Source organism: Herpailurus yagouaroundi, unplaced genomic scaffold (genome assembly GCF_014898765.1).
Source record: "Herpailurus yagouaroundi ecotype Mexico unplaced genomic scaffold, PumYag 159, whole genome shotgun sequence".
Taxonomy (NCBI): Eukaryota; Metazoa; Chordata; class Mammalia; order Carnivora; family Felidae; genus Herpailurus; species Herpailurus yagouaroundi.
In genome coordinates this window covers 72,212,872-72,464,740 of record NW_024412400.1, presented here as the reverse complement: position 1 = coordinate 72,464,740, position 251,869 = coordinate 72,212,872, and the positions used below count along the sequence as shown (strand labels likewise).

At 37.9% G+C, this 251,869-nt stretch overlaps 2 protein-coding genes across 13 annotated transcripts in view; one reads left to right on the top strand and one right to left on the bottom strand.

The window, feature by feature from the left end:
- The first annotated feature begins 9,592 nt into the window (after nucleotides 1-9,592).
- Nucleotides 9,593-238,071, top strand: PEX5L (peroxisomal biogenesis factor 5 like). Of its 12 annotated transcripts, XM_040480834.1 has the most exons (16): nucleotides 68,577-69,451; nucleotides 70,957-71,028; nucleotides 134,795-134,860; nucleotides 137,170-137,274; nucleotides 145,802-145,913; nucleotides 153,849-154,043; nucleotides 157,786-157,909; nucleotides 158,815-158,911; nucleotides 169,564-169,659; nucleotides 216,808-216,924; nucleotides 219,196-219,339; nucleotides 222,193-222,263; nucleotides 223,795-223,992; nucleotides 224,650-224,815; nucleotides 225,205-225,362; nucleotides 231,500-238,071. In XM_040480834.1, the coding sequence occupies exons 1-16, from the start codon at nucleotides 69,359-69,361 to the stop codon at nucleotides 231,702-231,704; spliced, it is 2,019 nt and encodes a 672-aa protein (XP_040336768.1). In that variant the 5' UTR covers nucleotides 68,577-69,358; the 3' UTR covers nucleotides 231,705-238,071. The 12 variants fall into 12 exon arrangements, with proteins under 12 accessions (XP_040336775.1, XP_040336771.1, XP_040336774.1 ...); XM_040480837.1 differs by lacking the exons at nucleotides 68,577-69,451; nucleotides 134,795-134,860 and adding an exon at nucleotides 9,594-10,040; XM_040480843.1 differs by lacking the exons at nucleotides 68,577-69,451; nucleotides 134,795-134,860 and adding an exon at nucleotides 68,364-68,570.
- A 10,644-nt stretch (nucleotides 238,072-248,715) lies between these two features.
- Nucleotides 248,716-251,869, bottom strand: part of USP13 (ubiquitin specific peptidase 13) — a 115,109-nt gene continuing 111,955 nt past the window's right edge. The window contains exons 20-21 of the mRNA XM_040480830.1: nucleotides 250,575-250,659; nucleotides 248,716-248,905 (exon numbers count right to left, since the gene is read on the bottom strand). Of these exons, the coding sequence (XP_040336764.1) occupies nucleotides 248,812-248,905; nucleotides 250,575-250,659 (179 nt within the window). The 3' untranslated portion in view covers nucleotides 248,716-248,811. The remainder of the gene's footprint in view (nucleotides 248,906-250,574; nucleotides 250,660-251,869) is intronic.

Genomic DNA, 251,869 nt, shown 5'->3' with positions numbered 1-251,869 from the left:
GGAGGTTTTCCAGACTTTTTTCTGTGGTTGATTTCAAGCTTCATAGCATTGTGGTCTGAAAGTATGCATGGTATGATTTCAATTCTTGTAAACTTATGAAGGGCTGTTTTGTGACCCAGTATATGATCTATCTTGGAGAATGTTCCATGTGCACTCGAGAAGAAAGTATATTCTGTTGCTTTGGGATGCAGAGTTCTAAATATATCTGTCAAGTCCATCTGATCCAATGTCTCATTCAGGGCCCTTGTTTCTTTATTGACCGTGTGTCTAGATGATCTATCCATTTCTGTAAGTGGGGTGTTAAAGTCCCCTGCAATTACCACATTCTTATCAATAAGGTTGCTTATGTTTATGAGTAATTGTTTTATATATTTGGGCGCTCCGGTATTCGGCGCATAGACATTTATAATTGTTAGCTCTTCCTGATGGATAGACCCTGTCACTATTATATAATGTCCTTCTTCATCTCTTGTTACAGCCTTTAATTTAAAGTCTAGTTTGTCTGATATAAGTATGGCTACTCCAGCTTTCTTTTGGCTTCCAGTAGCATGATAAATAGTTCTCCATCCCCTCACTCTCAATCTGAAGGTGTCCTCAGGTCTAAAATGAGTCTCTTGTAGACAGCAAATAGATGGGTCTTGTTTTTTTTATCCATTCTGATACCCTATGTCTTTTGGTTGGTGCATTTAGTCCATTTACATTCAGTGTTATTATAGAAAGATATGGGTTTAGAGTCATTGTGATGTCTGTATGTTTTATGCTTGTAGTGATGTCTCTGGTACTTTGTCTCACAGGGTCCCCCTGAGGATCTCTTGTAGGGCTGGTTTAGTGGTGACACATTCCTTCAGTTTTTGTTTGTTTGGGAAGACCTTTATCTCTCCTTCTATTCTAAATGACAGACTTGCTGGATAAAGGATTCTCGGCTGCATATTTTTTCTGTCTAGCACCCTGAAAATCTCGTGCCAATTCTTTCTGGCCTGCCAAGTTTCAAAAGAGAGATCAGTCACGAGTCTTATAGGTCTCCCTTTATATGTGAGGGCACGTTTACCCCTTGCTGCTTTCAGAATTTTCTCTTTATCCTTGTATTTTGCCAGTTTCACTGTGATATGTCGTGCAGAAGATCGATTCACGTTACCTCTGAAGGGAGTTCTCTGTGCCTCTTGGATTTCAATGCCTTTTTCCTTCCCCAGTTCAGGGAAGTTCTCAGCTATTATTTCTTCAAGTACCCCTTCAGCACCTTTCCCTCTCTCTTCCTCCTCTGGGATACCAATTATGCGTAGATTATTTCTTTTTAGTGTATCACTTAGTTCTCTAATTTTCCCCTCATACTCCTGGATTTTCTTATCTCTCTTTTTCTCAGCTTCCTCTTTTTCCATAACTTTATCTTCTAGTTGACCTATTCTCTCCTCTGCCTCTTCAATCCGAGCCATGGTGGTTTCCATTTTGTTATGCATTTCGTTTAAAGCGTTTTTCAGCTCCTCGTGACTGTTCCTTAGTCCCTTGATCTCTGTAGCAAGAGATTCTCTGCTGTCAGCTATACTGTTTTCAAACCCAGCGATTAATTTTATGACTATTATTCTAAATTCACTTTCTGTTATATTATTTAAATCCTTTTTGATCAGCTCATTAGCTGTTGTTATTTCCTGGAGATTCTTCTGAGGGGAATTCTTCCGCTTGGTCATTTTGGATAGTCCCTGGCGTGGTGAGGACCTGCAGGGCACTTCCCCTGTGCTGTGGTGTATAACTGGAGTTGGTGGGCGGAGCCGCAGTCAGACCGATGTCTGCCCCCAGCCCACCGCTGGGGCCACAGTCAGACTGGGGCGTGCCTTCTCTTCCCCTCTCCTAGGGGCGGGATTCACTGTGGGGTGGGGTGGCCTGTCTGGGCTACTTGCACACTGCCAGGCTTGTGATGCTGGGGATCTGGCGTCTTAGCTGGGGTGGGTAGGCAAGGTGCACGGGGGCAGGAGGGGCAGGCTTAGCTTGCTTCTCCTTAGGTGATCCACTTCAGGAGGGGCCCTGTGGCAGCAGGAGGGAGTCAGATCCGCTGCCGGAGGTTTGGCTCCGCAGAAGCGCAGAGTTGGGTGTTTGCGCGGAGCAAGCAAGTTCCCTGGCAGGAACTGGTTCTCTTTGGGATTTGGGCTGGGGGATGGGCGAGCGCCTTTGTTCCCCACCAAACTGAGCTCTGTCGTCCGGGGGTTCAGCAGCTCTCCTTCCCTTTGTCCTCCAGCCTTCCCGCTTTCTGAGCAGAGCTGTTAACTTATGACCTCCCAGCCGCTAAGTCGCGCTTGCTGTGGGAACACAGTCCATCAGGCCCCTCCACTTTTTGCAAGCCAGACTCGGGGGCTCTGCTTGACCGGCGAGCCGCCCCTCCGCCCCGGCTCCCTCCCGCCAGTCCGTGGAGCGCGCACCGCCTCGCCGCCCTTCCTACCCTCTTCCGTGGGCCTCTCGTCTGCGCTTGGCTCCGGCGACTCCGTTCTGCTAATCCTCTGGTGGTTTTCTGGGTTATTTAGGCAGGTGTAGGTGGAATCTAAGTGATCAGCAGGACGCGCGGTGAGCCCAGCGTCCTCCTACGCCGTCATCTTCCCTCTCTCTCACCTCTGTAATTGTTTTAATGTTGTTTATCTTCTTCTAACATGAACTCTTTAAAAAATTGAATTCCCTCTCTTCATGAGCTGCAGAATCAAAATAATTTCCATTAAAATAAGGTAAACTTTTGGTCCTATCACATTCCTAAAATGCCTTTGAAGATAGTTAGATTTTCCTAAGTCTAACTATTCATTCATTGCATTTCCTCCCATAGGATACTAATTCATTTTTTTTAATTCAGATATCAGCATTTTGTGGCATAAACTGAACTCTATCACCATTAGTATACTTTGAGTTGATCATACTCTTAAATTCCTTTATGCAGTGTTGAATAGAATTACTTGTTCCACATCAGTAAAAGCACATCAAGAAAAAGACACTTGACTTCATTGGTCCTCACAATCTTTATTTGAGAAAGGAGGAAGTCAGACCACAGAAACTATAAGCTTTTTTCCAGCCTTAGCATTGTGTGATTCTACATAAAATCAGCAGTTTCATTAATATTTTATTTAAAAAAAATATATCTGAAATGTGCCTTCAGAGTAAATCATTTTAAAATTATTTTCAAAGATTTTATACTGTTCTAAATACTTCTAAAATAATTTATGTTATTTAATTATTATTGAGAACTTTTTACACTTAACATGTTATAAGTTATTTTAACAAAACACAAAATAAAACAGGGTCCTTGTCTCTATCTGCCTACACCTGATGAGTAAAGAAGCACTGAAATAATTAAACAGGGGAAAAACTTTATGAATTAAGAAAATTTTGTACTATAAAGGAGTTCCCAGCAAGGGGATGTATTCAACTGGAGGATTAATGAAGGCTTTATGAAGGTAATGGAATTTGAGACCAAACTTGAAAAATGAATGAACTTTCATTCCAAAGGAGTAGGAAGAGAGAATACATTCTAAGACAAGAAAAGAGCATGAGTATAGCTTGAACTGTTTGGAGATTAATATAATAGTATAGTTATTTAAAAAGTTAGGGAATATACAGAACTGAAAAAAGACAGGGGCCAGTTTATAGAAGACCACTGTATTAATAGTCATTCTTTTGGTTACACATACAGAAAATTCAACTCTACCAGAAAAGAAAATGTATTAACTGAAATAACTAAAATTCAGAGGAAGACTAGCTTTACCTATGGTTTATTTAATGGATCAAATTTTGCTCCCAGGAGACTGACTAGACTATTTCCCCCCCACGTTAATTTTCTTTCCAATTTTAGAGTGCTAGATGCTGGCAGATTCAAGCTTACATCATTAGTGCACCCAGTCCAGAAGAATCAGTGTGCTCTGAAATAGTCCCAGAACTGAGTCTATTTGCCCTGGTTGACTGACTTGGATCAGATGCCCAGCCCCAGCTGTGACCAGTGGGTATTAAAGGCACTGTTTGCTCAGCCAGGGTCATTTGTTCCACCCCCAACGCCTCATAGTAAAATGTTTTCCACCACACAAATGGGCAAGAGTGGGGAAGAGAGAGTTCCTCAAAGCAGAGACAGTTCTTCCTCCCACTAGAAGAAGATATGGCTTTGGGTGGCAAACTATATTCCATGACTATGAATAGAAAGCTAAAGTTTTAGATATTAGTAGGCAATAGAAAACCAATAAGGTTTTTGAACTGAGCAGTAAATATGATCAATGCTGGTCTTTATGAAATTGGTCTTGCTGCAATGAATATGACTGGCGTGGGAGATGGGTGGAGGTGATAAAAGTAGCCTTGAGACTGGTAACAAGTTTAAAGAGTCTGTGGTAGGATGGCGGCAGTAAGAGTAGGAAGGAAGAGTCAAAAGCAAGAGACATTTGTGGAGTTTTTTTGCAAATATTTTTTTCACCAGGACTAGGAAATTCTCAAAAGTACATTTAATATTAAATGCAATATTGGATTGCTGAAAGAATATTGTCATAAAGAAAAAACAAATGTAAATTATTTTAGTGTAATTTCCTAAATTGGTTTAATAGGAAGCCCAACTCTGAAGCCTCCAGCTTGTTTATTCATTTGGAAGAACATTGCTGCCATCTCCTAGTCACCAGAGTCCATGTACTTTTCTTCAATCATAATTCCCCCTGGCAGCCTGGGGTCTGCTGTGTGGGCTTCCAAAATTCTTTCCAGGTCTAATGCCCTGAACACCAGTTAATCCCATTCAATATGTCAAAGACACAGAAAGGGCAAGTGGGCAAACTTTAACAAAATGTTCCTCCTTCTGATTGAACAATAAAAACCAATTAGTCATTTTAATTTGGGTCTACAGTTTTTTGACTTTTGTTCTCTCCTACACCATCTTTGAGCAGCAGGGTTTGAATTGTACAGATAATAAAAGAATGGTTGAATCACCACCAAAAGACTGTTATTAATGATTTTTTTTAAGTCCACAAGCATACTGACATCATCATTATTACTCAGCTTTTTAAAAGATTTAATAATACTGAATTTTCAATAGGCATTTAAAATGCATGAGGATTCTCTTATTAATAAAATTTAACTTGATCAATACAAAATGTATTCTGCTACCACTCAACTCTTTAATTTAATTATAATGATTAAAACTAAAAGCAGTATTAGCACATTTCTTGCTGTAAGAAAGCTGAGTGTGCTATGATTTTATATCAAGTCCTCTGGCCACTGAAAATACAGTGAGATTATCTTATAAATAGAAGAGAATATGCATTGTGCTTTTCTCTTGCTACGGATGTTGCTCATGACTGTCATTGCAAAAGGCAAGAGCTAGCTTTGCCATACACTTACATCAATAAATAAACCACCTAGGCCACAGTTGCTGCTCAAATTTGATAGTACATACAAAGCACTTGGGGTTCTCGTTAAAACGCAGATTCTGATTCAGCAGGTCATGGATGGGGCCCAAGAGAGTCTGCAGTCCCAGGAGACTGATGCTACTGGTCAGTAGACCACACTTTGAGTAGGAAGGGTCTTTGAATTTAAAATGAGACTTATTTTCTGGAACTGGGACCTCGTATTAAATCATGCCCATTTTAGGCTGCAAAACAACAATGTGAAAGGAATGAGATGTAAATTATCTTTGTTTTCTTCAGATGCATTGCATGCCTTAATAATATGAATTACTTTGAGTTTGAGTTTAGCTGGGCAATCATAGCCCAGCCACTTCTAAGTCCGACTGTTGCTAATGGTGGTATTAAGGCCAGTGAATTCTATACCTGTGTACAGGTCTGGTTAGAAAAGATTCATTAGTAACCATTCTTTGCACAGTGTGTACAGAGACTTTATTTTGCTTCCTATGATGGTATTGTTTGAGCTTGACACATATTACCAATTCATCTTCAAAGTTGTTTTTCCATGATTCTAATTTTTAATATGAAAACTAGAAAATCCTGTGAAAGGTCAAATAAAGCATTTAGATGTTTGGCAGAGTTTTCCATTTTTATTCAAATACTTCTGGTAATCCAAGTGGCAGACACATAGGTGTTGCCACTTGTCTTTGTTCCAAAAGAACCACACCTTTTCCAAACTGCTGTATCTCTGGTTTGTTTGCCTTATGTCAGTTTACCTTATGATTCCCTGGAGTGAACAAGATTACACAAAGAGATACTTTCTCACCATTACTGAAATCAGAGGATAGAGAAAGTTATGCACATTTTCTCCTTTCAAGATCTTTTAAAAACCACCTATTTGCAATTCGTAGCAAAAAAGATTTGCACAAATATAATTATATTATGATTCAGCTTTTTGTTAGGTGTATCATAAAATCCTTAGCGTTCACTGAATACAGTTCATACCTGCTTTATCTTATGGATTTTCTACTGGTATATCTATTTGCACATGAAAGTTTCTTTTTTGCACCAAAACACCATATTACTTAGCCAAAATCCTAAATTTGGATGGCAGTTTTTGGTCTAACCAAATAAGATGTATAAATTGCTAGCTGGTTCTGTGAATCAAAAGTATCTTGAAATACTGACACTTGGATTAATAGTCAAGATTTTGCTCACAAAGCTTTTATTTATAAGCTGTGAAGGAACTTTCTGTGCTGTGAAGAGGATTAAAGTTCAAAACTGAAGGGGAAATATTTGACTAGAAGAGGTTAGATGTAAACTTTTAGAGAGGGGAAATGGGAAGTTGTGGAATCTCTGTAGAGGTTTGTTTGTTTATTTATTGATTGATTGATTGATTGATTGATTCATTTAAAGAAAAGTCTAGGTAAGTTTATCTTTCTGGGATGATATGGTCTTATTCATCAATGTATTTCTGCTTTAGCACAGCACTTGCACATACTAAGTTCTTAATAAATATGAATGAAAACAGGGATGCCTTCACAGATTCACTTACATTCCTGAGATTTGTGAATGTAGGGAAAACTAAATGAGTTACTTAGGTTTTTCATAAATTATATACATTTGGGGTGCCTGGGTGGCTCAATTGGTTAGGCATCTGACTCTTGATTTTGGCTCAGGTCACAATCTCACATTCATGGGATCGAGACCCGCATTGGGCTATGGGTGGAGCCTGCTTAAGATTCTCTCTCTCTCTCTCTCTCTCTCTCTCTCTCTCTCTCTCTCTCTCCCTCTTCCCTACTCTCTCTCTAAAATAAAATTTAAGTAAAAAAAAAATTTTTAATGATATATTGAGTTTTATCTCCAACTCTAGGTAGTTGCCATGCTGTGATGGCTCCTTGAATCTGTCATTAGATAATAGGAAGCATAGAATGGATTGGAATAGTTTGTCTCCACTATTACTTCATAGAATTCTAGAACCTTCAAATCAAACAGAAGAATTTCCCCAAGATCTTTATACCAATATGCTAGCATTTTACAATAAATATTTCCCTTCTTTTAAATTTGTAGAGCTTGACATCTCAGAAAATGGTCACTCATCTTCTCTGGAATGGAAAAAAGTCTGTTTACATAATCATATATGGTGGCTTACAGCAGCCCTGTGTAGTAGGCTGGGAAGATATTTGCCTTACTTCAAAAATGAGGAAGTAGGGGTACCTCGGTGGTCCAGTTGATTGAGCATCTGACTTCGGCTCAGGTCATGTTCACAGAGTTTGTGAGTTCTAACCCCACGTGGGGCTCTGTGCTGACAGCTCAGAGCCTGGAGCCTGCTTCATATTCTGTGTCTCCCTCTCTCTCTGTCCCTCCCCTGCTCATGGTCTCTCTCTCTCTCTCTCTCTCAAAAATAAATAAACATTCAAAAATTTTTTAAATGAGGAAGTAGAGAATTAGTATACTTGCTTAAAAGAGCAGTGAGGTAGGGAGATGGAATTAGCATTTCTGCCTGCAGACTCCTATCCAGTTCTCTGTCCTATAAAGAACAATAAGACAGGTGGTACTTTACCTTTTACAGTTCCTATGAACATGTCTCAATTTTCAGGATAAAACCATGAGTTTGTCATGCAGGGTTTGGATATAAAAAAGCTGAAGTCTAAAGAGGGTAAAGGGTATTTCCCAAAGTTAACTATTGGTGGAATCTAATAGGAATCCACATCTCCTGCCTTTAGAAGTCTTAATCATTTTGTGGTTGGCTGGTTGGTTGGTCAGTCAGTCCATTGTTTTTGGATAACAGACGTATTGGATTAGATTAATCATTTCTTTGATTTATGCCACTCTCCTCACTAGTCCATGCATAGCTGTGTTTTATTTATATAGCAATTTTTGTCGGATAATACACATCCGTGAGTCACCACCCAACCTAATAGCTAAGACATTGACAATTAACCTTCATATAAAATGCCTCCCCATTTCTTTCCCCTGCTTCTCTTTCCCTAGGATCACCAATATTCTGAATACTATATTCCATATAGTACATGATATATATTTATGTTCTTAGGGAGTTGATATATTTTTTAACTTTATGAAAGGTATATCATACTATATGCACTATTTGGGGGATTATATTATGTTGTATATAACTTGGGGGGCCGGTTGCTGTGTAATTGGAGATCTTATTACCTAACAAAACTAGGTAGTCACAGTATACATATACATATACATATACATATATGCACATGTATATATTGTATATATATTTATAATGTAGAAGCTACATAAAACTATCCAGTGTCTTTAACTTGAGATATATCTAAATGCACTCTACCTGTATATTACATACTAAAGATCCATTCATTCAACAAATATTTTTAAAGTACCAACCATGCGGCAGGAGGTATATTGTGCTGATACATCCGTGCAAAAGCAGAAACACTCCTCTCTGATCGCATGGAAATAACATTGCATAGAGAGAGACAGACAATAAATAAAATATGTAAAATACATGGGATATTAGATGATGTTAAGTGCTAGGGAAAAAAACAAATCATGGAAGGCCTCTAGGGACTGGGGTTTGGAATTTTAAATAGGGTGCTCAAAAATGAATTGAGGGTGGGGTGAGTAGGGCGAGTCTTTATTCACTCAATGATAGGGAGGTAACTTGTGATAGCTAAATCAGAACAGAAGTAAACTCAGGGACACCTGGGTGGCTCAGTTGGTTAAGCCTCCGACATGGGCTCAGGTCATGATCTGAGGACCGTGAGTTGGACTCCCGCATGGAGCTCTGTGCTGACAGCTGGGAGCCTGGAACCTGCCTCGGATTCTGTCTCCCTCTCTCTATACTCCTCCCCTGTTCGCTCTTTCGCTCTTTCTCGCTCTCTCTCTCTCTCTCAAAAATGAATAAACATTAAAAATTTAAAAAAAATTAAAAGAACAGAAGTAAACTCTTCGGAAACCCCCACGCTCAGCCCATTATGTCTGTGCGATGACAGGCTCAGTCGGTATGGATGGCTCTGGAGACACAATGCATTTTCCTCCCACTTTTCTTACATCTGACCATCTACTGTGCCGGAATCTCCGTGCATGCGGCCGCCGCACCTGAACGCCTTGCGCGACCACCACTCACGGGCACTTTGCCGGCCGCGTGCATGCACCGCCTTCGGGCCTCTCACGGGCCCACCGGGAACGCGCGCGCGTGCCCGGCCCCGCGGCCTCTCGGCAGAGACGCGGCCGGGAGGGCGGCGCGCGCCCCGCTCGGCAGCTGCTGCGGCGGCTGGTGTGGGCGCTCACGTCAGGGTTGGGAGGAGAAGGGGGTTCGTGACGAAGATAGAGAGACATGAGGCAGCCCGGCAGGAAGCGAGAGAGTTCGGTGGCGGAGTGAGTTTTAGAAACGCCCGGCGAAGCAGGACCTGAGCCTGCGGGTGAGCTTGGCCGCCTGGGCTCCTCATCTCCTTCGCGCGCTCTCCTGTGTCCGCTTTCAGCACCCCGAGCGGAGAACAGTTCCCGGCAGCCTACAGAGCGGCCAGGGGGCCACAGTGGCCGGGCTACCTGGAGCCTTCCACCCGGCTCAGGGGCACCGTCTGAGAACACACTGTGCACGCCGTCTTCTCCCCTCTGTTGGTGTGCAAGTAAACACGAGGGAAAGCATCCGGCGGCCTCAGGGAGCCCTGAAGAAGCCGAAGCAGAATGTACCAGGGACACATGCAGGTAAGACATTTCCACCGAACTGGAAAGAAATCTTGGGGGGCTAATTTAAGAGCAAGGTGGCTCACTAAGTTATTGTGGTCAGGCGCTGCCTTCACACAGTTCAACAAGTGAAGTGGTGCAACATGACCATGACATTTCTGTCCAGTAAACTAGACAGGTTTCTGAGGGTGGGAGAAAGGGAGGAACGACCTCGGAACTTCGACTGGGGAAGTTTGTTTTCTGTGCATTCCCTGAGCCTGTTTCTTTAAACAAGATCAAGGAATCCAAACAGAGGAAACCTGGAGATGACTGTGTTTCCGTTGTAATCCTCTATTGATGCAACTCGGCATGTATGTCAACTGAAGGGCAAACAATAATAGAAAGACAAAGCTTTTCCTTTACCATCTGCAAAGGTTTCTTGACAGAACACTTTGCCACTTTTGTATAATTTTTTAAATGGTTTGTGCTGTATTTTCCCCCTTCAGAGAGTGGGACATTGTCACCTATCTCTACAGTCACAGGATGACTTGGGAGGATGAATTTCAAACATATGTCCAAGAGACTCTAATGTTTTTCAGGGAAGATGCTGCCTCTGGTTGTTAATGCTCATCTGAGCTGAGCCTCTGCTTCTCTCTGATGCACTCTACTCTCTTGGGAAAAATTATTTTAACCTTGACTTCAGTTCTCATTCACATGGTTGGTTCTTCCTTACAAAGGCAGCTGTACACTTTGGGGAAAAAAAATACTAACTCAGCTTCCTAAAGTATGAACTGAGCTCTTTTTGCTGTTCTAAATGCTTTAGTCATCAGGTTTGATGTTTGGAGTTCCTTTCCATTCCAAAGATGGTCAAATATAGTCATCATATGTGGTATCTTCACACTAGGGTAACATGTGTGAATATTGACGATGTTGCTTCTGTGTCTTTGGAGCAATTGAAAATAGGTAGATATGTTATTGCATTCATAATTTAGTATTACCAAATATTTAATTTCTAAGTCTGTTGGGAAATTCTCTTAGACTGTAATTTATTTTTATATAAAACGGTATAATCAGTGTCATAAGTTTTGTAAGATTTCTGAATCAGCACTATCAGAATTCCAAAACCATTTCCCATATTACTGACATCATCCTGTTTGAAAATTATTAATGGAATTCTATCACAGTTGGTGGACAATAATTAGTCACTGAAGTATATTTCTAAGTATATATAATAGATATGGTCTACATGTTTCTTATTAAAGCTACGTTAATTGGAAAGTTTAACAACAAAGGAGCATTCAAACATCCAGAAATGTTGAATTCAGACTGCTGAAAAAATTAACAAAGGATCATTACTATAGTTTTATGTTTCATATGTCCCTAAGAATGATACTTACAATTTTCTATATTATCTATTTATTATCCCTAAGCAGTTTCTTCACTGGAGTAAAATAGGAAGGTTTTACTGAATAGTGTCAATCTTCAGAAAATTGCTCATTCACACAAAATTCACAATTGGTTACTTGGGGAATTTACAAAAACTTTTCACATTATTTTTTTGTTGTTTAAAATATGTTTTTGTGAATGAAGAATTGAAGCAACAGTCTGGTAAATCCAGGCACCCAAAAACAATTCTAACCCAGTTTTCTGAATATTTCAAGGGAGGATGTTAGTGAAATTTGAATCACCTAGAACAATGTCTGAGGGTTTCATTTTACTTTGGAAGAATAAACAATATGTAAGATTCTGCACATGCTCCCAACTTCACGTTTTTTTTTTTTTTTTGCTTGTGCACTACTGTAACAGCAAATATGATGGCTTGCAGTAAAACTCACAAATCTTTGCTGCCAAGCTTAACTTGAAAACATTACTAAATAAAGACTGTAATCAATTTGCTTGCCAAAATTTCAGAGCACAATACTTTTTTTCCCTATTTACTATTGACCATTAATGTTAAATATAAAGCTTCTATGGCTTTAATAGTGTAGTAGCTATTAAATGATATATATGATCATCTGAGTGGGATTTCCTCTTCCCCAGAAATAATGCCTATTACAACCTGATTTATAATATTTGCTTACATTTGAAAAGGCCAGTCTCATTCCCAGAGAATAGTATTGAGCCTGTAGACAAAATCTCCATTGTGCTGATATATTCAGGGTAAATAAAGAAGCCTTCCTTATCAGAGATAGCACCATCTTTCTGTGTGTCCCTGATGGTAATCACAAAGGAGCAGACATATCGCCCAAACACTCCAAATTTTTAATTTTTAATTTTTTAATTTGTGATTAAAAATCTGAATATTTATTTGGTAAGTTGGACTAGGAATGAGTAGATTTACTAACACTTCTGCCAACTTTGGAGTTCATTTGAAACACTGGTGTTACTTGGCTGATATCTTAAAATGAGAGTGAAAAAAAAACATTTGCAATCATTTGCTGTGCCTTCTAATTCTTCTCTTTTCTGTAGAGATTCTAAAATAAAATGTTTGTAAATAGGCAGTCTTGAGTGGGGAAGGTATTCACAAGAAGCCTTAAAAAATAGTTTAATTTAAAAACTCCTGGAGTGCCTTTGTTTTTACAACTAAATGATTTTGTAAATAAAATCTATTAAGTCTTTCACATATAGCTAATTTTCCAGTTTACCATAGAACCTGAATTCATTTTAGAAGCCACAGACTTTCAAAAGCATACTCTGCTAGCACCTTTGAAGATAAAAGTTGACATCCATTGTAGATAGATAAAGCAGAGCATGGCAGCATATATTTCTTGGTTTCATAGTAAATGCCACAGGTATATTTCTTAGGAGCAGGGCTCTAGAGTTGCACTGTTTTCCAACTGCCTCACTAGTTATTTCCAAGGGGAATTTATCACCCAAGCAACTTAAGCAAAGCTCGTTTCCTTAGTGACTATTTTAGATTTACTTTTTTTTTTTCCATTTGACCAAGAGGGCCAATGGTGATTAAATATATTTTAGAATCAGTTCAGACAAAACTCTTTATTCCTATTAGATACCCTTCAGTCTTAATCCTTTCAATACCTCTGTATGCTCTGTACTGCAATGCTTATTTGTACATGTGCATGTGAGTTAACAGTGCCAATTAGAGCAAAATAATTACATGTCTCTGAATATTTCCTTAGCCAAACTTTTTTTTCTGGGAAGGTATAAATATAGACCAATGTAATTTCAATTTTGAACTGAGGGTTTGTTTGTTTTTTTTTAATGAAGCATCCTCAGTAATGCTTTTGTTATAAAAGAAAATTATTTCAGAAGGCAGTCAAACAAAAAATCTAATTGTAATTGTAACTGATCTTCATTATGAGCCTTCTAAACCAGACTTTTTTTTTTTTTTTATTTACTTAAGCTGGCTAAGGAAACATTCCACATCCTCTGGCTTCACAAGACATTAACTAAAGAAAATTTAAGTGACAATAATTGTAAGATTGTTAACAGCTCTAAAGTAGCCGTTTTATTTATTTTCCCCAAAGGAGTTTTGTGTTTGTATTTATTTTTGACATTACTTAGCTTTAAAAAAAAATCTTCATGAAGGGGAACAGGTTGGGTAACATGAACTATGCTAATAAAGTAGATCTGGCCACAGGAGATTCATTTAGTTTCACTAGAAACAACAAATATAAGAAGCCAATCCAAGATAAGGTTATAAAATGTTATTTCAACATCTGTAATAGTAGTTTGTCATAATTGAGACCCTCAAGCAAAACTGTAAACTAAGTAATATTTGTCATGGGTATTTCCACTTCTCTAGAAGATCCATTTTCTCTTCCTTGATGCCACCATTTTCTATCCTATGTCATTCCCTTTATCAACCTTTTGCTAACAAAGATATAATTAATACTAATACACCACATATACACATACACACACCCTGCAGTGGTATTTGCATTTTCAGAGGAGAATCTTTGAAGATTAGCTTGCTGGAGGGGATGTTTTAAAGAAAATGAGGCAATGCTGACCTGAGACTGGGGTTGGTTGTTTTGGTCAGATGTAGCTGCTGCCTTTCCCTTTCCCCCATCTCAAATGGCACCTGCCCAACCTCCTCAAGGTCTTCCTATGAATGATAATCAGCATTAATACTCATTTATTGAATGAATGTATAGTCTGAAATAGTATTAACTAGAATTCTGGTGAAGGAAATACATGTGCAGTGGGGCTCATGCTCAAATTATGACACAAGCTCCAGCAAGATGTTGAAGTGCTTTCTGATATATTTATAGCAAATCATGCTTGATATGGGAGTAATAGTGAGCTTCTAACACTTAAAATTATAATACTTATGGTATAATATTGATTAACCTGAAAACATCATTCCCCAGTCATACTGGCCAACAGTTTATATAATACACTTACTAAAAGACACACAATATGTTCTTCTGAGATTTTGTTTATGGTTTATAAACATTCTTCCTAAAAACACATGTTTTAAGGAAAAAACCTCCAGCACATGAATGTTTTGATTATAACACATTTTTAAAGTAAAGACTAAGAAAAAGTTAGAAGAGAACTTGTTAATTTTAAAATCTTGAATCTCTAGTATTACTACAGCCAACCTAGGAAACATTAAGGTGTGATGTATCACATGTAGTCAAAACATCTGGCAGTCTCCTTTTTCACACTTTTCATTGAGATCACATGTTGCCAACACAGGCATAAGCTAGAGCTCTTTAAAGGTTTTATATTCTAGAATTAACTTCTTGATGCACCCATGGAATAACTAGTGTGCATTTCCTGCATTACAAGTGAAGATAAGCCCCACTTTAATGTTTCCTTATTAAGAGACTTAAGTCCAATCTGAGTGTTTTGTGGCATCTAAACATGCTATAATTTCAAATACACTGATAGAGGAAATGGGGTTGCCAAGTTTCTGAAAATGTATCACCTTTTTATAATTAAGAATTTATTTACTACAGCATGTAACCCACGTATCAGGTACCAAGACCAGAGTGCTATGAATTAAGGGTTACATTTCTGTTAATGACCCCTTCCTTCATCTCCACCTCACCCATTTCCACCCGTCTTCCCTGTGCCATCTCCTTTACTAAGGAAACCAAATTGAAAACTTCTTTCCCCATTCTATTCAGAAAGATTTTTGTGTTTTATATATTAGCATATTATACAGGAAGATAGTTAATACCCTATTGGTTAAATATCCAGATCATTGCTGAGTGTTGAGACCTCAGAGTATAATATAACACACTGCCAGTGTTGTCTTAGTATGTCATTTTTGACTGATCTTTATAAGTGCCAGTATACTACTTCTATTGAAACTCCATTAGATAAATGACCATTATTATTCTCCGTGTGAAACTTTACTAAAATGATCATTCTTATGTATAATTTTTAGGCAATCACTGTTAGAGATTGCACAGATGAAAAAAAAAGTGAGCTCATTTAGAGAGGAAGAGGCTAGTTATCCACCATTTCATTCAAGAGTAACACATAGAAGCTTGCCAGCAGCTCTGAAATGGGGGGAACCTGAGCCAAGTGGGAGAATTTGCATTGAAGGTGCTTACAGAACTCCCCCAAACCCCTGCTCATGCATAGATTCCTCTGAAAAACAATAAAAACAACAACAGGAAAACCCTGCAAGTGGGACTTGGTGTAGTGAAAAAAAATTTTTTTCCAAATAGAATGCCATATGGTGATCTATAAAGTCATGAAGATTCCAAGAGATGATTGGTGTTGTAATGCCAGAAATCTACCTAGGTAACCACAAAATTCCCACTCTCACACACCCTCTTAAAATTTGTGTATTTTTTAAAGCAACTGGTATGGTAGAGGAATTCAAACCATTTTATATGATTAATTATTGAAGGAACTGGAGATGTTTAGTTTGGAAAGTAAAGACTCAAAGAGACCGCGATGACTCTATATAAATGCTTGAAGAATCATTATGCAGGAAGAGGCTAGAATTGTTCTGTATGGTCTTGAGGGTTAAAACTGGTATTGTATCAGGGTGAAATGAAAATTCCTGTGATAATAAAAGGACCCTGGATACATTACCCAGTTGCTACTGAGTGAGATGCCTGTTTGGAGATGGACAAAGCCTAGAATGAAGGGAAGAGAGCTGAAGGTAGGCATGGGTCCCTGTGCACACACAAGCTTCTGTTCCTAGGCCATTATGCCTTGTAGGAAAAAATCCAATAAAAAGCACCATAAGATGGTATATGTGTTTGTGTGTGCATGTCTGTGTGTCATGCCAAAAATAGTTATAGTCGAAGTAATGATCTAAAATAATCAAAATTCATGATATGCTGGGGGATTAATTCATGGCTACCTAGAAGTAGACAGAGCCATGCCAGTAGGCAAAATGATCAAAAGTAGTAAAAGGTCAGAAAATATGGAAGCTCTTTAAGGAAAAAAGAGACAGGAAAACATTTAAACATCATGAGAAGACGAAGCTGCTGGAGTTGTGAAACATCTTTTTACCTCCTTTCACATGGGTGTTAACTGTAACATGCATGCTTATACTGAATCCTTTGGTCACATGGGAATGTAACATCTGATTGGGCAGGTGATTATGTGCACATGAAACACTTGGGATTTTGTTGGAAATGCAGAATCTCAGTTCCCACCCCAGACCTACTGAATCAGAAATGAAATTCCTCAAGATACCCAGTGATTGATATATATATGTATGTGTATATATGTGTGTATATATGTATATATATGTATGTATATATACATACATACACATATATATGTATGTGTGTGTGTGTATATATATATATATATATATATTTTTTTTATGTTTGAGAAGCACTTATCTGAAAACATTTACATGGAGAACAAGGCCTGATTTGTTTCACTGAGACCCTAGCAAAAAGCTTGATTCTTGGGTAGCTTTCTGAGATCACAGATACATGATGGTGTCCCTGACAGAGGGGCTGATAAAAGCAACTATCACAATTATGTTTGAATAGAGTTTCCTCCTTATATCAGTATCATAACCTCCACCCAGTTGGTTGTAGTTTTTCTGTCTGGAGAAAACACAAAAAACCGATTATATTCCACCTGAATAAAACAAACCTTCAAGTAGCTAGAGAATTATCATGTCCTCATCCCATTAAATCTTTTCTTCTCCAAGATAAACAACCCAGTTCACTCAATAATTTTTCATGATGACATTTTTGATGTTTTAATGGCTCCACGAAAGTATGGCCCTCTGAGCAAGATACACTACTCAAGATGTGACCTGACCAATGCCAAGCCTGTGAGACTGTTTAACTCTTGGGAAAGACATCTATTCAGACAGCTTTACGATCTCTAGACTAAATTGTTCTCCAAATTGTTTTGATGTTTCTATTCTCTGAATAACTTGGGAGTTATCTCACAGTTGCTAATCTTTATACCAGAATAATCTTGGACCCAAATGTCCTCATTAGAATATTCTAGGTTACAGTCCCGCATCGAAAGAACTGGTACAGAACTGCACACCTAAACCCAGGCTTCTTCTCTCCACCAGCACAAAAGTAACATCTAAGGAGCGAGGTCATCATGAACATTTTCTAAGACCACTGACGCCAGACACCTTGACACCAGGACCACTGGCTCCAAGGCATAAACGACTCATGAAGGACACCTGAGCACTTGCCCTTGTTTTGACCAGTTCCTGGATGCCTGACAGAACATGTACACCAGACCAACATCCTCAGTAAAAACTCCAGACCCCAAGCAAAGACGAGACTCATTCTCCTTTTCCTTTCTGAGTCTCCTAGATGCTTGGTCTGTATCTGCCCTCTCTAGATCTTCAATAAATGCTACTTTCACTTCCTCCCAAAAAAAAAAAAAAAGAATATTCTAGGTTAACAGTTCCTTATGTCTCCAACAATTGCACTCATGTTCAGTTTTGGGGTCATAAAATCCTGAGTTTGAAAGACTCTTGAAAGTGTTGTGTTCAACCATCTCATTTCACAGATGATGAAATTAAGGTTCAGAAAAGTAAAAAAAATTGCTCACAAAGTCCCACACAAGTTAGCAGAGCTAGCACTTGAGGGAAAGCTGCCTTCCCCCAGTGTGCTATTTCCATTAAACTATTTTTCTTTATTTCGATATTTATTACAAGCAAAAAAAATCTAAGTGAAAAATAAACAGTATAATAAACTGCTCAATATCCCCAAATATCTTGGTGTTTAGCATTTAGTCACAAAAATTGATATTTTTCTGCTTTTCAGTTTTAGTCTATTTGATATTTTATATATTCAGTTTGGTAGTCATTTGGTTGCCAGTGGAAGAAAGTCTGATCTGTGCATGTGTTTTAAAAGTGGAATGAGGCACGGTGAAAAGTTGTATCATTTGTTAAAGGTGTTTCTCCTTGGACTGACTTGATTGACCATTTGAGTAAACTGGTTGGAGTCTTGGTGGTTTGATAGGTTCTTGGAACTAGCTGCCTAAATATACAAGTTAATCAGCCTTGGGGTTCTTAGCTATAAGCATTGGAAACCAACTCTGGCTCATTTAAGCAGAAAAGGGATTTATGAAAAGTATATATTGACAATTAATAAACATAGGAGGAATGATGAAAATCAAAAAATCACCATTTTGCAATCCTCATAGTAAAAATTGATTCAAGCAAGAATGATAAATGGATGCTGAATCTGAGCTGAAGAAGGGGGCAGTTTGAGGAGAAACAGGACATTTATATAACATCAAAATATCAACCATCTAAATTACAAGAGAAAAATATAATAACTTTTCAGTGAAGAAATTGGACAACATCCTAACTAAGTAATCAAAATCAACATCACCAATATGGTAATCATCTGCATATTATCTCTGGATGTGATGCCCTGAGAAGGACACAATATCACTCATATAATATTACTGCTAAGAATTAGCAACTTGAATCTAATCATGAGAAAATCTCAGACAAACCCCAAATGAGGGATATTCTATAAAATAAACAGATTATTTTTTCAAATGTGTCAATATCTTGAAAAACAAGGAAAAACTGATATATTTACACATTAAAAGAAGACTTAAGAGATATGACAAGTAAATGCAATATATGATCCTGTGTTGGATCGTGGACTGGGAAAGAAAATTGTTATAGAGCACACTGTTGGCATAATTGAAATATGAATATAGACTGGAGATTAGATTAATATTAGTGTTACATTTCCTGAATTTGATAACTAAACTGTGGCTGAGTAAGAGAATACCCTTGTTTTTAGGAAATACATGCTGCAATATAAGGAGGTAAAGGGGCGTAGTGTATGTAACCTACTCTAAAGTGATTTAGAATAATGTAAATAATACTATGTATAATATAATTACATAAAGAGAGTGAGAGAGAGAGAAACAGAGAAAGAGAAAGAAAAATATAGGAAATCTTAAGAATTGGTAAATCTGGGGAAAGGGTGTTATGGAAGTCCATTGTTCTATACATGCAGTTTTTTTGCAGCTAGATATTTTTTCAAAATAAAAAGTTTCTAAAAGTGTTTTTTTTAAGTACATTGGGGCACTCACAGACTTCTAGAACTAGGCTTGGGATGGAGAGACCAGGCATCAGGCAGGGCACAGCCTCAGTCAAACCTCAAACCAGGCTAGTGCAGACCCCACTGCTGTCCTCACAGAAAAGAAACCTCAGTTTGCACCCTTATACCCTAGACTTGGGCACTGGTTCAGCTGCTCCTCACTGCTGCTGCTTCCATGGAAACCCCTGTTGGATCTTCAGCTGCTCCCCCACCCATTTCCAGGATGAATTCTCTACTGTGACTGCTTCTGTGTGCCCCGAAAATCCCAATTCAAAGTGGGGACAGATGTGGCTGGTTGGTGGAGCTGAATCACACATCCGTACCCTTTTGCAAGGTAGTTTGGAAAAGTGCATATCTGCTTACCACCAAGACTCCAAAGGTAGGCGATTTTCCAAATACAGAGTTTATTTGGGAAAGTTAAAAAAAAAAAAAGTCAATGCCCACTATTACATGTTATAGATATTGCTTGAAAGTAAAATAGATGCCTCTCTATATTGACTTGACTAAAGTCAAGTCTGCCTTCAGGGAGAATAGTTAAAAGAAAATAATTTTCTTTAAGCTTTTGTTTGGTGCTGCCTGCTATTACATGCAGGCCTATAGAATACAGTAAAACTAGAATATATTGGTTTATTAAATCATGCAGCAAAGAAAAACAGAATGATCCCTCCATCATCCATCAATGTCCATCTACTGCTCACTCCTATTCTTCTTGAAAAATTGGAAAGAGCTCTGTGAAGAATTTAGTAATTAATCAGGGAATTAAAATACATATCATGTACTTTACTGATAAGAACATTTTTTTATCCATATGCAGGAATTTAATATGGAAAACTGGACACGTTAGTGTTTCATATTCATTCAAAGGATGATTATAATAAAAATGCCCTGTGTATTTGAGTCTTTAATTACTGATATGCAATCTATTATATAAGTCTTTAGTAAGATATATGTAAGACAAAAAAAAAGTGTTCTTAAGCTTGAGGCAAGATTAAATGAAAATAGAAGCTTAGAAATATAAAGGTCTTTAGAGTTCATATAGCACAACTTTGTCACTTCATATATGAGGAAAGTGAGGGCTAGGTCTTGATGGAATTAGTTGCCTCTCTTCAAAATGGAAAAAAAAGTATGCTGAAAGCCTTTTGATGGCATGTATCATACATCACTTAATAATCCTCATACCTGAAGAGGCACAACATACTTGTGCTCCAGGATCAGACAGCCCCAAGTCCAAACCCTGGCTTCCCTAACATATTGTCTGTGTGATCTTGCTCTAATAATGTACCTTCTCTAAACCAATAAATGTACCCATACATTGTGATGACTTACTCAGGATTAGCTCTTTTGTTTTTATGGAACTGGCAAAGTGTTTTCTATACATTGTGTGTGAAGGAAGTGGTTCTGCCATAGCAGTGCCTGTCATAATTGGTTGTCTGCAGTAGTGGCAGACGCTTGATTTTCTTGTTCTCTCGCTGTGCTGCATGTCTTTTTCATTTCCCCATCCCAAACGCTTACCTTCTGTACACTGAATATTTACTCATCCTTCAATATTGCACTTAAATGTTATCTCTTCAGTGAGTGCTCTTCTGTGCCCCCACCAGTGTTCTCCCATATTCTCCCACACAATGCAGAATTAGCGATCTCCTCCTCAATGTTTCCTTAACATCTTAAATTCATCACTAATACAAATAATTACCATATAGCTTTAATTACTTGTTTCTGTCAATCTCTCCAACTAGTAAGCCTATCTGTGGCAGCGACTATATCCAATATATCTTTGTATTCCTGGAGACTATTAGAATTAGGTACATACTATTAATGTAGTATTTACTGAATGAATGAATGAATGAATGAATGAAATACTGAGAAGAGTCCCTTACTGTCCTGAATAAGGACTCCAAAGTGCGATTGGGATAGTCTTCCTGATTCTAAGACACACACACAGCCCCAGAATCTGGTCTATTCCCATGATTTTCAGGAGTGAATGCATATGAAGTGAAGTTTCCACACACTTGAAAGGGAATCAATTACAGGGAAACCTTATAAACCTTATAATTAGATTGCCACTGTAATTAACCAACACTCTGCTGTCAAAGCAGTCTACACAATTTAATGGGTTCAAACCCTTTAAAGCCTAAGGACAGTCTGGAGCTGCAGACTTAGAAACATAATAGATTCTCCTAATGGTTTCTAACTATATCTATAAGTGACCAAGGTCATTTGGAATTAGAATCCATGCCTCTAAGGTTCTAGACACCTCTTCACCAGCTCAGATAGTTGTCAGCAGAGATTTTGATCATAGTGCTAACACACACACCCGTGAGACCGCTGAGATGACAGAACATCAGTTAGAACTGCCCTAGGAGGCCGTCATTTGCTTACACCCAGTTGTAAGAGGTTGCTTATACCTCCAGACCTCACCTCCCCATTTACACACACACACACACACACACACACACACACACACACACACATTATTCCAAGGATCCAAGGAAGGAGCTGCACTCACAATGGTCATCCAAGGGACATGTCAATTTTGTAAGACTGTCTGAATATGGAGATCTTCTTATGTTTCCCACAGTTATTTTCACATGGGAGCCTGAGATATGTAGGAGCAATTCTTCCCATCAGGTACAGGGTAAAAAGATTGAAATATTACATGTCAAAGCTTTCTCTAATAAGAGAGAAGAAATAACTATGCCAGTGATATGTGTCCCACTTCTGATCAGATTATAAAAAGGGATCTTCCCTGGGGAGCCAAATACATGGACTCTCTTTTTTCCTGGAGGACACAGCCTCACACCCAGTCACATGATTTAGAAAGTGGAGTTAGGGGGTTGGATTTCAGACCTGACTTGTGCCCTCTCATCCAGACATCCTTGTACAACCAATATGTACAATCATATGTATGACTCTGAAGACGGTCTCCTCTACGAACATTCTAATCTGTGGTGTGTGTGTGTGCGTGTGTGTGTGTTTGTGTGAAGGGGCATGATGAAAGGTGAAGAAGTGAGCTCTATTTTATCAAAGATATTCAAACACAGATTGGATGTGGGTTTACTAGTCTTTATGGAAGATGGTTGGCTTAGAGGATTACTGGCTTTCCTTCTAGGATTCTATTTTTTTCAGGCCCTTAATTAGTGATACAATACATCTCTGAATGTTGGTCAGGGCAGATTTCCCCAGTTCACTAATAACCGTATCTTGGAAAATAAATTAAAAGGCTTTGCTAACATCAAGATACTTGTTATTTCTTATGAAGTCAAAGATCAACCTTCCCTAATACTTCAAGGGATGTACTGCTTGGGAGGATCCTGCCATACCTCTTCCCCTACCCTTATTCTGCAAATGACAAGAGATATTTTTCTACAAAGCTATCCTCAATATAGCAGAACTCTCAGCTATGATAGAATACTGATTATCTCTGCTACAATAGTCACATTTTGTGAAAGCCTTATAAAAGTTAATCTTTAGAATGCTTTAGTGAGGTTGGCATAGGATAGATATTTTATCTTTGTTATGCTGATAGAATGCAACTGACAAGGTTTGAGTGCCTCACCCAAACCCCTACATCAAATCAGTTGGGAGACCAAAATTTGGGTCTATCTGGTTTCTTTACTCTATTTCTTGAGCCTACATAGCAAATTCAGGTCACATCTCTACATCAGTACCTCACCTATTCCAAACTGACTCAACTAACAGTGAGGGTACAAAAAAAGATTTTGCAAGTTTTCTGGAATATTGCATGGTCTTGGAGGGTAGAAATCTCTGAGGCATTCTTTCTGTCATTTATACAGGACAGGTACTAAATCCATACAGCTTTATCAGTTCTCTGAATTCAGCATCTGCATATATTTATTTAGTACCTTGAGAGTACCTTTGTGTGTGATGGGGTACACTCTCCTAGTGGAGTACAGGGCAGCTGTGAAACATCCATATTTTTGTACAGAAAGCCTCCCTAGAATCAAAATACCCAGCAAGCCAGGAAAATAGCAAAGCTGTGGGATTCACCAGAGCTCAGAAGCCCAGTGTAGATCCTTCTGTGTTGCATGTATAGAAGCAGAATCTTGGGTTGTGTGTATAAATTAAGCCAAGATGTCCCCCCTCCAAAATCTGTCACTTACCTAAATATTTAAATTTTATGTTTTACTTTTTATTTTATAAAAAATTCAAGGGGCTCCTGGGTGGCTCAGTTAGTTGGGCATCAGGTTCTTGATTTTGGCTCAGGTCATGATCTCATGGTTCATGGGATCGAGCTCTGCATGGGGCTCCGTGCTGTCACACGGAGCCTCCTTGGGATTCTTTTTCCCTCTCTCTCTGTCCCTCCACTGCTTGCATGTGCATGCGTGCACTTTCTCTTTCTCTCTCAAAAAAAAAAATAATAACAATAATAAAAAAATAAAATAAAATACGTGACTTCAGTATTGAAAAATTAGTCACTGTTTACTTGGGGGAGGTCTCTTATTTTCTTCCTCTCTTAGACATCCATTTTTTCAGGGAACGAGCAAATTCCAGCTTTGTTTAAAGAGAACTTCTAAATGGCAAGATCAAGATTACTGTGAAGGAAATATACATAGCTCTTACTAATCTCAATTGATGTTAAAATATCTGTTTAAAATGGAGACACTGCAAAGCATAAGAGACTCTTAAAAACTGAGAACAAACTGAGGGTTGATGGGGAGTGGGAGGGAGGGGAGAGTGGGTGATGGGTATTGAGGAGGGCACCTTTTGAAATGAGCACTGAGTGTTGTATGGAAACCAATTTGACAATAAATTTCATATATTGAAAATAAATAAATAAAAATAAAAAATAAAATAAAATAAAAAAATAAATAAATAAATAAAAATAAAATGGAGGCACTGGTCCCTGATTTCTTGAAATTGATTTTGAACTTTCCATTACTTTAGGAGCAGAAGGTCAAAATTAACATTATAAAAATCAGAATGTGATAGTATTGATCAACTAATTCAATGTAAAATTAAAAGTACCAAAATAAAAGTCATAATTTCTTTCATAGTTGATTTTATTCAAATTAATCTTTCAGGGATCAACTCCCAGCATGTTCATGTAATTTTTCCCTGGTTTCAGAATCAATGATAAAAGAATGTAAATGTTCTGTGTTATGTAAAGGAAGCATTAACTAATGTTCTGTCTGAAGAGTTAAAGTACAGTCTTTTGCACCTAGTTTGTCAAAAGTTATTTTAGCTGTAGCTTGTACTGTACGTAATTCTGCCATTTTACTTACTTTTTAAACTAATTCTTCCATTTTTAAGAAATGGATAGTCAGCCTGTTTGCAGGTAAGGAAATGTTAAAGTAGCTAAGCTGAAAACATAGTTAATCTGGCATCTGTGCTCATCTTAAATATATATCTACAAACAAGTTATTTTTTTCCAACTAAATACCAGTATCACTAACTGACCTCTACCTGGTCCAACCCAAAATCAATATGTCTCAAACTGGATGTGTTATCACCACCAACAACCTCCCATAAAGTCTGCCTCTTCTCTTGTTTTCCAAGATTGTTTAATAGAACCACCATCTACTCAGTTACCTAAATTAGAAACCAGGAGCCATTCTCTCCTCTTCCTCCTTCATCCTTACTCCTCTTTCTTTCTTACTCCCAGAATCAAATCTAAATGTTCTAGCCCTTGCCTCCTAATTCACTCCTACCCTGCGCTGTCTCTCCATCCTAACAGCCATCATCTTAGATTACTTTATCACCCTTACCTAAAGAGTCACTCTGTGCCCCCCCACCCCCGCCCCTGCCTCCAGCCCCACAGCTAGTCCTTTTGCTCAGGGTCACATGTATTCTACCACTATCTTTGCTGCAGCATTGATTTGATCATATCACTCCTCTATTTAAAGTCCTTTCAAGGTGCACCATCATCTGTAACAATGTTTTTCCAAATGCAATCTTTGATTGAATTGTTATCTACAATATTTGTTTAAAATCCAGATTCTTGGACCCCACTGCAGCCCTATCGAATCAGGCTCCATGAGAGTAAGGCCTGGGAATTTTCACTTTAACACTGTGCAGGTGAATTTAGTGCACACTGAAATGTGAAAACACTGGCCTCCAGAATAAGATATGACTTGAAGGGCCCACTTTCTGGCATTCTCATTTACAGCTTCCCCATGAGCACTCTGGACCCTAGTCTTGCTAAATTTTGGTGTTTCCCCAACTGCACCTGTGCTTCCATGTCTCTGGCCTTCTGTAATGATGTTTTCTCTGACCAAAACACTCACCATCTCACCAGCTTGGTTAATCCCTCTTCATCCTTCAGAACTCAGGTCAAGGGTTATTTCCTACAGTGAGTCTTTCCTGAGTTGCCAGGACTGAGGTAGATACCCTCCTCTATGCTTTCTTACACCATGTGCTTGTGCAGACCTGTGTCTTACCTCCCCTCACCCTATTCTCTGCTGAGTTCCCTTGGCTGTGTCTTGTTCATTTTTCAATCCTGGTGCCTAGCACAGAGCCTCCTTATGGTGAGTGAGCAATGCATGTTGGATTAAGTCATGAATCACTGAACTAATTCATCTTTTAATTAGCCTAAATTCATCTATTCAGTTTGATTTAAACTTCTGAAGTTTCTCGTAGACCAGTATAGACTGAACATCTTATCTGGGAACTTTGCAGATAGAATTAAATTAAATTATGAAAATGAACTATAGGCATACCTCATTTTATTGCACCTCACTTTATTGTACTTCACAGGCATTGTTCTTTTTACAAATTGAAGGTTTGTAGCAATCCTGCATCGAGCAAGTCTAGTGGTGCCATTTTTCCAATAGCATTTGCTCACTTCATGTCTCTGTGTCACATTTTGATAATTCTCACAATATTTCAAACTTTTTCATTATTAGTATATTTGTTATGGTGATTTGTGATCAGTGATCTTTGGTCTTACTATTGTAATTGTTTTGGTGCACCACAAACCATGCTCATATAAGACAGTGAACTTAATCAATAAATGTTGTGTGTGGTCTGACTACTCCACCAACTGACCATTCCCCTGTCTCTCTCCTCCTCCTTTGTCCTCTGTATTCCCTAACATGCACAACAGTATTTAAATTAGGCCAGTCAGTCACCCTAGGATGATCTCTAAGTGTTCAAGTGAAAGGAAGATCACACATCTCTCACTTTAAATGAAAAGCTAGAAATGGGTAAACTTACTGAGAAGGGTATGTCAAAAGCTGAGATAGGCCAAAAGCTATACCTCTTGCACCAAACAGTTAGCCAAGTTGTGAATGCAAAGAAAAAGTTTTTGAAGGGAAATTAAAACTGCTAGTCCAAGTGAACACATGAATGATAAGAAAGCAAAACAGCCTTATTGATGATATAAATCAAGTTAGAGCAATATGAATAGAAGATCAAACTGGCTACAATGTTCCCTTAAGCCAACACCTAATTCAGAGTAAGGCCCTAACTCTCCTCAATTCTATGAAGGCTGAGATAGGCAAGGAAGAAGCAGAAGAAAAGTTCAAAGTTAGCAGAGGTTGGTTCATGAGGTTTAAGGAAAGAAGCCGTGTCCATAATATGAAAATACAAGGTAAAGTAGCAAGTACTGATGTAGAAGTCACAGCAAGCTATCCATAAGATCTAGCTAGAACAGTTAATAAAAGTGACTACATACACTAAATAATAGATTTTCATCATAGACAAAATAGCCTTCTATTGGAAGAAGATGCCATCTAGGACTTTCATAGCTAGAGAGAAGTCATTGCCTGGCCTCAAACTTCAAACATAGGCTTGACTCTCTCATTAGGGGCCAGTGCAGCTGGTGACTTTAAGTTGAAGCAATGCTCATTGACCGTTCCAAAAATCTTATGGCCCTTAAGAATTATGCTAAATCTACTCTGCCTCTCTCCTATAAATGAAACAACAAAGCCTGGATGACAGCACATCTGTTTACAACATGGCTTACTGAATATTTTAAGCCCACTATTGAGACCTTATGCTCAGAAAAAAAATTCCTTTCAAACTATTACTGCTCATTGACAATGCGCTTGGACACCCAAGAACTCTGATGGAGATGAACCACAAGATTAATGTTTTCTTCATGCCTGCTACCACAACATCCGTTGTGCAATCAAGGAGTAATTTTGACTTTCAAGTCTTATTATTTAAGAAATACATTTTGTAAGCCTATAGCTGCCATAGATAGTGATTCCTCTAATGGATCTGGGCAAAGTAAATTGAAAACCTCTGGAAAAGAATTCATCGTTCTAGATGTCATTAAGAACATTAGTGATTCATGGAAAGATCTCAAAATATCAACATTAACGGAGTTTAGAAGATGATGACTTTGAGGAGTTCATGAAGGAAGTAACTGCAGATGTGGTAGAAACAGCAAGAGAAATAGAATTAAAAGTGAAACCTGAAGATGTGACTGAATTGCTACAATCTCATGATGAAACTTTAACAGATGAGTAGTTGAGTAGTTGCTTCCTATGGATGTGCAGAGAAAGTGGTTTCTTGAGATGGAATCTACTCCTGGTGAAGATGTGGTGAAGATGGTTTAGAATACTACATATACTTAGTTGTAAACAGTGGTAGGATTTGAGAGGATTGACTTCAATTTTGAAAGAAGTTCCACTGTTGGTAAAATGCTGTCAAACAGCATTGCATGCTACAGAGGAATTGTTCATAAAAAAGGGGTCAGTCGATGTAGCAGATTTCATTATTGTATGATTTTAAGAAATTGCCACAGCCCCTCCAACCTTCAGCAATGACCACCCTGATCAGTCAGCAGCCAGCAACATCAAGACAAACCCTCCACCAGCAAAAAGATTATGACTTGCTGAAAGCTCAGATGATGGTTAACATTTTTTAGCAATAAAGTATTTTTAATTAAAGTATGTACATTGTTTTATTAAACATAATGCTATTTATTACACACTTAATAGACTACAGTATAGTGTAAACATATTTTTTATATGTACTGTGAAACCATAAAATTCATTTGACTCACTTCATTGCTAGATTCTGCAACCGAACATGCAAGATCTTTAAGTAATGGCTGTATTTCCTTTAAAAAACATTAATCCTGGGACGCCTGGGTGGCTCAGTCAGTTGGGCATCTGACTTCGGCTCAGGTCATGATCTCGCAGTTCGTGAGTTCGAGCCCCGCATCGGGCTCCATGCTGACAGCTCAGAGCCTGGAGCCTGCTTTGGATTCTGTGTCTCCCTTTCTCTCTGTTCCTCCCCTGCTCTCTCTCACTTTTAAAAAATAAATAAACATTAAAAAAATTTTTTTTAATCATTAATCCTGAGTAATGCATTCAAATGTCTGTCTGATTAATGAAGAAGGGTGGGGCAGGTGTGAGAAACCAAATAAAAGGAGCCAGTGGGCAAAAAAATTGGATCCCAGGACTCTTTTGGCCTAACTACTATAGGATTTGGGGAACACCTTTGAATCTCTGAGAGTCCCAGTTTTCTCATTCACAAAATAACTAAACAGAATTTTAACTTTTCCCCAGTACTATTATTTTATTATTCTAAACCAAAATTTAGTAAATTAGCATTTTGAAATATTTTAATGGAATAAAAAAGTAAGTTCAATAAATTATATATAGAGTTTATCATATACATATGTATATATATGACATTTGATTTTAGGGAAAAAAACTATTGATCCAACTTACCAAAACATTAAACCAATACTATATTTACTTTTTTTTCCTGCTTAGTTATAATATTTTGTTGTGTGGGTTTATATTTGCATGATTTACTTATTATATGAAATGATAATCATCTGTTATTCATCCCCATGAATTATATTGCTATGAGTGAAATGAATATCATAGCATTATTTGGCTGCATAGATGACTTTCACATTTTCCTTATGGTTTTCATAGACAGGGGAAAAATTTTTGAAGGAGGTATTAATTTAAGTTATAGCATTCCCTATCTGTGTGACCTTGGACAAATTTCTTAACCTCTCTGAACATCTCAAAATAGAAAATTGAAGCATGCAATAAGTCATACAAAAGCTTAATTGATTTCTGACTCTTGATAATAAGAACACAGATTTGTTGCCAAATTCTAATACTAGATTCTCTGTTTAAGAAATACCCTTATATTATTGAGGGTGAAAATGGGTTGTTCACAGTATTTAATTAACATGGAGTGTCTCATTAAGGCAGTGACTAGCACTTTTTAAAAACTCTACAATAAGATTATCATAATGAAAATTAAACCTTCAAACTAATTAATGGAATAAGTTGGTTGCAGTAAAAAAGTATTTTATGCCCTTTCATCCCTCTGATTTCTTCTATGAACCCCAAAGAAATGTGGGTATGGTTGTGCTGTTCACCTGATACAGCGCATCTATAATGGGAATGGGAAACTAGACCCTAAAGCTATGTTTCCACTTTGTATCACTAAAATTGCCTTTTTGAAAATTCAAAATAAGCTGACCTCGTAAGTCAAAAGTAGAGACCAGAAGCTAAAACTCTAACCAGAGCCAAGAGCTCCCTTTTATAGGAAGCTAGCAAATTTAATATCTCAGGGCAGTGAAAGTTTCTGACTAATATTGATTTTATTAAAGAACCAAAAAAACTTGATCAAATAGGAGGCATACTTAACAATCACACTTGTACTCTAAAAACACAGAGACTTTAGGGATGCCTGGGTGGCGCAGTTGGTTAAGCGTCTGACTTCAGCCAGGTCACGATCTCGCGGTCCGGGAGTTCGAGTCCCGCGTCAGGCTCTGGGCTGATGGCTTGGAGCCTGGAGCCTGTTTCCGATTCTGTGTCTCCCTCTCTCTCTGCCCCTCCCCTGTTCATGCTCTGTCTCTCTCTGTCCCAAAAATAAATAAACGTTGAAAAAAAAAATTAAAAAAAAAAAAAAAAAACAGAGACTTTAGAGTTCAAATTCTTCACTTTACTCCCAGCTATGATTCCATATGGCCTAACATAGCCTATTTGAATCATTCCATGGCCCTGTCCAGAGCTTGTTTGATGCTATCCCACTTAGTAATGAAAAATTTATTTGTCATTTTTTCCCTCTCACTTCTCACCCCCCATGCACACAATTAAAATAGACACCAATGCATAGACCTAAAAGAAATGCTTTCTAAATATTGACTATTTACACATGACTGTAAAATGTAATTGGTTGCACTGATCTCTGTGGCTCCAAAATGCCTCTACTAGAGTAGTCCAGAAACCCCAGCCCTACTGTTCTGGATCATAATGAAACTCCCTGGCAACTTGAACAAACTGAATTTTTGCAAGTCTCCACGAGCCATCCCAGAGGCAGGGGGAGCCCTTTGAGAAGCATAGCAACTGGATGTCACCAAACAGGACAGGCAGGCGTGGATGACAGGCTTGTTGGGAACTGTCTAAATGTTGTACTTCAAGCCTTCTGTGAACTGGAGTGCTGCTTTTCAGAGAGGCAGCTAATCTCCTGTTACAGTGAACAAGGTCTCCAGGCCAACAGAATCTCTTTTCCTCCTACCTAAAAACAGACCAAACAAAAGGCTAGTTTGGAAATAACTGCACAGTCACAAATGTTTTCATTGTTTTTAACCAGAACTTTTTACTAAAAAAGAAAAAAAAATCATGTTCTGATTTATATCATAGTTTATATTCACAATACTGTGGTCAAGTCAGAAGGACAGGTCATATCACTAACAGAGGCACAGATTATTAGTTACTTGCCATTTCTGGTAATTGTCGGTTACAATGGTTAGTGGTAAAGCCAGGACTAGCCTCCCAATGCTTGTATGAGCTACACACTGCCCATATTGGTTCTAGCCCACTCAGTAATAAGGTTAGCAGACCTACCAAAGGATAGAAAAAAATTGAAAGTATAAAACTAGTTATAATTACAATTAATGTATTTTTTATTTATGAGAGGAATACAATATACAGGTGCAAAATCAGAACACTACCTTTAGAGGTAAAGGACATTCTCATGTAATATATATGTTCCATACAGCACCTGACACACTATACAACCATAACAAATATAAATCACTGAAATCCAATTTATTTTCTGGCTACACTCCCAGGAAAGCTTATCTGATTTCCAAGCTGTGGGTGCTAAAATAAAATCTGAGAAACACAGAGCAGAATAAGAAATAGATCTCTTCTGCATATCTGCTTTCCACCCAACCTGAGTCCTCATTATTTGTCTTACTTTTTCTTTATTTTGAATCCTGATTCCCTTCTCTATACCTAAATCTTTTATGCAACGTGCATATCCAAGTTTTGTTGATGGAAGTAAATGCCCACTTATTCATTTATTATCAAATATTTTTGAGCATCTTCTCTTTTTATAGAAACAAATCTTTATAATCCCTCTCATGAGGAAATGTAAACTCTATCTGAAAAGATGCAAGAAAACTTGCATATACAAAGATCTGATTTAAATAAAATAAGAAAACAAAGAACATTCACAAGACAATATAATTAAATGTGGAGTATATGGAAAATGAGTATTTAAAATATGACTCAGTTGTGCAGGACGTATAGAAGTAGCACACTCAGTCTGAGAGGAAATTAATAAACTATATATGCAGTGTATTGAATTAAATATCAAAAAATAGTCCCAAGACAAATAGATTAGTTTTTTTTAATTCCTCTATTGAAAATGGCAGCTTCTCACATCGTTCATACTGACCACAGCTTTAAAATATATTTTAAGAATGTATAAAGGGAGAGAAACATGTGAAGGCATTCTGGGGCTTGAATCAGTAATCCATATGTAATTTTTTTAACATAATTTCATAGCCTAGATGTTATGTGAAGGAAAATGTCCCTTTCCAAAACCAGAGAGAAAATCATGAAAGATACTACTGTCTGGAGATAGGTAAACATTTAAGTTAGGTAAACGGCCATTTCAAGCTATTCATAAGTCAAAAATATAGTGGTCTAGTGGTTTTCCTGATATTTTTCATAACAAAAACTTAGACTCAAACCTGTAAACAGATCTTTTATCCTTTTATCATGACACAGCAATTTAGCCACTAGAGAGAATCTTTTATAGAAGTTAACCCAGTATGAAATTTCAGTATGAAAATATAGTTGCTTATACAGATATAACATCTTAATGAACATTATTCACTCTTTGCTAAAAATTTTAATAATAATATTTTAAGTTAAATATTTGACTTAATGAATTAGTAATGCTCTATTCTTCAAGATTCCCATTGATTTAAGTGTATTGATTAGCAAAGCAAACAACCCAGACAATAAATGCAAAATTATGTACATTATAAAAGCATTCAGATATTGATGTGAATAAACCAACCAAAATAATAAATAGCAACATTTAAGAATAATACTTTAAAACTACATATAGTATTTATACCCTAAAAGTGATAAAAATCTATCAGCAATCTTCTGAATCTTTGGAAGCTCAGCATCATTCACCTTGGAGGTGAAGGTCAAGTCCAAAAACACATCACTTCCAGAGCTAAACCTAGATCCAGTTGCTCTGGTAGTATACATCTACTTTCAAGAGAGAAACCAGCAAGAATTTTCTGTGTTGTTCATCCTTGGACAGATAACCCAAGTAGATATATTCAAGGACAAATTAAACAACGGTATTAAAGGTCCTTTGGGGATAGAAGTTCCATGTGAGCACCTTTTAAGTCTCATCTATTTTAAATTAAAAATTCCTTAAAGACAGCAGTAGGATCTTATTCACATATAGAGAGAAATAAATATAGATATAAAAATATTTCATAGCACTGAGCTGACATTTAGTTAATAGGGTGTTAACTTAAACATTAGAGATAGCAGCAAGGATTTATATAAAACTTTGAATCCTATTATCTAACGATCCATCAAAGTCATTCTTCTCCATGGTATGACCTGCCACATTTTCTGTGAGGATAAGATTGAGATGCCAGAATAAAATGAAGGATAGAATTAAACTCAAAAAGATGGAATATTTCATGTTATGTTGGTGATGGTAGTAGTAATAGCATTTACTTCTTGCTTTTTATGGAAAGAAATGTTTTTTCCTCAAAGTAGTCATGCCCATTTGTTGTTGCCTAAATTACGATTAGCCATTATTTTTCTGCCTTTATAAATTTAATCCCAGATACCCCCATTATATTTTTCTATAATTTTACATGTTGATTATTCATTCCACTTTTACTCTTTTATTTATTCATTATACATTGATTGAGTGCCTAGTATGTGTCAAGACAAAAGTCCAGACAATTAATTTCAAAACTCTGCCATCATTGCCTCCCATTTTTTCTAACTTGGGTCCTTTCTACAATTTGGCTTTCTCTCCTGTATAGTGAGGAGATTAGCATACTGTATGGTCTGAGAGAACCTCCAACTCTGAAATTCTGGGTCAGTAAAATAAGGCATCAGGGATGTTGCTTTGATTTAGTTTTTAATAATACAGAATTATGATCACTTAAGAAAATCTTGCTATGTGAGACAATTATGGATGCTTGTACCATGAATGATGCTTGTTCTTCCTATTCTTCCATTATACTGAGAACTGATAGTATATAACATTACATCAGAATTAAATTTTTTTGTTGTTTCGCTGTTGTTGTTTTCTTTATTATTTTTTTAATTTTTATTTAAATCCAAGTAATTAACATAGAGTATAATAATGGTTTCAGGAGTAGAATTTAGTGATTCATCACTTACATATAACACCCAATGCTTGTCCCAACAAGTGCCCTCCTTAATGCCCATCACCCATTTAGATCATCACCACACCCAACACCCCTCCAACAACCTTCAGTTGTTTTTCTCTATTTAAGAGTCCTTTATGGTTTGCCTCCCTCTCTGTTTTTATATTATTTTTGCTTCCCTTCCCCTATGTTCATCTGTTTTATTTCTTAAGTTCCACATATGAGTGAAATCATATGATACTTATCTTTCTCTGACTGAACTTCACTTAGCATAATACATTCTAGGGGCTCCTGGGTGGCTCAGTCAGTTAAGCGTCTGACTTGGTTTTGGCACAGGTCATGTTCTCATCGTTTTGTGGGTTTAAGCTGTGGTTGGGCTGTGCACGAACAGTGGAGCCTGCTTGGGATTCTCTGTCACCCTCTCTCTCTGCTCCTCCCTCACTCACACTGTCTCTGACTCTCTCAAAATAAATAAATAAACTGAAAAAAATACATTCTAGTTCCATTCATGTTGTTGCAAATGGCAAATATATATATATTTACTTATATATATTATATATTTTTTCATATATATTATATATTTATATATTTATTTTATATATATTAATAAATATATATTATATTTATATAGTATATATTATGTTATATTTTATATATAATATTTATATATTATTAATATTATATATTTATATATATAAATGCAAATATATATATATATATATATACATACCACATCTTCTTTATCCATTCATCAGTCGATGGACATTTGGGCTCTTTCCATAATTTGGCTATTGTGGATAGTGCTGCTATAAACATTGGGGTGCATGTGCCCCTTCAGTTCAGCATTTTGTATCCTTTGGATAAATACCCAGTAGTGCAGTTGCTGGGTTGTAGGGTAGTTCTATTTTTAATTTTTTGAGGAACCTCCATCCTGTTTTCCAGAGTGGCTGCACCAGTTTGCATTCCCACCAGCAGTGCAAAAGGGTTCCCCTTTTCCACATCCTCATCAACATTTGTTGTTTCTGAGTTGTTCATTTTAACCATTCTGAGAGGTGTGAGGTAGTATCTCAATGTGGTTTTGATTTGTATTTCCCTGATGTTGAGCATCTTTTCATGTGTCTGTTACCCATCTGTATGTCTTCTTTGAAAAAGTGTCTGTTCATGTCTTTTGCCCATTTCTTCACTGGATTATTTGTTTTTTGGGTTTTGAGTTCTTTGTAGATTTTGGATTTCGAAACCTTTATTTTGGAGGAAACAAGTTGTCTGTAAGTTATAGTTAAATTCCAGTAGCTCATTCTCAAATTTGACAAAGGTAGGATTTGAGTCCAGAAAATCTGGTTCCAGAGTCTATTCAATTTGTGCACACTATTATTAAACAACCATGTTTTAAGCATTTTCCAGAGTGTTAGCAGTAAAAGATGCAAAGATGAATGAGGTATGGTCCTTTCCTCAAGGGGTTTACAAAATCAACTCATCTGTCAGCAAAGCATTTCTCTAAGGCCCTGGTAAGGAGGAAGACAGAGCCCTATCTGCCCAGAATCCCTTTCCTTTCTCACAGCACTTTTACAAGTGGGTTATTGTTATTTGTGTTCACCTCTTGGATCACTTGCTTGAAAGGAATATACCTTATTTGTGATCATTCTCTATGTTGGCACTGAATAAAGTAGTTTTAAAATGATGGAAGTAATACACTGATATTTAGATGTAGTATGCATCTTATGGTAGGTACAGTGTAAGGATGAAATAAGAGCCTTTGGTGAAATAGCTATAATTACAAGATCAAAATCACCATAATAATCCCAGTTCAGACTTCAGGATGATTGAGTTTTTTCTCTACCAGAAGAAAAAAAAATTTAATGGACAGAGATTAAGCTTATTTTTCATTAAGTACATATAAGACAGACCACACTTTTTATTATGCATTTTTAAGACTATTCTTATGTGACTTAAGAGTTTAGCTCCTGTTAAGCGAGACTACTTTCTGTTATCTTGTGTGTGTGTTTTTAATAAGTTCCCAGATTTAAGTTTCTGATATGCTTTCTGGAAGATACAACCTCTTACCTTGTTTTTAAAGTTTTAATTAAAGTATGAGCTCTGTATGCCTGTTATTTGGGAATTTTGTGTCTCTTTTCTTGGCCTTTTCTTGGCACTTAAGTCATGTATTTTGCACATTGTCCCTTAATTGAAGCACAGAATTCAGAAGAATGGTTCCCTTCTCAACTAATAGTTTCCTAAGAGAGACCTGCTGACATGTCACAGAAAACGTTAAACATATTTCATGAATTTTCAGTCTGCTCTCAGACTCTTCAAGGACATAAGCTTGGGTGCATCATCACATTTCCCATTTGATGATGCTAAGATTTCTCAATGTCATTAGTCCACACTTAACAGTTATGGCAGTTCACAATGGAATATGATAAATAGATGTGCTAAACAAGTTCAACAGAAGTTAAAAAGCAATTACAAAATTGAAATTTGTTTTTTTATCATAAAAGCCTTACATGCTCATTGTAGAAAATGTGGATAATAAAGAAATAATACAAAATAATCCTCAATACAATAGTTATTAATTTCTTAGTCATTTTCCTGGACTATTCTTTCCATAAGTGGAGGTGAATATCCCCAGGAAACCATGAAATACCAATTATATTTTCTACCTGATGTATGAATAATAATCATAATAGCCAAATTTTATAGAATATACCAGGCATTCTACTAAACATGTCATATACATTATTGAACTTATTTCTCTCTGGAAATGAAATTCTTTGTAGCTCCAAACCCCCAGGTAGAGTCAAAACTAGTTGTTTCAGTCACAAGTGATCTAAAATTATGGTAAATAAGTATTAAAATGATAAAGATTGGGGCACCTTGGTGTCTCTGTCAGTTAAGCATCCAACTCTTGATATTGGTTTAGATCATGATCTCACAGTTTGTGGGATTGAGCCCCACGTGGGGCTCTGTGCTGACAGCGTGGAGCCTGTTTGGGTTTCTCTCCCTGTCTCTGCCCTTCCCCCACCTGCTTGTGCACATGTGCACTCTCTCACTCTCAAAATAAATAAATAAATGTTTAAAAAATTAAATAAAATGATAAATATGAAGACATGCATCTAAGGAATTTCTTTCTGATAAAAATAAGAATTTTAAACATAGTAAAACTTAACCTTATCTATTATTGTTATCCAAAAAAAAATGTTCATTTTGATTTACCAAGACCTAATTGGAAGAAAAATTAAAGTATTGAGAATTTTGAACACATACCTGCATGCACACACTTAGGGACTTATATGTGTTACATTAAGTTAACCTTTAACATTGGTATTTTAGCATTAAATTAGCATTTTAAATTACTAAATGTATTATAGATAGTACATTGTTGTGCATTTTCTTAATTAGAAACCAATCATTTATAGTTTTGTATTTGTATAAAAGCATTCATGCATGTTTAATTATATAAAAATAAACACTAACTTATTCAAAAGAACAAAACTGATAATTTTTCCCAAGATGAAAACAATCTAGCAAAAAGTACTGCTATGAAAACTACAGAAAGCCCAAATGAGAAGCATTTGCAATTTCTTACTGAGGATTGCTGAATAATTAAAAAATTTGTAATCGTAACATAATTGTGAATAGAATTCTATTCTTTTTAGCTCATGGAATGAATACTTGATTTTTTAGTGTGATTAAGAGAGATGTATTTTAAAATTAACTCTGTATCTCAAAGAATAGTCTGATCATATAGTCAGGAAATATATACTAAAATAAAAACACTCAAAAGGATTATCATAGGGGCGCCTGGGTGGGTCAGTCGGTTAAGCATCCAACTTCGGCTCAAGTCATGATCTCACAGTCCATGAGTTTGGGCCCCACATTGGGTTCTGTGCTGACAGCTCAGAGCCTGGAGCCTGCTTCAGATTCTGTGTCTCCCTCTCATTCTGCCCCTACCCCGCTCACACACTCTCTCTCTCTCTCTCTCAAAAATAAACATTAAAAAAGACTTTTTTAGAGATTTTCATAGGTAATTTAATTTATTCTTCATATGTATATTACATATTCCATATACTGGAATTTATCATTCTCTTGCATAATATATATTTCATAAAATAAAGACTATTAACCTTTGTATTTTCTCCTTATTGTTGAAATCTTTTGTCTATTACATTATGTCCTTGTCTTAATAAATAAAGTATGTTAAACATAAAATTAAAAACAATTTAACCCTCTTTTTGTAGTGCCTGAACCAGGGTCAACATTGTATACACCTATTCTCCTTGCTGAGTGCTATAAGCATATAATCTTTCTAAGGAAGATACCAGGCTTAAATCATACTGACTTCCAGATAAAACTACCAGTTTGGGTTTGTTGCTTTCTTTTTATTTATTTACTTATATGGTTTAAACGAAATCTCTATTATCAGTTGGTTGTGAAAGAGATTATGGGAAAAGGGGTCATTTGCCGCTTTCTCATAAAAAGATTTTACAGAAATACTCTACTTAATTGAATATTGTTTTATGCCAGTGTTCAAGTAACCCTAAATTGATCGTGGTTGATAGATGCTAGCATTAAAATTTGGATAAAGCAAATTATCTGTCTATTATCATAACATTTACAAATAAATAAGGAATCCTCTTCTTCCATGCTCATCTCAGAGTAGTTTTTAAAAGTCTAATTACAGATTGTATCACTACTCTGTGAGGAGCTATTTACCAAACCTGGGGCAAATGGGATTATCATAAAGGTGATGGATATAAAGCCATTAAGGATTAAATTATTTTAGGCTCCATGATTCCTTTCCACTAGGCAAATTGCCATGAGATGATAAGAGGAGAAAATAAAATTAAGAGGGCAGGTTTGTTTTATTTCTGTAAGTGTTCCAACTGCCAAGTTAGATACTGAATTTTATGGTTTCTTCTTAGGTAGTGCTAAGAAGCTATACTCCTCACCATTCTTACCTTGCAAAGTTCAGCTCCTAGTTGCTTTCTGTCTTCAAAAAGACTATTTTTGAAGTCTTCTAGAGTTTAAAACATAGCCCTTTTTTAAAAGTTTATTTATTTATTTTGAGAGAGAGAGAGTGCAAGCAGGGGAGGGGCAGAGAGAGAATCCCAAGCAGGCTCCGCACCGTCATCACAGAGCCTAACACGGGGCTTGAGATTGCTGTGAGATCATGACCCTAGCGGAAACCAAGAATCAGGCATTTAACTGACTGAGCCACCCAGGTGCCCCTAAAAATAGCCCTGTAGATGTGTTCTGGTGTCATTTCTCTGTAAAGGATAAAAAGAAAAGGAGAAGGAAGAAAAGGATGAAAGAGGGAGGGAGGGGTCACTCACTAATTGAAACTTATCATTCAATAAAGAGTAAAAAAGACTGTATTAGCAAACTATATCTCATTTGCATTCAAAATCTAACATTCTATTTCCTTTAAATTCCACTTAAACAAATTATCACAAAGACCTACTAAACAATGCTCTTTATAATTTTCTATGATGGTAAAATATGGGAAGGAGAAGGTCACATCATCAAAATGCTTGGCAACTTCTGAATTATTAAGTATCTTGTGACCATAGTCGCATGCATTCCCCTAGGTCATCTTTTCAGGGGAGGATGCTACTGTTTTCTTACAATATTGCTTACACTGCCCTTTTCAGTAATTAGTGTAATTTGACTCATTTTAAGATAATGAAGCCACCTGCTCTGAATAGCTAAATCACCATTAATGCTGAAAAGCTTTTCTTTCATCAACAAAAAGGTATGAAGCAACTCCTAATCCAACTTTGCTTTTGAAGTTTCATTTCCCAGAGAATTTTTAGAAGCATCATGATGTGGATGTCAATAATACACTGTAATAGACAACAAATGTTTTCTTTAGGTGGAGATTGCCAAGGAAATTTTTCAAGGTGTATTAGTTTCATTAGTTCACAGAGTATTGATGGGAAGGAAGGACAGATGTAGTGGATGGATGCGGTCTTTTACTACGGCAGGCCCTGTGAGAGGGGTGTCACTTTGAACCTCATTTAACTGGCACGTTTTGCCCAAGACCACATAGCTAATCAGTGAAGAACCTTGTATTGAACACAGGTTTCCTATTGGCCAGCACCTTTTCTACAACCCTTTACCAACTCTCTTTTATTATTTATGGCATTTCACAGGGAGTGGTTCTTAAATTTTTTAAATACTTCAATGAATCACACAAAATTAATGGCAATTAATGCCACAAAATGTACACAAGAAAAGTCAGGTGGCAATAGCATAGAGCACAGATGAAAAGAGAGGATATTATTAAAGTTTTTAAGAGAAATGACAGTTTTATACAGTAAAAGCATATAATTGATACTAGGTGTGAGAGAAGTTAACTGAGAAACGTGTTTTACCCATATATTAAATTTCAGTTGCCTTAAATGTAAGTGAACTAGAAGAAGCATTAGTTGTTGAGTCATTTGATAAGCTACACCTGTAATTCAGTTTTGCCTCTTTAGACTAATTGTTATCTTTTCTCAGTGAATAAATCATATAGAAAGTCAACTAGAGTTTCTCAACATCGGTACTATTCACATTTTAGGCTGGATAATTCTGTGTTGTCAGGAGCTGCCTTGTGTATTCTAGATGTTTAGTAGCATCCCTCTTGTCCACCCACTAGATGCCAGTAGCACCCTCCCTGTTCTGACAATCAAAACTATCTCTAGACATCACCAAATGTACCTGGGGTGGGGGGAAAAAATCACCCCCTGGAGAGAACCATTGGAGTAAACAAGCATTTATTTATTGAGCACTTACTATATAAGGCCAGGCATACAGAAATGACCTAATCAAAGACACTGTTATCACAGAAATTACAAGACAAAAAGACTATATAATGCAGTGACAAGTGCTAAAAAGAAAAATAAGGCATAAAGAATGATGTAGATGACATTTAGATCAGCCCTCTCTGAGGAGGTGTCTTGAGCAAAGACTTGAAGTGAGATGTGAGTATCTGGGGGAACAGTGTTTCAGATGGTTGGAATAGCATGGCAGATGTAAGGGCCCTAAGACAGGACCTAATTTTAGTTTCTAAGAACAGTAAAAAGCCAGTTGTTGCTAAAGTATAGTGAGTAAGTTGAAACGAGGTAAATGATAAAGTCAGAGAAGCAGGCAAGGATCAGATCATGCAGACTTCTAGATCAGCACTTCCCAGTAAAATCTGCTGCTCGATGGGAATGTTCCTTATACTGTACTGCCCCAAACAGTAGCCACTGACCACATGTGGCTAGTGAGCACTTGAAATATGGCTATGTTAACTAAGGAACTGAATTTTTAATTTTATTTCATGTTAATTGATTGAAATGTACATAAACACATGTGGTGAACTACTGTATTGAGCAGTCTAAGTCTAGTCCATAAGGACTTGGGATTTTATTCTAAATATGATAGAAAACTATCAGAAGATTTTGAGCAGAGGAAAGACATGATCTCCTTAACTTTAAAAAGACGGTAAAAATAATAAAATCCAATATATTTTTCTCCATTTTAGGAGATCAGATCTAAATCTAGTGAGAATTTCAAATAAATAACTTGCATTGGGTTCCTCTGATCTTCTACTTCCCTGGTCCTTTTAAATGGCTTTCCTTTTGTTTTTGTTTGTTTGTTTGTTTGTTTGTTTGTTTTTGCTTGCTTAATTTTGTGAAACTGTTTCAAATCCTTTTTGGAGTAAAGATAAATATAATCTAAATTAATAAATGGTAAATAAGTGGTAAAAGGTGGCCATAAATCCATTAATTAATGATTGCTAAAATTAAGCTATTGTGCTTTATGAGGACATGTAACAGGATAGAACCAAAAATTGAAAGATACTAAAATAGTTAATGAATGTGATCATGAAACAACCCTCTATAGTTACACATTGTAGTTACCTATAATTTTTAAGTAAATGAATCCATAAAAAAAAAAATGCTGTCTACAGACTGTTTCAATTCTTGTGACCAAAATATGGAGAAGAGAGCCTAGTACATAAAGGTTAAATTTTGGTGAATGGAAAAAATAAATTATCTAAAAACTGGAAATTTTCTTAACCAGTTGGAAATAACAATGATGAGTAAAATTATCATTTACTCATCAACATTATGTTTATCATACACAATGAAATGAAGTTAAATTTCTGCAATTATTTGATTAATCTGAAGTATGCAAACAAATTAGTCAAACATACTATTCTAAAAATCAGCTTTTGAGCTGAGTGAAAAAGTCAGAAAATGGTACCAAAAGAGTCTGGCCATTAGTAAATATGATTTGAGGGTTCATTTTCACTTTTTGTGTTCTTCCCAGTGGCCCTCATTCCTCTTCCCCTAACTTTGTTATTTAAGAAAAAAAAAATAGGCACGTTTGTCTCTCACAGGCTTAGGACACCCTTTTGACTTTGTATGTTTGCTTACTACTGCATGGGTTGGGTTAATGTACCCTTGTTAACAAAAATAATTAATAAATAAGGAAGAAAGTGGTGAAGAGAATGTAAGACCTTGATATGAATGGAAATTAGGTTGCTGAAGTAATTAATTAAAAATGTCATAGACTGCCATTAAGGGGAGGATTAGCAATTAAAGCAGAGAGGTTTTGTTAATTACTCAAGGTTGAAGCACAGAACAACCTGAGAGCGATGAATCCATTAATGAGTATCACTTCAAGGGAAAACTGGGTAAATGTTTGTGTCACTTGATTAAAGGTGTATTGAATAAGTTTGAATTAATAACAAGAGCAGGAAACTTCTCAAAGATAAACATGAAAAGATGGATGCCCTTATGCCTAGATATTGCATGTCTAATAGTCACATATCACATTTATAAAAATTTCAATTTGAACAGATAAGAAAGGAAAGTATGCCTGTGCTAGCAGTAAATGAAGACTCATCAATTCATTTACACTTAGTTATTTTCAATTTTATTTTTCTGTTCTGAGAAGTAGTAATTTAATGCATGGTAATTTGTTAGAATTTCACCATTCTTGATGTCTATTTTTAATACATGATTTCTCTTCCAATCATAAAGATTATACCCTCCTGCTATATATTGTGGGGGGAAAAATATTAGTGTCTTATGCTTAAACATTAACACAATAAGAAAAATATGTTCATGAGCTAAATTTTATTTTAAAAGTCTTTAAAAGCTTTTGGAAGATTTCATAAAGTTACTTTAATATATTCTCGATGCTGTTTTTATAAAATGTTAAGCCAATTTTCACTAGTCAGATTCATATGAAATTCCTAAGTTTTAAGTAATTCTAGTCTGTATTTTGCATTTCTTTTATCCAAATTCTTATAGAGTGATTCAGATCAAGGTCAACTATATACTCTGCTTTGTCAAAGTCAGAGATGTTCAAATTTGAGTCCATCTGGAGTGCTTTTGAAAGCACAGCTCCCTGGGCCCCATCCCGGGGATCTGACTTCAGCATATCTTGAGTACAACCTAGAAATGCCATTTTTAACAAAAGTCTAGGTAGTTCTGATGCAACAAGATTTTGAACCTCTGCAAAAAATCAACAAGTTAGATAACTCACTAGTAAGTTTCCATTTCATTTTCTTTGGTATGTGTTTGGGTCCCTGTATATATTTGATATCATGTTCATTCATATTAATATACCCAGTTATTTTGGATAGTATTTCAATATTTTATGAACCATATATAGTTCTCTTTAGCTTGACAAAAAAATTTTATGTTCAGTTGGAGTCTCCTATATATCTTCTCTCCAAATCTTACCAAAAGATAACCATGAAGTAAATATTCTTAATAACTAAAAAATGAATTTGGCTTCCCTGTTATGAATATAAAACTATGAAAATGTGATCTGAAATGCTTTCACTAAATTTGGACATCTCTACAGCTAGCAAACAGACATCTCTAGAAACATTAAGTTTGAAGACCATAGAAATCTACTGGTAAAGTGTTCAGGATTTAATTTCCCAACCATTTTTTTATTCAGTTTAAAGGCAAAAAATAAATTATAGGATAGCCTTTCTAAACTCTTACTATTCAAATAATATTACTTTCAAATTGGAAAGGCTATTTCAAATAGCACTCTCTTCATAACTGAAATTGTCAGATGAAGGGAAAAATCTAAGATTCCCTATATAGACAGTCAAGGGAGATATTGATGGGAATAAAAGCAGTGATCAGTAGAGCGTTACCACACATGCCTCATTGGTAAATTCAAATCATGACTGTGCCTTCTTCACTTATTTGCACAACAGATTTCTGCTAGATTTTAAGAAATTTAATTACTCTTATAATATCACTTTAGTAATCAAAGGGAGCCAAAGTAGTCTTTTAAGGAGCAATTGGCAAGATGCAACTATTATTTATTTGCTTTTGTTCTTCTTAGCAACTTTTTTTTTTTTTTAATTTTTTTTTTTCAACATTTATTTATTTTTGGGACAGAGAGAGACAGAGCATGAACGGGGGAGGGGCAGAGAGAGAGGGAGACACAGAATCGGAAACAGGCTCCAGGCTCTGAGCCATCAGCCCAGAGCCTGACGCGGGGCTCGAACTCACGGACCGCGAGATCGTGACCTGGCTGAAGTCGGACGCTTAACCGACTGCGCCACCCAGGCGCCCCTTCTAAGCAACTTTTAAGTTAAATTCACAACATTTCATGTAAAATATATAAAACTATCTTCCAAATAGAAAAACAATTGTACCACAATTAAACTTGAATCAAAGATCTGAGTCCTCTGGAGCCTTTAAATATGAAAAGGTTCTATTTTTATTGAAGTTTATATTTTCATTAAACCTTTAAAAGAATGAATACATATAAATATAATTTTTGAGTGTACATAAGTTTAGATACATTAAAGGATTAAAATATCAATAATATAAATTTGATCAAATAATTATATCTTGGCTTGCTGCAGTTTGGCATTAAAATGTATATGGGTGCCTGGATGGCTCAGTTCGTTAAGCATCCAACTCTTGATTTTGGCTCAGGTCATGATCTCACAGTCATGAGTTCAAGCCCTGCATCAGGCTCTGTGCTGACATCTCAGGGCCTGGAGCTGCTTTGGATTCTGTGTCTCCCTCTCTCTACTCTTTCCCTGCTTGCACTCTCACTCTCTCTCAAAAATAAACCTTTGTTTTTAATGTATGGCAGTTTGGGGTTTTTTTGTATTTGTTTTTGTTTTAAGTACATAATCTGAGGCCACAGAAATAAGACAGTCCTTTAAGCATAGAGCATAGTACAGATTGTTCTAATAATGGATTAAGACACAGATGTTTTTTGTGTTTCGCATGAAAGAATAGAGTGAGCTAAGCTCCCTTTGGAGACAGTTTTCTGAATCAACTTGTTTACAGAGCTGCTAAGACTTCTGGCTTTATTTAGAAAATTCTCAATAGGGTATTTGAAGCCAAGCCCCAAATTCTCACCTGAATTGTGTCAGTTTACATCTCTGTGAATAACCCAGAATGGATCAGATTTATATCACTCTTTCCTCTGTTTGAAAAGGAAACTCTTTGGTCTCATCTATCATAGTTTCCTAGCCTGTGAAATGAGTGAGAATCTATCTAAAAATAACATTTAGGATCCCCTCCAGATTTCACATGCTATGAAGATATAAGATCACTTAGATCTCTTATGGGACATTCTGTATTGTTATTGCAATTGTTTCCTGATTTAGCAAGATTATTGACTATACTTGTGAAATTATTCTGAAAGGAAGAGTTTTATTACATTGCCATTATCTCAGTCTTCTCTTATAAAACACTTTGTTAGGTGGTCTCTCCACAATTCTAGGAGAGCTGACTTTCAGCGGTTGAAACTGAAGTATATAAATTTTTTGATGAAAAAGTTAAGAATATGCACCAAAGAAGATAAACATTTGATAGACAAATACAGGTTTGGAGAAATATCTGCAACAGTTAACAAAGGGTTAATAGCCATACTGTGCAAAAAGCTCTCAGAAATTGCCAATAAAGAGACCGACAGCCTGGTTAAAAACTGGGGAAAAGATACAAGGGGACTTTTCTAGGGGAGAAACTCCCAATGGGCAGGCAACAAACGAAAAGATGTTCAAGTGAATTGACAGGGAAATGTAATGAAAAACATTTACATCCATCTGTCCAAGAAAAAATTTTAAAGCAATTTATACCTATTTTAAAAAATTAAAAGTATGTATACTCCTTTATTCAGCAATCCCACTCCTAGGATCTGTCCCACAGAACAAAAACAACCAGACTTAAGAAAAAAATGCACAACGATGCTAATTACAACATTGTTCAGAACTGAAGAAGAAAGGAAACCAAGTGAAATGCCCATTTAAAATAAAGATTGAAGGAGTGCCTTGGTGGTTCAGTGGTTTAAGTGCCAACTTCACCTCAGGTCATGATCTTGTGGTTTGTGAGTTTGAGCCCTGTGTCAGGCTCTTTGCTGATAGCTCAGACCCTAGAGCCTCCTTCATATTCTGTCTCTCTCTCTCTCTCTCTCTCTCTCTCTCTGCCCCTCCCCTGCTCATGCTCTGTCTCTCTTTCTCAAAAATAAAATAAACATTAAAAAAAAACACCTTTTTTTAAGTTTGAAAAAGTCATGGGCATCCATGCCTGGGATAACATGCAAGCACTGAAAAAAAATGAAAGTTGATTTAGGTGATTGTTTATGAGATGTTTATGTAAGAGGAAAATAAGACACAAAGAAGAAAGTATAATATCATACTATTTGTAAAACAATGACAATCCCAACTAATGTATATATGTATATGATTAAATGTATTTACTTACAAATATGTGTGTTTGACTATGACTGTGGCTATGATTGTTAGTTATGCATGAAGTGGGTAGAATGATATAAATATATTGGGAAGCAGAAGATGTAGGCAAGCAAGATAATAAAACAAAACAAAGAGTAGACTATAAAGCATATGATATGAACCCATTAAAGTGTCAAGTTACATATGTATATAATATATGCTTAAAATATTTCATTTAAAATGATTAAAACTTAATGTTTTCAAATCAAATTTGCACATCATTGCTTGAAAGAATAATGAAAAAGAAATGTAACTAACATTATTTATCAACTGCAATTCAAAGGATGTACATGTGGGTTTAACTACAAGGACATGGTCTGAAGTCTTATTTTATGAACAATGACAACAAAACTTAATAAAAATTTAAAACGTCCACCACTAGTGTTAAACTATGTAACACTACACAGCCATTGAAAATGACATTGTGAAAATACACATATTTACAGGAAGGAAGCTCAGGATATATTAAATTAAAACAGTTATAGAAATATATATATATATATATATATATTACAGTCCCCTTTTTATCATTTATGTATCTATCAAAAACTCAATAGAAAAATGGGCAAAATCAGAAATAACTGATAAGCTGGATTTCATTAAATTAAGAATTTCTGCTCTGCCAAAGATAAAGTCAAGAGTCTTAGAAGAAGAAATAGACTGGGAGAAAATATTGGCAAAAGACACAGCTTATAAAGGACTGTTATCCAAAGATACAAAGAACTCTAAAACTGAATGACAAGAAAACAAACAATTTGACTGAAAAATAGGCTAAAGAACAGGAATTAAGCAAATAGATTTACATTTCAGCTTTAAAACTGACTAGCCAAGAGAACTCATGGAAATGGACCCAGTACCTTTACCTCTCAGTTTTCTCATTAATAAAGGAGGTATAATGAAAGTCCCAGGAGGTTGTTAAAATTAAATGAAATAATGTAAGTAGAGTGCTGAACAGAGTTCCTGGGACAAGGTAGGCACTTAATAAATTATTGGTACTAACAATCAACAGTTTAGATATTATCATAATGATAGAACATGATGAGAAATAGGAACTAATGGAATAAAAAAGAGTTTAATGTTATTTTGAAATATAAGGGGTATATTTAAGTAAGATATGGCCAGGATCTTTTCTCTATTGAAAATGATTGATAACAGTACCAACATGAGATTTCTAAATGCTACGACCAAACATTTTTTATTAGCATAGACACATAGACTGCTGGAGCTAGAAGACATTAGAAATAATCTCATCAAGGGGGGCCTGGGTGGCTCAGTCAGTTAACAACTGACTTGGGCTCAGGTCATGATCTCACGGTTCACGGGTTCAAGCCCGCATCGTGCTCCGCGCTGACAGCTTACAGCCTGGAGCCTGCTTCAGATTCTGTCTCCCTCTCTCTCTCTCTGTCCCTCCCCTGCTCGTTCTCTGACTGTCCCTAAAAAGTAAATAAACGTTAAAAAAATTTTTTTAAAAAGAAAGAAAATCTCATCGGATCCAATCCTTTTACATATAAGAAAATCAGGGTTCAAATGCTTCAAGTAACTAGCACAAGGTCAAATGGTATTGACTGATGGTGGCAACACTATGGGTGATGGGGATTAAGGAGGGCACTGGTTGTGGTGAACACCAAGTGTTATATGTAAAGGTTGAATCACTAAATTATTACCTGAAACTAATATACTGTATGTTAAATAACTGGAATTTAAATAAAAACTTTAAAAAGACAGCAAAGATATATCTTAATGTATACTTGACATATTTATATCAAGTGTTAGTGACTATATTAATCAATTTTTGTTTCTCATTAACTTTGCCTTATGCATTTAGATTATAAATATTCAATCAAGATATCCTGGTTTTTATCAACAAAGCACTATCCAATGAAACTACATCTAATGTTTAGCTTAATTAAGCCATACTTAACACTATAATAACTGTCCTCCATGTGAATGTTGGGAAATACGTGGTAAGGGGTTGATTAGAAAGTGACAAAACCAAATGTGATTTTATAATATCCAAAAACATACTCTTAATTTCAAGGCACCTCTATACTGATACATGAGTCACATTTTTATCATCTGAGTTGAAATGTACCTGTGAAAAACAGCTAAGTTTGATTCCTTTATGGCATTCTTTTAGGTGACCACTTTTTAAAACAAATATCATGGAATGATTCAAGTTTACTAGAAAAGTCACTATTCCCCATGAATCTTTTCCATGATCTAAAATTTTTGAAAATTTTATATATATAGAAGGTCTGTTCAAAGTAGCAAATGATTAGTAGAAAAAGTCCCATTTAAGGTGTTATCATGCTCTCCTAGGAGATTGTGGTTATTGTTTATGTAATTCTATTAAGTATCTACACTTTAAACATTTGCTAAAGAATGCATTTAGGATACCAGGCTGAATATATTGGTTTTTATGCTAAGATGACTACATAAAAATTGTGTTTATATGAAGGTCTTTGAGTAATTATTCATAGCAAGATGCCATCTTGTTGGGATGTGGAACAGTGGGAATTAAAGTTCAGAACATTTAAAATTTTTGTGATATGGGGGACACCTCATTTATTGACAGTATGATGGCTTGAGGAAAAATGGTAGTTGTGGTACCACTCGGCTTCCATTTAATATTTAAATTGAAAGCCATAGATAATCATAGCCACATCAAACTAGGGCAGCCAGAGCTCAGTTGCTCTGGTGTGTAATAAGTGGTTCATCCACATAGTTAAAGACAAAGAAATCTGAAAATATCGCTTAGCCCTCTGTGGACAAAGCTGGTCTAGGATACATTGGTCTGTCCAAATATTCTATAGTTATATATAATTAAGGTAAACTCCCTCACTCTATCACAAGTTAAAAACAAAACAACAAAAAAACTATTGGCCCTGAATGCAAAACCACTAAGTTTTAAAGTTAGCAAAGGCAAGTTTTTGAAAGTTGGCCATAGTTCTTCAAATAGGAAACTTATAAGAATCACTTTAGTTCTAAGAAATCTTGGCTCATACCTGGTCTCATACCTGAATCCTGAATCCATAACCTTGCCTGTTCACTTGTCCCATTGGTTTTTTCTGATGGTAACTACCTCTCTGTGTGCTCTCTGGAACTTTTTCCTGCCACACAATCAGGCTTTGGCATTCTACCTAAGTTTCCAAACCCCAATATTCTGATCTGCCGACCTGATTTAGTTTACCCCATCCAGGCCTACAATGATCATTATACCTGACCACACCTTATGGTGCAAAAGATGAAGGAAATCTTTAACTGTATAGCCACACATTTAGAAATTTGTGTCAAAAAGGATTTCAGTGTATCAGTTTTTACTTTACTGGACTGCTATAATACATGGAACAGCTGATTCTATAGACCCAGGCTAATGGGCCATTAGCTCCCTTTTTCCCAGTGCTTCACCTTTCTGCTGCAGACATTAATAAATCTACCCTATATCATTTGGCCAATTACTTAATACAGTAGACTCTTAGATTTCATGGGGTCTACAGACTGATCTAGATTGCCCTAAATTTAATAATTTCTTACACTAGTCAGAAATGCAATTATTCTGATTGTGAAGCACTGCTTAGTTAGGGATACTGGATTTACGTATGTAATTTTCAACCTTTAGCTTCACATTGGAATTACCTGAGGAGTTCATTTAAGTAATTATCCTTTTAAAGCAGTACTGATGCCCAAACCCAGTCTAGACCAATTGTATCAGAATCTCTGGGATTGGGACTTAGTTAGGCATTTGTGTAGATTCAAACCCTGGCTTTTCCTTGGGAGAGCTACTTCTCTTTTTCTCAGTTTCCTCATCTGTACTATGAGGTAATAAAGTTCTCAGATGGTTATAGTGAGAACTAGATGAATAAATGTATGTAAAACAGAATAGCCTGGCTTATCATAAATATTAGTTATTATTTCCTAGGGTTATAATGAGAACAAAATGACTAAAAGTGTTCAATAAGTATTAAACTTATGGATAAAAGAATTTTGTAAACACTAATGTGCTATTCAAATGTAAAATATTTGTAATATTTTGTATTGCATGTGGTGTATGGGTCTGAATATTACAGGAATTTAAAGTGTACTTTAAACTTTACATTGCTATAATGCCAAGCACAATACATGTTCTTAATTCAAATCTTAAAGTTAATTTGGTTGCATTTTAAAAGATTATAACCACCAGAAATAATTCTGTAGTGACTACTGAAAATCTCTTGACAATACAGTGGAATGAGAAATTTTTGGAAATAGTTTTATCTAGATAGTGAGATAGGGTACTGGCCTAATTCATTTCTGTCTCCTGAGTGTTGTACAGTGACTGGGACATATTAGGAACATGGTAAATAAAGGAAGAAATTGAGAGATGTGGGCAGAAAGGGTGCATGTACCTCTCTTCATTGAATGTATGAGCCCAGAGGAAAATATTATGGAATATATTCTTAAGGACATACATTATCTACTTTTTATTAATTTTTATTTTAAACAACTTAACTTTTCTGTGTGATTCAATTGTTTCATCTTTAATATTAATATTAGCATAAGAATTAGTATAACTATTCAACATGATTTAAAAATTTTGAATGCATTTTGTAAAAGTTTAACTTTTAGTTCAATGGTGGAGAAGAGAACAGAGAACTGGAAGGGCGGGTTGGTTCAGATTAATTCAGTTGGTTTCATCAATACAACAGTACTATTTAAGCTGGGGCTAGGAGGAAGGCCAATCTTTATCAATCAAATAGTCAACTTTTAGTTTTATTTAGTGCCTGCTCTGTATCAGAAACTATAGTCAGTGCTGGTTGGACAAACAAGGCAAGTATAAGCTACGGTCCCTGGCTGCATGTAGTGGATAGAGTCAGGCAACTTATTTCTGTTCTATGGCCTAAAACGTATTCCTACCACTGAGTTGCTGGTTTTGTTGGGAGGCCTGTGCAAAAAACATGTCAGTGAATTTAGTCAGTTCCAAGACCAATGCCAGGAAAAGTATTCCAAGTCAATCCTCCATTCTTCATGACATAATATGTCTGCCTTTTAAAGTTTTATCTTGATAATGGTATTTTACTGATTTTTCAGTAAAGAATCTTCCAACATAGTACAAAGAATATACATCCAAGTTTATTCATATATAAACCCCGACTTGCCAGGCCATGGCAATTTCATTCCTCTTGCTGATATCTTCATTCAGGCTTGTTACCTGTGATTTGGCTCCTAAATACATTTGTGTCTCCACTTTTCACTCCCTTCAGTGAATTCTACACCTTAGTGGCCTGATTAGTTTTTCTGAGCAGCTGTTTACACATACACATAAAAACAATTGAACACCAACATATTCCTTCTTGAGAAATATGTTTTCACATCCAATTTCAACTACTTCTATTTGTTGCATTAGAATGGAGACTTAAGCTTGTTGTAGCCCTTCTAGTTGGTTACGAAATATTGATTTCAAAAGAAATGAAGGAACTGTATGGAGCAGCTTGTAGAAAGCACTAAATCCCCCTCAGTATTTTGAATTAATGTTATATTTTATTAGGCTTAGCCTCTTTCTTTAATTAACAATTGTCCTCTTTCTTAATCACTTTTACTAATTAAGTGACTTGCCAATAGTTTAAAAAGAAATAATAGAATTAACAACATTAAAGATCATCTGGTACAAACCCCAACTTTGAAAGTCAAAAACAGCTCAAAAGAGTTGAGATAACTGGCCCTCTAGGAAAAAACTGATAAAAACAAGGCTAGTACCCAGATGTTGACACGACCAAAGTCCTTCACTACCTACTTTCCAAATCCATCATCTGTAGTCATTCTTTCTCTGTATCCTTAATATTTTGCACCATCCCTGAAACATACTATAAAAATCCAGTTTGTGTTAAAAGTAGATTGAACAAAGAGATGAACTTGAAAAGGATTAGCAACCAAGGCTCGCTGCTGGGGTCCTGCTCCAGTTACTTGACAACAGCATCTGAGTTCGGTTTAGTCAAGCTTTTTGTAAGGGGAACGTTAGGCCAGAACCCTTCATGTTGCTTGGTTTTAGGTTCACAGGAAAGTGAACCGTCAAGGGAATGTTTTGATGTATCCATGAACTGCAGCTAAGCCATTCAGGGTCTTCTTAAAATAAAGCTCCGCTGGGTTTTCTCAGTACAGGCTTCTAAAAGTTGACACAGCAAGAATTGCTTCTCACCAGGTTCTATTTTTAAATCCCAGTCAAAAAAAATTTTTTTAACTTTAAGATTGAGTTTGAGACATCTTTGGTGAGTCTTACCATCTTGCTAGAAAGATTGTGTAGTGCTTATACACTGTCAACTCAACCTGTTACAAGAGGGATGGAAGAAAAGGAGGGAGGGGAGAGGATGAGGGGCAAGAGAAAGAGGGGAGACGTAGAGGAGGGAGAGGAAGGAAGAGAGGAGAAAGGAAGGAAGAGAAGGAGGGAAAGATATCAGCTAATAATAGCTAATATTTATTGAGTGTATTAAAAGTGTCAAGTACTGTTCTCAGCACTTTATATGTATTAATTAATTTTTTCCCTCAACAACTCAAGGAGATAGGTTCTGTTATTATTCTCAAATGAGAAAATTTAGGCATAGAAAAGTTACATAATTTGCCCAAAGTTATATGGTAGAGCTGGCTTTACCAAGAAATCTGACCTCAGAGGCTGACCTTTTACCTCTTTACTATATGCTCTGAGTTGGAAGTTTATAAAAAAAAAAAAGCACAAAGCGTTGTTGGCTTTCCTTATTTTTTTCTTTTCTACTTAACCAAACATGCATTTTTGCATTAAGTCATCCAAACTGTCAATCAAATGGAAATATACTGGAGGCAGGGAGATGTGCTGAAAAGAATCCAAACTTTTGGATTGGTCAGAAAATCTTATGTTCTGTGTTTGATACTTATAGGTTGTATGACTTTGGACATGACCCTGAAAAATAATCCTAAGCCTTTAGGACATTCCATATCCTTATTCAAAAACTAAGAAAAAATATAAACAAACTCATGGTATTAGTGAGAATTAAATGAGATAACATAAGTAAAGTCTTCATTCGGATGGATAGCAAACCATCCTCCACAAGGTGAATTTATTATAACAAACTGAAACTCTAAATGAGTCATTATCATCTTATTATTGTTACATGAAGTTGTATTTATATAGGAAATAAATCTTCCTAGCAACATGAGATTGTTCCTATGAGTGCTAGCTGTTATGATCATTATTCTTATTTGGTATCAATATGTGCATGTACTGTGTTGGGATCAATATACAGGTAGAATAATACATTAATATTTCTCTGCTAATGGAGGCACCTGAGTGGGTCAATTGGTTGAGCATCCAACTCTTGATTTCGGCTCAGGTCATGATCTCACAGTTCGTGGGATTGAGCTCCATGTCAGGCTCTGTGCTAACAGTTCAGAGCCTGCTTGGGATTCTCTCTCTCCCTCTCTCTCTGCCTCTCTCTTTCTCTCTCTCTAAAAATAAATAAGTTAAAAAAATATTTTTTTAAAAATATTTCTCTGCTAATGAACTACTCTTTCCAGAAACTCTTAGCTCCCTTAACTTTCAGAATCTGTCTCATCTTGTATCCCCAGACAAATCTTACCAGCATTGCCCCTGAACATCAGGTAGTTGAAGGGCTCTGCAGGAGCCACCAGGAAGTCTGACTCATGCTGTCATACTGTGGGACTTCTTTTTAGCCCTTTAGTGCTGAGTCCTCCTGCATCTGTAAGTAGCTCTCAGAAGCCTAGGTCAGAAGCAGGTTTCCTTGTTTGCAAGCAAAGTGGGACTGAGGTGGAGGCAGAAAGGCCCCAGAGAGACACTAATCAAGACCTACTGCATCTTTCTGAAGGAAGTAAGTAGAGAGGGGATCCAGGTGTAAAACCAATAGGACCAAAACTAGGAAAACAGAGAAAATTGGGTTTAAAGCTAAGATTGGAAAATCTTGGCTGGATTCTCAAGGCTCATCATGTAACTCCAGCAGCCTGAGATGGTGGTAGAAAGAAGCCACCATCAATGGATGATGTCCAGCAGCCATTCAGTGCTGGTTTGTACTGGGCATGGTAAGAAGAAAACAGATATATTTCCCTATCTGCTCACCTCTAAATTTGAACGCCGAGTTGAGGTGTAGTCAACAGCATATATAGAATGACGTCTGGAAACTGTTCTGTTGTTCAGGCCTGCGGTTGTTCTGGAGCTTTTTTGTATGTCATTCATCTATTTCTGTCTTATTGACTGAGCCCTTTCATATTTGACCTAAGAGTTGGGTGAAACCCAAGCTACTCTGGCCTTATGCAGGGTAACACTGTTATGCTAAGTAGGAAAAATAATAATAACAGGACCTAATATATACAAAGCACTATTCCATGTGCCTTGGCTGGGAGAAATCAAGACCTTTTACCAAATTCAAAATACTCAGCCCTTGTTTCTATTGTACAAGAGCTGAAGTGCATCGTCTATGCTGATGATAACCATGAGATATTTTTTCCATCCAAAGATGCAAAAACAGCACAGGACCAGAAGGTCAACAGACCTGAATTTGATTCTGTGTTCTAGCATTTTCTAGATGAATGAAGCACTTTTTGTCTCTCATTATCCATTTCCTCAGCTTTAAAAAGGAGAATAATACCTACCTTCATGGAATGGCCAAAGAAAAGTAAAGGATATAAGCCATGTATGACTATTTGTAAATGTTAAAGCTATAGCCATTAACTGTAATTCAAATATATACTAAGTAACACACAATTAAATTTATCATAAGACTGGGTAATTTTTGACATGGTCTATTACGTTTTACACCAGAATCCAAAAGAGATAAGTTGGCTTTATCATTAAGAGAGAAAGAAAATAAAAACTAATTTTCCAAGGCCAAAGTGTTTTACCACCTCAAAACGAGTTTCTAGTCTTTCTAATTATAAGTGGTTTTCAAACTTTTGTCTCAGAGTCCCTCTGTATTCTTAAAAATATTAAAGACCCCAAAAAGCTTTTGTTTGTGTAGATTATGTCCTATTGGCATTTATTGTATTAGAGAAGAAAACTTTAAAAAAATTTAACCATGGATTTATTAATCTTTTTAAAATAGCAATAAAACATATTACATGCTAATACCACTAACATTTTTTTGTAAAAACTCTGTTTTCAAAACAAGTAGAAATTTTAGTAGGAAGTGTGGTATTATTTTTCATTTTTGCAAATCTCTCTAATAGAAGAGCTTATAGAAAGTTGAATTCTTATACCCGTTGCTACATCTAATGTGTTGCAATTTTTTCTTTTTGGTTGAAGTATAAGAAAAAAAATCTGTCTTCACAGAGATATATAGTTGGGAAAGGAAGTAGTCTTTTCATAGTCTTAAATACTTAAGGATATTCTTTGATTCTGCACCAAAACTTAACAGGTGATATTTCTTAAAGTTTAGTAGCACTGCAGAATCTAAAATGATATCAATGAACTTTTTGTATCTTTTACCTATTAATATCCATTGGTTTTCTTTACACTCTGCATGTATCCTTAACTCATGCATAGTTTTGATAACCTACCATGCATTGGTCATTTGGAAAATATTGGCTCACTGAGTTATCCATATATTCAACTATTGCCATACTTCATTATATAATATCAAAAAAATTCTTCATTAGTACCTCTGATCTCATCAGAAATGTCTTTAACTAATGAGAAATTATTAGGCTGGCAGTGGTAGATATGTCTTTCAAAATTCTAGCTTTCATTGTTGTTTTCCTTGAATTGAAAATCTCCTTCATTTATTTTCAAGAAAGAAAGTGCCAGATTTCTAAGTTTATGTAAACATAGTTTGTCCATCATTTTTAAGTAACAATAATTTACATTTATTTTTAAATGGCCAGTCCTGTTCCCAGCTAGTAGTTTAGTGCCACCACCTTGATTTATGCTAAGGTGCTAATGGTTTTACCCCTGTTGCTTTTGCACTATCAATACAAATTTCAACATAGCAAAAAGGTAAATAATGTTTCAGTACTATTATGAAAATAGCTTTAACTTCACAGACCACCTGAAAGAATCTTGGGCACCACCAGGATTCTATGGACATACTTATGTGTTATTTTCTTTTATGTGTTAAATGCATTCTTCATTCTGATGGTTTCCAGGATTTCTTAAACTTTCTTAACAAAAACTGTTAATGTAAGATGGATTTGGTTGTGTAATGTAGATATGGATGTGTGTTAACTTGAAAAGATATTCACAATATATTGTTAAGTAAAAGGAGTAGTTTAGTATTTGTACTACAATCACATTTTGTCATATATATATATATATATGTATTTATGAACATATATTTATACATACATTCATATCTGTATATGTCTGTAAACTTTTTTTTTTTTTTGGAATGGCATCCACTAAGGAAATTAAGAGGGGCTAGAAGTTATGCAAATAATTAATCTTTTTTATTTTTTGTCACAAAGCAAATGTATTTCATTAAATATTTACTGAGTACCAGGGCGCCTGAGAGGCTCAGTCAGTTAAGCGTCTGACTTCAGCTGAGCTCATGATCTCACCGCTTGAGAGTTCAAGCCCCGCGTCAAGCTCTGTGCTGACAGCTCAGAGCCTGGAGTCTGCTTCAAATTCTGTCTCCATCTCTCTGCCCATCTGCTGTTGGCACTCTGTCTCTTTCTGTCTCCCTCTCAAATATAAAAAAAACTAAAAAAGTAAAAAATGTATTTACTGAGCACCACCAATGAGATAGGCACACTTCTGTACTTTAAACATAACTTTTTTAGTGTTTCTTATGAGAAGAAGATGTTGTTTTATAAGTTTAAAAAGCTTTTTCCATTTGGGGCACTGTACTATCCATGGCAATTTAGCTGTTCCTTAGTAAAGCATTGCTTCTTCTCTCTTTAAAACCCCCACACTCACCTACCCAGGACAGTTTTACAAGAGTGCGGAAGTTTTTAAAAGACTCTTCATTAAATTCAGTATCTACTTCCAAAGATGTTTTAAAGTAATTAAGCATCAGTCATTCTTCTGTGTCTCAGTAATATATTATCAATATATTATTCACATTGGGACATTAATCTGATATTGCAAGGAGAGTCTTCAAAGGAACCCTTACAGTTCTCTCAATCAAGTTCATGCTCTTCATCATTGATGAACATCAACATCTCTGCTCTGTGTTGTTCAAGAAATAATTCTCATCGTGTCTTCAAAATTTTGTGATGACTTCCATCATAGAAGCATCTAAGATTTGAGGTTTTTATTCCTGAAGGGAGAAAAAAAGGAAAAATGAGAAGATTAAAATTGAAAGAAGACTTTCAGTAGTCATCTGTACTCCCTGGGATGCTGTAGTCTTCTAGAAAGAAGTTCATTCTGTACCTTTTAGGTTTGCTTACACAGCTGAATATCCTTCAATATTTTTTATGTAACATGTTAACTATTTTTGAATATTGAAACAAAACAATGTCTCATTAAGTAGCAAGAGTCTCCAAACTTTGAGCAAGAAGATAAATATTGCAGTTGAGTCTGCCTTACTCTACCTTACCTTACTCCAACTTTCCCCCATTAGAGTTTTATCCTCTGACAAGTTAAAAACAAGTGAAATGCAATGGAAGCAACTGTTTTTGTTTTTTTAACCAAGTTCTAAATATGCCATCTCCAGGGACACCTGGGTGGTTCAGTCAGTTGAGCATCCGACTTCGTCTCAGGTCATGATCTCATGGCTTGTGAGTTCGAGCCCCGTGTTAGGCTCTGCTGTAAGCTCAGAGCCTGGAGCCTGCTTCAGATTCTGTGTGTGTATCTCTCCCTGCCCTTTCCTCCTCCCCTCAAAAATAAATAGAAACATTTTAAAAAATTAAATATGCAATCTCCACTCTTTTAAAAGCACATTACTGTTTGATGATATCCCGAATACACCTGAGTAAATATACATCTTTGCAACATTTTATTAATCCCTGGGTGGGAGAGTTCTTAGGTTTGCATAAAGATGTCAAAAATCACAATAAATCCTTTTAGATGTGCTGCAGCACTGAACAATTTCACATTGTATTTTCTTAAACAGTCTCTCTTTGTTTTTGTCCAATAACAAGAAACAACAAGAAAAGTTTAGATATTGCTTTAGGACTTTACAGAGTACAAAAATATGTATCCTTTGCTTAGTGCAAAATGTTTTCCTATCTTAGTCAAATTATATTACATCTCTCTCTAGCTATCCATCTATCTCTGTATCTCTCAAAAGTCTTTTTTTAATTGGATTTTTCTAAAATAATTTTGCACATGACCAAGTTAAATGAGTGCCTAGAGTGTGTCACTTGTTGGCCCGTTCAGTGTTCATTTAATTCCTGACTACAGAAAATGTGGATACTTCTGTTACTTATAATGGCCAGTATTGAAGAAGTAATCTCATGATACAGAGTGTGATGCATGTCTTACTAAAACTGATGTGTGGTCAGCTAGCTCAACTTATGTTTAAATGGGACCCATGACTGTCACACACCAACCTCTTCAGTAGCCCCCATTTGCTCTCCTTGCCTCCAGTCTTCTTTCCTCCAGTCCATTTCCCACCATTTCCCTGTCCATTTCCCTGTCCATTTCAGTAGGGTGGGCTTCCTAAAGCACAGATACGATAATGTCACTCTCCTGCTTAAAACCCTGAAACTGCCGCACATTGCCTTAACATAAAGGCGTGATTTTTAAGACTCCGCCTTCCTGCCAGCTTCATCTGGCATCCCTCCCCCAAACCTCCAATCTGCGCTAGCTAGCCACACCATCCTCCTGTCAGACGTTAGAAGGCCCTTCCATCTCTTACCTTTAGTCTTAACTCTTCTGCACTTGCTTCTTCATCACTCTTATTCACGCTTGCTCCCCAGACCCACACACACAGACCAGCCCTTCTGTTCCACTGGGATGGCCTCTCCTCATCATTTGGATTGCAGTGTTGTGCAAAGTATAAAACACATGAATAAAATGAACATACTTCGTGCTCATGCTTTGGAAAATCCCTTATCACCAAGCAAGAGAGGTTTTATAACTGTTATTTTTTGAAGACCAGTTTCTTTCTTATTAGCTGATAAAGTCATATAAAATTTCCTGTACGAATCACCAAAGTGCCAAGATACCCTGTCTATTCAAATGCATTTGTGCTTGTTTTTTCCAGTAATGGAAAAATGTAATATCAAATTTGGTAAAATGTCAGAAGTAATCCACTACCTTTTACCTTTTTTTGTGATAGCAACACATAACTGTATTGAATGAAGCTAGCTAGCTTCCCTAGTGCCAAAAGGATGACCATGCATCAACATGAAGCCACCGTTGTTCAGACTAATACAATTCTGCCTAACAACCTCAACAGGTACTTGAATGCCCAACATTGCCACATAATCTGCTTTTTATCTTCTTAAATTAATCTTGCCTTCATGACTCAAATACATAATCTCTAGGCATTAAACTCCTTTTTACTTGAACCATGGATTCACAGAATATTTGAGCTCAGGTGTTTGGTCACAATACTTTATATAAATTAACTTTGCCTGTAATTATAAGCTGATGTGTTTTCCCCCTAATTAGTAGTAACACTTTTTATATCAACCAAGGTTTTAGTTGATGTTTTTCATAAAGTAATGTATGCAATTGGCTATGTCCTCTAGACTCTGCTGTTTTAATTTTTCTTTGATTACCACATGTCCAGTGGATAAACAAGCTGTCTGTGGCCCCAGATCTTTCTTGTCCCTGTGACTTTGAAGAGCTTCTTCAGCAAGTAATTACCTGAAAGCTTTTACCTATGAAGAAAATGGATAGGACCCCCAGACCTGCCCACCCTTTAGGGATTGCCATGTCTTTTCTTTTTTTTTTTTTAATTTTTTTTTTCAACGTTTATTTATTTTTGGGACAGAGAGAGACAGAGCATGAACGGGGGAGGAGCAGAGAGAGAGGGAGACACAGAATCGGAAACAGGCTCCAGGCTCTGAGCCATCCGCCCAGAGCCTGACGCGGGGCTCGAACTCACGGACCGCGAGATCGTGACCTGGCTGAAGTCGGACGCTTAACCGACTGCGCCACCCAGGCGCCCCGGGATTGCCATGTCTTATTTGTAACATTGTCATCAGTGAATTTATAAACCACTGGAGAAAAGGGATGAATTAAAGAAGCCGTAGGGAGATTGATGGAGAAATGATGAGAATTGTGGTGTGGATTTAGGATTCCTAAGGTTATTAAGGCCAAGTGGGAGAGCCCGAGATGAGAGTAATGGCTATGCCTCCGGGAAATGTCACTTTCAGGAACAGGAGGGATTTATTCAAAGCTGTCATGTCTGTCATGTCTGTGTGTAGATCCACATGGAGAAAAAAAATCCTCAAAATTCATTTGAGCCATAACAGAAAAGCTACTTATAAATCCATCAGTCACATAGATGTAGCTTTAATGGTAACTTAAATGGTAACTTTAAATGGTAACTTTTTGTATGGATTTTATGGCCAAAGCACAAACTTTGGTCTGGCTCTTCTTGGAAACAAAATTTCATGAAACAAATTTTTCTTGAACGTGTGTCAATGTGTCATAACAATGTGCTTGTTTAGAGAATGTTTGACAATAGAGGAATAATATATTTAGGGGGCAGAATGCTTATGGAAGCAACTCAGTTTTCTTCTTTATTTTTATTAAAATAAAAAGACTGGGGGCGCCTGGGTGGCGCAGTCGGTTAAGCGTCCGACTTCAGCCAGGTCACGATCTCGCGGTCCGTTGAGTTCGAGCCCCGCGTCGGGCTCTGGGCTGATGGCTCAGGGCCTGGAGCCTGTTTCCGATTCTGTGTGTCCCTCTCTCTCTGCCCCTCCCCCGTTCATGCTCTGTCTCTCTCTGTCCCAAAAATAAATAAACGTTGAAAAAATTTTTAATAAAAAAAAAATATTCTTTAAAATAAAAAGACTGCTCTTTTCCTTTACGAGGCATAAAATCATCATGCTCAGATCAATTGTTACAAAGAAAGTCAGTAGCAGGTGTATGCCAGGTGTGCTGACTACCAGCAAGAGAGAAAAGGACCACTGGAGAGGCTAATGATAAGCACAGCTGTGTTTGAGATTGGGTAACATGGTTCCATCCCATCCACTAGGGCCAATGCGTATAAAAATAGGAAATTGTGTCAACAGGGATCAGAAGAACATCAAGTAATAGTTTAGTTTTAGATGGATTATTTCTTTTTTTATTCTTCAAGCGGCAAAGATATAGAATACATAGTTTGCCCTTTTATTCATTTGTTGTTGTTGTTGTTTGTTGTTGTTGTTGTTGTTTTTGTAGGGGGCAGAGAGGTAAATGTTTTAAAGTGATAGTAGTATTCATTTGCCATCTGGGGATCCAAAATAATGACAGTTCTCTCAGGTTCCTTACCTATCTTACACCACACCACTCCAGTCCTGCTGTTTGAGTGATGACAGGTGAAATTGTCAAATGCGACTACTTGTTAGTTTCACCTTGCTTTAGAAAGAGCACCAAGACTGCATAATGCCAAGAAATCTAGTAGATTAAAACATATCGTTTTTCAGTCATTGTCTTCAGCAGACAGAAAACAATTTTTTTAATGTATTAGTCATTGCATGCTACATACCACTGCACTTACAGTTTTAAAAGCTAAGTCTACAGAAGATGAGAAAATTTATGTTTGTAGAGACAAGAATCTTCAGATGAAAGAATTGGACTCAGAACTTTCCTGTGAAGAAGGACATCATATTTTGTTTTCTCTTTGAATGTAGTTTTGTTTGATTTGGGGACTGAGGGAGGGCTAAGAAGAGTTTACTTATTGTCCTCAAAGTAATGTGGAACATTGCTGAATCTGACATAACTGAAATTTCAAGTTTAATTTTTGTTGTCTGCCTACTTAATCTCAATAAGCCACCGGAGCACTACTGTTTCTCAGAGCATATGTAACCTTTCTGAGTAGGCATTAGCCTTCCTAGCCCTGTTGAAGCTTGCTACTTTGGTTGCCTGTTCCAGAGGTGAATGCTTGTTGTTTAGCCCAAAGTGAACTTGTTTACCAGAAACACTGATGATAAAAGGATATGAAATTGAGGACGTGATGATTAGTATCAACTGGAACTGCCTATCACAGCATGAAGTTGTCCCTTCGTAAAGTTGAGTTGTTTGATCACTTGCTTTTTACAGAACTATAAAAAAAAAAACAAAAACAAAAACAAAAAACAACAGCCTTTTGATCAGAAATCCTCTTTCCTAATTCTGGCGATAGGACCTACAACTAGCACTTAATGCTAGAAATGTAGTTCACTGATTTGCTTTTCATATGAAAGCAACAATTTGCTGTAGAGGAACAAATCCTGAACTTTTAGTGTTCTTAGTTTAGAAGCTTACTGAACAAATGGTTTTGCTTTTCTGAGTTTTAAAAGTAAATTAAATAAGATAAGCCGTGGTGGGAAGAAGGTGTAGAAATGTGATACTATGTACTGTACTTTCAAAGTGTGTCACAGCAGGTAGATGAATAGATATGCAAAAAAGCAAGTATAATAAAATGTTAGTGGTAGAATGTAGGTAGGAAGTATATAGGTGCTTGCTTTAAAATTCTTTTAAATTTGCTGTATGTTGGAAACTTTTCACAATAAAATATTGCAAAGGTGTATAAGAAGGTAGATACCTAATACAGAATTTGTGTACTTAAGACAATGCCATTGCATAATGATATAAGATTGAGTAGCCTTAATGACTGTTTATGTTGAATTTTCATCTTTGGAAAACTTGGAGAATACAAAATACTTTTAAGAAGCTTTATAAGCTCTTTAGGTTATTTTCTAAAGACCACAAGCCATGCTAAAGATAAGAAAGCCAGTAAGGAGGGACTTTGAGGCTACAGTGAAAATTGTATTGTGCGTCACTGCCATTTTATTATCCAACTATTAAATAATCAGAATGCCTATTTTCCCAGTTAGATTTGAATTAAGATTTTAAAATATTACTAAATATCTGGACATATGCCTATGACTTAAAACATGGTTTAAACTGCATCAACATATTTGTTGTCCTTATATTTCTTTTTTCAGCCAGAAATATACCTTTAGAATTGAGTTTGATTGCCATAGGTGATGTGTGCCCAAATCTGGCCCAAAACTCAAAAACTGTTCCCTGTGGCTATTTTGTTTTACCATATATATGTTTCACCATACCATAACATTGTTTTACCATATATGTTTACCATACCATACTGAGGGTGGGGTAGTGGGACACAACTGTAAATGTCTTTCAAAAACAAACAAAAAAATAGTTTTTGAAAAATGCCAGACTTAACAAGCCCTCTGCAAATGATTCTCTTGATGATATTTTTCTTTCAGAAAGTTGATTTCCTCCATACTTATAAGAAAAATAAAAGATCTAAAAATCATCCTTTTAGTTAGTAATGTGGTTACGTTCTATTTCAAAAGTCTGTCCAGGTTTATGTCCTAATCACAGGAACACCTCTCTTATTCCAGGCCTTTGGGAAGAAACACTTCCTTCTCCCTTATTTCCTGTTTTCTCTTTTTATTGTTTCTTTGTCTCCTATAGCAGTGGTGTTTGTGGCTGTGCTGACACTGTGCATCTTTAAAAAAGAAGGGACATGGGACCCAAATGATATCAAAGAATTGAGAAGCTTAATATTATAAAGGAGAGTCAAGAGGAAAGAGGCATATTAAATGCAATAAACAAAACATCCACTTCACCATACTACCACACTTGCCACAAGGGACGTAAGCAATAACTGTAGCATGAATCCCTACATTTTTTTTTACAAAATAAGCTTTTATTCCTCCAGAAACATAATAAAGGAAGGGTAAAGCCCTGACCCAGTTGTTTTTCTGCAAAGTAGACTTTAAATGAGTCTTTTCTATGGCAATTTTATGGATCTCTCAAGCAATCACACTTTGTTTACTTTCTTTTTTATCATGAAAGAAATCCATTCTTCTTTCAAAAAGTACTCCCAAGTATAAAGAGAACATATAGATCATGAATAATTCCATTTCCCAGAGAAAAGGACTTTTAATATTTGGTATGTATCCTTACAGATTTCTCTTCTATAAATATATGTCAAATAACTGTAAATTTTCAAAGAGAAACATGCATTTTTTCTCCAAAAAGCGTTTGTTCTTCCTTTCTTGCCTCGTGAATTCTAGCCCCTCATTCTCTGGCATCTACAGTTGTACTTTCTTCACTAATTCCTTCTTGAACTATAAATGAACTTAGTACCTTTACACAAAGGAGGGGGAAGCTACAATTTTCCCAGTATTCTTTCCCTCTATTTTTGTCTTTCCACTCCATCTTCCCTCCCACCCTTTTTTAATTTTTTTTTTAATGTTTATTTATTTTTGAGAGAGAGACAGAGATAGAGCACGAGTCGGGGAGAGGCAGAGAGAGGGAGACAGAATCCAAAGCAGGCTGCAGGCTCTGAACTGTCAGCACAGAGCCGGACTCGGGGCCAGAACCTACGAACTGTGAGATCATGATTACCCGACTGAGCCACCCAAGTGCCCTCCTCCCACCTTTTTTAAAAACTGTGGTAGAATGCTTAACATGAGATCTACCATCTTAATAAATTTTTCCCTTTCTCTTTTCATTCAAGCTTTTCTAAAGGCAAATAAGTTCCTTTCTCAGTATCTGTACTCCCTTACCACCAATGTAGCCACTAATTTACTCTGATCTTGGTTCCAGGAATTCTTCTCTTCCTAAGGTCCTTGATGGCTGCTAGAATGTCCAATACAATGAGAGTGTGCAGTGTACATCCTTACCTAACCGTTCATCAGCATTTGACAGTAGAGCTCTTTCTTTGACTGTATCCTCCTGGTTCTCCTCCTACACATAGGACCGCTCCTATTCAGCCTCTGCCCATTCTTTAAACATAACAATTCCCAGGGACTCTGGCCTTAGTCCTTATCTCTTCTGCTTTCTTTTTTAATGAGCTCATCCAGTCCTGCAATTTTAGTTATCCCCAGCAATCCATATGTCCTGCCCTTATGTCTCTTCTCAGATATCGACCTGTGTATCTGAGTGACCCACTGCATCTTTCCACTTGGAGGAACTTTCCAAAGACATCACAAACTCAGCATATATCTTTTCAGCACATCATTTCTTTTCCCAATCCTCCTCCCTCTCATGGAGACCCTATTCAGTTGGTGGCAACACCATTTAACAACTGTAATAGTGTAAATAACAGCAGAGACATTTGACACATTTGTCAAATTTGACCATTGGAATAAGTAATATTTACATTTATTTTGACATCTGTAGTCAATCACAAATTGCACTGGGGGCTAATTCATACTATGAGCTCTAAAAACAGACTGCTAGAGAATTTGATAATTAGAAGTCCATTGGTGACTGTGAATACAATTACTGTAAATTGCAACCTGATTGTAATTGGTTTAAAAGTGAAGAGAAAGGAAGGAGCTGTTACTAGTGAGCACAGACCAGCTTTCAAGTTTGACAGTGGGAAGATAAGAGAGATTAAATGAATGTGTTTAGGGGAAAGGGATGTGAGGAAGTCATCTTTTAGAACAAGGAAAGCAACAATTTTGCTAGCTGTGGGAAGAAGGTGGTGGAGAAGAAAGGATAGAAGATAGGGATAATAGGAAGATAAGAATTGAATACTGACAACCATAAAAAAAAGAGAGTAGGGGGATCTTTGTTGCTTTTGTCTATATTATATATTCTTCATGCAACATTTGTTTTACTAAATTCAGGTCTACTATTTGTCATTAAATAAATAACAGTAAAAAATATTTTTAAAATATTTACATGTAACTTTTTAAAGTTTTTGTTTAAATTCCAGTTAGTTAACATACAGTGTAATGTTAGTTTCAAGTGTACAGTTTAGTGATTCAGCACTTCCATACATCACCTGGTGCTCATCACAAGTGCACTCCTTCATCCCCTCACCCATTTAACCCATCCTCCCACCCACCTCCCCTCTAGTAACCATCAGTTTGTTCTCTATTGTTAAGAGTGTTTTTTGGTTTGCCTGTCTCTCTTTTTTTCCCCTATGCTCATTTGTTTTGCTTTTTAAATTCCACATATAAGTGAAATCATATGGTATTTGTCTTTCTCTGATTTATTTCATTTAGCATAATACTCTCTAGCTCCATTCACATCATTGCAATTGGCAAGATTTCATTCTTTTTGATGGCTGAGTAATTTTCCATTATATATAATGGAAATGTGTGTGTGTGTGTGTGTGTGTGTGTGTGTGTGTGTATACATATATATATATATATATGTATATATATATGTATATATATACACACACACACATATATATACCACATCTTTATCCAGTCATCAGTCAATGGACATTTGGGCTCTTTCCGTAATTTGGCTATTGTTGATAATGCTGCTATAAGCATTGGCGTGCATGTATCCCTTGAAATAAGTATTTTTGTATCCTTTGAGTAGATACCTAGTAGTTCAATAATGCAGTTGTTGGATTGTAGGGTAGTTCTATTTTTAACTTTTTGAGGAATCTCCATACTGTTTTCCCAAGCGGCTGCACCAGTTTGCATTTTTCTATGTAATCTTTAACCTTTACATTTATTTACATTATTATTCTGTAGTCAGGCAAAAATTGCAATTGAGGCTAATTTGCACAATTAACTAATTAATGTGTTTCTTTTCCTTTTGAAAATTTCCTTCCTGTATTCCATCACTAATAAGTATGAAGAATCCTTTTAATTCGACAGATGTCTTTCGGTTAAAACTCTTACTTTTTTTTAATAAACTCCTATTCTAAAATGAACAATGAAAGTTTCATTTTTCAAGTCTCTATCCCACCAGATTTTGTTGTTTTGTTTTGGTTTTTTGTTATTTTGCTTTTTTGTTACTACTTGAACAATGTTCTTATATAATGCATCCTATATCTGTGGGCATGTATTGTTTTTCTATACAGTTTCCAAGTTTTATAGTTTATCTAATTCAAGTGAGTAAACCTACATTTCTGTTCTACTTTTGTGGATGAGAGACTGAAAGGTGGGAAGCAGGAGGTAGATAAGGTTAAAGAGAGATGGTGGAATGTCTGCAGAAAGGAAAGTTTACCAGTTAGACTCAAATTCTTAAGAAAACTATAGCTCTGATTCAATGGTATTAACAAAGTTATCAGCACTAACAAAAAACTAGGCAGTTCTTGCAGTTACTCAGGAAGGATTCAGAATGGTGTGGGGAAGATGGGAGGGCTACATTGGACACTTAGCCAATGTCAAAGGAGTTATAAGGAGTGAGGCATCCTCGGCAAATGACTATTTTCTTTCTCTCTTTCCTCACTTCTCCGGCCTCAAAGTCCGCACCATTTTAGCTCCACAGCACTGACACTCCCTTCTCAGCTGCTCATAGATGAGCAGTGCACAGAATCTACCATCAGCAGGCAGCATGCTAAGGTTGTGGTGGAGAGGGCCTGACCTTATTGCCTCAGTTGAAATCCTCAGCTCCAGTGTCTGCCAGAAGAGGTGGGAGGGGCACAGGAAGTGACTACCCTCTGGCTTCTCCTCCCACAGAAGCCCTGCCTCCTCACGCAGGACAGTAGAGAGGTTAGCTTTCTTTCTCCTTCTAGTTCAGTCCTTTGGCTAATGTGAAAGACCACGCAGAAGCTTTGGAGTTGCTTTTTGTGCTTGAAAAAAGTGCATAGATAGAAGACAGGGATTCCTGGCTGGGAGGAGGGAGGAGAGCTGAAGATCTCTGCCTGGGCTGGCTGAGCTAAGCAGTCAAAGTGGGAAGCTGAGTGCTTGAAAGAGGATTATGCTCGCACTAGAAATAAGCAGTAAGTGAGCGAATAACCATTATGGTTTAGAAAAGGATTAATCCCCCTGGGGTTATGGGGTGAAGTAGAAAATATTGCTTAACTCTAGAGTAAAACTGTAAGGCTTCTGACTCTGTATACAGTTGTGTGCTGTTTGGAGAGTAGGGGCTTAAATGCAAAATCAGAGCTCTAAATGCCTCCTCCCACTCTTGGAAAATGCCAGCTTCTACTTAGAATAGTTGTGGATATAATCTCCTTCCCTGACCTAGCCTCTTTCCAGGAAAATATATTCCTAAATCAGTAAGGAAGTTGGGATTAAATTGGAAAGGTGGAATTTGGTAGTGGTGGAATTGCAATCTTGAATTATGTTTGGTGAATGCTGACATTGTTATATCAGTGAGCAGTGATTTGTTAATCACAAGGAAGTCTGAGATTGGGGGGCATTAAAAAGGGAAAATTGAGAGCTTTTATGACAAGGAGGCTGAATAGTCTATATACGTACGATGAAATATAAAAATGTATATAAGTAATAATAGATGGGGTGTTTTAAGGAGCATTAAAAGTAGAACAGCAGTCAGGAAACCTACAAGTGCTCGGATAAAATTTAGTTAGAAAAGAAGAGATTTTAGTTTCAATGACTTTTTGTGCTAGCCAAAAATTTCACAATGTTTACAAAGTCAAGACAATGATTCAGGGATACTTTGATTATTGTCATACATTATAAATACTGTTGCTGGGGAAGATCTGTGGTTCTTTGGTCAGCAAGTTCTGGCAATGACACCACTGCCGCTGGTGCAAAGAATTCTGGGATGCCTGACAGTGAAATGGATGGAAGGACCCACATTCCAACTCTACTTAATGTCCTTTTGTCCAGAAATCGGGTCATGCAAATGAGCTACTTGGTACGTATATAGATCAATATTCGGAAAGGCATTTCTAAATGTTTTGTATTAGGTCTCTGGACAATATCTTATGGCAACCAGTAGACTAAAAGGATACAAAAACAAAAGTGATAGGAAGGAAGTCAGCTTGACTGAAACCAAACCTGTTCTTTTTGTTTTCCATCAATCCTGAAATGGAACCTCAAATGAGCAGAAGAATAATAGAGAGAAATACTGTGGCCATCTGTTCTGTTCTAAGTGGCTAAATTCATTAATATATGAATGAGAATTTAGATTTTATTTATGCATCCTAATACTTGAAGATTCAGAAATCTCTTTATTACAGAAAAACCCACGAAAATAAGAAGTATGTTTATTGGGGAGGAAGGGGAAAAAATAGACAAGAATTATATCCCACGGTATAAAGAAGATTTACGTCATGTTCACTGAAGGATATAGTTCTTCACTCAATGAGATGGGGATCCTAATACGGCACAATAGATGCAAACAAATATTTTTAGTTCCCTTAATTCTGGTTGATGCAGTTAATACAGAAATACAGATGAAGTTAATACAGAAGACAAAGAAAAGATTCTTTAAAAAATATTAACCTTGAACTACAGCTAACTATGTAGTGAATTTTATTTTCCTTTTCTTACTGGTCCTCTACAGAGGTACTATGATTTCTGAAATTATGAAGAAGCAATCTTCCTTTTCTAGTATTCCTATCAACAAGTGCACTGGGAGAAAGAAGAAAAAAAAAAGACTCAGATGTATTATCTTTCTCCTATAGCACAACAGTAAAATGGTTAAAATGATCTGTGACATTTTCTAACTTTACAACTTTTGCTTTGGGGAAGATAGTTGGGGGTTGGACCTGGGTGGGGGAAGGGAAGACAAAATGCCAATAAAGTGCATTTTTAAAAAATGGTCTATATTCTTCCAACTTTTCAAACTACATAATTTTGAAAACTATCTTACATATCTTTTAAAAATTATTTCTGAGTTATTTTTTCCAGTGTTAGTTTTCATCAGATTTGTAAGCAAATGTAGAAAATCTGTAGGTTCGTTATCTGAGTTGTATAGTGCTTATCTTATTCTTACAAATATAAAAGGGATTAAAATAAAACATTTAATCCTTGAAGTCTTAAGCATAGTGCAATTACTAAATGCAGTTTCAGTCTTTAATAAAAATGTGCTGGGACTCTTAAAGGAATTGTTGATCTATCTCAAATTACTAAAGAATCTGTTTTGAAACTACAAAATTGAAAAAACAACAATATTCAGAAAAAGATTAAAAGTGTAGTTTGGATGGGAGAGGCTAGGCAGAAATACTTGATGAGTAATTATAAGCCTGAAGTTTGACAATGAAAACATTTGCTGTTGTCCACGAGAGATTGATATAAAAAATGATGCATTTTGACAAGTGAACAAGGCTAAGTAAAGTATTTAAAAAGTATTAAGTGGAAATTAACATTATTAATGGAAAGAAACTAAATGATCATTTAAAATTATTCTTTCACAAGAAAAGTAAAGAAAAAGGATATGGAAAACTAAGCAGTGATGAAGACCTCGAAATAATTGTTGATCAAAAGCAGGTAAGTGAATGCTTACATACATTTTCTACTGTTGCACTGTAGATCTTTGACAACTGAGGCCCTTTGAGTGTTCGGTCCTGCCCTGGTGGCTGTATTAGCCTGTCCAGCTGAGGCCCGCTTAACAAGATAGATTTTGAGAGCAGCTAAGCCTCCCACTATGATCCCTCTGATCCACTGACTTCTACATGATGTCAACATGCATGTTCTATATATAAAGACAATGAAAAATAGAACAAGATAAGAGGACTTTTAGAAAATTACATGACCCAGGGAAAAATGAATCAATACAGCAATGATAATTTGGTTGGAGAAAAAAAATTAAACAAGAATCAGAAAGTGCGTTATTTTGAAAGTGAGAAAGCTAACATTAGTGCGAAACAATGAATATGCTTTAAGGGAAGGGGGGTAAAAGACCAAAAATACTGGGAAGTTGAAAACATATACATTGCCCAGTTTACTTTATCAGAATATCTGCAATAAATATAGAGATCTTTTTTTTAATAAAAAGAAAAAGCTACTTAATATTCTTTAATACTGCCTGTGATTTGAAAAACATCTAGCTTGGATTTTATATGGGCCCATAAGGTGGAATGAAAGCTGCTTAATAGACCATAAACAATGACATACCAGGTAATGGAAGGTTTCCAACTAACCACTGAATTGGCATTGGCCCTTAATATCTCTGTTAATTATTGAGGAGACAAGATAACTGCACATCTATTTAATGTGTAAGTGGCCCTAATTCTGAGGGTGATGTAAGCTCAGGTGGAGACTGAGAAATAATTCAAAGGAGTCTGCGTAGATGAAAAGGTTAGAAAGAAAGCAGTCAGCAAGTTACAGGAAGGCAAGTTGCATTTGGACAGTTTCCTAATTGTGCAGTTTGTTTTGCATCATGACAACTGCATTAAAGGAGCCATTGTGTATATTTCTGAAAAAAAAGAAAAATGACCACCAGAAGAGAGCAATCAGGAGCCGTTGAGCTAGAGACCTACTTCTTAGGTCTGGAATAATTGAAGTAGTTGAAATGGTCTTCTGGGAGAAAACTCACCAAAAAAAAAGCATCTCCCAGAAGTGCAGAATATGTTGATCTTACAGGGTTCACTCAGACTACCTTCAAATTAATGTTTCTTGCCTTATCTTTACTCTCCTGCTTTTGAGTAAATTGGGGGACAAGGAGCACAGGTCGGTGAGGACTTTGGCCATGTATTTCTACTTAGTGCCAAATTGTCAGGTTAGTTAATAGGATAAGTGTGGCTGGAGCTCGAGTGCTCTGCTGGGCTATTGGCTATCATTTTAATTATGCCAGATTAATTACTCGGAGCACACAATCTCCATCTCCCACAAATCCTATTCCTAGACTGACATTCTCATTGAAGGACTGGCAGATGAACTAATGAAATACAATTGAGTATATTATGAGAACACACATACCTATCCATTTCTCAATTAAAATGAAAAGTAAGTTATTTTTTTATTTCTTCCTTGATCATGTATAAGTCAAATGTTTATAATGTTTTTATAATGTTAATGTTAAATGTTTTTTGTACTTTGTTAGTATCATCCTACCCTCAAAGTCTGCTTTTCTTTCTTTCTTCCTTTCTTCCTTCCTTCCTTCCTTCCTTCCTTCCTTCCTTCCTTCCTTTTTTTTTCTTTGCCTTAAACTTTTTTTTGTTTGTTTTAACTAAATTTTGGGATTCGGAAAACCATAAATGTATACGTTGAGATCTCTGGAGTGGAAAGCCCAAGAGAGTCATTGTTCTTTTTTTCTCATGGTACCTTTCACAACATGTATGAAGTTGTCCCTAAACGCATTTTATTAACTGTTAAGGGAACCAACTTTGCTTCTGTTTCAGAAAATAATGCTATTTTATACCTGGATCAAATAAGGGAGGATTTGATTTGCTCAGTCATTGTTTGCCTCTGTAGTTATCATGTTTCTTCCAGTGGCATTGCACCAGTTGGAACCAGTTGGCAGTGACCCAGCTCTGCTGAGTCATTCATGTCAAAACACGTTTTAAAAGGCGAGTAATTATGAATATGAGTTGGCTTTCATGTTTGCTGTTGGCAGTAAGACTAGTCCTTCCTTTTTGGGAAGGTTTACTTGGTGGTGATGTTGTGAGCAAATCCTAGGTTGAAATAATGACAATGTTGATAACTCAAAGCAAAACATTTAGGAAAACACTCTAATTAGTCTTTATAATACCACCAAAAATTCTTTCTGTGCTTAAGAGATCAACATTAAAATTGTGTATGTGTGTAAAACACATTTGTTTAATATTGCTTCATCTCATAGATACTATATTGGGGAGGAATCTTTATGCTCAATTTATTCTTCCTATAACATTTTACAAACATGGTAGATATTTTTGTTAGTCAATCTTCATATAACTGCCAAAAGAAAATCTAGAGAAGATAAATAAAATAGTTGGAGTGCTGTGCTGGGCAGAAGTCTACTAATCTCATTAAATCTGTCATTCAGAAGCTGTCGCTCTACAAATGCTGTGCAAGCTATATGCCATTTTATCAGTCGTGTGATTTGCAAGACTTGTACTTCCACAAAAATTTCACAATTTTGCTTATATAAGCAAATTAATAACAGAAATAGCACAGAGTGTGTGGATTTTGTTCTCCCTGACTGCCTCCATTCAAGGGGGTAAAAGGTGATTTCTCTTATTTTTACATGAGAAAAAGTGATTTTGGAAATGTGTAAGGTTTTATTCTTAAAAGGCAATATTGTTCTTTTCTCTTTGTGAGATTTTATTAGAAAAATTTATTTGAAATACATATGAAAATGTTCTAGAGAATTCTTAGACTAGTGCTAATGTCCTAAAGTAACAGGTGCCATATGTAATCACACATATATACACACATATATAGTCATTTAAATATAAATGTATGAGACTGGCATTGGAGTCCATATTTTCCACTAGAAATCCCTAGAGTTTTCAAACTTCAAGCATAGGAAAGCAATCGAAGGAAGCATATTCAATTAAAATCTTAATGGTTCTAAACCCCAGACATTTGACATAAATATATGTGTATTGCATTATTTATATAATCAATAATATAATTATTAAATTATTACATGTAATTATTAATAAATATATAATTAATAAATTATATATTTGGCTTTCTAGAATAAATATTAAAAGATAAATTTTAAATGTATATTTTGGATCATTTTTATTATTCTTAAAATATTCTTTCTTGATTGATCTTGTAGATCTTGTTTAGGAATAGGTTTCATGTACATATTAATTTCCTTTTGAGATTTTAGGGATGGGAATGAGGGAGTAGATGGTCAAGTACCTTGAGTAAGGGATCAAAAACATTATCTACTTTGAATAAATAATAAATTCATTCTATTTTAAATTGCTATTTTTAATTAGAATAGAGCCACCTTCGTTCAAGGTTTATGACATGCTGGACCAAGATGACTTTTCTTCTAAAATGTTTTCAATTTCCAAGTTAACTTAAAGGACCTAACAAAAGGTAACACAAAAGTATAGAATTTATGATTATATGAAGGATACACTCACAGGCTCAAATATTTAAAGAATGGTTTTAACAGTATGTCATGGATCCAGTTGGTTATAGGACTCAGAGTTGCAGCTGCATAGCCTTCAGTGCAGTAAGGTGGGGAAATGTCAAATATCAGCCAGTTACAAGAGGAACAATTGTACAGAGGTCAGAGCAGTGGTTCTCAAATCTTAGCAGCCTCAGAATCCCCTGGAAGGCTTGTTGGAGGTTTTGGCGTGGGGGAGGGGGGGTGGAGGAGGTGCGGGCATCCCCAGAGTTTCTGATTCTGTAGGTAAGAGGTAGGGCCAAGAATTTGCATTTCTATATCCTTAGCTCCCACTGCTGGTCCCAGACTACACTTTGAGAACTGCTGGACCAAAGGAAACAATTATTGTAGTTCTAAAGGGAAAAAATAGTTATATAAGGACTTGTAATAAATTCTACACTCTTCAACTGAGCATTACCTGGATACCTAAAGACTAGAATTCATAGACATCCAACATAATGATGCTGAAAACAAGAAAACCACAGCCATTTATACTCAAAGGTGCTTTTAAGACCCAGGTTTGTAGTATGACTAAATTCCACTCAATAGCCTTGTGAGCTTGAATCAGTTTGAGGTATTTATTTATTTGTCAAATATTATTCTGCTCTTACCATCTCTTAGAGTTTCTCTGAGAAGATAAAATCTATTAAAATGCTTTATAAACTGTAAATCGTTATGCCATTTTAATTAACTAGTCATTACCACTATATCAGTCTGCTTCACCTGCCACATGAATTATCATAGACTAGATGGCTTAAACAATAGACATTTATTTCTCACAGTTCTGGAGGCTGGGAAGTCCAAGATCAAGGTGCTGGTATGGCCAGTTTCTGGTAAAAGCCCTCTTCCTGGCTTATAGATAGCTGCATTCTCACTGTGCTTTCTGTGTTTTCATATGGCAAGGAGAAAGAGCTCTGGAGTCTCTTCCTCTTATTAGGGCCCTACCCTTATGGACTCATTTAACCTTCACTTCTTGTAGGCCCTATCTCCAAATATAGTCACATTGGGCTTCAACATATGAATTTGTGGGGAGGGATACAAGCACTCAGTCCCTAGTACCCCACAACCCCAATTTAGCAGAATATTGAGATCTAGAAAGGTGAATCAAGTTGCCCTGAGTCCTGATTAGGTACATAGAGAACACTGGAAGCCAGCCCTCCCTCCTGACAGTCCAATACTCTTTCTGTCACTCCATGTAGCTCTCTACAGTTACCCATTACTGTCATCCCATAGGTGGGTCTTAAGAAACTATTTTGTTCCAGTGTTTTAATTATATAAATATACTAGGAAGTATCATAATTGGCCAGTGTTTATTTATTGCACCCTCACAGGGATAATCTTTTCCATAAACACTGCTTAACTGTTTACTTCCCTCTTGGCCCCTATGGATTTGTTAGGAGAGAAATGCTTTTCAGAGTAAGTGTATACAGAAGTAGAGCTAAAGGTTGTTGACATTCTGTTACTCTTCCCTTCCCTACAAAACTTCCTCAGAGAGGAGGCATGAGAGCACCATGGAGAGAGACAAAACATACTTTTCTTGGCCCAAAACCTTTCTGAGAGTGTCCTTTTAAATTTATAGGAGAAGCCTGAGCAGAAAGCAATGGAAACTAGAATTTCTGTGATTTTTCTCTAAAGAAAAAGAAGAAACAAAGTATAGCCACCCCCTTGTATTTTCAGTAACATGGAAGCATTTGGATAGGATTGCAATTCTATCCTAGTGGTCATTGTGGGAATGAATCCTAAAGAAGAGAATACAAGCCATCATGAAATAAAAATGAGAGAATGAGAAAAACCAATGAACGAGAAAGGGTACCCAACTTCCCTCTGGTGTTAACAGATAGTGTGGTCGTATCACCATCTAAGCAGCTGACACGAGTCTTGGATTCATAAATGCTAAAGGGATGGGGATGATATGTGTCACTGCCTTGTACTCAGCACCATCTGGCCAGTGCTTTCTTTGCCATTACAATATGGCAGCTTAACTTAAATATAATTCAGATCCTATTACTTCTGAGGAGATTTTTAAAGTGTGAGACCATGTTTCTTGGTATCATGTGTAAAACTGGCCTGGAATACCTTCTTGGGGATCAGTATTGGTCACCAAGAACAGAAACCCCTCTAGAGTTGCAGAAAAGAGACCATCTGGTCAGCCTGGAGATTCTGAAGCAGGACGCTCTGAGACACTGAAAGGACAAAGCACATTCTGCAGTTGTGGTTGCCCTCATTACTCTCAGAGCAGACAGATTCATTAGTGCTTTCCTTAGGAAAGACTGATAGATGAGAAATGGTTCAATGAAAATACGGCATACGTATTTGTGATGAGAGAGACTGAAGCTATTCAAATTTGCTGTCTATCTGAAATCAACATTGTAGTAAACAAAGATTCACTACTGTAGTCCAATCAGTGCCATCTTGTCTGCAAAGCTATTTATCATCATAAATATTGTACAAGAAAGGGGAAAAGTTTTCCACTAGGTTAAGTAGAAAAATTACTGGAATAAAGGCATGATCACCCTGCGTTTTATTCCTGAATATTTCCTATTTTTGTCAAGAAACAGAAAAATCGTTCTGAGTTACTGGTAATTTGGCAAGGGTGGAGTGGGGGGAAGCATAGTAATGCAAAACATTTTATTTTATGTTTTCCTTACAAACTCACAATGGGGAGTTTATTTTTGTTTGTTTAACTTCATGCATTTCAATTCAGTGTACCAATTCCCCTAAGCATCACCTCTGACTCTAAGAAAAACAAAAAGGGTAGACCTAATATCTTAATTTCAGAGTCTTCTGACATGTTACTGAGATCTGAAGGTAGAAGCCCAGAAGATGTAGATGGCCACTCTTTATACAGTGGCACAGAGACAAGCAAGAGAAACCTGAAGTAGGAGACCATCATTCTAGCTCTTAGTCTCGACATTGCTACTAACTAAGCAGAAGACACTAGAGTGAGCAATTTAAGTTCTCTGGGTTTCTATTTCTTTATCTCTAACGTGGAATAACACCATCTGGCTCAGATGTCTGTTGTGAGATTCAAATGGGGATATCCCTCTGGAGAACCTTGCATTCAGTTCATCCTCTTTTGGTCAGAACCAAGCCTAGAATCCAGGGCCACTGCAGCCTTTCTTTCATGTTCTTTCCACCAGCAGCTCATGCTTCCCTGAACATCAGGTTGGTTGTTGCATTGCAACATTTTTGCTTTGCTTATTCCCACTGCTTCACAAGTGTTCTGCATGCTTTCTGTAAGGTGCCATCAGGTACTCTAGTGCTGGCTCCTCTGTCCCCACAAGCTTTGGACATTGTGAATATATGACAAAGTTGTTACACAGTGGTAGGAACAGGGCTTTCACAGTCAGGAATCTGAATTAAATCTGAATGAAAACAGGGTATGGTCACATAATAGTTTTATTATGGGAAAATTAACCAGCCTCTATGAGCTTCAGCCTGCTGTCTATAAAATGAGGAAAATACTATCTATTTCATAAAATAGTTGGGAGGATTAATAAGTTGCTGTATGTAAATGCCTAGCAAAATGCATGGCATAATGAGTACTTTATAAATGGAAGGTACAGGAATCAGGGGGGTGGTGATGGTAAAACTCTTAGATTTTTATTGGCTGTACAGTTCCCTTGGATTTCTTCAGGACTGAGTTATAATAATTCTAAATAACCAAGTCTATTCTGGGGTCTTAGATACATCCTTCTTGGATCCACTAGGTACAGAAATGAGGAGAATAGATTGTGTATAAGGAAAATAGGGAGTGAGGGAGAAAGCCTCACAAGCTGGCCCCTCTAGAGGCGGCAGCACCTACCAGATCCAGCTAATTGCCATCTTGTTGGAAATTGGCTCAGAGTCACCACATATACTAATTTTTCAAGAGAAGCAATTTGCTGCTTTTTAAATGTTTAAAGTCAATTTAAAGTTGTTACAACAATGTGTAGTCAAGCAAAGCAGTCTGAGTCTATATACAACCCTGGGGTTCCAATTTGTGACCTGTTCTACTCATGAGATTCTAAAATCAAAGGAGAGTAGGATGCTGACATGGGCCTGGGTGGGCCTCTGCTCTCCCCTTCTTATTTCTCTCCTGCTTTATACCCTCCACCTTGAAAACTAACTTAACCTAGTTGTTGATTTGATGAAAATAATGAACATTAAAGTATAATTGTCAGATGGTTTTAAGTCTTCCAAGAAGTTCAAAAACCCAAAAGGGAACTGAACCATTTAACCTAAAATGTAAAAGAATACTCATCTGATAAAATGAGAAGGTCAGATATTATAAGCAGAAGGCATTGCCGATATTTCCTCCTATTCAGGTCTTTGGCCACCTCTTGGCAGCCTAGCATCTCAGTGCGTACACAAGTTACCAACATTGTTGGATAGCAAGCATCAGCTTTCCTCTACCAGTCCATCTTCCCCAATTTTCCAGACAGTAATGAAAATAACAGGGCTTGGTTAAAAACTATAACCACCACGAGAGATCATGAATTGCCACCTCAAGTTCAACAAATATGTATGCATCACAGATCTTTATTTTAAAGTATTAATATACAGTCTATGTTCATTACATACAACATGAGAAAAACCTGGACTTTCCAGTTGGAAAAATATAGATGTTAAGTAATTTTCAAATAGCCCATTTTTTTTCTTTTTAATCGAATGGAGAGAAAGGTGCTGGCAGCATGTTTAGTCAGTGAGAAAATAAAGCAAAATTGAAATGACATGAGCTGACATGCTGGGTGTAAAAATGATGTGATATATGAAAATAACAGCTAGAGATGGTAATACTTAAAAGCAGACTCAGCCAATTGGAATGCAACTTGAAGAGAAACCATTCAACCTTTCACTGTGGAAGATTTGTTGTGCTTTTACTGGCTGTTTCCGGTTTTGTTTTGGTTTTTGGGTGGTTGTTTTTGTTGCTGTTTTAAGTAGATTCATCTGACCAACATGAGAACCGTAGACATCAGAGCTGTTAGGAACTTTAGATAATCTAATCCTGAAGCTTTCAAACTGTGCTCTGCGGGGCCCATTCTGGATTGTGAATTGGTGGGGAGGGCTGTCTGTGATGTGGCACCATCCCTTAGAGAGCGAGTCAGCCACTGGGTGTGCAGACAGGCTTTGTTCAATGAAAGGGTGCTGCTGCTAAGAAATTTAATTATATTATTCTAGTTCCATCAAAATAAGTTAAATGAGTTTAAGAGTAGGGAGATAGCTTGACTGTGTCACCAGGTTATTTTATATCAGGTCTGCAGCCTCTAGTCTTGGGTTCATTCATCTATCCTTGTAACTGCCTTTCTAAATTAAGCTGCTTATCCTTTCTTCTATATTCCCTCATGCTGGTCAGCTAAATATACCAACCAAGTCAGAAAAATCACTTGAAAGAAGTGTGCATTTCAAGTGCACAGCTTAATCTATGAAATTTGTTCTGGTAGATTTTTATGAAAGAATGTTTACATGAGATGCTTCCTACTTCATAAAGGGGATCTCACAACTTTGTGACAACTTCCCAGTATATATCAGGATTCAGGTATTAAGGATTTTAAAAGTGGAATTTGTATCTCCTCAGACCCCCCTAACAAGATTAGCAAAATGCTTCCTCCATGCTGAAGCAGGCAGTTTCTACAGTTCATCTCAGGTCTTCTCCACCTGGATCAGTTTATCATCTCCTTCTCCGTTGGCTGTGCGCATTGTGGGCCGTGTCCGCACACGGGGGACTGGGACATGGAGTGTCCCAGTCCATCCATTTTGAGATGCGCTGCCAGTGTTTCACCCTGCAGGTGAACTCACTGATTACTGGTCAGATCGGTGGCTGTTGCCATAAGGGTTTTGAAAGCCAGGTGTGGGTGGAAATATTTATACTCATATTTACATTACACATTCAAAATCTGATAAATAAAGATAAAGGAGCAGACACACCATACAAATAATTTTTTTTTTCTTATTTTGATATTTAAACAGCAGAGAGAGTTAAGAGTGTAACTGTCTCTTCTTCCCCTTCTGACTTTGGACCCAGATGTCTGTGATCTGCCATGGCCCCGACCTTGTCATTTCTGTGGTTGTGCATTTATTTCTCTCCCGTCCAGGCTTCACCATAGAGAGGCCTTTCCTTTCTGCTCAGCCCCATTCTCTGATCCCTGCCTCTGGAATGTGTCTCTTATTCTGACACTGCATATATAAGCTTTGACAGAAACGCAGTTCTTGCAAAACTGCTTTTTTTTTTAATGCTCCACTGCTTCCTTCCCTTTCTCCAAAACAACTCTACAATTCTGTCATTTCCATTTTAAGTCATTAATTTTTCACATGGTCTACCCCCAATCATAGTGAGTACCACTTCCTTCCTATCTTGTGATCTGGGGAAAACACATGCATACACAAATGATCATTCAACACAATTGTTATTTATTCCTCACCATAGTATTTTTTTTTGGCCAAATGATCTCATTCTTGAAATATATGAATAAGTGACTTATTACAGAAATGGTGAGAGAATGTACCATCTCGGCTTTGTGCGGGATGTTCTGAATAGAAAAAAACATTCATTCATCACTTTTTTCCAACAAAATTATCTCATTTGTATAATTTGTGAATAATTAATGAATTCTTGTGGTAGAAAAACACTAAACAGTTTATGGAAGTAGTTTTCTTCCAGACAAAGTTTGTCCAATGATCATTTCCCTAGAGTCTCAGCTTCTATTTTTAAACTTTAAATATGCCAAAACTGACGCATTAATTTTTGTGAACTATGGGAGTAGTTTCTGAAAAACAATTACTGAGTGATGGTGCATTCGTTGATGGATTTTTTAAATCAACTTGTTTAGTACAGAATAAAACAAATTGAAGCTCATGAACAGGCTTACTCTTCAATTTTTATGCTAAAGATGGAAAACCTTGGAAACTGCTTTTGCAGAAAGGGAAACAATTTGTTTTTCACTAAACGAACGAGCAGTCTTATCCTTCCATCCAAACTCCAAGGAACTTGATTTAAAATCATCTCCCTGTGGGTCTATGAACCACAGTAGCCCAACAAGACATGCCCCGTGAACTCCAACACTGCTCGGCTTAGTGTAGCCCACAGGTGGTAGGCACCCAAGACTGCAGACAACCAAGGCTTGTCAACGTCTCCCAAATAAAATGGAAACCCTTCAGTTGAACTTGCATGCTGTGCGTGGCCCAGCCCCTGACCACCCTGTTATCCTCATTCAGTGCCGCCTCCACTCTACACCCCATTCATATTGAACAACTTGAAGAACCCCAGGTGTGTAACGCTCTTCCTCCCTCTTGGCCTTCACCCTCTATATGTATATGTGCATACAGTCTGTATCACAGATCTTCTGATATGCCCCTGGGAGTGAAGGGTATAGGTTGGAGGGATGGAGGCCTCCTCATGGTTCTGACTGAAGCTTTCCCCTTTGCATATCCAAATGCTAAGAGAGGAGAGAGAAAGAACAGTCTCTCTTGGCTCTGTACACAAGCAGACTTCTTAAATCCTAAAAATGTGGGGAGAAATGAGGAAAAAATGAAAAACAAAAGTAAAGTCTACTCCTGAAGAGAAGGGGATCAAAGGGGAAACAAGAACCTGAGAGTCTTTTCTTTATAGAAATTTGATATCTAAATAATTTTGCTATGTATTTTCAGTGGCTTTGTTGTAGGGGAAAATGTTTAATTATGTTTAGTACATTTATGCCTTTTGTGGTTCTAAAAAAAATTAGAGCTTGATTCTGCCCTCTTCCCGAGGTTCATCCCCCCATGTGATATGCAGGGGAGCAATGGAGAGAGAGCACAGCAGGACCAGCTCAGGGGATGTTGGCAACATTTAACTTTCCAGTATTCAAGGGAGACAACTAAACAGGGAATCATATATTTAAAAATCGGTTCTAAGATAAACTATGTGAACAAAATTAAATTGTCTTTTATTTTTCTCCATTACGAAGTCACCTAATAAAATAACTTCTGGAGGAAGATACATGTTTTAAAAATATGTGTATTTCAGTGGAAATGATCTAACCTTTTAGATAGATCACTCATTTATTTTACAGAAACTTCTTGGCAGTGCATTTCTTGCTAGGTGTTTGCCAGTTGCTGGGACACAGAGATGACATAAACATACTCATGGCCCTTGAGAAGTCAACAGTATGTTGCGGACCTTCTTAGATACAAACACTTAGCATTTACTATGTGCTACACCCTTTTGTAAAAGCTTTATATAGATTAACTCATTTAACCCTCCCAACAACTCCATGATGTAGGTCCTACTATCCCCATTTCATCATGCACACTAACGCACAGGGAGTTTACACAGGTCTGCTACACTGCACAGCTACAAGGAAATGTGCTGTGTGCAGCAGTATATGCAGCCGTGGGTCCCAGGAGTTCACAATTAGGAGGTTATCTTTCCATCATCCTTCCCTGACTTATTAGGGAGATAGTAGATAGATATATTAGTAATGGTACTATCTGGACTGTGCTAGGAAAAATAATGTAACATGGTAGAATCTGAGAAAGCCTTTCTGTTTATAAAGGAAAGATGCATTTGATAAAGAAAAGCATAAATGAATTAAGATGGGTAAACTGGAAAAGAAATTTTCTCCCTTCAAAAAAAAAGTATTCTTGTGTGTGTGTGTGCGTGTGTGTGTGTGTGTGTGAGAGAGAGAGAGAGAGAGAGAGAGAGGCAGAGAGACAGAGAATGTGTGAATACATAGACATAAACCCACATACCCCAAAGCAAACCTATGAAAAAGGTCAGTTGCCCAGTCCTAGAAGAAATGCCCACCTCTGAGGCCATGGGGACACTGCACTGCACTGAATGGTGGGACCAGGTGACCAGACTGTCTTGCAAGGGAACCAGTAAAATGCACATATTGCATTGCAGTTGCTACATGTGCTTCATGTCCTCCCATTTGAGGTGCTTCTCATGATAAATCCAATCCTTACTTTGTGTCTAGAATTACCTCTGTGCTCCCCACATTTGAAAAATTCCATGCCTGGAAGAAAACCAGAAAGTTCGTCACTTCAGCCTTTGTTAAATAACTTTCTGTTATGGGAGTAGATTGCTGTGCTCTGAAAATGTCACTCTGACAGCTGCCCTACAGTGGCTGACCTTTCTTCTCGGGCTGAAGTCCCTGCTGAAATGTTCGGTAGAGCTAGTTTATCCCAACTTGCTGGCAGATCTCCAGTTTCTCTGCATGCCCATTTGGAAAAGTGGTCTGAGGGTTGATATTTTGCCACTTATGACTTTCACCCAAAACACCTCTGCCCCTCTGAGCTTCTTATGATCCCTGTATCCTCCCAAAAGCAGCGCTCTGGTCTTCCTCCACAAACCTTACCTGTTAGTGCTGGAGGGTCACCCTTGGGGTCCCTTCTCCCTGCTTACTCTGCTTATTATGAGTATATGAAACCCTCCTCAGAAACTGTGGATGAGGGGTGCCTGGGTGGCTCAGTCCATTAAGCATCAGACTCTTGATTTCAGCACAGGTCATGATCCCACAGTCATGCGATTGAGCCCCGTATTGGGCTCCACACTGAGCACGGAGCCTGCTTGGGATTCTTTCTCTCTCCCTCTCCCCTGCTTGCACACTGTCTCTCTCAAAAAAAAAAAAAACAACAAAAACTTTGGATGAGACAGAAAGTCTCACCCTTGCTCCCAGGGACTCTTCATTTTGCATACTCTCTCATTTTTGCATGGTCACAAGCATAATTTTCATTTTTTGCAGAGTTGCAGTCAGTATGCATTCAGTTTCATTTCTGTTTCTTTACGTAACATCATGCCACACTCACTTTTCCACATTGATATTTAGTTTTTATAAATGTCACTTTAATGGTTGCCTTATATTGATTCAAGGTGATCCTTAGGCATTTTTTTCCATGACTTTCCCTGACTTGAGTAGTGACCATCCAAAGCTTTCTCTTCTTCTTTCAGGATGCAGGTTATCAAATAAAAAGAAAAGGAAGGGATTGCCAGAAAATCGTGTACATTACTATGATTAGACATATACGGATTGACCATGAATTATGCATGATGTTTATGGGAATTTGCACAGTGTCATCTTTTAATATCCCTGCTGCACCTTTAAATATCACTGGAGATGCCACCATGCATGTTGCTCTGCTCTCATAAAACCTTAGCTTTAAATCACAACCTACATGGCAGTTATATGGGATTCTGCTTCCTGAGGCTGACCACAGCCAAATTACAAACATTGATTTGCATAAATTTGGCTTGCATGAATTTTTAAGTTTGCTGAGAAGGGAAATTGACTAAATATTGTTAGAGCCACAAATAACTTGGGATATAATTTACTTTTGTACCATATGGATTGAGGACACAGATGTATGGATCCACTAGGATATTCCTATGCCAAAAAAATATATAGACTTAAAGACGCATAAGTGAAGCAACTTATATGATGGGAATGCCACTAATTGCGTTATAAAATTAAGCCCTATGACTTCTTCATATTGAAAGGCAATGATAAAAATAAATAATTATGAATGCATTTTAGAGTATCTGGTCTTTTCAGTGAGCATTCTAAATTAAAATTTTTTGCTCAGGTCCTAAAATGCAAAACTAACTCTACAGTTGCAAGGGGTGCAGGAAGTTTTTAGGTCTATTAGCAGAACTAAAATACAACTAGGATGCTAAGATTCAAGTTCCTTGCTCTGCCGATGACTTTCTATTTAACCTTGAACAAATCTCTAAGCCTTGACTTTCCTATCAGCAAAGTGATAATATTTTCCTTACTTCTATCTCACAAGAATGCTGGAAGAATTCCTTAAAGAAAACTTAAAAAATAATCATCTGAACTACCCAAGAGGATTACTTCCTGTGAATAAATCCAAAACCGTATCATCTGTAAGGATGCCACTCACTAATGCTCTGGGGTTGTAAATTGACCTCTTGTGTTAAGGAGCAATTTAAAAATGAAATTCCCTGTAGAAAAATGAACACATCCATTATTATTACTTTTAGATCAGTAATGCTTGAGGAGAGAGGCAATGTGGCTTAATTTTATGAATTTGCAGGTGATAGATTTACATTGCATTTCCTTTTGAGTGATTCATAATTTTCTCTCTAATCATAATGAGAAAAAGAGTGGATAAGTTTTCATATTTATGTCTTTCGACTGTCTTGCAAAGATTTATGTTATAGATGGTTCTGAGGAAATAACATCAGTACTGATTTTGTTCTTTTTAAATGAACAAAACTTTTTCCTGGAAAAGTAAAGCTTATGCTGAGGCTTCTAAACTTTACTTAGTGGTTGAGAACTATTACATTCCAAGTAAAAACAACATAAGCTATCTGTTCCTTGGGACTAGAAAAAGGCCTCCTAGATTAATTTTAACCCCTGAGCCTTCTTTTTAAAAAAAATGAAAAGCATGTAGAATTCATAATGAGTCTTTAGCAGAAAAGTCACATAATATCTCTCAAAACACAGAGAAACCAAATTAACCTCAGCAAGGTAGGAGCCAGTGAAAGAACTTCTTCTCAAAAAGTAAGTTGACATTTCAAACTGCCCTATATAGTTTGAAGGGAATTGGTCCCTTTATCAATAAACTGTCTTCAGAACAGTTATTTCAGGGCACGCTGGTGCAAAAGGTTAGTAACCAGGAATGAGTTCTTATTTTTACTCATTTAGAAATCTGCTTCTGACATCACAAATAAGGCCTACAATCAGCTTCCACAGAACATCCAGCCTATCAGAATGGGGAAAAAAAAATTTTTAAGTGCATAATCTTAAAGTTCATGGTGGAGCCAGAGTTAGGGACAGAGTAAAGGAGGGTGCAGAGAAATTTAGATAAATCAGTTTGTGCGGAGGTCATTTTAAACACTTGTGTAAGCATTGTAGATGAGATTGTTGGAATTGGTTGGAGCAAACTTTAAACCCCAACAGTCCAGTTTAGTTACATTATGGCAGAAGTGGGGGGGGGGCAGTGAGAATAAAAGGAATTCACATTGTCAAGCACATGTGCTAGACAACAACCTAACAGGTATTATTGTTATTATGCCAATTTTTCAAAATGGGGGGGGGGAACAAACCCAAAGCTCAGAAGGATCGAGAAACCTTTTTGAAAAGAGTGCTATAACTCATAAAGCACCAGAAATGGAATTGAAATAAATTCTTCCTCCAAAGCCCATGTTCTTCCAGCCAGCTGCCTTTCCACAAGTCATCAAGAAAATTAAACTGCACCACATTTTGTTTAATTTAAATACAGCCCTTAGTTACTGTATATATTGCCTAGTACCCTTGGGAGTTTAAATAAAAGAGCCTTCTTTGAAAAAAAAGTCACAGATAGCAAAGAGAAAGGTGGAGCTGAGTCAGGGTCAAAGCAAAGCCCCTTCTGATCACCTGCTGGGGAATTGCCAGTCCCTACCTAGAGATTCTTTGGAAGAAGTTCAGTGCTGAATAATGGAAGTGAGCAGGCAGAGGGTTCTAGAATGCCGTGTCCTGTTTCCTACTTTGCACATAACCAAGTCTATATTTCACTCATAATTGGCCCAAAGACAAATTGTACTGGAAAAATGGCTCATTTCACCAGGCGTTTCTTCTATTCTGAGCACCAAAGCTTCTGTATTCATGACCAATTTTCTTTTTTCACTGAAAGTTAATTCCTAAGCTTAGTTCTTGTAGATCTTAAGTTAGTAAAGCTATCCAAGGATGGTACAAAAGAACAAAAAAGAAATCTCTTTGGAACTTAAGAAGCAACAGGTTCCCCAGCTGGCAGGTGAGATCACGCTTACATCCCTCTTGGGATATATAGAACTAATAATGTTGAGAAACATAAGAGTTAAAATTTTTGTAACTTTTTTACAAGACTAAAGTAGACAAAGGGGTCACCTACACAGAATATTTCACTTTAGGGGGTATCTTGAGTCTCTCTGGCCCACTTTTAGCTTCATCATTCATTAGTTGCCAAACATTTGCTTTCTCACTACATTCATGTTGGTTGACCAGGTCTCCCCTTCCAGCTCTTCTACTTCTCTTATGATTTACTGCATTTTGGCTTTTGAATCTATTCCTCAGAGAGGCTGTCTTCCTTCACTTTTGGTGGAATGGATTTCCTAACATCATTCCACCATTTCCATCCTGAGTCATGGTGAGACCCTCCCATAGCTCAGTCTCTCCATCACTGAGGATGAGTCATTTAGAGACATTCCTTATAGCACCGTGGAAGCCATTTATAAATGATACAGCCTTCTTCATCTCAAAACAAAGCAAAATGAAATTTTTAACAGTTAAATAGGTCAAGACTTTTTGTTAAACAATGCAAACCTCCTTGATTATGCCAGCATACAAATATGCCATATTGGATGGCATCAGTAGCAGAATCTTTAAATAAAAGAACTGTGAACAGTTTAAGCCACTTTATTTCATTGCTTTTAATTTCACCACCACCCTCATCATCACATATTATTGAAAACCCACCTTGGACCATGTGGCATAAACATTGTCCCTGTTCTTGTGAATTATATGTTCTATGTATATTTAGGCAAATAATGCCTAAACAAAGTGGATTTTAAAAGGCAGCAGTTTGTCTCTCTCTCTCACTTAAAAGAAGTCTGTAATTACACTATTTAGGGTTGGTACAAGACCACTCCAAAGTCATCAGAGATGAGGGCTTCTCCCAGCTCTCTTTTCCACTGTACCTTGAAAGAGGCCCTGTTCCTCATATTCCAAAATGGCTGCTGAATCCCCATCAATCATCTCTGAGTTCCAGAAAACAGAAGTGAGGGAAAGGCAAGGGAGCATCTACCCCTCCTTTTGCTACTCTCTTCCTTTTCTTTTATCCACTTCTCCTTTTAAGGAGAGTTCCCAGAATTTCCATAGAGTCCTTTTGCTTATATTTCATTGCCTAGAACTTAGTCATATGATCACAACTGATGACAGGAGAGCCTAGTTCCTGGGAAATATAGAGTTATTTGCTCCACATGGTAATATGTCCACCTAAAAAGCATGCTACTAAGAAAGATACTAGGGTAGAAAGTTAGCAATCTCAGCCATAATTGTCATTCCAAAACTATCAAAAATTTCACCTCTCAAGTCAATGACAAGGGAAAATAAGCATATATCACACTTTTTTTTTCTGATATTTTTTAGCAATGTGTCTTACAAAATCACAAAGCTGAGTATTGTTCAATTAAGCATGGCAGGAGGGCAGGAAGAACTGTTTTTTGAAGGAATATGCAAAGTATCTGTAGTAAGAGCCTTCAGCATTTAGCAGCACAAAAGGGAATAGACTCATGCATATTCTAAAATAAGAAAAGGCCAGCAACACTTGGATCTTCCGGGAGGAATATCCATCCAAGGGTGCCATCTGATACCCTTTGCCTTTGGGCATCATACATATGCCTCCAGCACACATTTTGCTCTAAGCCACTTCTCATGTTTCTCAATTACAGAATCTTGCCAGTTCCATCTCAGCCTTTCCTCACCCCTCACTCACTCCATCAGGAGTCCTTCAGTCTCGCCTGCACTCGTAGTTCCTTTGACCCGTTGGGGACATATACAGTGTCAATGAGGGGCATGTTATGGTGATTTTACTTCTGTTTCGTACACAGTGTAGTGTACATTTTCACCAAGATTGTAAATGCCTCAACAGCTAAGTCCAGTCTTTACTCCTACATTAGGCCTCATAATGCTTCCTGCAATGTGGCGTAGGTAACGGGCCCTCGGTAGATGCTATTAGAGCAAGTAAAATATGTGAGAAGATAGGAAAGAGGGACTTTCTTTCAAGGCTGCCCCCATTTTCCAGCAGGTTTGACTGCGAGGCTTGCGGAGACCCCAGCAGCACAGGGCAGTGCGAAGGGAGGAAAAGCGGCCCTGAGCGTCAGGAAGCTGGCGGTGCAACGCAAGTGTCACTAACAGAGAAGGTTCCCGTGGCACTGGGATTTCAGGCAGCACTTTGTGCTTTAGCCGCAGTCTCACAACACCATGGGGTCAGTTCATGTACGACAGACCTTCAGCAAAGGCCGATGGTTCAGGGAAGGAAGCTGTCAATTGGTAGGGGAGGTGATCAGGGTCTCAGGCAAGATGATGGCAGGGTCCCAGAGCAGCTGAAAGTGAAACCCAGTTGGACAGATTGGGCCAACATTGCCAGGTCTTATGAGGAAGAAAGTGCATGTTATTCATCTTTATGTTCCCAGCTGTCCACACTCTCCTGCTCAGCAGTAGGTTTCTAGTAAATGCTTGTTTCTCCTGTAGTTCCCTTGTCCGTGACCACAAGACTACTCCAGACTCTACCTGCTGGTGGAATAAAGCTACCCATTCCTTCCACCTTTGAGCACCCAATTGGTCTTACCTTGCATGAGGAGGATAACATATGGTAGCTGGGTGGGAAGGCCATCTGCCCCACTCAGTTTCTTTGTGTTTGGAAACAAAACATATTACTCCCTATTGTAGACGGCAGTCCAGCATTAACACAGGCAGTTTTGTGTGCAATTCTACCAGATGTGTTATATAAAAAGAGAGACTTCATGGGTTCTAAATGCAAAAGATAGCAATTGGTTGGCCTTTCATTTTTTAAAATGGGGAAATAATTTCTGGTACATCCATATTAGAGAATACTACATACTTGACTTAAAATCATGCTGACAGAGTTGATACTGACGAGGCGAAAAATACAGCACATTAAGCAAAACACAAAGGCAAAACAACAATTTGGAGAGATCCAAGTGTTAAAACATAATTAGCAAAAAGGACTCTAAGGAAATGTTCTAAAATATTAACCGTGATTATCTCTGGATGCTGGAATAAGTGATTTTTAAACTACTTGTCTGTTCTTTTCGGTTCTGCATTTTGCAATTCATTCATTCTTCCAAGAACAATTTTTGAATATAAAATACCTCGAAACTGACTAAAAGTAAAAAATAATGGGAAAGACCTGTATAATTAATCAGAGCAGAAATAACGCTGTTACAAACACCAGCCACAGAGAGAGGCACGTGTTTCATGTAAATAGGAGAGACACAATGGAATTAGAACTGGGATCTGCTTACTGTTGGTGTGGCCTTTAATTAAATATTATTAAAGTCTTTTCCCATGAATGTAGATATAATGATTGCCGTGCTTAAAATCAACATCAGCAAAAATGGTTTGAAAAACTTCTTAGTTGCCATTTTATATAATTGTGTTAAAAGCGCATTTAACAATGAGCATTAATAGCTTTAGCTGCTTCAGATTAATAAGCAAGTTGAGTTCTGTGCTTCCACAGAGAGAACATCTGAGGTAGGCATTCCTTTTGTTTATCTAGTACTTTGTTTTTTCAGTGGCTGGTGGGGATGGGGGATTGAGGAGAAGGGAAGAATCACAGCCGGCACCTACCCAGCTTTCAAAGTGACAGTGTCATCTATAATTTTCCAGGAGTAAACTGGTCACTCCAGCAGGGAGGAAATTTCCCTGAGACCTAATTCTCTCCTTGGCCCCACACACCTAACTGTATTTCTCCCGTGCTGCGTTCCTGTTTGTCTCCTCACTCATCTTCTCTGGTGAGGTAACAACTCTGTCAGTACCCGTTTCCAATCTCTAATTTCCCCCCTTGTAATTTCTCACCTTGCTGACCACAGTCAAACAGGAGACAGAGAAGCTGAGCTGTTTTTGGCAGATGCTTTAGATAAAGACCAAACACAAGCGAAAATCCTGCAGGAAGGAAGACAATTTGCTAAATAAGGATTGCATCAGGATTCTTTTGTGAGGTTTGATCATTTAATAGCTTTAGGAGGTGTCTGTGCCTCAAATGCAAAGACCATAATATGAAAATGTGGACTGAACCTCCAGGTCACTTGCTTTGAAATACAAATCCATAAAACTTATAGTTGTGGCAAGTCAAACACATTTTTATTTATTCCTGGATGTTAATTAAGAAAAAACATCTAATTAGTAATAGCGTTCTTCCGATTCCTCTTTTTACCATTCACTTTTCCCCCCTTTCAAAATCTTTTTTTTTTTTTTTACTGTTTATTTATTTTTGAGAGAGAGAGAGAGAGAACCAACAGGAGAAGGGCAGAGAGACAGGGAGACACAGAATCCTAAGCAGACTCCAGGGTCCGAGCTGTCAGCACAGAGTCCAATGCGGGGCTTGAGCCCATGAACCACAGGATCATGACCTAAGCCAAAGTCGGACGCTTAACCGACTGAGCCACCCAAGGCACCCCCTCAAAGTAACTTTTGATTATAACATTTAAAATATGTTTATTGTAAAAAAAATTTGAAACTACAGACAAAGGAAATAATCCTATTTCCTCCCTACCAGTACTATCTTTATATTGTTTTTGCTTTGCTTTGAGGAATCAAGCTACTGTAACAGAATGAGCATTTCAAACAAACCCGGGTTTTAATCAGAACTCTGCCACTTTCTAGATGTGATTATGGACAATTTCTTAACCTCCCTAAAACTCTTATCTTTGGCTAAAAATGATAGTTATACCTGCCTCATGCAGTTGGCATGAGAATTAGGAGTAATGTATCCTTGGCACATAGTAAATGGTTAATTACTGGCAACCATAATTGTTATTATTACCTTCTATGTTTAAGAGCTTAAATTTAAACTTTTTTATGGCATTTTTAATGCTTAGTAATTGCAATACTGCTTCTAATAGATGACTATACCTATCTGTGGAACCAAGAAAGACCACTGTCAGTTTCTTAGGTGAGTGCACTTGCCCGGTGCTGCAGAAAAGGATTTGCCACATCTGCCCTGCTCATTAGTTTGTGAGAACCTCCGTTCAATAGAAAATTACCCAAGGAGAGGGGGTCCATGTCTCACCTACTGTGAAACACCACACAGCCAGTAACTGCTCAACCCATACCCACTGCTACTGATGTTGTCCCACGGAGCTAACAATACATGTCAGATACTGCTTATTGATCCTTCTCTTTCTGTCCGTGCAAAAATCCCTGTATATCCCAGCTCTATTTGATAACATGTAGAGGTGGGTCCTTGTTGTTCAGGAAAGCCTGAACCCACAAAAGCTACCTTCACTAATTGAAGGCCTTTCTGGTGCTGGTATTGGTAGGAGAGCTGCTAACTCCTGGGTTCTCCACCGCAGCCACACACTGCAATACTATGAGGACTTTGACAAAACACCGATCTTGGGTCCCACCCCCAGGAATTCTGATGTAATTGGTCTGCAGCTGGGGGCTCAGCTCTAGCTTAGCTCATCCCGAGCGCCCACTCTTTCAGTAGCCACTGAAACCATTACCCTGCTCAGAGCTGAGTCCACGTGTGCTTTGCAAATTTGTTTCATCTTACTTGCTTCTTGTTCCTATCACCACTTCTATTTCTATCTTAGTTAATCACCTAACTTCTTCATCTCTGCTATTTCTCTCTCCTCAGTCTCCACATTGAACCATAAACAAGGAATTTCAGTGGGAAAATAAGGGTTGTGTGTAAGGAAGTTGGGAGAGGGAAGGTCTGTGGCAAACTAGCGAATGAGTGCCCCAATGAGAATGTTCAGATGCAAAATTTTCTACATTGTAGATTAACCAGACCCACGTCTTTTTTTTTAATGTTTATTTATTTGAGAGAGAGAGAGAGAGAGAGAGAAAGACAGCAGGGGAGGGGCAGAGATAGGGGGAACAGAGGATCTAAAGCAGGCTCTGTGCTATCAGCACAAAGCCTGATGTGGTGTATGAACTCACAAACCATGAGAACATGACCTGAGCTAAAGTTGGATGCTTAAACGACTGAGCCACCCAGGCACCCCTAATAAGGACATCTAAGTGTCCACTGAATTTTGGCTACTTGTAGGCCACAAACTTTTAAACTTTTTTTTTCTTTTCCAACTTTGGAAACTACCATAGTCCTACAATTCCACTGTGCAACCATATAGAAGAGGCAGAAAATATACCAGGCAGGCCTTGAGTGGAATATAGCTGAGATGAATGAGTGTGCGTAGAGGGACGAGGGTTCTGATCTGGACTGTGTAATAGCCTTCCCATCAGAGCTGCCCAGTAGAGGAAGTGGCTGCTGTGAAGCAGCAAGCTTTGCACCAGGAGAACAGGGCACTGAGCTAAATAAATCCCACAGCACTCCTAAGGAAAGGTTTCTTCCCATGGATGGATGGGAGGTATACTTCTGTTAAACATTTACTGAGCCTCTGGTACGTGCCTGTCAAGATGCAGAACCTTCGTGGAATCTGAAGTCCTTAGCTAACCCAGAATTGTGCTAAGAAGTTTATATACCTTCTTTCTTTCACCTTTATCATAACCTTGAGAAGCAGGTGCCATTAATCCCCATTGAAAGATTGAGGAAGTTGTTGAAGGACACAAGATAGTGGCAGAGAGAGGACTTTAACTGGGATTAGAAGTCTGTGCTCTTAATGACTATGCCAAATATCGTCTCCCTCAATGGGGACACCAGCTTGGAATCCTGAGTCAGCTCAAGCTTTAGCCCATTGCACACTGTCTAAGTCATATCAAGAAGCAGCAACCTAAGAACCCCCACCCACCAGCTCCTTTCTGGTTACTGGGGATGTGATACAGGGACTGCAGTTAACTTGATTCCATCCAGTCAGATCACAAGGGAACCAGGAGAAAATTATCTTAAATTATTTTACTCTGCTGTATCTAAAGCAGACAGTAAGACAGATTTTCTGAGTGCACGCACAGCACAGCTTTTCTCAGTTTAAATGTGACTTTGAGGTTAACATTGCAACAAAATATCAAGAAATAAATGTATTGAGAGGCAATCAATCTAGCTTTGTGAAGTGGACATAGAAAACTTAGGAGACCTGAGTTTAAGTCTTGATTTGGCCACTTACTGGTTTGTACTCTTGCACTTCACTTTATTTCACTGAGTTTCAGTTTCTGCATGTAGAGAAATGAGGCTTGCAGATTGTTGTGGGGAAACACATCGCTCCATTAAGTGTTTGTGTTCCTTCCTTGAACAATGATAGAAAAACTGCTAAAAGTGACTTAAAATGGGAATAAATTGAAATCGTACAAGGTTTACAAAAACTGGTTCACAAACTCAATACAGTAGTAACAGGTGATATGGCCATTTTAAACAGCATAGTTTTGTAAAACATATTTATTGTTTTAAAGGATGAAGAGAGGGAGAAGGGAAAGGGAAACTGACATTTGTTAAGCTCCTCATACATGTCAGGCCATGCTAGACCTTTCCAGACAGTTCATTTCATCCTCACAACAGCACTGTGAGATGGGCAGTTTTATCTGATTTTCACAAATGATGAACCCTAAGCCTGAGAGGTTAAGAAAATTGCCTGAGTGCCCAAGACTGGATTTGAACTGAAGTTGCCAGACTGTCTGAGATCTTCTACCAGGAACCAGGGCATCTTTTGATTCTTGTTGAACAAAAGTTTCTTCTCAGAAGGCTGGGTTGAGTATAAACCTTTCATCTCTGAAGCCAGCAATCTACTCTCATCTGAGTTAATGGTTGTTCTTCTAACAGAAACTCCTGTGGACCCATATTTCTAAAATTTCTGATATGTTCTCTCAACTCTCTAACATTTGGAATAACTTCTGATGAAAGATATTGATATCATCCATTTTTTTTTTGTATGGAAAAGTAGTCTGTGCATCCATAAATAGTCCACATTGTAATTTCAGTGGCTATAAGTTGACAAACTTTTTTCTACCATTGTAGTTTCTTTGGGGGTGGGGGATATATTCTTCTGGAAATTTTTTGAGACAGTCCCATGGAAATGGAGCATTTTTTGCTCTAATCTTTGAATTACCCAGTTTTACCAGGAAACTTTATTTGGTCCTGTTTCCTTCTGCTCTGCCCAGGGAATTTGAATAGTTGACGTAGATAGGAAAAGGGAGATGGAGTAGAATTAGTAGAATCAAGCATTGTGTTGAGAATTGTGACTGAGCCCTTCAAGAGACCTTTGTCTGACTTAAGCATCTAAGAATTCAAGCCCTGTTTTTCTTATAGATAATGACAGCAGTGGGCCACAGATGTCACATGCTTTGCATGCACCACCTCGTCTGTCTTTTTGTGATTCTTCATGTGGTAAAAGAAACCTTGCTCACAGAATTCAGATTGCATTCAGCTTCCCTGAGGATTAGTTTCCAGTGAGCAGAAACTGAGTTTCCATATCTAAATCCTATAGCAGAGAATTTGACTAATTGAACATGAGTTTCTGTTCTCCTCACAATAATTTACTGCAGGCTAATTGTTACACTTTTAAAGGCTTTGAATAATTAATTAAAAGCCAATTTTCATCTTCGTTCATCCAGCTTATTAGATGATTTCCTTTTAGGAAGTGAGGAAGTAGACGTAATTCATTTTGCATCAAATGAGCAATGCACTCATTTATGCAAGGAATAAGTATCAGCTTAGCTATCTCTGCACTAAAAGATGGGATGATTTGTTTCCCCCCCTGTCAAGGTGACCACTGGGCACACAGTGAGTGCTTGTGCTTGTGCAGTACAAATGCTGATGGTGGAGATAACTTAGTATAAAGATAGTGCTTTAAGTCCAGGGCAAACTTCATGTACCATAAATAGAAAATTAAGCATGATTCTAAAAGAAAATATAGTTTATAAAAAAAATCAACCCTTGTATAGTAATTCATTTGTGCAAGTGCTTTGGTATATGTCATTTGATTGTTACACAACAACCTTGGATGTCAGTATTACTATTATCCCCATTTGATGAGAAAATCAAAGTTCAGATTACACTAGCACATTGCTGAAGGACACAGAGCTTTTTTAATTTTTTTTTTAGTATTACTTTAATTTTATTTTTTTCATATTTACATCCAAATTAGCATATAGTGCAACAATGATTTCAGGAGTAGATTCCTTAGTGCCCCTTACCCATTTAGCCCATCCCCCCTCCCACAACCCCTCCAGTAACCCTGTTTGTTCTCCATATCTAAGAGTCTCTTATGTTTTGTCCCCTCCGTTTTTATATTATTTTTGTTTCCTTTCCCTTAAATTCATCTGTTTTGTCTCTTAAAGTCCTCATATGAGTGAAGTCATATGATATTTGTCTTTCTCTGACTGACTAATTTCACTTAGCATAATACCCTCCAGTTCTGTCCACGTAGTTGCAAATGGCAAGATTTCATTCTTTTTGATTGCCAAGTAATACTCCATTGTATATATATATACCATATCTTCTTTATCCATTCATCCATCAGTGGACATTTGGGCTCTTTCCATACTTTGGCTATTGTTGATAGTGCTGCTATAAACATGGGGGTGCTTGTGTCCCTTTGAAACAGCACACCTGTATCCCTTGGATAAATGCCTGGTAGTGCAGTTGCTGGGTCGTATCGTCGTCTATTTTTAGTTTTTTGAGGAACCTCCATACTGTTTTCCAGAGTGGCTGCACCAGCTTGCTTTCCCAAACACACAGCTTTTAAGTGGTAGAGTCAGGACTGGAACCTAGGCCTCCTGAGGCAATAATGTTATGCCCCTTCCACTGTATCTGCTTTAATTAACATTAAAGGAGAAAAAGAGAGGTCAACTTGAAAGCCGTGCCCTTTGGTTGTTTTAGCTCCTGTCACAAAAAGCAGCCTGCCTCGAGGGGCTAAACCAGGGTGTGGTATCTGGGAGGCTGAGTTGAGAGATGAGCCTTGTCACTGCACATCATCTTCCACGTATGCACCCCAGAGAAGGCAAGAGCTTGGGAGAAACTACCCATCTCATGGGCCTGGGCAGGGAGGGAGAACCTGGATGTAGCTGGGGACCAGAAGATTCAAAAAGAAGGAGATTGCACTGCTCTCAAAGGAGCCTTGGGCACGCAGAGAGGGAGTGGTCAGAAGCTTCATCCAGATGATCACTTGATCCCAGAGTGCTTCCATTGTTCTGGCTTCTGTAGACACAGCCCTGTCCCAAACAGCCTGGTGATGTGCACCACATTGAGGAGTGGCCCTCCTCAGACTCCACGTGTAAAGTGCTCTTAAACGGTCAAAACATCACAAGTACTGGCCACAGAAAACAGTGCTCAAAGGAAAAATGTGTCCTTTGCTTGCTTGGAGTGATACAGAAAAGGCGGTCACAATTATTTTCAGTCTGGCAGCCACTTCCTGGGAGGATTCCATGGAGTAATAGATGTATTTATGGCAACAGTTTGTTGTAAAAAGGCAGAGTGAACCTTAGATGTACATCCTCTTCTACCTATCAACCTTCTTTTTGAAATGACTGGTTAATGATCTTGTTACTTTCATAGGAAGAGATGTCCTATTCCTACAGCTAGTGTAAACTATATCAAAAAGGTTTGGGTTTTATTTCTTTCCTTTAAATTTTTGTAGCTACCCTGACTCCCCACTGTCACCTACTAGATTAATTAGTGTTATGGCAAGAGCTTGAGCTTTAGCACTCAAGACCAGGGTTCAAATCCAGGCTTTGCTACTCATTAACTGTGATTTTTGAGTCAATAACTTCTCTGATTATCAATTATTTCATCTGTAAAATGGGAGATATGCTACAAATCTGGCCGAGTTGTTGAGAGGTACATGAAGACTGCATGTTAAATGCTTACCGTGACATTATACTCAGTGAAACAAGCCAGGCATAAAAGGACTAATGGTGAGGGTTGCCTGGGTGGCTCAATCAGTTGAGTGTCTGACTTTGGCTCAGTTCATGATCTCACGGTTTGTGGGTTTGAGCTCCGCATCGGGCTGTGTGCTGACAGCTCAGATCCTGGACCCTGCTTCCGATTCTGTGAGTGTCTCTTTCTCTCTCTCTCTGCCCCTTCTCTGCTCTCTCTCTCTCTCCCTCTTTCTCTCTCAAAAATAAAATAAAAACATTAAAAGAAAAATTTTAAAGGACAAATAGTGTATGGTTCCATATGTATGAAACACCTAGAGTGGTCAAATTCACAGAAAGAGAGAGAAGAACGGGGGTTGGCAAGGACTTAGGGAGTGGACAATCGGAAGTTAGTGTTTTGTGGGTACAGAGCTTCAGTTTGGGAAGATGAAAAGTTACGGAGATGGATAATGCTGATGGTTTCACAGCAATGCAAATGTACTTAATGCCACTGAACTATACACTTAAAAATGGTTAAACTGGTGCATTTCGTGTTATGTGTATTTTACCATAATAAAATAAGTAATTTTTTTCAATGTTTACAATAGTACTTGGCAAATAATGAGTAATAAATGGTACTGCTAATCCTGTGTCCCACGCTTTGCGTATGTCTTATATGCCATGTTTTACATTGTATTTTATCCACTGTTTCTGTCACTATTGTTATACTTCAATTTCCCTGAATGTAAAGAACTGCTGAGTATATCTTATTCATCTTTCCTGACTCCACACTGTCAGACACATGGTAAGCACTCAATAAATGATTTGGAGGAAGAGAGAAAGTTGCTAAATGCCCCTTCCCTCCTATCTTTTACATCTTAAAGCCACCAAACTTAGTCATAGTTCACTCATTTATCTTGGGTGTTAGAAGATCTGTATTTGGACTAAAGTAATGAGCTCACAGTACTATCAAATGTATTAGGTTCTTTAATCTTTAATAAGTGAGGGGGAAATTTCTCTAAATTGGGTCTCTGTGGATTGAATCCATGCTGTTCTTAAGGAGTTATATTTTGCTCTAAAAATACAGGCAGAACAAAAATGGAGCTTAAGGTTGCTATTCCTTTAGAGGGAAATGAATACTAGGCAGAGTTTATCTTACCTGAATATAACTGAAGCCCCACATGGTGCAATCTATATGCTGTGTCATTTCAAAGAAACAATGGCCAGTTGTCATAGCTTTGGAGAATACTCTAGATCATTAACGAAGTTTCCTGAAAATGGCGAGTGAGGAGTCGCACAGCACCTCACACAGAAAGTCTCCCAAAAGCCTTCTGTGCATCTCTTCCCCTCTCATTAAACTTTCCCACTAGCAGGAGCTGCTAACATCAGTCCCCCTCTTCTGTCCCTCTCTCTCTCCTTCCCTCCCTCCCTGCCCATCCCGTCCTCCATACTTTGTTCTCACCCATCTCTGCTCATCCATGCCCAAAGTCCAGGCTCCTGGGACCTGACCGTGCCCTCTGTGACAGTCCCTGGGAAGCGTGGTCAGGTCCCCTGCTCTGACTAGAACCCAACAAGAATCGGCATGTATCCCATCTCCCTCCCTGGAATTCGGTGAATAAGTTTAAAATCCTGCACCTGATGAAATGCTGAAGAGCCCCAGTGCCAAGCATTTCTGGGCTGCACTGCTAGAGAACGAATTGGGCTATGATCATACCACTCTCATTTTCTTTTTTTATCCACACTCATTTTATAGGATGATAAGTTGATAATAAATTATATAAATGCATCCTTTCTCTGGGTAAGTGCCTGGCAGCTTTTTCAGCTGTGCACCATCAGACCCTGCTCTTCCCAGGCTGCTCTCCAAGGAAACTCACAGACCTTGCCTGTGCCCCAGACCTGCCCGGTCACTTGACAGAGATCAAGGGCAGCAACTCCTGGCTCGGCTGTAACCCCTTCATGGCTCATGAGCATGTTAGTTGGGCTGCTGGACTCTAGGTGATGAAAGTTTAGGTGACAGTAAACTGTCAACTCATTGGACTTCTCTGCATGCATAGAAATGAAGGGCCTAACTGGGTTGTATGTTCTAAGATCTATTCCAGGCCTAAAAGTCTATGTGTCTAGTTAACACACGAAGGCACATGTATCAGAACCTAATGCCCAGCCTTCCCTTTCTTCAGACTTCCTTTGAAGCTGTAATTTCCCCAAACCTAAACATCCAGCCTCATAAAAAGGAGTCCACATAGGAAACTTAATTTCACAACAAGGAAACTGAAGTGTAGTTCTTAGGTGCAGTGAGTTTCCTGGAGGAATTCAAGTGGCATGACATCATGGGGCAGAATTCCAATAGCACAAAGCAGCATTTTCCTTAGTCCATGAGCCATTCATTCATTCACTAGACCAGGCCATCCGTTTAGGGCTTGTGTCTTGTGATCTCCATGAATAAAACACTTCTGACAATTGCTGCATCAGAACTTAACCGCTGATCCAGTAGGTGACTGTACATTGAACTACAGAGGAGATTTAAGACTGGGGTCTAATGGCTTAAGACAGGCCAGCATTGGTCTCACAACCTGCAGGAAACAGCATTTGTAGGTCCCCAGGGAACTTACAAGATGCCACAATGCCCTGCAAATCAGTTTCTAAAGTGGAACAATGTCTTCTTTAAATTTGAAACACTCTAAGAAAGGAATTTGAGCTTTTAGCCTATCCTTGAATATCCTCCTTGAGGCATGTCTAACTTGATAGCTCCTTTCCCCACTTAAAGTATTTACCTTTTCATTGTGTTTCTCTGTGGTATCTTCCCCCTAAAATCTTACTTTGTGGAGATTTGTTAATGAACCTTATAATGTCAATCTCAGTGGATACAGTTTTATTAAACACACTGTTTCCCTTACCCACCAAAGTGTTAAAGGATGGTTTAGAAGTTTGAATTCATCATGCTGATCTAATTATACTAGACAGCTCTCATTGAATCTTCTGAGTAACCAGATTTGAAGGCCTTTTGTGCAGATGCACAGTTCTGAAGCAGACTGAATATCTTCTAACTTCTCCTCCAACCAAGTTAGGAATGAGCAGGAGTCTTCTCTAGCATCTATACTCCACTGAACTTAATGGGAAATATGGTGGGCTGCTAGCCCACGTTTTAATAAGTGAAAGGAGGAATTTCTTCCCTGAATGTCATAAGCTATTTCATCTCTATGGAACTTTACTTGAGAGGGTTCATCCCCATTTTTTGTATTCACCTCTGAAGACTTTGTCCCAAAGATTTTTGCCTCTTCAGAGCCAGTCTTCCTGATGTGAAGGGTTCTGATACCATAATCATGCGGTGGTGATGGTGGTGGTGGTGAAAGTAATGTTGGAGCTGGCAGAGGGAAGAGGGCCAGTTGTGGCAACAGTGGTGGTGGATGTGGTGGGAGCAGAAGTGGGGATTCAGGTGCAAGTGATCAGGTGGTAGACAGAGGCAGCAGAAGAGTGACGGTGATGGAGGTAGAGGAGGAGGTGAGGTGGGGGTGTTGGCGGAGGCTGTGGTAGAGGTGGTAGAGGTGGGGGGTGCTGCTGCTATTGCTCTGTTTAGATGTGGTCAAGAGGAACCAAGCAATGCTAGAACTGCTAGACATCACCCCGATTTTCAGATGAAGAAACTGAAACGCAGCAAGGAGACAGCATTATCATTTCACACAAGAGAGGCTTTATCTTCCTGCCCTCTTCCTGTTTCAAATGTGCAAAACCTGGTGGTTGTTGGATGGCCTTGAGAAATGATGCTAACACCCCTGAACTAAGATTCCAGAATGACCAAATACTTAGAACCAGGTATTCAGAAACACTAAGGACACCCTGCTTCTGCCAAGCCAAGAGCTGGCCTGATTCCACCTCATCTTGTTACAAATGTCTTCTAGCCACTGTAAGGGCAACCCAAAAACCACATTCTGTGCAGCTGGGACTTGCAGCTAAAACTGGGGAACACATTGGGCTATCCCGGAGAAAATAAATTGAGGCAATTGTTATAAGATGGTTATGTAAAAGGAAGCCAGAGTTGACAGATTTTAAGTGTGCTTGAAGGCAAAACTGAGTGCTTAACGAATGGTATTTGATTTTTTTAAAACAAACTTTCTCTTTTAGAATAGCTTGAGGTTTACAGAAAACCACTAGGATAGTAGAGTTCCCATGTACCCTGCATTCACTTTCCTCTATTGTTAGCATCTTACATTACTCTGGTACATTTGTCACAACTAATGAAACATTGGTTCTTTGGTACATTGCTATTAACTAGATTCGATGCTTTATTTGGATTTTATTAGTATTTTCCTAAAAGTAAAACCATATGGGCTTTTTACAATTGCAACAGGGTAAACAACATCACACTAGTAGCTTAAAGCTCCTGAGGATAGGATCTACTTTTATGCATGTATTTATATTTTTTAGCACCTAGTATATATAGTAGGGGCATAATAAGCATGTGTTGGCTGATCAAATGACTATAATATCCCATTAATTCCATTTTAGTATACAATAATGCACTCAGTCCAGTGATCATTTTGTACACCTGGAATTTAAGTGAGTAACCAGGGAAACTCAAGCTGTCATATAGGCTGTCCAGTGTACTCCACTTAAACTTTATTTTTAGAAAGCCCAGCCCAGGGCATATCTCAGTGCTGAAGGCAGTGCTTATAGCCATGGCATATGGGTTAAGCCTTCCAAGGCAATCTTAGAGACAGCACAAGAGAGAAGGTTTGGTAGGTCAAGGATCCTATAAATCACCATTCATCCTGATCTTTCTTCTTGGTGACTAGACTCCAGAGAGGTACATGACACTCTGTCCCTTCTCCTATCAGGAGCACCTACACATAACTATGTCCAGCCCTCTTGGCAAAGGCCTTATTTTTTGGTAGTCAAACTTCCTTTGCAGATTGAAAGTTTTTCTTAAAGTCAACAGAGCAAAATTAAGCTACCTAGAAGGGACTAAAAGGGGGAAATCATTACATTCAAAGCTTAAATTAGAAACTAAGTAACTCCTTTTGATTCAATAATAATGGCTAACATTTCCTAAATGTCAAGTACTGTACTAAGAAGTTTACTAACTCACTTTATCCTTAAGAACACAAGAAGTAGGCTCTCTCTTACACAGACGAAAACTTCTTCATCTCCTTCTTACTCCACATGTTCAAATGAGTAGATGGGTCCCATCTAACATGTGTTAGCATCTTTCATACTGAATTATGGTAATGTACTTTGTCAGTGTGTGAGCCTGATTCCCAAAACCCTGAAAATAGTAGCAGAAGAAAAATATCAGCATTCAGAAACTATTTTGCCTGACTGTACCACCCTCAGTTCCCAATTCCCATCCCTCTCATTCTCTCTCTTCTCCCTCCCTCCCTCCCTCTCTCTCTTTCTCTCTCTCTCTCTCTCTCTCTCTCTCTCTCTCACATATACATGCACAGATGAACACATGGTAGAAGATAGGCCACAACTATGGCTTTCAACATAATCTGTACCGCCTGCTTTAAGTTTTAATAAGGGATGAATCAGTAGGTTAACTTTTTTAAAAAAGGTGATGCATTTCCTCTTATTAAAGTAATATGTAGTCATGGTAGGAATGAATAACAAAAAATATGAACAGGTTTAAAGAAAACAAAAATGACTGTAAGCACATCCCAAAGGTAGCCATTACAATTATTTTGTTGCAATTTCTCCAAATCTTTTTTCTGTGTATATATGGTTTTCCTTAATTGAAATCAAATTGCAAATAAACCTTGATTGTGCTTTTTCTCACACGTTATATATTACCATTTTCCTGTGTTATAAATTCTTCAAAAGTACCATTTTTTAGGGAATAATAGTATATTTAATAATGTAATTTAGGGCTAATGTAAGTCTCACTTTAATAGCCTACCCCCAGCTCCCCTGCCTCCACATACACAATGATTTAAGAAAATAATTCTCATATAATAACAAAATCACACAGGACTTTTAAGAAGCTCGGTTTCTTTTCTGGATTTGATTCACAGCCAGATTACTTCTGACAAAATCTGGTATTCAGAATGCTATAAAATTGACATCTGACCATTTGTAATGTGGGGAACACACAAACATAATGACTCTTTACAAGATTTCACTAGTAATAAAATAATGTTTTAAAAAGAATATTAATTCAGTCAAATGTCTACTACATAAGACAGTATTTTAGAGATGGTAGTTTCCAAGCAATTAGAGTATCAGTATTGATCCTTTGTGTACTCAGCAAAAAGGCACACAGTCACAGTAATAAATGGTTTGCAGAATATAAATTGATGGTACATCCATAATACTATTATCTAATTAAATAATTTTTTACTTGTTCCATGTTGTGTTGATGAGAACAGAGACAATATAGACTTTGAAATCATATGTAACTGAATTCAAATTCCAGATATACTATTCAGTAATTTCATTTTTCTAGATAAGTTGTCTACCTCTGACATTGAGAGATCTCATTCACCGAATAAGCATCATAGGGCCCATCTCATTGTGTCATTGGTGCTGATCATTAATTGAGACACTTTGTTTGAAGGTCCTTAACAGTGCATGATAGACAACAGAGGCTTCATAAATGCTAATTCTCACTGCCCTTCCTTCTCCCTAAATAGCCTGGTTTACCCAGCAGACATTTAGCTTAATTCCTGGTTTGGTACACACAACTTTTTAAATTATATATAATATAATATAATATAATATAATATAATATAATATAATATAATAATATAATATAATATAATATATAACATAATATATATATATATATATCTTGCCATATCCACTTACACAGAAATATGCTATATGGAAATGCAAATTTTACTCAATGAAAATACATATAGGATAATTTCCAGAGTAGCAGCTATTCATGTGCACAAATTGTGTGCCAGTCGGCTCAATCTGGAGAGGGTTGGTGCATACTGGATGTGAAAGCGAGCTGGCCAGGGCATCTGCTGTGCTCATCAATTGCCAGGCTGGATTTGGCAGATCTGCCTAGCTGGTCCGGAAGGATATTCCCTGCTTTTGTGTCTCATTAGGTCCTTCTGAATACTGGAACAAACTTCGCAGATAGAGAAGTGATCTTCTTCCATCAGGCATGTCTGAGTGGGCCACAATTCAAACTCAGCATCAGAAAATGTAGGGAGAAGACTATAATCTGAATCATTGCTACTCAAGGTTGCCCATCAGCCCCACAGACTTACTGAATCAGAATCTCTGGGGATGGGCCTCTTCAGGGACTCTGGTGCTCACAAAAGTTTAATATGAAGTAGAACTACATTCATTCAAAGAATATTTTTTGCGCATCTGCCATTCTCCCCTTGCTCACTTGACACCAGAACACAGGCCTGTACCTTGAAATAGGAAGAAGAAAAGACTTCACATTAACTAATTAAAACTCTTAAAATTCTACCTGTGTTTTATCAACATTTCTTGTTCCAAATTTCAGACTGTTTTCCAATTTCAGTTAAAAATCCATTTGAAGTGCTTGCTTTTTAGTAATAGACATTTTGCTGGTGTTGAAATTAGTTTTCTCAAACGAAGGGATTGTACTTGGCTCCACTGCCTCCAGTCATTTCATCTAGGACGAGCTCCCTGAAGTGCCAACGTTAGCAGCATTGGCTGGTACAGTGGGCGACAGCTCCCATGTGGAAGGCACATGTGCACAGAGCACTTGTGCAGCAGGTGGCCATAGTCATTTCCATGACTTGCTGTAGATTTCCTACTAACAAGAGTCACTGGTTATGTGAGCAGGAAGAACACGCATGGTCCAGAACAGCCATCACTGCTGGAAACAATACAAGATATATGTGCATAAGAGTCTGGGGTCACGAATTATGTCATCAAAGGTGTCCTTATAAAAAAAGTTAAGAACACAAATGGAGCTTAAATTAAATTTATTTTTCCAATTTGGAATAAGAATTAAATCAAATTATATTTGAAACCCTGTCACTTGTGACATTTAAAATGTCTTAAATGTCTTTGCCTAGTGTATACTCGTCAGAATATCATAAAGCAAAACCAAAACATTCAGCTTCATTTCATTTAAAATACAAAGATAGATCTTTGTTTTTTTTCTAATTATAAAGTTTATACCTATTCATGTATGAAATTCATGCAAACATAAAGAGCAAAAAAAAAAAAAGGCAGCTCAACTTCACCATCCTAGAGTAATCACTTTCAACATTTTGGGGATTATCATTATACATGCCTACCTATAATCACACACACACACATACACACACACACACACACACACACACTTTTACATAAATATGATCATAATATACTTGAGATTTTGAACCTCACTTTTCCCTTCTTCCCTATGTCCTGGAATTCTTTAGATCTTGGTAAATATAGATATGATTTATATTTTTAACAACTCTATAGAATTTTGTTTTATGGGTTAACATAATGTGTGTAACTAATCCGAATTCATAGACTTTGGGTAATTTTCATTTTTCTATAATTTTAAATAATATTGGGATAAACATTCTGGTATATGGGCATATTTGTACTTTGTGGGTCATATCATTAACGTAAATAACTCAAAGCAAAATTATTGAATGAAGACTAGGCATTTAATAATTTGATTCCAAAACATAAAAAAAGTAAAAAGTTGATTCCATCAACAAACTGCCCCCCAAAAAGGCTGTTAATTTCCCTCCTCTTGACAGGGAATGAATATTATTTCCTTATACACCAGCCAAAAGAGTGTCACTCTTTTTTTTTTAATGTTTATTTTATTGAAGAGAGAGGGAGGGCAAGCAGGGGAGGGGCAGAGAGAGAGGGAGACACAGAATCCAAGGCAGGCTCCAGGCTCTGAGCTGTCAGCACAGAGCCGGACACAGGGCTCGAACTCAGGACCAAGTTGGATGCTTAACTGACTGAGCCACTCAGGTGCCCCAAGGGTGTCACTCATTTTAATCTTTGCCAAACTCATATACAAAAATTGATATCTCATTTTTATTTCTATTTCTTTTGTTACTAGTGAAATTAAAGAAAATTGAGTTTAAGATATGAACTTAACTGAATATTTCAGGACCTCTCTGATTAGCATTTGAGTTCTTGGGAGCATGCTATATCCAAGGAATTTTTCATGTATAAGCTTGGAAGTGACACTTCTTTGAACTTCTTTGGGAGAAAAACACATAGCAACTTTCCTTAGAAGAAACAGATAAGAGTAATTTAAATACATCAGAGCATACGGCTTTGGGCATCTCGTCATTTTTCTAAGATATTTTTAATCTTGAAAAAAGTATTTGGGGAACAGTCATCCTTTCCAATGTGATTCTATCATTATAAATAATTGTCAAATGTGATTTCAAATGCAGGCTGAGAGAAAAATGATAGTCAGAAAGTCTGGGTTCTGTTCTGGTTTGCCATTAACCAGCCTAATGACCTTATAAAATTGACCTCACCTTTATAGGCCTCAGTTTCCTCCTCTAAAATAATGAAAGGAGCTGAATAGTTGTCCTTTGAAGTCTTTACAGCCTAAGATGTGATTATGACCTGCATTCTAAGGATAGTAGCTTTGCCAGGCTCTTTATTGACAGTTACCCAACCCTAGCACTAATTTACGTCTATGCCTCCATCCTGGACATGACAATAGATATTGAGTTTAAATATTGATCAAATCCATGTAATCCATTTTGATTGTGGTAACATTAAGTTAGATAATTCAGAGAAATATACCTTTTATTTTTCATATGAATGTGTGTGTGTGTTCAGTCATTCATTTCTCAAACATTCCTTGAGCAACTACTTAATGCCTTACAAGCTAGTACTAGACTACAAGAATGAACAAGACAGATTTCCTTCCTTAAGAATCTCAACATGGCAGATGAGGAAGTGGACAAATAAACAAACAGGTATTGTCTGAAAGAAATGTTTAAGTTATTCTTAAATAATACTATTTCTTTCTCAAAAATCACATTTTTATGAGATGGCATTTCCCTTTTCCTCCATTCACTACACAGATAAAAATGATGAAAGGTTTGAGCAAACATGAAATGGCTTTTGGGGAAGAAAGGACAAATTCAGGCCTTTTTTGGGATTAAGTTATCCAATTTGTTTTTTAAGTTTATTTATTTATTTTGAGAGAGAGAGAGCATGCTATAATTTGGGGAGGGGCAGAGACAGAGGGAGAGAGAATCCCAAGCAAGCTCCATGCTGTTAGCGCAGAGCCCGACCCAGGACTTTATCCCACAAACCACAAGATCATGACATGAGCCAAAAATCAAGAGTTGGATGCTCACCCATTGAGCCACCCAAGTGGCCCTAAGTTAGCCACTTGAATGACAGATCCTAATACCTCCTCTTATTTTAACACTCAAATATAAACAACCTAGAAAGCATTTACTGTACCTGAAATCCAAACCTGGTTTTTTAGTCCTCATAAGTTACAGAAGGATGAGATGTAGTACAGGACCTTCCCACTAAAGCAGGACAGGCCTAGGGGCAGAGCCCATCCATAGGAGACTCATCTGGATAGGCAAAGCACCAAGTTTATGGGCACCAGGAACTCCAGTTTTAGTTGACACTAATAGCTAGTTTCCTGGAGTTCTAATACGTAGGCAGAAGCTAACTATTCTGAACCCAGAGTAGGTGATATTAGCGTCCCAAGAGGGTGGCATTTGGCAACTGGGAATCCATTCCATACATAACAAGGGCCTACCTCCAAAGCATGGGAATCCGCTAAACGTTTACACTGCTGGAAAGGAAATCAGATACTGTCTAGGAAAAAGAGCTTATCAAAGGCCATCGGTAACAGAAAAAAATCAAAGGAGAAATGCAGTTTTATGACCTAATCCAATAGTTCTCAAATTTCGGCATGCATCGGAATCACCTGAAGGACTTGATAAAACTCAGATTGCTGGACCCTACCCTGAGAATTTCAGATTCAGTAGGTTTGAGTAGGCCAAGGATTTGCTTTTGCAACAAGTTCCCAGGTAGTGGTGATGCCTAGATCACACTTTAAGAACCACTGACAGAACAGACAAAGAGCTCGCTCAAGGCTCAGCAACTCAGACATAGAAACTCTGTTTCCCATTGTGGGCTCTGAAAATAAGGAGAGTACTCTGGAGCCTGTGATTTTAGCCACAACTGTATTCTGACCTGATGAGCAGGTGACTGCGACAGCAAGGTGGGTGTTCGCTGACTATGGAGACAGAACAACAAAGTGGGCAAGGGCAGTGTGACCCAAAGTTGAAGAGGTACTTGGTTCTGGAACAGACACCATAGATGGGGTGTTGAGGCATACCCATGATCCCAGTTGTGGGGAGCAAGGAGAGGCTAAGGTAGGTTTTCACAAGGACTCATCACTCTCCCTTGAAACCAACGGCTGTTACTGGTCACAACATGTGCCTGTCCTTCATGTATATTTAAAGTATGTATATCTGAATTCTACTCCAAAGTATTAGATCTAACCCTTAGAAATTGCCAATATTTAATAGCTTTTGACACACAACACACACACACATACACACATGCATGCACACACACACAGGGCAATTTCATGAAGTCCAACCTAATATAAACTAGACTATGAACTGAAAGTAAATGCAAAATTCTTTATACTTAACTCAGCCATTTAAAAAAAATACATTTAAAATGAGGAATCAACTCCTGGGTTGTCCACATTTAGATTTAAGCCCTTTGAGGATTTTTTCACAGCAAATTTTTCATCCTTGAAACTACTTTCAGAGCCAGAGCTGACTCTGATCGGCTGCCCCCTGCTGCCAGATGGGGAAGCAACCTGATTTTAACTGTATTTAGGAGGCTAGAGCTATTAAAGAAAAAAAAATCAGGATTTCTAAATGTCACTCAGGATTATCCTTTGTTTCAAATAATCCTTGCTACTGCTTTTCTCCATTATAAGATTATTAAGACTTGACAGGTTAAGTCATTATCATGTGATCCCTACTAGCCTGACATATTTCCCTTTGGGATATAACCCAGAGTCAGTAAAGACGGTAGAATTACAGTTGGACTCTCAATAACTCACACTAATGACAGGGACAACTGCTTACAGATTTCAGTCATCAGGCTAAAGAGGATGTAGTGAAAGGTAATAGAATAAAGGGGCTTCGAGTGTGGATCTTGGTGATTTTGCTGGAGTGAGTTTGCATTTAATTACCTTCAACAAAAACTGGGGTTTGTGCTCTGGTGGTTTTGTTCTCTGTGTGATAAAACTGAATGAGTATAAGCCAGCTCCAGTCCTTTGCCCTCAATTCTTCTCTGTAACACCAAAGGGGACTGCTGGGTTTTTATAAGAATCACTGAGCTTTAGATTTAACACAGAAAGAACTATGTGCTCCAGTTGGTAACTGATGGTTGCTTGTGGAAAATGACAGAAGTGCTTAAAATTCTATCCAGAATTAGTTGGAAAGTTTAGACTGTAATTCAGATACACAACTGTTTAAATGCCGCCCCATCCCCACCACCATTTTTCTTGTTTTTGAAGGCCACTGTATGCACTATTTCTGAAGCTTAGGGTGGGGAGGGTATGTGTCCCCATGAGGCCCTAGCCCTTCCTCATTCCCTGATTTGTAGGTTCCCTCCGCAGGAACAGTGAGCCTTGGACAAACCAGGGGTCCAAAGGGAGTGTTACAGGTGCTCCCAATTGGGTCACAGGCTGCAAACTTTGAGAATGACTATTCTGAATTATAGTTAAAATTTAATTCGGCGAATATTATTGAATTTCTCTCTGTAATTCAGAAAGGCTCTGGAGACACAGGAATAAATAGGTCCCATCTAAAGGCTCACAATCTCATTTCTTATAAGTGCACATAGGTTGGTTTTACTCAGTTATTATTGAAGTAAAGGAAATTGTCACCTCAGAGTTTTTCCTCCCATGCAAACTGTGCATTAGTATGCCAACGACATGAGCATTTGCTGCACTTTACACCTATTTCTTGCAAGATGAAAACCAAAATCTTTAACTTAGCTCATAAAGTTCAGCCCAGAGCTATACAAACTATTTTTACTGAAGGGCCAGCTTTGTTTTGTTTTGTTTTGTTTTTTAGCATCAACTCTGTTGCGGATCCATGCTTTTATAAATGTGATAAAGGCTAATTACTCAGATAAATGAAACAGAAACAAAAAGTCATGCAAAATGCAAGCCCAACTTTTTTATTATTAGATTCAACAAAAATAAACTTACTTTGTGAAATTGCTGTAAAAATGTCTAAACGCATACTTTCAATGTTTAGACTTATTGCAGTGTGGTGACAGACATTGGAAACAGTTCACAAGTCTGTACAGCCCACTGAGTAACACAGCGTAGCCCCTTCCTCTCCCTGTCATTCTGCAGGCAGCCACGCTGACCTGCTTCCCCTTCTTACATGTGCCACTCTCCTGACACTGAAGTACTGTCCCCTCTCCCCAACCCCTTTGTGCCTAATTAACTACAACTAGAACCACCCTTCAGATCTCAAGTCACATGTCTCTGCCTATCCTGACATCTCAGATCTCAAGTCGCATGTCTCTGCCTATCCTGACATCTCAGATCTCAAGTCGCATGTCTCTGCCTATGCTGACATCCTAGACCTGGTCAGGGCCCCTGTTCTGTGCTTTTGTTGTACCGCGTATCTCTCCTTATCCTACTTACCACCATTTGGAAAAATGTGACTCCCCCCACTAAGCTGTAAGCTTCACAAATGGAGTGCTGTCATCAGTCTTGTTCACCAGTGATCCCAATGCCTAGCGCAATGGCTGGAACATACTAATTGAAAATACTTATTCAATTAATAGATAATTAAAATATAACTTGAGTTCATATCATTCAAATCCCCATTTTACAAATGAGAAAACTGAGCTGCAAAGAGATTAAGAGATTTGCCCCAAATTTCCAAAGATATGTATATATCTTACATATATATATACATAAAGATATATGTATATATTATATATATACATAAAGATATATGTATATATTATATATATACATAAAGATATATGTATATATTACATATATACATAAAGATATATGTATATATTATATAGATATATAGATATAGATATAGATATGTGGATCTGCCAAAGTCCACACCACTCCTTTTTTATGACACATATTAAAATGAGACATTACACAGACATTATGAAAGCTGTTTTGGATGATAGCATTTCTAGGAGTTGAAGCCTAGTTTTCAATACTACTCCATTTCCAAAGCTATCCAAAAATGCACAGTTAAACAAATTTTATTTTATAATCCACCTATTCATTCCACAGATGTTTGCCAAACACCTATCATGTGCACAACTCTAAGTGCTATAGATTTAGCAGCAAATGAGAAAGCCCAGGCTCTGCAGAGCAACAGTTTCAGTCTAGCGGGAAGGACAGCAGCTAACACTTAGAAAAATACCCATGATTGGTAATAAGTTCTATGAAGAAAACAAATGCAAGATAAAAGGATAGAGAATGGTGGAAGTATTATTTTTTTATGATATGATCAGGGGCCACTTTGAGGAGATGACACTTGAGTTGAGACCTAAACATGAAAATGAAAAGGAGCCACAAGGGTCTGGTGGAAGACAAGAGGGATAGCAAGTACAAAGCCATGCGGGTGGGGACAAGTCTAGTTCTGTTCTGTGACAGGACACAGTGAATGAGCAGGAGAGGGTTAACCTCAATGTTGGAGAGTAAATGGGGGCCAATCATGGTTGACTGAGGCTAAAGGCAACATCATGATCTGATTTTCCTTTTTCAAAATCCCATCCTGATTTTTAAGGAGAATACTATGGGGGCAGGTGGGGAGGTGGAAGCAGGAAATCAGTGAGGAGCGGTCCAGGTGAAAGATGAGAGCAAGGTGCCATCAATGGTGGTGTTGAGATGGTGTTCAAGATTTATTCTGAAGGGAGAGTTGAGAAAACTTGCTGAGGGATTGGATGTTGGAGATGAGAAAGAGGATTTTGATCTGACCAATTGAGTGAAAATTAGTGCCCAACACAGGAATGTTAGAAGACTTAAGAGGGGTCTTTGAAGGACAGAGATTGGATTAAAATCAAGAGTAAAGCAGTGTGTGCAGTAAATAATGCACAATATAGACCACAGAGAGAAAAGAGTTTTAAGTATAATCCAAGTAACTGAAACATTAACACTTTTATAAATATTGGTATAGTTTTTTGTTTGTGTCTGGCCCAAAATCAAGATAATTTTTCTAAATTTACAGATAATGAGTTACTATTGTTCCTGGAAAACATATAGCACTATGTTCAAGGTTATTTATTATAGCAATGATTTTAATGACAATAAAAAATAATCTAGTCATTAATAAGATACCAGATAAGTAATTTAAGGTATACCCTTGCAACGGAATATCATACACATATAATAAAACTGAAGTAATTCTCTGTGTACTGATATAGAAAAATCTTTAAGATGTATTAAGTGATAAAAGCAAAGTACAGAATAATTGGTATAGTATGTTACCTCTTGTTAAAAAGGCAGGAAAATGAAAATATGTGCAATATCTGTGTTTGCTTGTATAAGCAGAAAGACCATACTCACAGTGGTTATGTATGGTTAAGGCACTCTGGATGGATGAATTAGGGAAATCAGGGATGGGGGTATGAGGAAGATTTGCCACTGGATACCTTAATTTTTTTCTTTTTGAGATATGTAACATCTATTCAAAAGAATAAATCAACAAAAAAGAAATATAACATTAGGCCGAGTTCCAAGAATGCCCAGTATTATTATTACTGAAAACACACTGCTGCCAATGAAAACTTTTTAAAGCAGGGCACTTCCTCTAGCCTCTGAGCATCTTCCCTGGGGAAGGAGAGGATGAATTTCTAATGTGAAATTCCATCTACTGGACTTTCCAATCCTAGTCTCTCAGGTTTGCACATAGCCTTCCAACTTGAGTTTAAAAAGAGCCAGAATGTCTGGCTTCTAAGACGAAAGTGATAAGTAAGTCATTTTATTGTACTTGCCTGATTGCTTTCTTCTTATACTGCCAAGGTCAGCACTTTACAGCCCTTCTTTCATTCATGTATTCAACAAATATTGATTGAGCACCTTCTATGTGCAGTGCACTGCACTATATCCTAAAATACAAAGATTAATCTAATTTCTCATTGATTCTCTTAATATATTAAGTATAAAGTGGCAAGGAAATGCCATCCTCTTTGCAGCTGTGGTTATTTCCATGGTCCTAAGAGATTAAGTACTTAACAAAAACAGGATATGTATTTGCCAATTGGTTCTAGGAAGCAAAATCCACTTGATCCCATTTTTTTCTAGGTGATAATAGGGATCAAATTTGACTTTGGGGGAAGGTAAGATAGCTTGTCTCTTTTCTTATGGTTAGTGCTTATCTACTGTGGTAAGAGTATGAAGTACATTGTTTCAGCTTTGCACTTAGGTTTGAAAACATTCATTCACTCATTCGTTGACTCATTCATGCATTCCCAAAACCCTGATCCCATCCCAAGGACTGATACCATCCCATGATGGTAGGAGCTGAGGGAGGTATGAAGATAACTCAGATTTGGGTCCTGTCTCAAGAAGGTGATCTGGTTGGCCAATAATGGCATGCTCATAAATAACTGTAATACATGACAGAAGTGATCAGTGTCATAGGAGAGGTTCAGAGAAAGAGTTCTAAAGAGAGAGATCAGCTGAGCTGGCAAGACAACAAGGAAGACTTTATCCCATAGCCCCACGCAGAGGGTTAGGGATAGGTCAGACCTATCCCAGACAAAATTGAAGCCTGTGAAAGCCTCCTAGTCTGAGAGATGCTTCTCTATCCAGTGCTCCCAGTGGATGATACCTTTTGATTATATATGTTAGCTTGGAGGTTTTTTTCTGTGTCTTTGAAATACATTGATAGCTCTGATGACAGTTTTGATATTTACTGCCTTCTTGAGCATGATGTCACCCGGATTAGAAATAAATATAGCCCCAGCTTGTCCTGCAAGTAAACCAAATCAATAACCCATTAGTCCAATACCATAAATGAAAACAGATAAAACTCCATTAAAAATAGCCGCCAACACTTTTTAAATACTGTACTTACCTAACTTCACAAGCATTGCTTCTTTTAATCCTCACATCAAACTTAAAAGTTAGACACTATTATTACTGTGTCTAACATTCTACCAATATTTCTACTACGAAGAAGTAGAAGCATAAGGAGATTGTTACCTATAGTCACACAACTACCAAGGGGTAGAGAGCTGGAGCCGTTTCCAGATCTGTCGGATTACAAACCCATGATGTTAACACTATGCTATTGGTTTTCAAACTTTAGCATGCATCAGAATCACTCATAGGGCTTGTTAAAACACAGCATGATGCCTTCATCCCTAGAGTTTTTGATTCAGTGGGTTGAATATGGGGCCAAGAATTTGCATTTCTAACAAGTTCCCAGGTGATACCACTGATGCTGATGCAGGAGCTGCATTTTGAGAACCACTGCAAATCTGCTACACATGTACCAATGATAGCTTTCCCACTATTCTTTGGAGGAACTTGAACCCAATCTCACTGGATAAATACTTAGGCCAACTTTCTCTTTATTGGAATAATCAAGAATTCACTTGAAGTCTTTGAACAGACTGACTCACAGAGAATTTAAAGCAAATAACCAATATATTAAATTTCCCAATTTAATAATTCATTTCCTATGAAATGAATATGGAATTCTTTTTCATTAAGGGCAAGGATGATCTTTCTGCATGAATTATGAAGATATTTAAATTAGTTGAATAGCATTCTAATAACCAGCTTATGATAGTTTCAGTGAATGTTCTGTCCTTCAAACAGGGCTATGATATGAGAAATCAAAGCAGGGAAGCTCTGAACAAATACCATATGATTTCAGTTATATGTGGAATTTAAGAAACAAAACAAAAAAAAAAAAAGAAAAAGAAAAAAAAAGAGAAAAAAAAAAACAGACTTAACCATAGAGAACAAACTGGTAGTTACCAGGGGGGAGGTGGGTAGAGGGATGGGTGAAATAGGTGAAGGGGATTAAGAGTACACTTACTGTGATGAGCACCAGAGTGATGTATAGAATTGTTTAATCATTGTATTATACACTTGAAACCAAGATAACACTATATGTTAATTATACTGGAAGTAAAAAATACATTAAAAAAAATGGGGAAGTCCTCGAATTCTAAAGGTTGGCACCGGATAATCAAGAGAGGAGATATTTTCCTGGCACATCTAAATAAAGAAAGAGGTATTTGTCTTACATCCTGCTATTGTCTCTTCCCATAATACCCTGTGCTCCTCCTTTATGGCACTTACCACACTTGAAAATATTTGTGTAATGTCACTCAGCCCTTCCAAATTGTAAGGATCACATCTGTTTGTCTTGTTTACCACCATCTCCCCAGCCTGTTACAGTTCCTGGCAGTATTTGCTGACTGGCTGACTTACTGCTCTCTAATCCATAATCTTATAGGCAACAAATAATAACCACAGCAGTTACAAACCTGCCTAGCTAGCACCAGAGAGAATTTTTTACAGAATATTCAATAAAAGTTGTCCAGTGTAGGGAGTCGAGGAGGGAGAATTGTGTGAATACTCCATAAAACAGAAGGAACATGCTTTTTGTTGCCCATTCCTGAGCCTTTTCCTGAAGCACTTATCTGAGATGACTTCTTCCTGTTCAATGATTTCTGGGCTGTAATATAAAGAAAACACATTGCTTGAGGAAAGCTACAGTTTAATGAGGCAAAAAATAAAAACATCCTATGAATCCAGTCCAGCTGTGTGGATATTTCCTGCCAAAAGGTGTAGGAGTTGGAGTAATAGGGGATGTGCATGAATGTGAATGAGAATGGATGTCTAGAGTCCCAGATGGATTGCAAGCTATATCAGGAAAAACCAGTGACTGTGTTCTCATTGTCATGCTCCAGATGACACAGTAGCAGTCCCTACCCTTGTACACCAAGGGAGAAGATGCTGACTGAGTCACCTCGCTCAGATTCTTGGATCACATATGTCTCTCTTCACTCTCATTGTGGTTGTGATGATACTTAGTGGGTTGCAAAGTACTAGAAGAATCAATCATAAAGGCTGATAGATATTAAAAACTTTGGACGGGCTCCAAGCAAATAATTAAACAAAATACATTTGTAATGTAGTTCAAATATGAGTTGCCAGCATCAGAGAGATAAGTACCATCTGTGCAAACTGAGACTTAAGTAAAAGTCTTCATTCTGCTAGTTTTTTAAGCTCATATTCGACTGACATGATGATGTTTATTGGATTATGCTCTAGTGTGATGCTACTGGCCATTATGGATAGACACAGTAAGAAACGGCCTAATAGAATGCATTCATTGTCATGTCTACCTTAAAGATATTTTTAGAACATTATTCATTATATTTTCCAGTGCCATTTCCTAGGACAAAATTCCTTAGGAAGGAGAAAATTTCTTTTTAGAAGGGCTATACATGTCTAGAGCAATTAGTTTGCTTCCTGCCTTAAAGAAACTAGATATTGTGTAACTAATTAGGATTCAGTGTTCCTAGTTACAAATAAATATCTTAGAAAAATGGAACTTGGGGTGCCTGGATGGCTCAGTCAGTTAAGCATCTGACTTCAGCTCAGATCATGATCTCACAGTTTGTGTGTTCGAGCCCCGCATCGGGCTCTATGCTGACAGCTCAGAGCCTAGAGCCTGCTTTGGATTCTGTGGCTCCCTCTCTCTCTGCCCCCCTCCCACTCCCACTCTGTCTCTGTCTCTTTCAAAAATAAATAAATATAAAAAAAGAAAAAAGAAAAATGGAACTCATGGTATCCATTTTAGTACTAGACTTGCTTTTGGCTTTATATTATGCTACCATTGTTTTTCTCCTTGAGTCTATACACATCTATTATGTGTTTTCTTTCTCTATTTTATTAATTTTGAAAGCTAATATATCCATTTATGTAGCAAAGTGCAAATAAGTTCATTCAAAAATACTTTTTGAACATCTATTAAGTGTGAAGAACTCTCCTAGGTGTTGAGGATTCCACATAAACAAAACTGATGTGGTTCCTATCTGTACTGATGGAACTAATGTTTGTGAAATCATGAAAAGTTTATTAAGGCATGTCTAGAAAATAGATGTATTTTCTCTCAGTGCTCCTGGGCAAATTAACCTCTTTGAAGCTGTCTTCTTTTTATTAAGCTTGGGAATAATAAAACTTTCTTTCTATAAGATTTTTGTAAGGATTATATTAGATCAAACACATATTGTGTGCCTGTCATATAATAGGTTCTCCATTAATGCCTTTCGCTTTTCCCAATTAAAACCATAATATGGGGCGCCTGGGTGGCTCAGTTTGTTAAGCATCGGACTCTTGATTTTGGTTCAGGATTCTTGATTTCAGTTCAGGTCGTGATCTTGCAGTTCATGACATGAGATCAAGCCCCGTGTTGAGCTGTGCGCTAACAGCTGCTGAGCCTGGGTGGGATTCTCTCTCTCCCTCTCTCTCTACCCCTCTCCCACTCGTGTGCTCTCAATCTCTATTTCTCAAAATAAATAAATAAACTTAAAACAAAACATGATATATTTTGTTTAAATGCTTCTGGTTTTACCAACTCTGCTTTGGAAAAATGGATGTTTTGGATTCTCTGTTAAAGGTAAGGAGTGGATGCTTAAACACAAGTTTCATTTTATTACAGACCCAACCTAAAACATAAAGAGATTAAGAAGGAAGGAGGGCTTAAGTGAGTTTCCCTCTAAAAAGGAAAGGATTAAGAAAGAAGACCCCCTCGGAAGGAGAAAGAGCTGGTTGTGATTAGGAGAGACAACAGACAGATATGACAGAGCTTCCACCCAGATCATAAGTTGAGGGCTCCCACTTTCCTATCCATTGTGTTTTGCCTCCATGAAATAAATTTGGAGCAGGGAACCTAGAGAAGCAGTTCCTTTTCTTTTTTCCTGACGGACATTTGTCAGGTCTCTCTCTAGGCAGCTAAGAAAGGCAAGCACTTCTAACACGCAGCTATATCAAGGAAGTTACACTTAGCTATTTTAAGGAAGTTATTTGTTGTTTGATTTTTTCTTCTTTCATTTCAAAGAGAGTTGGGGGAAAGCCCCTGCTAAACTTGCCTTCTCATTCATCACAGGAATGTGCACAGAGCAGACGTCCCAGCAGTGAACCTCTGCTCCAGGCACAGCCACTACACGCCTAGTTAGTGGCAGCCTATTCTGTTCGCAGACAAATTACTCAAAAGGAAATAAACATTCTCCCAAATGCTGACCCTGTAACTTCTACATGTGAAAAGCATGGAGCCTGAGTTCCATCAAATGTGACTTAAGGTGCCTGTGAAAGAGTCCCATAATCATTCACCAAAATAGGAGACAAGGAGTAGTTCTGACTGGAAAGCTTTTCATAAGCCTAAGAACTGTCTCCATTTAGCTCATGCTTTATAAAGTACCTAAAGGAAGGCAGTCTGCTATAGTCGTAGGAAGATCCTCAGCTTCAGAGTTAAACAAAACCAGATTAAGTCCCACAACTGCCACCTTAACCCTCAGCATTATGAAAGGAAGTATGAGGACCTACTTTGCTGGAGTGTTTTAAGGATTCCATTTGATTTCCAACATAAAGAATTCGACAGAGTGTCTTGTTACTTCCCTGACCTTGCCTTTCCTTTTGTGCTAGTAACTGTGGTGTACACAAAAGACAATCTGGGATTTATAGATGTGAAGCCATGAGCACATAGAATGAGATGGTACTTGATCTGTGGAATGTGCTTCCCAATCCACACTGGCCTTGAGCTGGCCTGAGATATAAAGTACATTAGAGAATTCAGTAGGGCTTGCAGTTGAAGTCCCTGAAAAAATTCTCAAATCTTTTCATTCCATAGGACCCCTTTTCTTCTCTGCTGTCTGTGGATAAGTCTTATCAGTACACACAAATATACACTAATTGGCCCGGTGCTTATAGCGTTTAAAAATGGTGATACCTTTTGCTTTGCCCAGGAGAAGAAAGAGATGAGAGAGAAAGGAGCAAGGAAAGAAAAGAGAAGAAACTACTGTCTATCAAGTGCCTACAGTGTTCACTCCCTTTACTGAGTTCTTCCACACAGCTTTGTAAAGTGGGTATAATTATTCCCATTTTAACAGATGAGAACGGAAAAGCTCAGAAAGGTCACTTTACCCAAATTTGCACCCTTGTAAGTTGGAGTGCTGGCATTTAAACTTAGACTTTCTGCCTCTTTGTCCAGAGGGAGGTAGAAAGGGAGTTCAGTAAAAACTATCCACTTCAATGACACTGAAAAAGCTGGTTTGCCATAGTGTCTTCAGGACTTTTCACAAAAGTTACCTAGTGCAGTACAAATTAAAGAGCATACACTTGGGGTTGAATATGCCTGTGCCCAAATCCTGGCTGTCACCATACCCTCCAGCTATTTGACCTATGTAACAACAGGAATTTATCCACATGTGGCTACTTGATATCCAGTGTGTTTGTCCAAGGAGGACATAAACTGCAATAGAAGTTCCGCGGTATCACTGAGTAGAACATGGTGGTAGTAGAAAGGCATGGCTCACAGTGTGGGCCCCTGTGACAGACAGGCTTGGCTTCTAATCGCAGCTTTCTAGTAGACAATAAAACATAGCCGTCAAAAACACAGACAGACTCTGGACTTTTCTCCCATCTCTGACACTTACTAGTTCTCCCACTGACTCTGTCTCAGTTTCTTCATCTGTAAATGGTTATAAAAAAGAAAAATATGGACCCTAAGGAGTTGTTGTGACCTAGGTACTGTTGAAATATATGCAAAGTACTCAGCACAGTACCTGGTACATTTTAGATTCTCAGTAAGTGATTACTGCTCATTACTACTACTGCTATTACTAGAGACCTATCTTTGGGCAAGGTATTCTCTGTGAGCTTCAAGCGCCTTTTCTGTAAAATGAGGATATAATCATATCCACTTCAAGAAGTATTCATGACAATTCAGTTGGAAACTTTGTAGCTTGCTTAATATCATTTTGGTAGTTATTTTTATTAGCTAGATGCTCTGATGTTCATTTCTTCTTTGGACCATGACGCTCTTCAGATAAGTTTACTGTTCTGAGTAATTTCCTCAGAGGTAGAAATTGCTGTGTTCATTGTTAGATGTCAAGTAAAGAACTATTTTATTCTTGGCAGCTTTAAAATGAAGAACACATCAAATGCACAAAGCCTTCTTCTTCAGGGGTGACTCTCTAACACTGTCTCTGTGCCCCCTTCATTCTCACATTGTTCAGGAAATTGTTTCACTCGGAAAGTCAGAAAATGTTCTCTTGCCTTCCTCCAGGCAGAACACATAACCACTATATTTCTACGTAATACATCACTGCAATTTTCAACTTTTTCCAGTAATCTTCAAAATTCAGTGTCTTCTCCACATACTCTCTCAGCACTAAGTTCATTCAAAATCACCGGACATCTACCAGTCCTTCCTTAAGACATCTTTGATTCAAGTTACAGTTTCTTCTCTTTTGCGTTATTTAACCTCTATGCCAGCTGAGTCTCCCTAAATCTTGAGATCAAGATAAGATTGACTCAAAGCTCTCCTGCACTGTGAAATTCAGCACCTCTCCATCCCCGCATCATTTCACAAGATTTCTGCAAATTTGAAGGTTGCTAAATTCTCTGGCTCTAAGCTCCTACTTCTGCTTTACCAGTCTTAGGTTTGTGGATTTTTAAAAATTCATTCAACAAATATTTAAGCACCCATTCCGTGTCATTTACTGTTTGGGTTCTTCATATATAGCACTGAACAAAACATACAGTTACTTCTCTGTTTTTCTCTCCTTCTTCCACACCTTGTCAATTTGAATGTGGAATTTGGCTCTATTCTTCAATTATAAGCAAAAGGCTACATCTTACAGATGTTTGTAACTCAAGCAGATATCACTAAAGGTTTGGGGATATAACTGCAAGGGGAGGGAGGTTGAAGAGAGGACTAACTTACCATCAAAAATTTGTTTTAATTATGCAAGTTTTTTAAGTTTATTATTTTTTAGCACTCTCTACACCCACGTGGGGTTCAAGCTCATGACCCCCGAGATCAAGAGTCACATGGTCTTCCAACTGAGCCAGCCAGATGCCCCTAATTTTGCAGTTTTTTAAGCCAATCTTCTTTCTCTCCTTTCTCCCTCTTCCAAATTGCTACTATATTTTAATCCAAAGTAAGTATGATTTCCAACCACCCCCACAAATGGCTTTGCAGAAAATATGAAAAGTCCATGGATGAGCCATAAACTCATAATAGCCTTTCCCTTGGCTACTGAAATGAGATCAAAAGGTTTTAAATTATTACTGCTAAAAATTGCATTACGTTCTTAGCCAGGAGCCATTCCTAGTCTGCCTGAGATGTTGGTGGAAGAGTTTGGGGAGGAGGTGGTTTGGAAGAAACCTCAAGAAGTCTTAGGTAGGCAGGACTATATATCATCGATTCATCCTTTCATGCCTTCATTCATTCAACAAGCTTTTCACTTAACACCCCTGTACTCACAAGACTGTGCTTGTAGCAACACAAAACAGAATATGAGTCTCAGTATCCAACTTCAAGGAGATCACAGTCTAGACCTTAACAAAGAAGAATGGTGATTGAGCTGGATATGAAAGAATACATAGAATTCAACAGGAAGAGATGAGGAGGTGGGAATTCCAAATGAAGGGAACAGTTTCTGCAGAGACCAGAAACTTGCATCCATACAGCCTTAACCAGCATGGTGAGTGGTGCAGAAAGCTACCAAGTGAGGCGCTACAGGACAGGAAGTGATGGAAAAAGATTCTACAGACATAGGCAGAGATACAGGCACAAAGTGCTCCCCCCCCCCCCTTTCCAGGAAGAACATTCTATGATGCCAGGCAACTCCTACTGTTTGGACTGTCCTCTGTGGAAGTTTGATGCCCTGAGGAATACTGACTTTCTAAAAGCTTTCTAAAAGTTAGTGAGACATCAACTTTCTGAAGCCCAAGTTAATCAAAGGCAAAATCCAGTTTGTGTATTTTTGTAAACCCTTGCTCTTGCCTGTGCAGTATCATATGGAGAGAAATATTATTGATAAAAGATCCCAGAGTCCTGAAGTACCTAATTTCATTGTTCATTTTGAAGAAGAGGAAAGAGATAAAAATATTAATATGGTACTATGTGATTTTGAAATAAAAGTATAAACCTTCACAGAGTTTAAACTGAAAACAGATGAGTAAAATTCTACAGTACTAATTAAGAGAGGCTTAAATGGACAATAAGCTCCATAATGGATGAATCCAAGTTAAATTCTTACAAAAACTGTCAGTCGCTTTCTTTTACTGGGGCATAGTTTGTGTCATTGCTGTACCTGAAATCACTATGGTATTAAAATATCCAAAGATAAGAAGTCCACTTCTATTTCCAATTAAGTCTTCTCTAAGACAAGAAATTTTTTTAATGAGGGGAAAAATGCAAACAACTTCGTTTCTCCTTTTCAAAGAAAAGGTCAGAGTAACTCTAAGCCCACTGAAATAATTGTTTTTTAAAGTTGTTGGAAAGGTCAGGCAGAAAAAAATATTTCTGGAATTTCTAAATCTTGATGACTTTAACATAGAAAGTTCTACAACAGAGTACATTGTGTTTTTACTGAAATTTAAAATCTCTTAAAGCACATTTGTAATGAGGTCTGTACACAATTTATTATAAATGGAAATAACACTAGAAAATGAATCTCAATTTTTTTACACTGCTGCATTAAGTTGGCCATGATTTGCATATGGGTATAGATATAAATATGGATAGATATACAATACATACATTTAAGTATGACAGAATATATATGTGTTATACCTAAAAGCAACTGTGATCTGTGATGAACTAATGGGAAAAACAGGAAGTAGACCTTTAAAATAATTGATCTTCTTAGGGCACCTGGGTGGCTCAGTCAGTTGAGCATCCAACTTTGGCTCAGGTCACAATCTCACAGTTTGTGAGCCCAAGCCCCAAATTGGACTCACTGCTGTTGGCCCAGAGCCTGCTTCAGCTTCTCTCTCTCTCTCTCTCTCTCTCTCTCTCTCTCTCTCTCTCCCCCTCTCTCTTTCTTTCTCTCTCTCTCTGCCTGCTTGAACTCTCTCTCTCTCAAATATAAAAATAAAAACATTTTAAAAATGAATAAAATAACTGATCGTCTTGATGGTAACATTTGAGGAAAAGCAGTGTTTAAGAAATTAAAAAGAAATCTTTGTGTTTTTAATCTAGTGATACACGACAGCGTTTCAATTAACCAGAACACTCACAGCCATTTGAATGTCATATTTAATTGAAATTTTTCATCACATCAAGATTGACTAAAGGAGAAAAAAAAATTTTTTTTAAGCGGCAAATGTTTCTAAAATGTATTCCTGCTTCTTTCTGCATCACTAAGTGCAATATACTATACCAAATTCTTTCTTTGAAGAATGGGGGTATAAAATTTGACATATGTTGATATGGAAACAACTAGGATCTTCATGTTAAGTAATTAACTTTTTTCTGTACATATAACATCAACCTACAATTAGTGTAATTTCACTCAGTCTAATGAAATATCTGTACCATGTAGTTGCTTTTTTATCTTTGAACTTGAAAGACCATACTGTATTATTTAGCAAGATGAAATGAGTTTAGGCCAAATCTCTTTTAAATGTTAATTTAATCTATTTTGATATATATATCTCAGAGTTTGGAGGAAAAAAATTTAGAGGATAGCAGAGAATCTATTTTTAAGAGATTCAGAAAAACTTTATAGGCAGCTTAAAATTAACATTATCAAATTACATTGTAAAATGTAAAAATGTAAAAATGACCCAACACTTTTGTGAACTAAATGGTTCATCAAACTGTTCTAGTTCTTCAGAATTAGAAACAAGATATGAATATGGTGCCTATTAATAATTCATCAGACAAACCAATGAACTAATTAGTAGAAATATATACTTTTAGAACTGCTGGAAATGTTTCAATAATCTCAAGGTTCTCTACACTGAATCCTTTCTTAGACTTTGAAAGTTGAGAGTCATCTTTGTTATTGTGATTATATAACTTTGGTTGAATACATTTCCTAATATGGCTCTATATTTGTCAATCCTAGAGCACATAAAACACCCTGTGAATTCTTTAGCAATCTAATGGTACCTTGGAGTTCTGCAGTTGTTGCTTGAATTGGCCAGATCTAGACTAGCTTTGGATTTTTATTGTTAAGGCAAGTTCATTAACTTTTTCATCTCATTGTAGTGTGGCATTATCAAATTACTCTCAAAATAATAAATAGTTCTTTTAGATACTACAGACTCTCAAATACATATAGAAAATAATTTACTTAACAAATGAGATTTGGCTGATTTATAGAATTGTTAGAGCCTACTGAATGCTCACTTTTACATATCACCTAGTTGATTATCACAAAAACCCTGCAGAGTCAGTGAAGCAGTTTATAGTATCATTCCCACTAGTAACCTAGAGAAAACAAAATTCTCTGCCTTAGGTCACACAAGAACGGAAAGGGTAGTTTCTGAGTATTAAACCCTGGGTTTCCAACTTCATGCCCCATGTTCTGTGAACACAGAACTCAACTAATTAGCCTCAGTAGCCATATGTATATAAAGCCATGTTACCACACACCACTGGGTTAGAGTGTCCCTTGGCAGCTTGGAGTGGATAGATGAGCAAATGGAATAATACCAAAGGAAAGGTAGGAGCTTGAGCCATTTCCTTCCCTTCCCGTTTTGTCTGTTGAAGGAGAACTTCCAAAAAAGGCAACATGTAATATAGAGCACAGGACATGGGTCTAGACACAATAGAGACACTGGCTTCAAAACCACTGGAATACTGACTCGCTGAATGGTCCACCTGGTTGTCCTTTCAACACAGCCTCTCGTCTTCATGGGTGTCCATACACAAGGTAGGGGAGAGAATTGAGAGGTTGTTCTTTCTTTTTTAATAGGTCTTTAAGTGGTAACTTCAAGAGCAAATTTCATACATCTATTGATATTTATAACAGTGTCCTACATTTGGAGTTAATCAGGACTGTGATTTTAGCCGGAAAGTTTGACAGAAGAGTAAAATGAACTGTTTTATGTGTCACCTGCATAATAATAGAAATGTGAGTTACAGATTTATGGTGATTAGAAAGAGGAAAACTGACTTCATTTAAAACATTCAGGCACTCCAGAAATCCTGATTCCTTTAAAGTCCCAAGCTGACGTCTTCATACAGAACAGTCCAGGCTATTATCTGACAGCCAGAGACAAGCCATAAGCCCTGCCACAAAATAAACTGCAGAGATATTAGCAAGAGCTTGTGGGAAAGAAAAAAAAAACAAACAAAACCTACCTGTAATACATGATTACTTCCCAATTATTCTATTTTTTTCAACTGTTCTATATTTATGTACATATCAACTATTTTAACTGATGTACATATTAACTAATTGAAGTCTCTAAGATGTATATAATTTCATAAACTTTTAGCTGGGAATAAATAACTTCCTTGGACAAGTCAGATTTTGAAATTAAAAGTAAAATGCTTTTTTACAAGAAAATTCTTTTCAAGAAGTTCCAAACTATTATTTGAGGTCATGTGGCAGAAACCTCAATTCAGTTTGAGAAGCACAGCTCCTGCTGGCGCAGGCTGACTACTCCAGGCACGATCTTCATCTGAGTTTCTTTTAGGCAATTCTCCTTGACAAGTAGGTCATAGTCCCTGACAGGACACGACAATAGTGGCCAATTGTGGCCACCTGCGTTCAGAATGTCTAGTTTGCAGTATCTAGAAGTCTCTGAGCAGATTAGAAGTAACAAAAGGAATTCTCTGCGAAAGCTTATAAATAACCCTGCTACATACTGATTGTCTTTGGATATTTCTAAACAGTTTTCTGAGGTACCAAAGGAAGACCACTTTGTAATCAGTAGTTGTTTACTTAATCTGTGAGCTTACTGGAGCTTCCATAACAAGTACCACAGGCTGCATGGCTTAACCAACAAAAATTTATTTTCTCACAGTCCTGGAGGCCAGGAGTCTGAGATCATGGAGTTGGCAGAGTTGGCTTCATCTGAAGCCTCTCTCCTTGGCTTCTAGATGGCTGTCTTCTCTCTATGTCTTCACATGGTCTTTCTTCTGTGTCCTGTTTTCCTCTTCTTAAAAGAATACCATTCATATTGGATTAGAGAACGCCCTAATACCTCATTTTAAAATCGTATCTCTAAATAGAGTCACATTCTGAGGTACTGGGAGATAGGCCTTCAACATATGAATTTGGAAGGGGGTGGGAGGGAACAGCTCAGCCCATAACGTTTATTAATACCAGCTTATTAGAAACTGGTTTCTCGTTATCCACTGGTTGCTAGATTCAATGTCCCAGTCTTGCTTTCTGATCCTTGATTTCTGTGCGTTACTAGTCCCTTTTGGTTTAGGTCATCCCAACCCTGGTGTTGGATTGTTGACTGCAGAGATTCAGACTTAATTTGCTCATGGATAAGACCTCTTATATGTACTGTGACTATTCTCTGCCTCTGTTGCTGTTATGGAAGTCTGTTTACTCTTTACACCTCTAGTTTTCAGTTCTTTGCTCCTCATATATTCTCTGTGGCTTCCAAACTCAAATTCATTACATGTTTTCTACATTAGCCAAAAACCAGAAGCAACCCAAATGTCCATCAAGAGTTGAATGGATAAATACTCATTCATATGAATGGTGGTATATTCAGATGATGGAATACTGCGTAGTGGTAAGAATGTCATAACACTTACTCCATGGATGAATCTCATAAACATAATATTGCATCTTTTGCCATCCATCTCATAAGGACAATTAGGCCATGGAGCCCATGAGCTCAGCAATAACAGTTCATAGTTGACTAATTTTTATCGAATACCTACAACGTAACAGGCATTGTGCAAGTGCTTTCATAGATAATCTTGTTTAATTCTCACAAATTTGTGAAGTACTATATCTGATTTTCAGAAAGTAAAATGAAGGTTTAGAGAAAATAATGTATAAAAGGCAGAGCTGGGATTAAAACTTCTGTCTTCTGACTTCAGTCCCAGTGTTGGTTGCCCACATGCCGCATGGCCATCCCTCTTTCTCTTCCACAGACTGTGGAGGCTGCACGGGGTCAATTAACTGGTAATCCCTTCAACCATACCTGGCCACACACTCATTAGAGTTCACAGCTCCAAGGTCTCTTCATTCTTTCCCTAACTCTTATCCACAAGGTGAGAGAGACTATTCATTCCCTTTCAAGAGTCAGGGAGGCATTAGGGAGGAGCCAACCCACACATTACCAATGACTCCCAGAGGACTATCTAGGTAAGCAGAGGTGCCAGAGACTGATCCAGAATTTTAGAATAGGAATTCCCACAGCCTCAGCTTCTCTCTTAGAGCTGTTTCAGGGAAGTCAGGCAGATGGAATACCTTAGCTGAGACTTTCTTGGCTAGAATTGGCCTAGTTTCTTAATTTACTTTTCTTAAGTTATGTCAATAAAACTAGAGCATTTGGTGACTGGGGAACATGCTGGTAAAAACACTTGCACCTTCCAGAAAATGAGGAAAGCCGCAAAGAAGGGTACTGGGTGCTCAGGCTCCAAGTCCACTACTCTTGTTCAAAAATTAGCAATAGAATTTACCTGAAACATTAATAAAGGGGACAAATTCCACTTCACTAGCTAATAGTCCTCCTCTAGAAAAAAAACAGATGCAGTATAATTCTTCCTTGTGACAGCTGGATAAATTTGCTATCTCGAAGTCAATAATTTGGTAGCAATATATTAATATATGGCCTTTCCATCTATTTTAAAAAGGGTGTGAGGACTCAGTCTCTTTGCTCTGAGATAACTGTCAACATTTAAAGGTCTCCAATTTAGTAGGGGGATGAAATTCTTTCTTGTGACTTGTTTGTGACTTGGTATATGGATATATTACTTATTAGGGGCAAGAAGTTGGGGGATGCATCTAATCACTGATTAGTAAGTTTCACAGAAACTGTTTCATGGTCTTAACCACATATTTACCTACAAGGATTCTTATTTATTGTATTTATTTTGGAAAATTTTCCAATCTTAGAAAATCTGGAAAAGACAGATGATAAAGAAACCATATTTTATTTTTGTGACATGGTTCCTCCAAAGTTTCCTTCCCACCTACCTTCAACAGTCTAAGATCTTACATACTGCACTAACCTGGCTATTGCATATGCTTAGAAACCAGACCTCAAGACCTCTTCTCCTAATTCTTCTCAGAAAGAGGCCAGGTCTCAACTTCCTTACCCTCAAAGCACCATTGATTCAGATTAGTCGAAGCAACTATTCTAAGCACCCATGCTGGTGAAGAATAATTATCATACTTTCTCTTGAATGTTGGGACATCCATCCATTTGTGCCAGTAAGATTCAAGCAGTCTGGAGTACTTATATTTGGGGAGACATTTTTCAAAAAGAAAATAATAACAAGGTAATCTTTAGGACTTTGTGTTTTTCACTGGTTTCCTTTTTCTTACAAATAACCCCAGAAAAGTACCTTGTTTTGCAAATCATCTGAGATATTTAACAAGGGACTGAAAGTAACAAGAGTAACCTTTAATTAAGATTACATTTTTGGTTGTGTATTTCACATATTATTAAAAGTCTCTAAAATATAAATATATTATAAAATATAACTTTAAATAACAAATTTTGGATTTATCATACAAAACAAGAAAACAATGCTTTATTCTACATTTACTTCTTAATTATCAAATTTATATTATTTACATAATATATAAATATATATTAAATAAAATATGTAAATATATATTGTTTATATTTATCTCAATGTTGAGATAAAATAGGTGCTAAGTAATTTAGAGCCACATTAGTCAGAGTAAACGTGATAGTAAACTTAACCAATTCATCACTGGTTATAGGTGAATGAGAACCGAGTGCTGTCACCTTGACCTTTTGTCAAGAAAGCTTGCTAAGCACACAGGTAAATAAGCCCCAGGGACACAGTGACAATTAGGCTTAGGCGGGAGAATGTTTAACCTTCTCAACAGAACAAACAAATGGTAAATTGTGGACAAATGGATCTTGTTAATTAAAAATAAGTCTTATCTGTCCTTCAGAGCAAATTTCAAACATATTTACTTGGCAACATATTATTAATATTAATGAATTTTTATTTAGATGCTTGAAACTTATTTAAATGTCTTTAAGACTTTTTATCTAATTCAGAATTCACTTCCTGTCAAAGTTGCCCATATTATGTGATTTCAGTATCTTAAATAACTTGAAAACAGCATCTAATACTTGTATTTATTAAGTAAACTTGAGTGTCTATTTTATACCTAATCGTACAAAATGGTTCAAAAGAAATAAGCATAGTCTCCACCCACACAAGGCAGTTTTTTGATGAGGCACAATCAGAAACCATTTTACAAAATAGAGGATTATAACCAGGTCCCTGGGAGGAGCCTACTCTTCATGCACAACTCAGGAATTTGGAGTGCAGGGCGGTGCTGTTTCTCTCTTGAGGAACAGAAATTGAAAAAAACAGTGAGGAAAACTTTGGAACCAGTTGGTGACTCTAGTCATTGAGGGCTGTTTTTTTTTAATAAAAGTAGAGACACAGCGTGACTCAACTTTCTCAGAAGTGCTCCTGGATGGTCAGGAACACACCCTGAGGCAGGAGAGAATGAAGTGCTTAGCCTTGCTGTCTGGTGTGGAGAGATTACATTTTAAGAATCCCATCAATTTTACACAGCAATGTTTTCTGCCTCCGGCCTAAATGTTCCAGATTTTCTGAGTGTGTTTTAAGAACTACAAGATAAAAGCTACTGATTGGGCACCCAATAAGATTTGTAAGTACTGTTAGGGGAAACTCCCTGAATCCTAACAAAAATAGTGATAGCACTGGCCATAGCAAAGGGGCCTGTTAGGGTGGGAACAACCACCGCCAAAATAGAGCCCCCATAGATGACAGCAGAGCAGACCTGGGGACGCCACACTGACTCTTTTTTTTTTTTTTTTTTTTAATTTTTTTTTTTAACGTTTTATTTATTTTTGGGACAGAGAGAGACAGAGCATGAACGGGGGAGGGGCAGAGAGAGAGGGAGACACAGAATTGGAAACAGGCTCCAGGCTCTGAGCCATCAGCCCAGAGCCCGACGCGGGGCTCGAACTCACGGACCGTGAGATCGTGACCTGGTTGAAGTCGGACGCCTAACCGACTGCGCCACCCAGGCGCCCCCACACTGACTCTTGAAAAGACATGACCCGGGCTCAATGTAGGCATTAGGCACTGTGGACACAGTACATAGGGCACTAGATGCTTTTAAGGGCCCATAAAAATGTTTTAATCTCTCTTAAAATCAGAGCCCCCAAAATGACTGTTATAATAATGGATGTGTAATAATAAATCCAGCCTGGATTACGTTTGTCTTTATAACAACACAGTCATAAGATGAGACTTTTGACTTTTTCTTTTTTTTTTAATGGAGGAAGGGACCCATGAAGGCAAAAGTGCTAGGGCCGCATGGTAGTCAATATCCCTCTGCACCAATCACTCAGGCCAAGGAGCGTGAATGTGCATGTGGGGGGCTCAGAATCCTGGTGACTTTTGTGGGTGGAGGTTTAGAGTTAACAACCATAGAGATTGTTATCCATGACTTTCTTGAACCCACTCCCTGCACAGCCCCACCACCTGGAGAGTCTGGAAGTGCACAACAGGAAGTGACTGTTAAGCACATCACACGCACCAGGGGCACAACCATTATATAGGAGAAATGAAAGACTTTCTAGAGTTCCTAGAATAGTGATGGCTTGGAGCAGAGTGTACCTCTCATCTGGAAAAACAATACTGTGGAAGAAAAACAGGATAGTAAGGAAGAACTATATGGAAGCCCTCACTGAACTAATAGTGAATACATTATGATTTGTGAATTCTATATATGAATCTCTAGTTAAGAATCTCTGTCCATGCATCCTAGTTGTTTACATCTGGATCTGTGCTTTCTTCTATATGATTAGAAACAAGGATTGGCCAGTAGACCCAAATTTAGTTCTATTTGTATGGCTTTTAAAATTTAAAATTATTCTGTTGGAGGAGGGGATGGGGAAGAGTTAACTGTAACTGATAGAACCAGCCTGGTCTAAACCCTCCTCTAGTTTGAAGAAAGCTACAGGAACACAAAAAATGGGAAAGGACACAATATGGTAGGCAGGGATCACCAGCATTCAGAGGATACCAGGAAGCATTTTTCTGACATTTTCCCATGTTGGAAAATGACACTTACCATGACATTTATCTTCCCAAGTAAAAAAAGGTTATCCTGTCTCTGCACGTGAGAGACAAGACAACCATCAGAAATTAGCTTTTTTGTGGGTAGCTTCTTACAGGTGCGTTTAAGTCCAGGGTCCAGAAGTTATGAGATTTATCATTTTTCAGCATATGCAAAACTGAATATCATTTCATTTAAAACAACGTTGTTAAACTAATATCAGTGGCAAGTATTTGCTTGCCTACATGTATATATGAAGAAATATATTTAATACACTCAAACTTGTAAAGTTGATGGTAGTTTGCCTATTCTTAAAACATTCATCCTAAAAAACTGTTTAATCTCCAATATTGTAAATATTAAACTTTGGGAAAATGCATGAAAATGTCAGGTTTGCTATTTTTATTTTTTATTAGTGCTTTTTCTTAATTTTTGGCAACAGCATGTATTAATTTTTATAATTATAACAAAAGAAAGTCTATTTTTTAAATTCATATATTAGATAATTTGGGGTTAACAGTGATGTTTAGTATTATAGTCTTTTACTTTTCCCCTAACTTACTTTTTCTCCATTTCTACTTTTGAATACCTCTGTTGAAGGCACTCTGGATTATTGTTGATAGATTAAGAATAATAAAAATGATTTTTAAGTTACAATCTGCATAGTAGCAGTAATAGAATTTGCAACTACAAAATTGCTTATGAATGGGACATGTAACTTTGGAATTGTATACTTGAAGTATTTTGTGCACCCAAAACCTCAGGACAATCCTAGTAAAGATGGCACTTAATAGCATCAAGTTAACATTTAATAAGAATTAAAGTGATGCTAAAGTTTATAAACCTGATAAGATCTACGGAATAAAAAGAAATGTATATACATGAAATCTGCAGGTTAGTTTTCCATAATGATAACAGAAACAAAAACATTTCATTCAAAATATACTCATGAGTGAAGTTATGGATGGCTGATTCTTACTGACCGTTGCACACTGAAGAAAACGTTTTTCAAAAATATTTCCTTAGACCCACACTCTGCGATTATACTGAGAAGTGGCTCCTTCTCGAAACTTAAGTGGTGTAAACAACCTGCATTTATAGCAATCAGTGAGGCGGATGTGGGAGAGAAGGAAGCACACAGTCTGGGAGGTGGCTGTGCCTTCAGTCCTGGTTTAGCCACATACTGGCTTTGAGGCTTCAGCCAAATCACACCATCACACACACACACACACCTCACTATCAATCTGGCAAAGACAGTTCGTGCCCCACAGAGCTTTCATGTGATGGTACAAGTAAAAATAGGTAGAACACCTAGCAGAGTACCCAGCACATAGCAGCTTCTCCAAATAATTTAGTTCTCCTCCCTATGAGACCGGCCTGGAGCCAATACCTCCACATCCAAAGATGTCTGGTAGCTTTCACAGCCTGGTGTCCAGCCTGCGAAGATCCTGTGACTTCAGTACTTTGTACTCTGTTGTTTATGTACTATGTTAACACAGACAAGTGAGCCAAAATTAGATTTTCTTAATAAATGTCAATGTCACTTGCTGTACTATCTGCATTTCATTCATGTATGCCTGATCTTATAATAGAAGTTAACAAAAAGATTGTTCTCAAGAATTATTATTTGTTAGAAAAGTGATTATTTTATATATACCACTGGTGAGGAAACAAAGTGATAAAAGAAAAAAAAGAATATTGGAAATTTTTCTACAGAAAATCACCAAGAAAAATAGAAATCTCTACATATGGTGATGTTTTCCAAACAGTCAATATCATCTCAAGAAATTAAAAAAGGAAGTGAGGAAAGGTGATTTTGAAGTATTATTCGAAAAGAAATAGGCTGAAATAAATTGCTGGAAGGTGTCCCAATGTGCTAATCAACTTGTAACATTGCACTATTCTTTTCTGTTGTTGCTAAGAATTACACAGAAGCATACAGGCTTAATGTACTCTAAATCCACTTGTATGCTTAAGCACATATTTCATTTTTGCTCTCTCTGTATTGTTTCAGATAATAGATTAACATTGAGTCTTTGGTGTGGTTATATTTAGAAAATTGAGCTTGAAGTCTAGATAATTATGCATACATATTTCTTACAATGTTTTAAGCCACTGACTTCAAAAACAAAAAAACTTGTATGGGTGTATCACTGTCAGCCCTGCACAGCTGCTGATAAGCAGAGTAGTATCGTTCCCTGAATTGCCAAATCCATTATCAGCCAAGTTCTGAATTCTAGAAGTGTTACCCCCACAAGATAAATGGACATGTCAGAGATAACACAGCTTGATTTGAAGATACCAGGTGGAGGTGGCAATATGGTCTGGGGGAAATCTTGCTTTGCTATATGAGCATATTCATTTGATTTGCCAGTGGTTGTATACGCTCTGTCTGGAACCATGGAGATGTCATTGTGGCGGACCTTCCCGTTCTGTTCTCCGACGGTACTACACTTGTAGAACAGTGAGGCTCGTGGGGTAATAACTCAAAAGCCAAAAGGTGTAAAGAAAAAAAGTTGCTAGCAGGCACTAACATGGGTGTCATGACTCTTTTCAGGTAGTAGGTGTAACCTTGAAGAAAAAGTGGCACTGTCTTCAAAAAAGTGACCTGACCCTGGCTTTGGTGGGTTTTTCTGCAAGAAATAAAAAGCACCGCATGTGTTTATTATACATCCTTTCTAGCTGACCACTGCTTTGTTCTAGAGTTCAGCATGAAAGGACTAATTTTTGTTTTGTTTTGTTTTTTGTTTTAGTGAAATGGCATGTCCGTTGCTAATTCTAGCTATAATAGTTGCACATGTGAAAAATATCTGTATGTAGTTTATGATTGGTAGCATTTCAAATAAATGGTATATTGAAATATTGACCTGAAATTTTTTGAGATGCTTATCAATTGACATCTTTTTCTTAGCCCAAGAACAGATTCTGAATTATTATTATTATTTTAAAAGTATACCTTGTTATTTTAAATATATTAGGAATTTAAATATAAGCATGCCACTTTGTTTATTGCTATATTATTAGAACTTCTTGGAGCATGGAAAGAATTCTTCACAAATGATTTTGCTCTTTTAAAAAAATAAGCTGCAAATATATTTGTTAAACTATATTTAGTCTACAAATGAGTGTAGCTTTTAAAGCGATATCACTTTATAATATGTAATGTTTCATCCAAATAATGTTTATAGTTTGAAAAAATGTTAAATAGTTTAATAGTGCCATAATAAATATTTTCCCAGAATTCAGAATTGTATGCATCTCTGTTTTAGGAAGTTCACATTGCTTCATAAAGAAAAAACCTGGGATCATTATGCACCCCAATTTGTTATGCAGTAAATCATTGTTTTTCTTTATTTTTCCAGAAGTCAGTTATTCTAAAGATTGTGGCCATATAAACTTTCCAGAACACATATGGAAATTACTACTGTTATATGTGCTAATAAAATCTCTAGTAGTTGATATTCCATCATGGAGATAACACATTATCATTCAGTAATGTTAGTTCTTAAGTCAAAACACACCAAAGAAACTTTCCGCCTTGTAAAGAGATTCACACATGTTAAAATCTATAGAGAAAGTTTTTCTTTGTTTTCATAAGTAAAAGCTGCCACTCATTACATTTTAGAGAAGCAATGCCTGAGAAAATAGACAGTTTTGCTTCCTAGAGTAAACCTATCTTCTAAATACCTAAAAGCCCTCTTGCAAGCCCAAGATAATAATGCACTTCCATCCTTTTTTGCTGCATGGAAACTATCAAGATTTATCAACCTCTGGAGTTATTATTGACTCTAGCTCTTAATTACCTTTCAGATAACAAACCCCCATATGTTCATTTTTGTATCTTTGCCTATGATATCTCTATATGCTACATTTGTATTTTAAGTAGATTTACAGCACAGATATTCATATGTGCTCTTAGTATAAAATTATTTTCTCTAGGGAAGCTTTGCCCAGAGACCTGAGAAAATGGACGTTTTGTTTTTAAAATGGTTAGAGATTATTTAATTTTTACATAGTATAAGATGTTTCTAATTGGGTTGGGAAGGTGATATTTTGTTTTGTTTTTTCCATTATGCCATATCTACTCTCAAAAACTTAATAGTCTGGTAAACTAAAATGACAGAAAGCCAGTATACCCCTTTACAGTCCCAAATTCTGCTTGTGGGAAACAAAAAATGTGGGGATATATATATACACACACACACACACACACACATATATCAGTGCCTCAGTTATCAACCATCCTTTATTTACACCTAGATTTATGGGATTCTCCAATTAAAAGACATTTCTAAACTTCTATTAAAATTCTTCAATCTCAAAAACATTGAGAATTGCAGACTTTTTCACCAAGGTCATATTATCTCCACAAAATACACAAGCTGGGTGAATTTCTGTGATGTTAAGCCACTGAAGAAGTTTTAGAAGTTTTATGACACTTTTACTCTTTTTATGCCCAATCCAATAAAAAATGACAGACTCTAGGGACCACCCAGCAAAACCCCTCTGTGGGAGTCAGACACTGATCCTAATCCCGATCTCAGATGCAGACTCTGTCATTCAAAACATTTAAGAATGTTATAGGAACAATTTGTAAATTAACATAATAGACAATCCATACTGTTTTTAAATCAATACTATAAAAATTATGTTCATGCCATGCAAATTGCTTTAAAAAATATTATACATATAAAATACTATGTTAAAATTAAATATGTCAGCTGTAAAGGTGAAAAAGTAGGTAACTAAAAGTTCACAAATAATCTTTTTTCAGATTTTGTGTGTTTTCTCCTCAGCCAAAAGCCTCAAGATTCACTTGCAGCAGCCTACCTCTTCATTTATGTTGGATTGCTCTTTAAACATTAGAATATCTTGTAATAATAAGTTAAAGATTTCTCCTGACACAAGTCATTGTTGATTTCACTGTTATAGGGAAAAGGCTCTAGGGCGGCAGATAAGGCTGTTGCCATGGTGATGAAGGAGATACCGAGGGAGGAGTCTGCTGAAGAAAAGCCCCTCCTTACTATGACATCACAGGTGGGCAGACCCATAGGGTTCCTGTAGGAAGCTGACATATGTTAATCTATCAGACATTGTGATTTCTAACTAGCAAAAAGAAAAAAAAAAAAACATTAACTTGAACCAATTTTTAAAAAACACAGTTTCAATGAAATAATTATACAATATAAAATGAAAACCAAAATTGCTAAAAAAGGAAAATTCCATCATTTAGTCATTTGTGGATATTAATGTTCATTACTCAACTTTAGTTTTAAAAAAATGTATGTGCAAGTAAACCATGTTGCTTCTTTATAAAGGAATCTTGTTAACAACTTTGGGAAAGAAATAACAATTAAGCTAATGGTACATTTGAACAACAACCAAAAAAAAAAAAAATCAAATTCCTGTGAATAAATACAAGTTCTATTGTATACATATGTCAGTTTACCAGTAGAATATCTAAATTTTCTTAAATGTTAAATATATTTATGTTGTGACTATGCATACTACATATATGTCTATACATATTTATGTGGATACCTAATTTACAGGAATGAGCCAGAAGTCCCTGAGTCCCCATGCAGAAAATGGCATTTGTGACCTTTCTTATACTTAGTGACCTTGAAAACAAAAATATCATCTCTATTATACACACATGAGAGCCATTTTCAGCATTTATTATTACAAGTATAGAAAAAAGTTTGCATTTGTATGCAAAGACACGCTGAGACTGTGAATCCTGTATGTCCTCAGGGACTTTTGAAACACCCTGTAAAATCCACATAAATATGTATAGTATACTCATCACCACTCTGTGGAACTATCAGTTTTAAATTTTTAAATGAAAAATATTTTTACTTGCATTTATCTTATAATTTAGATTAGATTGTTATCTTAAACATTTCTTTTTTCTGTAATGCAATAGTAAATGCAGTGATTCAGTTCCAATTATATGAACATGTCTAGAATTAGAAACATGTCCATTTACAGTCCTCATGAAAGGCATTTATATCAAAAGCTAAATTATGGCAACTTATTTTTAGAATATCATCAGATCACATCCCCAGCTGCTGCCAACATGTGTGGTTTTATTTTATTCTAAACACTGTGTTGTAAGTAATGGAAATCATAACAACATACAACAATCAAAATTGAATAATAAAAAAAATTATTAAAGATTCCTAGGACTTTGGGTTAAATTTTATATTGTGAGATTTTTACCCATAAAGAAGAGATGCTTCTTCCCAGTCACACATAGTGGTAGTTACAAAGAAATATGCTTTATATTTACCAACGTCTCCATTCTTTACTTAATTTACATAGTAAAACATGTACAGTTTTACATTGATCTCCTACCCTTTGTAGGATCCATGTCCAAAATACGCAGCTCAGAGTTCCTCAGGTAAATGCTAAGGGAGGTGAGAACTAGTTGGGAGTTCTTGGCTAACGACAGAGCCATATTCATCAGTAGAAGACCTATCCAGATTTGCCATTGGCATAGTTGTACTACAATATCATTTCAGATTATCACAGGTTAGGACAGGCCCCAGGACCTAAGATTCTTTCCCCCAAACCATGCAATGCTACGTGCTTTCCAGTAATCCCTTTCAAAGGTCCAAAATTACCATTATAACCTACACTTGAATTTAAAATTTAACACAAAATACATTTTTTATTTTTTTAATTTAGAAAAGAAATTGTGATTACCATTTTTTCATATTCAGAACATTTGTGTGTAGCAAGTTCCTTCTTTAATCCCTGTCTAATGTTTCATTAACTGTTTTTGAGGTTCTAGTTACAATTTTACTGCATGAAGATTATGTAATGCTTTCTTTGGTGCATCATATTCTTGTTGCATACTGGCTAGTTTATGAATCAGAAAACAGTTCTGATTCATAAAACGTAATGCATCTGTTGTGATGATAATTTTATGGAATTAATTTAGTGACAGCTATGATACAATTATTTCTCAGTCAAATACAGCTTTATTAGTTGACATACTTTTTCCACTATACACAAGTGGCTTCTTCCCTGCTATGCACCAGTGGCGTGCACAAGCCAAAAAGCAGCAGAATGATCTGAAAAAGTGAGTACTTCTCATAGCAACCATAGCATCCAATCCGTGTACCATACCACATTCTTACTTGTTATCCTGTGTGAATGTATTAGTGTCTTGAAATATGTCTGTCCAAGCATCCCCTGTATAGCCCCTTCTGACATAGTGCTACATACTACTGACTACATTGACTCATCTTCATCACTGGTATGTCAATGCCAGCTGCCCATTCATAGATTCCAGATGTGTCTGAAACTAATTGCTGCTCTCTCGATAATGTCCTTAGAGTAACCATAATTGGTAAAGTACAAAATAAGTTCTTGAAACACTGAGTCCTAACTTGTTTACTAACTGTTCAGTCAACAGGTTGTAAGTGTAGAATAGTTTTTATTGCAGCATTTTTTGTTTTTTGTGATTATTACAATCACTTTTAGAGAGATTTAACCAAACATAATCCAGTGAAGTCATTTATAGTACACTGAACAAATTGAACTAAAACGTGAGAGTTGGCCAGATGACCCGAATTCAGAAATTGCTAGGCCCTCTGAGAATTCCTCTTTTTGTTTACTTTCATTATTAATTCTGTATTAGCAAACAATATGTTAAGCACTTCATAGAAGCTCAGATTCATGCTGTCCTAGACTAACACTTGAAGTCAAGCAGTATGTAAACAAGTGTGCATTGATGAAAGGTTTGAAGAAAAAACAGCACGTCCTCAAGTCTTTGAGGGAAAGAGTTTCTCTAGACCTGTGCTGTCCAATACAGTAGCCACTAGCCATGTGTGGCTATTGAGTGTTTTGTGACTACCCATAATTGAGATGTGCTAAAAGTATAAAATACGCACCAGATTTTGAAGATTTTATTCAAAGAAAAGTAATATAAACTGTCGCATTAATAATGTTTATGTTGATTACGCGTTGAAATGATCAGTTTTTGGATACATTGGGCTAAATAAAATATATTATTAAATTTATTTCCTGTTTATTTTCAATGTTTTAAAAGCGGCTACCAGGAAATTTTTAATTAGCAAGTTCTCATTGTATTTCTATTGCACAGCACTCCTCTAGACTGTAATAGTATAAATTAATCCAATTTGAGGAAGAAGGAACAACTATATGCCAAAAGATTGCTTATATCATAGAAAAAATTATTATTCTTTATGAAAATGAAATTGTTAGCAAATATTTTTTCTCATAAGGAACCATCAGAAATTTCCATTTTAACCACATCCCATAGCACTTTTTTAAGCAAGATATCTATAGAGTGTAATATCTGAAAAGTGTGTGTTTCAGATCTCTTCTTGCTAAGAGAATTTTTTCTTCTTTTTTTTTTTTTTTTTTTTTTGGGCAAACTCAACCCTTGTTTTTCTATCTGTCCCCACTCCTGATACCTAGATACTGATATTATTTTTGTGTCTTATAAACATAAAAAGAATAATGTCCTTGATTGGAAAAAATGTTCTCAAGGCTGCTAAATATAGCATTGTTTGGGTTTCTATTACCAACTTGAAATAATTGCTTTATGTTCTCCTGCCTGCCTCAATGTTAGGACTACCCAAGCTGTAAACAGTAATATCTATTCATTTCCCCATGAACAGATTCACATTTTTTAAGTCTAACTATCCTGTCAGGAAAATATAGTCAGTTGGTTGACATTTAGATCAAGTCAAAGAGTTGCAAGTTATTACATGGTTATCCTTTACTGCGGTGGGGGGAGGAGGCAGAGCAGAACTATTAGTACGATTACTAGCTCACAAGAAATTACTTTGGTCGGGTGTGAGAGTTACCATGACAAAACTCTCAAAGTCTAAATATTTAAAGGATGCATCCTAATGATTTAATTAGTTGTCTTGGGGTTTCAGTGGATTGAGTCAGTTAACTTAGTTTTGACATGGTCACTATTTTGATGGGCACCACACAAATTTCTAAACTTGCATAGGACTAATAAAGCCATAAACAAGTAGTTCAATTATGAAATTATGAAAGAAAACCTGTTTTAAAATGACACATACTTTGCATCAACAATGTCACAAATAATAAATGAATTTTCAAAATGCAGAGATATACTTATTAAAATCATATTTATGTTTTTATATGAAACAAAACAATCTTAAATTTTTCAATTTTATTTAGATGAGGTAAGATACATGGTATATTATTACAAACATTTTAAATTAACAGTTCAAATATGAGATACTTGTAAACTGTTTTTTAACTTACTAACTTTAACGTTTGAACTTTTAAAATTACTAAGTACTAAAGTGTTTAAAAATAAAAACAACATTTTACTTTAAACTAAAACAACAGTTTGAGATCAACAATCTGAAGTGTAAAAATTATGGAATAATGGATTATTATCCTTTACAGACATTGTAAAATGTATTTTGGTCTGGTGTTAATTCTTGGTGATATAAATTATTACAAACTTTTATTTAGCTCTGTACTTTTTAATGAAATACCTAAGCAATATATTGTTCAAAGATAAATAAACATATTTAAGTCACAAAACAAACAATATAAACATACACTGGAGCTTAAGTAACAGGCAGTATTTAAAAGCAAAATACTTTCATCTTGGTTAAATATTCCCCTGTAGCTTAGATTACATAATAATTTAATTGTTAACACTGAAATTAGAGAAATCAAGTTGAACTAAGGCAAATGCATTTTTAGATAAAGTTTTCAAAGAGGCAATAATTTAGTAAAGCTGATATTATTGTCTGCATTCCATGCAATACTAAACACTGGATGTAAAATAAGAACCAATTTGATCCTGTGGTGGTTAATAGTTGACACATCAACTGACCAGTCTAAGCCATAAGTTAATTGAAGGCATTTGACAGAATATTTCATTCACAACCTATGATTATAAGGAAAGTATAAATGTTCAATAGTCTTTGTGAATTCTGGGTGACAAGGAAACCCCTACATGTAAGTGCACAGCTTTCTTACTTCTCCTCTTTCCTTTTGTTTCTATGTCCATTGACCATGTAAGGTTCTCCCTCAGAATCTTCAAATTTGAATCTTTGAATTAAAATCCCTGAGTGAGGGGCGCCTGGGTGGCTCAGTCGGTTTAAGCGCCCGACTCTTGATTTCGACTCAGATCATGATCTCACAATTGTGAGATCAAGTGCTGCTTCCAGTTCCATGGGTGGAGCCTGCTTAAGATTCTCTCTCTCCCTCTACCCCTCCCCTGCTTTCTCTCTCTCACTCTCTCAAAAAATAAATAAAATAATAAAATAAAACATAAAATATAAAATAAAATAAATAAATAAATTCCTGAGTGAGGTAGTAATGTTTTCTTGAAGTATCACTGGCCTCCCATTTGCACTGGGCCATGTCCTTCTTCCAAGAATGGCATGGGGCAGGCCTATGCCCTTATTTTTCTCATTAGGCATTCAAGCTTTGCATTCTTGACTGTTTGGTAAAAGCCTTGCATTTAGAAATGAACCTTTAGATAACTTTAAGTTTCCAAACATTTAAAAGGCATGACCCAGGGAGAAAATGGACTTAGATTCAATGGTTTAAAGCCTGCCAGGAACTTGGTAAACATTTCTGAGGACCACTGGCCTGTCTGTGAGTTGATCAAACCCAGTATGAAATTGGGGATGCCCATGTAATCATTCTTTTGTACAATTCACCATTCATTTAGACTGTAAATCAGTCAATGTTTATTAAACTGCTACTATGAGATACAAAAGTTAGTTGGATAAGGTCTCTAGCCTCAAAGAGGTCATAGTCTAGTAGGGGAAAAAACAGGTGAAACTAAAGTTATAAGACTGGGTAAAACATGGCAAGAAGGAGATGCTCTAAGAAGACACTCACTGCGTAGTGCTGAAGAAGGTTCCCAGACAATGTGCCAGTAATGGGATCCTGAAAGAGAAGTAAGAATCTCTGACCATTAGAAAGGCTTTGAAGTGTTTTAAATATTGAGAAGAGAAACAAAGGAGAATAAGAAATGAAAATTTTAAATGTAAACAAAGTAAGAAGACAAAGGCCCTAAAAACTAATGTAGTGGGTCATTTTAACTCAGATGTGATCATCTGATTAATCCAAATTGCAATTATTTTAACTCAATTATTTTAAAAAATGGAAACCTTTTGACTCACCTTTTATTATTTTTTAACATCAATATACTCTGTACTAAAATGATGAAATGAGGTAAGTTCATAAAGTATTTTTCAACTGAAGGAAGTAACTCTAGGAGAAAGTCAATAAGTCATATCCTACCAACGAATAAGGAGAGAATAGATTGGTCTACAATTTGGAAGCAAAGTTTAGAGGAACTCTTTGGGAGATTCAGTTCATTTTGCAAGTTTCCTTTAGGACCTAAAAGATTTATTCTCAGGTCACCATAGGAAAACCACAAATTTGTTTGAAAATGAGGAGGGGGCATATGAGAAGCTATTCTTATTTATACAAATACAAATAAAATAGGACTTAGTATGGCTAAAATAATGATTCCCAAATTCATCCAACTGAAGATGCAGTTCAAAATTGGACAGTTTGAGGTAGATATTTTTACATCCTCAGTTTCTGCAAAGTCACTGTCCCATTTGGTAGGCATTTATTGATCCCCTCGTACATGAAAACATTCTATTAGAAGTAGTGAAGGATATAAGTATGAGTAAGACATAGCCTCTGACCTCAGAACTTATAAGAAAAGATTTCATGATATTTCTTGTTTCATCTTCCCTATCTCCAGCAAAACCAAAAAACTTTCAATTCCTAAATTACCTTCCCATGATATCTGAAATCTGGCCCTTTATCCTCTTCACCCCAGAGACCTGCCACCATCCCCCACTCCACCCCCAGAATTTCCCAACAGTTAAACTGTGCCCCATTTTGAAAAACACAGACTCAGAAAGTAGTTTGTTATTTCCTTTTTGATTTGTATCTATGCAAGAAAGCCACAGGAACAGCTCAGTTATGGAAATTAGGCAGATGTAACAACTCCATCAGTCTGGGTTTGATGTGTGCTCAGAAACAAGACAGTAGATGTGGAAGAAACACAGACCTTATGAGGCAGAGGAGAAGCCATACCTCAGTCCTGGACGCCATAGGGTCTCTCTGAACAGCCTCCTCTTTGGTATTTCTTTATTCCTATGTTGAGAAAAGTCTGAGAACGCTAGAAGTACTTTCTCCAGAAAATAAGTCTGAGGTTTCATGAAGAGAGAGGCTCCAAAAAAATATTATCTTTGATAGATAGACTTACCTAAAAGGATAAGCCCTCTCAACTGCCTTTTCCTTTGTTTTTCCATTTAGACATTTTTATGTGGACAAAAGCCTTTCTAGAAATATTTTTATCAAATTAAGACTATAATTTTTAATGTTTACATCTAAAAGTACCTACAGAAATCTAACTCCCTGGTCGTCTAAAACCATAGTTAATCCAGGCCCATTTCACACATTTACTCACAGAGCTGTGATATAAGAATTATTATTAGTCCCTGTTTACAAAGGAATTTATATCTAAAATGAAGAAAAAAATAAAGAAAATAAGACTTCATCTTTGTTTTATGTGTCTCTGAAAATGCAGACTTGCAAATCAGTATTTAAAAATCTAGAGGTTTTTAGGCACATCTTGTTCTTAAGTAGAAAACTGGATGGTTATGTCCATTTTAAGATAGGCCAATATAAAAACTCCTGAAAAACGAAAACAGTTAATTTAGGAATTAACCACTTTAATGTCATGATTATATTTCTTCTCTTAACCATGGAAGCAGAACTTAAGGAAGTCTGGATTCTAAGAGGTGCAGAATAACTGAAAGTTAATAATTGGCTGCCACTGCTAATTAGAGACCAACTAAAAATCAAACTGAAGGACTTCTAAAATTAGAGAGCAAGCCAATGGGAAAATACAATTGAATTGACAGAAATCTATTTTACATATAGATTTTCAGAAACATATCCACTGGATACCTATATAGTTAATATAACAATATTTTCTACTCTCCCAAAATAATGTTTGTTATGCTCTACAAAAGCATCCCAAGGAAATGTAAGAAGGATATGTGCCCATAGATGTCTTGAGTTTTTTTTAGAGAGAGAGAAAAGAACTTTTATCCACACACATACAGATCTCTGTGTGCTTATCACATAATACTGATGGCCCATCCTAAACAGAATGTGTCACCTCAAAGTCTGGGGCCAGTATATCAGGTCTCAGTAGTGTTTTGTCCAAGTGAAGAGTGGGATTGGTCCTTAGGAACTGTGATTCATTAGGTGTCATTTTCCACATACTGAAATTAGAATTTTAAAACAGTACTAGGAGAAAAAAAAGGCTTGAGCTTTAAAAACTGAAATTGGCTGCATCCAACATATGTTGACAGTGCTAAAAGGCTCATTCCCCATCCCTTGATATCTTTTTTCTTTCTTGCCCTTACCTATTTATTTATTTATTTATTTATAAGCTTGCTATTCTCATTTTGTTGCAAGGCTGCATTTTAATTCATCTGATTCTGCAGTGTAACAAAGCCCTTTGATACCTGTGTTCATCTGTTCTCAGCTGGTGAATGAACAGCAAGAAAGCAGACCCCTCTTGAGTCCCTCCATCGATGACTTTCTTTGTGAAACCAAATCGGAGGCAATAGCAAGGCCAGTAACGTCCAACACAGCCGGTAATTCTTTCACTTTTAACTGATCCTCAAGTAGAGCTAATTTTAACTATAGTGAAATGCATATTTTATTTCTATAATGCATTTTAAGTAGAATAATGTTTGCAACCAATGAAAGCTTAGAATATATACTATTCAACATAAAATGGTAAATCACTCTGTAATATAAAAGAAACTGCAATGTATATTACCCAACCAATTTTGCTGAATATTAGCAAATGAATCTTTTCTGTGCAGATTTACATCTTTGCATCTCAAGTCACATTACAAGGAATCTTTAAAACAAAAGCATCTATTTCAGAGTAAGGTTTTAAAGTTGTGGCTGGAAATATTTTGTATGACAAAAGTCCAAAAATGTAGGAAGCCCCTTCAAGTGGATTGAAATGACAAAATTAAAAGTCCTAGAGACTTGAAATGTTGAAGAGCCGATTTCATTTTTCTGTCATGTAAATGTGTTACTGGTTTCCTCTTACAATGATTTCTTTGCATATTCTTCTGGAATTAAAACATACCCAAACAGTGAACTATCATCTGTGTAGGCACATACATATAGGCACTAATAAGTATTCATCCAATGAGTGGATGCAGGATCCCACTGGTATGAATCACATCTCCTCTAGTACCCTCTGCATTTGCCAATTTTCACTGATGCTAAAACTAAGTCACTTAGTTAGGGCCCACCCCGAGGGAGCTACATAAGATGTGACGCAAAAGCTACTTTTCACCTTCTGTATCAGAGACAGCCTTTCTGCATTGATTTTATTCAGTCACCACTCACGTTCAAAGGCATCTTGTTCAAATAAGGACGAAAAAATGATGTTCAGAATCAAAGAACAAAAGCTATGTTAGATTGCAGGAAAGAATTTAATGGAGAAAGGAGAGAACAGTCACGTGCTGCCTTGTTAAATGCATCCATTTCCCAATCATGTCCTCAGCTTGCTGTTTCCTGGTATATTTTCATTATACTTTTAGGTAAGTGAAGAAAATCACAAGTGAAGGAAATTGTGGGGTTTTTAAATGCTAAAAATTACAACGGCAAAAGTTAACACAAGATAGAAGCTTTATGCAGGAGTATAGTCTACAGTGTCTGGAGTCACAGTTCACAATGTCAAAACCCAGCTGTTCCGCTTAGCAGCTCTTGTCCTTGGGAAAGTTGCTTAACTAAGTCTGTTTCCTCATCTATAATGGTAACATCTCATAGGTTACTTGGGAAGATTAAATGAAGCAATCTACGTAAGAGCTTAATACCATGTAAGCTCTAACAGATGTTACCATTACTGTTAGGTAATGGTTAGGAATGTTAGGAATGTTAGGAAAACAGTATACCTGATGCTTCTCTGTTGAAATGCATTAACTTTCTTTATATCACACCAAAGCAATCATTTTCTAAATTCAACTATCACTTTGAGTAATCAAGCAAATAAAATTATACTTGGTACATTTAAGCAGGAAATTAATAAGTTCAGATTTTACCTGATCAAATTTATCCTTCTTATCTATGAAACTAGAGCTCATTCCTCCAAAACTGGAGAGGAGCTTTGTGTCTTTCATTTCAGGAAAATCCATGAGAATTGGATGCACTGAGAAGTTCCCATTGTTCTTTTAAAAAAAAAAAAAAAAAAAAAAAACTGCAAAGGATAGAGTTCTCAGATCTTGATTCCAGTACCTTATGCACTTTCCAACTCCCACTAATGCTAAAATTAAGTCACTTAGGAAGGGCCCACCAGAGACAGCAACATAATACTTGATTCAAAAGGCACTTTCACTTTGATTTTTCCAACATATGAAAGAGATATATGAAATATTGGAGAAAAAATTCAAAAGAAGATGTAATTTCTTACGATTGCAATACTACAATATTGCCTTCTGTATACGTTTTCTAGACTTTCATGACAAGATACCACAAATTGAGTGGATTGAACAACAGAAATTTATTGTTTTGTAATTCTGGGAACTAGAAAACCAAAATTAAGGTATCAACAGGGCCACTCTCTCTCTAAATGTCCTCAGGAAGAAACTGTCCTGGGAAGGACAGAAAGGAAAAAACTTTCCTTTGCTGGTAGTTCATTGGCTTGTGACAGCATAATTGTAATCTTCACATGACATTCTTCCTGTGTGCATGTCTTCCTGTGTTTGTGTCTGTCTCTGTATCCAAATTTCCCTTTTTCATAAGAACACCAGCCATATTGGATTCAGCACCTCTTCTACTACAATATGACTCGTCTTAACTAATTATATTTCCAACAACCCTATTTCCAAATAAAGTCACATTCCAAGGCACTAGGGGTTAAGACTTCAACATATGAGTTTTTTTACGGGGACAGTTCAATCCACGGCACCCTCCAAAGTAGGGGTTCAAGAATAATGGTATTTTGAGATTGTGAGGTTTTCTTCTCTTGTCCTCATCACTCAGTGCATCTGGGTCACACAGATTTTTATCCTGAAGGAATACTCTTATTTGATAGTGTGTTTTTTTAATCTTAAAAGTATATCTCAAGGAGGAAACTCCGTATTTTTTTAATGCCTAAGAAATATACTTTTTTCTTAAATGTTATAGAACGTACTATTGATACCTCAATATGGAACATTATACATCTCTAAACGGGAAAAATTTTAGCATACAAACACTTTGGAAAGAATTCCAACCTGGTCCAATAATTTTATAGCTAAGGTTTCTGGGGAAAATATATAGTTACTATTTTCTGTCTAAATTTTTAATAAAAAAATAATTTGAAATAGAATATTGTTATTTTATAGAATCTATGAAAGTACATTGACAAATCAGGACAGTCTTTGAACATTGTCTGTTACACCCCAGGTATTATGTATATCTTTATGCTTAAGGAATGTATATTAAACAATCTTGGAGTAAAATATGGAAGAAAACCTGCTTCTAGTTTATACCAAGTCCGTCAAGAAGACTAAGAGAGTCACTTATACCTGGCATTTTCTTCCAATAAAAAATAAAGTGTGCCACCACCTTGACATTTACTTAAATATTTAAAGAACATAGTTCTTATATAAATTAGCATAAAATAAACAATATAGGAAATATTTATCTCTTCCAAATGTCACTCAAATGATAGGATTTTTTCCTCTACTGATCTTAAAAGAACATGTCAGTCTTCTGTCTCATAGAAGTTCTAAGTTATAATCTTTTTCTAAAGCATTGAATTATCTTTTTTACTTTCTGCTTGTTTCTACTTGTTCTGCTTGTTTAGGATTAACTTCTTGTCATCCAATAATGATAATATCAAGCTGATCAAATAAAGATGTTTTTAATTTTGTTGTCATTAATACCCCAAATTATCTTTAATTCATCTGTAATCTAGATGGTATCTAATTCCTTGACCCTCTCAAACTGTATCACTACATGGTAGGTAAGGTAAGATCATTACTAATATCCTTGATTTTAAAATGACAAATAAATACATATTGTCACAGATGCAAATATCAAATGTTCAGAAAGTAACTAGACAATGGATATTTTAAGACCATGATTACATTATAGAACAACTATTTACTCTAAAATTTGCAAAACTAACTTGTTGGTCTATAATCTCCCAAAAAACCCAACATATGTCAAAGTGCAGGAAAGATTCTTTTCTAAAGACCAAGAAAAACAGGGGGTCCTTGGTTTGCATTTATCGATGTGCATAATCTAAAAAAATTTTATCCCCAAACTTGAGCCATTAGTTGGATACCATAGGAGAAACATTTTTCATGATTTAAAAAAAATAATTTCAACTCCTTATATAGGACCTGTGTACCTGTATAAGTGACCCATATGTATAAGGGAAGAGCCACCCTTAAAGTTCACACTCATGTCACAGCCACCCAATTGAATATTTTAATTGCAAAGTTAGTGTAATATTTACAAAATACATTTCTCTGAAGCCCAAGTAGCTGTGAACCCAATGGCATGCCTCTTGAGAGAACTTAGAAATGTAGGAAGTAGCTCTAATTACATATTCAGATAAAATAAGCAAAAATTTGTTGAATTATTTAAGTCCATTTTATCTATTTGATGTCACTGGCAAAATTATTCCTAAAGGACTTTGTAGCCACTATACTAAAGAATACCATGTTTCTAGAATAACTGAGTAGCTTACAAAACAGAACAGAGATCTCATCAGCTCCTTGTGGCACATTCTGTGGCTACACCAATCAGGGTTGTTTCATGATCTGCTCTCTCTAACCACTCCATGTAGATTTATTCCTTAAGAGAAATACACTAGAAATCTGAGCCTCATTATACTGTAGTAGTGTAAATAGCATTGTGCTTACCATCAAAGTATCAAATCAGAGCTTCATAATAGGTGCTATTTCATTCTAACTGTTTTAAGCAGCCTCACCTCCCACAGCCCAAGTAATCTAGCATTCATAAACATCTTCAGTGCCCTGTAGGAGCCTTGCAGTTCAATACGTTGTGATCTTCAATTAGGTATCCTTGAGATAAATGGAAACAAGTGCTTACATAGCATCTTACATCTTACATCTTCAGGAAATTCTATCCAATGAAACTAGGTGATTTAAAAAAGAAGAAGTAGGGGTGCCTGGGTGGCTCAGTCGGTTAAGCATCCAACTTCGGCTCAGGTCACGATCTCACAGTTAGTGGGTTTGAGCCTCGCATTGGGCTCTGTGCTGACAGCTCGGAGCCTGGACCTTGCTTCTGATTCTGTGTCTCCCTCTCTCTTTGCCCCTCCCCTGCTCATGCTGTCTGTCTCTGTCTCTCAAAAATAAATAAGTGTAAAAAAAAATTTTTTTAAAAAGAAGCAGTTTTTGAGATTACCAACTATTTAAATTCTGCCTCAGACTACCCAAACTGCCAGATTGGGAATAACCAAAAAAATAATCAAAGCCACACCAATATTTCTTCCAGGTTCAGATAAAGTGTAGTGAGGAGTGGTAACAAACACATGCTTGGGAGTGACAGGGCCTGTGTTTGCATCCTGGCATGGACACTGATCTACAAGCTGTATTAGTTTCCTATTGCTGCTGTAACAAATTATCACAAATTCAGTTGCTTAAAAACAACACCAGTTTATTGTCCTATAATCCTGTCAGTCAGCAGTCCTAAAATCAAGGTTTCGGCAGAGCCACATTCCTTCTGGAGGCTCTAAAGGAGAATTTGTCTCCCTGCCTTTTCCAGCTTCTGAAAGTACCTTGAATCCCTTGGCTTGTGGCCACTTCCTCCATCTCCAAAGCCAGCAACGTAGCATTTTTAAGTCTATTAGTTTCTCTCTCTCTCTCTCTCTCTTTCTCTCTCTCTCTCTCACACATAAACATATACACACATTTTCACATCCACTGTAAGAGGTGGTTATCTTCATTTAGACACACAGATTCTGGAACTCAAACTTTAATGTGTCTAAGAGAATCTTTAAAATCCGGTTACAAAAATCAGCAGAACAATACCTCCTTCCATGCCAAGGTATGCCTCCTTCGAAGCCCAGATGGAACAGTGAGACCCTTATTTCAAAACTGTTAACTAAAGTGCATGTGCATGCAACACACTCACACACACGTACACACACACACACACACACACACACACACACACACTTGCTAAAATGCACTTGTCTTCCTCCAGAAAGCAAAAGGCTGCATCCATCCTGTATGCTTTTGAAATTGTAGTCCCCAGGGACTCTCTCAGCTTCAAAGCTTACCATTCAACCTCCAAGCCACCCCCTTCATCAAGTGGGTAACAAATAAGGCCTTTTGTGTGTGCCAAGCATTTGTTTCATGTTTGCTGGGAAAAGAACAAAGGAACACAGAGCTCAGAACCAACACAGGAAGTGCTCAGGCCAGTTTGGAGAGGGAAAGAATGTTACTGAGCAAATTTTGAATTTGCGGTTCACTCTTTTAGTAATTCATTTGTTCTGAATGGTGAGAAGCAGACATAGAATTAAATTAATACTCCATCAGTTATTATTCCATAATAAATATACTTCCTATATACAAGTAGACAAGTCCTATATAATTTACTGCTAAAAGAAGTGTAGGAGCAAGTGACTAATTCCTAATTGTTTGTACAATTAGTAAAAAGACATATATGGCATTCCCGAGACTGTTACCCACTTCCTTCCTTCTGTTATAAGGAAATTTTGGTAGGTCTAGAATCTCTGCCAACATAATAGTGGCCTGGAAATTTCTGTTTAAACATTCAAAGAATATGAAATGTGTTACATCCTAGTCTATGTTGGCCGCTTGCCATGTTTAAATTTGAAACACCAAGCCAGGCGGCTTACCTCTAAAAGCCACTTCTTTCTCCTCACGTTGAGGTTCTTGCTAGCCACATAACACTTCTCATATTTCAGAGCATCTTAGTATTGGAAGGGGGTTCCCATCTCCTCCGGAAGACTCAGAGGAGATAAGCTGATGCTCTCAGGCCATTTTATGATAAATTTACTTCATAGCATCCTCTGTAACCAATATCTTTGTCTCATTCTCTGTTTTATTCCCAGTGATGTTCCCCCTTTCTGTCAGCATATGGATCTGCTTCTTGCCCAAAATAGAAAAACAACAGGGAGAATAGGAGGAGATTAACAAAAAGAAAAGCATCACAAATTGGCCACCAAAGAACGGAAATAACATTTGTTGAGTACCTATTGTATGCCTAGCACTTCACATATTCAATATACAAATTAGATGAGTTAATCTTCACATCTTATCTAAAAGATAGACTTATTAATTCTGCATTTTTCAGAGGAGGAAACTGAAGCTCAGAGAAGTCAAGAAACTTACTCCAAGTCACACAGCTAAGCAGTGGTAGAGTCAGGTCTTCCCACTTCACCATTAACATCCCATCACTGTGATTTGTAATTGAAATCAGAAACTGAGAATTTCTCAATTCTGTATTGAGAATACAGCTTGACAAACTATCCTAAGGACGCTATAGGGGTGGTTAGCTCATGAGGACAGTGGTACTAAAGAAACCCAGGTTGTGAGTTCAACTGAGGTCTGACCCACGTTGAGTGCAAGGGGGGAGCAGATGGAAGAATGTTGAGATATCCACAAAAATCCATTCCCTACCAGGAGGACCTGCTGGGAGATCAAAGAAAAGGAGTGGTTCAGTCATAGTTGTAGACAGTGCCAGAAAGGGCTAACACAAGGATTTCTCTGTCACTTTGATGACTTTCCTAAACTAGCTGGGGGTAAAGTGATTCCAGGCCAGAAGTCAGCCTCTTCCGGTACCTGAGCTGGTAGAGAGGCAGGACTGGAGGGACCTTCCCTAATTGTAATTTTCCATTTCTCACAATGAGCTACTCAAACCCTGGTTACTTGCACTGTAAGAGAGAGGAGGATAAAGAGTCACAAAGCTTGCCTTTTTAATTCTCATTTGCCTAGTTTGCATCTGAACAAATGATTATTTCTGTCTTCATTAGAGTATTTAATACAATGTAATCAACCTGCTGGGAAGTTAAAGTGTAGCCCTTCTATGCCTTGTTATGTTGAAATTTAAATTTGCATATTAAACAGCAAAGGCATAACATGTGTACCTATTCATCAACTATGGATTATAAGATACTTCTCTAGTGTGAGCCCAAACAGCAAGCCTTCTCTGATTGAACTGCTTAATTAAATAAAAAGTGATTAATAACATTCCTTTATATCCTATATGCTTTAGTAGTTTGAAGTTTAAACACAAAGACATTTAAAAAGTTTTCCAAATCTTCCTCATAACTGTTTTGCAAACTTTCATCCCTGGTAAAGCTGGTCTAAGTCCTATTTTGTGGGTTTGTACTGAGCCAAGTAAAGGAGAACACACTGCAAACTTTCCAGTCTAAACACAGACCATCTTTACAAATCAACGGTCATCTAACTTAATTTCATACTTCTGACCATAATATTCTTCTGCACCCAACTGAATCCTATTTTTAAAAATAATTTCAGAGCAGTGAGTGGGCTTATCTTAACCTCTTCCATCTTTGATAGTATTGACCACAGGCTTAGACCTCCTTGACCTGAGTGAACCCGTCTCTCAAACCCAAACCAAAGCCAAGAAGTTGGAGGCCTCATCGAAAACCTCATCCCTCAAGAAAAAGGCTGATGGATCTGAACTCATCAGTGCGGATGCTGAGCAGAGAGGCCAGCCTCTCCGAGGCCCGGAGACTTCATCCTTAGATTTAGGTAAGGTAATAGCATGTGTCGCCTGCTGCTTGCCCCTGCCTTAATACAAGGAAATTCCACAAATGACATTAAAACCATGGGAAAGGAGTAGAAAAGATTAATTCCATGTAGGAAATGGGCAGCACACACTTTTGTTCTTGGATTAAATAGCAGTTGGGGCATTCAATTTTGCATAACTGATATGGATTCATTTATTTATTCAACCCACATGTGTTGAATTCTTGATAGATGGCAGGTGCCATATGAGGCATTGGAGTTACAAGTAAGAATAACACATGAATCTTGCTCTCTAGGAGAATTTAGTCTAGATTGGGAGGTAGCCAGTTGAGAGAGAGAGAAAACAACTTTAACACAAGGTCCAGGAACAGCCAGCCAGAACATGTAACATGCATGGGGATGTATCTGATACAATAATAACAGCTACCATTTATTGATGGCTTATAATGTCCAGGACTATGCTTGAATGATTTACATGTATTAGCCCATTAATTCATCATAACTCTGTAATAAGTGAGGAACCAGGTTTTCAAATTTAAATAATCTGCCCAAGATCTCAATATAAGAAAGAGCTAGAATTTGAGCCTAGTTCTGATTAATGTCAAAGCCCATCCTGTTTTCTACTGTCCATCTTCCTGAAAAAGGAAAGCTTAACTCATCTCATGCAACCAGTCAAATTAAGGTCTGCTTTATCAGGAGAAAGCAAAATGACAAGTATTTCAGAACATGTCCCCTCTCCCCTGCCATGTCCCTCTCTGAGGCCTTTGTCTTTGGAGAAAAACTTTATAAGTATCTCCAGTACTTCCTCACTATCCATGTGTTCTAGGTTTAGTCAGTTGTACAAATGAATAAATGAAATTTACACACTTATTTAAGCATATATTAAGTTCATAACACTATAACACAACAAACTTAAAAATGAGACTTTTATGTCTCTGCTTTTAAGAAGATGTTCTGTGGGGCACCTGGGTGGCGCAGTCGGTTGAGCGTCCGACTTCAGCTCAGGTCACAATCTTGCGGTCCGTGAGTTCGAGCCCCGCGTCGGGCTCTGGGCTGATGGCTCAGAGCCTGGAGCCTGCTTCCGATTCTGTGTCTCCTTCTCTCTCTGCCCCTACCCCCTTCATGCTCTGTCTCTCTCTGTCTCAAAAATAAATAAACGTTAAAAAAATTTTTTTAAAAAGAAGATGTTCTGTGAAGAAGTCATAAAAATACTTAACTATGGAGGACATTGACTACCTCCTACCTTTCTATAAATTAAACCTATCTTTCTATAAATTAAAAAACTGGACCCCAAGGCTGTTTAAGTGATTTATTTACAGTCACACACTTATTAATGAAAATGAACCCAGCCAAGTTCTTTAACTGTAAGAATTAAACCACAGGGAAAAAAATTGTTCTAGCATTCTCTTGACTTTCTCCATTGCATCTTTACTTTCTCTTCCCATTATTAATTCACTCCTTTGATGAACTTAATCAGTTTATACAAAACCTGTGAAAAGTGTTCCACTTTCTTCTCACCTCCTTTTAACAGTGAGTCTCGGGGCGCCTGGGTGGCTCAGTCGGTTGGGCATCCCACTTCAGCTCAGGTTATGATCTCACGGTTCGTGAGTTCGAGCCCCGCGTCAGGCTCTGTGCTGACAGCTCAGAGCCTGGAGCCTGTTTCAGATTCTGTGTCTCCCTCTCTCTCTGACCCTCCCCCGTTCATGCTCTGTCTCTCTCTGTCTCAAAAATAAATAAAAAACTTTAAAAAAAAAGTGAGGCTCATCTCTTTAAACAGATTTTTTTTCATTTTTTTTCATTTATTTCTTTTTTTTTTTTTTAATTTACATCCAAGTTAGCATATAGTGCAACAATGATTTCAGGAGTAGATTCCTTAATGCCCCTTACCCATTCAGCCCATCCCCCCTCCCACAACCTCTTCACCAACCCTCTGTTTGATCTCTATATTTAAGAGTCTCTTATGTTTTGTCCCCTTCCCTGTTTTTATATTATTTTTGCTTACCTTCCCTTAAATTCATCTGTTTTGTATCTTAAAGTCCTCATATGAGTGAAGTCATATATTTGTCTTTCTCTGACTGACTAATTTCGCTTAGCATAATACCCTCCAGTTCCATCCACGTAGTTGCAAATGGCAAGATTTCATTCTTTTTGATTGCCGAGTAATACTCCACTGTATATATATATACCACATCTTCCTGGATATTTGGGCTCTTTCCATATTTTGGCTATTGTTGATAGTGCTACTATAAACATGGGGGTGCATGTGCCCCTTTGAAACAGCACACCTATATCCCTTGGATAAATACCTAGTAGTGCAATTGCTGGGTGGTAGGGTAGTTCTATTTTTAATTTTTTGAGGAACCTCCATACTGTTTTCCAGAGTGGCTGCACCAGTTTGCATTCCCACCAGCAGTGCAAAAGAGATCCTCTTTCTCTGCATCCTCATCAACATCTGTTTTTCCTGAATTGTTAATGTTAGCCATTCTGACAGGTGTGAAGTGGTATCTCATTGTGGTTTCCATTTGTATTTTCCTGATGATGAGTCACGTTGAGCATTTTTTCATGTGTCTGTCAGCTGTCTGGATGTCTTTGGAGAAGTGTCTATTCATGTCTTTTGCCCATTTCTTCACTGGATTCTTTGTTTTTTGGGTGTTGAGTTTGATAAGTTCTTTATAGATTTTGGATATTACCCTTTGGTCTGATATGTCGTTTGCAAATATCTTCTCCCATTTCATCAGTTGCCTTTTAGTTTTGCTGATTGTTTCCTTCACTGTGCAGAAGCTTTTTATTTTGTTGAGGTCCCAATAGTTCACTTTTGCTTTTGTTTCCCTTGCTTCTGGAGACGTGTTGAGTAAGAAGTTGCTATGGCCATGGTCAAAGAAGTTTTTGCCTGCTTTCTCCTCTAGGATTTTGATGGCTTCCTGTCTTACATTTGGGTCTTTCATTCATTTTGAGTTTATTTTTGCGTATGGTGTAAGAAAGTGGTCCAGGTTCATTTTTCTGCATGTCGCTGTCAAGTTTTCCCAGCACCATTTGCTGAAGAGATTGTCTTTATTCCATTGGATATTCTTTCCTGCTTTGTCAAAGATTAGTTAGCCATACGTTTGTGGGTCCATTTCTGGGTTCTGTATTCTGTTGATTGATCTGAGTGTGTTTTTGTGCCAGCACCATTCTGTCTTGATGATTACAGGTTTGTAATACATCTTGAAGTTCGGGATTGTGTTGCCTCCAGCTTTGGTTTTCTTTTTTAAGATTGCTTTGGCTATTTGGGGTCTTTTCTGGTTCCATACAAATTTTAGGATTGTTTGTTCTAGCTCTGTGAAGAATGCTGGTGTTATTTTGATAGGGATGGCATAAACAGAATTTCTTTTTATAAACATGCCAGAAGTGTCTCAAAGTCACCTCCTTAGCTAGAGGCAGGTAGGATAGTACTCCATATGTTCATTCCATGGGGGTTCCATGGACTCACACACAGAATTCAGAATGCACACAGCTCTTGAAACAAATTCAGGTAAAAGAACTTGATTGTTTAACTATAAGTAAACCAATGTTTCTTAATGGGTCTCATTTCTATTTAGCTGCACATGTTTTAATTAATTTTCATGCAACCTTAAAACACTGGTCTTAGGTTTAGGAGCATCAGTTGAGTGAAGTTCACTTGTATAAAACTTCTTAATCTTGATCTCTCTTCTGTCTGTATCTCATATTCCACTGTCCTTTTACCCCTTTCCCATCTCCTTCATAGACATTCAAACACAACTGGAAAAATGGGATGATGTTAAGTTTCATGGAGATCGAAATAGCAAGGGGCATCCAATGGCAGAAAGAAAATCATGCTCTTCTAGAACTGGATCAAAGGAACTCTTATGGTAAGATATTGTAATATCAGAAAATAGCTATTGATGTGTCAACTGTATGGGTATTTCTCCTATGTACTGAAATAGGCAATGAGTTAAATCAATCCAAATACTTGGTGCCATGTATAACCCCCTATGTTTCAATGTTAGTTATCATAGCTTCTAAAACTAAGTATTAAATCTGAATTGTCAAAAATTCAACCAATAATGACTTTGGTAGATTCATAACCAGTATTCAATATTTCTTTAATATTTGTTGATATTTTCTGAATGTGTAACTGAGCCGATCAATAAAAATAGGTTTATGTATGTATGCACATATGTGTGCATATTCAATATATTACATGAATGGCAGTTAAATTAAATGTTTCTGGTTATACAGGTAACCTTTTCTGACTATCTTAATCATCATTGTCAGATAATACACTAATTAAGAACAATCTGTGGATGCTCATGAGAAAAATTGGCCACCTGAATTTTACCATGTTTTTAAGCCTTCCTGAAGGGCAACATGTTTCAGTCTCCTGTTGCCCCTTGCACATCTCCATTTATGGTGACATTTCAAATTCTGTGTAAAGATCAAATCACACCTGGGTCACTGTGAGACACTCCCCTCCCAAAACACTTTTAATAAAGCAGAACTGTTTGTAAGAAAAATGGGATTGCGTTTATTTACTTTTTGTACATAATTGAACTGAATTCTAAATCAATCAGATTTAGATTATGCCTAGCACACTGCAGCCACTTAAACTTCAAACGTGGTTGTGTAAAATTATATAAAAACTCTCTTTTTCATCAAAACTCTGATGAGAGCTTTGTTATCATGACTCTCAATGATCCAAATTAACTCAGTTTCTTGACTGTCTTCCTAGTTGAATTTGTTTCTTGATGTAATCTCCTTTTTTCATCCCCTCTAGGTCCTCAGAACACAGATCTCAACCAGAACTAAGTGGTGGGAAAAGCGCCCTGAACTCTGAGTCGGCTTCAGAATTGGAATTAGTGCCTCCAACACAGGTCACAAAGCTGATTCTTTAATCCACCCACCTTTTCTAATAGATAATTTATATCATAAATATTTTATTTAAATTTTCCCCAAAAAAAGTTTGAAGTATTTTTTTCTGTATTTCATATGCTTTCTCAGTAATCTGGCTCAAAGCTTGAGACAACTAATGATATATGTGTCTATTTGGCTGGAACATGTCTCAACGAATTCACTATATATTTAGCACTTTTTCTTTGTTCTACCATTTACTTTTCCATCGTTTTGCAATATAAAATCTCTTCTACTCCAGTATTAGCAAAATTTATATAACAAAACACAAAAAAGAGGAACTGACCTATTGACTCTTCATTCACATGTATGCCCTGTGGACCAAGGTACTTACATATCGGGATCCTGACTGTCACATTAAAGTAAATTTCATGTTGAAGAATTAATAATTATAGTATTAGCAGTAATTATAATAGTAAGAGCTACCATTTGTGAATGCCCACTAAGTATTAGGAACTTTACTATGTGCTTTTAATATGTTACATCCAATACTCAAATAATCCTATGAATTGTTATTAGCCTCATTTTAAGGATCCTTTAAAGAGTCTTGGTAAAGTCAAAATCCTTTTTCTGAGACACCCAACTAGTCACTGATGGAAGTATGGTATGAACCAGATCTATCTGTCCACTACTTGACCCTCAACTCCAGTGTAACTGGCTTGTCTCTAACTAGTTCTCTCCTTTGGGTAAAACTACAAAGAAGGCCAAAGTCAGCCTCAATCTTTTCATTGGCACAAACACTCTCTAAGGATGCAGCCTTGATCTAAAACCACAAAGATCTCTTAAGAAATGTGTCCACATTCATGCATTCTGCAATCTAGTTGAAAGTAAGTGAGATGGAGTAAGCAAGAGAAATTTTCTTGAATTTACTAGATCAGTCTAAGAGATACTGTGAGGTGAAGTAAAGGGATAATTATGATAATAGCAAATATTATTGATTGTTATGATAAAGTCTTCTAATAATACATGTTAGCTCATTTGATCCTGACAAATGGCTATATGAGGTAAGTTTATTTATTACCCTTATTTCGTAGATGGGAAACTAAGACACAGTGAGATTAGGAAAATTGTCAATGCACCCAGAACTGGTAAGTGGCCTAGAGCAGGAGGACACGGATAAGAAATATTGAGGCAATGGAAGGCCACTGGAATCAACCACTAAGAGAACCGACTCCTGTCCCCATTTCTAACATTCACTGGAGAGGAGTGGGCATTACTGCTTCCAGGACTCTGCTGGAAAACAAGTCAGCTCACTTCCAGAACAAATAAACCTAGAAAGCTTAGTGAATTGTAAATATAGCATAAAAATGTATTTTCATTCTCTGTATTCATTCTAAATGTATTTTTTAATTGATAACATTTATTAGAGAAACATTCTTATTAAGTGCATTAGAGATTTACATTCAGCTAAAGTAATTGGTACTGTTTCATAACCTGAAATCCTTGGAAAAATTTAATGTAGCAATGGAACATTTGTTTCTGTAGAGCGGGAGATTTGGCACAGGTGGGCTGTGTTCTACCCAACGCTGGAGGGGCAGAGGATCAACTGGGGCCCTCAGTTGCCGTGGAGACCCACAATGCATTTATCTTGTTATTCCAATGACTGCTCCTCTCCTGCTGGTTGTCTGATTTCATCCCACCACAGCATCCTTCCTCTTGCTCACTGGTGTGCCTTTAAGCAAACACAATGTGCTTTGGAAAATTTGTGTGGGATTCCCGATATTGTCCTCCAAAACATAATTTAAAATGCACCATGACAGTTCTGTCTAGATAAATTGTCATGAATCCTTTACAGGCTCACCAATTATATGTAAAGAATTTATCCCTTAATTTGCTTTTTTTTGTGTTTGTGACGTTTATCCATTTTTGAGAGACAGAGCACAAGCAGGGGTGGGGCAGAGAGAGAGAGGGAGACACAGAATCTAAAGCAGGCCGCAGGCTCTGAGCTGTCAGCACAGAGCCCAAAACAGGGCTCGAACTCACAGTGAGATCATGACCTGAGCCGAAGCTGGATGCTCAAACGACTGAGCCACCCAGGCACCACCCCCCCCCTTAATTTGCTTTTTTAAAAACACTGCATGCTTTTCAAGATTTTTCTAAACTAGGAAAATCATAATCTCCTAGTTTTAAGTCTACCATATGGTTAAATAAGGACAATTTCATGAATTGGGGAATTTAATCATCTGAAATACTAAATCACTCAAATAAAGCAGCAAGAGCATAGGCTGATTAACCTAATTGTAATAAAAGACAGGAAGGTGTTTTAACTGTTAGAAACATACTGCCCTTAAATATATGATCTTTCTAGGTAGATAAGATGATGAAGGTGATATAAAAATTCAACTTAAAACTGGCTTGCAGACTATTCAAATAAACGATTTCAGCTTACCAAAACTTATTTCTGCTCCATTATCACACAGATAGCTCATGGGAAAATCAAGGAAATGTTTTCTTCTCTCTCAAACCAACATAAATTATCTTAGGTTCAACAGGTAACAGGTGAGGAGCTATTTGCAAGCTTTATTTAAAAATCATATTTCAGGGGCGCTTGAGTGGCTTAGTCAGTTATGTGCCAACTTTGGCTCAGGTCATGATCTTGCAGTTGATAAGTTTGAGCCCCGCATCAGGCTCTGCGCTGACAGCTGGGAGCCTGGAGCCCGCTTCAGATTCTGTGTCTCCCTCTCTCTCTGCCCCTTCCCTTCTTGCACTCTCTTTCTCTCTCTCTCAAAAATAAATAAACATTAAAAAAAATTTTAATCATATTTCAAAAAAAAATTATATTTCAGAATCACAAAGAAAACGGAGAATTCTTGTATCAGTTCCTTTTCTTTTCAAAATGGAGAACAGGAAAAGCATAGTCTGGTCTCTTTCAAATAGTGTTTTGAATACACTAATCAGTGGCAGGAGATTATGATAAATTATATAATCTCTATGTATTTAAGAATAAAGTTTCCAGGCATCAGGGTGGCTCAGTCAGTTAAGCGTCAGATTTGGCTCAGGTCATGATCTCGTGGTTTGTGGGTTTGAGCCCATGTCAGGTTCTGTGCTGATAGTTCAGAGCCTGGAGTCTGCTTTGGATTCTGTGTCTCCCTCTCTCTCTGCCCCTCCCCTGCTTATTCTCTCTCTCTCTCTCTCTTTCTCTCAAAGATAAATAAACATTAAAAATTAAAAAAAATAATAAAACAACAAAGTTTCTTGACACGCAACCATGTAATTAGTATTCCCTGAAGTTAATTGTTTAAAGATATCTGAAAAATTAGAAAATGCTTGAAATGTTGAGGCAAAACACAGGTAATGATGTAAAATTAGCTTTTTCTATAAGTGGGTTGAGATAGAGGTGGGGCAAAAGAAAATGAACCCAGCTTTTGCTGGAAAGTGACAGTCAAGCATTTCTTTGCCAAGTCTGGACACCGGAAGGATAGCTCCAAGACGGGTTCTTGCCAATTGAAGTTGGACTTAGTGAGAAGCTGCAGGAACCAGGCTCTCCAGTACTTAGTCATAGTTATGCTGCTCTCTGGTTTTGCTGACCTCCACATAGGAAATGCTTCCTTCCATATAATCATAATTCCATCAAGTTGGCAGTATCCCAAACCAGAACAATTGCAACTTTTTTTTTAATTTTTTTTGACATTTATTTATCTTTGAGAGACAGAGACAGAGCGTGAGAGGGGTAGGGGCAGAGAGAGAGGGAGACACAGAATCTGAAGCAGGCTCCAGGCTCTGAGCTGTCAGCACAGAGCCCTACGTGGGGCTTGAACTCACAAGCTGTGAGATCATGACCTGAGCTGAAGTGAGATGCTCAACCCACTGAGCCACCCAGGCACCCCTGAACAATTGTAACTTTAAGATACAAGTGCAGATATGTTTTCTAAATTCTTAAAGGAGCAATACAAACAGAAATGCATTCTTAATAGCTGTCCTATTACACACCTCATGTGTTTAAATGAAATATTTCAAAATATTATTTGAAATTCTTGCAATAATCTTGGAAATTAATATCCCCATTTCTCACATGAGAAATTCACCTTAAAGAGAAGTAGCAAAGGGAAGAAGAGCCAGCCTTCAAATCACCCATCAGCTTCTAAAGCCCTGTTCCTACCCACAAGCCACCTCATATCAACTACACCAAGCTTATTCACCCGAGAGAACTCACAAACCATCTATTTCCCTTCTCATTGCAGTCCCTGATTATTACTTACATTTCTAGGATTAAGATGAGTTAAGGGATTTTAAAGAATATCACTTTCTTCCAGAAGCTTTGTAAGATAAATTAGGATTGCCATCGGATCTGAGGCCATGCACAATTTTGTGCCTCCCTCCCAAATTCATTCTGAACCTCTACTCTCTGCAATGCTAATAGTTTGCATTTAAGCCCATTTCAGTTCAGCAAATGTGATTGAATGTCAACCCTCCAAAAGCTACAAGTAAGGCAGTGAAAAAATTAGAAAAAGGAGTTCAATTATAAGAAGTATCAAGACCTTATGTCTATTAGAAACAATTAGATGGTACGCTATGTAGTTTTGCTTGTTGGAAGACAGTGCAGGATCCAAACCAACATCCCTTTTTCCCTCTTGACAGCACACCAATGAGGTGTGAGTGAGCTACCAATGAGGAAGGAAGCAAAGATAGAAGAAAGGAGCAAAGAAAAGGCAGAAGGGCAAGAACAGCAGGAAGGCAAGAAGGAAGGAAAGAAATATGGAAGATCACTTTCAGCATAGTAGGAAATCAGCACATAGTAGGGGCTCAACAAATACTTGCTGAAGTGGAAAAATAAGAGAATACTAACAGAGGAGAAACAACTCTTGTCAAATTTAACAATTCGAAAGTAGTGGCTAATTATTGTTTAACTAAAGAGCAGATCAAAATAAAAATAACGTAACAAAATTTTATTCTTTTATCATTTTGGAAGCTAGTTTCAAAAATAATTTTTAGTTACTCATGATAATAGACTATCCCTCTCTTTTCAAAATCAGCACTGATTTGCTTCAATGTTCTACAACATAGAATTTCATAATGGTCGGAGATGGGAACCATATGTGCCCACCTTGCACAAAGCTCTAGAAATTTGCTCTGACACATAAGGTACGACTTTTTTGTGTGTACCTTCAACAATAAATATCTGTTGACTGATCAAGAAAAAACTGTGACCATCTCAATGAGGCAAGAGTTTATCTGTTCTGTGTAAGGAACCAATTAGTCTCAGGGCACCTGTGTGGCTCAGTCAGTTAAGCGTCCAACTCTTAATTTTAACTCAGGTTATGATCGCACAGTTTGTGAGTTTGAGTCCCATGTTGGGCTCTGTACTGATACTGTGGAGCCTACTTGGGATTCTCTGTCTCCATCTCTCTCTGCCCCTCCCCTACTCACATGTGTGTGTGTGTGTGTGTGCACATGCTCCCTCTCTCTCAAAATAAATCAATTAATTAAAAAGAATCTAACTAGTCTCTATTAACCACTAAAGTGCCCTAGATACAGATAATTTTTAAATGAATTTCTAAAGTCACACCTGACAAGCACTAACCAGAAAGGTGATAACAAAAGCTAAGCTTTATAGCACTTACTATGTACTGAGCATTTTGTGTGTGCATTTACATGAGTTATTGTACTCAATTCTTGTATGGACTCTGTAAGTGAATATACATTTTGCAGGTGAGAATACTGAGGATTATAGAGATTAAGTAATTTGTCCAAGGTCACCAGTTACTATTAAATCCAACCAGGATTTGGCCCCAGGCAGTCTGACTCCAAAGATTATGCTTTTAAATACTGTGTTATGCTGTTACCCAAAGTCTGCTAGTTGTTATAAGATATTTTTTCTTTCTACAGTTAAGCAGCTCCCATTCCCCATCAATCTCTTTTGAAAAGATACTGAGATTTTTAAAACTGTGTTTTGCTAGGAAATCTCTAGCAGTAATGTAAAGGCAAGTGTATAAGGAGTTACAAAAGACTGACATAGAGGTTAGCCAACGGTTATTATGCTAGGACAACCACAGCTACAAATACAGTAATTTTCAAATCATAATTTTGAATAAAGAGAATAAAACAATATTCTTAAAGAGTTATTTAATTCTTCTTATCCTTCACCCAGTGCTTATCATTCAGAACAAACAGCAGCCGGGAGAAAAAAAAAATCCTTTTTCTTTAGAGAGTGTAATACCTTAAAATCCAATTAGCTTAAACCAATTAAAATACTATTTTTAAAGCCAAGGCACTTCCAGGAGGTTGTTGTAACTGTGGAGCATTTTTCAAAATCATGCGATGATGCAAAGTAATGCCGACATCAGAGCATATTTGTAAACTCCGGAGTTCCACTTGCCTACACGGAATGTCAGCATCTGATCAGAAGTTCTCATCGTGGGGCCCTACATCAGCAGTATCAGCATCACCTGGGAACTTGTTAGAAATGCAGATTCTGGCCCCCACTCCCACACCTACACGTACTGAAGCAGAAACCCTGGTTGTGGGGCCCAGCAATCTGTGTCTGGACAAGACTTCCAAATGATTCTGATGCCCACTCAAGCTTGAGAACTACTAACATAGCCACTGTGATACCAAAACAGCCACAACTCAAATTTATGGCTATCATTGTTTTGCTGACTGTTCCTCTAGTCAAGTACTAAACAATATCTGCAGTTTACCAGCATTGCTTATCTGTTTTCCCAGACGACAGTTTTTTGCCTGTAAAGAAATTAGATTAAAAAAAAAAAAAAGTCTTGGTTGAAAGAAAGGCTGATCTTTAGGTGTTAGAATCCGTATTTCACTGTCAATCCTAAACTAGCATGTCTGGGGGCTGAAAAGTTTCAGAACCTTTTTAGTTGCATATTACTCTTGGCTTGAAAACTGCCTTTGTTTGCAGTGTTTTTCTATATTTTATAACATTTAGCTTAGCTTCCTTGGACAAAATAAATGGCTTTAAAATGTGAGGTAGACAATAACTTGTCTTAGTAATGACTTAAGGCCTTTCTAACTAGGTTGGAAAATAGCACTTACCTAAATAGTAACTGTACTACTGAAATAAAATTTCATTTGCACAGTAGGATTCTGTTTACACTTGCTGTTTTAAGCGGCAAAGAGAATATGAACTGTAAGTCTAGAATCCTGAGAGAGAGATTTTGCCTCTTCTTCCTGATATATGGTGCCCTTTGCGTCCTGTGATTCATAATCCACTTGGGTCGTGAAACATTGATGAAGGGAAGCCAGTGACAGTAATGGAGTTCTGTTAGGTCAGGCTTCACAGGCAAGACAGATCATATTTCACTGGTAAAAAGTGCCTCTAATAAAAGGAGATGCCTTGGGACAAAAATATTAGTGCTTTCTCTATCTTCTCATTCCATTCATGGGTCATTTATGACATTATTATATAAATACACAGCTTATTTCTCACCATGTGTCCACATTTTTAAATTTTATTTATTTATTTCATTAATGAGGGAACCAGCAGGAAGACAAAAGAGTTAGTTCCAAAGTAAAGGAACAGAAATGGTTGGGAAAGAAATGCCAGAAAAAGATTTCCAAGTTTGATATAAGATTGGTTAACTTTCTACAAGACAATAAGATCATATCATCTTTGGTGTTAACTTTGTTACCAGGCTATACCATCCTAACGACTTACCAGTTTTAAAAATTTGCAAACCATCTGCACCTTTATATTTGTAAAGTGACCGAAATGTATTGTGACCCAAGAGTGTCAGATAAGGGTGGTAGCGGGATGAACAGCTGTCCCCAAAAGATCTGTGTCTACATCCTAATCTCTGGAACCTGTCACAGGTTTTTGGAGCTCTCTGCCCCCAGCCCCGCCTCAATTATTGGGTTGAGAGAAAGTAGTAGCTTTCACAAGGCCCAGAGAACAAGAGAAGGAGCTTGTTCATGGTGGTCATTGAGCTTGGCCCACCTGAGAATGAGGCACTGATGCCCATGCAGACTTGGATGTGTCCTCATCGCCCTCCCTCTTCTGACCACACACACTATTCCAGAGGCCTTACCTCTGTGTTGCTAACAGGCCTAGCTCTTTACTAGGTGTTCCGCTAAGGCACCCTGCAGTCATTCCCCTTCCCCAGAATCAGGGCACAGGGCCTTGCTAACACAGACCTCTGCCACTCCAGGCACAGAACCAAAAAATAAGTCCCCTCTCAATTTCCTACAAGTTCCCCTTAGCCTCTTAGATTTACCAAGAAACCTTGACTGAGAACACATAGTGTTCTGGGAGTAGGGAAGAGAAATACCTTTAAGTAATTCATTCACATATTCTCCAACAGCATATCTTCAACAAGTGTTTACTGACTGCTTATGGAGCAGCTACTGTTTGTAGGAGATACCAGGGACACAGCAGTGAATATATCGAGGAGAAAACATGAATTAAGGTTCCAATAAATTAACCTTCCTTGTTCATTAGTGCGAAACACAGTCTAAGACTGTTATTTATGCATAACAATTTACTTGTGCATAACAATTACATCATTATTGTTTTCAGCCCACTATATTCTTGAGGACTTCTTGGTTGATTCCCTCAACCGTGCATGAACCTCTGAGAGGTTCATGAGCACAGCCTCCTGTGAGAGGCAGTATAGTGCAGTAGTTATGAACATGGCTCAGAGCATCAGCCCTACCACTTACTAGCTGTGTGATGTTGGGCAAGTTAATTCACTTTCTGTCTTTCTGTGCTTCAATTTCATGGAGTTGGTGATAATACCTACTTCACAGGTTATTGAAAAGACAAAGTGAGTTATAGTATCTAAAGGACTTGAGGCAGCATCTGGCATGTAGTGAGCTCTGGTATTACAACTGTGTGATAATAAGGGGGTAGGGGTCCTCTTGAGAACCAGCAATGATGGAGAAAAAAATGAAAAGCAGCTGAGCTATATAGATGGTAAGTGCTCAGTGAAGGGCAACGTTTTGCTGTGGAACAATGGTTTTCATACATGACTGCTTTTCAAAATCACCAAAAGAGCTTTTAAACATTTAGTGCCCAGACCCTACCCCCAGAAATTCTTTAACTGGTCTAGGGTGGGGCCCAGGCCTGTTCAAGTAACCCCCATAGAAGCCAAGGTTGAGCATCTCTAAAGAAGAGTAATCAAACACCTGGGTAAAAGGCAATAAAAGGGTGTAGAGAGCTTCATTCCACAAGCATCCCTCTTCCTGTTCCCCAAGGTCTAGCTGCTTTATCAGGACAGTCCCTCATCCTGCAGTCTGTAGGCATCTTTAGGGTATACATCACTTGTCAGGCCCTAGGCTGGGTACAGGGGAGAACAAAAGCTCCCAGGCAAAATCCTACCCTCATGGATCACACAGTGTAGCAGAAAGATAGACAAGAAAATAAGCAATTACATGGAGAAAAAAATCACACCCTGAGTTCTCGTGGGGAAAGGTCTGAACAAACCACAGTATATACTTTACTAGGAAATCCCTGGGAAAGAATAGAGTGGATCTATAAATACTAAATATGGACACTCTCCAAGATATATTGTTGAATGAAGAAAAGTAAGCTACAGAATAGCATACCCTTGATGTCGCCAAAATTTTTGTAACACGTTACTGTCTAGGGTACATAAATATATATGCAACCAACAAGAAGTTCTAGAGGTACACCTCTTATTTTCCATGATTCTGAAAACATTAATTTTTTTCAAAAAGAATGTATTTAGTTTTTGTGAAATTAAAAATTAGCAACATTTAGGGGTGCCTGGGTGGCTCAGTCGGTTGGGCGTCCGACTTCGGCTCAGGTCACGATCTCACGGTCCGTGAGTTCGAGCCCCGCGTCGGGCTCTGGGCTGATGGCTCAGAGCCTGGAGCCTGCTTCTGATTCTGTGTCTCCCTCTCTCTCTGCCCCTCTCCCGTTCATGCTCTGTCTCTCTCTGCCCCAAAAATAAATAAACGTTAAAAAAAAATTTTTTTTAAATTAGCAACATTTTAAAAATTCCAGCAGATCTTTGTGGGGCTGGAGGCTGGTCTTCTGAATATTTGCATTTAGCTAAGTGAAGATGTCTTTCACAATGTCTGTTAATTGTGACAAACTTGTTGACATTAACAAACATGATCTTATCTAAGTGACTACCACTTAACAGAGCAATGTCCTGAGGATATTGGTCATGAGGCAGATGTGTGCCAATAGAGGGAAGGCAAAGGAAAGAGAATTCACCATGAGGATCTGCTGTGTATGTAAGGAAAAAGGTCTAGCAGCACCTTCCATCTCTGCAGCTTAGTTTTACCTGAAGCTAGTCCTAACTAACTGGAAGCCTGAATATCAGTTTTTAGGTCTAGGCTTCTAATGGAGATTCTCCATCTTAGCTGCATATTAGAATCCTATTGGAAGGCTACTAAGATATCAATGCCTAGAACCATGACCAATGAAAGTAAGATCTTTGGGAGGCTGGGCCTGGGCTTTGGTTTTAACATGACCAGGGCTAAGACCCACTCTTAGAAGAATCATGCATGCAGGCTCATACACATTTTGGTACCATCCCAGTTTGGGTAACATCATGCTTGCAAAGTACTCCAAAAATAGCATCCTTTGCAGATGCTTCTTAAACTGTAGGGAAATATGAGAAAAGGAAAAATATTTGTACTTTTGTATTCAGTAATTCTAGTAGTATAACACCATGCATTTGGTTTATTTCAGGCTCGATTGACCAAAGAACAGCGCTGGGGAAGCGCATTACTTTCCAGAAACCACTCCTTGGAAGAAGAATTTGAAAGGGCAAAAGCAGCAGTGGAGGTAACTTTCTTTTTAAATTATTTTTTCTGTTTCATGTTGCTGGGAGTGGAATTCAAAAACTCAGACTTCAGCAGGATACATATGAAATGAGTCTTACTTTAATGACACGAAGTAACCGTGATAATGATTATTAGAATAAGATCTGTTACCAGAGAACTTCTGACTTGGATGACTAATAAATGCTAATTCCTGTGCCAATTCTGTGATAGCTTAACAATCTGTCTGAAGTCCTGGGTCAGAAAGATCTCTGAGCCTCATCTGTGTTCCATGATGAACCTATGCAATGAATTTGCTATGCCTCTGTGAGGCCAAGTTTCATGCTTGATATTTCTGTCTCTCTAGCATCCAGCACAATGTCTGAAAGGCAGAGAAATTCATGTTCCTCCTGAAATATACATTTTTCTAACTGAGTGAGGCAAAAAGCAAGGCTTAGGTATTCTATGAGATATTCTAGCCAGTGGATATCCCATCTTGACTCGAGTCATAAATTTTTACTATTAAGATTGTCCAAAACAATGGCAATGTTGATAAATCAAATGAAATGCTTCATTTGAATATTTATTTCTTTTTTAAAATTGTTCTAATGTTTATTTTTGAGGCAGAGAGCAAGCAGAGGAGGGGCAGAGAGAGAGGAAGACAAAGAATCTGAAGCAGGGTCTAGGCTCTGAGCTGTCAGCACAGAGCCTGACGCAGGGCTTAGACTCAGAAAACGTGACAGCATGACCTGAGCTGAAGTTGGACGCTTAACCAACTGAACCACCCAGGCACCCCCCTTTTTTTTAGCCTCCTAATAAGAAAAGCATAAACAGAAAGAGGAAGAAAAGGGGAAAGAAGGAAGAGAAGCCCCCAAAGAAGCAACCTTTGCTGTCTTTTTATCAATTTCCTCCCTGGTTGGAATCACAAAGAGTACATTACAGACACCATCTATGATACTCATCAAAGCTTTGCTAGATTGCTATGTAAGAGTAGAGCTTTTCACCAAACCCAAGTATGAATATTTTAGGATCTCTATTTCCATCAATGATTTGAAATCTTGAAAATTTAAAGTATTCCTGTGATATGGTTCATTTATGTGGCTATCTTACCACTAGGATTTGGATGAAATTATTATACTATGAGCAGTCGTTCAGTAACTCCATACTTGAAGTGCAATTAAGTCATATTTGCAGTTTCATATTGAAAGGTTTTATAGTCTAGGAAATAATTCTAGCCATAATTTAATATCATCATTCATCAATCCAATAAGAACAACTTTATCTCGTCACAATACAATTCACCAAATTTCTTCTTTTAATTTTATCCCTTTTTAGTTTAAAAAAAGTTAATGCATTAGTGTTCTTGAATGTGGTCAATTGATATATTTGACTTAGACCAGCTGAGTGCAATCAAATTGTTCAACTCATGGAGCCTGTAACTCAATTTATCTTAAATGTAGATTTTTCCAGACTTAAGAGCTAATTTAAATTCATCTTTTGAATTCGTACTATGTGTAGCACACTGAATTATCACCAAAAAGATGATTTAGAACCATAGAATCTTGGGTCAGTAAAGACATTAGAATTTATCTGGTCCCATTTACAATGAGAAACACAATGGGTTCAACTCAAAAGACCTAATTACAAAATAACATATCAATAAGGAAAAAATTATTCATTTATCCATTGGTGTGTATGTGTACATATGTTCATAAAATCATTTCACCTTAGTTTTGGAGAGGCCTTAGTAGTTATCTATCCCAACCAGGCACATAGAACAAAATTCGTTTCTTTTCAAACACACTTAACAAATTGTTTATTCAAACATACCCTGTTTCTATTTGAATACTTCAAATTAGGGGCAACTTCTTTTCTAGAAAATCTGTTTCTATTTTGGACAGTACTAACCATTAAAAAGCTCTTCCATGTATTATGCTGAAATTGGCCTACCAGCAACTTCCATTTCTCTTTTGTCTTGGCTTTGCTCTCTGGAACAAGGCAGAATTAGTTTAATCCCTTCTCTACATGATGTCCCCACATGTAGAGAAGGGATTACCTTCTCTGACCCCACAAAGCCTTCTCTTGGCTTCTCCTTGTCTCTCCTGGGAATTGAGAAACTGATGTGTTATTCCAACTTATCACTAATAGCTAAATGACAACATACATTTCATCAACCAATATGGGCTTCAGTTTCCACACTTCTATGGTCCTTTCCAGTTTAGAATCCTTGGGGGCTGTAAGTCACTTCAAGTAGTTATTCATTCACCAAACACTGACTGTCTGCATGTGCTAACTTCTGAACTAGGTATTAGAGATAAAGAAATGAGCCAACCCAGCCTAGCTGTCTAACAGCATGGACCAGAGGACCAACTTGGACAAATCACTTGCTCCGTCAACTTTAGTTTCCTCATCTGTGAGATGAGGGGCTTGGATTTCTAATATACTAAAATCCTATGAGTTTATGGCTTCAAGGGAAATGAATTTGTAAGTAAAGAGTCCCCAGCAAATCAGAAAGTTGTAAGCAGATTGGCTCATCTGGAAGCCTGGAACTGAGAAGCTTTCTTAGGGAATGAGGTAAGATGTTGCTGACCAGAAGGTAGGAACAGGTGTGGAGAAAAAAGGCAGGGGATAGAGGGGAGTATTTCACTAAGCTGATGGTAAATCAGACCTACAAAACTTCACATGTATGTGGACTATTTACTTCCTAACATTATTCTTATCCAAGGGTATAATCTAGTTCATGGAGAGGATATGATGAAAGGCATCAAAGTATACATGACCCAGCCTTTGACCCAGCCACTCAATTTATCCTAGAGAAATAAGCGTGAAATTTTACAATAATTTTTTAAATAGTGAAAATTTGGAATCAGCTTAAGTGTCCCAGAATAGAGAATTAGCTAAATTATATCTCTATAGTAAAATGCTGTGTAACTATTAAAAACTACATTATGGAAAATATTTAAGATCATGTAAAAATGTCCAGTGATGATTGGAATAATAATGTATTTTACTGACAGTTTTACAATATGATCCCAACTTTGTAAAATGAAAATGGCATAATGCCTAACATGTTAAAGTGCATACGGTGTGCCAGTCAGGAGAATTATGTGGATGATCTCATTAATCCTCATAGTAGTCTTATGAAGAAGGTAACATTACTATTCCCGTTTTGCAGATGAGAAAACTGAGGTTTAAAGAGATTTCAGACATTTCTATAGCATTTTATAAGCAATTACGATCAACTGAAAAATGAGTAACACTCATTTATCAAGTTTCTAAGCATGGTTTTCACCCAGACTCCAGGGCCCATATTCTGAATTACTGCAATTTATAAGCATAAAGAGAATCTGTTAACAGCAGTTATATTGGCAGGCTGGGTTTGGAGTGATCTTACTTCTTCCATTAGCTTATCTGTATTTTCCAAATGTTCCATCATAAACATGTATTATGTTGGTAATCAAGGGAAAACTGGTAAGTTGTAGACACTGTAGTGGGGCATGAGATTCTTAAAAGAACGAAAAGTGCCTTGTTCTTCATTGCAAAACAAATAAAGAAAGGTGCTGTGGATTGGCTTTATTAGAGACGGTTCTCACACTAGTAAGACATAGGAAAATCATGCCTGGAGGAAGCTGAATTTTTCCAAAGTCTCTATCTTATATTTTTATATCATCTGTTTCCAATATTCCTTCTATTTCATATTTTATTCCATCTTTAAACCCTATTTTTCTGTCGCCATCCTAGCTCTTGACCTGATACTGGTGCCCTTTCCAGCTCCTTCTGCTCCTCGGTCCCCTGATGAGCCTCAGGGGCTTCGCTCTGTTCCTCTCACACGACAACCTCATTGCCCTGCTCTGTCTTCTGTGGGGACCCGCTCCCCCCCAGATCTTCATGTGGCAGTTTTCTTCTTGTCATCCAGATTTTAGCTTGAGTGCCAATGCCTCAGAAAAGCTGAACCTGACCACCCAGTTGCTATCACAGAGCCTAGAGTTTTGTTTTTCATCCTTATATTTATCACTGGGTCTTTTCTTGTTTGTTTCTGTCAGTTTGTTGTCTGTCTTTTTACTTTAAAATGTAACCTCCGTGAGAAAGGGGAACTTGTCTCTTATTTACCACTCTACCCTGATGTCTAGAACAATATCTGGTACCTAGTAGGTATTCAGTAAATACTTGTTGAATTAATGGATGGCTGGCTGATTGTTAATCACCTAATGTGGTCAGCACTTCCTTCTCTCTGTTGTTGCATGTAAAGTACCATATCACCTCCTAAAATAATTTAGTATTTACATTTTCATTGCTGATTGGAGACAAACAATTCTGTCTATGGCATATAGATTTCGGCCAAGGCTATGCTGAAGTGTCTTGTGTGGTTGTCCTCATCTCAACATCAGTCAGTGAGACACATTTATAACAATGCAGGTAGCACTGACCAGTCCTTGCCATGAGTAATATTAGGCATGTTTTATATTTTACATGGTACGAACTGGTTTTTACTTCCACAGCATAATACATGACAATGTACAAATCAAATAATGTTTGAGCTAAAATGCTCAAAAATAGTCTCTTCTACTAGAGAAAAGACATCTAATGCCACATGCACATTTATTGCATATCTTAAATGAGCTGGGAATCTGTTTATGTGCAAAGGCTGACATTGAAAGGCTCTAGCTGAACTGTTAAATCAAGTAAGGCTTTGTATGGTGGAGGGGGAGGATGCTTTTGCCTCTGTATCTTCCATTTTATTGAAAAATCACCAAAACTTCATCTCTGTTCAAAAGTGTTGTAATTTTAGGACATAGAACCAAATATTCATATTCTAGACTTTAAAAGAAAAATCTTCCCTGAACAAGAGGGGAAAGTAACTTACTTTCCTCTTGGATTTTCTTTCTAGCCAGCATCTAGCTTACGCACTGTCAGCTACAATGGGTCTCTAGGAAGGATGCACAAGGAGTCTCAGAAGTGAGAAGCAGGGAAGGAGCCTTGGGAGCTCAATGAGGCCTGAAGCTGCCTCCCAGGAATGGAGATCCCTAGCGGGAACTGTGTTGCATCTGTGGAGGAGAGAGAAGTCACGTGGGCAGTCAGCACACTTGCAACCACACATGAAAAGTATATCCTTTATCCCTATTTAGCAGGGAAGGAAAGAGCCAGCATCTGGTAGTATTGTATTTTGCTGGTTAGTTTCTCTAGGTGCCCCAGCCTTCAAATTAATTGGATTTAGTAACAAATTCGTTCTTAGTAACAAATTAAGCTCCTTCTATAGGCCAGGCACTATGCTGGGTGCTAAGAATACAAAATTGAATAAGACAGCCTCTGCCCTTAAAGAGCTGGAAGAATCACAGATATATGCACACAGCTCAGGGGATCACTCAAGTATAGCTTATCACATGATGTTGCTACTATGGGTTTACATGGCCACCTCCACGCTAGGCTTTGACTTCTTCCAGGCAGGACCATGTTGCATCCTTCATTATGCCCTCAGCACCTTTCAGAGAGTCTGGTGCAGAGCAAGGCCCTACAAATTTTTGCTGGGTGCATAAAGGAACAAACTAGCAATTGATTCCTCAAATGCATGTATTTCATCCAAGCATCTCTTCATTAGTGGGTGCTTAAGAAATGTCACAAACCTACTAACAGAAGATGAACTTTGTATCCCTGGAATCAAAGTCACATTTCACTTGGTCCCAATACTGTCATAATGCTTATTGTACACGTTTTAATCAATGTTTTCACAGCTCTAATTTTACCCAGAGGGGGGGATCCTTGTGAGCAAATTTTGAAAAAGAATAATGACATGTGTGAATAAGGAAAAATGAAGATGCACAGACAAAAGGAATATAGTGGTCAGAAGCAAGAAAAAGAACAGGAAGTGTAATTTTAAATCCTCTTGGCTAATTAATTGAGTCTACTAAAACCTTTAAATTCTAGAAATCTGATTTCTCCTCAGGCCCAATTCTCCTGTTGAGCCTCACTTGTGATATTGCATGTGGTAGTTTAAAATGTCCACAAATTCTTTGACATTCCCTTCAAAACATGGAGCTTAGTCCTCCTTCTCTTGAGTGTGGGCTGGGCTTAGTGATTCACTTTTCATAAATAGAATAAAGTCAAAGCCATGGTGTGTGACTTTGAAGATTAGGTCATACAAGCTACTGTAGCCTCCTTCTCGCTCGCTCTCTCTCTCTTCCTCTCTCTGCTCACTTGCTCTGGAGGAAATCCAGCTGCCATGTCATGAGACCCCTTGGCAGTTGAGAAGCAAAGCATTCTACCAACAGTCAGGGAGGACCTGATGCCTCCTTTCAACAGCCACGTGTATGAGCCATCTTTGACGTGGATCTCCCCAAACCCCATTAAGCTTTTAGATGACTGCAGTCCCAGCCAACAGCCTAATTCCAACCTCAGGAGAGACCCCAAGTAAGAATCACCCAGCTAAGCTACTCCCAAAGTCCTGGCTCCCTCAGAAGCCATATGACATAGTAAATGTTTGTTTGTTTAAGTTGCTACATGTTGGGTTAATTTACTAAGCAAATAATTATTGTGTTGTTCTACTCTTCCAAGCCCCATTCTATTTCATACTCTTCCTCATCTCCATTCCCAATCCATTTCAGTACTTCAAAAATGGAAAGATTACCCTTGTATAATAGAAAGAAGGTATTCATTCACCCTAGAATGTAGTCTTTCAAACCAACCTCTTCCATTTATTCTGGTTCTCAATTTATCTTCTCTGATCCCCAAGGGAGTATGAACAAAGACCTTTTAGTGACAGTCCACATTCCTTAGGGACATATTCATCCCTTCACCATGGATCTGGTCAGGGTCTTGCCTTTTCTTCTTCACAGTGTCTACACATCTCTTCATGACAAGTCTCATTTTTTCCATTTCTATGTCCTATCACAAAGGACATGGCCCTCAAGATAACTTCTCTTCAGGCATCAGGCTAACTTTCCTTCTAGCAGAGCTTTATGAGAAATCACAGGCAAATTGGTAATTAGTGTTACCACTAATGAACATGGATAGTAAAAGAATTCCTTTTTCTAGAAATATGGGTGACCTTCTTTATCTCTCCATATTCAAAACAACCCAACAGTTAAATCCAGTTCTAGTGACATAAGCTAAAAAGTTCTTTCCATATAGAAATTTTGTTTTCACCTGAAGTTATTCTGTGCATATCTACCATGGATCTGATAGGAACCTCAGAAATAGTAAAAGATTGAAGGAAATTGGAGACCATCCTCTAACTGTTTTGATTAATATAAGATTATGTAAAACACTACTGACTTGGGTGTACTCCTACCATGACAATTATCTGCCTTTATCACCCCCTCATATTTCCTTTTGCTTTCTATGACAGTGTCACCTCTTTGAAGAATGTAGAAGAGATTAATGGATTAAACATTACTTAAATCATTCTGACTTAGATTCAATATCCAAAAAGGAGAAAATCTTTTGAAAATATCTGAAAACATTCTTTGGGCAATATTGAAGGAATCTTGAGATTAACTACCAGGATACAGCTATCCCAAAGCTTACAATGTCATGTTAGTGAACATGCTTCCCATGTCAACTTGTAGATAGATTACATAAAAATTAGATGTATTCTGCAAACGTGGGATAGTGTGCATTGGGAAGCTGGCAAAAGTTCCTTTTTCCTCATATTGAGTCATTTTCCTTTCATTTTACACAAACAAATTTCCAAAATAATATGAAGCATAGAGAAGAATTATTGCAGAATAACTTGTGATAAACCCTCATAGGTGATATGGATGAAAGTATAAAGAGGTGTAAGATGGTCTTAAATAAATTTATGGGCAGATGATCTATTTAAAGGAAGAGGGTTATTTAGAGTTTGCCTGTATTTTTTTTAAAGTCAGTGCTATGGATGGTTATCATATTCTTCTACTGTCCCTTGATATCCACTGTGTAAATGCTAAAGTAATAAAATCTTTAACTTGACCCATTCTAACAAAACCTCAGTTATCCATGGATTGGTCTTCTAGACCATCATATTTGTATATTAGCTTCAGACCAAAAAGTAGCTTGGATATAAGCTCCAGACCAAAAAAGAGCTTAACTCCAAATCAGAGAAATATAGGATCTGCATTCTGGACATGATCTCATCAACAGACATTTATTAAGTGAATTGGTGCAAAAGAAGGTGAACATGAAAAGATACACACTCCATCTGAGCCAGCCTTGAGCGGTTACAGACTGTTCTGTGCCCTGTGCATTGACTAAACCTGGACAATAATTTTTATCCCTTCCTCTACAAAGAGATTTTCTAAAGATCGGTCAGACTGTAGTTGAAAGTAATTTAAGCCATTTGTTGGAAGATTCTGTACACAGGAATCACATGTTAAACTCACCTGGAAAAGGTGAGATAGCATGTAATGTACATAGGAAAAGTCTCAAATTAGACGTGGATCCTGGTTCTACCCATGCCAGTATCTTACCATTTGGGCCTCAGCTTTCTCATCAGTAAAATGAGAGGTTTGAATTAGATTGTGTTTTATGTAGTTGGTCTATAAGATTAGGTGGAAAATGGATGAGCATTTTAATAATTATGCATTTATTTTAACATATATTAGAAAAATATAACTAGAACTTCAAACTGATGACTTTGTGGACATAATTTAGACAAGGATAGAGTAGACTTCACCTTTTTAAATAAAAGAACTGTATCAATTACAACATACATTAAGTAAATAAGATAGAATATGGAAATGATAAATTGTAGTTAGGATCAAATGACTCAAGTTTCAGAAACACTGGGATTGATGATTGTGAGACCCAGTATTAGTTAGGGTAACACTAGCAGCCATACAATATTCCTCAAAATGCAATTGCTCAAACAAAATAGCTTATTTCTTCTGTTAAAAATAAAAGTGCCAGACTAGCAGGCAGATCTGCTCCATGCCAAAATTCACCCAGGTTCCTTAGGGTGTTATCCTCACTTGCACGGTCAAAGCCAAGTCACAAGTGCTTTCTTGCTCCACCCCCAACCAGGGGAAACAGACGTTGGAGGAGGCAGGCCCACCTTCCTAAAAGCTCCAACCCAGATGTCATCTACTCACACTCTACTAACTGGAGCTTAGTCAAACACATCACATCACCACCACCACCCATTCCCCAAACTATAAGAGAGGCTAGGAAATGACCACAGTGCTATCACCACAGAAGAAAGGAGAGGATATTTTGACTGACAGCTAGCAGTCTCTGCCACAGGTACCTTCCAGTTCTGATATTTGTAGGAAAATTAGAATGCCTCTCCCTCTTCTCTTTATCTTTTTTCTCTCCCTCTGCCTGTCTCCCGCCCTCCCTCTCTCTCTCTCTCTCTCCTCTGGATTTCTTTTACTTTTAGGAGCAGTTATTAAATAACTCTCTAGGAAGTTTGTGTCTATAGGAAGAATAATGTAATTCTATTTCTCTAGAATATTCCAAACTCCATCTCTTGAATAACAATGCTGCCCCATATAAACCAATCATTAGTATTTTATAAAACTTCCTATAATGTTGAATATTATTATTCCCAATTTATTGAAAAGGAATAAAAGTAAGATCTATAGGTTAAATGTCTTATTTTTGTCAAATAATGGAAGTCAGGAATAAAATAGTTCTAGTCTTCAGTTCTATATTTAATTCAGTAGAGCTATCTGCCCATTTTGGCTTTGAAAGGCTTTTTATAAAATAAAATCAAAACACTAAATGATGAGAGACCTCTCTTTTCTGATGACACTTAAGCTGCACATTGGTTTAATAAGTAGAGCATCAAACACACAACCATAGAGAGTTCAGTGGAGAATGAGTAACCTCTCTGTGAGCAAAGTGTCATCTTGAATTTCCTTTATTCATTTGACTAAGGTATATGATATATCATATAATGCTGGATACATAATTGATGTTCAGTAAATAAATATTTCCTATTGATTAAGAAAGCAGTCCTTTTCCATGAAGGTAACGAGTTCTATCTCTTCTTCCCAAGTGATCAATCATCGGTTTCTTAGATCTTATATTAGGATTCTCCAAAGAAGCAGAATCAGTAGGCTATATAAAGACAGAAGAAGAGGGAGAGTGATGTATTAGAAAGACTTGGCTCACACAGTTATGGAGGCTGAGAAGTCCTACAATCCACTGTCTGCAAGCTGGAGACCCAGGAAATCTGGTAGTGTAGCTCCAGTCTAAATCCAAAGACCTAGGGACCAGAAGAGCTGATGGTATAAGTCCTGGTCTGAGGACAGAAGACCAATGTTCCAGCTCATTCAGATAAGCAGGGAGGAGGAATTCTCCCTTCCTCTGCCTTTTTGTTCTGTTCGGACCCTCAACAGATTAGATTATGCCCACCCACATAAAAGATGGCCATCTGCATTAGTCTGAAAATTCAAATGCTAATGCCATCTAGAACTGGCCTCACAGACACACCCAGAAATAATGTTTAACCTTGACACCCCATGGCCCAGTCAAGTTGACACATAAACTTAAGCCTCATAGATCTTAATGATGGTCCCAGAGGTCCCCAGTCTTCTCTGGAAGAGGTTACTGTCCTACAAGAGATGTCACAGGCCATGTTAGAGTTGGTACCTCATACCAAGGATTTATAGGGCCCACTCCATCACTGCAGAGAAAGGGTTGAAATTCAGGGATGCTAAGGGACTTGTCCAAGCACACACTGCTGATTACTGGCAAGCAGAACTAGGGCCCATGTTTACACATTCCCTCGGAGCTAGTTTTTTTCCTGGCCTGGGAGGTATTGATAGAAGGAGGAAATTCAGAATTCAGATAGTAAATAATATTAAAAATTATTTGAACTTGAAATTTAGTTTGGAGGTGTATTTTTTCTTACATCAGATTTCTTTTATTAATATGTTTATTTTAATTTATATTAAAACTATTTGTTATTCTTTGAAATACACATCAGTCCCTGCCAAGGGCAGCCATCTTTTTTAATAGAAAGGCGAGAGGCAAGGACAGAGAGTAAGTAAAAGGCAGAAAGGTATTAAAACATAACTGGAAATTATCAATACCACACATCCAATTTATTCAGATGAATTAGATTTCCTGTGAAATGCTGAATTGCATGATGAAATCTGAGAATAAAAGACTTACAGGGAATTCTTAGTTACTTTGCATCCAAAGAGTAAAAATGGATAAGTAAATAACCTTAAGTCAGTCCCTCAGATCAGAATGTCATGATTATTAAACACCAGTTATGTACTACATCAGAAAACTTGGGTAATCATAGTAGAGGGATGAGTGGATGAGCTCTCCATGTTTCTGAAGTGTTTCTGAAATGCAAACATAATACAATATAGACTGACTACCTGATCTGATGACAGAAGGGAAGTAAGTAGATCACTCTATCATTAAACCTAAATGTGAAAAAAGATTTCATTTTCATAGAATAAGTAAAACCAATCAGAATGTGTTTCCCCCGGTTAACCTCAGGTGTGTTTCTGTGATAGGAACAGGATGTTTACCGAAATCATTTATGCAGCCCCCAAAGTAAAGGGGGCTTGAGAAAATTACATTTGAAGTTAACCACTGTGAGAAATAAACCCACTCACCCAAAGCGGGGACACAGAGACTCAGAGCACAAAGAAGTGAGGCTTTAATCAACATTCTTGCATTGCAAGAGTGGGTGTCTGATGGACAAGCACACACCAGACAGTTACACCAGGCAATTTATCTCCTAGCATGCAAGTCTCTACCCTGATTCTTCATTGGCTGAGTACTACAGAGGTTAAAGCCTTACCCAGAAGTCGCCTATGCCCATGTAAGGCAAAAAGTGCATTCCTTGAGGTGACACAGAGACTTCTGTTCTTTAGTGCATGCTCATTGCAAAGCTAACGGAATGGAGAGGGGAAGAAGAACCAGGAAGTAAAGTGTCTAAGGGTTTGGGACTCCATTTTGGGAGGGTGGTTGTGTTCATACATATTTCCAATAGGTTGCAAACCTATTTTAACTAAATAGCACAACTTTTATTTAGTATTTCTGAAAATGAATCATCTTACTTCTCACAACCACTTCCTTTTCTAAATCATTTAAGATTAATTTGTCTTCAGCGAATTGTCTTCCTTTTCAAAATGAGCTGTTTTAGGGTACTAAAGCATTTATTCTCTACTTATAGTAAATAGATATTGGATTGTGAGCATCAGATTTAAAAAATCACATCATAAATTAGGTTTTAGTTTTAACTGGCCAGGTGGCAATAATACAGTATGGCCTTCAAAATTAGAATTATATTTTTTATTAGATAAGTTTGATGTTATGGATCCACCAAATCACAGTGATTATTTTGATCAATAATAAGAATGTACCTTATTCAAAATAATAATTTTGCATCCTTCAGGTTGTCTGGGATGTTTGAGAACACACTCAATGTGTGTTTATGCACACACACACACACACACACACACACACACACACACACACAAATACACAAACACCACTGTAAATTTAGGTAGAGGTCCTGATTTATTCAGGCAAGGACCCCACGCATAATGGAACTAAAATGGCCACATGAGCAAAAGCAGACACAGTTTCTCAATCTAGCTTCCTCTAGCCCCAGAGTCCCTAACCTAGGTGTGCAGCTGGTGATGACACTACCTACACAAGGCAGTCTTCTTACATTTGGGCTTTGCATCATTACTCAGGAAGAGCTTACATGGTCTGTCCTGAATCCGTTTGGTCCTCAGGCTAGATGCAAGTGTCAGGAAAGATGGGGCCTCATGCTATGTGTCCCCTGAGGGAGGGGGAGAAAAATAGCAGGGATATGGCTCAGTATCCCCAAACAGCCTGTACCTCTAGTTCCGGACTTTCCAGAAAGTCTACTGTTATTCTCAGAAACATAATCCTAACTTTTACAAAAGTTTAAAAGTATATATGGACCTTGAGAAAATAGCAGAAGGAAATGCAAAGATATCAACAATGATTAATAATTTATCTCTAGATGGTAAAATTGAGAGATTATTGACTTCCATTGGCAATTTCAATGTTTTTTCAAGTTATCTATAATGATAATGTATTGATTTCATAAACATACAAAAAGGTTGCTTGTTTTTGTATCAGATCAGGGCCAACAAACTTTGGTTTGTTGGTTATACTTTGGTTATAATTCTCCTCTTCCCTAGCTGCCCTGGCAGGCTGGGAAAAGTCTCTTTCCCTCTGGGCCTCAGTTGTTACTTTTGTAACATGAGACCATGTGATAACGGGGAAGCTTTCAAAAATCCTGATTCCTGTGTCCCACCCCAGAGATTGTGATTTCCTTGGTCCTGGCTATGATCTGGGCTTTTTGAAAAGATTTCCAGGTGACTCAATGTGCAAACAAGCTTGGGAATCTCTGGATTCCAAGATTTCTAAGCCTTTCTTTTGTTGAGATGGTCTTAGAGTCTCTGGTTGTCCACTTTTGCCTAGGGCTATCCCTGAGCATCAGTTCTATTTTAACAATTTTAGCAATTAGTTAATTTAGTTCAATTTTAGCAGTTGCCAAGAAAGAAAGAATATTCCAAAACTTTCCTAAGTGACCCATTTTGATGTCTTGCAATAGTGTCAGTCAGAATATATTTTCCTTGTGTCTACTCTAAATTCCTGCTGCAGCAATTTAAGCCATGATGGGAAAAAAGAACATCTAGTTAGGGTGTTGGATTTGTTGTTGAATTCCTTGCATGAATTGACATCACCAGCTTGGGTCATTTTCACTGCTAACAAAGTTCTCTCGTTACCAGATATTTATCTAACAAGCTCTTTGTCAAGGTTCTAATAGAGGGAAAAGCAAGTTTACATACTGCTATAGTCCCAGGCTATATTTTCCAGTTTCTTCCAAAGCCATTTCTAGATCTGTGTTGCTGTGAAGTTCTTAGGGACAGTGTATTTTTAATCCTTTAATGTTTTATTTGACCTGAGAATAATAATTTCAAAGAGAATATATCACTAGGACTGAGGCATTTTTTAAGAGATGAGCAATCATCTTCCTCCTTACCTACTGTATTTATATCTGTTTTTTCAGTTTCTTCCCATCTCTATCTGGCCTTCTTCATTGTCTTAATTGGCCACTGAACTATATATCTTATCATATTTTTACATTTTATTTTAATATGTTTTATTATTGGTTGAATATTCCTTTAATGTTTCTTATTGCCTAGCCTTCTTCCCAGATTTTCTCTATCACTCTTCAGTGCTTTTCTCTGCTTTATTAGTATACTTACTGAAGTTAACACATTTCAACAAAACCAGTTACAAGGGACACGTCACAAGACACAATCTGGGCAAATGCTCAAGGTTCAACTAAAATGGCTAAAAATACTGTGCCATTTACAAAATAATTTTATCCCACACTGAAAAAATACAGGTTGATGTTCTTTACATTTGCACCAGAATTCAACAAGGATGAATGACATGAACATGAGCCCTTTTTTAAAATTTTTTAAAAATAGGTTCCTGTTTTATCTCTTAACACTAGCTCCAAAGCTAACTTTGTTCTTTATATATTTATGACCATTCAATGTGAACCTTTCTTACGTCTTGCCATGCCCATTCATTTGCGAATGAAACTAGAAATAGTTCCCTGTCCTGGTTACAGACCTCTGGTTGCAGAGTCCTGGTGAAATCTGAACCGCATGGAAGGGCTTGGATCCACCTCACAGCTGTGTCACATCTGTGTTTTAGCAGCAAGCTAAGATGCAGCGACTCTAAAAAGTTGACGGTGCATGTGTAGTATTGCCTCATTGTTAAACATGAGATAGAGCAGCATTGTAATCCAGTAAAATTTTTCCAATTCATTGGACTTCTTTACAATTTTTAAAGGATCTTTGAAATATCTTCAAAAGAACAGGAGCATTTTACATAAACCCATTTAACAATGCTGACTGCTAAGGAAACTTTATGATATGACTTTAACCACACTGTATGCTTTTTATTTTAGTTTAGTTTAGTTTAGTTTAGTTTAGTTTAGTTTAGTTTACATCCAAATTAGTTAGCATATAGTGCAGCAATGATTTCAGGAGTAGATTCCTTAGTGCCCCTTACCCATTTAGCCCATTCCCCTCCAAAACCCCTCCAGTAACCCTCTGTTTGTTACATATTTAAGAGGCTCTTATTTTTTGTCCCCTTCCCTGTTTTTATATTATTTTCATTTCCCTTCCCTTATGTTCATCTGTTTTGTCTCTTAAAGTCCTTATATGAGTGAAGTCATATGATATTTGTCTTTCTCTGACTAATTTCGCCTAGCATAATACCCTCCAGTTCCATCCACGTAGTTGCAAATGGCAAGATTTCATTCTTTTTGATTGCCAAGTAATACTCCATTGTATATACATACCATATCTTCTTTGTCCATTCATCCATCGATGGACATTCAGGCTCTTTCCATACTTTGGCTATTGTTGATAGTGCTGCTTTAAACATTGGGGTGCATATGTCCCCTTGAAACAGCACACCTGTATCCCATGGACAAATACCTAGTAGTACAATTGCTGGGTTGTAGGGTAGTTCTATTTTTAATTTTTTGAGGAACCTCCATGCTGTTTTCCAGAGTGGCTGCACCAGCTTGCATTCCCAACACTGTATGCTTTTTATCTCCTCTACACCAGTAATATCTAAGTTGTGTCTGTGGTGCAATGGTGATGTTTCTAAAGCCTTGTCAGTGGAGGTTTCTCTCATATAAAATGCGGATGTGATATGTACAGAATGGAAGGCATCTTCTGTTTCAATAAAATAAGCACATGTAGAGAGCTCTGAGCCTGTTGTGCTCCCTTTTTCTGTGGGTTTGATAAGCTAACATAAACCTGCCCATGGAAGCTGAGGGAAATACATAAGGCAGGGAGAACAACTTAAAGTCATTAGGAAGTTGAATTGATCCTCACAAATTGAATCATACACTCATTTATTTGCTTAAAAAGCATTACTTTATTTATTTGTTTGTTTAAGAAGTGACTATTATTGTCAGACCCTATGTTAGGTGCTAGCTAGAGATATCAAAATGGGAGATACTATCCCAGCCCTCAACTTACTCAAAATCTGGTGGAAGATAAAGATAACTGAGAATTGTAATATGGTGTAATAAGTACTGTGATACATGTAAGACCCTGGTCCCCTGAGGGCATACGGAAGGGAGACTTACCTTGTGTGGCAAAGACCAAGGAGGTTTCCCAAGAGCAGGCATACCACTCACAGTTGGGCCAGAGACTGGGAGTAGAAGGAAGATGTCATTCAAAGAAGAGAGAAGAAAATGTGCAAATGCGTGGATAAGTGTCTGGTGTACTGAGGTCCTGCAGGTGTTACTCTATTTGCTTAGAATGGAGGGCGGGATGCAGGCATGGATGGGAGATGAGATGAAGAGGCAAGCAGAGGGAACAGAAGGCAGATCAACCATTTATGCTTTTCTTCAGCAGATTGTATGGAATATGTACTGTGTGCCAAGTGATGCATTGTACTAGCTAGATCCTAGTTTTTTCTTGCCTCAGAACCCATGCCTTCCCAGTCTCCTTTGCTGGCTTATCCATTTGTATCTTTCTTCTAAGTAGTACATAGCCCAGAACACAGCCCTTGCTCCTCCTCTCTTCTCCATCTACATTTTTTCCTTCTCCATCACTTTCAGTCCCATGGATTTAAATTCCACTTATAACCTGGTGTCTCTCATCCAATTTTTCATCCTTGATGTCTTCCCAGAGATTCAAAATTGAATATCTATTGCTTACTGACACTACCACTTGGATTCTAGTATCCATTATATACTTAACAAGTCTACAACTGAACTTGATTTCCCATTCCAAACCACTCCTTATCCCAATGCAGTAACAGCACCACAATCTGTTCACACCAAAATCCTGGAAAATGTTCTTCCTTTCCCTATTACTCCACAGCCAATTCAGTGGGAGGTCCTATTGAAGCAACCTCCAGACTAAAGAAATCACATTATCTCCCATGCTCAAACCTTCCTTCACACCAACAGCAACCCTGGCCCAAACCACAGCCATAGCCTCCTACCTTGTCTCCCAGCTTCCAGTCTTGCTCCCCTAAAGAATCACATATTCTCTTCTCAAGGGAGTACATCTGATCCTATTATTTCCCTGCCAATACTGCCAGTTAAAATATGCCAAAATAAAATGAGATTCAAAGTTTTTATTTTATGGCCCATGGACATAAGGGGATCCTGCTATCATTCCTTCTCATCCCTCCTCCCCACACAATAGGACATTCCAGCCACACTGGCTTTTCTGCCCTTCATGCCTCCAAACTCCTTTCCATCTCCATATTCTCTGCCTGGAATGCTCTCAACCAGACTGTTTAGGTCTCAGCTCACAGGTCACCCTCTTTGAGAGGTCTGCCTTCATCATCTTTTCTAAAACAAATCTTCCAGAATTATCCTATGTAACCATTTCTCTAAGAGCTCATAACTATCCAAAATTATACTATATTATTTATGTATGTATGTATGTATATATGTATGTTTTTTCTGTTAGTATATCCCTTCACCAGACTGGAAACTGCATGAGAATAAAGAGTTTGCCTTGTTTACTGTTGTATCTCCACTCTCTAGAATGGCACACAGATATATAATCACAAACTGTGATTGCAAGTGAAGGAAAAGTACAGTAGTTATATGAGTTTATATGGCACTGGAAAATAGAATTCAACCTTTTATTCAATGTACCCAGAAAATCCTGTTTATTCTCTTCAATATAAGACAGTAGCACAAGAGTATAACTTAATAGTCTAGCACTCATTTGTACATTTCTGCCCTATTTTCTTTAGGAAACCTTGATCAAGTGGCAGTGTTTATGATTTTGCAAAAGCTTGACTGAGGAGGTATCCCACTTATTTTTTTAATGTAATATTTAGATGAAGAACATAGCCAGTATTGTTTGTCACCATTTGAAAAACATTATGCTGAATTACAATATATTCAAAGAAAAAAATTACAAAGGCCTAGGAACAATTAAGTCTTTACTCAGAAACTATTAACAAGCAATTTATGTCAATTGCTTTTTAATTTATACCTGATTTTGTAAACAAATTTGAATAATCTTCTTGAAACTGGAATTTTTTCTGAATTTAGAATTTTAGAGTCAAACACTTATGTTTCCTTACCTTAAGGCAAAAGGGAAAGGAAAATCAGTAGCATTACATCATAATATATCACCTGCCATAATGAATCCCCACCTCTTCTACCAGAAAGAGTAGATTTTTCTCTTCTCAAAGGCAAAAGCCTCTCCTTTGACATGATTATCAGATTCTAGACTTGCTGAGTAGTGTAGAGGCTATGGTCTCCATAACAACCAATATTAACAGCCTGTGTTGGAAACTTTTTCTCCTTAGAAGCCTGGCATTAGAGCGGCGTCTGGGTAGCTCAGTTGGTTGAGCGTCCACCTTCAGCTCAGGTCATGATCTCGTGGCCTGTGAGTTCGAACCCCGTGTAAAGCTCTGTGCTGACAGCTCAGATCCTGGAGCCTGCTTGGGATCCTCTGTCTCCCTCTCTCTCTGCCCCTCCCCCGCTCATGCTCTGTCTCTCTCTGTCAAAAATAAACATTTAAAAAAATTTTTTTAAAGTCTGGCATTAGAAAGCAAGCTACATCAGAACACTGAGGGAGGAAAATAATATTTTAAAAATACATATAGGGTGTTTTCTTCTTAGTGGAAAGGATCAATACACTGATTAAATTATTTAGTTTTCAAATCCTTTATTCTGAGATATCTTTATTTGCTGTTGTCCTACCATGCCATAACTTATTAAGCATCTATTATTTGTCAAATTTGTATTAAGCTTTGCACATACGCTATCTCACTTAATCATCAAAGTAATCCTAAGAGTTAAATTGTAATAATCCATTTGCAAATGAATAAATTACCCAAAAGCACGCATTATACATTAGTAAATAACAACAGTCAGGATTCAAACCCAAGCCTTGTGGCACTAAGGACAGTGGTTTTTCTGTGCAAAATGTTGCCTTCTCTAGAAATTTTGAGCAAAATTTCCCAAGTTTAATAATAGAAGTGGACCTAGAATCTAAATATTTTAACTCCCAGGAAATTTATACAACTTATCAGAAGCAAATGAATTTATAACTTCAAGAACAGACATTGTTAGCACTTCTTCAAGAAAAGATATAGCAAAAATCTCCATTATTCTTTAATACAGTTGAAGTTGGATTCTTGTGTTTTAAGGATATATCAATATGTAGAGGCAGCTCTGGTGCAAGCATCCAAATTAAATGCAATTTAAGGGAAATTTAATCTTCTGAATTCTGAATTTTATTTCTCTGTTGTTAACCTGCTTAATTCCCCTGTCTCAAACTATTATTAAAATAATCAAAGAGCGACGCTGAACATCTTTTCATGTGAGCACTGGGTGTTGTATGGAAACCAATTTGACAATAAATTTCATATATAAATAAAAAATAAATAAATAAATAAAATGGGGAAAAAAATAAATAAACTGAGGTCACTCAGAATCCAAAATAAAATAAAATAAAATAAAATAATCAAAGAAACAAAACACAAGTGGAAAAAACTCTTTGAAAGTACTGGGTAATAAGAATGAATGCCACTAAAATGCCAGAAACCTTGAAGAATTTCTAAAAGTATTTTAAGACTATTCTTAAAATAGACTACATATTGTCTTTATTAACAATCTAGGTCTGAAAACTTGATTTTTTCCAAAAAAAAAAAAAATGAAACCTTAATTTTTCAGTAAACACAAGAAGGACAAAGTAGAAGTAGAAAGGAGTAAAAGGGATAATAAATCTCTCACCTTAAATAAAGGAATTCAATGTAATATTTATTTTTGAATCAATAGTAAATAAAAGATCAAAATTGTTTTTAATTGAGTGGTAACTATGAATACAATAAAAATTAATGTAATACTTTCAAATTAATAAAGAACCAAAAAAGGAGAAAAAAGCTTATCAATAGGGCTAATGATGAGGGGAAAGAGCAATAAATATAAATGAGTTAAATTCTTCTATTAGAAAACAAAGATACTCTCACAGTGTTAAAAATTAAAAAAATAAGTGTTTTCAAAAGAAACACAAACAAAATTATACGGGAAAATTCATAATACTGAGATGGGCAAAGCTATACCAGACACACTACCAGTTAAAGTAGAATACAAACCAAAAAGAATTAAGTGGAATATAAAAGACAGATTATATTGATTAAAGGTAATTTTACATTGAAGATATAATAGAAAATACAAAATTAGAAGTACAATGAAAGTTCTGCAATATAGTAGAATAGATGCCCTCTGGCAATATGTATATAAATATTTAATATTTACATATAAATACAGATATTAAATATTAAAACCATCTTTTTAAATTTAAGGTTAGTTTTAAAGAGAATAAGAGAAATCCTTAGAATCTAAAACTATGAAGTAGGAACATAAATTCAAAGTATAAACAAGCACTAATACTAGCAGCTACCTTAAATTATCTGCTAATCCCTTTTACCTACAGCTATAGATTTTGACAGTCACCCGGTGATAATTGACAAAATAGTGAGCAAAAAAACATGGGAAGTAAAGTTTTAAAAATCCAGAAGCCTTAAAAGACCATGCTTCAATAAGAGGGGGAAATGTATATGTTATTAATAATAGATCAGGATGTATTAATAGACCAGAAACTTTGAGGAATTCTAAAAAAATGTAGGGCTAGTTGGGGAGTAGTCCAAGACAATTTGGAACATTGAGCAGTCTTCATGCACATTAAGCTATAATTTGTACAACCTGCATGGTCCTAAAACTGTCAATCCAGGAATTCAATTTGAAGTATCCCCTCATGGTACCTACAGCTGCCAAACACTCATACACAAACACACATGCGCGCGCGCACACACACACACACACACACACATATATAGACATCAACACACATACACGCATAAACACATATATACATAAACACATACACACATTCTCCCTAAAAGAACACTTCTTAAACCAAGCCTCAAGACATTGTCACAGAAGAACTTCCAAAAATATAGAAGTTCAAAATCAGATATCTCAAAACACATAAGAAAGGAAACCATGAGTGAAAGTCAGCAGAAACAGCAAACAGAATGATCAGACCTCAAAGACCTGAGATATATCAGACATAGAATATAAAAGAATGTTTAATATATTTAAATAAATAAAAGAGGGAATTGAAAACATGAGAAAAGACAAATGACTAGCAAAAATAACTGGGCAAATTTGGAAAAATAGAACTTTCAGAAAAAAATATAATAAAAATTCTAATTGGAGTCTAAAGTTTTGTGTTGTTCAGGGGGAAGATAAATATATTTATTAACTTTAGACTTTTGTTAATTAAGTATGTTAAATTTATTTGTAAAAACTCACTTAAAACATAAGGACACAAAAAGCTGAAAGAAAAATTTGGAAAATATGCCAGGTAAACCAAAAGTAAGCTGGAATAGCTATTGGTATCAGGTTAAAAAAAAAAAAAAACTTAAAGCTAAAAGGATTTCTAATTAATATAAAAGATTCAAAAGATTCAATTTGCAGGAAGATAAAACCATTCCAAACTTGTATGCAACTAAAAAGAGGTATTCCAAATATATAAAGAAAAAATGGACAAAGCTATAAGGCAAAATGAGTAAATCTGCCATCATGGTGGATATTTTAATATGCATCTCTAAGAAATTTATCTTGAGCTGAAAGAGATTACTAGAGATATGAATATTTAATCTAATAGATATATATAAAATGCTGTGTACAAAAACTACAGAATATACACTCTTTCCAAGTACACCTGGAACAGTTACCAAATTCACTCATGCCATATAGCAAGTCTAACACATTTCAAAGGATTAGTTTCGTGTAAATCATGTTTTCTGACCACAATGCAAAACTCCATATATTTGGTCATTTAAGAACACACTTTAGAATAAGTAACTCATAGCCTCAAAAGAAATTATGATAGGGAAATTAATAAGTTCTTACAACTGAGTAATACTGAAATACTATGAAATGAAAACATAAAATATAGATAAAGCAATATTTCAGGAGTACTAGATACTCTTAAATTTTTTTATGATTTTTTTTTGAGAGAGAGAGAGAGCGAGCAGGGGAGGGGTGGAGAGAGAGGGAGAGAGAGAATCCCAAGCAGACTGTCAGCATGGAGACCGATGCAGGGCTCAAACTCACAAACTGTGAGATCATGACCTGAGCCAAACCAACAGTCAGACGCTTAACCAACTGAGCCACCCAGGTGCCCCTAAATACTCTTAAATATTTAGATTAGAAGAAAAGTCTAAACATTGTAGATTAAACATCAACCTAAGACATCTAAAAAACTAGAAAAAGAACATTAACTCAAAGAAAATGGAATAACAAAACAATAACCTTAGCATAAATTAATAAATTAGAAAACAAAGATATAATAGAGAGGAACAACAAAGCCAAAGCTTAGGAGTGCTTTTTTTTAACTAATAAAATTGACGAATGTCTGATAATGTTGATTTTTTTTTTTAAAAAAGAAAAGGACGTAGGGGCACCTTGGTGGCTCAGTTGGTTGAGCATCCGACTTTGGCTTAGGTCATGATCTCACAGTTGGTGAATTCGAGCCCCACATTAGGCTCTGTGCTGACAGCTCAGAACCTGGAGTCTGCTTTAAATTCTGTATGTCCCTCTCTCTCTTTGTCCCTCCCCTGCTCGCTCTCTCTCTCTCAAAAGTAAATAAAGATTAAATAAAAAATTTTAAGGCACATATAGATACTATTAGAAGTTAAAAGAGAGCTATATCTAAAGATAGCATATACTTAAAAGTAGTAAAGAAAAAAGTCAAAAGTTAAAAAATTTAGACAAATGGAATAATTCTTAATAGAATATGATTTACCAGTGCTGACTCAAGAAGATATATGCAACCCAAATAGCCTTATGTCCATTAAATAAATTGAATCATTAAAAGTCTTCCCATCAGCCGGAGCAGGTTTTACAAATTTTCTACCAGGAATATGTATGTAGGGAAGAAAAATGTTCAGTTTCATTAGTTACCCTTGTGGGAAAGAACTATTTACAATGATAATGCTCAGAAGAAGCTTGCGCAATATTTCTGAAAGGCAACTCCACAATACATATCAAAATCTTCAAAATGTTTGTGCCTTTGACCCAGCAAGTCTTTAATAATCCTAGAGAAATAGTTGCTCATGTACAATAAGGATACATGCCCAATTTATTTGGTGCAAATTTTTACAATAGGAGAAGGTGAAATGTATTAAAATAGATCCATATAATGGGATACTACAGGGCCATTAAAATGATGCAATAGTTGTGCATCTAATGACATGTAAATATGTTCATAATAAAAGGTTACACAACCACACATACAGGAAGGTTTCATTTCCACCAGTAAATAATAAAATAATTATAATTGCTAATGCTTATTGAGCATTTATTATGTTCCACTCTGCTATGTATTTTATAAGTATTATAAAATCTATCCCTCACAGCTATCCTTTGAAGTAAGTGCTTTAACTTCTTTTTTTAATATTTATTTATTGTTGAGAGAGAGAGAGAGAGAGCTTCAGTGGGGGAGAGGCAGAGACAGAGAGAAGGAGAGAGAGAACCCCAAGCAGGCTCCGTGCTGTCAGCACATATCCTGACAGGGGGCTCAAACCCATGAACCATGAGATCATGACCTGAGCCGAAACCAAGAGTCAGACGCTCAACACACTGAGTATCTAGGCACCCCTAACTTCTTCTTATAAATGAGAAAACTGGAACTCAGAGAAGGAAGTAACTGGCCTGACACTCAGTTCATGCACAATTGTTTTTATAATATACATAGTGGGAAAGCCTAAATTAAAATATATCAAAGTACTCCCAGTTATTATATCTAAGTAGTAAATTTAGTAATATTATTTTTCTTTTTATTCATCCATTTTTTGTCTACAAGAATGACAATTTGTCTATAAGGAGGACATTTTTTTTAAATTTTTGAAGCATTTTATCAAAAACTATCAACCCAAATACAAATACCTAAGAGAAACAAAAGGCCTGTCCTCTCAAATTTTGAATGAGTTTAGGAGGTCTCTAAAAATACACTCTTAACACTTACTTACATCTACTTTGAAAGATTTAGGTGATCCCTAATTTATTTTTTTTTTTCAACGTTTATTTATTTTTCGGACAGAGAGAGACAGAGCATGAACGGGCGAGGGGCAGAGAGAGAGGGAGACACAGAATCGGAAACAGGCTCCAGGCTCTGAGCCATCAGCCCAGAGCCCGACGCGGGGCTCGAAGTCACGGACCGCGAGATCGTGACCTGGCTGAAGTCGGACGCCCAACCGACTGCGCCACCCAGGCGCCCCGAATTTAAATCTGTTTTAATCCTTCTATTTTCTGCCATCTGAACAGTTAATGGGCTCTGGGGAGTTCACCAGATGAAAACAGAGCATGTTTATAGTTTATTGTCATTAAATACTTAGTTAAATGTGGGACCACAATTATCTCTGAAAACAGCCTTTTAATTATTCAAATGTCATGACAGCACAGCTTAGATGCAACAATTGACCTTTACATTTCTCTTGAGTCAGCAGTGTTCTTCAGATTCTAAATACCATTTTAAAAAATAAATCACAAGCTCTGGCTCCAAGGGGGGAAAAAAAGCTCCTAATGTGGTTTTGTCCTCACAGAACTTAAACAGGATTGTTTGTGCTTGGCCAGTTAGCCCATTCATTATACTGACTGATGCATTGTGTCACATCTCTTTGGACATTTAAATCATACAAGAAAAGTATTTTTATAAAAACAATAACACCACCTGATTCTAGTGTAACTCTTCACAGTTTACAGAAAAAGTTACCTAACATTTGGAAATTTAAAAAAAGGTTGTTTGATATGGCTGATCACATCCTTGGGGAGTGATGGTACCAGGAGAAGAGTTCACGTCTTCTAACTTCTGGTCCAAAATAATTTTCAACACCCCCAAAAATTCCTTCCAGGCAACTGTGAGCTACTTGAGGTCAAAAACTTCCTTTTTCAGCTCTGTAGCCCACGAACATAACACAGACATAGAGTCTAGGTTTCAATCTATGTTGAGTTGATTTGAACTACACAACCTATTCTTTACATGTTTTCCTATAGATAGACTTTTCAATTAGTCGTTTTAAGAACCAAAATTGCCACGAAAATAGATTCTTGCATTCTAAGTCTAAGAAATCTTTTCAAGTAAGGCATAGTTCTCTGAACACAGGTCATAGGGACATCTACCCAGTTCTTTCTGGACTAATCTGATAGTGTAGTGAAGCACCACTTACTGGAGTCAAGAAGACCTATGTTCAAATCCCAGTTCTGCGGCTCTATGCCATTTTCCTTGGACAAGTTATTTAATTCCTGTAACATCAACTTCATCATTTATAAAAATGGAAATAATGCACATAAGCTCATTTGAGAAATTAAGTGACATTAGGGTGTGAAAAAGGGTGCATCTCAGCAAGCTCAGGAAATGATTCATTCAGAACTATTTGTTGAGCACATATCAGGCACGAGGTCTCTTGGCTATCATTTCATTCATTTAATGGCAGAACTTGACAGAGTGAGAGTAAAAGAAAATTTTACGCTATCTTCTGCCCATTCAAACCCATTTGTGAGCTAGTTTTATCCTAGCTTCTGACTGAAATCATAGATTGGTCCTTTGTACTCATTTCCCATGGCTGTTGTAACAAAACACCACAAACAGTGTCACTTAAAACAACAGAAATTTATCATCTCAGTTCTGGAGGCTAGAACTCTGAAGTCAGCTGTTGGCAAGGCCCTGCTCCCTCCCAACCCTACACGGGAGGATCCTTTTTTGCCTCCTCCAGTTTCTGGAATGCCCCAGGCATTCCCAGCCTCTGCCTCAATCCTCACATGGCTGTCTTCCCTCTGTGTCTGTGCCTTCACATGGTGTTCTCCACTCTGTGTGCCCCTGTGGCCAAATTTCCTTCTGCTTATAAGGACACCAGTAGGATTGGAATGGGACTCACCATAAGCACTTCATCTGGACTTGATTACGTTTGCAGAGACCCTGTTTTCAAATAAGATCACATTCAAATAAGAAACCAGAGGTTAGGACCTTACCATATCTTTTGGGAAAACACAGTTCAGCCTATAGTTTTTTCAGTCACTTGAAGATAATAAAAAGTCCTCCAGACACTTTCAGCCCCAAAAGCAGTGTTGTTTCAGTAACTAAGACACACAGTCCTCTATAATAATCACAGGACTCCTTCCATATTCACAACATAGAGCTTCTCACCACCCCCACCAAGCTAGGAACACCATTAGGCCCGATCCTCTGTTGTTGGGAAGCTGCCAGGTAGATCTTCTGGCTTCTGGCTCCACTTCCTCCCACTCTGTTCACTAGTCACAGCCTCAGAGCCCTCCAGGGTGGGACCAGAGCAGTGAGGACTAGGGGAAGGAACCCAGCCTTATGTGGCAGGTACAATCATAGCCTGGCATAAACACTCTCTGGGCTCAGTGGGATATATAACATGAGTATATTCTCTCATGTTATGCTTTCATGGGTCTCTCAGAGATTCTTCCTGGGAATATCCCACTTCAGTTCCAGTGAAGTCACCAATCCTCACCCTTCCAGGAAGTCCTCTGGGGTAGAATTCCAGATAGCTCCAGGATGGCTCAGCCCTTGGTGGCTGGGTAGCTTGGTAGATGGTCATACATCCTTGACCACTGCCTGGAAATGCTCTCCTCTGGTGCTTCCAGGATTAGCTCTTTGATAATGAATATAGGCAAAATGTTGGAAATATATATGTACATATATACCGTTCTTTTAACAAACCCTATTATGTAGTCAGGCACCTGTTATTCATTCTTTTTTCTTTCCTTTTTTCGGAATAGCAGCCAACACTTAAACTGAAAGACTCCCATTTTAATATTCCACTGTAGTTGCCTTCATTCCTGATAGAAAAGAAGCCGAGAGCAGTATCAATGACCTTGTATTTCTAAACAGAATGAACTTGGTTTGTCTCAGAAAATTAAGTGACAAGAGACAAGCAGAAGGGCTTTGTTCTGCTCTTTCCTCCTATCAAGATAGTATTTGCCAAGCAACAACATTGATTGATCCTTAAAGCTAAGGATAGGTTAGAGCTGCAGAGTAGGACAAGGGAAACAAGACTGCATTAATGAAAGGGTATAAGAGCAGGTATTAGAAGGTGTGGGCCTGGACCTGGTTCACTGATTAGCTATCTAGTGACCTTGGAAAGTTCACTTATGAAGGTCAAATAAGTTAATGCACTTGAAAGCTCTTTAAAAATTATGTACATTGAAGGTGACAATATTATTGATCTTAGTAAGAAGCAATGCAGTTTTGTTACTAAATCCTCTTATTTCTTCACCTAGAAAATCTCTGGTTCACTCCTTCCTCTCTGCTTTTGTTGCAATCACCCTGGCCTCAACCCAGATTCATGCAATAATCTAATTTATCTCTTCTTTGCCCTACCCCCACAATTCATCCCCACAGGAAGGAGTTGGACTAGATGCTCCTAAGGCCTCTTCCTTCCTGATACGATGTTCAGATTCTATGAGACAAAGAATAGGAAAAGAAAACATGGCTATTCTTTTCCCTAGTCCACTCACATCCTTAGCCTTGGCTACGATTCAAATAAGGCATTTGGCTTATCAGTTAAAGTTTAGATAAATGGGGATGTGGTGGGCAGGGGCGGGGGGCTACCTGGGTGGCTCAGTCAGTTAAGCGACTTACTTCGGCTCAGGTCATGATCTCATGGTTCGTGAGTTTGAGCCCCGTGTCAGGCTCTGTGCTGACAGTTCAGAGCCTGGAGCCTCCTTCAGATTTGGTGTCTCCCTCTCTCTGCCCCTCCCCTGCTCGCTTGCTCTCTCTCTCTCTCTCTCTCTCTCTGTCTCAAAAATAAATAAACATTTTTTTAAAAAATTTAAAAGGCATGAAATTGTCAGGGGAAAGCCAGTTAAATGAAGATCAGGATTTTTCAGATACTTCATAGTTTCAGTAACTCCACAAACACTCCAAAGATGGTTGTATGTACTATTACAATGTATGGCAGTGTCTTTTTATTCTTATTTGCCCTCAATCCATGGCAATCTGTCTTCTACCTCTATTCCATGGGTGTTGCTCTGGACAAAATCATCACAGCTCCATGGCTGTTCATGCTCACAGATGTGCTCCAGCCACAGCCCTCCACACTGATAAACACTTTTTCCACGTAAGGATTCCCTTACTGGGTTTTCTCTCCAGTGAATTCTTCCTCCTCTATTACTTATTGCTGATGTTCCCCAGAGTACAACTCTGAACAGTCTGCTCTCACTCCTGATGTACTCTCACTGGTTCAACAAATCCCTTCATGTGATTCCAGTCACCACCGCAATCAGAAAATCTACAGCTCTGGCTGTCATTTTCTTCTTGAGACCAAACCCATGTAGCCAATAGCCTACTAGACATCTGTGCTCCAACGTACACTAAAAGCACCTCAAACTGCACATGTCCAGATCTGAGGTCTTCACCATACCCCTACTTCACCTTTTCTGTTACATCTGTCAAATGCAACACTGAATTCCAGGCACCATCTCTTACACAGACAACTCCAACAGCCTTGTAACTTGTCTTGCTGCCTCCAGAGGGGATAGAATGCCCAGTTATTCCATTCTTTTCATTTCAGTCAGAGTAGTCTTTCTGAAGCACAGATCTGAGTCATGACTTCCCACTTATCCTTAGAATAAAGTCCAAATCATTGACCTAGTCTTATAAGGTCCTTTGTGATTTGGACCATTCTTGCCTCTACATCCTCACCTCTGACTCCCCACCTTGATGTCTACATTAGCATCATAATAAATCACCAATTCCCAGAATAAGCCATGTAATCTTCCTCCTAGCCTTTGCACATGCTGTTCCTCCCTCAGAAATGTTCTTTCCTCACCCCATTACCTGGCTAACTTCTATTCACCCTTAGAGTCTCAGTTGGCTTTCACTGTATCCAGATCCCTAAACTCCCAAGTCTAGGTTGAGTTCCCCTCTTCTTCGCTCCCAGAGCACCATTTCTTCCCTTATCTTATAGGCCTGGATTGCACTCAGCTATGCCCCACCACACTGCACACTCCAGTGGCAGGATCAGCATCTGTCTTATTTATGCTATACCCTGTATACTTTATAACATTGCCTGCTACATAGTAGACCTGTTAATAATTCTGCTAAATGAGTGTACTATGTGTAAGTATATAGAATAAACTATTTTGAGAAGATTCTACCCTTCAAATTTTATGAAATACTTTAATAAAAAGGGTTCTGTATGAAAAAAATCCACTTTATACAGACATCATAAAAGCACTACTATCTTGTACATCTAAGTATTTCTTTTTAAAAGTATTGCATCTGGTCTTTCAAAATGTGTTTTAATTATAACATAGCTCCAAATACCAATATAGGTATATGTCATTTGTAAAGTTAGCAAATTTTGCCAGTACAATCTAATAATTGAAAACAGAGGAATGTCAATCCATCCAGAACCTCTTTTCCATTTTTTGTTAGGTTCTGTAGAAAAGAGTGCTCCAATGGTGGATTTTTTTCCAGAGCCGATGGAGTCTCTGGCCTGGTATTATATTGGTCTTCTCTTCTGTGTTTTGATACTGGGAATGAGGCAGCCACTGCCAGCAAGCTAGATTCAATGCCTAGTATCTTTGGCAGAGAAAATATTTCTCCATTTCTATCCAAATTAATCCTCACAGGCCAATAAATCAATACACAAAGAGCATGTGTGATGATTTTGACCATCTGGAATTTTTCTAAGGCGTTGGTGGTCATAACAGAAACTACCTGGCTCCACAGTAGCTATGAGTATCTAGTTATTAGCTCGGACTAGCATGAGCACATCCCCCTTTCCATGTGATAGCACCACCTGATCCAGGGCAGGGGAGCTCCTGGCAGCTTTTCCTTATCTTTGCCTGATCATTCAGTCAGCTAGTTTGATTCCAGCATCAAAGAAAACAACTTTAACCCATTTCTCCCCAATACTCTCATAAAATAACAAACTGGATCTAGACTATCTTCACACCTGGTCAACCATTATAACAATCGGGTAGTCAAAAAGAAAAAGGAAAAAAGTCAAAATAGCAGTACAGTATGATCAATACACCAGCGATTTTTTAATCTGACTTTTCCAAAACAACTGACCCAATTTTTTTTTCCTTAAATACGCCCAAAGTGTGGGAGGAGGAAGCTTTTCACAGTGTAAGGCAGTGTCTACATGGTTATTAGATATAACAAGTTAAATTCTTTATCACCAGGAAAAAAATGCTACAAAGGAACTGCTTCTAAACCAATGGCTCTAGTGGCCTTCCCTGCAGCTAAGGCAAAAGCTAAGGAAAGGTGAGGAGGAAAGAACCTGTTTCCATGCTCAGACAGTCTAAGGTTGCTTTAGTTGTACCAATAAATGCTACCCCTGGTGGGCTCTCTGTCCTAAATCCATTCATTATTTCACTCAGTGCTCACAGCAGCTCCAAATCACTCCCATTTGTCAGTTCGCAAACTGACCTCTGCCTACGGAGGGCAAGGAGAGACTGAAGAAAGAGGCAGACCACTCCAGATTGGTAGGAGGCAGGTTTAATAAGCAAGGGAACTTAGTTACAGGGCTTCTGTTGGGCAGCGAGATGAGTGTATCTCTACACCAACCTGCCAAATCTTAAAAATTTATCTAGAGACCTTAACTGGGTTCAGTCACATAATTCGCTGCATACGGTTGCAATAAAATCGTACTGTCTATAAAGTCTACATCCTTAAAAATAGCTCCAACAATGGGAACTGTAGGCAGAATGTATATGCCAAGGACAACGGAAGGGGTGAGGAGCCTCCAGTTGCCGGGGTCCAACTGAAGAATCAACCAGCAATCACTTCCTCTTAATGACCTCTTCTAATGTCTTACCTCTCCTGATTGGCTCTTAGAATCTTATGTGTCCCCCTCTTCTGCAATGTGCCCTGAGTGGTCAGCAAGGGTGTTAATAACATGGAGGTGGTTTGTTTGTTAGTTGTCTGACTGCACTGGAGGCAGATACTACAGCAACAATACAGGCAAATGTAAAAGAAAATAGATTAAGATGATTACCAAAATAACAATTTTTTCCATCAAGAACCCCATGATCCAAACCCCTGATTTACTTAGTCCCCTAGACTGAGGTTCAGATCACTCAGGGCATTCGTTATATTTTTATATGATTAAAATAGATGATACATACTAGATTCATCAGGTATGAACATGTAACATTTTCATTGTGCCTCCCCACAAAGCAATAATAATGCCCAAGGCTATCCTATTTTGGAGGACAGCTTTTTCCATCAGAGACATTTCAGTATTCATTAAGGACAGGCTTTGCTGGCTATCAGTTAAGGTTTGTTGGGTGAATTTAGTAAGAGCTTCTGTGTGTACCATATCATCCTCCAGGCCAATGGAGAGAACAAAGAAGGCAGCCAAGAGATTTTATCAGTGGAAAACAGAACATACCCACCTGACCTTGAGGAGAGGGAGGTTGGCAGCTTTAGGAACTTGACCCAGTTGTACATACTATACATGTTGGCTAAGGGAGGCAGCGCTGTCAGGCATGAGGAGATACAGTGGTGGTGGGAGATACTAGACCAGAACCCCTCTCTCGGTGACACATGTTCCATTCCATGTATCATGCATTTCAACAGGTTCAGCTTGTAGCAGGACAGTGGAATCTCAGTGGAGACTGAGTAGTTCCCCACACTTAGAGGTGTAAAATAATCTACCCATTCCAGTGGGACATCTTATTGTAAATTCCAGTAGATGACATATTTCCCAGGCACGATGGGGTTTGGTGTTCTCAGCAGCACATCACATTGATTCATGGTGAGAGCTGGGCAATGGCTGTTTTCCATGACTTTTCTATCTTTACAACATCAAATGTCTCAGCAGCAGTCTCTAGTTTGGCATACAGAATAATAGTCCCTACTGGTTGATTATTCAAATGAAGTAAAGCCTGGGACAGTACTTTAGTCTATCCAGCCAGGGTTGTTTTACCTGATAGTAATTTAATCTGTTGCTTCAATATTTTATTTTTTCCTTTCTTTAACCCTACTGCTTGTGGGTGGTTATAGGGGGCATGGAACCATGGAACATGGTCATGTTCTTTTGGCCAGTCTTGCACATTATCGCTTTTGAAATGTGATCCCTGATCACTGTATTTTTGACAAGGGTGTCTGTACATGGTACTCAGCTTTTCTAATTCTTTAATGGTAACAGCCTGGTTTGCACAGTGATGGGAAGACTTGGGTTAGGCCAGATACAGTGTCCCCATAAACCAAGGCATATTTAGAACCTTTGCTCTTGAGGGCGGGGCTAATATAATCAATTTACCAATCTTTCACAGGTTGGGAACTCCCATGGATGTCCCCAGACTTCTCTAGCAATTGTCTTGGGCATTATTAAGAACACACAAGATAAGCTTTTAATGCATTAACCAAGTCAGTGTATTTCAAGGGCAATCCTGCATCCTGCATCCCACCTGAGTGCTAGTGGCCGTTTATTCCTATGCATCCAATCTTTTGTATCTACTGAAGAGTCAGTTGCTAGCACTTGTGTACCCAGGCTAAGGCATCAGCTTCCTGATTGCCAGGAAGGATCAGTGTCTTATTATTTAAGGCATGGAAAATAGTGAGGACTGCCTCAGCTCCTATGGATGAAACTGAATATACATCTTGGAATATGGGAACTGAATTTCCATATATCTTGACCACACAAGGGCATTCATGGTCATCCATCTTTAGGCTTCCCATTGTCTAAGCCATAGGGTTAATCCCTCTAGAACAGCCCAACTATATGTAAAGGGTTAACAGCCAGGGCTCCTGAGCAATCACAGACAAAATGCTCCGAGTTCAGCCCACTGGCTGCTGTGATTCATTCTTGTTTGTAGGCATCTGTACACTAGGCTTCAATGAGAATTTCCCCCATTCTCTTTCTACCGGCCACAAGGGTCCCATAGGAATAGGGGCAGGATATTTATAGGATCTACATATCCTACAGGGTCTAGTAGCACCTGCAATTCCAGAGACGGTGGGCTAGCAGACAGGGTGCTCCTCTGTTGCAAATAGGCATACCGTTTAGCCAAAGTGGGAGTTTGATCCATGGCAGAGGTAGATCAGTGAAACATATTTTTAATTCATCCATTGATAGGAGGGGAAGTTCTTATCATGATATACTGTTCCTTTGTGAGAAGCTCTACCTAGAGGAGCACTGTGTCCACTGCTAGCAGCTGTTGCTCTGTGGGGTACATGAGGTTTCTCTCCGCTTCCAGAGCTGGGACAAAAATTTTAGGGGTCTTCTCTCCTTCTGTTGTCCCTGCCATAGTATCCAACCCATACCTTCTGGAGTCACAGACACATCTAATTTAAATGTTATCCCTCTGTGGGAAATGTCCAGAGCTTTAACCTGCCTTACTAGTGTTTTTGCCTTCTCAAAAGTGACTTGTTGTTTTGACCCCCCCAGTTCCACGTGTACCCTTTTTCTTACTAGGTGGTATAAAAGGCAGAGGCGCTGTGCCAGGTGGGAATAAAAGTCCTTCTAAACCCCTAAATCTCTACAAAGATTTTCATCTCTCTCATGTATTGTGGGAGTGGATAGGCTTGCATCGTGTCAATCATAGCTTTGGGGACAATGTGTGTCTTATCCAACCAAACAACTTCCAAAAACTTTATGGCAGCACCTGGGCCTTGAATTTTCTGGGGTTTATTGCCTATCCTTTCCTCACAGATGTCCAGCAAAGCCCACAGAGTATCCAGCAAATCTTCATGTGTTAACATTATATCATCAGTGGAATCGGGCCATTGTATTGGGCTACCATCCCATGACATAATGTGAAGCTTTGCACGTAGCCTTAGGGAAGCACTTGAAGGTCCATTATTGTCTCTCCCACATGAAGGCAAATTGATCTTAGTTATTAGAAACCTGTACTTGTCAGAGTCTTTTCCATGAATCTCTTTGAAGATGAAGCACTTTTGCAGGAACATTTTTGCAAAAGCATCAGAGTAAAATAATAACTGTCTATAAATGACAAAAGACTTTAAAAATGGCCATCATTAAAGATCTGATGAGAGTTCATTATAATGCAATTGACAAGGAGATTTAGTTATTTCTATGACATACATTTTAAAATTGCGACTGATAACATTATATACCAGGACATATCAGATTTTTAGGAATTCCATATAAATATACCCTAAGGAAAGCTTATCTGATATGCACTCTTTTTAATTTAGCATATCAAATAAGCCTAATTAGTTTAATATCTCCCTTTTATAAGAAGAGAAAACACACCTTTTGAGATGTTCCAGGGATCTGAAAAATCCCTAAGTTAGGACAAGGTCAACAAGCCCTCATTTAAATTTGAGTTGGTGAATTTTGTCAAAAATATCAAAAGATTTAAAACAGTTGATTAAAAAGGGTCATAGTTCACCATGAAACAATACTTACTTATCATTTTAACCAAAGTGACAAAGATTTGAAAGGCAAATACAGAAAGTCATATAGTTGTAAAAAAAAAAACTTAGCTCGGGGAGACTTGGTGGCTCAGTCAGTTAAGCATCCAACTCTTAACTTCAGCTCAGATCATGATCTCATGGTGCAGGGTTGGAGCCCCGCATTGGACTCTGTGCTGAGAGAAGGTCCCTGCTTGGGATCCTCTGTCTCCCTTTCTCCCTGCCCTTCTCCCACCCTCACGCACGTGCACACGCAGTCTCTCAAAAATAAATAAACTTAAAAAAAAATTATCCATTAAATAAAAATCTTAGCTCTTTTAATGGAGAAGACTCAGTTTTTCATAAGTAATCAAAGACCTGATAAAAACCATATGACGCAAAATGAAATTATTTTGATAAAACATAGAATCTTTGTTTTCTAGGCAGATTACTTAAAAGATAAAGGAAAACCTTACATAATCTCATCAAGGACAAACCAATAGTCCAAGAAAACTTTGTCCCTGTAGCAGATGAAAGAAAATAAAGTTTCAGTTTTACATAAATACACCATTGATGTTAAAGCTTACTTTTCTTTAAGCCAATTAAATAGAGCTCTTTTGCAACTTAATTTTGGTAATTTTGGTAATTACCAAATTAAAAAGAAAAACATCACACATGTAATATATGTCCATGGACATACATAACAGACACACAGACACAAAAAAAAGATCCCATAGCTTTCCTTCCAAAACTCTAGCCATGAATTCAGTACAACAATATAAAATTCACTAGTTTATAAAGCAGTTAAATCCAAATGTGTTTCTGGCAGATGAAACAAGTAAAGGTTACCCACTCATATGGCTAAAGTTTTTTATTACTATTTGTAGAGAAGACTTTTAAGATTTGTATGTGCCCTTTAATAGTAATCTTTTGGAGGCTGTGGACTAGATTTGGGGCAAGGGAGTTTCTATAGCAAACTGTATTTTAGAAAGCGTCTTTCCCCCTTTTCTCTCTTCAGTCCCAGGCAATCGTGGGCAGGGTTTTAGTTGTCTCCTGTGGTATTTAGATTTCCAGGGCATGATAAGACTTACAACTTCAAGGGACAGAGAAAGAATGCAAGTTTCTTCTAGGAGTTTTAGGGGTATATTTCTTCATTATTGGAAATCTAGAGTAGTTACTATTTAAATTTTCCCTTTGTGTTAGGAGTCAAACTTCACGAGACTGTCAGTTGTCACTGTCAATCACCATAACATCCTCCTCTTTGCTCTTGGCTCTCTTCACTTTCCTAGAGATTTCTCCTCTTAGTATCCCAATCAGGCTTTGTCACAAGCTCTTGGATCTTAACCCAAGGCATCTTGTACCCTTTTAGCTTTGCAAAATTGACCACCAAGTTCCTCAACTTATTATCCTCCTCTCCCACCTTTTCTGCCAGCCCCAAAGCTAGCAAAGTAGTGGACAACTGCTTGTCCTTCTATAGCTCAGCTCTTCCAACTTTCTAACTCAACTTCAGCCTCTAGTTGGGCATCAGTGACCAGCCAAGCTGCCCACATGAGAGGCCAGCCCACTGTGGCAGCCACTCATTTCCCTTCTTTGCTGCAGTGTGCTATGTGTAGTTTCTCAAACACATATATCAAACCTGCTAGCATTTTCAGGGTGTCCTGAGACTCACATGGTGGTCCACGAGCATCTAACATATGTGACCACCTCTCCTCACATAGAGATCAGTGGCCAACACAGGATTTCCCCCGTGAATGCCTCTTTCCCAAGGCCCATTACTTTGGTCTCCTAGCTGGCTCACCAACTGTTGGTTCCTAAACTGGGCCCATACACAGAAGGCAAGGAGAGACCTACGAAAACGGCGACCACTCTAAATTGGTAGGTGGCAGATTTAATAAGAAAGGAAACTTGCATACAAGGCTTATCTTATGTGGCTGCAAGAAGAGATCTCCACACCTGCCCACCAGAATCTTAAAAAGTTTATATAGAGGCCTTCACTGGGTTCAGTCACATATACCATCCAGATGGTCTCAATAACACCTTCCTCTCTCAAGGCCGCATCCTTAGAACAGCTTTTGCTATGGGAACCGTAGGCAGACCATAACATTCAAAGGATGGGGGAGTACGTGAGGAGCTTCTAATTACCCAGGTTTAGCTCTAGGACCAACTGGCAGTCACATCCTCTCAATTACCTCCTCCAACAACATCATTTTAATTTGGAAAAACTGGGACGTAGACTTTGTAACTTATTCAAGGTCACACCACAGTTAAGTGGCAAGAATGAGATTCTGACCAGGTCTAACCCCAAAACTTCCACTCTTAATCACTATTTCTAATATGAAAAATGTTTGCATGTTTTGCAGACCCTGAACCAATCATAGAATTTAAACATTGTTGGTCACCAAAAAAAAATAATTTCTTTATCAAAGATTTTCTCTTATTGAAATTGTTTTAAAAGAAACAACAATATGGGAAATCAGAAAGTTGTGGGAGGAAAAGCTAGCTAGGAACTCCTTAGAATTCCCATGACATTAATAAATTAACTGTTTTCATTTTTTTCATATTCCTTCCAGTCTTTGTCTAATCTGTATATGTAATTATATGTATTTTCAAAGCCATTTTAAATGAATAGCTAGTATTGAAATGATAAACTCATCAAATGAGTTGTCTTCTTAAAAACAGACAAAAAGCATTTTAATTCTTCCCTCCACATTCTGGGTTTCATTTCCTCTTCTGGAACAATAACAATGACAGATTCTTGAAGAATTCTGATTCACACAGCAGATGTGAGGATTAGAGAACCTGCTGGCTAATTGGAGATAAGTTTCACTGGAAAAAGTCACATGAAAACAAACTATATGTGGTAAATTCCTACCTCTGAGCTTCTCAGGATATACTGAATTTATCCCACCAAAGAGTTCTGTTTTTGTAGAACTTCAGATGCCCTGAGTCTCTACATCAGCATTTTCCAAGCTGTGTTCTAGAGAACCCTAATGACAGATGCACACTTAGAGTTTCAAGGTAAATACATTTAGTGACTACTGTTTACATCCCCGCTGAGAGATTTAAAATGTACATTAGCATATGAACATCCTGGGAAGTCATGCAGTAAGGAACGCGTTCACTTTTGTCCAGAAGTTGCAAACAAGCTACTTCCAGGAGCCAGGTGGGTAAAGATAGTGATCTGGTGGTGGCTGTGATGAAGTGGAAACTACATGTACCACCTGACAGTTGCTGCTTCTGGTCCACGTGGGCTTAATATTAGCATATCTTCATGAGATGTCTGAAATGTGGGTTTTGATGGAAATTTTACATCCAGTTTGAGTGGGGAAAAAAACATGTCTCTTGGCTAGATTGGGCCCCTAGGCCACCAATTGGCAGCCTCTGGGTTAACCTAAGGCTTCTCAAGCTCATTTGACTACAGAACTCTTTGTTTCTAGAATACTCTTTGGGGAAATGCTACCACACTTCATTCTCCTGCCAACCCTTTATGGTCACTCTCTAGATCTAGTCTTCCTCCCATGCTCCAGTCTTCCAACCTAAAGTATGTTCCAGTTACTATGATTGTGTAATAAATTACTCCAACACTTGTGGCTTAAAGAAAGCAATATTTATTTTGCTCAAAAGTTGTAGTTTGGGTAAGTCTCAGAAAGCATGATTCATCTTTATTCCACTACATGTCGGTGTGGCTCAAAGCCTCGTGGAGATGGTGAGGGGTGGGAACCATCCAATGGCATTCTCAGGGCACCTGGCTCGTTCAGTCAGTGGAGCATGTGACTCTTGATTTTGGAGTTGTGGGTTTGAGCCCCACATTGCATGTAGAGATTGCTTAAAAATAAAATCTTAAAAAAAAACAAATAAACAAACAAAGGCATTCTCACTCAAATGTCAGGCTTATGCCAATAGTCACCTGACACCTTAGCTGCAATGGCTTAGAACACCTACATGTGACTTTTCTTTGAGGCCTGGGCTTCCTTGCTAGATATCTAGCCATCTAGATAGCTAGATTCCAGGAGTGAGCTGTCCTGACAGGGTTACAAGAGTGTGGGAGAGGTGCTGGTGCTTGTCTCACAGAGTCAAAGAATGAGTTTCATGGACAACAGAGTGAGCAAAACAATAGAGTTTATTGAGGAAAGTACAAAGCTCTCAAGAGTGAGAGGGGTCCCAACTGGGTAACTGCCAAGGATTTTTGTCTTTGACTTTTTATTGGGGCCTTATCAGAAAGTTGTGACACTCCACTTATGCACCTAACCCAGGCAGGTCTAGAATATGTTTATCCATTTTTTTTCCAAACCCTGCCACAGCTTCAGCCTCCCACTTACAGCTGCAACCTTCCCAAAGAGTCCGTTATCTCCCTGACTAACGTGAACCCTTTTCCTTCCCAAGAGGAAAAGGGAGAAGCAGGCAGAACCTGCATCACCTTGTAGGATCTAGCCCCAAAAGTCACAGCACGTCATTTCTGCTGCATTCTATTTGTCAAAGCAAGTGTTCAAAGACAGGCAAGTGACTCCACCTCCTTAAAGGAGGGTGGCAAGGTTCTGAAGAGGATGGGGGACCGGAAATACCATTTTAGCCAATTTGGAAGATGCAATCTTCCAGAAAAAAGAAAGAATGAGGGGCACCTGGGTGGTTCAGTCGGTTAAGCATCCAACTCTTAACTTCAGCTCAAGTCATGAACTCATGGTCCTGAGGTCGAGCCTGGCATCAGGCTCCATGCTGGATGTGGAGTCTGCCTGAGATTCTCTCTCCCTCTCCCTTTGCCCCTCCCCCACTCGCACATGCTTGCGCTCTCTAGCTATCTCTCTCTTTCTCTCTCTCAAAAAAAAAAAATTCTGGCTCTTTCATTTAACAAAAATAATGTGACTTTGAGCAAGTGATTTCATCTCTTTTTGCACCATTTGTTTACTGTCTCCTGAATTACAGTTGCCTCTGCTTTTACTTAGACTGTAAGCATCCTGAGAGTAGCACTCACATCTAAGTTTTTTGTTTTATTCTTTAATGCTGCTGTAATGCAAGTGCAGACACGTACTTGGGGTTTAGTACATATTTCTAATACCTTATTTTATTACAGCTAGTAGGGAGGTTCTCAGTAACTTTTCACCGCTTGTAAACATGGTCGAAGGAGACGAAATGCCCCCCCCCCCCAGAACTGAATCACACTGCCTTTAGTTCATTATAGTTCTGTGTTGGTCTCAGCCTATCAATGACCGGTGCTGTGGCTGGACCAGCGCCTGTGGTTCTTATTATGATTTCAAGATGCTCTCAGCAATAACCACCAGGAAATTTTGAAAGAGAAAATGTTTCTTATAAGTTCTGAAAATTACATGGCCCACCTGGAGCCACACAGTGAGGTCATGGGTAGAGAGAAAGAGAGCAGGCCCAGGGTTCTGCTTTTATTGGGGTTGAGAGCAGGGGACCTAGAGTTTTGAGGGCTCATTCTTCATTGGTTTTAAACCATTCACTCATTTAAAACAGAAGTGCAGGAATTTAGAGCCTGGGAGGAGGAAAAAACAACCAGCCCAAATGGTCAGTTATTGAAATCAACCAAGCTGTCTAAAACAAAGTAGCCTTGGGAGTCGGGGTGGGGGAGGGGGCAATGCATGACCTGGCTCCTGATCTAACGGCAAGGTGTCTTTTATCAAGATAGCCATTTTGAAGTGGATGCCTCATCAATCAAAACTTAAGTCAGGCATTTGCCTTACAAAAAGAAAGCCAACTGTCAGGGCTTGCACTGCAACTATGCATCCACATGCCACTTCCTTTATCACAGGACTTGTGACCGTGTGGATGTGAGGCAAGGCTCAAACCCCAGAGCCCTCCCATCTTCTTTTTTAACCGAGCCAGCCAGGCTTCCATGCTCCCATCATCTCCTTATGCCTATCCCAAAGTAGCCCTGTTGTCCTCTATCACCAGCTGCCCAAAGAGCCACCAGGAAGCCTGCTGAGAAATCGGCCCCACAAAACCTTATGCCCAAAGCAGCAGCAAACCCCAGGTTTGTTCTGCAAACCTCCAGGCCCAGTGCACCTATAAGAGTAGTTCTTTGCTGTGAATACAGATACCAAATGGAGCCACAAACTGATACAATCTTGTCAAACTTTGGCTCCACAAAGGCATTCATTTGCTAATGAATATGCTAAAATCTCTCTCAAAAATGACCATACCCATTTGAAGGACAAGTTTTCCTCATTGTGCATTAATACTCCATTCCTCTTTGCAGCTTGCCCTGGGAGGAAGACTAGAAAGAACAGGAAAATATCTTAGATTCTGACATCCTGCTCAAGCTTGTATTAAATTATTTCTAACCTCCTATGCCCTTTCCTCTCCTTCCCATCATTTCCAATTTTTCCTCCCCACATTTCTGCAGCCAGCCTGCTACCACATTGTTTGGTGAAAGCCTCAGGCTATTTGCCATGTGCCTGCCAACTTCTGCAGTGATGGCCGATTTCATTAAACAAGGAAGCGTGTCTAACCCAGAGGCAACCAGAAAATCTATGTTGAGTGTTAGTACCAATATTTTTGTTTTTCAACATTTCTGAACCACACAGTTAACAAGTTATGCTATTGCACCCTCGCTATCCTGAGAAATAATTTTTTTTATTTATGAATATAAAATTACAGTAACTACTGATTCCTTTGTTCTTAATGTCACTAGTTTTAAGCACTTCACATACATTGTTTCACTTAATCTGCACAACCACTTCAGGAGACTTTCTACATTTTACAAACGAGAAACTGAGTTAAAGAGGTGAGCTGAATTGCCAAAGGTCTCTTGACAAGGGACATAGCCAGTTTTGCGACCTGTTTTACTTGATGCCAAAGCCCATGGATTTTCTTCCCTATACCATTTAGGTTGAGAAAGGGGTATGCGTGACCCTTTTCTTACCTCATAAAGATTTTATTAATTTTGAGCCTTCCTGTTTGACTCAATTTTTCAGTTCATTGATAATGTTGCGATCAGACACACTCAGGGTCCTAAGAGACCATAGAATTCATTAGGTCAAGCTAATCTGTGAATCATCTTTACAGCACTTCTCACATTGGTCATTGCACTTCTGTTTAAAGACTTCTAATGTTGGGGAACCCAGTCTTCTGAGGAGGAAGCAGCCCATTACATTTTCGGGCATTTGATTAAAATCTGCCCCCCAAGATCTGCCATTCATTCACCCTAGTCCTTCTGTCTGCAAGACAAGGCTAAACCTGCTTACTCAGCTCCATCACCCTGTGAACGTTGCTTTACCAGTGAATTGTTTCATAAACCAGGTTACTCCTGCCTGCCCATTCACTCTTGCCTGAATAGATGCCAGTTTGCCAATGCCCCTCACTACATGGCCCCCCCCAGGACTACACCCAGAGCTCAAACTGATTCTGACCAATCAAAATTCTATCCCATCCTCCATCAGGATGCTGACCATCTATTCTTGCAGCCCCAGGTTGAGTATGTTCTTTGGGCAACCACATGGAATCTTGGACTATTAGCTTTTAGTCAATAAGATATGTGAGTACAGATGTTTTGGCCACATTTTGCTAACCTGGGCTACTAGATCCCGGGGCAGTAAGGTCTCTAACTGATCCGCACATAATTTCACGTTAACAAAAACTGTTTGTGGCAAATATTTTACCCAAGCTTACACAGTGATTTTCATTTCTTGCCATGCCTCTTTTCTTCTGCATATAGATAATGGATTGCTTAAGTTTTGATCCAGTGACAGTTAATCAATAGCTGTCTAAAGAAAGAAAAAAAAGAAAGTCAGACTCCTCACAGATACAATGGGCATTCAATCTTACATCAAACAGTTCTTTCACAGCACAACCCCAGGATCCTTCTAATCAACAATTATGTTTGACTACAAAATTGAAAGTATCTCTGCTTTAACTCAAGGATGACCAAAATAGGGTGGTGAATGGGAACTGGCAATATGCTGTTCTTCCTTAAAAGTCCCTGGTTCTAAATTAAATTGCTGATTTTTTTACTCTTTATATTTTAATTTCATTAATATTTAATTTTGTCATGGTTCTTATAGAAATTTTTATGTTCTAGTTTTACAGTCAAAAAGTAAAGGGAAAATGTCAGCTTTATTCTTGGGAAAATGCTTTAAAGTATAATTTTTAGAGATCAGTGAACAGACTAGAAGCCTGCTTCCCATCCCCCTTATTCTGATCTTTTGAGTCAATCTGCGTAAACAAACCTGAGTGTCTAATCAATTCAGACTTCTTACCTTACAGAGGACAAAAAAAAAAAAAAAAAAAATGTACAGGTGACTTTAAATGACTTGTTCAAGTTTACAGGGTTAGTAGAAGCACACAACTCTCTTCTTTCCAACCACTGATACAGAATATTAATTCGAAGGAATTCGAAGAAGCAAGAGATGCCTCTAGTGTAGGGTCTTTTGGAGAAAGACCATGGAGGAATTGAAATTGAAAAGAAGTATTTTTTAACCAAATCTTACTTTTTCACAAAAATAACGTGCTAGCAGGGCACCGGGGTGGCTCAGTTGGTTAAGTATCTGACTCCTGGTTTCGGTTCAGGTCATGATCTCACAGGTGCGTGAGTCTGAGCTCCACATCAGGCTCTACGCTCGGTGCAGAGTCTGCTTGGGATTCTCTGTCTCCCTCTCTTTCTGCCCCTCCTCTGCTTGCTTGCTCTCTCTCTCTCTCAAAGATAAATATATAAACTTTATATTAAAAAAATAGGGGTGCCTGTGTGGCTCAGTCAGTTAAGCATCTCACTTCAGCTCAGGTCATTGTCTCTGACAACTCAGAGCCTGGAACCTGCTTCAGATTCTGTTTCCATCTCTCTCTGCCCTTCTCCCGTCCATGCTCTGTTCCTGCCTCTCTCTCAAAAATAAATAAACATCAAAAAATGTTTTTTTAAATAAAATAAATAGAAATAAATAACATGCTAGCAATAGAAAATTTTGGAAATGCTGTAAGATACAAGGAATGGTAATGGGACAAATTACTCACAACCATGAAAGTAGTACTATGGGTGCATTTCTCTACAGTCTTTTTTCCCCAACACAGTATTTGTTGTTGTTTTCTATCATTATGATCATACTACTTATAAAGGCCCAAGGCCTGCTCCATGCTGTAATAACTCTTCATAAATACCATTTTAATTGCTACATAACAGTTTTTTTCCATAATCTCTTAACTTTGCTCCTATTTTTGAATAATTAGGTAGAAGGGAAAGATTTACATAGAGGAAAGTTATCTAGAAGAGGGTACGTATTTACAGCAAATTAAAACACCAGGATACTCATAGATGTATATTTGGGCTTTGAGGTTATAGGTGAGATCTTTGTTTTATTCTTTATATTTTTCTCAGTGATACAAAAACACTAATGAACACACCTACACTTATTTAACATTTACCATGTACTTCATGCCACAGATATATTTTCTCATTTAATCCTCATAACAACTAACCAAGATCACTGTTATATGTTCACTTTAAAAATAAGGAAAATGAGGGGTGCCTGGGTGGCTCAGTCGGTTAAGCGGCCGACTTCAGCTCAGGTCATGATCTCACGGTCCATGAGTTCAAGCCCCCACTGTACTGACAGCTCAGAGCCTGGAGCCTGTTTCAGATTCTGTGTCTCCCTCTCTCTGCCCCTCCCCTGTTCATGCTCTGTCTCTCTCTGTCTCAAAAATAAATAAACATTAAAAAAAAAATTTTTTTTTTAAATAGGGAAAATGAGACCTAGTGGAGTTAAGGGTCTTGCAGAAGGTTAGTGATGGAGCCACATTTTTTCCCAGTTCCACCTGAGCAGAGAGCTACCCTTCTCAACCACGATACCACATATCCCAAGCTTTTCATGAATATCAACCACTGTTATAATCATTTTTAAAAATGAAAGTAGATTGCAAATAGCTCATTTCTGATGTAGGCAGATAGCTTATTACCTGTAGAATATAAAAAACAATCTACCAAAATCCCAGAACAGCTAAGAAAATCATCAATACATAAAATCCCTTCAGTCCTATCTACAATGGTTAAATTCAAATATGTTTCAAGTTTCTCTAAAATTGATTAGAAACAGAAAAAAAGAAGCAGTGTTAATTGCAGTTACATGAATGAAATCTGGATTCTGAGACTGGATGAAAATTGTGCTAAAAGTAGTCGTCTGTAATTAAATGAAACTGTGCTGTGCACTTTAATTAGTCAGCATAATTTGTTCTAAGTGGTAAGTCCTGGAGTATCTCGTTAAATAAGAGCCTGACAGCCTCACCTTAACTGAGGTTCTGTTTCCTATAGCAGTCTTATTTATGCATCCACAACTCTAATTTGAACCTACAGGAAAGGTGATGCATCCTTTTGTAAACCAGCTGTACATGTTACAAAATCTTCTTCATTATTTCATTCAGAAGACTTGGGAAAATCAGTAAACATTATAAAATTCACTTGATAGATTTATCTTTGTTTCTATGCAGAGAAGCTGAACTACATTTTTGAAAAGCTATTCAAGAAAATGAGTCTCCAAATTTTTTTAAGTCTATTTATTTATTTTGAGAGAAAGAAAGCATGAGTAGGGAAGGGACAGAAAGAGAGGGAGAGGGAGGACCCCAAGTAGGTTCCACGCTGTCACCTGAGAGCCCACTGCAGGGCTCAATCCCCCAAACTGCAAGATCATGACCTGAGCTGAAATCAAGAGTCAGATGCTTAACTGACTGAGCTACCCAGACCCCCAGGTCTCCGAAATTTTTTTCAAATTCCTCAGGACTTAGATATTCAGGTTTGTGGTATTTACAAAGGTCAGATAGTTGTTCTTGTTGTTTTGAACCTTTAAAAAATTATAACAGCAATGCATACTTAGAAAATTCAGAAAGTGCAGAAAAGTATAAAGTAGGAAAAACATCACCCATCATCCCTTCATTCAAAGACAGATTACTCTTAACATGGCAGTGTATGTCCTTTTAGTTTATTATCAAGCCATTGCTTTTGTATATTGGAGATCAATCTGTTTGCACAATTTGGAATTCTACTAAAAAGACTTGTTAAAAAATAAATTTTGGATTTTATTCCTAACCTTAACCTGGATGAGTGGTGGCCATTCCATGTGCTTCTAGCATCTCAGACACAGATTGTCAAGGTGCCTGCTGCCCTGAGCCTTCATCAAGGGGAGGCCTCTGCTGAAGGGACAGGACCCATTCCTGTGGTAGGAAGGCATAGTGTAGACATAATAAAGGAGAATGACAAGACCGACTACTTACTTAGAAGCCTTGGATTAAACAGATTGGGTTGGCCCTTAATCCCCGAACATTTACTTCCGGAAGAAATAAGCTTAGAATTATCATTCAGAGCAACTCTGAAGAGTTCCCACCAGAGAACAACCACTATCAGGCACGAGGGTAGAGAAGATGGTAAGATAGAAGGACTGAAAGGTGAAGGGCAACCCTGAACGTGTCAGCAAGTCACAGGATTTAGAATCATAGAAATTGAGATTTGCAGGTAGAGCGTGCATGTCAGTCCCACACTCAGATGTTCAAGGGAAAATCCCTTGTTTTCTTTAAAGAAAATCAAGTGGTGTCTAAGCATCGCTCTTACCAACTGGAAAGTAACATAGTCTCAGGCACCAAATGTGGAAGGATTATGGGGTGTCAGAAATCAAGGGCAGAGTCTTCATCCTCCATCTGTTCATGCTGATGGCTAACAGCCGACAAGCCCCAAGTGGTTCCTTGAAATCCAGGTTCTTTCGATGTCCCTGCCATGTGGGAATCAGAGTTCAAGTCAGCCCCCCAGCCATACCCTCTGGCACCCTCTTGGAGGTCAGGCCAGTTTGCAGGGGAAAACCTAAAAGCTAAGCACCAGTCTCCCATTCATCTCAGAACCCACCACCCTCCTTCTATTTTCCCACCCCTGAAAATTTCCCCTTCCTCTCTTAGGTTCTCTAAAATATTTGCCCCTTTCCCCTCACGCCAGGACACCCAAAGTACTCTCTCCAGGCTTCACAAAATAGAAGCTAACCAGGGACAGATCGTGCAGAAAATTTCTGCTTCAGTCCTCCCCTGAAGTAAAGGAGAGCCAACGTCCTGGTTTCCCTTTTGGAAGACATGAAGGAAATTATAAAGAGAAAAACACAAAGTAATATTTTCCAAAAAATCATCCTGCCATTGGTAAGACCTTAACTAAAAGGACTCCATTAAGTTCACACCAAAAGACAGTCTCCTTAATGTTTTAGCCCTACGAGGCCATGCTTGCCGTAAGGTGATGAGCATGGGCTTAGAAGCCAGACCGAGGTTCTGATCCTGTGCAATCCTCCCTTTAGGACCATAATCCTCTAGACTCAGTTTTCTCCCAGCACAGTGCTTGGCACAGAGTAGGGTTAACTAATGTTATTTTCCCTTGTTCATGGCCAGCTGCCTCCCCAAGTCACTGCCCCTCCAGTCCCAAAGCTACTGCTCTAATTCCTCATATCCTGAGAGCGACTCTAAGAAAGACCATCCTTCCTAAAATATGTGGCTGGTACCCACACTTGAAACTGCTCAAGTAATGGATTTTTAGTTGAATTTGGTATATATGATATTGGTCCTTCAGATGGTAACTATTTTCCTGCTGGAGAAAGTCACAACTAATCCAGTTCAACACTTTGACCACTAAGTACCCTCCAGAAGCTCTTCAACCATGAGTATCATTGGATGTGACCAGTTTGAACATTTTATTCCTCCTAAGAACTCCTTTTGATCTATGAGTAAAACTGTCTTCCTAGAAATAACCCAAGTGACATAGCATGTTCTTAAATCCATCTGTCTTCATTTTTACTATCTCCTAGTCAGATACAGAGTTTTGGGATAAGATGCAAGCAGAATGGGAAGAAATGGCCCGGAGGAACTGGATATCCGAGAACCAAGAAGCCCAGAACCAAGTTACAATCTCAGCTAGTGAGAAGGTGACCAATTCTGTTCTTATATATGCTGACCAGTTTTCTCAACCTCTTTGCATCATATTTTTATAAATTAGTTAATAACTATTTTGTGAAAATGTTAAGAATTAAACAGACAATTTAATGTCAATCTGACCTAGAAGAAATTCTGGTAGATGAAAACAATATAATCATCCAATGTGTGAAGACAGCAAAGCTGGAATGGAATATCCTTATTTTTATCAATGTTAATACGGTTTGGCAGTCAACAAGAGCTTGGATCCTGACTGCTGGCAAGTTACTGAACTGACTGACATTGAGGGTGGGTTGGAACAAGAACTGGCTGATCCCACAATGTTTTTTGTCAGTCATTCATGTGAGCCATGTGGATGAGCTAACAGAAATGGTATCAATGGACAGGGGAGTGAAGTGGGGGCTTAGGGCTACATTTCACAGGGTTCTCACACACCTCACAAAAGAACTACATGGAAAAGATACCCTTCACACAGCCAGGTCCAGTCCCAAGGGGATTCCTCAAAGCTATTCCCCTGATAGGAGCCCCAGCAAATGTGAGAGTTCAGTGAACAACCAGCCAAATTACCCATGATGTCCCAGTTGCCCTTGGATTTATGCTTTTAAAAACATTTTCAAAAATAAATTGAAATGATTCAAAAGATAGAAAAAAATATGGAATTTTCTAACTCAAGGGATACACACACACACACACACACACACACACACACACATATATACATATATATGTTTGTATTATGGACTTTTTATGGTAGAGGAAGTCTCAATAGTATTCAGTTCTGGATAACTTCCATTTGTTCAATCCAACAAATATTTATTAAATGCCTACCTTGTAGTAAATATGATGATGAATAGTCTCCAATCTTAGGGGATTTTCAACCTACATAGTCATTCATTAAAACATCTTCCTTACCACACCATTCTCTGTCCCTCGGTAGGCCAGGCATTCTCATAAAATCCGAAGAACTATCTTGTTAAAAATAACTCTTTTCCACAATGAAATCAAAACTAAGCAAGAAGAGAAGACATTGATACAGATTGTCAGACTCTAGGCTATAATTCGTGCACCTGAGGCATGGCTGGGCCCTGAGATTCTCGTCCCCGGGACCCCATATCTGTCATACCACTACATAAACTGGTCATACCCTGTGGCTTTGATAAGGGGGGTTGTCTTTCTCAATGCCAGTGGAGAATGAAGGTCTCCATTTAATGTATTTTAAAACCTTAGTAGCATCACCAACAGACTAGCTTATTTGTATCTATCAAATTAGAAGGACATTATGATAATCTATGCTGGTAAAGTTGCAACAAATCATTTCTCTCAGATAATTCCAATAAGAGTTTAACTTGAGACAAACTTTCTCAAAAACAGTTATACACATCAAGGGCTCCAAAATAGTTCATAGCCTTAAGTCTAATGAAGCCCTCTAGAAGTCCATCCTAACGTAATAATCATATGCAGACAAAGATTTGGGCATGAGATCTTCACTTTAATCTTATTTATGATAATAAAAAAATTGAAAGTAGCCTGAATGTCCATCAGTAGAAACTTAATTAAATAAGTTTAGGCACAAGATAGATAATTTTAAAAACCAAATGGGGCACAAGCTACAAAACTGCATATATATATATATATAAGCTTATTTATTTAATTTATATATTCATAAAAATATTAGATTATTTGTAAATTCTGTATTTTTTACATTTTTGAAATAAAAAATTATAGCTTTAAAATATGCATTTTCAATGGGGCAGTATGGCCCACCATGGGGCAAAAACTGGTTCAAGGAGCAGGAAGGTAAAAAAAAATCTCAGATATTGGAATGGTTTGTAGACCTCCAAAGGGCCAAAGCATATACACAGATGTACAGTATGTGGCATTAACATTTGAGGGGAACGGATGGTAGCACTTAGCGAAAATATGTCCAAAACTCTGTATTTTTTATATCTTGGGGAGAAATGATTGAAACAAAAAGAACAAAAGAGCAACAGAGAAAACAAACTCCAGAATATCAGCAGTAATATTTAGGTTGTAGCATTATGAGTAACCTAGTTTCTTTTTATATTATTCAATAACAAAATAATGTCATCTAAACTGTATACAGTGAGAATGTACTACATTCATAGGAAGGAAAGAAAACCAGTAATTTAAATTTAATTTTAATTAAAATAAATACATAAATTCAAATTCAAAAAGAGCTTACTGAACGTGAGAATGAAGAGATAAATCAATGGATCTTGTATTGGCCCTTCTCTGCGTTGTAGGGATATTACTTTCACACCGAAAATCCCTTCAAGGACTGGCCGGGAGCATTTGAAGAGGGCTTGAAAAGACTGAAGGAGGGGGACCTGCCCGTCACCATCCTGTTCATGGAGGCGGCAATTCTTCAGGACCCTGGAGATGCAGAGGTATCCTATCCCCTTCGTCCTGCCAGGCTCACAAAGGGACTACATGTAAATGAGGGACACAGGATGCCACAGAGTTCTACTGGGCTGCATTTTCTTCAGTTAAAGGTTCCCAAAGGAGTTAACCTGGTTTACTGTGCCATGTGTTTGAAAGTTACAAATAGGTATACCTTTCTCTAACCAAATCTGCAGTATCTACAGTGCCCAAAATAAAAGGATGGGGACAAGAAATGAAAAACCAAAATTGCCAACCTAGAGGCTCAGCAATAGTTTTCAGGGGCCAGTGTATAGTTCCATCTAGGATTAGAGCCATACCCTATCTCACCCTTGATTTCCTCACTCAATGTTTATTGAGCACATACTATGTCCCTAGAATTGTGCCAGACATGGGCTTCAAATATTGAGGAGCTGGAAAAAATGGAACCATTGAAAAGACACACTTGTGTTCTATCTGGAGAGACAAGTAAATAAATCAATGCAGTGTAAGAAATGCAGTGTTAGAGTATGTACAGGATGGTAGGGGAGCAGAGAGCAAGGGTCCTAAGCCAGCCTTCTCCCACAATTAAATCCAAAACTGAGCTTTGAAGGAGGGAAATTAATTAAAGACAGCAGGGGAGTAGAGATGTTAAGAGGCAGTGGTCTGTGAGTGGGCATTGAGGCATGAAACACTGTGCCAGGTGGGGAGGGGAGAGGAGACAATGGCAGGAGAGGAGGTAGGAAGAGGTGGGTAAGAGTCTGAACTTCATGAAAGCAGGGGACTCTACTCAGCAGAGGGATGTAATCAGATTTGCATGTTTGAATTGAAAAACCCCTTTCGCTGAGGTGTAGAAGGTGATGGAGACCGAGGCCAGGAGACCACCCAGGGAGGCTTCCATCATCCTATTTTGGTCCCCCGTGTTTCCAAACCTGCGAAGGCCTATAATTAGATAGCAGCAGGTGTAAAGTTTTAGTTCATGAGTAATTTTCAGGAATTGTCTTATAAAGAATCTTCCTTATAAGAAATTCACAGAAATTTTAGGGAGGGGTATACACGGCTCTGAGATGGCAGTATACAATAGTGGTTAAGCTTCTAGGTTCTGCTGGCCTAACTGTGTGGGTTCAAATCCCTGCTCTACCACTCATGAGCCATGAGCCATGTGATCTGGGACAAGTCATGTAAACCATCTCAGCTTCCATTTCCTCATATGTAAAATGGAAATCACATTACAATAACTATCTCACTGGGTGTTGTGAGGATTAAATTAGGTCATACAAATAAAGTGCTTAGTTCAGTGCCTGACACATCAGTAATTAGCCTTCATCGTTACTATTGACTGTACTTAAAGTCTGTATAGGAAGGACGAGTAAACTGATCACTAGGTTAAAGCCCTGGTATCTTGTTAGTCAAAACGTTGACAGTGACATGAGATTGAACTGAGAGTTGGAATTGTGAACCAAAATATTGGAACCCTGGAAGGTTAAAAAAGATGTATATACATTATTATCTCAGATTCATAAATGAGAACATTAGGGCACTGATTAACAAATGGATCCCAACCAAGAGACCCAGGGCCTCTAAATCTTGGAGACCCCTAAATTAAGATAATGGGCAATTTGTGAACAGTGAAAGTGACACCCTGCTCAAAGGCTAACAAGAAACCCCCAGAGAAGAACTGTTTCATCAATCTTAAGAAGCATTCTAAGATGTATGGAAGGTGAGCTCAAAATAGGGGCTGCTCTGTGTACGTCTGAAAGATTAAAGAGAAGTGCCAATATTGAGAGGGGGTGGGAATAATCAGTATTTTTTATGAATTGATGTGGCATGGGTAATAGTAACCCATGATGGGAAAAGCCAATATAATTCTTACAGCATTTCAGGATGAGTGTAGGTATTTTCATGAATAGTTTTGCTTTAAAATGTCTGTAGGTGGGAGAACTATGCACTCCCCAAACCCTTTTAAATTCCTAAGACTCTAATACACCCCCATCCCCAGTAAATTTGAGGACAGTGTCAGCAATGAGAGGTTGGTTCATGTAGATTGCTCTTGTAATGGTGCGAGAGTTATTGTTCTTATGAGTATATAGGGAGAAATTTCTTATATTAAAAACTTTCATTGTCGATATGAAATATGTGACCTGCTTAAAGACATTTGTCCCATTGTTGACAATAACACAGGGTGGGAGCAACCTTATAGCAGTAGGGAATTGGTTGAGTAAATAATGGAATATCCACTCAACAAAATGTAATTTGAAAATTCTAAGTATCATGATTTTGTAAAACCATTAAAAGCATTTATGATGCATGATAAAGTATAAGTGTAGGCTATAAAATTATGTCTATATTATATTGCATTTTATATGTGCCTTATGCATTTTAACAGTGATATTAGAACAGTGAACACATTGGAGTGGAAGATTTTGTTTTCTTTTCCCTAGTTCCTAAATTTCCTTTACCTCTTATAATAACAGTCAGACTTGCATTTTTACAAGCTGATTTCATTTTGTACCTCTTGAGATTCCTTACTATAAACTTTAGACTCTTCAGCTACATTTCTGGGTTATTTTTGCACCCCTTTTCCTGACAAATGCATAATTTTATATGTTTATCTTTTGGTTTTAAGACACCTAATATCATGAAATCTCGGATATTCAAATGTTTCCATGGGTCACAGGAGAATAAATCCTGAGAATTCGTAAGTAATAACAGAGGATCTTGACCCAGATGTCAGAAGAGCCTTTGGATAAAGAAATGCATGTGACATTTTTCCCTTTTACAAGACTCTCGCATCTCAGACAGGTTGCTCTGCACTGAGGAATCTAAAGCACAGGAGTGAATCTGCTTCCTCTTCCAATGTTGACCTTGGTTGTTTTTTGTAGGCATGGCAGTTCCTCGGGATAACCCAGGCAGAGAATGAAAATGAACAAGCAGCTATTGTCGCCCTCCAGAGGTACATGAAACTAAGTGCAAACTCACGGGCCTAGTGGACCCTGGCTAATGGACTTCTGTTGTTTCAGACTTGTATTTTAACCCTTAGGTACATTATGAAGAATTTGGCCAGGATAAGTGCTGAGATGCCTCGTATTACACTTAGCTGTGGGAAACAAGAATTCATGAAGAAATGATGTTCCTAAATCACAGTGTTTTGTCTCCTGCAAATCAGTTGACCATCACTGGCATGAAAGTATCCATGTCAAAAGCAGTCATAAAATAGACTTATTAAATATATAGTTCCTCTTAACTTTGTAACCTTCTGCAGCATTTGAAGGTTTTCCTCAGGAGAAAATATACTCAAAATAATCTCAGTGTAATTTTAGCTCCTTGTGTCTACAGAGAATCTCCCAAGATAGTTTCAATGACCTATCAATACCAAAGTATCACTACCGAGCCCCTGAGTAAAGGTCTAGGCTACTTTGGCTGGACGTAGCATCACATTTTACTTGATTAGAGCCCCTATTTAAACCCTGAAAAAATAGCCCTACCAAATAGACTTCCCCTTTCCCTACTTAATATATAACCACCCCGCCTATGTAATCTCTCGCTGAAGCACTGATGTAGGTACTAGGGGTTGCTACTCAAAGTGTTCTCCAGGGACTACCAGCTTCATTATCACCTTGGAGTTTGTCAGACCTGCTCAGGCTTGGGCCCACCCCAGGCCCACTATATTACATAATCTGCCTTTTGCCAGCTCCCCAGATGATTCTCATGTACATCAAAGCTTGAAAAGCCCCCACTAGAGGCCAGCGGAATAGCATGAGGGGAGCAACTGTAGCCTGTGCTTCCTGCAAACCCACCTCAGTTGTCTAGAAACACAGGATTCTCCCTCTCCTTTATAAAACACTGTACAGCCTTTCATCTTTGGATATCCAAATTTAGCTCAAATCAGTTTGCTTTGTGGGTAAGATACATTTACTATATTAATAATAGAGCAGCGCTAAAACAGTGATATCCCTGCCTCATGAAATAAAGTCCTAAGAAATTTTGTGCAAGGATTAGCCACCTTTTCTATAGTTTTTAAAACCATTTAGGGGAACCTGGGTGGCTCAGTCAGTTAAGTGTCTGACTCTGGATTTCGGTTCAGGTCATGATCTCACAGTTGTGAGATTGAGCCCCATGTCCGGCTCTGTGCTGAGTATGTGGAGCCTGCTTGAGTTTCTCTCTGTCCCTCCCCTGTTCGCATGCTCTTTTTCTCTCAAAATAAATAAATAAATAAATAAACATTTTAAAAAACATTTGTTAAATTACCAGATCTAGCACTCAGCAAGATGAGTTTTAACTTTCTTACAAATATACTTAGGTCCCAATTTTGACATAGATAAATATGGTATTTTCCAGGGGCTTAATATAAACTTTGCAATGCTCTTGCACCATTTAATTAGTAAAGGCTTCAAATTTCCTAAAGAACTGTTAGAGTAAGTCTCAGAAAAAAATCTGAAATAGGCTTTTTATTTATTTACTTATTTATTTATGCCTTGATGCAGGTGCTTAGAATTACAGCCCAACAACTTGAAAGCTTTGATGGCTCTGGCTGTAAGTTACACTAACACTGGCCATCAGCAGGATGCCTGCGAAGCTCTAAAGAACTGGATTAAGCAAAATCCAAAGTACAAATACCTTGTGAAGAGCAAGAAAGGATCTCCAGGCCTTACACGGAGGATGTCCAAGTCTCCAGTTGATAGGTATGCTTCTAACTAAACGACCGTGGGCAGTAAACACCCATATACACAATTAGTCACCTTAAGGGTAATTAACGAGCCTCACCACCAGCCATTCCAGAACGATTGTAGGACAACATCCTGCTAGAAGAGCATCTCTGATTAAAAAGATTGATGCTGAGACCAGAACCAACAATTGGACACATGATCAACGTTGTAGTCACTCATAGACGTTTATCTGAGTACCATAATTCGAGTGCTGTGGACATATAGTTAACTAAAATAAGTTACAAAATGCACCACATTTCATAAAGACTGAGAATTGGATATGAGTAAAAACGGAAGTCCTTTCTTCTAGGGGTTTTGTTTCTATCAGCAATAAATCATGATGTTAAATTCTTTCTCATAGAGCCTTGGGGTTTTCCACATTGGCTTTCACAGGGTCAGTGAAACTCTCCTTGGGAAGACTTGACTTAGTACAGTCTTGTTTCTGTGTATGACAAAATATTTCATGAAAATCAGCAGGTATTTTTTGATGTGCAGTATTAGTCCTCTCATTAAGCGAATATATTTTAAGCAAGATTTTTCCAGTTTGTAATGTTCTCTTAGAACAGTGGACATAATAGTAAATAATATATGTTCAGACTATTTAGATTATAAATCTCATTTTTTCCCTTGCAGCTCTGTTTTGGAAGGAGTTAAGGAATTATATCTGGAAGCTGCCCACCAAAATGGAGATATGATTGACCCAGACCTACAGACAGGTCTGGGAGTACTGTTCCACCTGAGCGGAGAATTTAACAGAGCAATAGATGCATTTAACGCTGCCTTAACTGTTCGGCCAGAGGTAAGTGCCCAACAAGAAACCATAAGGTTCTCTGTTAAAAAATAAGTTGCTGCGGGCTACACTTTGCACATTTCTGCTACACCTTATTTGCCTGCATCCAATAGTTTAAAAAGATGAGTACTAATGATATGCTTCTGTGGCTGTTAATACTTGAGTACCTAAAATAGAAACACGAACTACCTGACAGCATCAAATGATAGCTGCTCTTTGATGAATGAAAGTCATTTCACAAAGCTGTCCGTAAAATCATTTGAGTAATTTACCACTGTCATGGTGCCCATCCATGAGCACTGGATAAATTTTTCGCCACCATCCTTCTTCTGCAAGAAATACGGGAATACTCTGTCACCATGACTCGTACTGGTTGTTAGTTCTAATTTTGTCATCAGGACTATTCATTATGGAACCGTCTCGGGGCAACCTTGGCGAACGGAGACCGCAGTGAGGAAGCTGTGGAGGCCTACACACGAGCACTGGAGATTCAGCCAGGCTTCATCCGATCCAGATACAATCTGGGAATAAGCTGCATCAATCTGGGCGCCTACAGGTGAAGTATGGTCACAGGCTGAGAACCATGAGCCACATGCAGGGCTGAGGTGGAATAACCTACCTGAAAGATTGTTTCCCAGTGAAAATACCTCCTTTTGTAGGAGTAACCCTCCTCCTCTTGTCAAGGGAAAATTTGAACCCTCGGATCCTGGGGCCTGTTGCTGCAGGAACAGTGTGCTTCAGTGTTTCTCAGCCTGTGGCGAACAGCGGATCATGGAGGCAGCTTGTGAAATGTAGATTCCAGGCCTCTCCCCAGAGATTTCCATTCAGTCAACCTGGGTTGGGACAAGTTAGTAACACTTCCAAGGGCAAGTGTTTGAGAAACTTGAACATTCCAACCCTTCATTTCCCAAATAAGCAAAAAAGAGAACCTTGGGGGATAGGGACAGGGGAACCAACAAAATGAGTTAAGAAGGTCCAGGGTCAGTCTTTGGCAAAGCACAACAGAAAGTCCAGGTTTTCTAAAACTACTTTGCCAGTAAATTTGGCTAAAAAATTATTTTAATAAAAAATTTTAAATGGTGGGTTTATGGTTTAAAATGTCTTTCTTGTTCTGTCATGATTCCTCATCATCAGGTCTATATCGTATATACTATTTTTTACTCATCTACAGGGCCCATAAATGACCTTTATTTCTTTTAGGTAATGAAAGTATAGGTAATTTTTCCTTCTTTAGCTTTCTACTTTTTTGACTTTCTAAATAAATAGGTATTATTTTCGTAATTGGAAAAAAGAGAATTAAGTGTTAGTTTTAAATCCCACAAAAAATGTAACCTTTTCTCATTCTCAGAAAAAGCCTGGCTTTTAGAATCAGACAAGTTCGGATTCAAATCACAGCTCTGCCATTTACTGGTTTTGTGATTCTGTGCACATAACCGTGAGCCTCAATTTCTTCACCTGCTTAAAAACAAGTGGTGATAATATTTATCCCGCAGGATTATTATGCAGTTAAACGTAATTGCCTAGCACAGAACAGTAGTCAGCATTTATTATTATGATTCTGATCATTGCCATCATCATCAGTATCCTTATCATTATCTATTCAGATAAGTCATCAGAGTCATCAGAGAGCTACATAACTGGCTTGCAATCCCTTTGACATCTGAAAAATTGCTGTTTCTGAACTGCTTTGGGGATTGTGCCATTGGCAAATATTGACGTTTCAGAAATTGGTTGCTACATTTATACTAGAAGAATCTTAGAACATTAGTCACTGGATTACACCCGTCCTCCAAGAGGACCTTGTTCAGGTTAAAACCAGGAATAGCTGAGTGACTCTGCAACTGGTTTGCTTTATTTCATGGGCACTGTGAAGTGTGCAACTGCAGAGGCCCTCCTTACATCAGCTCTGCAAAGGGTCACGGGAGAACCTTTGCTGCCCCCTCGCACATCAGCTGTCGAAGGCCTGGCAATGTCCATTTTGTATACGAAGTTCATTCTGGTCTCATCTGATTTTCCTAACCCAATTTTATCTTTACCCCTTTTAGTCACTTAACTTTCTAACTATGTCATATAGATGTATTTAATAAGATACCTTAGGTCCTTTGTTGGAACAAGGAGAGATGTAAATAAATATGTATGTACATGTAGTCATATTAACTTCTATCAGAGGAGGCTTTTATAAGTCTTCTGGTTGAGTAGTTCTTAACTGTAACTCCTCGTTACAGTGTAGAAAACAGTACTTGAGATGCCAATAAAATACTTTCTTGGCACTTACATGTATAAGCCTCAGTAGGGCACCCGCTTGCAGGAGGCCTTGAAGGTCCGTGATAGGTAGAAATGGGCAACTCTACTGAGAATGGATTTTTAATCCTCAAGCAGAAAGTCACCTGTACAGGAGCAAGTCAATTTTAGAGTTGCCATATAAAATACAGAATTCCCAGTTAAATTTTAATTAGATAAACAGCAAATAGTTTTTAGGGTAAGTATTTTCCAAATATTGCATGGGACATGCTCATACTAAAAATTATTGTTTATCTGGTATTCAAATTTAACTGTGCATCCTGTATTCTTACTTGGTAAATATGGCAACCTTGATCAAATGGCTACCTAAAAATTTCAAAACATCTCAGCTAAGCTCTGTGGGTCCTTTATCGTCATGCTGGATGTGGGAAATTTTTATAAGTACTAAATATTTTGGGGTTTTTTTCCCCCTGAGAAAAAGAAGACCACCAAGTGAGACATAAACCTTAAATGAATTCTGAAAATAAGTTTAACTCGAGGTGTAAGTGGATAGTTAGGAAATAATAACCCTCAATAGAGATGTGGCTGAGAAGAAGAACCAAGAGCTGGTTCAGATACTTCCATACCCACCAGAGTCTTGGAATTTCTCCCTCAAGGACTGCAGGTGTCTATGTACATAGCTATAACACTTGTTGTTTGTCATCGCACATTTTCTTTTTTGTTTGTTTTTTAGAGAGAGGGAGAGAAAACGTGAGTGGGGAGAGGGGTAGGGGGAGAGAGAGAGAGACAGTCTTTTTTTTTTTTAACCTTTATTTATTTTTGAGACAGAGAGAGACAGAGCATGAACGAGGGAGGGTCAGAGAGAGGGAGACACAGAATCTGAAACAGGCTCTGGGCTCTGAGCTGTCAGCACAGAGCCCGACGTGGGGCTTGAACTCACGGACCGCGAGATCATGACCGGAGCCGAAGTCGGCCGCCCAACCAACTGAGCCACCCAGGCGCCCCGAGAGAGAGAGAGACAGTCTTAAGCAGGCTTCATGCTCAGCGCAGAGCGTGACATGGGGCTCAATCCCATGACCCTGGGATCATGACCTGAGCTGAAATCAAGAGTCAGATGCTCAACCGACTGAGCCATCCAGGCACTCCTGTAATTGCACATGTTCTATAAAGAGTCAAAGCAAGTCCCCAGTACTTTATACAACTGAAATAAGGAAAGGAAATTGTTGGCGTGAAATGTGCAGCTCAAAATGCTACCCCTCTGTCAGTAGGAGCTCCAAAGGATCTTAAAATTTTCAAGAGTGAGGACTCTTTAATGAAAACATAAATCACATCCCCTTTCATGTTAATGTTTTTAGTATTAATATAATGAGGGAAAGATATTATAAAATGAGGAATGCTTTTAAATGAATGCACTTTATTAATCAAGACATACATGAACAGCTTATTCATATATATGTGTGTGTGTAAGCCATTTAAAAACTATTCATACATATACATGTACAATCTTCTGAATCCCCCAGAAGGACTCTGTGTTCCCAAGTTGAAGAACAGATTGAGACTATCTTCATGGGGACCACTTCACGTTGCCTGGCAAAGTTAGCATTTAGACTATTCTGGTACTCTCCCTGTCCCTCAGAGACCACTGCCACACATGGGGCAGCAAGGAACAGCCTGTGCATGAGGAGATTCCGGGGTCTTTCTCCCCCAGAGCTCTTACGAGCCTAGGATGATGAGAGGAAATGGAATCCTTGTCATTTGAGCTGCCATCCTGGAACAAGGAAGCCAAAAAGGGCCTCCAAAGTAAACCCCACATGTGCATCTGTTTATAAACCCTCCTCTCTTGCTTGATTACTAAACATCCAAAAGAAAAGATGATTAGAACCCCAATCCCTTCCATTAGCCAGGTTGCCAAATACAGTGGAACCATTTCCCAGTTGCCATTTATTTCCAGGCAGTCTAACAATACAGATGAACCAATGTCTAGATCATGTTCATTGGAATCAGAAGTCCAGCCTCATTTCAAAACTTCTTACCAGATGCTTAATAATGACCTTGTGGGATTAAGTGAGATCAAATGTGTGAAAAGCTTTTAAGAAGAGTAAAGCAGATACAAATTAAAGCAGTGTCATCATTCTTAGCAAAGATCAGTTTGATACAGAATACATGCTTCTGGGGACAGAGGTCCTGAGAGTGTAGACAGAAAGCACACCGGGTACATGAGCAAGAGAGCAGCTGTGGACAGAAAGAGATGGAAGGTTCACAGACTTGGTGTTCTCAGGACTCCTTTACACTTTTAACAATTATCAGGCACCTCCAAGGGCTTTTAGGTGGGTTGTATCCACCAATATTTACCATATTAGAAGTTAAACTGAGAAAGTTTATAAGATTCATTTAAAAATAATAATTAACTACATGTTAACATAAATTAGACATTTTATGAAAAATAATTATTCCCCAAAACAAAAAAAATGTTTAGCGAGAAGAGTGGCATTCTTTTATCATTTTTGCAACTTTTAAAAATATCTTGCTTAGGGGCGCCTGGGTGGCTCAGTTAAGAACCAACTTTGGTTCAGGTCATGATCTCATGGTTCGTGGGTTTAAGCCCTGTGTCAGTCTCTGGGCTGACAGCTCGGAGCCTGGAGCCTGCTTCAGATTCTGTGTCTCCCTCTCTCTCTGCCCCTTCCCTGCTCATGCTCTGTGTCTATCTCAAAAATAAATAAAAACTTTTTTTAATATCTTACTTAATAGAAGACAGATTCTCATATCTGTCTCCACATCCAATCTATTGGGATTTTACATATTGTGTAATCACTGTACAATTCCATTGTACATTCGTGAGAAAATGAGAATAAGGTAAAATAATGTCTCGGAATTATTGTAAAAATAATTTTGGCCTCACTGATCCTAGAGTTCCCCAGACCACACTTGGAGAACTAGTGATCTGATTTAATAAAAGATTTCACATAAATTGATCCAAGTGTACCTCACACAACAAGGTTTTAAAATGACTTCTTGGGGCACCTGGGTGGCTCAGTCAGTTGAGCGTCTGACTTTGGCTCAAGTCATGATCTCACAGTTTGTGAGTTCAAGCCCTGCAAGGGGCTCACTGCTCAGCGCAGAGCCTGCTTCAGATCCTCTGTCCCCCTCTGTCTCTATCTCTTTCTCTCAAATAAATAAATAAATTTTAAAATGACTTCCCATAGAACAGAACAGAGAGACAACGAACAAGGGCTTCAACTACATGTGGCCATGGGAAGGACCAAGTGGGGAAAAGACATTAGAGAGTGGATTCCATGTGGCTCAGTGAGATGTTGGGGCAAGGGCAAGAATAGTTGAAGATAGCATTAGGTTTTGGTGCTGGGTCACTGGTTGGATGGTGATGCCATGAACAGAAATCAGGAGAACCAGTTGTAGGTTTCCCCCACCCCCATCCCATTTTCCATATTCTAAAATGAAGCATCTTTTTTTTTACTTTTTTTAATGTTATTTTTGAGAGACAGAGCACAAGCAGGGGAAGGGCAGAGAGAGGGAGACACAGAGTCCAAAGCAGGCTTCAGGCTCTGAGCTGTCAGCACAGAGCCCGACCCGGGACTCAAACTCACAAACCACGAGATGATGACCTGAGCTGAAGTCGGACGCTTAATCGACTGAGCCATACAAGTGTCCCTAAATACCAGGTGTTAACAGAACTTCTAAGTGGAGATAACCAACAAATTATTAGAATCAGAGTCACAAAAGGGAAGAACTGGAATGAACTTATATCACCTAGACCATTTGGAGATGAAGAAAGTGAAGCCCTGATAGTAACTTGCTGACATCCCCAATCCCTTCTGGAACAGGGTGGGGTATTAATAAATGCATATGTTTAAAAGGAAAAAAAAATAAATGAATAAAATGAGTTCTATTATCCCTATTATACAGTTGGGGAAATGGAGGCTTGGAAAGATAATAAATTTGCCTAAGGCTAAATGCTTAGGATTCCAACCCAGATGTTCTGAGAGCAAATCAATTCAGCCCCAGCCGCCTCCCATATTACTATCACTAATAGGAAAAGTTAAGCCACTTTGTTTCTGAGTAGGGCCAGATGCTTCCTCTTCAACCCTAGTTGTATAATTCACATTTGCAAATGGATTCTGTCTTTAAATTACCCCTGAGGTAGGGGGAAAAGGAATGCATTAATGAGTTAGCAATGGTTTTGCTATTACTCTTTCTGTCTCACATGACATTCTTAAAATAAAATTCCCTTTTTCTTTCTGGTTTTGCTATACTGAACAATGATTTTTCACAAAAGAATAATGAGACAACCAGAAGGTTGTTCCTCTGATGATCTAAAACACCTCAGAGAGGTGATTTAGGGTTTTGAACTAAAAGAAGTTAATCCATTTTTGTTTTTTAAGTTGCTAACTCTGAAATTTGTTGTATTTTTAAATGTCTGTTTTTCTACCCTCTTAGAGAAGCGGTCAGCAATTTTCTCACTGCCCTCAGTTTGCAAAGAAAAAGCAGGAATCAACAGCAAGTTCCTCATCCTGCAATCTCTGGGAATATCTGGGCTGCCCTCAGAATCGCACTTTCTCTGATGGACCAACCAGAACTCTTCCAGGCGGCTAATCTCGGTGACCTGGATGTCCTCCTAAGAGCTTTCAACTTGGATCCTTGAAGGAAAAGAAAAAAAAAAAATTTAAAAATGATAAATCCTTATCTGTGTAATTGTACTAAGAAATGCAAAACTATTTTATTATGAATTCCAAAAAGGATAAAACCAGATGTCCGAAAGGCCATGGTGATATGACACAAGGGAACTCCTACAGACGATGCCCAGTCTCTGTTCAGATTCAAAAGCACAAAATGTTGTACATAGAGTCAAGGTTGGGCTCAGAAGAAGAACTGAGAGACACAAAGACAAACCAAGATAAAGTAACCGTGTGTGAATACTCTTCACAAGCTGCAAGCATATTCAAAACACGTCCTTTGGGGTTTTTGTCCTCACTTTTGCAGCTGATGACACACCTAAGGAACTTGTTCATAGGACACCTGGAGAAAGCACTGCCTCTGATCAGGGAATTCTGACTGTTTCTGAACTATCCCCTGCAATTCCCCCTTTTACAACGTAGTTTGGGCCAAGGTGCATGCACATATATTAACCCTTGACTAAAGAGAGGCATTGCTTAGACCTGTTCCGATTTTAACTTTTACTGTAGCCCTTCGACTCCAGAGAGGGAGCTTTGCTGGCAAAAGCAGTTTTTGCACTAGAAATTTTTGCTGTTCCCAATCAAAACTTTTCTGGGACTGTATATACGCACTTTAATATCTTATTTATGCCTTGCTGGAGTTTTGTTCCGTTGCTCCAATTTTTAACTTAGGGGTGAAAGATTCAAGAACTCGGCCTTGTTAGATCAATGGACCAAATAAAAATTCCTGAAAATAGTTTTTCATAGTGTAGAGTTTTGAAGGAGTTTTTCTCAAAGCAGATAGGACACAGGGTGTAAATATGTCAAACACAGATCTTATTCACATGCTTTCTGGGACCGTATGAACTTAAGCAAGAGACATTGTACTGTCCCTTCATGCATTCTCTGCAGGGAGGAATTTGGATGATAACGGGATTTCTATAGAGTTAACATTAACTTGCTTAAATGTCATACTTTACTTGCTTTCTGACTGCCCTGCACACCAATATTCCTTTTAAACTTTTAATATTTTAAATAGTATTTCGTAAGAGTGATAAATACATTTTTTCCTAAAAATTAAGTGTTTTCTTAGTTCCATAATAATCTGCATTGCTCTCCCTTCTGCATTCTAAGTGATAGAAGATCAATATTTTCTAGCTGAATCTCACTGAATGTCAGTGGTTTAATATGAAAGATGCATGCTCCTTTGGCTCTCATTTGGAACATTTATCAAGTGTCAGGAACCTTCTGTCGGTAGTGGTGTTTTATTTCATTGATTACATTCTACTCACTTCTGCAGGGTGTGTTGTGCCCTGTTGGGGCTTGGTGATTATTTGGATTGACATCATTTTTTAAAGAGTTAGAAAAATTGTTTGCAAAATGCTAACCAAAACATAAGATCGCCAGTGTCCAATTCTAGCAAGTTGTTCTAATAAGTGGTCCCATTATTCTTTATTGTTTCTCCTTCCTTCCTTCCTTCCTTCCTTCCTTCCTTCCTCCAGAATCTTCCCCAAAGCAATCTGATCCCAACTTTTTCTTCGTGTTCTTTGGTTAATAGTAGCTGGTTACTCTCATGATTATAGTTACCAAGCAAACAGCATTTGAGTCAAGACAGTTTAATTGACTGGAGAGTTAGCTTCTCCTGGTGAGGGCAGTGGAGGAGGGGAGCGGGGTGTGCAGGTAGAAATCCTCTCCTCTATTACCTTGGAAGTTCCTCAGGTAGGAAGGGGCCTCAAGGAAACAGGAAACCACAAATCCTTGAAGTTCACGTGTGTTATAACGACAGAGTTTATAAAGATGAAGAGTTTTTAAGGTTTATAAGGACAAAGAGCCCTGTGGTGTGCCAGGCTTTCATCTTCACTGTCAAAGCTCACTTGGGCAAAGGTGATGCCCCCAGCTGGACAGCAGAAGGCAGAGGCATTAAGGCATTCACCATTGGGCAGTAGTGACAACCCAGTCTTTGCCTACTTCCTTCCAGTCTCAGCAGCAAATAAAGCTCAACAATATTTTCAAGAATATTCTTTATAATTTTAGAATCCTAGAATTCAGTCTAGGAAGGACTCTCGGGGCCAGAGTCCAAGTTCATGGCAGCTGCCTGCTTGAATATCCCTGAGAGAAGAACATCCATTCCATGCATGTCCCTCCTGCCAATTCCCGTGCGTTCACTGGCTGACTAGCTGATTTGCATCCATCGTAGTCCATTAGGAGCCTCTGAACGCAGGATTCAAAGCCAGCTTTGCAGGTTTCTGTTTATGATGCCACTCTATACTTTCAACAGTAACTGAATTTGCAGTAATAACAATAGGCTGTTTTCTTAGATTTGTTGGCCCTACATGCATGACATCAGTTAATAGTTTAAAGCCTGACAGTAGGGTAAATGCAGGATACTTTGATATAATTTGATTGTTGCTAAGTGGTGACAAATTTTGCAGCCCAAGTTTGATTTCGCTGTCAGAATACCAAGTGAATTCAGAGGAGAGTAGACAATTTTCCATTCCCATCATACTTGGATAATTTCAGTAGCACTTTCTTCAATATATCTAGTGTCCATCAGAACCAAGATTTTCATAGTCTGTTGCCTATCAGGAAGTGCAGAATTATTGCCCAAGATATTTTTCAATAGTATTTTTAAACAAAATTAAGTAAAAACAGTTACTAAAAAATAAGTGAAAGTTTATAGAAATCAGAGCACCACCAAAAATTAGTAAGATTTTAGAATGATCTTTATTGTATGCATTTTTCAAGTATATACACATTTTTTAAGACAGAACTGGTTTTGGTATCTTACCCTGGTGGTATGAAATTGTCATTTATTCTTTCCATTTCAAAAGGCAGGGTGTCCTTTGTTCCTGTCTAAGGCACCCTGGGAAGGCTTTGAGTTCCTTTTTTCTGAGAGTCTTACTAAGTAAGCCTAAGATCTCTTAGAGGATGGTACTGGTTTTCTAGAATGGCCCTTCAGTTGCATGGATGTAACTTTTTAGAACTTATTTTCACTGGCAGATTGGATGAGAATGCAGAGAAATCCAGTGATCACTGCTGAATTTCAAGATATGTTACACCTGTGTCTACTGGGCTATTTCTATGTGCTGTTGTACCTTGACAGTGGGGATGAGGCTTCCTCTTAAGGTCATTCCCCATGACACCTAAAGAAAGGCAGATATTGTCCATCAGGAAGCTTTTAGCAGACAGCTATGAGCTGTGCTTTCTCAGCCAATCTGTATTTGAGCTAGAATGGCAAATTAGAGACACTTCACTGGGCTAGAATGTGCAGGACATACTCACCTTCAGAGTTGGATGCCACTCTTCTCCTTTTCTTTAAAGAGAACAATTATGTTGTATCTTGGGTCCATGTCTAGATACTCATAACTAGGTAAGTCTTTCTAGTATATTCCTGCTATACAAGCAAGACTTGAACACAAGTATAGCTAGTCCCACATACAACAGGAGTTCCCAAAATCTCTTCCGTACACTTTATCCATGAGCTCTTTGGGAATATAGAGAAAGCAAGATGGTCATTTTGTGTCCCTTCCTCATTTGCCCCTGAATCAGTTCCACAAGACTAGACTGCACTTTAAGTTAGTGGTTGCTATTGTTTTATACCTTGAAATGATTCTGAAAGAATTCTAGAAACAGGGTATTCTGAAGGTTTCATTTGTGTACCAATTTTTTTGAGTCCTCATATTTTAGAAATTATTAAACATGCACACACATGATTTCAACTTTGTAAAATGATTTCAAATTCATTCCGTCTCCAGATTTTACTGCACAGTTTCCCTGTCATCTCAGTATTTATAGAACTGGTTGAAATTAAACTGTTTTGAACTAAGAAGTAGATAGATATATATATATTTTTTTAAAGAGTGTTCATAGATGAACTCTGGCATAAGGTTTGTAAAAAGGCAATTTTTAAAAAATAAAACGTATAACCTCAGGTAAAAAATAACGCATGCATTAGTACTTGCAAATCTGCCTACTCAAATATTAACCAAAGCATGCAAGATAACTGTACTGAATGTAAATTTACCCAGTGCATGGTTAAATCTCATAGGGTAGCCTATTTTTCCTTGCTTCTGAGCAAGGAAACATTTTCATGAACTTTGCGTTATAGTTTTACTATTTGCTTTTAATATCTTCTTGTCAAGACTGTTTTCCTGCTATCACACTACACTGAACTTTACAGATATTCACACATCTGGCTTATGCAGTGTTGCAGCCAGTGCCAAACGAATCTACTGAGGAATCCAGGTACTTAGACATCTAAACAAGTTTTAAACCAGTTGAGGCACAACAGATCCAAAACTCAAACAAAATCCGTGTGTCTGAACACTACTAAATGCAATTGTGTTGATTGCCTCCACAGAGTTTTGGGTTCAAAATTCTGAATCGTGCATTTCAAATATTTTCTAAAATTTAGGAGTAAATTAGAAATACTGACCTTCTAAATAAGGTGGGAAGGTTGGGGTAATGTCAGGCACATGAAAACCACCATAAGGCAAAGTGGACGTGACGGCTTAATTTCCACAAATGTCACATAGTGAGTGTGTGGGTGCCACACCATTGGCCTCAACATGGCCCTATTTATATGATGAGTGAGTGAGCTATGTGGGCCCCATTCCTTAAGAAACTGGACTTGGTCTGTATGTCTAAAAACACTGAAAGAGATAATGAGGTGATTTCATGGTCACTCAGAATGAACTTGGAAGTCCTCTCACTGCCTTTTTCTGTCTGTAACCCCTGCTTCATGAAAAAATAAGGGCAAGGAGACCAGAAATGGAGGGAGCAAAGCTCACTAAGACAAAGCTGGGGGTGAGTCTTATGTTGCTAACAGCTTTGTCACCATCTCACACACCGCCAAACACATATAAGCTCAAAGACGGAAATCCTCAAACTCCTAGCAAAGACTCGTGTGGAGGCATTAAACAGTTAAAGAGGAGAAAAACCAGAAAATCAAAAGTGTGAAGTTTAACAACCTCTCACGTGGTATTTTGCCTTGAATAAAGTTTCCGCTCCCTGTGACCTCTGCAGACTTACCAAAATAACACACTCTAGAAACCAGTGCCCCAATCTCAGAACTGTTGTCTCAGGACCTTCTCTACAAGAGAAAACTAACTTGCAGTGTTGCAGGGTGTGCGTGCAAAACCCTGACAGGCTCTTCAGGACGCTTTTAGAAACCCGCATTCGAAACAATATGAAGATGAAAAAACAGCAGGCAGTTCTTTGCTCAACAATAAAATGTGTGTCGTTTTTTTTTTTCTTTGAATTTCTTGGAGAGGGGAAATGGACTGACAAAACAATAGTAAGGGATATACATACACAGCTAGGTAGTTTGGCATTTTCACTGAGATATGTAAAAAATTAGCCTAGATACCATAAAGAATTGTACAATGCGAGAAATGGTTCATGATTGAATATGTTGCCAGTAGTTAAAGGAAATAAAGCAAACCTAAATTTTTACCAATGTCCCCCCATATCACCTGACTCAAACCCTCTTCAATTTTCATTGCCCAAATTTGTTTACATTGGTTGAAAAAAAAACCTGATTAATTTAATAAACTTTTTACAAACTATAACAGGCATTTATTAACTATTTAGAAAAGACATTTCTATATATTTTGTATATCTACGAATATTGCATATCTAGTCTAATCTAAAAATATTAAGACAAATGGCAAATTCTTCTGTGATGCTTCTCTATGCTCAATAACGTTTAAAATCTTGGGATTTCATTTTTAAGCTGAAATAGATAACAAAAAATTTAACTTTAAATGTTTACATTGAGTTTTTAAGTTAAAACCAACCGAAATTAAGTGACCTATAGTAAATTAATGGCAATGGGGTGAGGGTGTAAAAGTTACGGGCATACTATGTGATAATGTATCTGTGTATTTAGTGAAATATTATGTATCATAGCACAACTCTGTTGGATAATAAGGCTTCATCTTAGTATTTCCCTGCATTGCTCTTTGAAATAAAACTACTACCATAAAAATAACCTATCATATTGATGTGTTTAATTTACTCCTTTGGCTTATAATTTGCAAAGTACCAAGATTAAGGTAGTATTTTTGTACTATTATTGGAAGCATGCCTTCCCTTTTTCACATTACTAAAGTGTATTTATATTTGTGCAATTTTAAACTATGTTTTCAAATAAACTTTGTCTGTGGCTTCAAGGTCTTTTGAGAAATCTTTCAAAATGGGATTTGGGGGTCAGAATTGCTTCAAATCATATATAATCCAATTTGTACTATTGATAAAAAAGGTCTTTTATTGAATAACCACCACATATGATGTTGCATGAGCTATCTGGAAATCAAGAATGCATTTTTACATATAAAACAAAACTTTAAAATCTTCTTCCTTTGTTAATTTTTTAAGAGTAAAATATTTAACCTGAAATTGGATTTTGTGATTTTTTTTTTAGAATAAAAATATTAAAATATATTTCAGTTTTAGGGTCTGTTTTTTTTTTCTTTTCTTTCTTTTTTAATCAGTCAATAAATATTTGAGGTTCTATTATGTGCACGTACTGTTCTAATGCAGGAGTGGTAAGTAAATCAAATCAAACTTGCCCTTGAAGAGCTTAGATTTCTGTGAGGGATCAACAAATACTTTAACACATAAGGATGTCATGTGCCAAAAACTGCTAGAAGGACAAGGCAAATTAGGTATTATGAGAGAAACTGGAGGCTCCTTTTTATCCATAGATGGTCAGGAAAGATTTCTCTTAGGTGATGTTTGGGCTGAGCTTTGAACACCAAGAAGCCCACCAAGTGGCACTGGGAACAGCTCTTTGAAATATTGTCGGCAGAGCCAACAGCTACCACAAGACACCAAGGCAGGAATGAGCTTGGCGTGTTCAAGGAGGAAGGAGCCCAGGATGGCGAGCGCTGTGAGCTGGGGAGACCTTAGGAGATGCCCTGGCAAAGCGGGAGATTGTTGGTGGCCTTCCTGGAGCACATAAAGGGTGGATTTGCCCTCAAGCAGAGAAGGGATGCCACCGAGACAGATGTTTCTGTTTCCAGAATGTTTACTAATGAAGTCCTTGAGTGGTCAGGTTGGTGATGCAGGAACAATAGGCTTGAAGAGAGCCACACAGGAACACTGAGCCCCCCTTCTCCCTCTTCACTAAGTCCTCTTGCTATAAAGCCAACAACCTGGTGGAAGTTCATTTTCTCCTCTATCAAATCAGGCTGTACCTCCTTCTTTCCCACTTCATGGTTATTTTACCCAGCGGTGAATTGTGGCTCCTCTCCCGACCCCTTGCATAACTTAAACCTTTTATTATGTCTCTTAATCCTTTTTAACCGTGAATTCTATTTCCTCAAACAGCTGCTTCACTCCATGTGTATACATGAAAGCAGCCCAAGGTTTGAAGTGTTTTTCACATTCCTTTACAAGGCTCCTCACAGTAATGCCTTACCTATCCAGTATTTTAGGGCTCACAAGGATGTATGTATTTTTTTTCCTTACTTATACCTCATAATAAATAATGCTGCCTGAAAGGAGGTTAGAGGGGGAGCGAGCCAAAGCATAAGAGACTCTTAAAAACTGAGAACTGAGGGCTGATGGGGGGTGGGAGGGAGGGGAGGGTGGGTGATGGGTACTGAGGAGGGCACCTTTTGGAATGAGCACTGGGTGTTGTATGGAAACCAATTTGACAATCAACTTCATATATTGAAAAAAATAAAAAAATAAAAATAATGCTGCCTGGTTATCAACTTAATGAATCAGAACCTTGGAAACTGACAGTTAATTTTAGTATTTTCATCTAAGGAATTAAGCCATTTGATTCTTAGGAGGCCCCCTGCTTGAGTTTGCTCACCTGAGTTTAGAAGGGTGGAGACCAAGCAGTGCAGCCTTCCCAGGCCAAGGTCTTTGAAAAGGAAAAAAAAGGAAGCTAACACTTACTGAAACCTGCCACGTGCCACATTCCTACGCCATTATTTCTACTACGCCATTTTAACCCTAATGCACACTCAGGTCCTCTGCTTCTCCCCTCCTAAAATACACACAGTCTATAATTAATATTATTGCAAATGATGAACATAATAGCAAAAACTGTGCCAGGTGGAAGAAAAACATCTTACCGATTAAGAACTGACTAAAGATCACATCTACTATTAAAAACTGCAAAAACTGGCCCAGGAAAAAGTAAGCTTGAGAGAAATCTTACCAAGACGATGGCTAAGAGTGCTTACAGGAAAACCGGCTACTGATTCAAAAAAATGACAAAAGAACAAAATCTTGACAAAGTCTAGAGTGGCAAAATTTGACCTGGTAAAGGTGGACCCGCTGGAAATCATGGCCACAAAAGGGACTCTGCAATAGGAAAAGTTCTAATAGGGAAAATGTGATGAGGACCAAAAGCTGAAGACTCAGACTGTCTTCATAAAATTTACAGAACTGAGGGTGCCCGGGTGGCTTAGTTGGTTAAACATCTGACTCTTGGTTTGAGCTCAGGTCATGATCTTGGGGTTTTGTGAGTTCAAGCCTTGCACTGGGCTCTGCATTGACTGTGCAAAGCCTGCCTGGGATTCTCTCGATCCCTCTCACTCTGCTGCTCCCCCACTCGTGCTGTCTCTGTCTCTCTCAAAATAACTTGAATTGATACCAATTAAACTAATTTCATTAAAATAGAAAGGAAAATATAAAAGCTTGGAGAGAGTTCAACTGGATAACTGTTTCACATCTCCCCTCGCCTCAAATCTCCAATCTCCCCCACCCATGGTCCCTCCAAGCTGAGGATCTCACTTCTTACTTCCCTGAGCAAATTAAAGCAGGCAGGACAGAATCCCCAGACTCTCAGTGCTCCCACTCCTCACAGCCGCATCTGGCGCTCTTATCTCTGCCCTCCTCCTGTCCCCAAAGACGGACTCCCCAGCCGGTGTCTAAAGTCAGCTCCAACTGAGCACGAGATCCCGTCACCTCTTGCCTGCTCAAGGGCAGCAAACAGCAATTCTCACCTTTCTGTCCTACATCCTCAGTATTGTGCCTATTTGACCATCTTATTTCCCATATTTAAAAACAAAAACCTCTCTTGTTCCCAGCCCACGTCCTGTCAGCCACCATCTCTTCTTTGCTTCCCTTTGTGGCAAAATTCCCCAAAGAGTGGTTTGCATTCATCTTCTGCAGTTCCTCCCCACCCCCCAAACTGTCCCCATGGAGATCACCCATGACCTCCAAGTTGATCAATTGTGTAGTCAACTCATCTGACTTAACCTACCACAGTTACTTGACAGTTGATATCTGTTGCCTCCACTTGGCTTCCACTTGCATGCACTGTTCTCTTGATTTTTGCCCACGTTGGTGTTCACTCCTCTCAGAGTCTCCTTTGCTGGCTCATCTTCTCCTGGACTTCTTATATTGAGCCTTTGCTCAGTCCCTGGACCAGTTCCATTTCCTGTCTTCCTCCACTGGTGATCATACCCAGTCCCTGGTTTAAATGCCATCTTTAGTTTTTTTACTTCAGTCCAGACTTTTCCCTCAAAATCCGGAGTTGTATATCCAGCTTCCCACTCAACATCAACCACGGAGATCTAACAGGCATTTCAAATTCAACACATCCCAAACTTGCGATCATCTTTTCCCATCAATACCCCCCAATCCCACCAAGCCTTCCCTATCTTTGTTGATTGCAACTACATTCTTTAGTTGCTCAGAGGAAGAACTTTGGGGTCTAGCTTGGCCACTATCATTCCCTCACATGCCACGTCCTGCCCATCAGGAAATCCTACTGGCTTTACTTTCACATGTATCCAGAATCTGACTATCCTTGCTACCTCTACTGCTACCATCCCATCTATGTGAGCCATCATCCTAGCTCACCTTGCTTACCACAGTAGCCTCTACTTTTATCCTTGCCTCCTATCAGCTAATTTAGAGAACTATCTTCCTGAAACTTTGGTCAGATCAGATCATTGCTCTACTTAAGAGCCTATAATGACTCCCAATGGCACTCCAGAGTCAAGCCCTTCCAATGCCTCCTGGCTCAGGCAATCTGGCCCCTCTCCAACATCTTCCCCTATTCCTCTTCCCCTCATTCCCTTCTCTCAAATCACACTGGTCCCCTTACTGCTTCTCTGACATAATAGATTATGCTCCCACCCTGGAGCCTCTGCTCCCATGAGTCCCTCTGCCAAGCATATCTTTCCCCCCCAAATATCCATTTAGATGACTCCTTCACCTCCTTCAAGTCTTGGTTCAAATCTCACCTCCAAAAAAATGCTTTCCCTGCGTACCATATTTAGTAGCAAAATCCACACCTCCCCCCATTCTGCTGTTCTTTTTTTCCATAGCACAGAGTACCTTTTAACATATTATATAATTTACTTATTTCTTATGTTTAGCATCCGGCTCTCCCTGCTAGAAAATAAACTCAACAAGGGCAAAGAGTCTGGTCTTTGTTTACTGATATGTTCTAAGAAAAGCAATGCCCAGCACATAGATATTCAGTATTTATTGAATGATGAACCATGTTATATACATTAACAAAATAAATTGGCTTAATGACATTATCTCCAGAAAAATACTTTGGGGGAAAAAAGTCATCAATGTTGGTATAATTCTGACTCTTTACAAAAAAAAAAGATTTGCTAGACTGAAATAAAGGGTCAAAACCTCCACAGGGTCAAAGTGCTAGTTAAAATAGTGATGTAAAATAGCACAGTAAAAATATCCTGTGCCACCAGACTGTGAAATGTTTGACGTAACTTATCTCATGTATTATTAGGCCCCCTGCACAGATGACAAGACTGAGTTTCAGAAAGTCAAGTCTCTATGCCTCTACTCTTGCCGTTCTATCTGTCCCCTACCTCACTGAAAGACTTTTCCTAGTAAATTTTTAAATAATAGGTTGCATGTGAATGAGAATAACTTACTGTTTCCTATTAAATTTCCTCACTACAAATGATTTGCCACTGACCACATTCGAAAGTGGGACCTTAGATTCAAACAGTGCATACACACCATGGTAGACTCTCCCACTGGGCACAAGGAGACAGAACAAAGTGAATGTAAGCAGCATCTGACTTGCAAACATTGTCCTAAAAACTTTATAATGTGTGAGTCATAAAAAAAATCCTCCATCCCAATCATTTCCTTCTCCTCTTCTCACCAAAACATTATGGCACAACACTGATGTTGGTCATTTTACTTGGATTTTTAAAAATGTAGAGATTCTTTTAAATTTTTTTAAATATTGAGGGGCACCAGGGTGGCTTAGTCGGTTGAGCATCAGACTTTGGCGCAGGTCATGATCTCACAGTTCGTGGGTTCAAGCCCACCGTCGGACTCTGTGCTGACAGACAGCTCAGAGCCTGGAGCCTGCTTTGGATTCTGTGTTTCCCTCTCTCTCTGCCCCTCCCTGGCTCATGCTCTGTCTCTCAAAAATAAACAAACATTAAAAAGAAAAAATTTTTTAAGTATTGAATGGACATGTTTTAAGTAGTAATAAGCATACCCTATATGGTAGGCAAAATAATGCCTCCTCAAGGATTTCTATATCCTAATCCCCAAAACCTGTGAATATGTTATCTTACATGGCAAAAAGGAACATTGCAGATGTGATTAATTTAAGGATCTGGAGATGGGAAGTTTATTCTGGACTATCTGGGTGGGCCCACTGTAATCATAAGGGTCCTTATAAGAGGGAGCAGGAGAGCCTGTCAGAGGCCATAGGACAATGGACACAGACACTAAGTGACGTCCATGTTGTTAGGAGGCCACAAGCCAAAGAATGAGAACAGAAGAGTTTCTAGAAGCTGGAAAAGGCAAGGAATGGATTCTCACATAGAGTTTCCCTGCCAACAGCTAGATTTTAACCCTGTAAGACCCATTTTCATACTTCTCACCTAATAAATGTGCTCTCTTGAGCCACCAAGTTTATAATCCTTTGTTACAGCAACAATAGGAAACTCATACAACCTACAAACATGGTGCCATCGAAATGCTGAAATCCCTTGGTGCAACCAGTATTGAGCACGCTGGCACCTGCATTAGGGAAGCTACCAGCAAACTGAGAGCCACAGAACCACAGCAGGGTCTCCACTGACTCCAGTATTGCACCCGACATCCATTCGAGAAAGACTAAAAGACTTCCCTGCCTCGGCCTCTCCCTCCTTTACAGAAGAAACATCTTGCACCGTTGCTGATGTTCCACTACTGATGGGAATGACGCGGCCTTGGTGCCCACACCAAGAAACCCTAAAGAGAAATAAAATCAGTCACTGTCTTGGGTTACCTGTTCCGTTGATGGATGAGAACCCGCCAAGGGCAGAATCAGTTTACTTGGCATTTTGTAAAAGAAAAAAGAGCCATAAAGGAACCTCAGATTGTGAGAATAGCTTTTAATTTTAAAACAACTGAAGCAATAAATCATCCATCTCTCTTTCCATCACAGGCAATGCTCTCCCCAAACAGTTGAGATATTTTAACAGCAGCTGTGACTAGTGCAAAATAAAATAAATACAAACTCTTTCAGGAGTCAACCTCAAACCTGCTGGGCAGGTGGGCGCAGGCAGCAGGCTCAGCCTCTGCCCAGGCCGATAGGAGCGGCGAGATTTACACCATACATCATCACACCCAGCTCTGAACAGACCACACAATACCTGGGGAGGGGAAACCACAAGAGAATGTTGCCTAAGGTGGAGCAAATATGCCCAGCACCCTCATGTAGCCAGCATCCTTGGCACATGGAAGATGCTTGAAAAATAAGTGCAAAGTTAGCTTCTAAGCAAAGCTGAAGGAACGCGGTTTGGGGCTCATTTGCTTTAGTTTTGTTTTGTTTTGGTTTTTTTATTGGAGTCTTATACATACTGGTTTTTACATAGAAAGTCTTCTGCTGTCTGGAAGGCATTCTGTGCCTCACCGAGCTGACTCCAGCGAAAATATGTGTGTTGCTTCTGTCTATTGGGAGAATTACCTTCCACACGTGGCATCTCACTGCTGACTCCACACCATCTAGAACCTAGAGCAGCACCTGTCCAAGTGCAATGCCAGCCACATGTCTAATTTTAATTTTGGTAGCCATATTAAAAAAAAGAGAAAAAAGGAATAAGTGAAATTTTAGTAACAGCTTATTTATCTAAAATATTGTCATGTTAGCATGTAACCAATATAAAATACTGATGAAATATTTTACGTTCCCTTCTTTTTGGTACCAAGCCTTCAAAATCTGGTGTGTGTTTTACACGAACAGCACAATCTCGATTTGGACAAGCCAAATTTCAAGAGGTCACTAGCTACATGTGGCTACTGACCCCTGCACCCAGTAGCACAGATCCAGCACATTTTAATACAAACTCTTTCAAGATGATTTACGGTGTAGGGAATCTTCATGGCACTGGGTAGGTGATCTTATACACCAACGTAAGAGTACAAAATCTTGCTCTGTAACCTAGGATTTCTGACCGAGGCAAAGGGTGAAATCACATTCCATCTAATCCCATCCCCTGCTCCTGCTCAGCACCTGCCATCTCCCCAACAGACTACAGAGATAGTGTAATTTAGCAACAGTGATGCTCACAAGAGGAAGAGACATCCTTTCTGTGACAGACAACTTTCTCAGTACTTACTTGGGGATCATAGCTATCACTGAATTAGAGTAAGAAAATCGTCTACACACGTTACAGATTTATTTGCTGAAAGTGGTGCCGAGCTTTTTCATCGCAGGAGGTGTTTTAAACAGACTTTTTCATTTTTGAAGGGGATGGGAACAAGGTATCTTGTGGACTAAGAAGTGGAAAGTTTCAAGAATGGGAGAGAAAGAGGATAATTACCAAAGGAAGTGGGAAGAGAAGTTGGGGTGGGGACACTAAAATGATGCAGATTATAAACTGGGGAGTACGACCTATAACAAACCAACAAGTTACATCTAACCTCTGTGTGCTCCCTCATCCCACATGTCTAACCCCCATAGTAACTACAGGAAAATAAAAATAGAATCGAATGTTAGGGCAGGAGGGGACTTCTGAGCTGATCCAGCCTACCGCACTCATTGTAAAGAAAAAGGCCCAGAGAGGTAAAAGGCCCAAGGCACCTGGAGTGGCGTCGGGCCACAAACCTGGGTACGCACACTGGACACTGCAGGTCATGGGAAAGAATGATGTTGGGAGTCACAGGCTCAAGCTACTCGTGCCGGGCTTCCTGTAGCCCAAAGTGAGCGTGGGGGAACAGCAGGCACATTCTCTTATAGTTGGAAGAAAACAGCCGTGTCAATTCAAAATACCGAAGCAATGTTGACGTAAATGGCATTAAAACATGATTCTTCCAGTAGTCCTTTCTGCATGCTTTTTTCCCTTAAAAAAAAAAAAAAATCCCCCAATCTGAACCAAAACTGGATTTCTGATCAGTTATACGGGCATTCAGATCAATTGACAAAATAAAAACTTTGATACATTTTCCAAAGACACATTCATTGGGATTTTACACAAATGGATATCAAAAGATATTTACAGGAAAAAAAAGGTGCACTCTTTCACACGTACACCCACACACGGTGAGAATTTCACAATTACACCACCACGCCTCACACAGAGGACTCCTAACAGGCTGATAATCTGACAAAATCCACACATTATTCCAGTTTTCAGTCACAAATAATCTCGTCAACATACATGGTAAAATTAAGGAGTATGTTCCAGACTTTTATTCCAGGGAAATCTGCCTCGTATATATTAAGGTATACATATAAACACACTTTTAAAAGCAAGAAAGAAACACATTATTTGCTCCAGTTTTTCCCCAACTCTCAATCTGAAATAAAGAATAGCACATATACAAAACTTTGCCTTGTAGAAATAGCCCTTTGTTTTGTGAGGCAGGAAAAAAAGGCAGCCATAGTAATATTCTCTTACAATATGTTTAGGCATCAAAAGGGCTAAGTTTATTTTTCTACTTGAAGAAATTAAGTAATGGATAGCCTATAATCTTGTACTGATTTTACACCATTTTGCAAAGTTTTATTACAAAATTTTTATTTTGTTCAAAATACACATGCTATCTTTGTTCACATTTCAATCCAAACCCCCAGTTATCCCCCGACCCCCGAAGAAGGCCTTCACTTTGTAAGAGCATTGAAAACGAGTCATTTTTCATGTGTGTTTGGAGTCAGTATTCTAGGACACTCAGCCAAGGAGACTGGATTTTGTAAGGCTGCTTTGTGTAGGAATTTCTACAGGAGCCAGGGACTCATGTGACAGAGTGGGGCTGCTTTAGGATCTCCAAAACAACACTAAAAGGCGGCACTGGTGGGCACAACCAAGTAGAGTTACTGCACCGTGAGCGCCCTCCTCATGCCAATTGCATTTGTTCCCAAATTGAAGAAAACATCAGACGAGAGAAGGAGGGAGCACACTCTACTGGGACCCACACGGCATACCACCTGCTACTCTTTCAAGGGTCACCGTATCAAACCTCACATATCTATCCTCAAAGCACAGCTCAGAAATTAAGTCAAAGCTGAGGCACAGGGAGGATGAGGGTCTTGCCCAGCTAGGGGCAGCACCCAAGTCTCCAGGCTCCCAGCCTCGGGCTCAGTGCTCCTCAGACATACAGCATAGCTAATCTCCTGTAAAAGGAGCCCCGATCTTAACCAGAATCCTGACTGCTCACAACTCACCGTGTTGTAATCCACTTGTCCATGTGGTATTTTACCCAACTGGTTCTACTTTATTTTCCTACAGTTTCTAGACAGATCCTTTCTACCAATCAAATGCACGTTAGGCAGACTGCAGTAGATCCTTCTTCATTTGACTGGATAATCTGAAATAGAAACTCCAAAGACTCTAGAATTCAGTACAGAGCTGCAGGAAGATTATAAACCACTCTTGTTGCACTTTTTCATCACATTTGAAACCCTGATCTAATCCCAGGTTGCAACAAAAATACTAAAACACCAAAATGGAAATGATGGTTTTTCACAATGTCATATAAAGCTTCCTTGCATCTGAAGCCCTGAAGGTGCCCAAGATCACACTGCTGGTCACAGCAAATAAGCAGCAAAGGCAAGTCACGAGGTGATTAGCCCAGAAAGGGCCAAGAGGAGACTCTAGCCCCAGAAAAATGTAAAAATGGAGGCAGGCAAAGAGCTCAGGGACAAGAAAATTACAGACAAATCTGGGGCACTTAGTGTGATTCCAGGGAGTTGTTACATGTTATGGTAAGATTAGCTATTTTAACTAAAAATACATACTATGCCTTAGGGAGAAGGGCTGCTGAGAATCAGAATTCATCTACTTTTATTTGGCAAAGAACAATGTTGTGCTGCTGTGGGCATCCAGCATTCTCCCACAAAATGTCACAAACCCAGGTGGATTCTTGACAACACTTTTTTAAAGGGACAACTCAGCCCTTTTTACTCCTGAAAATCTAAGTGGGGAACCAATTTTTAAAACTGTTCCTGAGTTATAGTTTCTTTAAAATAGTTACTTGCTTTTCTCAGCTATGCTGAAGACCAACTGCTTTAACCTTTAAAAACTAGCCCGTCATAGATTTCCTGGTTGACGATAACAGTCTCACCCTCACACATTCACACAATCACATTATGAATTTTGATACGATTAAATTAAAAATACCTTTCATTGCAGATGCTCTTATCTTCTATACATGGACAGGTCAGAAATTGTGTGTAATGAAAAAACTATGTCACAAATAAAGCCCATCGCATTACTGATTTTTGATATGAAACAAAAATGGGCTTCTCATTTATTTGGGGGTGAGGCCACACCATGGGCCCCCCAAAGCATAACAGAGGGCTGATGGCACATTCCCATTTTTGGTGTGACACTGGCAGATCCCCCACCAGCAGTATAAATACTTTTTTTTTTAAATCATCCTCTCCTTGAACATTTATAAAAAGAAAAACTATCTACAGTAGTGTATCATCACTAATAGAAATTCCTTCCCAGTTCTATTTCAGAAGGCGTCAAATGATGTTCTTTAAATAAACTATAAATACCCCCATGTATTCCTTCATTTCATGTCTGGCTGTCCCAACCTCTGTTTTTTTGTTTTTTTTTTTTTTTTTTTTTTTTTTTTTTTTTTTTGGCAAATTAAAAAGGCGTGTGGCTTCTTCCGGCCAACTGGCACATCTGAGGCTCAGCGTGGTACCCTGTGGTAAAAGTACATGTAGCCCAGGTCCTTAGGGGGCCTTTCTGAGGCACACACCCTGTGGTCATTGTAGATCACCCATCTGAAAACAAAAGAGAAGAATTCGATGATTTCAGTCAGTCCCAGGAAGCTTAGCGGAAAAAAAGTTACTGTTCCATCCTTATAATAGTCAAGGTGTTTTAAGACAAACCCAAGCCTGTTGTATAAAAAGGAACAGAACACTGGTGGGAATTTACTACTACTTTTTTTATTCTTGAGCTCAAAAGTGGTCATTAAAGGGGTTTCCAAACATTTTAAACCCTTTGATCTCATAGCCCCTTTTGTAGAAATCCATAGATGGCCTCAGAAATTAAGTCAAAGAATTATGTACGACAGCACTTACTTCAGCCTGAGACATAAAACTAGGTAAAAATAAGAAGTAAAGAGCCATGTGGTGAACTACTGTACAACTATTAAAATGTCTTCAAGGAATATTTGGTAAAGTGGGAAAATTATTTCAATACAGTATGAAGTGGAGAAAAAGTTTAAAAAATTGTATGTGCTGTGTGCATACCTTACTCTTTTAGAAAAGTTGTAAATACATACGTACATTTATATATAGCATATGTACATAGACATATACCCTCTCCCAATGAAAATAATAAAACAAAGAGAAGCGTTATCAAAATATAAACAATGATTATCTTTAGGCTTTCAAATGACATATTCTTTGCTTGTTTTTGCACTTTACAAATTCCCTGCCATAAACTGTATGGCTTCTTAAATTATAATTAAGCTCATTTTCTTAGGAAGAATATTTTGCTTAGTAATAAAAAAAAATTCTCACTATAAATCAAGTGTCTGTGCACAACTGTTTCATTAATCAAGTTAAGATGACAGCACTAAAAGACATACCAAAAAGGGGCACAACCAAGTCGCAGGGGTGGGGGGGACGTGTCTCCCCTGCAGTGCATCTTGTTGTATAAGATCAACATCCCACCAGGACAGGGCAAGACTCCATTTCTCCAGCATCCCAGGGGCTGAGCATTGCCTCAAGCAGGAGGCCGACACACAGGCTGCTCAGAGGAAAGCTCAAGGAAGACAAACCAGTGGGGTATGTGGGGATCCAGCCCAAGGAGAAGGTTCTGAAGAGAGCAGCAACCTCACATGCCATAGATGTCTTATTCCCGGCTCACCACACACATAGCAATTCTACTTAAGAAGCCAATAAGCCCACTGTAAGGCCACAATAAGGCAAAACAGTGGATGTTTAGGGACACCAGATAAAACACAGGATACCCAGTTAGATTTAAATGGCAGGCAAGCAACAAACAATTTTTTAGTGTAAATACATCCCACGTAATACTGAAGACATGTTTATACTAAAAAGTTATTCGTTGTTTATCTGAAATTCAAATTTCCAGGGCATCCAGTTTTCTCATTTTGTTGGCTAAAACTGGCAATCCTATGGAGGTCCCAAATATCTACACATTCGGCTGCAGGATGTATCTTTATTTTGGGAAGTCACTTTGGTATAATGGTTGAGAGAGGCTTTGAATACCAGCTACTTACAGGCTAAGTTCAAGCTATTCAACTTCTCTGAGCCTCCTGTGTCTTGATGTGTAAAATGGCTTTAAGAGTATATCCCTACAAAACCATTGTTGAGAGCCAAATGAAATAATATAACAATAATATACACCAAGTAGAGTCCCTGGCATACAGTAGGTGCTTAATAAAACATGGATATAATTTACCTTCTAAAAAAGACTTACCTTCCTTCCTTTTTAATATGGCAAACATAATGGCCACTCATTGTAGATGTTCCCATGTGACTGATGAACGCAAATAATTCATACACTATGAAAGAAGAAACACCTCTGTTACAAGGCAGCATTACCAGAAACCAAAGCCACTTCAGATTAGAATTTAAAGCCAAGAACAGTGGGGGCACCTATGGGGCTCAGTTGGTTAAGCATCCGACTTCGGCTCAGGTCATGATCTCACAGTTTGGGAGTTTGAGCCCTGCACCAGGCTCTGTGCTGACAGCTCAGAGCCTGGAGGAGCCTGCTTCAGATTCTGTGTCTCCCTCTCTCTCTGCCCCTTCCCCACTCTTGCTGTCTCTATCTCTCATAAATAAATGAACTTAAAAAAAATTAAAGCTGGGGCGCCTGGGTGGCGCAGTCGGTTAAGCGTCCGACTTCAGCCAGGTCACAATCTCGCGGTCCGTGAGTTCGAGCCCCGCGTCAGGCTCTAGGCTGATGGCTCAGAGCCTGGAACCTGTTTCCGATTCTGTGTCTCCCTCTCTCTCTGCCCCTCCCCTGTTCATGCTCTGTCTCTCTCTGTCCCAAAAATAAATAAACGTTGAAAAAAAAATTAAAAAAAAAAAATTAAAGCCAACAACAGTGAACCCCAGCAACTGTTTAGATTGAAAGACAAAGACTGTTTACCTTGCTATGCTGAGAACACACACACCCACCCACCCACACACACACCCAAAGTGACATCAAATTTGACCTGCAAATTCATCACAACACAGGACATAAACTATCAAAGCACAGCTGACATTAGATTCCTATCTGGAAGGGGCTTTAAAATCCCATAGCCACGTCTGGTGGCAAGCTCACGGGTCTAACGGGGAAGTCCTGGCTCTCTCACTTCTAAGCAGCATGAGAGCAGAAAGTGGTTTCCTCTTTCTGAGCTCGTTTCTTCACAGTGATTAAAAAATCCACCCACTTCACAAGGTTGTATAAGGTGTAAGTGAGCAATTCAGACTAAAATACTATACAAATGTCAGGATTATGAGGAAGACAGCAGAGAGCTGTTGTCATTTATAGAAAAGGATAATGCTTCACAGTAGGCTTCTTGTGGATTCTGACTTGCTCACAACGATACGGGACCAAAATTCAGACTTCATGCTTTCTGAAGAAGAAAATATAGAGCCTTAGTGTAAGACCGATGTTTATTCTCTAATAAGTACCTCCTCCCATCTAGCAAAGTATTCTGGACATCCCCATTCTGAATGAATTTCAGCTCATGCTCCCCGGGCCAGGCCTCAATCTAAAAACAC

Coding starts and splice junctions, on each gene's coding strand:
- PEX5L (XM_040480834.1), top strand. CDS start 69,359: ATGCCTGACAGTGAAATGGATGGAAGGACCCACATTCCAACTCTACTT. Junction 145,914..153,848: donor AGTAACGTCCAACACAGCCG/GTAATTCTTTCA, acceptor CATCTTTGATAG/TATTGACCACAGGCTTAGAC. Junction 225,363..231,499: donor ATCAATCTGGGCGCCTACAG/GTGAAGTATGGT, acceptor CTACCCTCTTAG/AGAAGCGGTCAGCAATTTTC.